This window comes from Xiphias gladius, chromosome 11, assembly GCF_016859285.1.
Source record: "Xiphias gladius isolate SHS-SW01 ecotype Sanya breed wild chromosome 11, ASM1685928v1, whole genome shotgun sequence".
Taxonomy (NCBI): Eukaryota; Metazoa; Chordata; class Actinopteri; order Istiophoriformes; family Xiphiidae; genus Xiphias; species Xiphias gladius.
Window position 1 is genome coordinate 22,318,152 of NC_053410.1, and position 213,028 is coordinate 22,531,179.

The 213,028-nt window shown below is 41.0% G+C and overlaps 3 protein-coding genes across 5 annotated transcripts in view; 1 reads left to right on the forward strand and 2 right to left on the reverse strand.

Annotated features, from left to right (window-relative positions):
- valopa (vertebrate ancient long opsin a) overlaps nt 1-7,870 on the reverse strand; it is a 21,162-nt gene extending 13,292 nt beyond the window's left edge. For both annotated transcript variants that reach the window (XM_040139232.1, XM_040139233.1), the window contains exons 1-2: nt 7,180-7,870; nt 4,101-4,311 (exon numbers count right to left, since the gene is read on the reverse strand). In XM_040139232.1, coding sequence (XP_039995166.1) covers nt 4,101-4,311; nt 7,180-7,543 — 575 coding nt within the window. In that variant the 5' untranslated portion in view covers nt 7,544-7,870. The remainder of the gene's footprint in view (nt 1-4,100; nt 4,312-7,179) is intronic.
- A 30,542-nt stretch (nt 7,871-38,412) lies between these two features.
- nkx6.2 (NK6 homeobox 2) lies at nt 38,413-40,425 on the forward strand. The gene is made up of 3 exons (XM_040139694.1): nt 38,413-39,155; nt 39,688-39,860; nt 40,177-40,425. Exons 1-3 carry the CDS (start codon nt 38,723-38,725, stop codon nt 40,423-40,425), a joined length of 855 nt encoding a protein of 284 aa, XP_039995628.1. The 5' UTR covers nt 38,413-38,722.
- A 3,154-nt stretch (nt 40,426-43,579) lies between these two features.
- LOC120796548 (inositol polyphosphate-5-phosphatase A) lies at nt 43,580-183,475 on the reverse strand. 2 transcript variants are annotated; one of them, XM_040139524.1, is made up of 16 exons: nt 182,954-183,475; nt 147,200-147,241; nt 134,779-134,879; nt 134,328-134,415; nt 105,643-105,706; nt 103,484-103,587; nt 96,224-96,276; nt 95,067-95,186; nt 84,843-84,927; nt 69,042-69,137; nt 68,442-68,516; nt 61,105-61,178; nt 49,997-50,108; nt 46,779-46,847; nt 45,690-45,726; nt 43,580-45,308 (listed from the first exon to the last, which is right to left on the reverse strand). In XM_040139524.1, the coding sequence occupies exons 1-16, from the start codon at nt 183,029-183,031 to the stop codon at nt 45,259-45,261; spliced, it is 1,248 nt and encodes a 415-aa protein (XP_039995458.1). In that variant the 5' UTR covers nt 183,032-183,475; the 3' UTR covers nt 43,580-45,258. The 2 variants fall into 2 exon arrangements, with proteins under 2 accessions (XP_039995458.1, XP_039995460.1); XM_040139526.1 differs by having other exon boundaries at nt 45,639-45,726.
- Between the last annotated feature and the right edge of the window lie 29,553 nt (nt 183,476-213,028).

Here is a 213,028-nt window from a genome sequence, read left to right on the forward strand (position 1 = left end):
CCTATTTCTGTAGATGCAGAAATTGCTTTAGATAGGGTCTAATGGCCCCATTTTTTCCTCACTCTTATTAAATTTGGCTTTGGGAAAACATTACTCAATTGGGTAAAATTACTGTACAAAAATTCAACAGCCAAAGTCTTGACCAAAACCGCTGTATCTAAGCACATTTTATAAATCTGGAGGATGCTGCCAAGGGTGCCCTCCCTCCCCCTTCCTCAACAAGAAACGAGGTAGGTATTCCTCTTGCACTCCACCACCAGGGTCTGTCCAGCCGAGTAACATCGACAATCTCAATCTCTTCTGGGAAATGAAGAGATTGTTATTTAAAAATGAAGGCATACATCCCAAGTGGCTTAGGGCAAAACTACTATCCTCAAACATCTTGTACTGTTTACCTCGTACCTGTTCGCTCCTCTCTCAAACAGCCAAAAAATTTCCTCCTGATTTCTCTGAGCTCTTATCTATCATAAGTCTAATTATGACAATATAGTCATTAATGGTGACTTTAATTAACACAGTGACAATAATACAGACAAGAAGGCTACTGACCTTTTACATCTATTGGAAGATCAAGCTGTGGTCATATCTGAGACTTGGTTATTACATGGGGACTTTCCGTTGACAGTCAGTTACGGATGTGGCTCTGTTTGATCACTACTTAATTGAATTCACTATCTCTCTTGCTGCATTGGAATTTTAGGTGCATTGTAAAAGATGATATCTTATTTTGAATTATGAATGTCACGTTAGAAATGTGACCAAAGTATCCTACCATTTAAAGAATATTGCCAGAGTCAGACCATTTCTCTCCCAGGCAGATGCAGAAACGTTAATAGATGCTTTTATCTCCAGCAGGCTGGACTATTGTAACGGTCTTCTGTCTGTTGTGTCTAAGACAGCTATTGATCAGTTACAGCTCGTACAGAACGCAGCAGTACGTGCTCTGACGAAAAGACAGACAGCCCACGTTACTCCAATCTTAAAATCTTTGCCATCCCTTTAAGTGTTTTCATGCAATGGCTGTTTTATCCTGTCCTATCCTACTGTTTTATCTTACCGCTGTATCGTAAATGTTATGATTCCATGTTTTTCATGTTAAACACTTTGTGTTGCATTTTATGCATTAATTGTGCTATATAAACAAACTTTAACATTATCATTAGAATATACCTCTACCTCCATAATAAAACTTATTTCAAAAGCTTAGGAAGGCTTTCAGCAATTTTAGAAGGAAAACCAATTGCCTGTACCTTCCTTGAGATCTATCCCGTGCTGAATAGAGTTAAATGCTTGTACTCTTGATTCAAATTTACCGCTGCATCGAATGCATCAACGTACAGAAAATTCACTACTAACCCAATTGTATTAAATATAATTAATGTATGGTATCACATCCAGAAGTACATGAATATACATCAGCCCCTCTCCCAATTTAGTCCTATAATATGCTGAATATAATATATTTTATTCTTTCAAATAAGATTCTTTATATATACAGCTCAAAAACAATAATATAATTGTCCTGTTCTTACCTCCTTCGAAGAAATGGCATTGAAAGTTGCCATGGTTTAGGACTAATTTCCTCCTTTTATGATTTTCTAGTTAAAGGGTCCTCAGAAAGAACTTTAGAGGCATGGAGAAAAGATCTTAATGATGACCTAACAATCAACGGATGGAAGAAAATACGCGAGGAAAAACAGAGCCAATTATATTGGCTGAGGCATACATGTGTTACCTCCGTCAAAATTCACAAATTTGACAGTAATATCTTGATACTTCTTCTATATGTATTGATGTCAAAGGAACACTGATAAGACTGATAAGGAACTTCTGGAAAGACATTGTACATTGTACCGTTACAAACTGCTTTCAGTACACCTCCTTCTTGAACTTAGAATATTTATCATGAAAAGAAGATTTTCAGGTATAGAGACATCTGAAGTAGGTCCACATACGCATACAGCACTGTATGTATTCGTGTGTGCATGAATGGTTAGATTATATTATACTGTACATATATATGTAAACATTATATGTTGTTTCTTTTCTCTTTTTTTTCTTATTTTGTGTTTCTACGTTAGATGATAACTTTGTGGTATGAAATCTCAGAACTAATTGTTACTGTACTATGAACTCTATGTGAACTATTTGTTACCACTACTTTGTATTTTGTATGCCCAGCTGAGCTGGTGGGGAGGGCTGGTGTAGGTAGGGTTAGGGGTATGATGTGGTTTGGCCTTTACTGTGTTTTTGTTTTATTTTATTTATTTCTTATATTTTCTTTTTTTTCTGTCGATTTATGTAACAAAAAAAAACATTATCACACTCATGTTAATGTAATTTTCAATGACATTAACATTACTTTAAGCTTGCTATTTTTCACCTTGTAGGCAATTGGTAGGAATGAGTGCAGCTGTATCAACTATATAAATGTTCAATTATAATTATTTAATTAATTTCAAGGTTTTAACGACTCATCTTAAGCTAAACCCAGACAGGTAATAGAATTTCAGTTAACAAGGAAGTGACTACGGCTTCTGCTCTGCAGTGGAGAGCACAGGTAGCTGCACTAATGCCAAGTCAGAAAGAATGACAATGAGTTGGTAGCTCTGTTCAAGAAGCCAGAGTCTGGGAGAGACAACTGTTTTTTCAGAAACACACTAAATCTATTGTATACAAACAGGTAAACAGTGTCTTTTCTGATAACTTTGCGACACCATGGAAGCACAGAAACTGTACACATCAAAGATGGTGACAGCTTGTATCCTCAGAATGCTAAGAAGACATAAAAATTGAAAACAAATGACAAAAATATTTTAGTTTCATTGACCAAACTAGAACAAACTTAATAAAATGAAATGACTAAACCATGACTAAAACTACACTTCTGTCTAAAGATTGAATCTAAAACTAAATCAAATCAGTTGCAAAAATTAACACTGCTTACGACTGCTAGACTGAGCTGCATAATTCTAAACTATTTTCCATTTAGCTTCATAGATGCTGCCAGGTGTTTTCTCACTGTTGTGATTATGATAGCCTTTTATAGAGTAAAATGCACGCTACTGTCTATGCTTTCATCCCTTAACAGAGAGGCAACAGACCATCCTGCCAAAAAAATTATAAGGATAGTTTAATGAGGATAGTTGCTGTTTGTGGGCAGATATTCCCTGCAACTCCAGGGGGTTGAGCTGGCAATTTCCACCTGGGCGTATATTTGTAATAAATGTCTCACATGATAGCTGAGCAAATGGAAGGGATTTGAAAGAAAGCCAGCAGCATACTGGTGGTAGATTGTATCCCAACCCCTCACCAAGGACGCAGCCACCTACTGAAAATCCACTGACACCAACTTCTCCTGCAAAATCCTTCAGAACGTTTCATGTATGCTTTTTAACATTCAGAAGCCATCCAGTGCTGAATATTTGCATTTACCCAGCGATAAAATGACGAACATCAATGGGGCATTTAAAATGCATCAGAATGCGCATTTGGCGACATTCGGCACCTCACCCACCTGTGCTGTTAGTGGTCTTGCTGTTAACCAAATGTTTTCTGACACCACTCACAATGTGTGCTGCCAGAGGTGGATCGGGTCATCGATGAGATCCCCTTAAGGAGTATCTCCATAAGGTGATCTCTTAACTGTATTGTCTGAACCATTCGTTCCCCCCGCACTTCATCTGAGCAATGGTTGCCTTACTGGACTTGAGGCAAACACTCAGCCCCCTATCTGCACGCCTTTGATCAAAGCAGCTAAATAGCATTAACCAGACGGCACCCTGAGGGCCACGGATAGCCGACCTGTTACTTGACTTTTTCCATGAGACACATTTACACAGTTTGAGCTAAAATAGCTGAAGCAGCATTGTAGATCCGAACCACAGGGCTGAGTGTAGAACGTCTATGATCTTTATCTGTTTGTGTGCCAGGTTGGTGGTTGGAAAAATAATGTATTCTGGGTTTTTCTGGGTTAAAGGTTAGGTTTAACCACCAGGGTTACAATAAGGTATAGTCTGGTATTAAGGTTAGCATTAAGAGTTAGTTAACAGTCATAGATCTTTGTGGGTCAAAGAGATAATATAAAGCTCATTTCTTACCAGTCAGGCTCACAGGTGGTTCCAATCTTGCTTATGGTGTATCTGTTCCAACCCAGCACTGGGGGGAAGGTCCAGATGAAGGAGAAGGTCCAGACGAACAGCAGACCCAGGACTGCATGCTTAGCTTGCAGTCGGATGTTCCCCAGAGGCCGGCAGATCACGAAAAACCGCTCAAAGGACAGAACGGCCAGCGACCACAGCGCTACGATGCCTAAGGCAAACAGCTGGAGGTCAGTGTGTGAGGGCTCAGTGGGACATCATCATTCAGAAACACGCACCACCAAGTCCTGGAATTAGTTTTTATTAACTATGAAAATCACCGTTCTGTGTTCTTTATTTGTTATCTCGGAAGGTAATAAACCCAAAGAAATTACTTTGCGGAAAGTCAAAGTGTTTGAGCACATAATGTATGTTTTTGCATCTCTTTTAGATTCAGTCTTTTTCCACCAGAGTGAAATCTCATCGGTTTCACAAGCTACACTTTTGGAACTTATCCAACTGGGACTGCCTGCTTCACACTTCCCCCTATAGTGTAACCATATTTTTTTAATGTTTGACAAAGAATCCCATTCTGTAAAAGTGGCGCTGCTGTTATTAGAAATAGTTTAATGATCCAAGGTGAATGTATTTCTCTGCCTTCTAATGAGCTTAAAAAAAAAAAAAGGCATCCTTTAATTATGGTAATAAGCCACTCTCACGGACCGTTTACCTATCTCTCCACAGCCAGGAACTGTTACTATCTGCCTACTAGGCTCACTAGAGAGGACAACAGAGAGATGTGGAAACCAGGATATTCAAGAATATCAAACATATTTAAGCAAGAGGTTCATAAATTAAATTAAGACCATTATTTCAATACTGCCGCTACTTTTGTAGCTTTTTAAAGTGGACTAAAACTGACCATCAAAGGGAGTTTTTTGTAGAAAAACATCCATCCAGTTTTTGCCCATTAAGTTTTAATGTATTTATCTGTAAAGAATGGGTGCATGTAGATGGGAAAACTAAAAAACAGAGAGAAACAGAAAATATTCTCACCCTGAGCAGAATATTAAATGGAGCATCTGTCCAGCTCCTAGGGAAGAGCTAGCTCAGCTTAGTCAGTTTCCAATTTACTCACACATAACCCCCTACACATACACACACACACACACACACAGACACACACACACACACGCGCACACGCAGGTGACAACAATGCAACGCAGCTGTCAATCACTGAAACTGCAGTCAAGACTAAAATTAGAGTGGCTTTCCACCACAAGCTACTTGAATATGTGAGCCTCACTTCGTTGGGCTGTTGATTATACATCAGCATAGCTTCCTCTATGACAATTTATTACATCAGATGTTTTTTTTCCCCACACTTCTCATCCTAATCACAACATGCATTTTTGTGTTGCTTCAGCTGCTCTTTTCCCTGACTCTTTTGCTTTCACACATTTCTTAATCACACATAATGGTACTCATTTGGATGGTAATTCAGTGCATCACAACACCCGCTACACCAGGATGCACCATGCGATTTGTCCATGAAAATTCATACAATAACTCCAGGGTACTTAGGTTAATTCGCTGTCTTGGGGTTTTAGTTGTTGTTCTCTAGCATCAGTATATAAAGTCTATCTCCTGGGGATATATGGCTTCAGCTAATACACAGCGTAATGCAGGGCTGGCAGAAAGTAATATGCAACCAAGGCTCTCTCATTAGTGTGCCAAGTTTAAATACTGCAAGTGAAAGTAATTTGATAATATTCTCATAGGATCATATGACACTCATCATATGCTCCTGAGCATGTATTTTAAATGAATGTTTTCTGTATATGGTTCATCCGGCCATTTGACGGTCTATAATATAGACAATCCTTAGACTTTATGTGTCATTCCTTTGTAAATTGTCCCAGCTGCCAAAATGGGTCCAATAAGGAGCCTCTTTGCCTGACATAAGCAAGTATTCTTTTTTCTTGATGTATTGCATACTACTCACCAGATGCCCAGGATTCCACTTGCTGAACCTCTTTATTCTGTGTTAAATGGAGCTTCAGTAGAGGCTGTGAAACCAATCCACTGACTTAGTTAAATGTTATTGGTGGTCACAGTGCTGGTGACCTACTTAGAAGTCAGGCACTACAGTATGTGAGGAGGTTTCTGTCCCGCACTGCTGCTAACCTCTGCTGTGAACGCGGCTTCTAATTCTGCCTTAAAGACTCACAGTGGGCTTTGTTACTGATCCTACGGTGTGTTTTTATACACATATATACACAACAGAAAATATCATGCAGGTGGAGTTCCAAAAATCTGATAGGCCTGTAGGAAATCTATACCATAGGCTCACAGAAGTTAACAATAAGTCAGACAAGTGACGTTTTCAACCTGGCGGTCGATTAAATTTTTTTTGCTCCGGTTTGGTTTTTTTGGGTTGTTTTTTTTTTTCCTTAAGATTTCGGATCGATTTTTACTTAACACACACTAATGTCCATCAGCCCAATCCTTGTGCTCTGGTTTTAGTTTGCCATATGTTCCATAATGCAGAATACACTTATAGAGCTGCATTATGGGGAATGAGCTTTAGAGAGGGCAGTGTACAAGCTGGAATAGATTTACAAAATGTATTCTAGAGCTGATTAAACAAGGAAGTCAACACTGTGAAAAGCACTCCTATCATTAGGAGTGTCATTAATATGATGTTTTTGCTGCACTCTATACATTGTGAATTTTACTTTACTTTAGTATCCCCGTATCACTATAGCTAGTAGTATATTGCTCCTTTTGCATCGACAATCTTTTCAAGAACGCTCAAAAAATAAACTGAGCAGAACTCCTACATGATCCTCAGTCAGCTTTTTTTATTTGGCAACAGTTGTAGTGGAACTGATTTGTCATTTTTATTTTACCTCCCTCCCAGATGCCCTAATTTATGAACAGATGTTGAAGTCAGTGCTGATGGAAGCCTGAGTAAGTGCCATGTGGAGCTGCTTTTCATCTAAAGAGCTCCAACACTGACACCTACAGTTGTGGAAGTTGCGCCTAAGCAGCCCTGCAATGACAGTACTTGAAAAACAGAGAGGGGGGGTAAACCTACCGAAAAAAGTAACGGCAAACCCCTCCAAGACGCAAGCCCACTTCCCGAGGAAGAAATAACCCCTGGCGTTTGTCAGGAAACTTATTACCCCACCGGTGAGGGAGACAAGAAAGTCGGCGATGGCCAAATTAACTATAATGTAGTTCAGGGGCTGTCTGAGTTGTTTGAACTTAAAAGTGACGAACATAACCAGGAAGTTTTCGCTCAGCGACAGCGAGGTGACCACAAACATGAGCACGGCCAGGATAGTGAAGTTCCACGGCGCGATGTTCTTAATGGGTCCATTAAAGGGATCATCGGTAGTGGAGAGTTCAGCTGCCACAGTGTAGGACACAGCGTTCACTGACAGACTTAAAGCATCCATTGTCCACGGCTACTGTCTTGGTGACCCTAACCGAGAGAAAATCCTCCTTGTCCTCTTTTTCTCATACTCACAACTTCATGTGGAGTCACTTCCAGGTAGCCGCGCTCCCTAGCCTGCGGTTAAACATGCTGCCCGCGCTGTGGGGCATCCCGTGCGCCCATGGGACTCTACTTCGGCAAAGTTCTTGCATGAAAATCCGCGTCGTCCGAGGCGCATGGCAGGGAGAAAGAAGTCCGACAGAAATCCGGAGTTTGAGCTGCCGGGGAGCGTGCGTCTACATGTGAGGGCGGAGTGGCGGCGGAGCGCACGCTGCACGCTGCGGGCAGAGACGATGTCTGGAAACGCGCTGACCGATCAGTGGCATCTTGGAGGCTCTTATATAGGCGACTCCGGCATCGCCGCTGCTCTCCAGGAGAGGCGACAGGACGCCCGTGCGCTCCTTTGCGCGCCGCCTGAACGGATGACACCAAACTTGACGCACACTCCGGCTGAGCCGGCGATCGATCCCACTCCGCCCTTTTGCCACGGATCAATAATCACCCTCAGTCATGATTAATGCGCCAACTGAGATTCTCTTTTTAGTTGCGTTCGGGAAATACACATTGACACCTGGTGGCTTTACCTTTTTAGTGCACATTTCATTAGTCGTGCGTAATTAGGCAGCCCAGCGGGCCGATTAGTCACACTGCACGTTGTTGTGTTCATCACAGTTAAGTAGCTACATGCGTTCACCTTTCACATTTTACCTGTAGAACTAAAATGTACTGCAGAGAGGCAGCTTTTAGCGATTTGTGACACACACCAATTAAGTGAAGCCTTTTTTAACCAACATCAGGGCATCTTATCAGTGCATCTGTGCATTGTACGGGTCTGCACACGTGTCTAAAAATGCCTTGTCTGACTGAAGCCTGATAATAACAATTAATAGCACTCCTTGCTGCAGCTGAATGTGGCATCAAGAGGTCAACCCACGCAATCGGCTGGGTTTTGATTTTGTTAACCCTGACCCCCCCTGCAGCACACAACAACTCACCACCATTACCACCTGCTCACCAATCATCTAATCATCCTAAAAAATAACACACATTACAGATCAAAGATTCCCAAATCTCAGTCCTGTCTTCCAAAAATCTAAAAATGTAAAACATACTCATTTGTTAATGTGCAAATAACAGACTGAAAGAGAACTTAAGAGTCAATCTATACTTCATCACTATTCTGTGAACTGTGTAAAGGTTGCATTGGATTCATATGTTGAATATACCCAATGATCCATTTCACTTGTTTTTAAATCTATGGGATGACAGACTGAGCATACTGCTTTGACTCTGACACCCCTTGCAGCTGCACACTCCAACCACAACAGTCTCGGAAAGGTTTGTGCGATGAGCACAAGTTCTAAAACAAAGACAGGAATTATTTGGAGATCATTTAAATTTGCATGAAAGGATGTGACAAATGGGCAACTTGGAAACGTCTGATCATCAGCTAAATAGTTAACAGTTACATTTGGGCAAATACACTTTAAGATTAGAGCTTTAGGCATCGATCATTTGTCAGGGAAAGAAACGGGAAATAATTTGAGTACAGTTTAAATGCTAAGAGTCAGTCCACCCTTGTTCCTTCACACCTCCCACCATGCTAATTCAATGTCTGACTGTTGTCTGTTTCTAGTCCTCAATTTTAACAATCACTTTACAAAGGGGGGAAAAAATGCTCCTCATTTGTATGCCAAGCATGAGCAGTACCTGTATTTAAAGGTGTCATTTCACTTAATTTCTTGAAACCAAAGCAAACTACTGTCAGTTAGAGGCAGCTCCACTGTAATTTGGGATGAAGAATTTCACCCTCAAGCATTTATATTTTGGTTATTTAGGGGAAGGAGGAGTATACCTTCTTTAGAAGCCCTCCAAAATTTCCCAAACCTGCCTATGTCACCTTTAAGCTGTCTGTCCAAAACATCTTTTTTCAAAACAGAAAGGAAAAGCCACTGGATGGTGTGTATCATACTGAGGAACTGTCTCATCAGTGACCCCGGTGGCTTTTACAGATGGTTATGACCCTGAGACATTATTCGTACCTTAAAGGTTGGAGAAAACAGCTACCTGGTGAATCTAATAGTGTTGCAGTGATCATATCACCAGAATGATGCATGGTCCAGTTGCACTGAAGAGCTGCTTCTGACATTAAGCTGGTTTCGCCCAGATGTATTTCTATAATCATACTTTGCACTTTAAGGCATAGCATGAGGATTTAAAAGGATCAGGAGTTTCAAAAGGATTAAGAGTTAAACACTTGTTCCAAATTTATTTCAAGTTTTACAAACATATCATTTAAATTTTAGGTTCCACTTTCAAGTTAACTTCGAGCCAGAACTTGAAGGTCAAGTCCAAGTCTAAACAGAGCTTCTCCCGAGAGGTGAATCACCTTCCCGCTGTCTCCAGCTCTGCTCAGTCTTTGATCCAGTTCCCTCTTGTGGAAGCCTGCTTGTCACACTTCATTGACCATCACGTAAATGAGGATTTATTGCCTGGACTACCTGTCCAGACCTCTGTATGACTGCTTTTTTTTTTGGCAGGTGTTTTAAAGTGCCATTGCCAAGTCTAACCTTGTGCTTTGCACAAAAAGAGTCAAGAGAGCAGATCCAATTATTTTCGATCCAGACTTAAAAAATTTCCCATGATTCTCTTTAAATATGGCGTTATTCACTCAGCAATAGCATTGATTTGTACTACACTTGACTGAGTTATTTTTCGTGAACACCTACAAGCTAACATCGTAATTCAGTGAGTTGAATGTCAGAGACCTAAACAGTAACAATACTGAAGAAATCACCGTAGTGTAGGTTACAACATTATATCACTGTGGCAGATGCAGTTTTTCAATCTCATGTTGACAGACAAAACAATCCCATCTCATCTCACCCCTCTATTACGTGTTTACAAGCCTTACATCAGGGCAGTGACCTGTGGAATTGGCTGGTCTAGCTGTTTCGCCAAATGGGATGGAAACAAAAGCCCACGGGGAAAATCTTGAGAAGCACTGGCGACTGGAGGACATTCCAGAAAATGAGAAGTTAGTTGTCATTCTTTCAGTTTGTTTGATCATCAGCATGTCTGACTGCCAGCTAACTACCTACATTTGATATACAGTAGTACATTATATTGTGGATTTATTCGTTACGTTAAAAAGAGCCCAGTTCATGATAGCATAATCAACTGTGTAGTATTCCCCCACTGAATGGAAGCCGGTCTGAGACACTACCTTATAGAGTGATGATAGCAGGTCTGTTCTGCTCTGTATTAGAATTGGATTTACACTCCAGCAACTCCAGCCAAACTTGTTATCTGAAATAGTGTCACGTTGGTTAGTCCTCATCCTAAAATGGATTTTCTCTTCTAACACTGTTTGAAAAGTAACGCCATAAACACTAAATCTTTCTTATGTCTTGCTTCTTGTCAAAGGACAGTACTGTCTCCTTATTTCCATGTTTTCTACACAGATCACCTGGTGAGGATGCTAACTTTTTGCCTGGGAGATGCAGTTTTTAGCTTCAGTTTTTTTTAGTACTTTATCATGTATGTAGCCATCAAGTGCATAAGAGTCTTTTACAGGGTTCTCGTTTTAAAACAAGTCATCTGGAAACATTAAAAAGTCAACCAGACAAGACATTTTCAACAAACTTCAGGAGCAAACGTTAGCTTAATTAGCTGACAGCTGATAAAATCTGTCAGCGACAGCATTTCAGCCCATAAAATGGGTAATTGCTGGCTTGAAAGGTGAAGCCTGCTTTGTCTACCTCTGTCTGAAATCAAGAACCTGTTGATTCACATTTTACAGAGAATTTAGAGTTGTAAACCTTCCCTTTATCATTATAAACTGCATAACTTCAAGCGAAAACGGAAAACTTGACAGGCTGAGAATGGTGCAGGGCTTAGCAAGTAGTCATTTTAAGCAGCCTTGTCTCAGAAATACTCCTCATATAATATAAAATAATATAATATGAAAATAATATAATACTATAATAAACTTCATGACATATTTCATGTGCCAAACCTTGCCCACCAAATTGATCTCCTTTCATGCACCCCTGGTTTCCTGTTGTAAGGCTTCTCACATGGTCAATACAAGAGACACCAAGTCTCCTCTCAAATGTACAGGTTAGATTATACTCTGCTTTCCTGGTGGAGAGGAGAAAAACTGACCTCAAGGGTCTTGTTTACATCAATTCCCATGCTCCACATCACCTGCAGTGTGGAGAAGCACCCTCCAGCTCTGAAGCTTTTCTGTTGGTGTGTGTGAGTGCGGTGCGATAACATCCTGTGACTTATTTCGGTGAGTTTTGACATGTGGGCTAAATTCCAGTCTTCTACTCAATAATGTAATTAAATACAGAAAACAGTTCAGAGACTGTTAGAATTGTGTATTCAAGAAGCGTAGATGGTGTATTTAAAGGTCTCTCACAGACCTGGCCGGTTATCAGAAGTTAAATAAAAAATAAAAAGAGATTTGGTGTGCTGTGATTTCAAAGGTTAGACACAGTAACTACCACACACACAAAAATGTCAGCCTCACTCTGAACAAATTTCCAATACCATCCGCATCAGATATTTGAGATTTCATACCGACTTTGAACATCTGCTTTAACAGACTTGTATACTGTATGTGGCACTGGAGCAAGGAGTGAGTCTCAGATGTTGATGGGTGAGGTTCTACATCTAGCATTTTAAAATCAAATACACAAGCAACAGTGTCAGGGTTCATAGCAGTAATTACAACCACTGGGAGAATACATTCTTTGTAATCAACTCACTGCATCGAAACAAGAATTCTATTTTCATTTGTCTAGTTCATTCTGGATTTAGAAATGACAACCACTTTAAGTAAGTGAGCTCAAGACTAATAAAGGACCCCATTTGCACCTTAAGGCCAATTTGCATATCAGGCACAATCCCAAATCCTGCTTGCAATCTGGAGTGTTTTTGGAAACCCATTCCACAGGTATACTCATGATTGCTTTTCAGCCCTGTAGCCAGAAAAAACTTCCTCTTGCATTGCTCACAATATGATATGGAAGTGTATATTGTGGATGATAGGGATCAGGAGAGTGGGGTTTGATGTGACATAAGAATAAGAATAATACAGTTGGGGATTGCTGCAGCGTCCTCACCACCCCTTCTTCCCACCCCTGGCAGAGCAACTTGGTGTGAAATCTCCTCAGGACCAGTTTTGTCTTACCTGCATGGCACATCTTCCCTCATTACTCCCAATTGCTTTTCACGTCTTGCAGTGGACACAGTCATTTTGAATCAGCCTATTTTTTTCCTTTATTCAATAATGTTGGGAGATGGAGGGGTACGTATTGAGTATTGCACCCTAGCCCCCCCGGGGACAGGCCCACTGGTTGTGCTTATGCATTTAATGAGCGGTTCCAATAGCTGGAAAGCCTTGTGTCAAACAGTAGCTCTGCCTTGACATGCTGTTGCCAAGTGACATGTATCAGCAGATCATGCCTTTATTATGAAGAAGAGTAGAATTATGTGCTCAGATGTGAGGGTTCATGTGTTCACAAAGGGCCATTATCATATGAATGGAAAGAATATCAAGGAGATCCATGGATTGACTGGGAATGTTCAAAAACGAGCAACATATCAGTGTAGTGCTTCCACATGAGGACAAGGTCTGGACTATATACACTATATACAGTATATATACACCATTTAATATTGAAACCGGAAACTGGTTTTAAGGTTGTGGCTGAATAGTTTACATTGTTCCAGTGCCGTAAATACTCGCTTGCACACCAGATGTGTAATTTTCTCTATAACAATTGCACCATTTATTCCTTTTTGAGTGACCTTTGCTAAAAACTACAGTGCCCAGCTGTTTTAAGGGAATCACTCAGCCTTTTTAAAAGAGGAAACAATGTATTTGTGAAAAGATTCAGTTCTTGCCAGCCACCGTGGACCCGGCGTCAGGACCTCTGCCATCCTCCTCACAGCTCTGTGCTTTTCCAAGAATGCAGAGTTTCGAGTCATGACTTAGTGAAATGTGTCGATGATTACTCTAAAGGCTGCAATGGGGAATTGCACAACTCCCAAGACACACAAATCCCCGAAGCAATCCCTCGTCGGTTACCTGTTTTCTTTGGACACAAATGTCATTAGGTGCATAAAGTGACACCCATTTGGAAGAGGGATGATACGCACTACGGACACCACATCCCCATGTTTGGCTGTGATTGTTCATGCGTCTAACCTTGCTAAATGTGTTCACCTTGAGAAATGTCTAATGCAACTATAAAATCTATTACGGATCCACAGTGAAAGGCAGAGTCAGTCAGAGAGAAGATCTGTATAATTGCAGGTATTGTACAGGTATTGATTTTTAGATTAGGTTTTACTGATTTGAAACGAGTGAGGGTAATCTGATGATCAGCAATTGGGAGTTAAATGTGTCCTGTGAAATGCTGTTGTTGTGCTATTAGCCTTTAGCATGTGTTGAAAATGTTGTTGAGAAGGAAATGGTCTCCACTGAAGTTCATGTTGGAAACAGAGGGATGAGTCTGAGTATTTACGTTTCACACACCAGACTTCATAACTTCTTTTCAACTAAATTTCACACCTCAGAAATTCACATTTTATTTCAAAACATGATATTTTGGCAAGATTGTGTTGAAGCTTCACTGTTTAGGATTTACTTGTCCCTCGCTGCCTTTCTATTTTAAATAGTGGACATTTTTACCAAAGGAAAAGCATAGCTCACAGACTGCAGCAATACATAAATATCCAGTTACAGCAAGGTTAATGATGTACGATAAAAAGACAAAAAAAGTGGGAAAGCCTCGCCTAGCAGAAGGACCAGAAACAGACAAACAGCTAGCTTAGCTCTGCATGATGGTAACCAAATCCACCTACCAGCACTTTTTAAGCTCACTGATTAACCCATTTTATATTGTTTGTTTAATTATAGAAACAAAAGTGTAAAAACAACAAGTTGCAGAGTTATTGGGGGTCTGGGCAATGTCTTTTTCAGTTTTTGTATGAATTAAATAACGGAGATGTGTTAATTAAGGGGCTTTAGAGGTGCGTTAACTAAGGCTGGGTATCAATCCATGCCTATATGATAGCTTGCTGTGGGGAGTATATTCAGTAACATATATCAAACTGGAATGGCATCAGTATTAAATAAAAAGCTTTGCCTATATAAATTAATTTCTATCAGCAAATATATTATTAAAGAACCAGAAATAGAATCTACTTACAACTTACAGCTACTACTTACTTTGTGCTGTGGACACAATAGATTTGATACCCAGTGCTATAAAGTATTCCAAAAACAATTGTTGGCCGTTTTTTGAATGTAACTTAATTTTTAAAAATACAGTGTGACAAAGACTAGATGAGGGGAATGATTGCATAATTTAAGCTCCAGATGAGCTCACTGGACACAGACTGTTAATTTGAAAGACAACATGCACGCAGGCCGGTTAACGCCAACCTGAAAACCCTAAATACAGATGTTTTTCTAATTTTGTAAAAAGGTGCCTCAATTTTTGTCTCGAATCTGAAAGTTTTGGTAGACTTAGAGGGAACTTTGACTTGACTCAGCCCCTGCAGATCAACCAGGGATTGTCGTCCAAATCAAATTTGCTTTGTACTCCTCACTGTGATTTCTCTCCCTTTGATTGAACACCTGTTGAGTTTGCAGGCCTATGTGAAGCAGAGATGACCTATGACAGAGTGTCAATATCATTTCTGCACCTTCAGCCCAAGCTAATTTCTGCCACTCTGTGGACCTTTTAGAGATCAAACAGCCATGGCCCTGATTGTGTGTATTGGGGGGGGGGGCAGACAAAATAAGATTTTGGCGACTTGTTTTGATGACGCTCATCCTGGGACCTTTCTTCATATGCCAGTCCGCCGAATGACATTACACGTTTTTCTCTCCCGGTTTATATGCCTACTCTCTTATCTGCCACATGAGAGGCCCAGACAACCCCCTCCCCACCAGGAGACGACTGATAATTGTCAGTGCCTTTCCAGGAAGGTGCAGGTAAGGGAAATGGACTGGCATTTATCCCCATTAGTTTATTGGTCCAGCCAGAGAAGATGGAAGTGAGGCTACAGGCCACTGGAAGCAATCTGGTTGTGCCACTCTTGCGGAACAGTGTAAATCACAATCTCAGCAACTAAATTTCTATCATGAATTAGATATGAAAAGCTGTGAAAGTTCATATTCTCTTCTTCTCTTCTACATATAATTTTCATTCTAAACTATTAGATGTCATGTGTACCATCATTTGTTTAATTGGTCTGAAGGGAAAAGTGGCATAATAGCAAAGTGGGACATAATTGAATACTCTCATTAAGTCACACATGTTAGTGGAAATCAGAGCTCAGCCTTTACCCCTCCTGTAGTTATCTTAATCATGCTCCCCTGCCACACTTGGAACCTATATAAATGTTAATTGCTCTTTTGTAATTGTACACAATGGCAGACGATCCCCGCACATGCTAATAATATGCAACAGTCCCATGAAGCTGCAGCAACCTTTGTGATTGTACAGATAAATGACTTTAGTGTTAAACTTTTCATTTGTTGTAACCTTTGAGCACTATGCTGAATCAGAGAGCGTGGCATTATGCTGTTCATTTGTTCTAATGTGACACTCACGCAGGCGGGCCTCCACTGGTGTTGCAGTGGTTTGACCTTTCCAAACTACTCTCTGCGGGCATGTCTGTAAATGTCGGATCACTTCCTATTATTAGGAAAAAGTTACTCATGTCTTCGTTCTTGTTATCCCACTTATGTATGGAGCATGTATCTGTTACTTGCTACGGTGTGGCAGAATTATGTGCATAAAAAATCAAATAAATCCTCCTATGGTCAGTATATTATTGGTGATGGCAGAGTCTGCCATTCCCGTGCTTGATTCAAATTGTCTACCTAAGCATGAGGGATTCACAGAAAAATGATGTGTGTGTAATCCAGCACAATTTCATCTGTTATCATCTGTTCTTGATAACAGCCGCTGTTTACTGATCACTCTCTTTACACGGTTACAGAGCTGTGTTAAGTCACTGCTAATGCAAAGGGAGCATCCTACTGCCATCGCTTCGCAATAAAGCGTTCTCCTGGCGAAACATGGGTTGGCTTTTATGGGGCAACTGCCACAGGAAATGCAACATGTACTTGAAGCAATAGTTCTTTATTTTTTTGAGAAATATGCTTATCCTATCCGCTTTCGTGGCAAGAGTTGGATGAGAAGATACCACTCTCATGTCTGTACAGTTAATATTTACTACAGCCAGCAGCCCATTGGCTTAAAGACTGGGAAGCAGGGGGAAAACATTATTGGTGTTTAGTGAGCTTTAGAGGTGCTGGTGGGTGGATTTTGTTACCTTTGGACAGAACCAGACTAGCTGTGTCCCCCTGATTCCAGTGTTTATGCTAAACTGATCTAACTAAGCTTCAGCTTTAGCTTCATATTTAATGTACAGGTATGAGAGTGGTCTCATTCTTCTCATGTAACTCTCAGCAAGCTAGTGAATAACCATATTTTCCAAAATGTCAAAGTATTCCTTTAAGTTACCTTAAGGCTGGAAAAATCACCATATTCTACACTGTCTGATGGTATCATGGATGGATCACAGAATTGGCGGACCGGGCAAAGCCTTTGGATGAAGTAATTAACATTTCGTGTTGAAAAGTCAAGGAGCTCATTGAAAGTAGGGATGTTCCAGTCCCATTTTATCCTTATCCTGATCCTGATCCATTCTTTAATATTGGGTACCTTCCAATTTGATATTTATTTTCATCATATTGAGCTTTGGGGAGAGAAGTTAGACAGCCTCTTTTCATGTTCAGAGGGAACAAAATACTTGTTCCAATTTTTCATTGAAGCTTTAAGGTTACATTGAGTTAAATAATCAAAGCCGCTGCACCATTCCTTCCCATTTTACAGACAGTGTGCATCATTTTATGCACAATCCAGACTAATGCAATTGGTGTCTATGGAAACGTCAGGGTCTCCACTAGAATTTAAGAGAAAGATCTATGGGAACAGAGTTTGGCTGCACATCGTAAGCCTGTAATGATTGACCTAAAGGTGGGTCAGTGAGGTTTAAGTGAAGTGAAGGCTTAAGAAAAGCTTGCACCAGTGTACCATGTACATACCATGTAACCGCAATGCTCACAGTTTGACTCCCAGCCAAGGGGACCTTTCTTGCATCTGAAATCCCTCGATCTCGCCCCATATTTTTTGTCTTTATCTCTACTACTGTTATCAAATAAAGGCAAAAATAAAAAGAAAAGTTTTCACTAAAATCTGAGCTTTCTTTCCTCTATAATGACTTAACTTTGAGGTCAGGTCAGAGCCTGGCAGTAAAGGTGAAACACTGGTTAGAGGGATGTTAGCGCCCCATGTGGCTGTTTGGAGTATCTCAGTGTTTCTAAATGAGCATGGCCTAAGGTGAAGAGTGTGATGGAGCAGCTGGCTTTCTGTTGGGACCTTCAGCACCACTGGAAATCCAGACTGGATGCCCCTGATGCATGTCTCAGGCCACAGACACTTTTAAGAAAGTCAACTAGATTTATCCGCCCCCCTCCCTTTGCTGCGTGCATGTTTGTGTGTGTGTCCGTGTATGTGCAAGTAAAAATACATGGATGTCTGCTTCCTGTGTAAGCATATGGTGTACTTTTGCTTATAGTGGCATTTGTAGGTTTTGAATTAAGTGTCCTGAAAAAAAATCACTAAATTCTACAGGGTTACTGAAGAGACTTTTCCTTACGACTTCTTTCAGAAATATCCACAATTTCTGGACAGTAAGGGCCATTTAATATATATATTTTGCTATATTATCCACATTGAAGTAAATGGACATTGCTTTAATTATTAGTAAGAGATTGGTTAAAAATAGTAAACAAAATTTAATCACTTTTGCCTAAAAGCAATTGTCAGTATGAGTATTTTGGAAACGGGTGCAAATCCAATTTTTACTCTTAAATGTGCTAATAGCACATAATTTGTGCTGACATCAAATACAGATTTTTTATTTTATTTTGCTTTTCTTTTTTTAGTTGTCCACTACTTTCAATGACCCATTGAAGGGAAAAGGTCACAGAAACATCATGGGAACAATATGTAACTAAAAGCAAACTCCAATGAAACCCCCCCAGAGTCATAAAAAAAATCTTTAAGGGTTAGCAGCTCCTTAACACTCTTCAAAACACACCTTGGGTTGCAGTCAGAGCATTGTAATTCCTTTAATGAAGTGTGCTGCAAATTTGAGATCACACAAAAATCATGACAAGAGGGCAGCAGGGAAGGGCGAGGCAGGCGAGGACGGAGCCCCAAACACAAGGCCAGTCTCAGCTGTTCGCCTGGAGACTCGAGAAGGCCAGGGAGATGTTGATCTGTCTGCATTGAGAAAAACCATGTGTCACCTCGAAAACACAGCCCTCCTCCCCCCTCATCCCACTGCAACCACATGGGGACCGAGCAGACATGATGTTCTTCGCTTCCTTCATCGGTAATACACAACATGACCCACTTTGTTCAGCTCGTCCAGATAAGATAAGGTCATACTGTCAGATGGACAGAGTTTCTAAAGGTAAATCAAATGACAGATGTCTTCTGATCCATTGTCAGCTACCTTTATTTGCATTTCTATGTTCTTTTGGGAATTAACAACAATGTCAACAAAAATGACAACTATTGTTTTCAATGAAAGGGCCTCTACCAAACAGTCTAGGTGTCAATTATAGAGGTATTCCTGCAATTTTATTATTGAATTTTCATAAAGTTGTGGGCAATTTGAGAGACAGATAAAAAAAAAAAACAGTCAAAATCAAGATCCTACATTAAACGTCAACACAACAACATCATCAGGGTTATTGTTTGAAACTGCTCCATCCAGAGTCTCAGAAAATATTAATACAAATATTTTTACAGACTGGGTTGTTCTACTTATGACTGATAAACCCCCCCTTGTGTAAAATCAGTGCCTTGCCCTTTTAATGTCAGACGTGCTTCTCTCTCATTTTATTGACAAGAGTAATGTGTAAAACTGGATATATAACATAAACATGAACTTTTTAAAGATGAATAAATAAAGTAAAAAAAAATAACTAATGTTCATATAAAAAATAACAAAAACTCAAAAGTTCTTTACTCAGCTAGATCATTTCTACTCTATATGTGTTTTGGTGACATAGCACGATGGTTTTTGGCCAGTGGATATTCTTTTTGTGGATATATATATATATATATACATACATATAACAACACATAAAAAAACTAAAAATATATAATGGAATAACATAAGATATATCATATTGATGATGACTTCATATTCATTCTGCTTAGTAACTAAACAAAACAAATACATTTACAGTACCTGTTAAAACATTACCATAAGCATGCCACAACTTCCTGCAGGAAAGCCGAAAAGGTTTGGACCCTGTTTCCCAATATCAGTCTTGGAAGTTTAAATATGTAAGACCGTTGGTATGAATGTCCTTAAAGGTCTACACACATTTCCCAAACCAGTACTAAAGAGTGAGTGCATGCACAAAATTTAAACAGCTTCTTATTGTAAGCTGTCTGTGGTGCTGAACATGATACTGAATACACCTTCGTGTAGTAGTAACTTTGCATATTTAACTGTCTGTAAGCTATGCTATACATTAAAAAGACATGTATCACAAAGCATACTCAAGGAAATGTTTTTATAAATGGAATTGTTAAATAAGACAATGAAGCTTAATGTGCACTTAACAGTCTACAGCTTCCTCCCCTTTATAATTCATGTTATTGGTAGGAGGTAGTTCAAGAAAGTAAACTTCAAATCATATTTAAGCTAAAATGAAAACCTGGCAGTTTCCTTAATATGCATATCATCAATTGTGAATGTATTCGATCTAAAAGAGTTTGGCGAACAACATACACACCATAAGTAAATTCTATAAACTGTTGTGTTTCTGTGTTAGAAAATGGCTTTATCAGATTAGCACAATACATTTTTCAACAACACAATATAGTTCAACACCCGCACAAATATGAACTTCATGGAAGAGCCATCAGAAGAAAACCTTTCCTGCTTCCTCATCACAGGAACACACAGGAAAGGAACATCTAAACAAGCCTGATGCAGTTTGGAAACAAGTGCTGTGGACTGATGAAGTTTAAATAGAACTTTATGGCCACAATGAGCAAAGGTATGTTTGGAGAAAAAAGGATGCAGAATTTCATGAAAAGAAAACCTCTCCAACTGTTAACACGGTGGTGGATGGATCATGCTTTGGGCTTGTTTTGCAGCCAGTGGTACAGGGAAAATTTCACTGGTAGAAAGAAGAATGGATTCAGTTAAATAGAAGCAAATTCTGGGAGCAAACATCCCAGCGTCTGTAAAAAAGCTGAAGATGAAAAGAGGATGGCTTCTACAACAGGCTTATTCTCCTAAACACACCTCTAAATCCAGAAGGTTTTGCCTTGGCCCTCACAGTCCCCCGACTTAAACATCATCGAAAATCTGTGGATAGACTTCAAAAGAGCAGTTCATGAATGACGGGCCAAGAATCACACAGAACTAGAAACCTTTTGCAGGAAGAATGGGCGAAAATCCCCCAAAATAAGGACTGAAAATCTCTTAGCTGCTACAAAATGTGTTTATAAGCTTTGATACTTGCCAAAGGCGCTTTTACCAAGTTCTGACCATGCAGGGTGCCCAAACTTTTGCTTCAGGCCCTTTTCCTTTTTATTTTTTATTTTGAAACTGTAAAAGGTTGAAATAAAAAGTAATCTAGCTTAAACTGTTAAAGAAATGCGCCAACTTTAACTTTATGCCTTTTAGAAGTCAGTTCATCTTTTACACACTTAACTAATCACAGAAACTGAAATTTTGACCAGGGGTGCCCAAATGTTTTCATGCGACTGCACAACAGCAGTCAGCAGCCTAACAGATTGGTAGGATGGGCGAGTGTCCAAGTTAGGAGTGGAAGAGAACAGCTTGAAGGCTAATGAGCCAATCAAGTGTACATCCTCTAGAAAAATATGTCAGGAGCTGCTCTCATCTTGGCGATGTGCTTAACTGAACTATGGCTTAATTCCTCTTTAGACACACAGACCCTTCTTGGAATCTTCAGACGAACGAAGCAGAATAAACCTATTAACCTGTTGGACAACATGTGAAAAATACCACATCACTACATTCAGCATCTATCAAACTCAGGCAAATCCCTGTAAAACATGGTATTTTTATGTTGTGGCTGATAAAATCATTTGCATGCCAATCCGTTTATGTGTACATTCCGTTCAGACCAAATACATTTTGAAATCAAAAACTGGATAATGAAAAAACAACTTCATTTTCTTATTTTCACTTTGAAACACAAAAAACTAATCACAAAAAAACGTTTTTGACGCTGACATTGATTTTTGGGGACGTGAAACACAGGCTCCAGGACAACCATGATGAGAATGGCTCTTGTAGTTACACAGCTCATTAGGTCAGCAAGTTGACCAAGGTATAGATCCCGGTGCAGTTAGTCATAATGGACACTCCAGATGTCTACTTTCTGTGTTGACTTTGGGTCAGACTCAGAGACAGGAGTTTTAAATGATTCATGTAAAAATGCTGTTTATTTGGAAAGCTGTAGAAAGCTCGCTGAGCTTGTCCCGACACACGTTTTGCACGCATCCGCATTCTCCCGAATCTCTACAACGGAGATAGTTAGTGCAAAGGCAGTAGACGGAAATTACACTTTTAGATTCATGACTAACACATTTTTGAGAGATACACCAGGTACAAATAAACCGGAATTTTCCTTTAACATAGTGCTGTGAATGCCTTAACATAACCTGAGTGGATATATCTGGAAAGCAAATGAAATACATTGTTAGAGAACATTTTACGGATTTGTTCAACATCAACATTTTATACTTTTGCCAGATTCATTGATCAACAATATTGTGTCATTATGTTACCAATGTCTTCTAAAGGTCAGCAAGAGTTAACATGAGACTTCAGCAGTCCGAGTTAGACAAATCAAATGGGTATCTCCCAAAGTTAGTCTTTTTTAGTGCCAAACTCCGTATTCCCAGGGGTAGTGTTTTCTCACTGAGTAGAGTGGAGTAGAGGATTAGTAAAAAGTTAAATTCTTTCTTTAAAAAAATGTAACTTTGGATGATACACACTTGATTTGTCTACCCCTAAATTACCTTTGGATGAATTGGGAGTGTTTTCTTGCACAGAACACAGGCTGTGGATTTTGTTCCCCATCACTTACATTGCTTTAGCAAGGGATCTTATGTTGGACATTTTCCACCAGGATACCAATAACAATTTAGCATTATTGGAGTTATTAAAAAATATATTTATTACTAACTTTCCATCATTGAAATTGGATTGGGATTATTTGTTATTCACAACATTACTTCCTAATTGTAAGTACAGTATACAGTGGGGATTGAAAGTCAGAGACGGCCTCAGGCTTTTGGACCCAACTGTAAATTTACCTCTTACCAGTCTTTCAAAAAAGGGATTCAGTCCTCTCCTGTGTCAGTTAGATTTTCAAGGAGTTGGAGCACTGTGGAGGAAAACTCCTCGGGCTGGTGTCTGTCTGAATATAGGCTGTGTTCCTTAAGCCGAGTCAGACACACCCGTCTTCATGAGGGCAGTGGGGTGGGAGTGACTCTCCTGTCATGGTGACAGCTCTCCTGGAGTGAAAAACGAAATGGCCCGTGAGCAGCAGCCCCCCGGGGAGGATGCTCAGGATGGGGCCACTGAAACTCAACCACAGCTCCCAACTGAGGGTCACCTGGACGAGGAAATTCAATCTAAACCCTGACATTGTTTCATAGTAAAGCGGGGATAACAGGCAGTATAACTCTGCAACTCCGTATTTACCCAGATAGATACAATTGTAAAGAAAAGCGTCGCAGAGCCCGTGGGAGACAGAATACGGCAGTGATTAATAGAGGTTCTGCATCAGATACTTTTATGACTCACTGCGTTTTCTACCGTGGACTGTCACCTGCTCTCCTTCAATTTGACCGCATGTAAATATCACGTAGAAAACAGAGCACCACGTAATAAGTCATAGTTACAATCTTGGTCTTATCTCTGTGTGTATGGAGACACAAAGAGCAGTATTTTTTCTTTTTTTCTCTCTCCCATGAAATGAAACCTGGTGCTGATTAAAACCTTCACTCTGAAGCTGTGTTAAAAGACCTGAAAAGGCTTTAGATAGAGGCTCCTTCTAAATAACACTACTGTAAGTCAATACATGCTTTAGGTAATAAATGTGACCACAGCAGTCTAGGATAGTGGAGTTAGACTTGCTAGACATATTTCATGCGCATCGCAGGCTACTGAGGTGAACTGGTTCAGTACTGTGCTGAGCACAATCTGCGACATTTTCAGGGGCAGCAGAATAAATTGAAAACGCAATATTTCAAATATATTCACTTTCTAAAGGTAATAAATTAGCACACAGTTCCCTATTTATACATCCAAAAGAGACATGGCAACATTAGCATTTATTATCTCCATGTCTGTTGTTTGGTTTATTTGTCAGAAGTATTACACAAAAAGTACCGAACCGATTTGCACCAAACTTGGTGGAGGGATGGGGTAGGGCCCAGGGACAAACTCGTTAAATTCTGGAGAAGATCCGGTTAAATTGGCATATCCAGAAATTTTTTATCACTTTACTTAACATTGCCAGGCTTTTTTCAACATTTTTGTCAAGATTTGGCCTCGACAGATGTGCTCGACAGATATACTGAGTGCCACTCTTGTTTGGAGTGTTTCCGTTCACTTGATGAATGTAACTCCAATATTAACTCTCCTTTTATCTCTGTTTTGGCCTCTCCCAACTACTGAGGGAAATATCCTGCTCTTTAGCTGCTAAATACTGTACTGAAATACATTATGTTCACATGCTAGATGGTAACTTTGTCTGCCGTTTAGTATTGGGCACTTAGCATACAGTGGGTTTATCAGAGCTTTTTCACTGAAAACAGGTGCCTTCTGCTGCTGCTGCTGGAAACAAAGTTGGTGAGAGTGGAGTTGTTGACCAAAAAAATAACAATGAATTTAAAGAGGCTAATAAGCTGTAGATTTAACAACTACAAATTTGGAAGATAATTATATGTGGGTTCATTACTATTTATAAAATAATGATTAGTGCAGCATTAAAGGAACACAATTTGCTTGGGAAACTGGGATTTTGAGATGAGATTGTAGACAAAATAGATGTAAGAAAGCTTAATTCTAAAAACTAAAAATAACATAATACATGAAGTCATTTCAGTTTCACATTATCAGCCATAAAGGGTTATTTTTAAAACTCCAGAAAGATTTTAACAGCTGATTGTGTTTTGCACCACATGCTTTTCTACTGTCTTTTTGACCAGCCAGGTGGTACCATAGCCTGTTTTTATAAAGGAGAGTTGGTAACACAAGAAGTGCACAGCTTGGTTGACTATAGTGTCAGAAAGCAAATTTTCCAAAAACGTGCTGAATTTGTTTTTAAACAAACCTCATCCAAAGCTGCAGAGAGACTGCCTACCATCTGGTCAGAACATAGTGGCTGAGTGTATTTGTCAGATAATATGTTGAGTTGACTTTATCTTACATCTTGTTGCTGTTCCTGTACTGTGGGTCCTCTTGTCCTTGCACCATGTATCAGTACAGACAGTGTTTTCTCCCCAGCGTTGCCACCAGTGCATCTCCTACTCCTAATGCTTCATGACTGAATATCCTACTATATTCAGCCATGAACTTGGAGAATAATTCAATTTATTCCTACTAAGAGACAATTAGACATGATGTACACAGTGTGGACTATACACTTACAAGTCCCTGAAACATTTACAGTGCAAGAAAGCTGAAGTTTTTTTTAAGTTTGTGACACACAACAGTTACCACCTCACTCTCAGTCACAGAGCATTTCTCCCTGTTTTTTGCTCATGCTTGAACATTTGAAATCTTGAATTGTGGATGAGCGAAGATATTGTCATAACAGTGAGTCATGTTTTGTACTCACTGTGCCTCACTGTATACGATTGCCTTGTGCCTTGCATGCTACTTGAGTCACAGGCTTATTGTAAATTCGACTTTATTACACTGATGATCTGAAGCAAAAGAAGTTTCTGATCGTTTTGGCCACTTTTTTTTATTTTAATTTTTAGAATTTCCATGAAGCACTGTGTTTGTCTTTGGTATAAAGGGGTATATTGGGATATTGTTTATAGACAGTTTAAATGTTTCTTTGTATGGATTTGTGTAAGTCACACATATTACCTCAATTTAGTAACTTGGAAGTGAAGTAGTGTGTATTGAAGATTACATGTATATTGAATGTAACCTCAAAGGACACAGAAAGGAGTAAATGTGGTTTGATATATTTGGCATTAGAGTCAGCTGGTCATTAAATAATGACGAGAAATTATTTATCTTTGTTACACCCCTAAGATATACTATAATTTTTACTGACCATGCACTAACTTACAGTATCTGCAAAATGAAACCACATACAGTAATATATAGTATTAGCTTTTTCTGAGAGGAATGTGCATCTGATTGATTGAGTGGTAAATAAACTAGCTTAAAATAAGGAAGAGACAAGATATGAAGCTGAAAAATGCATCAAAACTGTCAACAGTGACACAAGAAATCTTTGCGATCAAAAAAATGTGCAGACGATTGTTCAGAGGTAAGAGAAATCACAACATTATATTGATAGTATTTGAGCAAAAGAAACAAAGGTGTAATGGTGACACTATCAAAGTAGTGCTGTGATGGAGTTACAGCATTTCATTAACTGACTTTATTAACTCTAAGCCGGGAGATGTTTTGGTTCTCTTACACAGCTGAGGTTGAGGCTGGGAGTGACCCTTTTCCTAAAGGGCATCTGAATCTGTACGGGACAAAGTCATTTGCTACCGAAGCCTCAGTCTTCATTAAGAAATTGACCTTGCAGGCTATGAAGCTGAAACTGCTGCAGGGAGCAAAGGCCATTATTATTACTGATCCATGCATTATGGATCAGTTGTTGGTGTCACACAGCATCCTGTTGTCAATAGAGTCTATCCTTAACAAAGCCTCGGGAGCACACAAGAAACAAAGAAACAGTTCACACTGAGGTCTCTGGATTATCTGCATAAGTGACTAGGACATTGACTCTGGAACAAGATGTTTCCGATAAAATTTCCAATTTTTGATTTTCAATACTGTGAACACCACAAAGATAATTATTTTCAGCTCCACTGTAGCGAGGTATGAACAGAAACCTCAAAGACAGATATCTTAAGATGTAGATTTAGTCTGAAAAAGCCCTGGAAAAAGCTTGCAGGTGGAGCTTGAGTTAAACCTGACTTGCATTAGCATTTTATTTGGTTGTGTTTCTAGTCATCTGATGAAGTTAGGTCCAATATTCACGCATACTTTGGCTCCGCTGTCGTCTCTGCAAAATCTTAAAGGAAATATTTGGCTTTTGAGATGCTAAATGCTTCACTGTGTTCATCAGCTAGCCTCTGACTTTGTGTTTTGCTTGCCAGAAAACCAAAACAGAAGGCTGAGAGGAACTGCAACATCGGCTAATAATGGTCTGCCGGTTCGTCATTATGAGCGAGCCTTTTCATATACAAGTAGTCATTTGATGAATACAAGTCAAGAAATAATTCATTATCAGTTGCACAGTAATGGAAGTTCATTTGGCTGCCATGTCCTTGACGCTATATGCTGACTGGAATAAATCAATACGTGAATCTGATTTATGCTTTTGAGGTTCATCACAATAAAATGATAATCAGAGCTGTGAAAGGTGTAGAGATGTTCTAGATCTGTGAAGGACACTCATCACCCTTCTTTGCTGTCACCTAGAAACATTTCATTATTACAGTGGCCTCTGTGGATACTGAATGCGTGACACGAGCAGTAGCACTTCCATTGGTAACGCCAAGCAGGATCGCATTCAAACATTTTCAATTGAAGGGATTATTTCAGTCTGTGTACATTTCAACTCAGGTCTGGATGGTTTTCATGCAGGCACACAGTGACAATGCAAGTCATTCACAGCAAAACTCAATGAAAAATAATGGTTCCACTGCTGCACCGGAGGCTGAAAGGAAGCCAGGCCACTGTGTGGTTACAATCTACTCCTGATTAACTCACAAAATCAGTTCTGAATCTATGAGCTGAGGCTATTAATTGGTCTGAATGGCGGTGCAGTCAGTGTCTTCGAACAATACCTTAATTTGTTCCCCCCTCTGTGTGGCTGGATGTTTACCCGTCTGCCATGATGGCCGCAGTTGTGGTCTAATTACAGTCCCCATTTAGACACAATCGAGTTGATCTCTTGCTTTTCTGTTCCATTACAGTCAGGTTATACAACGAGGTATCAGCCTGAGCTACTGAGAGCTTGGAAAAAGAGCCCCCTTGTGATAAGTCGCTATAATCTATCAGCCTTTATCCTAGTCCACCCAGACCTCATTCAGGCGTGAATCTGTAATCGGCCATGATAGTAGTGTGTTAAAGCTCATCACATTTCCAAGGAAAATAATTAGCACTAATGGGGCCTTTACATAATGTTAATGTGTATTTTTTATCCACAGCTGCCTGATACATGTTTACAAGGCACTACGACCTTCAACCACACAGATATTGGGCATGAATGGAAATGGAAGAGTCTGGACAGTTTTTTTCATTCCTGCCAGTAAATCTGTCTTCATTTGAAGGATGACATTGGTACACTACCCAGGCAACAGCTTTTTACACTACTGTAAGGTGCTGCGACATGTGATGATTGCAATTATTTACAGTGGTGATGGTAGGCAACCTGCAGCCATATCCCTCTTCTTTGCTCTCCCCTCCTGCCTGGAGAAAGCAGGATCTCCCCTTCCCGCCGACTGTCCCCACCAGTTCATCTCTATTAGGCAGCAAATGAGCTGTCCAGCTGCCCACAGAGGTGCTCAGACAAACAAAGAATGGGACTCAGTCCTCTGGAGATGCTCCTGTCACCCCAGTATGGGCATCTACCTTCCACTCCACACGCCAAGGCTACTGATAGATCAATAACCTAGACACTAATTGCTTCTTTAAAAGAAAAAGTAAGCCTTTATAAGCCACTTAAAAACATTGATTAAAAATTGAGTTCTGCAAATTTGCACTTTAGGGATGACTTTGGTAATAAAAGTGGGCATTGCCTAGAAATATCAGCATTGTCTGAGTAATTTTAAGTTCTGACCCAGAAACAAAAGCTTAGAGAACAGACAATGCTGCCAAGCCTGGACAGTCATTTGTCTCAATCTGGATAAACTCCTTATCATTCATCAGCCTTTAATTCTCTCACTTCTTATTCACTCTGTCATCAATACCGGCATGAGCTAAAGCAGGGCGGGCCAGCCTCCAAGGAGAGCAGACATTAACACTCCGTCTCTGACAAATGTCCTCAAGAAGAGAAAATGCTAAATGTTTTCAGGAAGGCGGGGATAATTCAAACAGTGTTGGCTGCTGAGGCCTTCGGGCTGCGTCAGAGGCAGGAGAACCCTAGCAGTGCTGACCTTTGGGTGTCGGAGCGATCAATCAGCCTGACCCTGTAGGAGCTCCAGCTCTCCTAAACAGCCCAGTCGGTACCCTTGATATCTGCCTAACAGGAGGCATTACATTAATCTCACTTCTGACAATGGTTACGAGAGCCCCAGACACACCAGACAGAACTTCCTGGATGCTCCAGCTCCACGTTCCAACTCGTACACTCCTCTGATCATCATCAACGAAAAAACTTAACCAACCCAACTCATTTCTACCCTTACTGCTTTAAGTGTAGAACTTGTTCCTTGGCTGTTAATACTCATAAAGACTTTTGTATCGACCAGCCGAATTCTTTTAGATCAATAAATCATCATAGTTTAGAACTGTTTTTCTTCCACCTGGGTTTGTTGAAACACTGTGACTCACCAAAAGGACACAGACATCATTTGTTGGAAATCACTGACAAATGAACTTTCAAAATACTCCAAACCAATGTTTTTTTTTCAAGACGTTAACATTTTAGCAAAAGGTTAATGTTTCATGATTGACGGATATTTCATTTTGATGCTCAACAACAACAAAAAAAAAACTAAATCAAAAACTGGGAATCCAGACACCTGGAGGGTACCAGTGTTGTGATCATTTTAGTGGTCTGTCTAAATCATTGCTGCCTCATAGCTGTATAAACATTCAAATAAGGGCTGATGTTAATCACATTTGCTGATGTTCAGTTCTTGGGTGTCACCCAAACAGGATGTTGCCAACAACCTTAATGTCAACGCATACCCCACCTGATCCATGTTCCTATGTATTATCTCTTCAATGGTCATGTCAATTTCATATGTGTCATGCTGTTATTTCAGTATAGAAGCACTCAACATATTTTAACTACCATGTAGGATTTTCTTAAACAAACACAACTTTTGGTATGATTTCCAACAAAGTGTACTGTAACAATGCATCTGCTCCTTCTTTGACAAAAGTAAAACTTGCTCTGTCTTTCCAATTTCCTGACAAGCGCAGAGCAAGGCCATTATTTCGAACGGGGAGAGCGTCTGCGTGAACCATAGCGACACACACTGCTTTGCTGCAAGGTTTGTTGGCCCAGAGTTCAACCAAATTGAAATTTGAGCCCAAATGCGCTGACCTCCACCTACCAGGTTGGAAAATGTTTACATATTCCACATTCATTCTGATGTACAGTATCATTGTAGTTAACTGCTTTAAAGTATCTCAACATCTGAATACAGTAACGGAACACATGATTGATTTAGTCTATTTAGATTTTTTAAACCTTCTTCCTCCTTCATGGCCTAAAAAAAAAACCACACACACACACACACACACACACACACACACACACACACACACACACACACACACACACACACACACACAAACTACCTCATGCTTTATGCATGATAACCCTATAATCTGTGGCATTCTTGAAAGTGGCTATAATCGATATTTTTCTGATAATAATGTTTCAAATGACAATGTCAAAACAAAGTAACAATGTGAAAGGGGTCACATCAGGGGTTCATCAAGTGATGAACCTATAGAGAATTATCACCTGAATCTGTAGCTCAACTCGGCCTTACGGATCTTTGTAGTGAGTCCCAGCTCAGATTCAGATTCTATACTGTTGGGTCACTCTCAAAGCTCTCAGAGCATTGTTTTTTGGCCACAACAGGTAGCTGTTTTCAGCAAAAAAGCTCTGAAAACCAACTGCACACTACCTGTTCAGCTTCAAACAGCAGACAGACACAGTTTGTGAGTAGATAAAGCTAAAGAGTCACATATTTCTCCTGGACTTGGTAGAGTCCAAGTACTAAATCTACTACAATGGCTTTAAAGCTGCACTTATCATATTTCATTAAAAATAGATAGGTATACATTGAAGTGTAAGGTGTTCCTCTTAGTGACAAACCCACAGAGAGTTACCTCCCACCTCTGCGGTTCGTCTAAGCCCTACAAAATGTTTGAGCTTATTGTGGCCTTTTCATTGTCATAGCTATAGCTTTCATCTATTCCTGTTTTAAATTAAACTGCTGCCTAGAGCAGCTGTTTTGGTGACAAAGTTTTGATACACCCACGGTATACCACCTGCCCAGCACCAAACGGCAGTCACAGTTAGCAATTAGCTAGTCAGCATTTAGCAGCATTTAGGAAAACAGGCCGAACACTGTGGCCCAGCATTTCCTTGGCTCAGTTCCCACCAATCAGAGAAAATGCACTGCGTGGCTCACAACATAATGTCTGAACACTCCAAAGTTAATGTAAGGTTTAGCGCCCATTATAATTTTTCATCATCATGTCACGTTTTGGCAAAAACGTTAAGTCTTTCAGAGGCCATGAACAACTAAAAACCTGTAATCTTTCTTTTGCAATTAGGTCAGTGGATTCTACTGAAATCTTCAAGTTAAAGTTTCTCTTTTCTCAGAGTCATATGACCATCCTGGGCACCATTTAGTGCAGGAGCAGTTCAGTCTCTTTTCATTGCCAAACTACTGTAGACAGCACTGATATAAGTCAGTGCTGGTGGGAACCATGGTGAAATACTGTTTCCCAGCAGCTCTGCCTCTATATTCACTGCCTGTTTGCCATCTGATTGTATTCAGCCTGTATTTACTACCTGTGTGAGTGTGCACTTTTGCACATTTGTTTGTGTGTGTGTGTGTGTGTGTGTGTGTGTGTGTGTGTGTGTGTGTGTGTGTGTGTGTGTGTGTGTGTGTGTGTGTGTGTGTGTGTGTGTGTGTGTGTGTGTGTGAGAGAGAGAGAGAGAAAGAAAGAGAGAAATACCAGTGCAAGTGGATGTAGGATCTTTGTTGCAGTGGCTCCAAGTGCAAATGAAAACAGATTCTAGCACCGGCCAAACTGCCATCAATCCACCAGACCACGGGTTCCATACGCTTTAACTCACTGACACTGTTAATGTTACTGTGCTTTTTACTCTTTTGGCAGATACCTGCATGCAGCACAGCTAAAGGGTGAGTGAGGGAGCTGTGAATCAGGCACAGTCTGTCCCACACATACACGGGATGCAACAAGTCCTCCAACCTGGTTCGGTTAGGCACAAAAACTACTTGGTTAGGTTTAGGGAAAGATTATGGATCGGGTTAAAATAAGTACTTCCTTAAGCTTAGAGGGCCTTCGTTGTGGTTACAATAATGAACACGCAGTTAAGGTTGTGGAACGGTCATGGATAAAACAAACAATGATGACTATTGGTCTCAAACGGGAAATGAACAGGGGTCTCCTAGGTCAAAGCCCTGTGTTTTGTTGACCCAGCTATCCACCCCAGCATCCTCCTAATGTGGACTTTGTTGCTCTTCATATTAACTTACAGTAATTCTAAGTAAGCAGATGTCAGATCTCATCGCCACAAATTCCTTGACACTGAGCTCTTTTCAGCTCATGGCATATTGTTATCTTTTCCACACGACTATCATTTTCACGCGTCAAACTGCATTTACAGACGCACAGTATATAAAATGGATAGTTAATTGAAACCATTTTATGATAACATGGTTTGCTGTATCCATGAATCTCCACCTGATTAGATCTCTGCACTAATGACCCAGGGCAGCTGGGATGCCGGCAGCGTATACGTCTTATCTCAGTACCTCAAGGTTGCTGGCTTTCCCTTCATCTCCCAGAGGAATTGAAGCAAACACAGATCTGTAAGGTCAGCCACGATATGTCCATTAGTTTTGTGAAATGCACCCTATAGCCATTTCAGCACTATTAAGTCACCATGAATCTGGTGCTCTTTCCCATCAGGAACTCCAATATTGACAGCCATGCAGTCCACAACTATATGATGCCAAGAACAGCAATGCAGTCCACTGAGCATGATAATATACACATGCAGTAGATTCAGTATGAAGGAAACATAGAAATATATTTGTCAGACTGAGTCACATTTGCATAAGGCTGAGCACAGAATTTATGCAGCTGCTCTTGCTGTTCTTCATGTTGCAAACACAGAGCGAAAAACTGACCATGTAGGTATTTGTTAAACCAGCTTTCACTGAGGTATCCATAGGAAATTCAAAGGTGTTGATATTCCAAAATCCTTAAGTATCCATGAAGATATGGTTCTCTGCTGTCCAGCCCTGCGCGGGGCCGAGCAAATACACTGCCTAAGAGTTTGGCCAAAAACTATGTTTTTCTAAGCTGCAGCCAATCAAAGCTGAGCTGCATCAGCCAGCGCTTTCATTTTGCTCAAGTCCCCCAAGTTATTGCTCCCTGATCCTTGCTGTAATGCAGCGTTCAATCTCTGATTTCCAAATGGCCACATAACATGAGAAGAAACAGAAAGAATAAGGAACCTTTGTGCTGAGAGAAATGCGTCCTGAGATGACTGTCATTCATCACACCGCAAACTTTATACTACTTTTCACAGGCTTTCTTGCTATTTTGATTCAGTTGTTTACTTTGATATAATGGGGGGGGGGGCTCACCCAGCATACTAACTCTTCAGACCTCACTGGAGCTCATGAAGGAAATCTGGAAACAAGAAGGACCAGACGGACAAGGCATTAAGTGAACATACCAGTTACAACAAACCCTCACCTGACATGGCAAGTAGTGGACCTAAAAGTTCTTTTTATAAATAAAACTTCATTTGGATGCTTAGCTAGTGTGTATGTGTATTGTGTGTAGTCAGAAATTCACATCACATCATTTTTAAGTACTGTAGTCAAGTATCCGCCTCAGATTCACTACCTGTGTCTGGATTTCTGACTCAAACTGAGGCACACGAGGGCAGGGACCTTACACTGCCAACCACTCACGGTCCGCACTCGCAGCCAGGGTGCTGTTGCAGCTTCTTGACCCTCTCCTTGATGCAGGTTGCCATCTAGTGGCTCTGCTGGTTTCCTACTCCTCCTCCAGCATCTGGCCTCGTACTGCAATAACTGCTGCAACAAAGTCGTAATTTAATGTGAATTAGTTCCATTTGTGCTTTAGGGCTATGACAAGTCAAAGTGGGAATGATAAAGAAACAGGTGTCAAGATATGAGGATTCAGGCAAACGTAGATTTATAATTATAATAACTAGGTATATTCACCAAGCAAACGCATCAGTCAAATCCAAGATGTGAAGAAACCCTATTTTGCTTGAGTTCACTGTCAGTGCAGCAGGAATCTTGTGTGTTGTGTGTGTCAAAACAAAGTTTAACTTGCATCATTCATTTGCACAACAGAACCTAATGAAAAATATGCTTGAAAACGGAAATCGTGCTATTTTAGTAAAATTCAGCCTGGGTCACTTTGTCACTAGGTTTGCTGGTGTTGTTGCAGGCTGAAGGTTTTATACTTTTTCTTTTTGTTTTGGCCTCCAGAGGGAGCCATGACAGAAAAAGGTTGGGAACCACTGTTAGAGAGTGATGGCTCTTCAGAGGGCTGGAACCAGGGGGCCATATTTTGAGGATTAAACCTCTTTTTCACACTTACATTGACTGAGATTGAGATTCTTAGACTACAAGCAGGCCTTTGCGATACAGTATGTGACTTGTTAAAGGCTAAGAGTAAACTGTGCAACGTACTAGATGCATGTGCCATTATTTAACAATTTCAATTCAATAATAAATTATCTACACAAAACTTATTGTGAGATATTCTACAGAATATTGGAGTTTCAGAGATAGGACGAGATAATCAATAGTGTAAAAAGATTTCATTTGAAACTTTGTAGTCCTCTCGATGTGACCTTGTCTTTCAAATGAATGACAAATGAATAAAGAAGAAAAAAAATACAATGATGGTGGATTTCAGTTGAGGTTTTGGTGAAACTATAGACTAATGTACAAAGTGAAGAAAAACAGGTGGAAAATGTGACTGGAGAGGTGACTCAAAGCTTTTCTTTGATTTTTTTTTTTTTTTTTTTGACATTGTTTTCTTTTAGGGACTTTTCACTCTTGACCAGCAACCTGCTGAAAAAAAAAAACACCCGGATGCCCACAATGTGTCAGTGGCTTAAGCGTGACCCGGTCCTTGACTTGACTTCCACCCGCGGACCACATCATTTACCCGGGAGGATTCGCCACATCACAGCTGCCCAGCCGTAGCTCATTTCATAGCCAGTTTTGTTTCAGAATATCAATTAGCCTTTCATTCACCAGCAGCAAGTTCTCTTGTTTGTCGTTGTTCGCCAAAGGGAAGACTGGCCGAGCTCCTCCGAGCCTTCTGAGAGTCAGTGTGTCCGGCTCACAGAGTCAAGTCGGCTGGTTTCACTTCGCGCCACTAGAGGGCGCTCCCGGCCAGGTTATACGGGTTTTCGTTGGGATTTTTTATTTATTTATTTATTTTTCCTGACTGCACTGACCAATTTACATGTGATCTCAAGTTTGAGAGGGGTCCCGGTCCGTTTTCGTCCTTTTGACTTTTTCCTTTGGGTGTTTACAGACAAAAAAACGTCTATAGTATGAGAACAGCAAGGGAATGGTTTAACATGGCGGGTGATCCGCTTGTGAAATTCTATTTTTGCTCCTGAAAAAAAAAAAAAAAAAATGGTAGGCTGTATATAATTCAGTGCCAAGTACTTTTTAATTTTTGAATTCGGTGCGCGGTGGGTTGTATTTATGCGCCTATGTTGGACCAACATTGCCATGCGAGGTGCTCGAGGGGCGGACAGAGCCCGGGCGGCGTGCGAGCAGCTGGGTGCCCCGGTGACTAAGCAGATCCACCGACTCCAACAAACGACTGTTTGTCCAAACATCTGCTTATCGTCCCCGCCGCTGCTCCGTCGGGCCCCCGTTTGTGCCGAGCTCACGCTCAGATAAGATTATCTCTACGCTGTTTATTAACCTATTTCCCTTCAAATAGCGGGACAAAGGCCTGTGGTGCGCGCCATCAGCAGGCCAACAAGCCATCATTAAAAAAAATCTCAATAGAATTTCCTGCATAGATCAAGACTGGCCCGAGCAACAGGTTTACATGTTACTACAAATATTTGAATAAATAATAAAATCTAGATGCTCCATAAAATGCATTAAAAAGCATCATTATTCTTATCATTGTTATTATTATTACTACTACTTGTATCAGCACCATTATTTCATTAACTGATTAGGTTTTTATTATCTTAGAAATAATAATGCGGGCTAGATGTGCTCAGTCATCATCTTGGTGTTTAATCGTGAAAAGGTTATTTCAACGGTTGAATCCCTTTTCCCATAACTCTCCATCAAGATTTCCTGCCTCGGTTTCTTCAGCGAGCGCCACGTCGATTCCTTTAACAGATTTCAGTTTAAGAGCTTAAACTCGGAATTAGCCGCAAATTTACGAGACAAAAATCCAAATCATTCATTATGTTAAACTGCGATAATGGTCGGACGGGGACGGGCCGCCTGGCAGCCCTCGCCCGCGGCTGCAGATTGAGCCGGAGAACGTGCCAATCTTTCTGTCGTTGATCCTCACGCCGGGTCAGCCAGTAACTGCTTTATTTTAACTTCCTGACATGTTGCACAGGCGGGGGAGACCGAGCAGCGGCAGGAAGCGGAGACCGCTGTTTGATCATTTTGGAAGGAGCTTGGAACAAGATAATAAAAATCAGCGCACACAACCGGGGGGGGGGGGGGGGGTATATACGGGCATAAATTACAGATAAAGGGGCATTTACAGAATTAGAAAACTCGTGCACTACATGCCTTCAACTTGGAGAAACACAGTTAAAATTGTGAATCACCTCGCGTTGAAAACCTTTTAAAATCCCCACTCTTTCCGCCGCGAGCAAATGGGCAGCAAGGTGCATTTGCTTGAAGCCTTTCAAATGCTAACGCGGTCATATTTCACTCTTACAACCTCCTCACATCTCCATAAAATATTACAGCACTCAGAGTGATGACCGCAGCCCGGGCGCTTTTTCTCACACACTTTTCCCCGTCGTAACGCAGCTTGTCTGAGAGGCACCGGGCATCTCTCGCACGGAAAGCCGAGGTTCCGTCCTTTGGCCCCTCTGTGGCAGTAATCTCGGATGACCCAGTTCGGTTTGGTCCCGGAGGCCGGTGGCTGTTCTTGTTTTACCCAGTTGTCTCAGATGGAAAAAAAACAAAAAAAAACAAAACATAGGGGTGTTCGGCAAGGTGGGGCCTAGGGAGGGGAAGGGTGACCTTTCGGGAAGGCAGACTTACAGCAAGCGCTGGAATAACTCAGTTTGTCCGGACTCATTCGCCAAAGTAGCGGGATCAGTGACAAAACTGTTGTACAAAGGAATGAAAGAAAGAAAGGGGGGAAAAAAAGAAAGAAAAAAACAGGCTTACTGGTTGTAAGGGCTTAACCGCATTAGGCCTCCATCATATCAAATATATCAACTGAAAAGAATTTGAAAAATAGCAGAAATCGAGTTAAATCGAGTTATTTTCCCGTGGACTATGGCCTATAATATTTAAAATCCAATCTTCAGTCTCCGTCTTATTCACTAAGATCATCCCAGATCTCTCCCTCACCCCTGCCGGGTTCCGTTTCTGCTTCGATGCACCCACCTTATCCGCGGTAACAGTTTATGATGTAAATGTATATTCTTTGCCAGATGTGGAAACAATGATTTCCACGGTGGGAGACGCATCATTAACAGCAGCGCTGAAGATCTTAATAGAGTGTGGCTGCTTGATGCATTCAAGGTCTCTTCCGACACCCTGACTTTTAAAGGCTTTGATACGGCTCGGAGCCACCTTCTGCTGACTCCGGTTGTTAGGAGCCTGCTGACAGAGTTGTTCTGTATATCTGATATAGTGGAGGAAAGTCGGAGAAAATGTTGATCAGTGGTTGCATAAATTAAAGTCAAAATATAAAAAAGCTATTTAGAAATGTAGAAAACTTTGGCTATGTTGCATATATATATATATATATATATATATATATATATATATATATATACAACATATATAAGACATAGCTTATAAAATAGTTATAAAATTCTAACAAAGGCTAGGCTGCTATGTTAGCTTATTTTTTTCGGTTGTTGACTCGGTTTGTAACATGACTTTCCGATAGATGATGGGTCATCATCTATCACTAATGAATTCAGTCTTAATAAGCACTGAGTTTGATCCTTCATACTGCAGCTTAATCAAAACCTCCTATTTCCGACAGCCCATCAAGGCACCATCCTTCCAGCGGCGTTTCTGTCTCCTCCAATCACGGCGCTGTCTCACTCAGCCCTGTCCAATGGGAATAGCGCGCGTGCAGGTGGCTGCGCTGTTATCAGCTGGTCCCGCTTCACTCCCAGCATAGAGCGAGTCAATTTACGGCAAGAGAAGCCGACCCCTTAATGGTTCCCATCAAAACCACTAAAAACATCATCAGACCGTCCGACTTCCGCGAGGATTCCTGGGGCGGACGCATGCAGCCTTCTCCCAGCTGACACACTCCGAGCAAAACAAACACTCGGAAAGACATTTTGGGACTTAGACCAGGCTCCTCACTTCCCCAGAGAGAAGAAGTTCGGCTTGGCTCAAGTTTTCCCAACATTTCAAGACTCTTCTTCCTCACCCCGGATACTTTTGAGAAGGCGACAGAAGCGGCCTGGCTCCTGAATATCACTAGTCCGCTCCGCACTTTCGTTTACTTCTTTTAACTTCTTTTTCTTTCCCGTTTTTATCCAAGCGAGTCTGGTGGTTCATGTTCACAAATGTTAGCGGTCGGGCAGATGGAGGCTAACCGGCAGAGTGCTTTCGTCCTGGGCAGCACCCCGCTGGCGGCGTTGCACAACATGACCGAGATGAAGACGTCCCTGTTCCCGTACGCGCTGCAGCAGAGCCCGGCGGGCTTCAAGGCACCTCCGCTGTCCACCCTCAACTCCCAGATCTCCGGTGGCACTCCGCACGGAATAAGCGACATCCTGGGGAGACCCATCACCACGGCAGGACAGCTGCTGTCCGGGTTCCCCCGGATAAACGGCCTGGCCACCACCGCCGCCGCCGCCGCCGCCGCGGGGATGTACTTCAGCCCGGCGGTGTCGCGGTACCCGAAGCCCCTGGCCGAGCTGCCGGGGAGGGCGCCCATCTTCTGGCCCGGGGTGATGCAGGGCTCTCCCTGGAGGGACCCGCGGGTTCCCTGTCCCTGTAAGTCCTGGCTCTCTGGCTGTCTGTTTGTACGCGTTGAGTTTATGGTTTCTGTAAATCTAGAAAAAAAAGCCGAGGCTCTTCTGTGGGGCTGCAGCATGCTTTCGTGGAGCTCTTCGGCTCGTCTCGTCACTTTAGACATTATTTAGGCCCGTGAGAGCCTTGTCACTGCACAGAGCAAACACACACACAAACACAGATAACTACAGCCACAGGCAAAAATCTAAATCCATTGGTTTGAATGTTCAAGCTTTTGCCAAACGGCTAAAGCTGTTAAACACTCTATAAAGGCGCTTTGGGGAAGGTCCTAATAAAACATGAAATCTTAATGTGACACTTGACGGGCCTTCCAAACTTGTAAAGTAGTCCAAAGAGTAAAAACCATGAGTAGTTATAGGACCACAAAGCCGCCGTGGTGCTCGGACGCACTTCCAGGAGCCGTGGAGTCCCGGAGCAGCAGCCGTAGGGAGCGGTTGTGTGGCGGCCACCGCGCGGATAACCATGCCTGCCTGTGTCTTTTGCCCTTTCCCAGCCCAGGCTAACATAATGGTGGACAAGGACGGCAAGAAGAAGCACTCCAGGCCCACCTTCTCCGGACAGCAGATTTTCGCCCTGGAAAAGACCTTCGAGCAGACGAAGTACCTGGCCGGCCCCGAGAGAGCCCGCCTGGCCTACTCCCTCGGAATGACCGAGAGCCAAGTCAAGGTAGAGACCGTCGAACACCTGCTCACTCACTCGTAGCACGTTCAGAAGCCGTGAGTCGGCAATAAGTTGTTTCTGAACAACGGCAAAACACCTACTTATTTGATTCTTATTATTATAACATCATATGTATTCATTGAACTTGTTGCTGTTGCTCTTCCTTTTGTATATCCATATTATTTACACCTGTGGCGACTGGTTCGAAAGAGTGGCCCTTTTTTTTGTCTTCCTTTTCTGCCCTGGGGCCTGTGGTCACCTGCTTCTGTCGGGACCTGTTGAGCACCTCAGCATCCTCTGTCTCGCTCTCCCTCCTCAACAGGTTTGGTTCCAGAACAGAAGGACCAAGTGGCGGAAGAGGCACGCAGCAGAAATGGCCTCGGCCAAGAAGAAACACGACTCGGAGACGGAGAAGATGAAGGAGAGCTCGGACAACGAGGAGGACGACGAGTACAACAAGCCGCTGGACCCAAATTCGGACGACGAGAAAATCACGAGACTGTTGAAGAAGCACAAGGCCACCAACCTGGCGCTGATCAGCCCCTGCAGTAACAGCTCGGACACTTTGTGATGCCCACAGCTGCGGGCCAAAGTGGGGGTGTGGGGGTGGGGGTGGGGGGGCAAAGGGTCCGACAGAGACTTGTCGCACTCTTTCGGACCTCCTTTTCATCTGACATTACGAACATGCGTCTGAGGGGATCGCGTTTTGCTCAGACAACATCAAAACAAAACAAAACAAAAACAAAACAAAACAAAAAAAAAACAAGCGTGTGCAAAGACGCACAGAAGACGCGCTCGCCAAAACGTGGCCAGAGACTCGTTCGGCTGCATCCGCAGCCACTTGCAGACACTGTATGCACGGAGACCTAACTCCTGTCAGAGCTGGACTGCCAGGAGACCGACGATGACAAGGTCGTGACAGTCAAAAGGACACAAACACCGGACCAGGAACTGGCGACGCAAATCGGTTTTTACGCATACAACTGGAGTTTTAACAACAAGTGTAAATGTAAACAAAATATCATGTATAATCCGGATCAGTGTCGGACTTATTAGCGTGACTCATTACTTTGATGCCATTAGTAATGCTGCTTTGCTTCAGCCATGCAGCATCATTCATGAAGCGTTTATACATTATTTGCTTTTCCACCTCGACCCTAAATTTGCAGCCTCTGCCAGGCCTTTACTTTCCCTACTGACTGATGATACAATTGTCAGCGCTGGTAGTAGCAATAGATTTCCACCTGTCCCTTTTTCATTCCGCAGTGGAGAACGGCCGCACTTTTCTTTTCTTTTCTTTTCTTTCTTTCTTTCCTTTTTTTTTATTTTTTTTTTAGATCATTCCGCTTCAGTGGGATTTCTCGCTTTCAACGGAAGCAACCACCTTTCCTCGCTACTTTTCCGGAGGTGGCTGTAAGCCTTTGGTAGAGCTGATTTATTAGCGGCCAACACTGATCCGGATCCCGGGCGCATGTTTAAAAATGGCAGGTGTAAACGGGGCCTGTGATGCTTCTAAAGCTCAGTTTAACCAGGGTATCCACTGTCCTAGAGGGCGAGACGATAAAGTGTTTTGGAGGGGGCGCAGTTTTGAGACGAGTGAATGATTTGTGCTGTAGCCTAAAGATGAAAATGTATGTGAGATTGTATATATTTTTTACTGAATAAGTTATGTTGTTTCAACCAGTGGAAACGTGGCAGCCTTTCTTCCCTCCGCAGCCCTGACGCGCTTATTCCCTCTCGGATGTTACCTGCTGCTGGGTTTTTTTTTTTATTCCCGCACGGGAACGTCGCCCCTTTCCTCCACGTTTTACAAGTCTCCTTTCCGTCCCGGCACACGAGTGTATAGACGCGAAACGCTGTAAATAATCACTGTGAAGAGAAACGGCTTGTTTTAACGACATCCCACCAGTACACACTTTCCCTCTGATTTCGTTTGAAAGAGTTTGTGTTTTACCTCATCACGCAGCGGAACAGAAAACTGGACCATCGTTTATGTTGGAATTTAAGAGAGTATTATTGCTTCCGGGAAGGTTATAGGAAGAAAAAAAAAAACACTTTGTATTATGAATAAATTATTTAACAAGCATTTCTGTTTTATTATGGATTTTGTTTTAATGTATGGGCGTAATATAAATTAAAGATAAATACATGACTATCAATAATTGAATTGCATTATTGGTAACGATGATGTTTTTAGAGGGTTAATGCTGATGTAAGAGTGATTTATATTTTATTTTATAAGTCTGAGGAATTCATTCCCAACAAGGGACTCTTTGATAATAATAATGATAATAATAATAATAGTAACAATAATGATAGTAATAATACACTAGGTCAAATTTAATATTTTTTTGTCTTGAGGTACAGCTTATATTTTTATTTTTCATTACTGCATAAAATCAAATTATAAAGATTCTATACTGCGTTATTATTATTATTATTATTATTATTATAGCAAACGGTCAAATAGCGAATGAGGTATTTAATTTAAAATGTATTATTATTATTATTATTATTATTATTATTATCCCGGACAGCTGTTTGACTGAAATTCACCAAAAAGCCAGTCAGTCTGTTCTCTTTTAATAACGGATGTTTTACTTTGCAGTCATCTCACTTTTGAGGATTGATTCTTTTGGACCTTCATTGGTTTCCGATGGGGATGCCCAGCATCTCCCGTAGTTTAATTCATTGCTCATTTATTGAAGAAAGATGATTGATTTTGAATTGGGTCTGGGATGTTCGGTGTTTGGTGTAAACAGTTCATGGATTTCCGTTCAGCTCATACCCAGTAATGGGGAGAGCTTTGATCGAACGTGCGCCCCCTCTGTCACTAAGGCGACACTGCATCTGTTATTCCACTCCGGAGTCAGAGTCAGTGGGAGCGCTCTGCACCGTGTCTCCTGGATTCAACCAATCATGGACTCACATAGCGTTTAGGCATCTCTGATAATCCGAGCAGGAAGAGCACTCACTGTCATATCATGTGATTCTAAATTTAAAAAAAAAAAAAAACTTTGATGTAGGCCTCAAAATCCATACAATCATTTCCTCCCTGAAGATGCTATAAGCTTATGTTAATAGGACAGGAAATCGGTGCCTGTTTGACTTATAAGTTTGTTTGTTTTTTAAAAATCTTTTCTTATAACAAAATTATCCTTTATTTTTCGCATTGGCTGGTAAGTGAATCGTTGGATTGACTCAACTGCTGAGACTAATATTCAGGAAGGTTTAGCATCATATAAGCTAAAAAAATACCCCACATGTCCCATTGAAACTGCACACTTATTATTCAAGTTTAATATGGATTTATACAACTATATATTTCTGGGATCTTGCTTCAGTCTCTTGCAGCCTACTTTCCTCCATTTACTTATTATCCAATGTGGGGCTTACAAAAGTAGATAGAAAACATGAATATCCTTCATAAAGCTGGTATTACAAACATAGGAATATTAGTTTTTGGTGGTGGCTATGTGGAGGCCCATCTTCAGCCGATTAAAACTGGTGTCACAGTGCATCCCCCTAAAGAGAAACGAACAAAGGCATTGTATAATTCTCATCCCTATTGGTAAGGCTCCTCACTCTATAACACTGCTGTAATAATACACTAATAATAACTGATGAAGACCTTCTCACAAGGAGCTCTTTTTGTGTATTAAAGAGGTAAAATGAGAAGTAATGAGGACAAACAGCCGTTGAACTCTAATGGTTTTTATTGCTTGAGAACTGCATCACCTACAGTAGAGGCCAGGCCGTCCAGAAGGGGCTAGAATAAAATCTCTATCTGCTTTTATAAGATGGAGTGAAGAAAAACTGCAGCTTATACTCCTACAGTATGCTCACAATGACCAGCAGAAACAAAAACAAGCAGGGTTTTTTTTTTTGTTTTTTGTTTTTTTTTTTGGTTAACTTTTTGCCTATGAACCAAATCACACAAGACATCATAAATTCTGCCGCACAAAAACCATTTCTACTTGCTGTGATTTAGATGGAAAAAAAAAAAAAAGAAAAAAGGAGAATCAATTTGACGGCTTCACACAGTCTGAAATCTGTAGTGTCGTAAATGAAATCGAAAAAAAGAAACTGGCATGTCCGATCGCTCCTGTAATGCTCAAATTATTTGCAGCGAAGGCTGCTGAAGGCTACATACAAAACAAATAAAAAGCAAGTCTTCCTGCTCTTTCCACATATTTAGAGTTTCTCTCTCTCTCTCTCTCTCTTTTTTTTTTTTTACATTTCATAATCAATACCTTTACCATTTGACTTAAGTATTTTCTAACTCTTACACACTTCATTTCTGTGTAGGATACCTGGCACCATAATGCAGTAACAAAAATAGACAAAAAAAAGTTTACATTTTAAGGATACCCAAGCCTATCTAAAATATCACATTCAGAACCATAACATTATAGAAATAAGTTAGAGTAAGAATAATAATGTGAGAGTGCTATATATGAAACATTATCTTATATACTTGCATGGTCTATGGCACTGCTTAAAACATTCTTGGATAGGCAATAAATCACTGAAGAGTTTCTCTGTTTCGCTCCTACTCAAAGGTCACTGTTGCTGCAGGAACACCCAAACAGTCACTCCGTCTCCGCACGCACTTCAGCATAAACATTTTGGTAAGAATTATAAATTATCTCTTTAAAAAGTACATCATATAAAATGAGACTCCACTGATGTGTCAGGCATGGCAGTGTGTTGTGCACACAACAACAACAACAACTCAAAACAAAAAACAAACAAAAAAACAAAACAAAACAAAAATATATAAATTGTTGAAATAAACCGAAAAGATCTATCTATTCCAACAAAGGGACCACAAAGTTTGGTCCGAAAAGTGAACGGCACTAAAACCATCAACAAATCTATGTTATACTGTCCAATGTACAAATAAACCTAATAATATAGATATACAACTTTTTTTGCATTGCACTTTTCTTTTTTTAAAACACCTTACATACTTTATGGAAAGTAGCTTCTATACATAGAGGCATACCTAAAAAATGGCAAGTACGGTGTCTAAAAGTATGTAGTAGGACTTGATTTCAATTAGAGTTTTGGCAACGAGGCTGTGGCGTGGAAAAAAGTTGTCCGTCCTCCTTTTTCTTCTCTGGGGAATGGGGTTGCATGGCAACGGTGAGGTCAGCGATGTGTGTCTTGTCTGGAGCCGGGCCCTCGGGTGCTCGTCCACATCTCAATAAGTGTTTTATGGAGAGAAAACGGCTGGGTTTTCGTATGAATGAGGTGTCAGGACAACTGCAACTGGTCAGCACTGCTGAAAAAGTTTGTCTAGGTTCTTCAGTGTATGCTTGTGCAAAATGTGTGTGCATATGTGTTTGTGTGCATGTGTACGTGTGTGTGCGTTGGTGTCCTGTTTGTTTCTCCGGTGTTCTCACAGAGGCGCTTCTCGAAATATCTTCTCCCCCCTTTGGCAACACTTCCCTGTGGAGGGAAAAAAACGGAACATTTTTTATTCCTAAATACCAAGTAGTCACTTCAATCAAAGAAAAATGCCCTGATGCCCACTCTTTTCTACGTTAAAATACAAGATGCAGCTCTAGTGTGTAAGCAAATGTCTTAAAATGACTGGAGCATTTTAAGCAATCATGTGACATTTTTCCACTGATGATGTTTTATTCTGGAATAAAACTCTTCAAACAGGCATATTTGCCCTCAGAAAAATTTATTCAATGTAGGGGAAAAAATCAAGCAAATCAAAGCAAACAATAGCAACAATGGGAGGAATTATAATAAAGAAAAATTAATATTTACCACGATATCACTGCACCACACAACACTTGTGCTTATTTGCATTAGGTTTACCTGCCCCCGCTGTTATTCGGAAGGACAGGAAGACAGGCTGGTAGGAGGACAGAGACAAGCCACGGTTAGAAACAACAAGTTGAGGACTTTATTAATGCTCTCTGGGACAAGGATACACTCTCTCCCTCTTTGAGCACCTATGACACGCAGGTTAAACTCACATACCAGGGCTGTGCATTTTGGGGCCTGTGTGCTAACTACATCGGACATTTTTTAAACATAGCCAGCTGTGATTTTAGCAGTAGTGTGTGGTTCGGAGGTGAGGGCTGCTGCAGTATCTGTCAGTGTGCTCAGGTCACCTCGCACACACACACCACTGTCTATATCACACTAAGTAATGATGAAAGACCTGACTTAAGGCGCCTCTCTTTAAGCGTAAGTCCTTCACTGCACAGACTGAAGCAACAGTGATAAACACTTTCTATACAGTCAGCCTTACAAAAAGAAAAAACACACACACCTCTGCTGCAATGAAAACATAAACAGCTTTAAGTAAGGGCTGACTGTTAAGCATTTTTGAAGGGCTTATAAAGAAATTGTTGGAATAAAGCTGCTGGTGTCGCAAAATTGAATATTTATAACTATATTTATATTTGTAACTCTACAATTCTTTTTTTTTTTTTTTTTTGAGTCTTGATCAGAAAGACGGTTTATACTTCAAAATGTTCTTCTTGTCCATCTGGTAAAGCATCTTAAACTGCATTTGCACTAGTGGATCAGTAAAACTTTACACTTAAACTCAGGGGAATAAAAGCCCTTAAAACTGCAATAATGAGATATTTGTTAAGTGAGCCAGATTCAATCCGAATGTTGCAATAAAATCTACAAGGTGAACCTCAGCATAGTATAACCAAACCATATCTTCTAATCTTTAATAACATTATCAACCTCATATCGTTGCTACATGTTAATATCCAGATGTACAATACGTTATACAAATAATTGATTCCCCAGAGTAGAAGTAAATTTGCTGCCCTTTTCCGTTCCTCGCTCAGTTTCACAGAATCACAATTTACAATGAACAGTTTATTCACAACAGCACAACACAGTCACACAAAGTGAAGATGTGGGCAGAGCCTCTGTTGTTACCTTGTGGTCCCCCATGCAGACATTGGGCCCAATGTTATCATAGACTATAGACTTCTCTTCATTTTCAGGCTGCAGAGACACAAAACCAAATTTTTTTGTGATGTAAACGTGATGAACAATTGTTTTATTCATAGTGTGAAGGGACCGATCCACACTGGGCTGCTGTTACACAGTAAACACACCGAGGATGCAGAGTCAGCAGCACTGTGTTTGTGTTTACGCAGCACACTCATTACAGGCTTGTATCATGTTTTATGACATATTCATGGATGAGCAATCAATGTACCAGCTTCATTAAACACAGTTATTTTGTTGTACCTTTCAAAATAAAAGTCACCTGGAGGTAGTCGGTAAATATAAGGTTCAAATATGTATTTTGGGGCCACCGTAGACGTCAAATGACACTGGCTCCTGGAGTAGCCAAAGTAACGTCGATTTATTGAGGTGCCAATAAGATCCTTTCTGCGTCTCCAGTACAATCAAGATTTCTGGTTAATATTCACACTCTGGCTCTGCCACTCACTTTGTAACTTAGTATATATAGTTGGGGGAACACATTTAAAAATGAACAAAAAATGTAACGGCTAAGTACCTAAAGCTTTATTATATACCTAGACACTTAGCAGAGAGGATTGCAAGGGATTGCCATTAGTAGAATTAAGCCAAAAAAAAATGAATCAGTGAACAACAGAAAGTTAAAACTGTATTTGTATATATTTGTAAGCTTTTATGATGCTAGATTTATCACTTATGAATAACTCAGGAAACATCACAATCATACATTTTGGTTTGCTGTAAAGTGTTATTATTCTTACAGAGCAGCAGCACAGCATCTGATTACTGAAAAACACAAGTATCCATTGAACTGAATGCACCTTTAGGAACTCAGCAAGGTTTTTACTTTGAAACTTGCCCACAGTGCAGTGAAGAGAAATGAAAAGCAGGAGTGATTTACAAAGTGGACATTTGCCTCTCGACCAAATACACTCCCGCAGTAATCTAAGTGCCTATCTGAGAGAATCATGTTTCAATATCACTTTCTGCACACAAAGAAGCCGTTACCCACTCACACATGAATCTGCAGACTGGAGTATAAATCACACTTGTCTGGTTGAACTAAAGACTTTTTAAACAGCCGCCCAAACCCCCATGTACACACAAACATACACACACACACACACACACACACACACACACACACACACACACACACACACACACACACACACACACACACACACACCCACCCACAGAGTCTTGTTCCACTATCCCTGTGGGGACACTCGTTGACATAATGCATTCCCTAGCCCCTAACCCTAACCTAAACCTGATTCTAACCTGAACCCTAAAACCAGGTCTTAACCCTCAAACAGCAGTCTCTACCCATGGGGACCTCAATGTTTGTCCCCACGGTGACACAAGTCCCCACTGGTTAGTGTGCATTCAGGTTGAAGTCCCTACTGGGATATGAGAACAAGCCCCCCCACACACACACACACACAACACACTGACACACACACACACACACACGGAGGCTGGTGGGTGCTACCGGTTGTGACTCGGTGAGCTGCACTGGCGCTTCAGACGAAAAGAGACAGAGAGTTTGAGAATGAACCATAAAGCAAAATCCAAATTAACTTCAGACCAATCCTGCAGTGGAGCGGGGTCAGCACACGGTGTCCCTCCACCTCACTACCTTTCCTAGCGGGCCACGCGCTGTCACCTCTCTATTTGTCTGGCAGGCGGCCCCGAGCTGCTGCCTCCCACAACCTGAGATACATTCATCAAACACACACGTGATAATTTACAAAGGCAGCATAAAATTGTGGATTTTCGGGCTGCATAATCTTTAGACAGATAAACAAATTACCCAGGGCCCTCCGGCAGAGAGGGAGCGCTCGCTCGGCTAAACATTCATTACCGGCGTTCCCGGAGCTGGTGCCACGCCGCACGGCCAGCGGGCAACCTTTGGCGTGTTAGGGCTCGGCAAGCAGAAAATAACATGATGGCGAGTTAACCGACCGTGCCATGATAGATGACGCCACACGCTGGGCTGTTTACGGGCCCATGTCTCAACAATCTGTAATGCTCAGAGCCAGAGAGTGTGTGCTCAGTGAATCATCAGCCAATCTGCGAACACACTAACTGTTCCACTCTGTCCCTGCATTACAAGCAATTAGCTGGTGCTTGAGGGGAAAAAAAGCAAACAACAACCAAGCTGTGTGTGTGTGTGTGTGTGTGTGTGTGTGTGTGTGTGTGTGTGTGTGTGTGAGAATCACTTTTTTCATAATTCTGACACATTAAATGGGTGAAAAAAACTGGGTATTATACTTTTAAAATGCTTCACAAAAATGCTTTCTATTTTTCACAACTTACTGTAATACAGTGATCAGAGGTATTTTTCTAGTGTGGCTGCAGTTTCCTTGTGATGCTCCAACCGGTAAAGAAGAAAGGATCAGGAAGGAATTTCTCATTTGTGGCGGACAAAAGAAAATCAAACTTCCTGAGCAGCCCCCTGCTGTGGCATGCTACTGTACAATACTCTGCTGCATTTCTTTCACACACATTAACAGATGAAAGCCTCCGTGTTCCGGCACTGAATACGCTCAGGCCTCAAAATTCAAAGCTGAGCTTACTGGCTAAGAATCCAGAGTGTAGTGATTTAAAATACTAACAAACTGATTTTTGGTCGTCATAGCAGCCATTTATGGAAAAAATCTGGGAAAACTTTGCAAGGCTTCATGGTGGATCTCTAAGTTATCCAGTAAACAAAATAGTGTGTCAAGAGTGAACAGACTACAGCACAGGCTGTGGGAGGAGGGGGGAGAGGTGGCAGATTGGATTGAATTTACAGTGCTGGGATGGATTTGAAGCCGAGAGGGGTCCTACAGGGTTAGACTCTCTGAGGAAGGAGACAGAGCTGTGGTTTCATAAAGAAGATGGGGTCCACAGGAACTGTATAAGTGCAGGGATATACTGTCTGGGTGGACCCATGGCTTAGTGCGCCAAATTAACATTCACAGACAGCTCATTCTTCCATCTGTGAAGTGACAGAGGAGGGGAGGGTAATACGGATCAAGGACGATGGCATTAATAAAGAGCCTGTGTTTTAGTTGAGGGAGTAGTGGTGACGTTTGGGTCAAAATATGAAAGAATCTGACTTTTAAAAACAATCAAAAACCCCTGAACTGGGTAAAAAGTGGCAGGTTTAGGCTCACCTTTAAGACCAGGTCTCTGGCAGAGGGAGACATGAGGATTCGGTCACACCAGGCAGGGCATCTGGTGTTCATGTACTGCTTCCCCTGACTGCTGTCTTCACTGTACGGATAACTGAAAAGACATACAAGCAAAACAAAAATATTGCAATTTATAAAGGTTTAAATAGTATCCAGGTAATAAGGAACTTTAGATTCTAATACAGTGTTTCACAGGAACAGGAGACTAAAAGAAAGCCAATCAGAAAAGCAATAAATATGATGCATGTGAATCAACAGGGCTGCAGAGAGGTAATAAATATAAGACGTCACGTCATCCGCCTTATCCCAGAGACAGAGATCATAATGTTTTCCTGAGAAAACAGGAGGTCCATTAGTATGACCAATCATTTGAGTAATCTCCTGAATCAACACACACGGACAGCTCAATCAAAGCAATCTTTCTCCGCCAACTGTACAGGTCGTGAGTGTGTGTTTGTGAGTGGGAGAGAGGGAAAATGAAAAAGGAAGAATAAGAGCGATTTAGGCAGAATGGGCCAGAGGGAGATTCAGTTGCCCATATGTATAGCTACATCCCTTCACGGTCATCAAAAACAGATTAGGTGCCGCGGCAAATGGCCAAGAGAGATTGTATCTCAGAACAGCAGGGAACAATCGGATGATTTAAGCGGCGGCAGGGCTGGAGCCGGGCGGGGAGCCATTGAGCTGATACAGATTTACATTGTTGAGAATTCAATTTGCCCCTTCAGCTCATCAAAGTGCTTCAGATTTACACGCCACCAATCCAATTTGTTTGTCGGCACTCATCAGGGTGTGAGACCGGGATTACATACTGTAATACCAATCCAATTTGCTCCTTCAGTGCCACGCGTGCTAACCGTAGCATAACACAAAGTGCCTCTTCTTTGAGGACAGTGATATCCTAATGACAAAATAAACACACACACTGGGCCTTCATAACACTTGCCAAGCTCTGATAACTTAATTGGACTTTGTACCAAGGCAGAGAATGTTTAATAAGCATTTGGCTGTGGTTGCTTTATATGTTTGTGTCTGCATTCAAATTACTTTGTCCCTGAAAGAACTGCTGCTACTACTACCATTAGTTCTAGTGCTGCTATGAGTACCACAATTTGTCCTCACAAGTCCAGAATGTAATTTCAAACTAAAAGCTCATCTAATGACACCTGGACTAAATGAAGAGGGACATTCAGCATTTGGTTGTATGTATCACAGTGTGTTTAGACCTCAGTGTAACAGCTGCCTGATTTGAATGTTTCATCTGAGCAGAATATTTAAAGACTCTGTCAGGGAATCATCAGAGTGATTACATTTTTGTAATGTCTTGACAAAATTTCATGGCAATCCATCAGATAGTTGTTGAGATATTTCAGTTTGGACCAAAAGGGTGGCCCAACGATCTGACAGACCAACATTGCCATCCCTATAGCCATGCTGCTAGCAAACTTTCAACAGGTAATATTTTAAACAAATTTCCTCCTCACCATTAAGTTTTTTTTGACATTTTTACAGGATCAAGGACTCTGGACTTTAATGGAACCAAAGAATCCCTCACATCGTAAATCATTTTATTGTAAATAAACTTATAAGTACAATAGATCAACAATGACAGGGATTCTTCCTAAGGTGGTTTCAAAGTGCTAAACCCAAAAGTAAAGCTACATTAATCAAAATTTGGTGTTTTACACGAGGTTTGAAATGAGGTTTTCTTGTAGTATTGAAGAAGGATACAGGCTTTGTGTCATTCTTGTCTGACTGAAACATATTAAATTGATAAAAGAGCCAAAACAGCACCAACCGTCAGTGAGCATTTTCTATATCAGCATAAACAAATGTAATTTACTGCCTGTGCAACTCAATGCCATTCTGTCATTGGCCAGCTGAAGCTGTGGCTCAGTAATAATCAAACGTTTTACTGTCTTGTTGCCTGACCCGATCAGCCCTGTTATTAGTTTCCTTACATGTTATTTTAAATTACTTATTTACTATGAATTTTAGCTAGCCACCACGTGTTATTCTGTTGCATTATTTATCGGTGGATGTGTACAGTACTGTTTTGTGCATATTTTTTATGTGGTGTATATGAAATGTATAAGACGTCATTTTGTTCTATGTTTGGATGCTGGCCAGGGTCAACAGATGAAAGTTACCCTTTTAGGCTAACTCTGGCTGGTTCTCTTTTTCTGTTGATCGATGAGCCCTATTCCTGTCAAATAAAATAATAGAATAAAATAAATAAACATATGAGATTCATAATCAGATGAATGAAACTGAGTTTATTGGGGATTCTTCATGAAAAAATGTAAACTTCGCTAGTTTTTTTTGTCTACACCTGAGTATAACTGTTGAAATTTAATGCAACAGGTGGCCTATTTTGCCCTCGAGGGAATTCTTTGCAAAGTGACGAGTGTACATAAATCACAGTACCAGTGCAGAAATGATACACTGATAACACTGATATTGTTCTGCACTACAATGAAACCAGTAAGATTAATCCTTGACATGTTGACCATTTTTGTAAATGATGAACACACAGTATGCATGAGCATGTTTCTGGCAGCCTTTGTGTATGGGGTTAAGGCTGGGGCATGAGGCGGCCTCATCTGGCTCACGCTACACACAAGCAGACACACAGACAAAAGACACACACACACACACACACACACACACACACACACACACACACACACACACACACACACACACACACACACACAGACACACAGACACACAGACACACACAGAGCCTCCCACCAGGTGTACAAATAGACCTGCAGAGAGCTACTTAGAGAAGTTCCCTGCCTCCAATTAGCATTAATAGCACTTAGACCATGGGGGAAATGCATGGAGGTTTTGGTATGCTAATCAAAGTGATCCTGGGATAAAAGAGAGCATGAAGAATAGGATGACTGGCAGAGATAGACAGGGAGGCAGAAGAGAGGGGATAAAGATGGATCAGACAGAAAGAGGCAAAGTGAGGGTGAAAAAGAGCAAAGTCTTCAAAGGGCTTCTGAAGCTGCTGGATTTCAGGGTGGCCTGAATGCTCCTGCGTCCTGAGGGATGGTCCCTGGCCTTAAACAGCCTATGAACAATCCTCCTATCAGGGACTCTGTTATAGCTTTATTGACTAACAAGCTGGGGTCATTTTGATGTTAAACAGATTGAGAGAAAATCAAGTTTTCCCCCTCACTTCCTTCAAACAATGAACTCCCGCCTGACAGCAAACTTCCCAAAGCACTTCAGAAACAAAACTTTGCTATCATTCATTCATTTTTGATGACAGCCAGTCACCGTAAAACTGATTAAAAGTACTCAACAGTGGCCATTAAAGGGCCATTATGTGTCCCTGTGTGTGCAGGTATAGGTTGGTCCCCTTTCTGTTTTACCGCACCCTCCATTGGCTCCAATAGAGATAACAAGAGTTAATGCAACAGCAAACAGTTGAATGGCGCGCTGGGGCCAAAATGATTAATTTGTCCGATTAGCGAGCTCACAAACTTATCAGGGAAGGTAAACGGTCCAAGAGGGTGTGTGGGCTGGAGGCCGTCAGCTCATATCAGACCCTTATTGCCCACAGCAAGACTAATTACATTAATTAATGGCCAAGCTGATAACTCCAACCATTGTGTACCTTTATAGGAGGGGGAGCTGCATTTCAATGTATCTACATACACACACATAGTATGCATACAAATGAACATGCTAACATCCACAGACATTGCTTACCGAGAAATGTAAAATAAAAGTGCAGCCATGAGCGGCTAAGGAACAGACGTGACAGTGATAATACAAGGTCTACGCACTAAAGAAAAGTTCTATGTCTCGAAGATAGAATGATTTCGGTGATAGTCACGTAATCACAGGTAAAATGGCTGACATATTGTCAATTTGTCCTGACTGGGATGTTTTTGAACCAAATGTGTTCTGTTAGAGATTCAGTTCAGTTGAAGTTTTCTTGCAAACAGAGTTAATGTCATTTATAAAAACTATGATGAAAAATATTCGTTGACGACCTTTTTGTCATGACTAAAACGAAATAAAAAGTAACCTTTGAAAATGAGACCTATGAAAAATGTATCACAAAAACATCTGCACAGTGCTGCCATTGCCTGGAAATATATTATACATCCAAGAGGCCAAGTTTAAAAAATGATACAGTATGATGTTTACAGTAAAATGTATAAAAGTGACGAGAAAAGTTTCTGACCATCATCAGTGTCAGATAATGATACTGACACTGCTGATGGTCTGATGACTGAAATATTTATCTTGCCACATGTCTTTGTCTTGGTCACTGGTGTTAAAGTCTCTTACGGCTATCCCATCTTTTTGAAGCTGACACAAGAATACTGCTTTCCTGCTTGTCCCTCCATTCTTCCTCCATTGTGTTGCTGCCCACATCTCAGATGATACATGTGTGTACAGTCACATATTGTGACCCTCCAGCACCCATCGAGAGCTCATTCATTCATGCTTGGTTTGGGGTTTAATGTTTGACTTGGCTGCTGGCACATTACTCAAATGTGTTCTGGCCGGTGTCAGCTTGTTTGTCTTGTAACAGCAAAAACCTGCGAGGTGAGCACAGGCCCTACCTTTCAGCCTCACCCAGCAGAGGGAGAGGCTGTTGTGACATCATTTACTGCACTATACAAGCTACTGTATCTACACACACTTGATTTGAATAAGGCTTTAACACAGAGCTTTCCAAACATTAAAACAATGAAACATAAAATGATTAAAAAGCAATATGCTGCGAATAAAATGTGTGTTAAGATTTTGTTGGTAGGCCAGACTACCAACTGCCGTCCCTCAGAATGGACATTGTTATCATCATTATAACAATAGGTCTGACAGTGCTTGAATACAACAATATATACAGCCGTTCCTGGTCTCTCTCTGTCCTCTTTCCCCCTCTCCCCCTCTTTCTCCTCTCTTCCCCATTTCTCTATGCTCAACCCAACCAGTCGAGGAAGATGGCCGCCGACCCTGAATCCGGTTCTGTCGGAGGTTTCTTCCTTTAAAAAAGGAGTATTTCCTCTTCTCTATTGCCAAGTGCTTGCTCATGGTGGGACCTATTGGGTTTCACTCTATAATATTGTAAGGTCTTGACCTTACTCTGTAAATTGCCTTGAGATAATGTGTCTTATGGTGGTATATAAATAAAATTGAATTGAATTGATTGCTCCAGGCCAGACTTTCTTGTCCCGCATGCTCCTATCTCCAGATCAAAAGCGATTCTCATGTTCTACATAATGACAAATAAGTGATAGGCCAAACAGTGGGCTATTCACTTTGTCAGTATTTAATGAGGGCAATATAAACTTGGAAATGCAGGCAGGGCTAGAAGCTACAAATAAGAGTCATAGTATCGGTGAAATGAGGTCAAGGGTGCATCATGGGATATTGGAGTGGCCAGTGCTGGGCTGGCATTGGCTAAAAAGTCAGAAGCTGCGGGTTTTGAACGACTCGCTGCCTCTACAGCTATGTTTGTTTGCCGTTGTCAGGGGAGGCTTGGCAAAACACACACACACACACACACACACACACACACACACACACACACACACACACACACACACACACACACACACACACACACACACACACACACACACACACACACACACACACACACACACACAGATTCAAAAAGATCAGCCAAATGCTATCAATAAAGCTGAATGTTTGCTTCAGTTTGTAGAGCTGGGAGGCTCGCAGGCACAACATTGGCATAGTGCAGTACAAACAGAGTGAAATGCCATCAATAGCTCATGGCTCACAGCCTGCTGGGGTTCAGCTATGACATGTTCTGCCTTTAGCTGCTCTAAATGAAGACAAGAAGACACAGATGGCATCCATTTAATTCTCTCCATGTACAGTAAGATTGTTAATAACAAAGTCTTCCTCTCAGTGGCATCATCTCACACAAGAGGCAATGACACATGACAGTGGCCAATCTTCAGCTATTATCACTGCAATGGCCCCTTATCATTTTAACAGGCTCTCTAGTAGTTAGAATGATGGATGCGCTGATGGTTGTAAAACAATGTTCCTGTTCAGTACATCAGCCTGTAATGCTGGATCCTGTGGCCGCGCCGAGCCAACACAAGCCAAACACTTACAGTGGCTCAGACATGGTGCTTTAACCAAACACTGTTGTTAAACTACCTCTGTGGTGCTCCTTAAACGGAGTCACGTGCCTCTGCTCCAGTATAGCATGGCTGTTCACAGTGCAGAGAACAAGAAGCCTCCTTCATATAGGATTCAAAGAGTATGGCTATAGGACTAATGCATTCACAGTGAAATACACATGGAGAGAGGGTGACATCATTCGTACAGGCCTTCAGAGGACAGGGGTGTTGTGTTAAGAGTGTTGTTCACAGAACAAGGACAGTTACTGTATACAGGAGAGCCATCTGTATCCTATGAGCTCATAAGGAATCTCGAGGAATTATCCACTTCTCTGATAATTCACTCATATGTACTTATTGGCAGTTATTGAGCAGCTGGCAGGTAGCCATTTGTGTCACTTGACCATAATTTTCTGTCATTTGAGGGGCAAAGTGATTCTGCCTGACATCGGCTTTCGAACCTCCCCTTTCCTCTTTCATGAACCTGAGAATGTTGTAGAGCTTGCCAGCATGCAAGTCACTTTTTGGCTTGTCTACATAGACCTGAAGCTATGAAATATGTAAGGTAATGTGCCAACGCTGGGCCCAGGGTGTTTCCCAAACAGTGAAGACAAAACTGTTTATCAGCTGCTGCCTCTTCACTGGCCTCACCTCCTGACCTCTGCGCCACACTCTGGTCCCCTGCTTCTTTCCAAGTCTAGACTTGACAAACACAGACACATGGGACTGGAGCCATCCTGTTAGGTCTAACACCTTCCCATCGTTCTATATGAACTTAAAGAGAGGTTTGGCTAAGCCATGGAATAAATGGAAAAAATACATGCCAGAGAGATATGAATCTTTGCATTCTGCTAGAGAATTCCCAAAATGCACATTTTTAGGTTGTTGACAGCCAAACATTTCTAAAATCCAGGACAGGTCAACTTCTCTTTTCATGCTCAAATTATACATGTCCATGTATCCATGTAGCTGCAAGAGTCTTCATGAAGTAATTAAGTAACAGTAGCTGATGAAGGATGGGAGCTGCCTCATTCTGTGCCCACATTTTCATAGCTGGCCAAAGAACCCTAATTTCCAACCTATGTTGCCCTCCCAAAGATCCACATCTAGACATCTGAGAACATGAATAAATAGCAAACTGTAATCCTTCTAGTATCACTAGCTATATCTCACTAGTACCCAGATCTTGGCTCCTCTCCTCTCACCTCCTTCTTCACTAACACAGACATGGGACGGAAGCCATCTTTTACTTTCCTTCTTCTTCTTCTATTGCCAGCCTTTTCCTCCCACAAATGCTGCACAACTTCCACACCATCTCCCTGCCCTGAAATCACTCACGATCCACCCACTGATGGAGTTGTACAGCTGGTCTGATGTCACTTAAAATCACCCTCAAAGCCCATTCTCAGTAACCATGTTACAGGCAGAATACATTCTTCCACTGCTCCCTCATTGTCCACTGCATTTCCTCCCAAGTCGGGGTCCCGATTAAATTTTTGCATCGATCTTGTGTAAAAAAAAGGGCAAAGAAATCAGATCAGAGGAGTACTAAAAGCTTTCCCCTAAATCAATCAAAATACATGAATAAGTTACTGGTGCCTTAGTATGTTTTAGGGGATATTACCTTTGTTATGTCATTTTGAATATGAAATCAAGAGTACCATAATGTATAGTAAAACTTACCATTATTTTCAGTCAAGTGGCCCTGCTGTCGGCCTATGCAAAGATAATGACATAATGGCTGGTTGGAGTCTCATACATTATGTCTGATGGAGAAACTGTGTCTAAATAAATGATTGGTTTCTGATTAATAGACTCATCTATTCTCTCCAAGAACACTGGCTATGAAAACTCTTAAGCATACATGGGCTCCTGTGTATGACTGTATGTGTGTGTATAAGTTGTACTGCGGCTGATCAGTGCGCAGCAGCCAACTGGCTCCAGGTCCAACTGTGACAAGGCCTGGGCAAATTCCTCACCCCAGTGCCCAAGTACTTAGACTTGTCACGGCCAACTTTGACAGACGACTTCTTGAAAGTAAAGAGATATGCTTTTTACAGCTTGGAGCCTCTGCAGCAATGTGGGGAGAAGAATTCAAGTGTGTGTGCATGGGGACAGAGATGTATGTCTGCCAAAACTGGATGTCCATTCCAAAAAATGAAATGTGCTGTTGGCCGGGGACGCCTCTGCTGTTGTTACATGGTTAAAAAAAAAAAAAAAAAAAAAGTTCATACTTGACAGCATGTCTCATTTTGTGACAACGTAATACCCAGCAAGAGGACAACAGACAATATTAACGTTCAGATTAAATGTTTGTCTTCTATTGATTTATAGATTTGACCAAAAGTGAGCTGTGTGCGTGCATGAGTGTATGTGTCAGTGAGGGTGTGTTCTGATGGCCTGCATTAAAAAGAGTAATAACCTCACAGATGGCGAGGGGCGGCCTGGTGCAGGCTATGTGATGGAGAACAATCTTTGAGGCTTGATTGCTCAAGGAGCACAAGGCAGACCCGACAGGGGGAGGGGTATCTGTATATGTATGAATGTATGAATGTGTGTGTGTGTGTGTGTGTGTGTGTGTGTGTGTGTGTGTGTGTGTGTTTGTGTGTGTGTGTGTGTGTGTAGGGTGTGTGTATGTGACAAGTGGGAGGAGGGGGTTGTTTAAGTTTAACTAGGCCACTGGTAACCACTACAAAGCTGACATTGTGGTTTGTCGCACACACAGAGTAGATCAAATCAAATTTCATAATCTGCTCCCGCGTTTCATCTATTTGATTCATCATCACCTCAAGTATGTGGAAATCATTTGTATTCTTCCATGGGAGCACATTCATTCCTCCCTGTGGAGAGATGATTCAGTATTATATGGATAGGTGCAAAAGTCAGCCAGTGTAAAAGGACAATAAATCCACCTGTCACTTATGCAAAGTGATGTAAATGGGGTCCCTGATTAAGACACAGAGTCATTTAAAAAACAGGGACTGGCAGAACCTTGACACACATACACTCACACACACCCTCAGTCTCACGCTCTCACACTTGGTGTTACACATGTATGCACATACACACAGTATCAAACTCAGTCTCCCTCTCTCACTCACACACACACACACACACACACACACACACACACACACACACACACACACACACACACACACACACACACACACACACACTAAAATCCCACGCTGCCCTGCGCCTGCCACTAGAGCAGTTTATCAAGTAATTATTGTTTGATTACAGCGTTTCATTATCTGCACTGATTGAGTCACAACCAACGGCAAAGGTCAAGCACCATTAACGCGCTGCTCCCGAAACATATTTCCACGCTGGCCGCATGTTTGCCCTCCCTCTCCTCTGAAAGGGCTAATTGCAAATGCATTTGTTTGAGGAAGAGGAGAGGAGACCACCCGCTCCAGTCTCCCCTATGTCCCACTGAGACGGAATACCAATGCGGCCCAAAGCCAACGCACAGTGACAAACACAACACACACACACATCTACAAAAATACACCTGGGAGCGGTTCGGGCCATCCCCAATCATACTTAACAACTTATACCCCTCAAACATAGATCCAACAGCTTTCATAAAACCATTTTGGACAATAGGGGGATGACTGACTCCTTTTGATTTTACATAAAAATAATGAGTCCTTATGGCCAAGATCTGGTCAGCATCAATGCATTTACCAACATGGGATAGTGCCCTGTGGGTGGATACTTAAGAATTAGGGTTTGCTCTATTTATGTCATTGCATCATTGTCATGTCATCTGTCATTTTGTCACTGTCCAGTGAAATCCATTTGCCTTAAAATTTAGTAAAATTAAAATTAAAATTTTTGGTGTCAGATAAACTGAAGGATAAAACGCTGCATGAAATGCTTTCATGATATAATTTTGTCTTAGGCTAAATAAACCATTTAAAACCCTTCCGAATTCTACCATAAAACAAAATGCATTGTAATAAAGTTGAAAAGAGTTCTTAGCTCATGAAAAGTTGAAATTTTGAAAATACATGATTTCCACAGGAAAGCCATGATTTGTTATTCTGTCTGTTATCGTGCCATTAACTTCGCTACATAAAATCCATTAAAAAGACCATTTTCAATCTACCATTAACACAGCAGTAAACAAATAACTTTTATTGGTGTGTTACTGGTGCAGATTTATATTTTGAGATATTGGTATATATATATATATGGTGAGTGGGTTCCTCTGAATATGGGATTTAGATTGAATTAAATGATTTCCTCTGTGTTAAAGGCCCATCAAGTCTGCTTTTCTTATGTTGGTGGATGCAACTCAACTTTTGGCACTTCTCACCTGCTAATTATATACTTGCATGCTATGTCCAATTTTTAATCCGGACGTTTAATTAGAGTAAAAGTTATTAGATTAATTTTTTAAAAAGACCTTTTAAATGTTATGGCACATGACAATATACATGACCAGTAAGATCTAGCATGGAACACGTAAAGGTTGACATTTAATCACCTTGTGGAAAAAGACAAGGATCCACAGCCATGCTGACCAAAGTTTATAAAGATCATGAATGTCTGCATCAAATTGCATGGTGATCCATCCAACAGTTGTACAGATATTTTATTGAAGAAGTAAACCTCATGGTGAATCAAGAAGAAAAAAAAAAAGGATCACCAACGTCAATGGGATTCATCCTCTGGGGACCACGATTGTTTGTACAAAATGTCATTACATTCCATCTAACAGTAGTTGAGATATTTCAGTCAGGACCTGAGTGTGGAAAGAAAGACCAACAGATACACTGAAATAGCCACATGTAGAGCCATGCTGCTAGAGTGGCAAAACAGGACCTCATATCATTGCAGGAACTTTGGACAGAAGCAGAAAGTCTGAGACTAGTGTAGGGCTGTAGATGTTAAAAGTGCGAATGCAAAGGTATCGAACAAAGTGCGTGATATGAAATGGCTCCATACCTGGGTGGGAAAGCGATCTCCAGTTCATGCAGCCGATCCTTGAACACCGACAGCTCTTTGTCAAACTCTAAAAGCTATGGAAAGAAAAAAAGAATGGGAATGAGGAGAGAGAAGTTTAAATTATTATTATAAATTTTTTTTTTTTTTTAACAATTTTGGTCAAGGGAAAGTCAACTGAGCCTGAATGCTCTTTTTCAGCTCTGCTATGCTTTACATACATACAATTCCAGTACACGAATTTCCCTCTAAAAGTTGGTTGGAACAAACTGTTTTCCACTGCAGACCGCTGAGCAGTGATAGGTGTGAGTATTTGGATTTCAAAATTTAGAGTTGTCTTCAATACAATAAGTAGGTTTTTGCCAACTGACAGACACACGCCAAGACAATTCAAGGACAATTTCAAGCCTCTTCTGACTCAGACAGTTTAATTTAACTGAAAATAGAATTCAATACTATTCTATCACCAGAACGCAGTCTCAGTAAGGTGTGGATACAAATAAGCCAAAACAGAATTGATGAGAATGAGGATATTTGGGCTTATTTAGTTACATCCATAGACCCAACACAGCCCAAAATCGACAGCAGCTGAGCGGTTGTGTGTGTGTGTGTGTGTGTGTGTTCCTAGCCCTGTCCTACCGGGGATCTATCTCTCCACACTGGCAGTGAATCCACACACTCTTCATCAATCATGTCTCCTCACCCAGCTGTACTCTCTCACTAGAGTGTACACACATACTTCTTTCAATTTCCCCCCTTCCACAAAACCCATAAATCATTAGTGAAAAGTGCAATTAGCGGCTTCTTGTACACATTAATTATCTGGGAGATGAACAGGTAGCTTGGGCACCTGCATGACTGCCTCCACGAGAGACTGACAGCAACGTTTCCCAGCAACCCCAGAGGACCTCGTGGTATTCCCACCCTTTCCTTTCAGACAGGAAGACATCAGGATGTAGCTGAGACAAGTTTGTTTAGTGGTAAATTGGGCTATTGTACATGTTTCAAACACGAGGCTACAATTATGGCCTGAAGAAGAACTCAGGCGGTCGGTATGAGAGGCTGACTGCGGGTGGTTGATTTGATGTTAATGACATTACACTGGTGTATTACATGCGGCAATATGTTGATGGATACATGATGAAACATCAGCGTGTTGCACAGCGTTGTAATATTTGGAAGGACGTCCTCACAAAGTGGAGACATGGGAGGAGGGAGGTGGATGTCATATGAGTATTATTATATCCAGCAGAAGGTAACTACAGTCTTCCATCTACACTGACATATTTATGTTGTGCATGTATGACCATCTATACATTGTTTGTCTTCACATGACCGTTGCGTACACGTGTAAATAAGCCAAAGTCGAGTATGTGCTTTCACGATGACGCCCTGTGCGTTTGTGTGTATGTGTGATTATGTGTCAGCGGTGTAGAACGGTGGCCATTACTTGCAGGCACAGGGGCCTCCCAGACGGAGTCTCAGTGGTTCAGGAGGGCAGATGTGCGGCATTCATCAAACTCACACTGCCAGGGTCACAGGAGAGACTCACACACTGTGGATGAGGGATGGCAGTGCAGGGGATGCAACCCCACGCTCCACTGTACACCCTATCTTACCATCCACCCACTGATACCTTCCTGTAGTGTTTGTGTGTTATAGTCTGACTGATGGTGGATTTTTGAGGCTGATATCAATATTGAAGTGAGAGTTTTAAAAAATCTGATAAGTCATTTAGAGACTGAAAACTGTAAATAAAAAAAGCATATATACACAGTATATTATGTATGTTTAAAGAATAAAAAAAATCAGATAATTGACTGTTTGGTGTTGGACAAAGGACAGTGGACTTGACCCCCTCATACCCCCGCTCTCCCTTGCCACCGTTAACTACATAACTTGCTTAATTTGAAGGTAATGTAATGTGGAATGTAATTATGTGCATTTATTTAAGTGCTGTAATTAAGTATAAATTAAAGGCACCTGTACTTTACTTGACTGTTTCCAATTTGGCCAACTTTATACCTCTGCTTAACAACAATTCAGAGGAAAATATTATACTTTTTGGTCCTCTATATTTATTTGACAGATTTAGTTACTATTTGCTTCACAGATTAAAATTTTACATGCAAAACAAAACAAATGATGAGCTGAAATATAATGCACAGGTAGAGATTACACTTCAGCCTAGCTCCAACTCGTCCAACTACAAAAGTAAAATGCTGCTTACACATTCCTGTATCAGTAATAATAACTCAATTATTATGTTACCGTAGATGATAATAAAATAGTCACAGGGGGCACTCGTCTGATTATGAGTGGCCTACTTTTACTTTGATACTTTCAGTAATTTGTATTAACATTTTCCATGCCCAACTTTGACTTGTAATGGAGTATTTTTATATTGCAATACTGCACCTTCCATGATCTAAGTATAGGCTGATCAACACACTCCGCCCATGGTGCTGTGGTATAATGTCGTTATCTAACGTTATGTTCATCTCATCATCTCCTTCTAGAGATGCTTCTCCTTCCACGTCCTAACATCGGGGTAACCGTTGTCCGAGGGTTATCCCTTGTCCACTTCATTTTTGTAATGCAGGTAATGGAACGTCAGCGAGGGAGTCATTTGTTCCCTAAGTTTGTCCTTCAGGCACCGTTTCTTCCCAGGCTTGGTGCAGATTTAACAGGGTACTTACAGTATGTTGCGCGTGAGTACGCACAGCCCAAAAGACCAAAGTCTGCGAACAAAAGTCTCCAGTCCACAATTAACACCACAGATAGCGGTGCAGGAGAGACTGTCTTTAAAGATGTGCACAGACACGCATCAGTAGCTATTTTTAGGTGGATATACATTTAATCCCCCTGCCTGGGGAAAAGCTATATACCGGCATATATACTCCACTACACCTCTGGAGGAAATACTACATAGCAGATGTGCTAGTCCCGAACAGGGCTTTTTTAAATGTAATCTGTAATTATGTTTTTACTCTGTTGTGCCTAATTATGGTTGCCAAACTATGATCCAACAATTGCTGTTTGTTGGAGGGGTTTAGCAATCGGTCAGTGACGTATATATTGGTCACAAATAATTTTTCTATAGAAACACATAAAATAAACATTTTTTTATTAATTTAAATTAATTTTTAAAGAATCGTTGGCATAATGTGTGACGAGAGGGACATTTCACACTTGGACAAAAACTTGTCAGTGCTCTCTGCTGGACAAACAATGAAATGGCATATCTTTGGCATTTCTATTCTGAAATTGCTTGTTACGTACTAGCTACTACTGAATGATATATTTGCAGTAAGCTAATATCAGCTGATATACTGGCCTAGCTGATTTATCAGTCTATCTCTAGTGTGTGTGTCCAATATTGAGATGCCGAATGGGACTAAGGTGGTGGGAAGTTAAAAGTGTATGTAAGAGTTTTTTTAGCAATTCATGCTCGTACTGGGTGCTTAAATCAATAACTGACAATTTTCTGTATGTACACATGTGTATCTATGTACATGTTCACAGGTATAATTCTCTTTGTTTGAAGTAAAGCACCTCGGATTATAAGTGTGTGACACAGTTTAAACAGCAGGGGATGAGCAACATATGGCTGTGTGTATCTATGGGGCGTGGGGCTTAAGTGAATGTTGAGTAATTCATTCAGGTGAATGGAAAATCCTGCAGCCACAAATTTCACACTACATTTCATCCCAGGTCAATTAAGCCTAATGCTGCTCCGGTAGGTCAGTGGCTTAAAAAAAAAGAAAAAAAGAAAAAACAGCTTATAATCGTTCAAGGCCTTATGACTTTATAAAGGCAGTAGTGGTCTGTCAACCAGAAATGACCTTGGGAGTTGTGGAGGAAGTGGTGCGAGATGATGCTGCTCTGGCAATATCATAGACGGAAAATGATGAAGAAGTGTCTGGGTAAAAACTACCCTGTCATGGGCTCAAATTTCTGACTTTGCTTGGACGATCAGCATGCTCCTAAATCAGAGTGGTAGTGATAGTTAAAACGCAGGAAGTTGAGGGAGGTAAAAAGAGGGAACACAAGGTCTTTGGCCCCTAACTGTCCCTCTTAGTGTGCTGGTGGATTGTCCACCACCTGTAATTGTGCTTTGATTTACGCGTTATCAAATATCGCCTGTGACAACACCTGCTGCCATTAAAACCCATCAATAAATGTTGGGGTGAGAGGTCATTTAATTTGATTTTTACACCTCACACTTGGCTTTCATTGCAGGGGCCATATTTTGGCCTCTTTTTATGGGATCTTCATTATTTTGTGAGGAAAAGCGATAAACTGTCACTGACAGGGGGGATGGCCGATTGGTACCGAGAGGGGCCAATCCAAACAACACAATACTACAGTACCCTGCAACACTGTACTTTTATTTCCGTGTCTGTTAAAATATATAGTAGAGAGTAATGAACTTAGATGAGGACTGATTTCTGATACAATGATCAGAAAATGACAGAAGAATGGATTTCCACATTAAGGACATAATTTTGATTTTTTTCAGCTCAGACGCATTGCTAGATGAACAGCCAATGGCAGTAGCACATAAAGCTTACTGTGCATGTGTGCTATATATTCTGATAAAGTTAAGTAAGCAGTAAATACTTTCCTTAACTGTTCAGAAAAAAGGCGAGCTAAACTAAAAGACATACCCCAATGCAGCATCACTTTATATAAATCCTTTAAGGTCAGATTTCATTTAGCATGGCTTCTGTATTGCCACTTAAGAGCTTTGATGGGTAAAATATGAAAGAACTCTGGACTGAAGCAACATTTGTTCTTAATTTTTTTATGTCCCTCTCATGTTTAAAATGTCTCTGGGCTTTTGAGTAATGCTGAGGACTACGCTGCCAGCATAACAAGGAGAGGCAGGCCAAACAGAAAGGTTCATCACTTACTACAGCTAGTACACAAACACACCCTCCTCTTCTGGTCCCCCATCTGCCAACACCACACTGATAAAGTTACAATAAAGAGATACTGAAACAAAATCAATTGGGACGGCCCTGCGGGTGTGTGTGCTCCTGGAGAGGAAGAAACTGTGATCTACACATGCACAGCACAAACATACGCACAGTACGCATGCGAGCACGCAGCCGCACACAAACACACACAATCCCTCTACTCCCATCTCTCCACCAGAGCAAGGCCCCGCGGTGCCCCTCTGCACCACGAGCGCCCAGAAAATTTAATCTTCCCGAATACTCATCAGGGCTCTCCATCGTCCTCTCGTGACAGCGCTGGGGATAATTAATTATACAATTTCGATGGGAATATCGACTAAACAAACCTATTAATCATAGCAAAAGTCAATAGGCATGGACACATTCAATCATGTCCCGGCCAATGATTACTCCTCTCAAAATACAATAATTATTTTCAAGAGCTGCCTCGAATTAAATTTCTGTCAAGCTGGTACAAGTCTTACAGTTGATGAAGGATGCAATGGATTTTTTTTCTCCCTTCCCCAGTGGAGGAGTATGAGGAGGAACATTTATCCTTTTGGAAAGGTAGTTTGTTTTATAAGGATCATAACATGGTGTGTTTAACTAGACCATGACCATCAGATTATCTCTGGTGCCCCCATTATGTCATCCATCTTGACTGGCTCGACGGGGAGGAGGAGACGGAGGAAGGGAGGAGGAAATGAGGGGGTGCCTCGGGCTCCAACAGCTACTGTTACACATTCAGGGTTCCTACATATTTCTGCTGATCACATTCAATGATGTCTTACAGTACAATGTGCAGGGTCAATATCTGCCAGCATCTGTGTCTTCCAAACTCCATCTTTGGTTAATCAGTTGAATGATGTCCTTGTTGAATATTTTGATGGTGGCTAGTTAGTGTGCTTTTACAGGGGAAACACACTGACAAAATAAAATTTATTCAGGAAACGTGTTGATTATCTCTCTTAAAAAATGACCACCTCACCCATTGGTGGGTCGAGCAGATAGAATCATTGATACAACTGAAATTATGTGAACAAGCATTACTAAACCCACAGAATTTGATTTTAAATTCTTTTCAAGATACTGCAATTTCCAAAGACATCAAATATAGTTAAGTCGTGGTAATAATTTTACTGAAAAAGAGCATTTGTGCTTAGCAAACCTACCGGGATAAGTAAAAGTTTAAAATGCCATGTTCGTTAATCTGCTTAGAAGCCAAATGAACTGAGATAAATGCAAAAAGTCTAGACAACCATGGCAAAGATGGGTCTTTGATTCACTTTTCTGTTTCTTAAAACTTACTTGACACAAACTGTGTTGTCTTGATACAGTAAGACCCAACCCATCTGTCAATATGTTTGGTTTTGGCCATAACAAAAGTTTAAAAATACTCATCTAATTCATCTACATGCAAACACAGACAAAAATATCATAAACATATAATTTTTACATATGATTACATACATACTCTACACAGAAATGCATGCCATATCACAAAAAAACACATACAGTAATTAAGTCGACACTACATCATGTGGTACATTAGTACATCTGAGTTAGATGACTCATCTGAGACCTCGTTGGTTGAAATTATGACTGGGTGATATGGACTAAATCCATATAACGACGTCAATAAGGATATTTTTCCCGTATTGAGAGTGTGATATTGTGATGTGTGTGCAAAAATCACACAACTTCATTACAGCAATAAGTGTGTTCCACTGTTACACATTAGGCAAAACTATTCACACGTGTAGAACCAAATCTTCAATGATTAATTTTTCTCTATTCAACAGTTTTTCTTTTAATCAAAATTTTGTAAAATATAACCAGTGCTTCCAGTTTGCCGAGACTAGTGGCTTCCCAGTTCATTCTGTTGATGTGCAGGTTCGTGTGGATGTGTGCATCTTTCATTGGGATTTTAATAAGGTCCAACTTTGAACTACTTAATGTAATATATAGCCATAAAAAAGTGGAAGTGTATACCGGGTGTTTTTCTTTTGCAGACACTTAACACTCAGCACATCTACACTCAGTCACGTTTAAAAGTTATAGGGACAAAGAGAGTATGTGTTAGGCCACAGTGATACCTTTACACTACCCTTTCTGTACCCACTATCTAAATATGAAACGCCCTCAAATCCAATTTTCTAGCTGCAATGAATCTTTTGATTGTAATTCTCTTGTGTTCCGTCCCTTTTACAGATAATCAATTTTGAAATGTAGTAAATGGCAGCCATTGTTACTACACAGTGAACAAAGAAAGTCGTAAAAGTCAGGAAAAGAAATTAAATTTGTAATAAATAACTACAAGAGCAGAGATAAAAGAGTAGATGAACATATAAAGGGTTAGGAAGAACAGGGGTGACTTACTGAGGTCCCATTGTTTTCCCGGAAAACGTCCTGGTTGACATAATTAAAAAGCTTCTTTTCAAGCTGAAGAACAACCTAAATCAGAGGCGAGATAGAAACACAGCTTTGATTAGTTCCAATACTAATGTGAACTGCACTTTTTAATTAGAGCACTAATGAACAGCAGTGCACCACAGCGGCAGACAGCACTGTTAATTCTACATGTGTCTCACTGAGGCATCACACTACTTTACAGCACATGTTAACAGAACCTGTAATACCTCAAATTAAGGTATATGACAATATAGACAATATAGAACTAGAAAATCATTAGTATTGGAGGGTTTAATTACAAGTCCAGAAGTGCAGCTTTTAAAATGGTGGCATTACAGATACAAATCAGTTGGATTCAATGGAATCACCGCAATCTTTGGATTTGCAGACTAGGGCCAAGTTTCTGGTGTGATCGAGCTTTAAGACAAATTTGTTTAAATTAAAATTTAACAAAAAGGTGTTAAGATGACAATATTGTTCAAATTAAGTTTTCAAATTTCTACTCATTTTAATACAGTTATGACAAGTGAGTATGGTGAAAGGCAGCACTAATGCAGTATAGTTTACCTTTCGGTCATTATCACTTTCTCTGAATATTAGCTTGTCGACTTCATTGGTGTCGGCGGCTCTGACTGTCTGCATGGTGGCAGTGGAGCAGAGACTCTGGAGGTGAGAGAGGAAGAGAAAGAATGATCACAAAAATTAAGAAAAGATTGTAAAGTATAATGCTAGTTGTGTGTTCATTAGAATAAAGAAGAAGAAAGACGGTAAAATGGAAACCTTCCATGAATTTATATTTATTATGTTACCACAATGTTTGTAGGTAATTTAAGTATATCCACCCCCCACACCATCACTCATGTACACACATACACACACACACACACACACACACACACACACACATTTTAAAGTAAATTTTAATGCTTTGAGAGCAAACTATTACTGCAGCCCTTGTACCCAACACCATGCACTACACTGTGCTGCTTTTGAATGATTTTTTTTAAAGAACCATCCCACAAATTACCAACTCACTGTCCCTTCTCTTTATCTGGGTCTATGTACTGACCCCATGGACTGTATGCATGGTTAAATTCCCCTTTGTGGACTCTTTTAACAATTAGTTAAACATTCGACCATCTGTGTTTGAAGACAGTTGAATGAGCTAATCCCTCAGCCAGTGGTTCCCATACCACACGGCAGAGACTCGGTGATCTGATTGAAATTCAAAGCACAGATTAGATAATCGGGTCAAGCCAATATAGCGAGCAGAAAAAGGCCCTTTAGACTGAAATGTCCCAAATCAGTCCTGCTTCGGCCTCGAAGAAACTGCATAGCACATTAGAACAAACACCATGCCCTGAGAGAAAGTGGAACAACTCTCTGCGGCCCCCCCTCCACTGCCTCATCCCCATTCCTTCATGCTCACCCCCCTCCCCAAAAGCAACTTTCTAAAGCCCTAACAAATCGCTCCATCTTTCACTCATTTAGGCCATCCAAATGCAGGGTCAATATGGTCCCCTGGCAGCCAAATGCTAATGCGCTTAAGTGCGCTTAAGCAGCTTTGTGCAATGAATAGGCCAAAGAAGGAGCTAGTGAGAAGGGCAAGAGATACTTTCCCTGTCAAAAAGTCATTGTAGCCAAAGCTAGCAAAGACAGTCACAGAAAGTCATTTTTTACCATCTCTGATGTGGTCATGTGGTATACTTTCTATTCACCTTCTTTTTTAAACTAATTTCAGATATGTGTAGTTAAGGTAGCTGTGAATTACTGTATGTTTCTCAAATGGACCTTAATGTTTCTGGATTCTACAAGCATCTGGGTCTTGTAATTCTTCCAAGTGAGACCCCTTCTGTTGTCCGCTTTGCGAATCCAAAAGTCAGTCAAGCAGAAATCCCTGGCCACCTCACTGTTACTACTGAAGCCAGAAGCTCACACTGCTTACTGGCACAATAAGCATCAATATTTAAAGCACAGAAAAAGCCCTTCCATTCATGTTAAATTGATTTTTATAATCCAGTAAGTGAAGCTTGGATCAAAAAAGGGTCATCACTAAACCAGAGTATGTTCTCATTTGACAGTGGTACACCTACATAGAGAAGCACATGCAAGTACATGTGGATGGAACAGAGAGAAGACGATACATGTTGGCTTCTACTTAGAGAAGAGTGGGATGATGTCATTCTCAGTGAGATAATTGAACCATAGGTCTTGTATTTGTGTAAGCCTATACCTTGTGCCAAAAGTGGCACTGCAAGGAAGGTTTAGTTAAAAAAAAGACAATTAGTTAATGCTGCCTTTTCTTGGAGAAATTATGTCTTTTTCCAGAACAATCACACTCCTTGATTCCTGGATGAATTAAACTGTTTTAGCTTCAGGGAAACCAATGACTCCATCCTCAGATTTGACATTTGACCTACTGCGAGAACAAAGAAGGTAAAGACAACTAAAGTTGCAGAGTTCTGCACATCACTACTAGTGGTCGGTCCTTAAGGTATCCTGGACTGGACCCATTGCATACTGCTAGATGGTGACATGTGACTGATTGATCCAATCATAAGTTCACTGATTGACTAATCAGTGTGTCAGTGCAGTGGTGACTGATTGCACCTGATTGATCACAGCTCTCCTACTGTCATCGTCTTTGAAAAACATCCTCCTCTTCTAACACACACACACACAGCCTCAGTCCTTGCTCATCCGAGCATCTTTGTCATAAGCTCTGTCCACCTAACACTGAGATGGGGAAAATGAGAACCCCATGCTGTCACTTAAGGCTATATCAATGTAGTGATGTCTACTTTCTACTGCCAGCAGAGCCCAGGTGCTTGAGCAGAATCTCTGAACAGATCTCTCCCTTCAAAGTTCCTGCCTCATAAGCAAATTACATGTAAACACGCTCTCACTCACCACCCTAAATGATATTACCATAATTCATTTGGCTGCAATTGGTTCCTTATTTGATACATGTGAATTAGTCTGAGGAAAGGAGTGGGGAAGACAGGCACTGGGAAAATATTAAAAGGCAGCTGTCAGGAAAAGCAGCTATGGTTCAGGAGATAGTAGGGATGTCTTTACTCCTCTGGACTCCTTAACTGATCCTGCAAAGTGACTTGGCAATACATCCCTGCATTATGGGTCACAGGTCAACACTGAGTGTTTGTAGAAGGCCAGAGGCCGGGGGACTGGGATGAGAGGTTGCCGAGGAAGGCGCTGGCTTTATGCATCAATGGAGGATAATCTCATGACTGTCGAAGTAGGAAGCGGCTGTTTAAAGGAGCTCTCTATTCCAGCTGCTCTCCTTAGAAGAGAGGTTAGAGCAATCTGTCCCACTTCAAAGAGCAAAGAAACCCACACATTCAAGCCTTCTGTCTCTGGTCCTGCCAACAGATGGAGGTGATCCACTGTGCCCAACTTAAATACTAAGAAACGCACACACAAAACCATGGCATTACTGAAAATGCACATCAAATACAGGGGTGTTTCACAAATCAGCAGCTAGAAAAGAAACCAACAGAAAAGAATGTTAAATTAAAATTGCACTGCAAATGTTTAACAGAGAAGAATATTGAATTTATTAAAAACAATAATATATCAAAAAAACAATGTTGACAATAACAGAGCCCTATGTCACAGAGGAATAAGATATATCAAGCTTTAGATAGGCAATACTTATTAGTAGGATCCTTTAAAGATATATTTTTATACTTCAGTATATTATACATTTTATTATAGTCTACACGGAGCAGCCATCATTAAAACCAGTGACCATTAAAACCAGTTACCGGTTTGAATGTTGTGGCCATCGGTGTATGGTTTGTGGCTAGGGAAGTTCCTAACTACTAATTTTCCTGTTGTTTGGATGGAAGTTTAAATTTAGACTAGTCTAAAAGTAAGACAACACTGAGAAAACAGTCAAAATTGCTGTGATGAGCTACTATACCTTTTCAAACCATGTGGGATCACAGTGTCTGAAGGTAAACAATGTCATAGTGGTTTACCGAGTGGGGCCAATGTTAGCAGTGCTATCACCGGCAGCCTTCTTTCCTTGTAAGTTAACATCCAGAGGCCTGTGCTGAATGTGGTTACACACTGCTCCTGTCAAGTGCTTATGTGCCAGTTAATTCTGACACAGTCTACATAAGACCTAATTTTTTCTCTAGATCAAAAATACTGCCAAACCAATTTTCACGAGATGTCATCTGTCCCACTTTTCACCTTGCTGGTTTACAACATCCAAGCATTAACACAGAGAGAGGGGAGCTGCTATCTGCCAGGGCTGCAGCCCCGGCTAGTGGCGGGCAGCTGCTTAACATCTTAGATGCAACAGTTAACTGGCGTTGTACATTAATAACGTATTAACAATTAGATTAACCGACTTGCATTTCTGGTGCCAACTAGTGAGGGAAACAATGTTTAATCATTTAGTCGACTAATCATGCACATCCCTATTTGTTGCACTTGGGCACTGGCTCTGACAACTCTAGCACTTCAAACCATGATCCCGAATGCAGATCCTGTTTAACTTACTATCTAAAGACTTGTTCTTAGACTGTATTCAATTTGTATTTGCTTTATGCATTTGGCCATAGTGACTCTGATGAAGACATTGTAGTCTAGATGGTAGATGTCAGTTTACTTTGTACTCAGAATCACAGTTCGCCAAGTGTGAACAAGTAGCAGAAATTTTTGACATGGCAATCCTGACTACAATTCATCCTAACTACGCTGGAGTTTATATATTTATTCCTCCTGCCCTTACCCCACTCCCATGCACTGATTCACATTATTCACTAAACAGTCATTCCTCCAATATAATAATCCACTGACAACTCAGTGATTAAACCTCAATTAGGTAGAGAGAGTATGAGACTGTGTGCAGAAAGAGACAGAGGATGAGTGGACAATGAGATAACTATTCATTCTTTATTACCAGAGGCAGGGGACAGGGGCTCCCCTTTGTGTCAACAGGGGCAGTGGCATTGTCAGAATGCGCCATTATTCTCTCGTTGCCACGCAAAGCAGGGCTGCCAGCTGAGTTAAGGTGTGCCAGCAGGGCTGGCAGGTTCAGCATGAATTGCTTAGCACTCCGATCACTTTTCTTCCACTTGCCACCGTTCATCACACCTATCTTGCATGCATGATTGCGACTTCTGCCCAAGTGGGGTAGAAGGGGGCATCTAAAGTAGGCAACAACAAATTTGGCCTCCTGATTTCCTGCCAGCTATAACACAGGAAAGCCAGTAAATCAGCTGTGACCCTCCCCACCCGATCTGACTGGACACAAGCCAGAGTTATCCACTCCTCTCTCCCTGTGGCGGACTAATTTAATGCTTCCAAACATGGTGGATTCATCACTGACACACAGAGCAGGCTGGGGAGTCAACATGGAGGTGATGTGAGAGTGGACACATCATCACCCGCAAAGTTGGCCTGTGCGTGACCCACTGGTCAACGCTTGACCCCAGTAAACCTGGCCTGTGTCACCCCTAACAGCAAGTAAACCACACACAAACTCTCACCCCTTCCCATGAACTAGTTGAGCTGCGTGAGAGCTGACATTGAGGGTTGTTGGCAGTGTGTGCGTTGTTGGAGGTCTCCTAACCTGCCACGCCCTCGCCAAAAACTAGCTTTGGAGAGGTAAGAGGGTGTGCGAGGTAGTGATAATGTGCCCTATTTATCTTGTGCATTATAACATCTGGGAAACTTCTCTAAAAACAATGGTGCGCATTGAGTGCTGCCATTCTGGCTTTACCTTCAGAAACTGGCCAAAAGCATTTGTCCCATTGGAATGGATAATGGACAGGCCACAAATCATTCAGGACAACAGGACGGAGGGGTGTGTGCGTGTGAGAGAGAAACTGAATGTATGTGTATGTTTTGTGTGAGAGTGTGTGTGTGTGTGTGTGTGTGTGTGTGTGTGTGTGTGTGTGTGTGTGTGTGTGTTCCCCCCTGGTATTTAACTTCTCTGCTGGCCCATTCTGCAGGGCCCCGCAGGACAAATTGCCCTGCATGGTTGTCTTTGAGAGGCAGTGCAGCGCGCAGAGAAAGGGACAGGGCTGAAACACAGGGAACAGGCCTATAAAAATTCATCACTTTGACCCTGGCGACCTCCCACTACTGGGGGGTTACACACTCACACTCACACACACGCACACACACGCGCATCACACACAAGCACACACTTACCCATCCACCCAAACTTATAGTTTCAGCTGGGGGCAACTATTCAGAAATAATCTTTAAATATTTTAGGTAAAGATTCATACTAAGAGAAACACACAGTAACTTAAACTACACAACTTGAGCCACAGAAATGAGCAAAGCCTCCTCTCTGTTGCTTTCTCTCACATGCACACTAGCAGACACAATGGCCATGGAAAAGCCCTCTACACAGGAAAAGGCCACCAGATGCTTCATTGTGACTGTGTCTCTGTGTAAAGTAGTGGCAGTAAAAGGAGGGTGGGTTCTCCTGAGGCATATTAGTCCCAGTAAGAGGAGGACATTGTCTCAGGCTGGGCTCTTGACACATTACTGCCACCTGTACAAAGAAAACCTAATGAGAGATTTAATCTGAGAAACCTCCCCTGCCACTTTTAGTCAGCAATTTGAAACCAACCACGGCAGATGTCTGCAAGACTGTTTAACGTACCGGCTTCTCTTAACCTCTCAATAAGGCAATGCATGCTTAAATTGCTCAATAGCCATCTTAATGTGGCATTCATTTGAATGTTGTTAGCTGCAGTTGTTACATTTTGAAAAGGAAGCTTTGTGATCTGAAGGAGTTGCCAGCAGTGTTACAGCCATTCATGCTTTCTTTTTAACACTTCAGACTTAAAAAGAACATTTATCCTATTAATGGGGATACAAATTCACATCCATGAAGCAATCATTGTAGCACATTTAAAAGCACATAGCCAAAAGTAGTGCCACTGATAGAGTATAAACACTTGCTGAGCACCTGAAATCATTGCACTCTCATTTAATTTACCTATTCCTTCGTAGCTCTAGTTAGGAATCAATTAACGGAAACACACCAGTGAGGTAATTTGTCGTTGCTGAGTCAATTACAGAATATCGAAGACCCAATAAGTGACTGGTGATTAGTGATGGTCCAATAGGAATACAGTCTGTTGAGTTCATTACTCTGGTACTCGATAAAGATCAGGACAAAACAATTAATGAAAGTCTAATTCGGTACCCTTTCAAAAGGGCTGGAGCTTGGTTAGCTCTGCACACAAGATGTACTACATATATGCAACAGAGATTCTTTCACATGTTAGATATTGTCAACTTAATTAGACCAAGATTCAGTCCATAAACACTGATTTCACCAGTGGATTCTTTGAAAGAGAAATAGAAAAGAAGATTTTTTTCCCTTCTCTGTAGCAAAAGTTGAGCTACCAGAGCAGTTGATGGCTTTTTCCGCCAGGTGACCAGCTATCTTCCTTCCAGTATGCACTGGAGGAGAAGACCCTGGTGGAGCACAAAACCCTCCTCACACACAAAGAACATTGATTCATTTGGAGCACCACCCTTTAATTTGTTTGCACCATTTCATCTAAATGATGTGCTTGTCCACCAGGGTGAGAGAGAGAGGTGTAATTCAGCCAAGGAAAGGGGGAAGAGGAAGGTACAGGCGGGAGGAGGGGTCTTGACACCCCACCACAGGGCGCTAGGCAACCATCTAGTGGGTGGGCTTTGTGATACATTTTACCAATTTTTCATGCCCATCCCTCTTGATGTGACCCCACTCAGGGCCTTTTATGCCCCTGACAGCTCTGCGCAGGAAAACATGCTGCCGCTCTGATAGCATGAAATCGGGAACAAAGACCCCCAGGGAGAGGAGAAGGGGGCCACCGAGACACGCTGTTAGGTCCCGCCTGGCTCTGGACACAAACAGATGTTGGGCCAGCCCCGGCTCTCTCTGCCCTCTGAAAGAGGAGGCCCTGTAGGAGAAATGGGCCTGAAATGCATTGTTTTGGGCCTCCTCTAAGACAAAAACTGCAGCCACTCCTTCTGAAAGAGCCCGGCAATATGGCCGTCACAGATAAATCACACAAGGGGGACTGAGAGAAAGGCCCATGAATTCTCAATGTGGCCCTTAATGGGCCCTCTTAAATATGATGGGATATTTGTGTGTGAATGTGGATGGAGCCCAGCGACTTTTAATGTCAGTGGGCAGAGTTGTTTAAAAGCCCATGGTGCCAAAACTGGGTTTACAGCTGTGTTACAATGAGCCATTCTGTAGGAACATCACTGCTGCTGACAGTAAAGATTCACATTGGGTTGTTTAAAGAACGCTAGCACTTTTTCTGGCTTCCTTAACAACAGCAGCATTTATCATCACTCTTTTAATTTTGAATGAGCCACTACAAACCATTGTCAGTTAAGAGTTAAAGATATTGCTTGATTTGAATAAGAACTGTGACTAACTTGTTGAGTGGGTAGTGAATTCATCCATGTGCAGCCATTCTTAGAGAGACTGCTATTTTGCATATGCATTACAACAAACTATAATGATTAAAATGCTGGAAATGGCCATGGAGATGGTGTGTGTTCATGTTTGTGCACAACCCCTGGAGACAACATGTGTTATCTTGGCAACCTCTCGCTCCTTCAGAGAGAAAAAAAACAATTATTGTGCTGTGCTTTACAAGGGCTGAAGACTGCATTAGTCAAAAATAGACTGACATCATACAAGTTGGACACAATGTGCCAGGCACAAAGAGATCCCTATCCTTCTCAGTTTATGCCACATTTCATCTGGACTAAATAATAGCATCACTGTTAGCTGTTGCTGTTCCTGGTTGTGATTTCAAAGGCAGGGGTCCATTCCGACTAACAGAAGACAAGACAAACCATCAACAAGGCAAGAAATAAAGATAGACTGAGCTGGAATTGTTTAGAAAAGGTGGTGGATTAAATAAGAACGACATAGATTGAGTGTTGAGTCTACTGAATTCTCAGGCTCGTGAGATTATTCACTAAATAGATTTGGAATAATTACATTAATCTTGGCAACCGCATCACGCTTACTAATACATGCAACACAAGTCTCTCTCAAGTTATTTCTTAAGCAAAAATGGAAAAATGGACTGTTACCAGCTTCTGAAGTGTAAATATTTGCTTGTTTTCTTAATTTTCTATAATAATAAACTGAATATCTTTGGGTTTCAGACTGTTGGTTTGGACAAAACAAGCAATTTAAAGACACCACCTTGGGCTTTGTGAAATTGTTATAAGCATTTAGATGAATCAATGTATTGAGAAAATAGTCAGCATATTATAATTGATTATGAAAATAATCCTTAGTTGTGACTATGTTTGGAGGATATATGCTGAGGAAAGCTAGGAGAAATTTTCAGACAAAGAGGAAATGGCTAGACAGGAAGTTAAAGACCACACAGGACAAAACATAGAAGAGAGACGGGACAGGACAAAGTCAAAGAGAAGATACGTAACTGAAAGAATGAGTGAGGGAATGTTTTAGGGAGAATGGAGTTGTATTTAGGAGCATTGTAAGTACTTTTATATTTTTAATATAAAAGTATTTAGCAAACTTCAAACTTATTTAGCAAACTCCAAAATGCAAAACGAACAAAAACAAATTAGCCTGATACAAATGCATCACAACACTATTTCTTCTAATGTCAAAGTTGTGTAAACAACTCTAAAGCTACTCCGAGAGAAGGAGTGACAGTGCAGCAGCAGTTCAGTAAGTCTGGAGTAAAAAGAGACATCTCAACTTTGGCTCCAGCTGGAGAAGACAGCAGTGGTGAAGGATTGAGGGGTAACTCAGGCTACATCCCTGACCGGGGCCAACCTCAGGGGCCTACAAGGCAACCGACCCCCCCAGGCCCTGTTAGTGCCAGGCTCTGCGCTCATCTTTGGCTTTGTTTGTCACGCCATCCCACCGTTGGCATGGTGTTCCCAGCTGCCAGTCACAGTGCCCCCCCTTCAAGTACACAGTGGCAATAGCATGGCTGGCGCCGGACTCAAACGGCCTGTTGTTAATGAGCAGGACCAACAGAAGCCATTGCTTGTTCTTCATTTGCCAGCGTTTTAATTATATGGACAGCGCTCCCATCAAAGCTGCATCGCTCGAGTTACGCCCTCATAGCTGAACTCTTTTTTCCTCTGTGTCTTCAGTGCTGTATTCATTAGCATTGAAAGCAAACAGAGAGAAGAGAGCGAGAACAGACGCTGTTGTCTAGAGGGAATAGTCTCCCTCTATATCCAGATGGGTTATCTGTGATATAATGGGCCCTCATTGTGATAGATTGGACTCTTCTAGCCAGATAATATCCTTTTATTGTACTGTAAAGAAAAATTTCCACCACGGGCTTCACCTGTGAATCCATTAACAGGCGTGGGTCAAATAGTACATGTTAATAACTCTGTTTTGAATTGAATGGTGTAGTAAATGGGAGGGGTGTACTTCATCAGGACAATTAAGGCAGTCTCAGGTGGGCTGTCTTTCACAGAAAAGTATATTTATTTAGTATGCTACAACAAATCAAGTACACGATTTGTAAATACAATTTGGCATAGCAATAAATTAGTCAAATACAACCCTCCTAGTGCCTCCTTTCCGTAAACTGAGTCTCTATATTTGAGAATAAATTAAGTAAAGAAGGAGAAGAGAACATTGTTACATCACTATTCTGAAAAACCATGGCATAAATCTGTCAAATTCTTTATAATAAACTTCCCCTTTTACTCGAAATCTGATTAACTACATGAGGGCTGGTGCGTGTATGTGTGTGTATACATCTGTGACTCGGGGTGTAAATGCATGAGTGTATCTAGGAAGCTGAGGGCAGCCAAGGAGGGTCGCAGTCCCTAGTGTCAGGGGTTCCACAGAACAGAGGCCCAATCAGTGCTGGCCCACTGGTTAATGGATGGATGGCTCCCAAAATTAATTAGCCTGACTAATGTAGTGTACACTTAATTATACTGGCCGCCTTTTGATTTATAGCTGGCCAAATACACACATGCTAGTCAAAGTCGGACTAAAAAGGGAAAACTGTTTAGCCTTTACTGGTGCAAATAATTTTCCCAGACTAGGTTCAGCAGCCAGGACAATGGCCATCAACTATTTGATGAACTGTTGTTGGTTTCTGCAGGTGACATGCACAGACAACGTGTTCTGCTTTCTTCATTGATTTAAACTATGAGACCTACAGTATACTTATTAAATTATTAATAAAAAATAAAATTATTAATTAAAGAAATTATTGTGGTCCTATATAGAAAGTCTCTTAAATCCTTTACCAGACTGGGTCAAAGCAATTATATTTCTTTCAGAGTTTGGAATCTACAAACAAAAGATCATATATGAACAAAACTAGACCACTAATCTACCCAGAGCATAATGTATAAAACTCTGGACATACATGCAGCAATGAATATAAATAAAAAAGGACAGCATTCACAACAAGATTTTTCCTCAATAAGTCTCCTAATAATTGTTTGCTTATATTTCCATCTCCACTGTCATGGGCATGTGCACTGACTGACTCCACAGTGTGAAAAATGAATGATCTATCATGTTGGCCTGTCATTACTGAGCATTTTACAGCATTCATTAGGAGTGGGGCTAGTCTGGGGCCCCACCTTTAATTTCATGCTGCTCAAGCGAGAGAAAGGATACAGGACAAAGGAAGGAAGATTGATGCCTGGTCCGGCCCTCTGCACTTCCTACAGATGCAGACAGGGGGTGCTGATCCAAACCACTCTCCAGTCAGTGAGAGGCCAGCTAGCCTAATGAAATCTGTCCATGTAGCAGCAGATCAGGCCCAATTAAAGCAGACCCACGCCATGTCACGGGGACAGTAGATCAAGTCAGCAATTAACCTTTCCAGCTGGCCTCTATCAATCCTTAAATTGGAGCAGGCCGGCCAGCAGCACACAAACTCTGCAGATATTAAATTTACATTCTATTAAGTTTAATTAGGAGGGATTTTAAATATACTAGAGTCCAGGCACAGAGCCCTGAGGCTGTCATCGACACCTCTGATTCACGGCCAGGGGCCAGCTCGAGGGACACACACACACACACTCTCATACACCAATATACACCTTATACCACCTTCTATCTAAAGCATGAAACCAAGAAAAAACAGTTTGCTGCTGGTGTGATTGGGGTTATTTGACCTGGCATCATGACTGAGAGCCCAACAAGGGAGCTGGCACTGCTCAGCTTTGGCCTAAAAGGCTGAACATGCTTTCCATAATAAGATTTTTAGGGGTTACTATGGGATAACTACTGTACCTTTATTTATACTTGAAACATGATAGATATTGGCAGTTATTACTGGTTTGTATGGGACTATTTTTTAAACCACCTGTCTGATCCAGCAGGATTTCTGACCATTACCGCCTGCTCCAACAGATTCACCATCCTATTCCTGCTTGCTCCCACTGAGATACTGATCAGTTGTACTTGCAGCAATGTTGTCTATTGCAAATCTGTCTGCCTCATCAAACTGGTTGATTTCACCTTAAGACACGAACTAGAATCAAGTCTTATTAAATGCTTTTAAAACTGAAAAAAAACACCTTCATTTTGAGGGAGTGGGAAGTATAAGTGTATACAAATGTTAATGAATGAATAATGAAAATAAGTGAAAGTGGGTGAGAAAGAGAGATGAAGAATAAACTGAAACTTCTTTAACTTAATTGAAGCATAGAGTTCTGGTGGATATTGTGATGGAAGATCAATAGTAGGAACAAACTCTCAATGTCATCTCAACAATTTCCTGCAACATTTTAGAAGGGATCCTAATCCCAATGCTGCCCAATATTTCTATCTCCTAATTATTCATAATTTTCTGGACTGTATAGATGACTTTAGAGCCCTCGAGTACACATTTGTCACACATTTTATAATGTGACCAAATAAAGAAAATAAATTGTAGTTACACCAGTCTGTCCATATTGAATTACCAGATTCTCGGAAACTGTGAGGTCGACAACCTGTTTAACTCACACAATTGCAGAATATTTAATGTAATCTGACATTTAGTAGTCATGTGTATAGAACCCTTTATGAAACATGGGTTGAGCACATGTTCTGGCCTCCTATGTAATACACAGGGTTTTTGAATAAAAAGGGATGTAAATCAGAACAAACCCTTCCATGTCAGAATTTAGCTGTTCACACTCAGCACACAGGTCACCTTTGAGATGCCAACGATCTGACAGAGGTCTTTGGACCCTCCTTGACAATTCGAGAATCAGGGTCTCACGTGCCAGGTAGGTCTGATTTTACTGCAACAGGTCTCAAGTCTGGGACAACATGTGCTGCATCTTTAGTGAGTTAATCACTACCGGCTTGAATGCGGCTTGAACACGAGAGCTCAATAAGGCATTAAAAGAAATCACTGGTAGCACATCAGCAAGTCAACTGTGAAGTATCTGATTCGCCATACAAAACCTTCCCTTTACGGTTTCCTGTTTTATCAGCACTGATGCAAAGCATGATCAAGCCAAAGCATGATCAGACCCATGGGAGTGGAAAGAGAAGGTTGGTTGGGACTGGACCACCTCCAGGCTGCTCAGCCCTAGCATTAGTCTCCACGTGGCTGTGTCCTTTGTCTGCCAGTCAAAGGGCCGCTGAATGGGGGTCAATTGAAACCAATTCCCTCTGTCGGACACAATTAATGGGGTTGCCCGGGCTGGGCATTGGGGAGGGGGGGGACGACCGCAGGCCTTTGGTTACTGATCCTGCCGCACAAGCATGCCAGGAATTTGCCACCTGGAATTTGCCCTGTGACAATAACAAATCCACCCTCTTCCAAATCCACCTCCTTTTTTGTACACACATGGATACATCCTAAAATACCCCCTGTCCCATCCACCCACCCACAAGAGAGCATGGGTGACAGGGGAGTGGCTAGTGGTTGTCCACAGTCTAGTCATCTACAATGGAACAGAGACAGAGAAGAAGAGAAGTGGTGTAGTGTGCAGCTGTAGAGAAATGTACCGGAGTACTTTCTGAACCAGTGACTCAAAGTGGGGCCTAAGAATCCTCAAGGGGGCTTGAGGGTTGTCCCTGGTTTTCAACAAATTAAAACGACAAGTAGTTTAATTTTGCGATTATTTCGTCCACTTAACACAGCAAAAGTATCTATTCATCTGCATAGCTTTTTTGGGCCCTTTCTCATCGATTGAACGTGGAGAGAGAACAGTGTGGAAAGCAAAAAAATGAGACTCTCAGACAGCGGGAATGAGAGCAGACCTCTCTGCGTCTGAATTAATCTTCAGATAAGTATGGACGATCGATCCACCAGCCCATCTACAGTTAAGCACTTCAGTGGATGTGCACTAATTGTCCTGTTGACATTAATTGTCATTAAAGGGCTTAAAACGGCCTCCCGGCTGTGAGTTACATCCTGCCCAAGGTTGCAAACCATTTGTTTATTGGTGTTATCACAGCTCTCTCTGCCGCTAACACACAGGTCACTGTTAAATCTGACAGGCTGACCACTGCGCGGGACTGGTTTATATGAAACAGCACTGCCCCTTTAATGGCACGTTTCTCACAGATGACATCATCAGTCTTTTCTGTTGTCCCCATTAAACGGTCAGTATGTTTGAAGAACCCTCATTAAGCTAGAGGGAAAATGTCTAGGTGTGTGTGTGTGTGTGTGTGTGTGTGTGTGTGTGTGTGTGTGTGTGTGTGTGTGTGTGTGTGTGTGTGTGTGTGTGTGTGTGTGTGTGTGTGTTTATGCCATAGCTCACAGCTCTAACTTCCTGAGGGGAAGTCTGAAAGACCCCCCTGCATTGCTGCCACACCTCTTTAAACGGGGTGAATCAATTAGATTCATTTGGCCTAACAAATTGGTTTGTGTGTGTATTTGTGTGTGTATTCGATCTGGATGTGAATAGGGGGCCAAGGTGCATAAGAAAGGAGCTGTGTGGAGGAGAGTGGGGGCAGAGATGGATACACACCGATGCAATCCTTACACATCCCTCAAAAGGGGTCATGACCCCTACTGCACTCAAACAGCAGTTCAGAGTGGTTAGACATGGAGAGGGTAAGAGCTTACCTACCACTGAGCAGCACGAACAAGGCAGGGAACACCATTAGCTGCTCACATTCAAATCATATCATCTGACTTTGTGTGACTGGATGCTTTCCTTTCGTCTTAATGCATCCATGCTGCATCAAACTGAGTATTGGCATTGAAACACATTTTCCTTTTGAAACCAAGTAGCATTTCATATAATTTAATGTGTAGAACACAGTCCCTTTTATCACTGTAATGTGGATAAGATATAAAACAGCATATCACTCATATAAAATCACTGTGGTGACCTAAATGTATGCCAGGTGACATTTAATTGCAATAGCTGACTTCTGAATAGCCTCACTGTTTGCGCATCTGCTGTTGTGGGTTCTGCACTTGGATTTATTATCTCCAAAGCAACACATGCTCACATGATCAGTGAGTTAATGTGACCCAATTACAGAACCAAAATCAAATGTACTGCACAAACTTTCAGGCAATCAATCAATGCCCCTGATAGATTGCTGAGTAAAAACATGTGATGACCATCCCACTTAGCTGAGCATTCTAGAGGCGATGATGATTTACTGCACCTCTAGTGGCTGGATGACTAAACTACAAAAGGTTTGTTCTTCAATGCCACACAGAGTGAAGTCCTTCCTAAGTCATTTGAGCAAAACCCTGCCATTCAGAAAGCTTTCCCTCCTCTTCCCTTCTCCCATGAATGGGGCTCTGGTTGAAATGAACAATGCCCACACCTTGAACAGGCCCACTGGTTCGAGGGCCATTGTGCTGGAAAGGAGGGAGAGGATCGGCCAACAAGTGGCTCTCCCACTCTGTTATCATAGGACTCCACTGTCTTCAGTGGGCCTTTACGACTTGTTATGCCACTAACCCCCCATCGCGTCATGGAGAATGCTGAATGACTGCGCTACCTTGGCTCTCACTGGCCTCATTTGCACCAGGAGAGGGAGGGGAGGAGGAGGAGAAGGAGGAAGAAAGTGGGGAGGGAGGGAGCAGGAGAGGAAGGGAGAGAGAAAGAGCAGTGAATGGCACCATAACATAACAATGCACTTGGAGGCTCAGTTGGCAAACACAGCTGGGCAAGCCACAGTGAAGCGTTTAATGAGTCATAACTCTAAAGAGACAGAGGGCTACTAAAACCACTTTTACTATATTGCAGTCCCTCTCTCTAATACACACAAAGACAAGCACACACATACTTTATATTACTATGAGTTTGATGGTACTTAACTGCATATTTAGATAATATATTAGCATACAGTTACACATAATCTATATAATAAGCCTTCCATCTCTAATTCATCAGGTGTAATACAAAAACACTCACCTCGATAACCTGCTTAGAGTCCAACCTGAAGTTAAAGTCTCCAAAGACAAAGTATGGCACCTTTTCATACCGCTGGTCTGTGATCCTGCAAAAAATTACAACCGCTTGTCATTGAGAATGTTTTAAACATCAGCGTAACCTCTGTGACAGGTGCTGGCAGCCTGAACGCACCAGAACACACATCACAACCCAAATAATCCAAAATTATTAGCATTAATGATAAATAACAAAGCGGATTCTAAAAACCATCATCTTGGCAAACATCAGCATTAGCTGTCAAAGACATTTTAAGCTGTCATTTGATGATTCCCCTGACCTCAGGGTATTTAATTCTTGAGGGTCAGAGCACCACCTAGTGGTCTGACTACTTTGATTAGAAGGTTTTCATCTTTTTTTTGTAAAGATGGTACACAGGGTGTAGATGTAAGGATGGGGCACATAGAGAAAATCACAGAAAAATGCAATCTTCAAATTTTAGGAAAAAATCTGAGGGCTATGATAAGGATTTATACGTTTACAGATGAGGAGGATATATAGGCATATAGACATATAGTTAAACAGTTTGCAGTCTTGAAAAAAAATTCTGGACAAATGGTCAGGCTTGAGATTAAAACCAAAAAATGACTGTCCCAACTATTCTGTCCTAATAATACTGTCACCCTCAAAAAACCATATATTAAACAAATCTAATACTACATTTAACATGTTTGCAACTTCCTATGTGCAACTATTTATGCAAAAGCAAACAAATAATTCAAACAGCTCATAAACAGCACACAGCACCCACATCATCCCTGCACCACATTATGTTCATCTTTTGGGACAAACTGTTGATTCTCAGGTGACACCACAATGAAAATAATACATTTTGATTATTTCTTTTGATAAACATCAATTCCATTTCATGGAAAGTTAAACTCACTTTGATGAAATGATCAGAGGAAGAGTGGGGCAGCCCAAATCCTCAAGGGCTTATGGGTTTAGTCAGAAACAGACTTGAACAGCTTGAAGGACTCCATCTACCCATGCTGCCACAGGCTCTGCCTCACCAGGACTGTAACTAAAGTGACTTGTGTTTGTGCTCTTTTGATGCCTCTTAGGGGTCTTTAAATCCTGCACATTTTATTGTCTCTTGTCTTGCAAATGGTTTTAATGCACTGAATCTATTGCTTTTTAAGCCTGAGAGTGAGAGTGTCAGAGGATTCATAGAGTATAGATCCTCTCTTTCATGAACTACTCCCAAATCTCCAGAACCTCACCACAGCACTAGCATCCCAGTGCTTAAAAAAAAAAGAAAAAGAAAACACACCTAAGTGACATATAATCAACTCCTATGCCTCATCACTTACTTAAAAGTTGCTTTTCTACAGAGCAGAAATAGGAAATTAAGGTGGATGTGCAGCCTCTTGTGTAATTAATGATTCAGGATGCTTGGCTCGCTATCTCCACTAATCGTGCAGATAAATCTCACTGTGGACTTCCAGGGCCCAGATAACAATATATTTATGGGGCTGTAAAGAGAGTAGAAACTTCTTCTTAGTGGTGGGTCTCAGCTCTGGCTGGCTGTCGTAAAACATTGCCACTTCTTCTCTTGGAGGCAGGGAGAGGGAACAGCATGGAGGCGAATCTGACTGGAGTAAGAGGCGGGGAACGCAGCTCTTAATACAGAGTTCGCCATTTTGACATCCCATCATATTAAACAGAAATTGATCGTCTTTGTATCCGATAGGTTCTTCATGAGGGGTCAACATAAAGATGGGGACATGATCTAGAATTTAATTTCCAAAATAACAATCAAAATGTTTCGTGGTTATGATTGATGTAACAATTCATTTCCAAGACTGTTCCATCTACAGTATATGATGGATATATACTTAATTCTATCCTAGAGTAGATGAACACTTCCAAATGAGATGTACCATTTCTATCTGCAGTATTTGATTTGAATAATATGGATTCTTAATTATAGTTGCAGATTGGGCTGCAACTACCTATTATTTTTTCAAAGTAATCAATTAATGATTTAGTCTATAAAATACTTAAAAATAATAAAAGATGCCTATTACAGTTTCGCAAATCGCAATTTGACATCTTCAAATCTTTTCTTCCCACCCAGTGGACAAAAGCCCAAAGATATACAGTTTACTTTCAAAGAAAAAGAGGAGCAGCAGATCCACACATTTGAGAATCTTGAACCAGTGAATCTTTGTCATTTAAAAATGGCTATTTTTTTTTTTTTTCTATTTTGGTCCAAATGATATTTACTTCATGTGGACCATCACAGACCCTCAGCCTACATGAATGCATTAAGTATAAACTGCCTGAAGGTACTGATATCCTAAACCCTTATCACAGTTAAAGATAACATTACTTCTGCACAGTAAATAAAAGTTTAGTTCAACACTAAGATCCATCATTTACCTGAGTGCACCTCTTCTTCAGAGTAATCAGAGTCGAAACACTGTATCCAATACCTTCTTAAAAATAAGGATAATGTGTCTCCTATATCAACAAATTGCTTCAGTTACAACACTTTTTAAAGTAACTTACAATGATCCCAAAGCCAGAGAGTCCCTGGTCCAGTAGCCACAAGAATCAACATTATGAGGAGCCATTGATGCTTTAGCCAAACACTGAACCCTTACAATCTGACTCTCCACAGATCACTATGGTTCAAATTCTTAGCAATAAAACGAAATTAAACTGTACCACTAGTCACAGCCTGATAAAGACTATGTGTATGTGTGAGCAGTAGCTCATTAATACACTCAAACTGGGACTGCTGTTATTAATGACTTCACATTCTGGTGCTAAGAAACTCAGCTCTATTTAAACAGGGTTAGTGGCCAGTTTATCCTGTTTGCCTGAATGGAGGGCCGTAAAATAGCTGTACATACACGTCAATGCAGTTGTTAAAGGCGTGGGAACTCATGTATTCCTTATGCTTACCACATCTGCTGTTGTGTGCGCAGAATCAAAGCCAAAAGTAAACTGAATAAAGTACAAACTTAGTTTTACTTTGCAGCAATCTTTGCCGATCAGACAATGACACAAAAAAGATAAAATATTAAAAAAGATAAGCAAAGTCTCCCAAAAGACAAAGAGTAGTTGAAAATAGAGTCACTGAATAAGAGAGTGTATGTGTGTTTCTCCAGAGCCTGGATGTCTTTCTCCTCTACGTCCTGTAGCTGTATCACGCTAACAGCCATGTCTAATACCCACAGCCTGGCTGTTTTGTCTGCCACTTCAAGGTATCAGCCACAGGTCAGAAGGTAACACTGTGTTTACACGATCATTTCCTAAAGCACTCATGGTGACCCACTGAGGTGAAAGTTGACTTTTTTTCTTGGCCTTTGTGGGGGGAACGAAGAATTGCAACATTACCTACAGCTATTAGGCGTGAAAGGGGCCTGAGGACGGGGGGTCCAAAGCTTGGGGGGGGGGCCTCACTGACCCTCACCCTCGGCGGGGGCCCCCATTAGCCTCGTCATCACAGTTCATCCAGGCAAACTGTTACAGTGTCAGTGACATTCTCCCACAAAGACGCACTCCTTTACACAGTCTATAAACGTGCTTTCTCCTGGCCAATTCATCGCGCAGTGACACCCCTGAAAGAGGCTCTTCACAAGGGCCGTTCTCAGTGAGGTTTGGGCTGGGGCCTTCGTCAGGCCTTCCTAGGGGCCACACAAAGACAGGGGTCAGACACTAATTTATAACACGGTCCCCGATTCTGCTCCCAGGCTCCTTAAACCACCAGCACAAAGCAACCATGGCACATTCTCTCTTTCCAATCCTACTTTTCTCCCACACACCAACACACTGTCATAGAAGTGAACAAACATCCCTCCCCAGAAAAAAAAAAAAAAAAAAAAAACTGATGTTCTTTCATCAAAGACACTGACAGCATCTAAGTCTCACAGATAACACTCATGTATACTTCAATAATTCCTGCCTGCTTTTAAATCTTTCTCCCTCACACCAGCCTCAATCCTTCACTGACTCCTTGGCAGATTATACACTGTGATTGACAGCTAAACTGAGCCATAATAGACAGTCTATATGGGATTATGAGGGTGCAACTGGGGGCCATGTCATGATTATATTGACAAGATGACTTACCATAAGTTGGCCGGTCAGATTCGACTTTGCACACAATAGCTGGGCTGAGCGCAGTCATCTATTGTAAGTAAATGTTGAGAATTTGGGAGAATGTTAACATTGTGAAGAATGTGCTGGGTGACGTCTTTCTGAATAGGCCAGGGGTGGCCCCTGACAGGACCTTTGACACTGCAGGACAGCCTTCCCTTCGTCCCCCTGTTAGCACCCCAGCTCCTCAGTACCGCCCATCCCAACAAGAACACCACACAGGAAAGATATGGTGCTGAGGGGGTGCAGGGATGTTGCAGCGGTCACACAGAGGTTAACGAATAAGTCAGTTCAAACTAATAGCAGGGTCAACACATACTCAAGATGGGGAAGACATCTTTGAGGAGAAGCAGAGCCAATTTATGGGCTAATGTGTGGAGTGAGCAAGAACACTTTCTGTAACTGTCACTGAGAGGTGTTTGCTGAATCTTTACTCCAGAAATCTTTAATTTCTGGAACTAAATGTCATACTATCTGCGGTTTGGATTGGATTACCAGCGGGGCAAAGCTGGCAACTGACCCCAGGGTCCCAGACCTCCAGTGTTCCCCAGGTTCCCTTGTGTGTCAACTGGTTGTTGGTTCATTTGATTACCTGCAAATTTGTTACAGAGTTTGCATCACTATGGTTAAATATCAACTGGATTATGCAATAAAACATAATCTTAAAGCCCCGTCTTTAAGAGGAGACCTGTGACCAAATCTAGGTATTACACCTTCATTATTGTGGTTTATTTTGTGCTCATATAGTCCTTTTTTCTAAGTGGAGGAAACGCACCAAAATGAAATATCAAAATGAATTGTGTCTCATCAAATTACCTAAACTGTCATACAGAAAAGCTACGGTCAGGTAGTGTTTCAGTCTAGGAGCAGTAGTTGTTTTCTGGGTCTCTCTGCTAACTATAATGACCCTGCCATTTTTGGTACTTGATGGGAACGTGGACACAACAGGGGGCCTAACACAAATTTTTGGCCCCGGGGCCCCCATACAGGTTAATTCAGGCATGACTGTACGAGCTGATAAAATGCTGGAGCTAATTATAACTACAGGTATAAACAAAGATGAGCAGCCAACCAACATCAAAACCTGTTTTCTTGGGAATCTTGGAAAGACTCCACTTGATAACTTTAGTTATTTGCCATGTTTACTGTTTACTTTATTACTCAATTTGGCTTTATACTGGGGATATTAAATTTCTTATTAACCTCAATGTCACAATTCTGGCAGTGTGGCAACACTTATGAATACAAACTGTGGGAACGCAAATTCTTTTCAGGTGCTAGAGAGATGGTGATGTCTATATATCCCTCACCCTGTCTCACAGTCACTGTGGTGCTGGAGCCCTGTGTGTGTGTGTGTGTGTGTGTGTGTGTGTGTGTGTGTGTGTGTGTGTGTGTGTGTGTGTGTGTGTGTGTGTGTAATAAACAGTTCCACTATGAGCAGAGAGACACTGGGGAAGATTAACCTCTGCTCCTGCAGGCCTCCCAGGGTGAGAAGGCAGTTCAGAATCACACAGTGACATCACAAACACTCACAAACACATTCACATGGTCACCTGCGTGCGCGCACACACACACACACACACACACACACAAAACAGTAACATTGTTACAGTGTATTATATAAACGCATTAAAAAAAATGGACATTAAATGTACTGTACATGTTATGACATGAAAGCAAATGTGACTGTTTAGCATACATACTTGCATGGAGGCACAAACGAGGACAGACACAGACACGCGCATACACACACACACTAGTCTCTTTAATAAATTCATTCAGGCTTTATGGAGGATCTCCCTGTGATTATCCAGTCCTCCCTCTTGCAGCTCAACATGTCTATTGGCTGGAGACTAGCCGGCCTTTCTCTCCTCTTTCAGCCTGTTGTTCTGGGAAAAGCCTAAAGGGAAACATTTAGATTGGAGGGCTCTTTGAGACGTTCTGACAGTTGACTGATGACCGTCCATAAAATGACAAAGCATCGCTGTGTGGTGGCCAGTGCGGCCCACTGCCTCCCCATGGGAAACTAATTGCTTTGAATTGTTAACGGCAACATTATTTTTCTGCCAATCATTGCTTTTCAATGCCCCGAAAATGAGCATGAAACAAGTCTTTTCAGGCAACAAAACAGTTAAATGTCCCCAATGTTGATCAAATTAACTTCAGCTCTGTGACAATGGACTATATTTGTGTGAAAATAATGGCATGCCACAAAAGACGTCTTTATGCCAGGATTTCACAGTTGTAATGTAAAACTGTTCTCCCCTGAACCGGACCAGCCACTCTGAATGGGGGTTGGAAAAAAGAGACAAACGCCGATACACAAAAGGGATTTTTTTCAAGGAAGAGGAAAAAAAACTGTTGATTTTATCTCATGCTATCATTTCACGGGCTCATTTAGCAGCCATGTTTTCAACACTCTAGAGAGGCCAGGGTTTTCAGCATCACTTTCATGATATCAGCTGTCTCAGGCAGAAATAAGCAAATAAACATACATTTTTACTGCATACCATTCTCTAAAATCATGTCCCTTTATGGCAGTTTGTGTCAGATACTTTGATATTATTCCTTAAATTTAATAACATTTCAAATTAAATATTCTTAAAAACATAAAGCAAAAATATATTTCTTTTATATTGTTTGCAAACAAAATCTATTAAACCAATGATTATATTAATTATAAACCAATGATCTCCGTACATGAAGGCGTAGCTGAGTCAACAAGGTAAATAATGCTTGATGCAGCCCTGTGCACATATGTGCATTTTCAAAGGACAGGAAAATAAGCAGGGAATGCATTTCAAGCAGAGCTTTGCTTGGCTGTCATGGAAGTGGCCCACACATCAGCGAAGGCTATAGAGCAGTGCTTTTTTGATGTGACTCAAAAGTGAGGTCTGGCTGGCTAAACGCTGTTCCTTCTCAGCATTGTTCCCCTGAGGCCTTGAAGCACTTTGGAGATAAACACCGTTTAGCAGTTAAAAGGGCCACAGAGGAAAAGGCTTATCAGATGTGTTCTCAATGGGCTACAAGCTCTATTATTAGGCCTGGGTCCCAGATAAGATGGAGGCTGAAGTTTGATGCCCAGTTGCAGAGCTCTATCCCTTGCACTGATGTGTGATCAGCTCCTGTGCCGGCTGCCTCATGGATCTCAGCTGGTGGTGTGTACAACAGCACCCCTCCCCTCCTCTCCCATTCTGCAATGAGAGATTAGAGCTCAAAGAGGGAGAGAGGAGAGAGAAGAGGGAAGGAGGGGGAGTTTGGCTTTAGATATTCCCCCTGTCCCTTTTCCTGCGCTGTTTTCTGGGGGTAGGAGTCAGAGTTAGGACAATGGCCAAAAAGATGGTTCCCAACCAGCCGCTGAATGGGAACACTGTTGGTGGTAGTGCTTCATTCAAAGCCCGGCCCGGGCACATTGTACTTCCAGATCGGCAGAGGAGAATGGAGTTTGCTGGTGGCTGCCAAAAGGTTAGCAGCCTCTGTGAAAGGACCGACCCATTATTCACTGCCCTTTACAGAGCCCAAGCACCCTTTGTGCTCCTCCTCCCTTCCCTTTGCACCGCCAGCTTTTTCTCACTTTGGCGCTCCGGATCTGCTCCCGACGGTTTCCCCCAAAGTGAGCAACTAAGGCACGATGTCCCCACTATCCCACCCCTGTCTCCTTAGCAAGGAATACCAAGGTAGCCGGAACATATAACGACCTCCCAACCACTGCCTTGCCTCACACCAATTACCCCTCATCCCCACCCGTAAAAAAAAAAAAATGATGATATGGCCCAGAAGTAACAGCAAGGTTACCATCAAAACACAAGGGGATTTAGAAAGAAGGTGCATAGAAACTGCCACTCAACCAGCACAATTTCAATTCAATCCCCTCAGCCACCCAACAAAAACTCAGAGACTCTGCTATTAGCTATATTTACAAGTGAACCTTTAAAAAATAAATTAACTGCAAAAGCTTGATGAAAGCAGAGGAAATACAATGAAAACATAAATGTAAGCAACAACAACAACGGAGGTCCTTTTCAAACTTCATGATGCCTGTAAATCCATGTAAGTTACAGCTTAATAAAAATTGCAAAAACTGCCATATTGTTAAAACACTCCCACTTCCCTGTCCATTAAAGAAGGACCATTCTTTCATCAAATCAAGAAAGAAGCACTGGTAAAATATGACCTCGTAGAGAATACTTTAAAAAGTGCCTCATAATTCATGCACATCAGAAAGCCTGGAGATAATGTATGCCACCCATACACGCATGTAGTTATTCAAAGTCGAGGCGGCAGGGAGCCATGTCATGCATTCTGATGCTATTTAAATGGGAGGTCACCTGCTGCGAGGCTGGTACTATGCTTTTATTCTGTGTTAGCATGGCCAGGTAGGGAACAGGGGTTGCACCATATACTCTATCATTCTGCTCCACTGCAAATGGATATCCCATAACTCACATTACCTGGCCTCTTCGTATATAGGCTGGCTTTACTCAGTGCAGAGTGAAGAAGTCTTTACCATCACTATTACAATTCCTACATCCTCACCAATTAAAAATTAATTAAAAATGTAAAATTTATTCTAAGGGTTGATCCTCTTGGGAGCACAAATGTGCATATGGCATGGTAAAATGCCTATTAGATAACAATACATCTAGAACAGAATTGGAAATTTTAGCCTGATGTTGGCGCTATACAAACAGCCAGGTCATCTTTTGTGGGCTATGAATACCTACAGCAAATTTACTTGGTATCCGGGAATTCATTTTTAATATCTAGTGTTCAAAGCTGACAAACATACCATGGGACTGAACTCATTGAAAGTGTTCAATAGAAAGTGTTTCTCTTCTGGGAAGCACTAATGTGCTTAGGAAACATCATAGCAATCAAATTAGGATGAATCCATTGGGGACTAATGTCATCCACGGTACATTTAACATACAGTTTCTAAGTGTCTGTGAAGGGGAAATTCTGACCTGATAGTTCAAGATCACTAAAAATGATCCTGTAGGGGCCAGGACAATCAATATCAAATTTCTTGTCAGTTTTGTAAGTTCTTTTCAAGATATCTTGCTCTAGACCAAAGTGTTATAGACAGACACGTAGCTGAACAAACCAACCTACGAATATTTCCATCCTCACGCTTGCCAGTAGTGGGACACAAATGAGGATGAATATGGGATTACATCACAAAAAAAGAAATTGTTGTAAAGTAAAGAGCTAGAGAGAGGGACAGAAAAAGAACAGATAAAAGAGACTTGGGAGTTCGCAGACCGTGTAGTGAGTAAGACCCCCTACTTCTACAGACAGATGTAATCCCACTGGTCTAGGACTGAATCCCACCAAAACCTTCCATGCTGTATCTCTCCTGTTCAGTCTCACTCTAATCCTCGATTACAATATAAATACAGGTTTTGTCAGACAAAACTGGGATTTGTGACTAGTATCTACTACCTTTTTGTAGATATGCTATTCACATTCTTTACATAAATAAAAAATATTTATTTATTTATTTAATATTTTTTTCAAAATATATTTTTTAAATTTATTCCTGGGCTCTGATTATAAATGGTACTGGTGCTGTTTGTCTATATGAATTTTACCTGATGAAGACCGGACAAGCAAGGCGTCATAAATAAAGTGAGTTCAAGTGATCAACTGTTTTTTGGGTTCTTTTACAGTCAGAGTTTTTGATTAAACACACTTGTCTATAAGACTCTCTGATGAGCAAGAACTTTATAGAAGTTATTACCTTCCAAATATATCAACAATATTATACAGGTCACCTGAAAAAATGCTGGCAAAGTATAAAGTTTCCTGCTTAATTTACTTTGCTTATGCTTCTTAGTTAAGAGTAGACATGTTACATAGAGAATGAGTCCAACAAACACTGTAAACTATAATGAATTCTGACAAAATCTGGTCATAGTAGACAAAGGGAGTCTCTTCCCAGTCACTGACTTGAATTTGCTTCTTCACTGTAATGTCTCAATTATGTTTGCAGGAGGCTTCCCTTGATCTCATCAAGAATACAGTAGGCAGATGAAAAAAATAAAGAGCAATAGGGGTGGTGTCCGGTGTGTACAGTACCTGTCTAAAACGTAGCCCAGGGCCTTCTGCCTGGTCCCAGAGTAAACTGAGGGGCTTTTCTCCCACGCCACCAGGTTGGAAGCATCATGGAAAAGGTGGATGTTGACCAGATCAAAGGCACTGGGATGAAAGAACATGGTGTGAGTGCGCCTTTTTCTTTCACAACATCACATTTACTGTATGATATTTAACACCTGAGGTTTAATTCCAAGTGACAAGTTATTCTTACTCTACTACTGGTATATTTCTAAAATTAACAACTTGCTAAACATTACTTAAATATCATTATCTGTCCTGACACAGTAAAAAATATTATCCATCAAGTAAAAGGGATAAAATAAAATGTAAAAAGACTCTCTAAGCACTTCTTAACCCAGCCCGTGAACACAGCATATAGCCTTGCCGACGGTAATCTGCTTTCTTTCAGTTTGTCTTGTCAGGGAAAAGCAAGATAGCTCAATGTACAGTGATAAACATAACCCTGCTGATCCTATCAATCTGGAGTAGTTTGTTAGCATAATGTTCACAGGATGACCCAGAGGAATTGGTCTTATCTCAAGGGGTTTATTCTGCAGTGACACCCTGAACAAATGAATACATGCATGGTCTTCCCTATCTCTGCCTAGCCCATCTCTTATCTGATCTCCCTATTCTTCACCAGCGTCTCTCTCTCTCTGCTGCTCTTGTCAAACGTCATGCCCTTATTAAATGCTTACTGTTTCAGCTCTTTAGTTCTCATGTCATCCCTCTATTAAATTACAATCCCTGGCTTCCACCCCACCGCCACCCCCCACCCCCAGCTCTGCCCCACTGGAAGCAAGCGTTTGTATTCATCCCATACAGGTTCAATTGCATGTAATGTTTTTTGTCATGTCATATGCAACTGCTTGACTAACATGATTACGTGTAATCAAATCCCAGCTTGCTTCTGTGGTTCCCTGTCCGGAGAGGATTCAGCAATGTAACTCACTCTCTCAGTCTGCATTGTCTATGATAACCACACAGCACACAGCCCACTGCGGCTTCTGCGTGAAGCCAGACATGACTCACATGGTTAGATCTTCATCCCTAATCACAACGATACAGTATTAATGATTCATGGTTGAACAGAGATGAGGTGGGAAGTGTCACTGAAAGGACTTATTAATAAAACTCACCAGTCAGCCAGGGCCCATCGAGTTCTGATGAATCCCTTTCTGGACCACTTGCACTACAAAACAGAGACACTCAATTTAGCATGACAACGGTAGAATTCGACATTACTAAGGCTTCAATTGTCCCCCCGAGGCAAATTAAAGTAACAACATCAAATGATTTATGGAGGAGAACTACCTGAGAGCCCAAGTTCATATTTTACATTTTCCAACACTATCATGAACTATTTAGTTCAATTTCCATCCAGCAAATTGGAAGAGTTTGAATGAGATGAACCTTTTGAATAAAATCTACTCACTCTCAGAAAAAGGTTGTTGATGGATGGATACACATGAACATTAATGTCAATAGATTGGGAGTGTTGAAAAGTCCGTACTTAGTTACTAAGTAAGTAAATACATTTACTCAAGTACTGTACTCAAGTACTATACTTAAGTACAGTTTTGAGGCACTTGTACTATACCTAAACAGGTCAATCTGATTTTATACTTCTGCTTCACTACATATATATATTATATACACATATACATATATATACATATACACATATATACACATATATATACATATACACATATATACACACATATATACATATACACATATATACACACATATACACACATACATATATATATTATATATATATATTTATTTATTTTTTTTTTTACTCCACTACATTTACAGTATCTGACAGATATATTTACAAATTACTGTGCGCATTGAGATTGTTTCATAGATAGAACTAGCCAAAGGACTAAGAAAATAGGAAAACTAGCTTGACAGTGACCAGCCACAAAATTAAGATGCTGTTTATATGTTAATATATAATTATTTTAATCAAATAATATATTGTATATTTTAATAATAATACAATTTTAAAAAATGGGCCATTCTACATAGTGATGTACTTTTACTTTTGACACTTTAAGAACACTGTAATTTTTTTGATAAAGTAAAAATGTGAATGCATGCCTTTTACTTGTAAAGGATTTACAAGTGACATAAAGGTTTTGAATGCTTTTACCACCATTGTAGATTAGTCATTCAAGTTAACAATTGCTTGGCAGCTATTTTTATAACTGAGTAATAATTTGAGTCATTTTTCAGTCAAAAATGCAACAAGTCTAATTCCAGAATCACTATTGTCAAGTTTTGCTGTTTTCCTTTATCTTATGTGTTAATAAAGTAAAAATCCTTGGCTTTTGGACAGTTTGACAAAAAAAGCAATTTGAATGAAAAATAATAATAAATAATGCAGAGAAATGTTGTATGAATGGCTTCAATACAGAATCTACAGCCTGTACAGGTGAAAGTTATACAAAATATAAGAAGCATACGACTTAGGGTAAATATCTAGTATGCAGCTGTTTGATCAGATCCCACCAGCCTTTAGTTAATTATCCAATCACAAGTCCAAAGATCTTTCTCATACAGCACATGATTCACCATGAAGCTGGTTATTAAATGAGAGACAAATTGATGTTGTGAGTCTTCTCATTCTAAATAGATAAATAAGTCTCTTTCCCGCAGCCTCTCTCTTTTTCTGTCTGCCTCTCTCTGATACTCCTGACGGGGAGTTAACTGCAGTGACGAATAAACTAATTATGGGCCAGGTCACATAATTACAAATTGACTAATTTTATTTAAAAAACTCAGATGCAAATTAAAGGGCTAAGAGGTATTTGATTGCGCGTCACATCTTTCAATCTGCATTAGTAAAAGATTAACTGTATCAAATTGAATTACATTAGCATACTTGAATTAATCCATACTGCCTCAGCAGGATGTATGGGCCCAATTATAACTCGCTGTCCCAATATTGTGACTTGAAAGGAACAAATGGAATTAGATGCAAGTGTCACACCGAATCAAAACTGATTGACCTTATACTTATACTTGAAAATATGCTTTTTAAACTAAGTGAATATATTTAAAAGATAAACACAAGCAATGCGGATTGAGTAACTAAGTTCAGTAATCACATTAACATATTTATGTAAACAAAATGTACATTTAAACTGACTTACACATCACTTTATTGCATGGAAAATCCATTAGTGTACTGTATGCATTTATTGAAGTAAGCTGAGGAGAGAAAGTCTTAGAGGGAGGATGATGAGAAGGGAGAAGATGAAGAGTGAGTGTTTAGGGGGTTGAACTTGCTCGGTGCACATACAAGCTCTGACTGCAGCCAGAGACGTTTAATCTCGATTTAATTTAAAGAGCCATTAACTACAATCGCAGCATTAAAATCCATCACTTCCTTGACACCCGGCCCCAGATTGCCCCATTTCCTCCACGTATGACTGATTGACCCCCTGCTTCATCGCTTGCTTATAAACACGCTCACAACACACATGGTAATCACATGGATGACCATCGCAGTCAAGTGTAGAAAGCATCCACATATCAGGAAGTTTAAAAAAAATACACTCTGCTATCTATTTTTAGCATATATTTAAGTGTTTTAATTTAGGAGTCTCTTTAAGATGATTATCTCACACAATCAATCAAAGTGCAGAAGAAGAAAAGTGTCCCTCTCTACTGGTTGACATGATGACATCATGATTTGGTTGCTGCAGCTGATGATGACACAGATGCTGTCCAGCCCCATTTAATCTCCTGCAGAAACATCATCATCACCCCCCCCCTCACACACACACACACACACACACACACACACACACACACACACACACACACACACTTATACTTTTGAAAAATGGGAGAATTTAGCCTGTTTTCTCTATGATATGCTCTGTCGTTGTTATTTTGAATAGAAGATGTAGCTGGATGAAATGGAAAGTGCTCTGTAATCATATCATATATCAGGTTTGGTGGCTGTAAAGAGTCACTGGGCGGGGATGAGGGTGGTAGTCAAAGGGCAACGGTAAAAGGTCACAAGGCTCGGGTTGACATTGGCTGACCTTCCACAGGTCAGCGATGGCGTCTCCGCCCATGACAGTGATGAACGGCGGCTACACAGTTGGTCACATCCAAGGGTGCTGGGCAATACATACAAGGGCTGACCGCTACACATACACACATACACACACACACGGGAAATGAAAGACATGAGACAGAGCAAAAAGAAAAAAAAAAAAAAAAACAAGATGGGTGGAAAGAGAAACTAGAAACTGTCAGATTCACTTGAAACGGGAGACCACTACATAAAACTCCCCAATTGTGACCAATGGGAAATTACGCTTCTATAAAATGTCAGATGTGATACACTCAGGACACACACACATGATCCTACTCCCAGTTCTTGTCTAAACCACCCTCTCGTCACCGTTTCCCTGTGCTTCCCGGTGGTTCTTTGACCTCTCTTGTATTTCAGCTCAAAGTCCGACCCCCATAAATAATATTATGGCGGGGTGATGTTTTTTTTTTTCCTTTTTTTTGGGGGGGGGTTACCACAAAAGCCCTGTGACAGAAATGCACTGTGAGTAATAAGTAATACACACAAATGCTGATTGATTTGAGCCCCGGTAGACAGTCGCATTTATCTTTATTCCATCATCCAGGGGGGCCCATCAAATAAGAGAGGGCCTCACATAGGGTTTATATAACTGGACGGCACATGACGGTACGTGTGTGCGTGCGGGTGTTCTGATGTATCACAAGTACAGAGAGCAGCCTCTGTCATCGTCACCACTCAAATATTGCAGTAAACACGATGTGAGAATGTCAAGAGCTCTAAAAATGCACACGGGAAGAAGCTGAAAGCAAAATGACAAATTTCAGCAGCCAGAAAGCATCCTAAAAGGGATATTTTTTTCTGATCCTTCTGTATACTAAAATGAGTGAAGAAAGCCTTCATTGGCTTTCATTTGAACATTATCCCCACATTTATGAGCTCCTTGCAGTCTCATGGATCACGCCTGTCATCGAGAATCGCATCTGTGTCACAATTGTCTTGTCTGGTGATAAATGCAAAGAGCATTTTACAAGCAATGCCAGGTCAAATTACTTCATCTCCTTAACGTACGCATCCCATCTATGAATCACATACAGGCTTTAAATCAAAGGAGAAAAATATGAAGGAAGTTAACTTTCATCAGGGGCAGAACTTGAAAGTAATCACAGCCCTGTATCAGAGCTTACTACAGAGGGCACTAAAAGGCTATGAAAAGTCAATGCTTTTATGGACACGCTCATGGTGCCAAACAACAAATAGAAACTCATATGGATGTTGATCTACAGCCTGTCGCCTATTTTCTTCCTTTCTCTTTTTTTGCTCCGGCTGTGTAAAACAATCAATAGCAAGGGCACATTAAGGTCTGGGTCGTATACTTTATTTATATAAGGCAATGACAAATCCTTATGATGCAATGGTTTTTGGAGGCATGTATTACTGCGCCAAACAAATAAATATATTAATGTCCACTAGGGAGATGGAGAGATTGACGGAACAACGGGAAACGACAAGCCGCCAAATCCATCACCGCGACCTTCCAAAAGAAATGTGCCCACAATTTTGTCCACTTCCTTCTTATTCAGCATTTCAATTAATGTCCCGGCTTCTATCCCCTTCACTTACAGCTATAACTCAAGGTGGGATTACGGAAAGAACTGATGTTTTGCATACGGAGGGGTTGTCACTTAAATCAGAATCAAACTAGGAGTAGAAAGGGCCACCAGCAGAAAGTGTATATGTAAGTGATTTAAACCAATATTTTATTTTATGACATTGAGTTTAGCCACTTTGGAAAGCTGAAATAGAAAGCCTTCATGAGCATGATTTAGGTTAAAGGAAAATGTGTCTTTTAGAAACATTATAATATTATTCAGACAAAAAAAAGACTTGTTTAGTTTAATTTCCAGTTGTTCTCTTTCGGCACTGGTTGGGGATTAAGTAGCACGCTCTGAACTGAAACAGTCAGTCACTGAATTGATGAATTGAAAGAAAATTTATCTGCGGCTACTTTGATAATCAATTATCCATCTGAGTCAACCTTCAAGTAAAAAAAGTTTTAAAAAAAAAATTCTGGTACCGGCTCTTTAAATGTAAGTATTTTCTGCTTTTCTCAGTTTTATATCATTGTAAAGAGAAAATCTTTGTGGCTGTGGGAAAATTGGGCAATTTGAAGACATCACCTTGGGCTTTTGGAAACTGTGGTGGAGATTTTTCCCATTTCTACAGATAAAATGATTTATCAATTAATGTTTAAACTAACTGACGGATTAGAAGAATCGTGAATTCAAATAACAGGTAGTTGCAGCCCTACTCTGCGCTAAGAATCTTGTGAGGATTTGTAAATACGGCAACACACTTCATGTGTCGAAACCACTATGCACCACTCGTGCACTGAAAGGTACTGAATGACATTTTGTTTCTGTTTTAAACACACACACACACACACCAACATATACATACCAAGCCCTCCCACAATGATGTCATCAGCATCTCGCTCAGTGACACTTTATTAATTGGGGACTGTAAAGGTAAGACACAAGCAACGAAACACACATCTGTCTCGCACCGACCACCCGAGTTGTCCGCTGTCACTCTCTAACCTTCCCCTGAGGGTTCTGTCTGACAAACTGGATCAGATTCACATACAAGTTTTTATTTGCACTGGAAATGAGTTATGAGCATGTAAACAAGATACCTGGCCTCTGTGTCTTCTCTGTTAACTTTAAATCATTTGGTTCAGGTATCATGACCAAAACCTGATTGAGCTGGGACTCAAGCAACTGGTTCAGGACGGTGTGTGGCATCCAGTCCGGTCCAAGATCCCTGTGTAATAGGATTCCTCAAACCTGCAGATGGATGGCAAATCTAGGCGGTTTCATCTACTAAAAGAGGGCATAAATCACTAGCGGAGGAAGCGGAGACGAGGCAGGGGTTATCACCAGTCTGCCTCCCTCATGAGAGCTTTGCATTAAAGCATTAGTGAAATTAATTCATCTTTCATAAGAGGTTTGAGCAGTATCTGTGATCTATGATAACAACCAATTTCTCACTACGGAGGGGGGGCGGGGGAAGGCAGGAGAAAAAAAAATACTCAGCGACCCTGATAGACTACACAAATCTGCTCCTTTTAAATGGGCTAACATTATCTGGAGTGCTGCTCTCTGGAGCATCATCCCAGATTCATATCCCAGCCGGGAAAGAGGCATAAATCACCGGGCAAAACTTTTCTCATCTGCCCCCCCTACACACACACCTCCTTTCTCTTGACATCACTACCCTCATCCTTCTCACAGTACGCCGTGCCAGGTTTGTTTTGTGGTTTTCTTTGCTTGTCCTGTTAAACGCTGAACAATGCTTTGCTGTAATCATTTTAAATGGCTTTGTGCCTCAATCAGTGTAATTGGTTTTAGATCATCTCTGGAATGGGAAAATAGGAAACCACAGACGTGAGGCTGTTCGGGTGTGTGCAAATACATATGTTTGTGTGTATTTCTAGACTGTCTCAGGGTGGGGGTGGGGGGGTGGGGGGGTGTCCTGCAGTGTGTGAAAGAGACGGAAATTGGGGGGAAGTGTGTGAAGGGGCTGTATCCATATGTTTTGCATATATTTGCGGAGGTGGCCGCCGGAGCATGGTTGACAGATGAGTGGGGAGTGCAGGGATGACACACGGGCAGTCGTGCTCTTTATTACTATATCAGCACTGCTATGCTCAGCGCTCAGCTCCCCCCTGATGGCACACCACACCGAAACCAGGAAACTGAACACAGCGGAGTGAGCAGAGAATTGCTCCACGGGACACAGCAGACACAACAAGGACTTTCTCCGTTTCACAATTTCCGCCAGACACATGGCTGATTTGATTACAAATCAGCCATGTGTCTGCTGTATTGCCTTGAAGCAGAAAAAAAACTGGACTGCAAAACAAAAGAAAAAAAAAGACACAGAAAATGAAACAGCTTTTGAAAAATCAATGAAGAGTACGGAAAAGGAAATCTCTTTTTGATATAAATTATTATCTGAAGTTTGGCATGAATTTCTTTTTAGGGGAAAATATATCAAATTTAATTCATTTCTTTCTTTATTATACACAACATTGAATGATATTTGTGGTAAAAAGGGCAAAAGATACTGTACTTCACCTAGCGATTGATCACCTTTTCAATTTAGCAGCTTTATTAAATCTGCATACTATATACAATGTAAAAGAGCTGTGTGTTCATTTGTCATGACCATGTGTCACAACACGTGTCCACCTTTCACTGTGATATCTGTCAACAGGAAGCTGTGACTATGACACCACCACCATCTGTCAGTCAAGTATGTTTATTACTGAACCAACCTCAGGAAAGTAATCCTGTGGAAACTTTTCCTTCTCCAGCGTAGGTGTGCTTTCTAGTGTCTCTGAGCAGGTTTCCTTCCCCACCACCTTCTTGAATTTCTTGGCTAAAGGGGAGATGGCGGGAAGAGAGACGGAGACAGAAAGAGAGGGGGAGATAGAGAGCAAGGAAGAAGGACAAAGACAGTTTGCCGTTACAAACAAGCAGGTTAATTTTTCGAAGCCCCATGTGTGATTTACAGTCTCCTAATCCCATTAGAGTTTAGGGAGAGCAAGAGCAACCTGGCCCTCTTCAGACAATTGCCCCACCTGCTGGTCAGAATGAGGAACACCTGTATTCAGCTAAAAGAAGAGTGTGAGAGGTCCCAACGTGGGTAAAACAAAAATTTTAAATGCCCTTTTTTTTTTTCTTAATCTAAGAGGAAGATTGCTGTGGTTTGTGAATACTGACTCAAATGAATCAAGAACATATCTACATATATCCTGAGTAAAGATGTAACTCTCATATGCACATGATTTCTTCTAACTAAGATTTTTGAAAGCAAAGCAGTAAGCTTGCACAAGAGCACAGTTTGCTACCTACCTACATTTCCAAATTGGAGTTGTGCTAGATTACGTACTCAAGTAACTTTTAATTCACTCTGTGTTTACCATAACATGGACATTAAATAACAAGGTCCACAAAGAAAAATGCTTCTTTTGAAGTCTGTCCATCCTGGAAGACAGATTCATCATCTCTTGGTCTTTCTGTGGTTTAACATTTTTATTGTGGGGTATTTCCTTAATGGAGTCGAGCATCTAAGGCTAGAGTGTGTTGTGTGTTGTAGAGATTGGGAAGTCCCCCGTTGTTAAATTGTGATTTGGGGCTATATAAATAAAATTGTCTTGACCTGAAAGTGCAACAGAACCAGTGTGACCACAAAGTCCATTGTCAAGCTCATGTACAAACAATGCTGCCCAGACTGAGCTGATTTAATGTGTGTGTGAGGAAGAATTGGTGTCACTTACAGGTACAACAACATATTGTTGTGATAAAACAATCATTTTGACAGTATCAGCAAGATCAAAATATTAAATAAATCTGATCATTTTAATTTTTCAGTTTAGTTTTAGATAAAGAACTAATTATAAAAAAAATGCTTTATTTTTTCCTTTGAAGAGAGTCTATTATTCGCATTTTGGAATAAAATGTATGAGAAAAACAATTTGTAAAAAGGAGGAATGGTGAAAGTTGAAAAAAAATAAAGTGAACGTTTCTAACTGTGGACCCGGTTTGAGTATTGTATCCATTATACCTGCAGGGAGACTGCATTGTTACACCCGTGAATCGAGTTCACGTTCAGTCTCAGCAGGAACCTTCATTTCTACAAGTCTCTCTTGATGAGCCTCTGATAGGCCTTTATCACAGCAGACATTCTGACATGTGACAGGAGGAAAATCACAAGTGTAAATAACAAAATGAATGATGGCTGAAATCTGTTTAGCTGTTTCAGTTTCAGGGTGCTGGTATTGTACACGCTGGCTCGCTGTCACACTGTCACGGCTTACGGGGACAGAACAAAGCCATTGTTGATGTTATTAGTAACACCTGTTCCTTTCCTGCTGTGACAGGTCAAAATGTCTGCTGTGAAAAAGGCCTGTTACAAAAGAAAACAAAGCTGCAGTTTATGTACTTCTGATTTGAAATCAGATCTTTAAAGTAAGTGTGTGTACAAGGGGAGTGGTCCTCTCCCCCCTTGACCCCTCCCCTACTATCGCCCTGTCCTTCACTGGAGTAACTGGTGCTAATGCTGACTTTGGTCTAATAGGAAGCGAGGTGCCTCCACATCTATATCCCTTCTTTAATTAGCGCGGCCGCTAGACCCCGGGGCCCTCTGACACCACAGGCTGATGAGACCACTGTAACTGTCCAATAACCCGCCACACGCCATTACTGTAAGCCCGAAATCTTATGAATTAAATCCTAATATTAATAAGCATTACCATTCTGTCCCGCTCCCTTTACATTATCCTCAAAGCCAATCTTAGCTCACTGGTTTTGATGGAAGCGGGAATAGCCTGCAAATGGTTGTGTGCGATAGGAGGGGGCACAATGTGAGGATTTCATTTCGAGACAGTGGTGATGATGTATATGAGGCAGTGTGTTGGAGGGAGGTGCTCACCTTTGAAATCAAACTGGTGGATGTTTTTCAAAGACTCGTGGATAAAGTAGAAACTTCCGAGAGCCTGCAAAAGGAAAAGAATTTGTGAGACTTGACAGATTTTTCCTCTTTTTCTTAAGCTATTCATTTTTGGCTGGATCTGGATCCAGTCCCGATATATCAAATCACTTCACAGAAGAAGATTCTCCACATGAAGGGGGGGCTAAAACTCCAACCTTTCCAACCATTTCTGCTAAATTTCTAACTTATCACATTATTTCTCTAGTTTCCAACATCGCGGCTCATAACCTTTTCACTGTGCTGAATGTACAAAGACCCTAATGTGAGAACGCTCGACTAATAAACTGAGCTGAAAGTAAAGAGCTCCACTCTTTAACACACTCCACAGCACACTTCCCACAGCTCCATTGAATGGGGAGCCACAAACACTACACACCATCAACTACACAACAACAGGTGCAACATGCTCTCAGTACAGTACACTCAGTGCACCCCATTTTCGGGCTCAGTCTTCTAATGTGGCGAGTCAACAATTTGAGCTTTCAAAGGACACATTCAGATGGACTTTTGAATGAGCAAAGATCAACTTCAATAGGCTTAAAATCTTAATTTTCCCTGTGAACAATCAGGAAACTTTCCCAGTCGGTGGACAAGCCAATCAAAGTCTGTGGGAAGAAGTAAGAGTCGTGCAGAGGGGGATTTGATGCGGTTCACAGTCCACTTCACTGCTTTCTGTTGCCCTCTTTACATTTAGGGCAAATGGAGGCAAAGCTCAAGCTCAATCCCCTGTGTCTTTGAGATAGCAGACCTTTGGCTTTGGGATAATTCTGAGTCTCCTTTTCCCCTCAAAGAGCGGCAGAGGGTGGTGAGGAACTTTTACTATAAAGACCAGAACGACCAAATTAAAACATAAGTAGGTAGAGTGAGAAAATCATGGCAAAAGACAAAGATTTAGATAAGAAATACACTGACAAAGCTAAAATGAGGTAGATAAGAGTGATCCGAAAGATATTACTCCCATGCTCCGGTACAGTAAAAGGGGTTGAAAGGGTGTGATCCAAAGAAGGAGGAGACATCTGTAGAATAAAAGGCCCTCATGGAGGAGGATTTAGTGTTTTTTGCGTATTCCTATTGAGGCCGGGGGCAGACGCTTCCCTTTCCGACACGCTGGGAGAGAGTTGGGTCCAGCCTGGCCTCTGCATTATTTATGAGTGCCGGCGCATCTTGAGATTAAACATTTGCTGATTTGTCAAAAGCACAAACATGAGGTCCTGCCCATCTCCTTGACATATAAGTTCAGCCGACGGAAAACACTGTCGCACATTTAATTGATGAGAACAGCGGCTGGTGACCCAAAACCCCACCGCACTCCCCTCTCTCCGTCATTCCTTCTCCTGCTCTGACGGAGGACAGAGAAAAAGGGAGGAGGGGAGGCGAGGGGGCGCATATGAGAGGGGCGTTGGGCAAACGCAGGACTCAAGGTCACAGCTTTTCAATTGCGAGAGGACGGCTTCCAGGAAGGCCCCTTACACTCGTTTGTGCTCGCTTGTCTTTATGTTCTCTTTCACCTTAAAGTGCCAACACCAGACCTGGAGACAGAGATGTATGCGAAAACAGGGCAAGGGAAGGAATTTATTTGTCAAAATGCTGCCACTATGCTTACTGCTGCTGCTTTTGTGAATATTTCAGTGGCTAGTGAGATAAAAATGACGGTGTTGAAATATGATATGCAGGAAATGATGGAGGAAAAACAGAGATATCTCTGTCTATTACAAATTAAATTACAGTGCTGCATTTTTTTCTGCAAGTACTATTACGGCTTGATCAACAGAAAATGAATACACAAAAATTTCAGCAATGGATTCATGGTTTATTTATCAAGGAAAATTGTCAAAGAGGATTTTATGCTATTCTCAATTTTATAGGATTGCGAATGATAAATTACTGTAAATTACTGTTGAACAAACAAAAAAGCAATATTAAGATTTCACCTTGGGTTCTGGGAAACTGTGATGGACATTTTTCACTACTTCCTGACTGCCAAACAAAATGATCAATCAGATAATTAAAACATAGTCATATACTCAATACAGTAATGACTGTAAGGACTCCTGAATAATGATTCTCTGCAAAAAAATAAAAATACGTAAATAACTGATTGATTGACCCTTCACTTTAATGCCAAATAGCCACTGTCTCTCTTGCAGTGGAAGCTGATCCCTCTATATGCCCTCACTCCCTGAGACTACTAAAAATAAAATTAATATGACATCAAACAAATCGGCATGAATCAATTTTCAAATAAATGATAAACAACTATGCTTAAGTGGCTATCTGTGTAATCGCAAAAATCTACTTAACCCTCAGCCCTGATAAATATTTATTCGACATCAGGGTTCAGAACCTAGCAGCTCCCTCTCCTCTCCTCTGCCTCCCTCCTGCAGTCTTCATGAAGAAGCTATTATATTAGCAGGGCGCAATTAATCCATTTGTCTCCTTACATGACAGGCTCAAAATATTCATTAGGGCCGGACTGCGCTGACAGGCCATGCTTATCTTTTACCAGTAGCTTTACAATGGCCTGTGTCAAACGTATGTTTGTCACGTCCCTCTTTATTGATTAGTTGTCAGATTCACTTGAAATAATTAAAAGTATATTTTACATATTTATAAACCCCACTGCCACGGCGGCTATTAATTTTCCATTAGTAAAACGCAGTCTATTAAGTGCACCATGAGGGCCATGGGGGAGGAAAGGGGAAATGAGTAATAACCATAATTGTAGACAGAAAGACAATAACCGCACCATAAAAGCTTGGGTTTTATGACTCGTTCTGGCAATGCTATCTCTTATCACGAGTCATATTGGCTACACCACTCACAGTGAAGGGCACAAAGACACAGCAACTGGGTTCACTCTTCATGTGCATGTTTGTTTGCGTGTGTGTGTGTGTGTGTGTGTGTGTGTGTGTGTGTGTGTGTGTGTGTGTGTGTGTGTGTGTGTGTGTGTGTGTGTGTGTGTGTGTGTGTGTGTGTGTGTGTGTGTGTGTGTGTGTGTTGCGTGCTAGTGTGTAGTTGACATTTCCAAAACCCCTTCAGATATGGGCTGAACAAGTCCCAATAGACTGGCTGGCGGAAAATAGAGACTTGAGAGCTGCAGTACATAGCCTGCATACTTTGCTCCGCTGAATGCTTTATCGATACCGAGGGCTCCAAAAATTAGTTCCTGCCGAAGAAGAGAAGCAGGAATTCTGTGACCTCTGAATAGATTTTCTGCGTATAATGTGAAAAATGAGCCATAAAGCAAACATAAAAGTAATAATTTTTCTTCAAGGTCTCACCTCCAATCTGTGCTAAGGGAGAGTGGCCAGTCCCAGGAGAGCTGACACATACACACTCCAGTGTCATCACAGTGTCACTGTACAACTTCAGAGGGTAATGTTCTGCCGTCCCCAGACACTTGCAAAGTGTAGGATTATGGGTTTCTGGAGCACAGCGATGAGAACATGTGTCCAGTGAGTGTTTTAATAGGAAAAATAAATGATACACTCTAAAAGCACCACAGCAAGGGAAGCCAACTCAAATATGTTAGCTGTTAGTTTTAATCGGGATAGTATTCTTTGTTTTATCTGTGTTTAGTACAGTATGTGTACATTAGCACTTGGTACACAGAATATTTCCTATAAGGTGTGTTTTGATTGCTTATTCTCTACGAAAGGAGGAGGAGGAGGAGGAGGAGGATACTACTCCTACTACTACTACTTCTTTGCTGAAAAACATCACCACAGGAAAAGAATGGTAAACTGAAGCAATAATAAGGAGATTTTGTTGGGTTTTTATTTTCGAATGTCACTGTCCAGGTCTTTTAATCTTCTCTAAGTGCTACTTGCTTTTTCATTTTTTGGCTCCGTTTCGACTCATTCTGTCTTGTTTTTGAGTTGAGGATATTTGGTGCTTTCTCAGCCTCCAAGGATAATTCTGGTTTGTTACCACTTGAATTTTACTTTTATAGGTTCCATAGCAATAAGATTGTACTCATCGAAGCAACTGAAAAAATCTGGCAACACAGCAACTCTGTGACAACGAAGTCAGCCGGGGCAAGGAACACGAGCAGTCAGATGATCAGACAGATTGTAAAGGTTAGTCCGGTCATGGAAAGCAGGATGTAATACTGAAAGTGAGCCCAACAAAACACTGGTTATAATCCCTCACAGGCTGAATTTATTTGTTTATTAATCAATCAATAGTCAATCAACAGAAAACAAAGTGGCAACAATTTTGATGACATTTTTTTAGCAAAAAGGCAAAAAATTCCCTCTCAATTGTGACTATTTGCTGGTTTTCTTTGTTTTCTATGATACTAAATTGGATCTCTCTTGGTTTTGGAACATTGGTCCGACAGAACAAGCAATTTGAAGAGGTCATCTTGGGGTGTGAGAAAATATGGTGGGAAAATTAATCTATTTAGTCAGTTATTAAGTTATTTAATAAATTTGGCCGACTTATTTGGCTTGAAGGTTATTTCTAACCTGCCTGAGAGTCTGAATGCTCTAAGCGATAATGCCCAGCTCTCAGCAACAGCTTGGTGTTTACGGTCTTATTAGTACAGACAAGAAGGATCGCCAAAACTACAAAAATTATACTCAAGTTATCATAAACTGCATTTATCCTTTAACAGCACTTAACTTTAAAGTGATACTTGCAGTGTAATCACAGTTATCTGTGTGTGTGTGTGGGCTACAAGGCTCATTACAGGCACCTCAGAGAAATATCTCCGCTGGGTTTTCAGTGGCATTTTGCCTTCTACAGCAGAGACAAAATGGGCTGTTTTCCAGTTTATATCTCATTGCTCAGAAATCCCTGGAGTCCCCTAATCTGTCAAATCACAAGTGATGCCACACTTCCACATAAACCTGCACATAGAAACATAACCACAAAAAAAAACTCACGAATTTACACACACACACACACACACACACACACACACACGCACACACACGCACACACGCAGTCTTATTGGAAAGGTCAATCAGATAGGCTGTCATGAAGAAATGGTGTTGCGATATATCAGAAACACATGCTATGTCAAAACAGATTAGAGCAGGAGGCACAGACATAAGCTCTGACTAATAGGTACATAATATCGTCATTACTCACTTAAGACTAGCATTCATACATGACCAAATACCAAACATACTCCAAATCAAAGTGTAAAGGGTAAATCCTTCAGCAGACAATAGAACAGCACACTATGTGCTCTGATGACATCTACCACATATCTATTTCAAGATCAGCCATCTATGTCCCAGCAAGGGACCCATTGATATGCAGGATCTGGGGGTAGAAGAGCACCTTCACAGGAGCCTCTCTGCACAAATCTCCAATACTGCACAAACAGCCTGTTTGTCATCCCCCGGCAAGGAAAACAGCCCAGCACAAAAGTGAGCAGCATCAATAGAGGTGGCTTGCTTTTTCAGCCCAGAGATGGGGAAGCCTTAGTATTTTCTACCCCTCCTGAGCCCACCGCCCATCCTGGGCTGCCATATGTGTTTGCCAAGGCCCTCTCCCAGTGCCATTGATTGAGTATTCAGAGTATTGAGCCACAGTGTCTATTATTCATCGGCTGCCTGGAAGGCCTGACTGGATACACAGACAAAACTCTCATTAAAACTTCCTCTGTCACTTCCTGTGATTTGAAAGCAGCCTGTGTGTTGGAGCTATCCGTCACGTCCTGAAGGAGCTCTTGTCTCTGGGGTGTGTGTGTGTGTGTGTGTGTGTGTGTGTGTGTGTGTGTGTGTGTGTGTGTGTGTGTGTTGGGGGGCATAGGTAAGGTAGGGACAGAAGGAAGGAATTAGATTGCTCAAAGATATACTAAAAGGAAACATTTTAACATAAATTTACTTATTTATTTCACAGTAATTAAGATTTAAGTTAAGCTGACTCTCCTTAATGCTCTTCCACAGCCCCCATGAGGGACCTCGTGAACAAACCTCGCAAGAAAATTGGTTTACATGGCAAATCAGGACTGGTATTGATCCCTTGCAATTAAAACAGGAGCAGCAGATCCTCTTTTCTGATTCACTGGCAGACCACCTGAACCTCAATTTGACTGGTATTGTGGCTACAGTGGATAATACTGACCTCTAGCATTAGAATGTTGTCAGATAAGGCCTTTTACACTGAGATGCTGTAATAATATTTGCATCTGTAATACATGATTACAAAACCCTTCAGCCACATCAGAGCTGCAAGACTGTAATGGTCATTGTAAAGAAAACCAAACAGACAGATAAACCAAAGTATTAGACAAACTGAAATTTTGACCTGATGATGAATGGAGAAAAATGAAAAGTCAGGGGATCACCGAAGACATTATGATCCATCCTCTGGGGACCATGAAAGTCCATCTAATATTTGTTAGGCTATTTCAATATGGACCGAAGTGGTGGACTGACTGACCGACATTGACATCCCTGGATTCACATATGGAAATCATTGTATTTTCTACATTTCCCAAACCCAAATTCCATCTATTTATTTATGGTCTATTTCAAGTAAACCCCCATTGTTGTATGGATCAGTAATATTACCTGTATTTTTAGCCCTGTAGAGCCTGCAGGTTTTTGGCAGAGTGTTTCCGGGCTTCTACTTCATTATTCTAAAATCTCCCAGAATGCAGAGCGACATGCGCTCATGATTGATCTCAAAACCACTGATTTTATTTTCTTTTGAGGAAAATATTATGGATGGGTCTAAACAAGGCATAATTGGCCAAACCCACGGCAGCGCCTGACCTGCCAACAATCCAGACCCACTCCCAAGGTTGGCTGCCTCCCTGGGAAATATTGTGCATTAATTTCATTTAGTCTCCCCTCCAACATTCAATGGTAGAAGTTAATTAAATTGCTTGTCCATTGTGTTCATCCACTTACAAAGTTAATGATATTGTGCCGGGGAATTAAAGAGCGTTTTATAAAGCACACGGGATGGGAGCTGGCAGGCACTACATTGCCCAGTTGAACCTTGTCAGTCGGCGGGCCTCTGGACCCCCTAATTAGCAGTGAAATGGATGCTTCCATCTGCCAATTTCCTGCCACGCTCATCAGTCCTGCAGTCGCTCCCTTAACCTGCCCGGCAGAGGGGTCTAAAGCAATAAAACCATCACAGCAATGACATTCAACAAAAAAAAAAAAAAAAGTGTATAGGCGTATACATGATATGACTCAGACTTTAAAAGAGCTTCTTTATAATGCTCAGACTTTTTTTTTTTTTTTTTGCTCTAGACCACATCACTAGCTTCTTCAGCATAACTCAGATGGAAGACTTTGATAACTTTGTTAAAAATGTTCCATACACACAGTAATAGCACCTCATTTCTATTTTCAGAGAGGGTGGTTTGAATAAATGTCTTCTAATAAAGCAATAAGAAAGAAATGTGGTGGTGCACATTTGGATGTAATACATGCTCTATACTTATAGAAAAGGTGCATCACTCCAGTCTTAAATAAAGAATAATAATCTAAATTCAGTTCAATGCACGATTTCTGCACATCCCCCACTTTCCACTAAGGCACCAGTGTCCTGTTCTGATAGAATGATTAATGCCCATATATATTCCAGTTGCGTATTTACTTATACCATGTTGCTACTTCAGCAGCTTTTAACGAGGACATAAAAACTGAGGATCAAAGTAAATGGGATTACACCTGTGGGGTCTGTGCTGCTGCTGACCTCTTAATGAGGCTGGGCAAAAAAATGGTACTTTGCATGACAGAAAAGCCCGTATGAATTCATGGTTAGATTAATATTAAATGGAGGCATGGGGAGGACATTTTTGCTTGGAACTTAATGCAGGTACACCTTACATATGAACTGCAGGTTCAAAAGTAAAAAACGGCTAATGCAACAGCCAGTGGTGATGCTGGTTAGTGAGATCAGATTAGGATGTTGTTCCTTCTAGTGTCAAGTATCAAGTATCGGTTAACAAAAAGCTGATGTTCAACAAAGGGTCCTTTGCATATTTAAGTTATTTGTGTTTATTTATGTGACTCTGAACCAGATTTAGCCTAAATCTAATCTTGAAGGGGCATTCCACCAATTTCACACATCACGTTTAGTTCACTTGTCAGCATATTTGGCGCTCGGCCCATACTAGAGACAACAAGTCGCATAATGGGAAGTATAGGAATCAATGTTTTTGGAACTTCAGCCATTCTAGAGACTACAAGTCAGGGTATCTCGGCATCTACTGCTCTGACTTTGACCTCTTTTATTTTTAAAAAAAGGAAAAATCTCTAGTCAGTCTCCCAGCTTCATGGAAGCACAATCCTAAATCACCTGCGTACACCTTTAACCTTAAAAGCCCAATCTTTCATCCAGAATCTAACCTTAACCTCACCCACATTCTAAAGCGAAACTGCAGTTTTAAGAACAGACTATCTTCAGTATACACTGTTGTAACAGTAGTGTCAGAATCACTTGATGCTGAGCAGACAGTTGTAGTACTATAGTTAGTGACAAACAGTAACATTTTTTTAATTACTCAACCAAATAGACCAGTTTGAAAGATGACATCAGAAATGTTTAATATTTTCATATTTTTACAATATATTTTACAATATATTTTACAATATACTGTATCTTCATTGCCTCAAGTGGTCATCAGGACCTTGTATTCATATTATATATTATCTTCAGTGTTTAAGAGTGCTTTAACCTAATTAGAGAGCAATGTTATAGACTACTCTGTTGTGTCTCATGCACTGGTGAATTGCTGTTGACTAGAGCAGTTTAACAAAGTAAGCAGAGCACTTTTAAGATCAGCCAAACAAATGATTCACACACACCTATGCTAAGATTTTTCTTTAATTTCATAATAAATCTCAGGTCAAAAACACAGCACTGAACAATTTAATCAAGACAGAAGCACAACTAGTACTAAAACAGGATGTAAAATTCATTCAGTGACAAACAGTGAAGAGCAATATGTGGGACAATTATAGTTCTAAAGGGAAATTTTACAATGTCCGTCCCTGCTAACAAGGTCAACTTCTCAACCCTAAGTGTATTAGACAAATGCAATTGGGCATGAAAAGACCTTTCTTTCTTTCTTCACAGGAAAATAATCTTTTGAAAGCAATCTTCAAATAAACCGTTGATCGTGGGGGCCAGCATGGTAAATGTCCACTTTCTTTAAATAACTATGCTGTCTCGGCTTGACAAAATCATTGTTTTAAAAGGGGATATGAAGATGATGAATATTTACCTTATTAGATTGTTCCCAGAGATGAAAAATCAAAGCCTGAAAAAAACTGAGGTATCCATTAGTAATTAAAGCGACATTACCTCCTCTCTATTTTCTCAGGCCGCTGCTTGGTTGCCAGAGCCATTATTCAATCGTTTCGGTTGCTGGGGGATAAAATGCCTTTAATATACTTATGCTCATTAATGTAAATCATATTTGGCTATGGATGTCCAATAATCAAAAAGAATATTTCAGCTTGTAATTCCCTGTCTGTAAAAGTATTCCCATTAGGGGAAGAGGCCCATGCAAATGACAGGTCTTTGAGCTCATTGATTTTTTTTTCCTTTTTTTTTTTCCATTTCTGTATTTTGGAGAGGCAGCTAATGTTGTCATGGACTGTTCATCAATCTATATTATTATCTGATTTAATATTGCTCCTATTTATGCGGCCTCATTTGTGAAAGAACTGATTGAATTAGGATCATAAAGGCTGTAGGGAAAATGGAAGCAATATAATTTTAACTGATTACTGTGGTTGAAAGAAGACTGTAAAGAAGTTTGAAAAGTTTTTTATATTGACTGAATGCACAACTTGTTCAAGAGTCTTTAATGAATGCTTTTTTAAAATTTTAAACACGTTACTGCATTTGGAGAGGTGAATCACATGTGGACACAGACATGTCAACATCTGGGGTAGAGTGACCGGTGACACAAGCAACTTCCGATGTCAAATAATCTGTATTGAGCAAACTCTACTCTCCCTAAGGACAACAGGATAGCTGTCAGAGCTGTGATGTCAGGTGGAAAAGTAATCAGTCAGCTTCTGTCCAGAGGCAGTTTTGATTCTGTCCCTGTCCCATGCTGCCTGTGGCTAGCTCATGTGGCCTTGTAGTGACAAAGAGGCATCCTTGGCTGCCCAATGAGATACAGCTTTATTGCACAGTCCCATAATGAAATATATTAGTTTGCTGCATCTTAGTGGCATCACTTTGTCACTTTTGAGAAGAATTTATCAGGAAGGTCCCCATTTCTCTGCATCAAGAGCCCTTCCTCCACCCTTAGTACAAACACAACTCTTCCTAACTGAAGGCAACATCGTCTAGATCATGAGCCATCTCGTGAAACATCTATAAAATATGACATCTTCCACGGCACAGGGACAATCGATGGCGGTCTACAGTATGTCTTTGGGCCCAGAGACTGGGAAGCACTCCTCTGAAGATCAAGATGAGAAGTCAACCCATCAGAGGAGAGGGTTCAGTTTTGAGTTTGCGCTCAGAAAAATCATTTTTCCCTCTCAATGTATAAGAAAATAAGCAGCTTTCTGTCTGTGTGCTGTCTGGGTATGAGCAGAGGCGTTCTTGGAACACAACAGTGACCACAGGACCGTGAAGCTTTAGAGGAGTCTGCAAAAACACACGCAGTGGCTCGTCTCAGTCTAAGACGCCCGTCCGGTGGCTCTTTTTGGCCTTCTTTGTCTTTATGTAAAAACCAATGCTCGCCAATGATGTGTTATGTAAAATTCCCAGAGGCTTGATTTAAATGGTTGGATATCCTCCATGCTAGCTTAGTTATACTCCAGTGCATCGCCCCTAAGAACACATGGACGCTGCATGAAAAGCAAATGTAAATGCAGCCTCAGCTTCTTAGATAACAAGAAATTATGTCATGGGTTTTTTCCTTCTTATTGTATTATTATAATAATAAATAAAAAAGAGCGAACAACGGAGGACTTTTCTTACGCAGATGTTTCTTTTTATCCGTACAATCGCAGCATCCGGCCTTTTTCCGTGGCCCCTCTTAAAAGACAGCTTTAAGATGTGAGTGAGCAGAGGTCCTGTGCCAGGGGCAAGAGTGGCAGCAGACCCACGTCTGCTCTCCTGTAAATATCACACACTCAGAAATGTGGGAAGAAAAGAGGATTTGGAGGGGCCCATGCAGGTCTGCAACAAGTCTCCTGGGCCGCCCCTTTGAGAGCTCGACAGATGACCAGGTGGTACTGAATTGTATATCATTGAGTCATGTGTAAGTAGAGGAAAATACACAATGTACAGTGCATCTGTTACATCTGAGAACAAATCAAACTCAATACTAGACATGAGTTTGGCTTTGCAGTAGCCATCATTAGGATTTATCAGAGCAGTGACTGTGCACAAACAAGGGCTAAAAAATTAACAACCAAGCTACAGTAGAAGTAGCGTAGTTTCCCCTCTCACCTTTAAATTTTGTTGGGGTGAGATGTAGGTGAATTACCTAATGATACATTATTAATACATCTATGGTTAAGGTTAAAGTGCTATTTCATAAAACTTCTTCTGAAGAGATGTCTTCCTCTGTTCAGTGGATTAATAAGTCTAACTCTCTAAGTTTTTGTGGTAATTTACTGTTTTACTGTTTATATATTACATAGTTTAGTAAGCATATATTGTTTGTAACTAGTGTTACTGTACAAGCTGTCCTGAGCTATGTATTTGTTGCTGCCATAAGAACAAACATTAAATAAGTAAAAATGTGAATTGGCTGAAGGGATAGATTTGTCTCTTCTAAAAAACTTACAGCTTGAAAAGTAGAGTCAGCTAGCTAACTGCTACTTTCATGTTTTTGTGTCTAACTAGCTAGCCAGCAAGCCATTCTGCGATGCATCTGGTGTCAAAATTACGTAACAACTAAAAATCACCAGTGACGTTAGCGTGCGTGATTTGTTTTCGCGTCTAATAAGTCACACGTTTTTAAAAAATGAAATCACAAACCTCATTAGTACAACTACAATTTGCTGCTCAGAAACAGCACAGTCCTAATTTCTACTCAATTGTGTTGACTTGTCAAAGTGGCTTGTTTAGAAGAGTGGGTCACAAACTTTCTCTTTGTCATGTCCCTCCCATGGAAGCTAAAAAAAGTTATCTTGATCTAAATAAATCTTGTTGACCTGACTTGATAGCCTTGCTAGTAGCAGAGCACTCCTTTTCTACTGATTGTTTCTTAAATCAATCACATTCACAGCACTTTTTACACAGCAGACATTTTGACTTGTCATAGTAGGAAAGGCACAGGTGGAAGTAATGACATTAACGAGGGCGCCATTCCAGCAATTAATTGCGTGCAATGTGGCAATTAATGTGATTAGTTACACCTGTGTTTGACTAATTAAAATGTCAAAAATGCTGTTAAGAAAAGGATGTATTCAACTTTAGTGTTCCTCCACATTTTACGCCAGGTCATGTTTGCCCCAAGATGGCATGGACCCTAGTTTGGCAACCCCTGGTTTAGACAGTCAATCAGCTTTTCCAACCCACTTTTTCCCAAAAGCTTTGGATCTCCAATAAGGCCACCAGACAAATCCGCTGAAAGGACCTTGATTGATCCTCTATATAAACCATTATCCATACATTTCTTTAAGCTCATTCCACAGATTTATGCTCATAATGTCTCAAAGGCACGCTGAAAAGAGACAAGAAGACTCAGTTATCTGCAGCTCAAGCATTCTAAGAAATGCTTCATTTTCAGTAGGCTAAAGCATGCTTTGAAAAGTGCTTTTTCTCCTTTTCAGAAATGTAATTAGGCGGTTAAAATTAAGAGCTTGAATTTAACGGAAAGAGCATAACATCCAATCTAATTAGAGGGATCTTTAATGAGTTTGTAATTAGCTACATCACGGTGTACACAGGGCGCCATTGTGGCTTGAACTTGTGTAGGGACCCTGCTGACTGGAGCACCCTTTGTGTTAGATTGGTTCCCATTTGGGAAGCATTACTCTCTGAAATATGCGCATTGCTTTATATATTTTATAAAACACCATTTGGATATATGCTGGGGGTCAGACAGAGGTTTGGACTGCTCATCAGGTTTACTGTGTAACTTTTAGACAAGAAAAAAATGTTGCAGCAAATGACAAAAGTTTCAAGTATCACATGAAGCAAAAGGTTCTGTGGATGCAGACTGTCTGGTTAAGAATCAAGTTTCAAATGAATTCTCATGAGAGTAAATGCATCTCTGCTTCAAGCTGCTGTCAGGCAACAAACAGAAGAACATACCACATAACACAAGGGCAACAAACCCAACTAACATTGGGGTGAGTGAGTGTAGTCAATAAATGTGCCTATATATTTGCTTTGTCAATCTTAGGAGATGCATTTCGGTGTGTGCATGAAACAACACAAACAATACATCATAAGCTATTGCACGCTCCGCCCTCAAACAATCGCACAGTAAGTTTCATCAGGCGGTCCCTGGCAGTCCCATTGCTGCATCTTGCCTTTTCGTTTGCCCAGCACCGCCCCTCATCTGCTGAAGCCCATCTACCTCTGACCTCCTGAACCTCACAGTGACTGCATTAATTTTCCTAACAAAAATCAATCAGCCAAGGAATGGGAGAAGGAGGAAGGCCCTCGTTATTACACCGGGCAGAACACACCCTCGGACTGGGAGTGTAAGGCTGTTTTTATAGGAAATGGTTTAACAGGGGTGGTGGCTAGGGGACAAAGGGATTGCTCATTTCCCCTGACCCCAGAGATGAGTCATTCCAAATAAACTTACACGTGCCCCATTTAATATCATTAGAAAATGAGGCCTTAAGACAATTTTGGGGTTATTTGATGTCAATTTGTTCTATGTTAATCACAAGGGGGGAAGCATATGAGACTAATTTGTTTGAAAAGATGGCACTGGAGTGTTGAGGTTTGAAAAAGAAAATAATGCATTCAGTCAAGGGCTAGAGAGCACATATGACTGCAAATTCCCAGCCATGTGGCTGTTTCATTTTAGTTTATCTATTTATACGCTGACTAGCGGAACAGACTCGCAAACATTCCCCAAAATGAGATTAGGAAATTATGAGCCCTATCATTAATTGGCTGTGTCAGTCTGGAGCTTCGGCTTCCTATTTCCTAATGAAGAGCAAGTAAAAAATGATTTAATAAAGCAACAAATGTGCTTTATGAGCTATTAATATGTAGTACATAACATAAACATGACAACAATATTGGCTACACATTTAAAGATCTAAATAAACTGTCCACGGTGGGCAGAGTATAGAGTTATGACAGTTACATAGGAAGGGGAGGCCCTGCATGGAGAGCTTGAGATGCCATTACTCTGACAACAAGCGCGGGATCATCGGCCCAGGGAGGGAGGTGGAGTGACTGAGTGTGTGTGTTTAAAATGGCCTATGTGTTTAAAATGTGCTGCACAATACCTGCTAATTCTATTAAGTGCTTCTGTGGTGTGGCTATATGGTTATGGGTTGATGTAAATGGACCGCTGGTTGACTAAACAATGCAATAGCATTAGAATAAGGTGATTGGATAACAGAGTGGAGTAGAAGGCCCAAGCCCAGCCACCCCGGGCCTTGCCAAGTCCATTACGTGTATTGGAGACATCTTGACATCCGTCATGGGGAGTTGCCAGCCAAGAGAGAGGGGAGGTTGTTGTTTTGTTTAGCTTTCATCGTCAAGATAGCTTCCACCTCTCGACATCCAGGTGTAGGTAATGCAATCAACTGAGGACTTCACAAACAACCCCCCCCTCTTTCAATCTACTCTGGGACTTTTAGGCTGTTTTAGGAAACACTGGTAGTCAACTGGCTCAAGGACAAGCGTAGACTTGAGTTCAGTTTTGACTTTGCCACAAATCATCACCGTCTGATTTCATGATGTTTACAAGGGCTGTCAAATTTTATTTGGAATTCGAACATTTGTTCGAACATGATAAAACATTTAATTTTCAAACTCTAATGAACTGTTTGAATCTAAAATTTACATTCACCTTGGGGTACACAGCAGAGGGCGCTCTTAAAATTCACCAGCAGCTTGATTATCAGAAATCTAAGCTGATCGATAAAAAGGGAGGAGGACACTAGTGAGCAAAGCTATGCCGGTCGGATAATTACAACACCGAACACCTGAGAAGCAGTGTGTGGCAGTATTTTGGGTTCTTCAACATAGATGGTAAAATTACCAACAACGACAAGGCCGTTTGCCAATACTGATTTTTTTTTAAAAGTGACAGCCCTAATGGGTACCTGTTTCCATAAACCATTCTTTTTTTCTTTTTACTTTTCTTTGTTCATTTTGTTAACTGTCAGCTATCTACTGATATGTTTGCACTTAGTGCTATTACGTCTTGGATACTACTATCTTTTGTAGCTAGTTGTGGGACATTTCACAAATCAATGAGCAGGACTGCTTTAAAGCAGTATTGGATTTTTAATTGATGTTTACATCATTGTGATGAATGGCTAAATTTGTCAAGTATTTAGTATTACTTTTTTTTTTTAACCAAAGTAACAGATTCTCAGTATTTTTCCAGAGAATTTGTTATAATCACAATATATATTGATATCATGATATAAAATTTCATATACTATGATAGAGGATTTTATCCATATTGCCCATCCCTACGCTTCAGCATCTCAGGTCCAATGTTTACTGCTGACTAGCCCTTCCATTACATTAATTTGGCAGACACTTTTGTCCAAACTGACTTAAACCTTCAACCATATAGCCACACACATAAGGAGCAATTTGGGGTTCAGTTCTTTCTCACGGACGCTTCCGAATGTAGACAGGAGGAACCGAGGATGAAACCGCAAACCTTACTCTACCACCTAGGCTAGATCCAATCCATATTAAGTAATACTATATTAAACCACATTAATTCACTATATTATCGGCTGTTAAAGACAATTCTCCAAACACTGCACTTGCAAAATAATTTCACCTGATTGGCATGTTTGAAATCCAATACTAGATATTTGATTGTTATACAAAAATAGTTACAAAAAGCCATTTTAGATAAAGAAATAATATGCAATATTTTAGACGTTTCTCACTGTGCATGATGAGTGCATCTTTGATAATTGTTCTATTCACACACAAAAAAAAGGAAATTCCTAACTGCTGTACTTAAGATCTACAACCTTTGTCTTTCAGAGTTCAGCATCACATAGTGTATAAAGGTAAAATCATACATTGATTTTCACTGGAAATGTTTCATGTCAGGTATAGCAAATGCAGTGGAATACTCTTCCTTCCTGTCTGCTCAAATCCCCAACCTTATTCTTATCGGGCCCTTCACTCTTAAGAGCTTAAGTCATTAAAAGCACTTGTGTGGAGTGTGATTGTTTGAGTGTGTTCATTGGAGACAAGTGTCAAGAGGTTGTTTCTACTGCTGTAATTACTCCACATCAGAGAATTTAGCACAGGAGACACAGGCTTTCTTCAAACTGAGGAGAAATTACTTGGATTTAATGTAATGATTTTTCCCCCGATATTAACCAGCTGTGCGTGACACCGGGCTTGAGCGAGGAGATCAATTCCCCAGGAAAATGTCGTCTTCTTCAGACAGGCCGGCGAGGCAGGATGAGAGGGAGAATCACGGACCAGCACTTCCACCACTGGGGAAGACGTTTAGATTATCGGCTGGCGTCTCGCTGCAGGAGTCTGCCCGCTGCTCCCTCTCCCACCCTAACACCCCCCATGCTCCTCCCTCCTTCGGTACATGATACCTGGCATGGCGCAAGGTGCTCCCAGAGGAGGGAGGGGATATATATATACACTTAGGCAGGAGAAAGGTCAGGTGGGCTGAATGTGGCAGGCAAACAGGCAGTGGGGGTCTGGGGGCCTGGGGATGAATCACAGGAGAATTGGTGCATGGCAGTGAATGAATAACCCGCCGTTGCTCCCCAAACCCCATTATTTCCCTCCTTCTCCAGTGGGGCCTGAAATTCATGTCTGTGCATGCTGTCAGTTCATTAGGGGGAGGATGTCATTCCTCTTCTGGCTGCAGCAGGACACGCCACGCGGGCCCCAGGAGGACCAGGCCCTGTTTAATTCCACATCAACCGCTCCACTGAGGGCCTTAATCTCTGCTTGTGTGATCAATACTATATCAGTGTAAATTAAAATGACCATTTTTAAGTAATTAAGCCTGTTAATGCTTGATTCAAATGTCATTATTTGCCCAAGGAGAAACAGGGAGGGTGGGATGTGTGTAGTGTATGTGTGAGCTGGAATTTTTTTTTTTTTTTTTTGAAGAGGAGGGTAAATTGCGAGCCATGTCCATAGTGACAGGTAAAACGCTTTAACTGGCACAGCCTGATGTTGCCCCTGCAGCCACCAAAAGGAGGGCTTAACAAAAGCAGATTAACTCTCCACCCATGCTGGCCCAGAGACCTCTCCAATTTCAGAGGAGGATAACCCAATTGCTGAAATCTGATTTGTACAACCAAACCCAATTACAGACATATTAGATGAGAAGTGGCAGGGAGAGAACGCTTGCCGAGGGAGGCAGGAAAAATAGAGCGGGTGGAAGGGGTGGGAGAGGGTGCTGGAGAAAAAGAAACGATACACAATAAAAATGCACTTAACTATAGAATGAAGCCCTGCAGTAATTGTGTGATTTGATTATTTTTGTCTCCCTCCTCAGTCGGCTTTTGAAAGGCTATTTAGAGTCATTGTTAGAGTGAAATAAATGAGGCCCAACATTAACCTTGTCCCCTTGTGTGTGTGTGTGTGTGTGTGTGTGTGTGTGTGTGTGTGTGTGTGTGTGTGTGTGTGTGTGTGTGTGTGTGTGTGTGTGTGTGTGTGTGTGTGTGTGTGTGTGTGCGCGTATGTGTGTGGGCGTGTGTGTGTGTATCTTGTCTCATGTGAAGCGAGGTGATGTCTAAGTGAAAAGGAAATGAAATGATCACATTGTTGGTTGTTATTATGACAGGCTCACAGCCCATAGCCGGCGACCCTCCACTCCTCTTAAACCAGATTCACCAATTACACCCAGTCACACCGGTTAGGGGCCACACGTGGCCCAACAACCACACTTCCTACTGCAACTGTAGCCTTGCTGAGATGGAACCTAACATCATTAAGAATCAGCTGCACTTTCTATTTTCTGTATCTTCATTTCCCCCCGTTTTCTCTAACACGTACACCTACCCCAAATGACAACGAAACACAGAACAATTACATAAACAGTGGTGACTAGGTGTCCACCCTGTGAAGCCCTGAGTCAGTCTAATCAACTAGCTGATTGAATTTTCCTCGGCAGAAAATGCCCATATCCTAGAATTAGCAGCTAACACGTTGACAAAACAAGAGAAAGCGTAGTGATAAAAAAGGAAGCCATTAGCACAGTGGTATATATATCAGTCATGGATGTGTCCGTCACTGCTCAGCTAATTCAGCGAGAAAAAAAAAAAACAGACAGCTTTCATTACACAGAATAATTCTGTGATGCTGTTGTCACTGTTGTTGACCCACCTCCCTGACAGGTAAAGGAAATCGCCTGGACCTGTAGTTATTTGGCAGCTCCACAGCAAATGTCCCACAGTGGTGTGATTGCTTCAAATGAATGTTAGGAATTATCTGAATGCTAATTGTTATTAATGTGCACCATCTTTATCATACACGATTGGCATTTAGGATGCAGGTGTGGGTTAAGAAACATTTAATCAACAATCAGAGCGCAAATACGGAAAATTTCAAATGACTTTTCTCTGAAGTAAGTGAACACTGTGTATTACGAGCTATTAAATCTATGAAATCTAACGGACTTTAGCACAGTGTGCAACACTTCAGCACAAAACCTGAGCCGTGTCCTCAGTGATGCAGCTCCATGAATTATTAAATACATGCCAATAGTGAACAGATAGAAAGCATCCCTGCTGAAAAACAAGGACAACCTGTCTGTATTTAATTAGCAGGGTGGATGCTCCTATGCATGCCTGATCATGCAGGGTAAAGGACACCCAGGGGCCTTTCAGAGGGCCGGAGAAAAGCTTGGCATTGTATTGGTTTGCATCCAAGCTGTCCGATCCATCACGCCGTCTGTTGACTGGGGTTTGCAGAGCCAGCCCTTATTAATTATCAACTCATTTGGAGAGGGCGGGGTGTTAAGGGTGGAGTGTGGGTGGTAGGTGGTAGGTGGTAGGTCCCCTTTGATCAATGGAAGCTATCGCTCTGGGAGAACTCTGCTGAGGGTGATTAAGGTCCATTTGTCCTGGCACAGGAGACGTGGGAGCTGAGTGCGTCAACTGGAGACAGCTGATCCAAATCTCTGTATCCAGTGTAATAGACACTTCTACTCACTAAAACAAACCTGTTTAAATGTCGGCCACACTTTCTATTTAAATCTTCTAGCTCTCTACAGACTGCTAATAATTAAGAAGTCTGCAAATCTATCAGGCATGTAGAGAATCGTACGCCTTAGAGCAGTGCCTGTCTCTCATTAGCATGCTGAGGTGTCCTTGAGCAAACTCCAGCGCTGTCCAGTCCACTGTTGCACTGTGCGGCTTTGATGAAAAAGGGAACTAATGCTCAGCTGATCAGATTTATATTTCAAAAAGGTTTGAAAAAACGTGTGTCAATAGTCTGTTCTTATCAATAAACTGGGTGAAAGATGGTGTGAGGCAGCATGGCACATTTATGATGATTAAGGCTTCAGTACTGGAGTACAGTTTTAAGGTACCCCTAATTACTTCCATTTTATGCGACTTCACTTCACTACATTTCAGAAAGAAATGTTGTTTTTATGCCACTAAATTAATTTGACAGCTGTAGTTACTAGTTACTATGCAGATTAAGATGTTATATACAAATGATGGATTTACCTACGTAACAATATGTGTAGTAGTTAAAAGTTACAACAGCTAAACCATCTAAATGCTGCTTACATGTTAATACATAAACCTATATAATAATGTAACACTCAGTATTCTGACTTTTGATGCTGAGGTACATTTTGTAGATAATACTTCTGTTACTTATGTTTACTTTTGTAAAAATTTGCATGCAGGATTTTTACCCGTGATATTGCAACTTTTACTTGAGTATACGATCAGAGTACTTCCACCACTGGCAATAAAAATCAATATAACACAATAACATGGTTTAATATGACATCATTGCAGTGTTTAAATATACATATGCATGTGTGTGTATGATGCATGTTGCTGTGCAGATGTTTGGAGAGTTAAGTGACTCAGATGGGGTGAGTGGGGGTCTTTTTTTCTCCTTGGAGAGCGGGATTGTGAGAGCTGTGAGGGCTCTCAATAGACAGAGGATTATGGAAATGAAAGCTGAGAGATTAGCTAATGGGAATATAATGGCCACTGACTGCCTGGGTCAGCTGGCCCATGCAAATGAAGAGGCTACAGCCGGTGGCGGAGGAGGAATCGATATGTGTGGACAAAGTCCTGGCCGGAGATAGCCCTATATCAGTAATGCTACACAGACATAGACGTAAAAGCACACACAGGCATTAACACACGATTAACACACACAGAAACACGCACACACACACACACACACACACACAGACACACACACACACACACAGACACACAGAGTGAGGGCCTTACGCCAGCAGACAGGAGTGAGCTTTCAGCGGGAGGACCCGGCTCCAGGGGGGAACAGGAGATATCGCCAGCTCCGGCCCCGCTCCCTCTCACTGATGTCAACAGGCAGCATGTGATTCCTCCCAACGCCTGGCTCTCATCCCCACTGACACAGCACTGAGATGCAGATGCTGGTCCAGCCCCACTCTCCACGCTCCATCAAATATCTATTCATCGCACCTTGGCCTCAAAAACAGAACAACGTCGTTGTGGACAATCAATAGTGTTGCAACCAGGACGGCCAAGTATTACGACAGCATTTAGATACACTAAGTAGTTTATTTTCCTACAGACTCGGGACAATCTGACATCCGCCATTTGCGATGTGCAGATATTAACCTTCTTTGGATGTATGAGGTGAAGTGGGTGTCGTAAAATGCAATTGACTGGGACACATGACGGCTTTCATCATCAAACTAAATGGAACATTGCCTCTCTTATATATCAGAATACCAATTTTGAGCATGTCAGAAAAATTTCAATTTCAGGTGAGAGCGGCAAGACTCTGGCTCCCAGTGCCTGGCCTCTCCCCTCTCATTTTCATTCCTGCCCGCTCTGCACAGCCATTCATCAGGACCCGGGCAGAGGACACCTCCCGCCTGCTCACAAATGCATGGAGCAGGCAATAAAATTAACCTTGTGGCAATTGTTTTCCCACCCATTTGATGGCCCTGTGTCAGCTCATCTGTTACCGCAGGAAGGGATAAAAAAGTCAAGCTCGGATGTGCAAAAAAATTATGACTTTGGGGGGGGGGGGTTACCTGAATAGAGCCGAGCTAATGCCAGATTATGAAGTCAAGCCCCAATCAATCAGTGTTAGAGAGTACCTGAAAAGATGGTTGCTTGTTGATTTGTGTCTGTGAACAATAAAGAGCATCGAGAGGCTGGTCGGTGGGTATTATGAAGGCTACTGAGCGACAAGATGGTGGGATTTCTTTTTTACAGTTTAGCTAGCCACCATCCCTGACCCGGGCCTTTCACTGGGCGGGGAGGGACAAGACAGAGGAGAGAGGAGGATAAGAGGTGGAGGGGGGATAAAAATCCTTCAGAGGGTGTTTATTTGCTCTCAACACCTCCTAAGCGATCAATATTTTTAATTTGGGTCCGAGTTATTATTTTTCACATCACTGCGCCGGGGAGCAGAGTAAAGTGGCTCATATTTTAGCACTAAAAAGATCGATATGACAGGCTCACCTTCACTCTGCCCCCTCGGTGGCTGGGGGCCGCACATCATAATGGACGGTGGCGAGGTACACCCAGCCCGCCTCTTGCTGGAATCACATCATTATCTGTGGCCCCCCGTTCCACCCACCACACATACACTCACCGCCACAACACCCCGCCCTCCACAACAGGACAACAACACCTCCACCTCTAACACAACTGATTTACTTCCCTCGGCTACATCCCATCAAAACACAAACACAGTCTCACACACACACACACACACACACACACACACACACACACACACACACACACACACACACACACACACACAGGTAAACCACTTTATCAGAGCACTGTTTATGAGAAGAGGATTGGTGTGAGTTTGTGGGCGAGTGTGTGTGAGAGCAGCCCAAGCCCAGTGCACTGATGATCCAGGAGGGCAAAAGGCTCAGTTCTACAGATTTGACTCCTCCTAATAAATGCATCAATTTCTCCACCTCTTTACACAATCCATTAATTATATCTACATTTTCGGTCAAAAAATTTTCACATGGGGAATGCCCACTCTCTCTGCCTCATAACTCAAGTCTGATGGCAGTTTCATTGATTGTCGCTCAACACATGTCCAGAGTGTGTGTGTTTTTCTATGTGCGTGCTCGCGTAGGTGTTTGTTAGGCTTTGTCACTATATGCGTGTGTGTGTGTGTGTATGCACTTATGTCTGCCCTGAGAGTATGAGTGATGGCCAAGGAGAGTTATGGCCCGACGATATTACCAAGCTGACATCTACTCCATTCAAGTGGCCCCAGTCGGTGCCGTACTTCTCACCATATTGAAATAAGAGCTCTCTTAGATTTAGTTTGCAATATTTTAACCTGCTTATGTGCCTGCTGCGGTCTCTTTAAACACAGAGCTGAGAGGTGGAGGAGGGAGGAGGAGGGCTGCTCCTGCTAGTTAACCTCAGTGTGTAAAATCAACAGACTGTACACAGAGACCCCTCCTCTATGACCCCACTTTCTCTGGAAAGTATATAATCACTATATGCAACCTGGTTTTGTTTCATCATAAAAAGGTGGAACGGGGGGTGATATAGGATGCAGTTAAAAGGGGAAAAAAAGGGCGATAAATGCGAGAGACACGCATTTCTGGGCAATACCGTAAACACTCTCACGCTGAGGCCCTGTCAGCACAGAGGGACACTAAGTGTTCATAAATTCCTGGCCAAGCAGAGCGGTACTGATGATTGCATTACAGCTTGCTGGCTGGACGGGAATTAAGGACTCACCTCTGGAACAGAGGGAGGCTGAGCTGCTGGCAGCTACTGACAGCGCTGCTCTACTCACCAGAGATCAGGAGGCAGCTTAGCCAGGCCAGCCAAACATAAGGCCTTTATCTGACGCTGTTAATCATTTTGTTGAAAGCCTTAAATTTACACTAAGAGACTAGAGGTGGGGTTCCTGTGCCTTGCTCACAGACTTATCAACATGTGGCTGTTGTGGGGGTGAAACCAGCAGCTTCTCTTTTAAAAGAAAACCTCAATTAGGATTTGGGGTTTTTTGTGTGCGTTTTCTCAACAGCATGTGCTTAACCTGCATGGGTCTGCTCTACACTGTCCCTGCTGATTTTATGATCGACTTTTGACAAAGAGACTGGTCTTTTTCCTCTGGTGCCCGCAACAAAATGAGAGCTCACTCTAAATCTGATGAGACTGCAGTCAGTATTTATGCGCGGAAAAAGCATGGAACAGCTTAACTGCTGGGCTGAGACTTGCAACCACAACTTAAGTCATTTTTATTTAGTTTTGGATTCTCAAAGCATAATTTATTTGCACCCTAATCATTATTGTTTTTAAGTATTTTCTTAGTTTTTATTTGCATGTCAAGCCAAACATTTGGCCCATCTTACATGGGATTACAAACACCACATTTTATCTTCTGCTAGTACATATAGAAAACTAAACTAAAAACATAAATTATTAAGTAATGTGTACTTATATATACACTTCATAACATATATTTAAAATTTAAAATTCTTTGTATACCAAACAGCAGGTGAAAGAAAAAAAACTTCAAAAGCCTAAGGTTTATCCGATAAAGGGCTTTTTCTTCTCAGCTCCTTGGCTTTCTCCAAGGAGTTGGCTAATTTAAAGGTTTTCTTATGTTAACGGCCAACTGAGTCTTTGTGCATCATCAATATTTACAAAATCAATTTGTCTCTATCTTACTAAACAAAGTATTGTGAAGTTCCCTGTAAGGATCTGGTTTTGAATTTCTGCTCACATCTATTTCCCTTCCCTTCTTTTGCTGTACTGCACTTCAAATGCAATTTGTATGAAACTAGATTATATACAAATTAAAATTTTGACTTCCACTGTATGTCATCCTGTCCTTTTCCAATTATCTGATAATCTTAGAGGAGCTTGTTTACTATAAATGTATGCTTTTGTTAAAATCTTAATGTTGTTCAGAAAAGACACGGCCTTGGCGGTTTTATGATTTAAAGTGCAATTTATCTCCCATTAAAATTAATTTGATATTAAGTTGAAATTAAATTCACATGCAGCCTTACAGTTATACCTCCTTTATTCCAAATAATGTAATATGCTCACTGCGCCCACACTACAATCCTTTCAAATCGAAACGTCTTTTACGTCGTGTTTCACACTTGAATATCACCTGCTTTTCATTTGAAGACAATAACCATTTGTAATTTGTATTTTAACAGAAGACACTGACTCCATTAAAATGAAATCAACAAACTGCAAACATGCACAACAGCTTTAAACTTCCAGTGTGAGCGGTATTAGATCCATGACACAGATTAGACAGGAAAAAGTGCCTGGTGACAACGCATACGCACACACACACACACACACACACACACACACAGCCATGGGATAAAAGGAGACAGCGGTGTCCTGTCAAGCCACAGAGCCTGATTTATCCTCTATCGCTGCTCTCATTCCCGTCCTGCAGATCACAGACATGAGGGACGCCTTTAATTTCCCATTAAAATGCCCTGGAAAAACTGAGGGCTCGGGACGCAGGGTGTGCCACTGTGTGTCACTGTCTGCGTATGGGCATTGCTTGATTAGACTGTGTAATGGTTGGTGGGTGTGCGTTTGTGCATGAAGGTTTGCACGCGTTTCTGTTAAACTGCACAGACACCAGAGTACAAGTGTGTGTCAGGAAGCGGTAACATAAGCGCACATCATTCCAGATGACATGGGCCGCAGCTCCAGGGCCAGGCCCACGATAAATATTAATGGCCAAGAACAAGTGGATTGGGAGTTGAGTTATCAGGGCGGGCCTTCCTAATTGACATTTTACCTGCTGTATACCTTAACAGGGCTGTAAAACACCAGGCCCCGGGCTCCGCCGTAGGGGGAACGTGTCAGTCAAGCTCTTCCCTATCACAGCTGCTGTCCTCTGGGAGGGCAGGAGGAGCTCCAGCTCGCCCGGACTTCCCATTGTTCAGATTCAGCATCAAGGTGCTACATGTAGCATTTCAACATCAAGGAATTATCAGCTACAGCTTCTTCTCGCCTCTACACTGCACTTTAGATTGTGTATCGGCAGGCTGGACTTAAGGGGAAATCTGTCAGATTTCAAGTATTAACTATTTTTGCTCAACAAATAATACAAAGGTTAATTTCAAATCCACTTTTCTGACTAACTAACTGATTTTTTTTTTAACTGAATTTCAAATTTTGAAAACTTTAAGGGGGTTTGGGTTTATACATTTCTACAGTATTTGAAATAATGCCAAAGAAACCCAAGTCAAATTGTTAAATAGATATTTCTGGTTTTTAACATTTCTTCAAATTTAATCACATTTAGTGCTTCAAGGAATTATTAATTTTATTACCAATGATATGATGATTATTTTCTCAATTAATGCATTGTCCATAAAATGACAGAAAAGAGTAAAAAAGACATCACAGTTCCCCAGGTCCTTGTTTTGTCCAATCAACACTCCAAAACCCAAAGAAATTAAATTTACTGTCATTTTTTTTTTTTTGTGGCATTTTTACTTAGAAAAAAAAAATCACTTAAAATAGAAGCCATTTAAGTTTGTTTCAATCACCTAATTGATTAAATAATTTTTCAACTTTAATCACAGTCGTAAAAAAAAAAAAAAAAAAAAAAAAAAAAAAGGGTCTCTGATAACAGAACTTCACACATTCATTTATCAATCACATTCCTCTCTTTCACTGACACAGAAATGCAGTTCAAACACACTCTCACACTGGGCAGGCATGTAAACAATCTGACTGGCTTTTACCATACACTTGCTACTTTACTACACTCCCGCTCATCCAAAACATTCGCTTGTCTACTTCCGAAGAAACGACACTCACGTAACTGCATACAAAAACACAACAGAACACACACTCATATAAAGTGGAAGCTCTGGACCCAGAAAAGTGTTCCCACTTACATTATCTGAAAATTGACAGGCGGGGCAGACAACAAACAATTATCCCTGGAGCACGGGGGAAAAAAATCGAAGATTGGGAAAACAAATATGGGTGATGTCATCAAAGCTAAATGGCAAGCCCTGTGTGAGAAAGACTGAAGAGTCTATTCATATTTACTGTTGCCAGGATTTCAATATCAACATCATAGAAAGCACATCAGATGTTTCTCTTTCCGCTTCCTTGATTCACAAAGAGAAGCACAAACTGCCATCTCTATTTGATGAAAATGAGAATACAGCAAAAAGGTTAATCTATAGACAAACACCATTAAATAAACAGCTCATAATGCTGGGATATTAGTGGGGCTTATATGAAATGGCAGATAATTATATTTTCTAAAGGCCAATGTTTGTAATATTTTTTTGAAAAGAGCAATTGTGACTCAGTGGGTGCTGTGATTTATGAGCATTTGTGGAGGTGCAGTGTAGCGTGGTGATAACGCCAAAAACACGGAGGAAAACCATAACAGACACAACTCAGCGATCACAAAAAAACTGGGGCCAAGGTCCATAGGTCCGAAGTCCACCCCATCGGTATGTTATTCTTTGGTCCTTTTTTCTTTCATAATCTCCTGGGAATGCAGAAATGATCATCTGACCTACCCGCAACTGTCAATTTAGCATCAGACATAAAACTACACTTAAATCCACGCTTTTTGTGATCCACAGGATGATCACAGAGCCCAAGGTTTAAGTCTACTGCTGCTGCTGTGAGGTTTGAGTATTTGGCTCCACCAAGAGGCCATGTTCAACACATCTGTTGAGCTCTGGGACAAATAAATGAATGAGGACTAAAAGGTTCTGTCATAAGAGTCATTTCATACATGGCCTTATTATATTCATAGAGGTTAGTAATATTTATTGACGTGTCAGTTAAACAGGAAATGTTTTATATGAAGATGATAGTATATTAATATGCGCCTTTTTCCGGGGACAGTGTAACACATTATCCCACTATTGTACTATTGGATTAGATATTTTACAAAACCGGTCAAATTCAAATATTTTCGCTGACTTTAGTTGTATTATCTAGGCCCCAGTGTTTTGAGCATGTATATTAACTGGATTAAAATTACACGTATTAAAACGTACCTTTATAAACTAAAAGTAACTTTAAGCTAGTGTTCAGTAATTCATTATTGCTAACAAATCCTTATGATAAAAAGTAAGCAGTCCCAAAACATTTAACAAGTTTTAACATGAATGCTGACAACTGAATTATTTCCAAACGACTACTGCCATCCTGTGGCCATCTGCTGTTTCTACAGCTTGGTAGGCAGTTTCATTGTTACAGGTATATTAAGCGGGGAATTCAGTCTTGAGTTCATTAACATTTACTCCAATGCCTCTCTATGTATAATGATACTTCATGAGTAGATCCCTTTAAGTACATGTACGTCGTTTTTCTTTGCATCAACCAACAGCGTCAGGTCAATCAGCTTATGAAAGTTTGCAGTCCTTGTGTTACGTTTGTAGTCCATCTGTGGGTCTTAGTGTGTGCTGTATTCAAATCTTGATATGCCAAACCCCTTATATGATGCATTCTTGAATTTAAACTCGTTTGACCCGTTAGACTTGTTTGTGAAAATTGCATCGTCCTTTTCACAACCAACATGCATGCACCCAGTGTACGGTAGTTTTTGTTCTACCTACTACAGATCAGCCACAAGCAAAAATTCCATCACAGTGTCCTAATTTAAGAGCTGTGACTGCAGAATTTCAAGAGTGGTGACACATGTTCACTTTCACTCTCTGAGATGTTTCCTTGTTAGTGATGTCAGAATTCAGAGAAATGAGGGGGGTCTGTCAAAACTGAATGTCCTATTTAACATAAAAGTGTCTTAATTCCTGAAACCAGTACCGTTACTATTCCTGCTATTACTTGCTGCCGCAGCAGTAAAATGGTTTAGGCTAAGATACAGAAACACATTCTTTTAAACGTGCAAAACTGTTTCTCTTGTTAAATTCATTTTTTATTTATGTATCGGATTTTCAGGCTTTACATCAGTTTGAAGGCAGACTTCCAGTTGATAGCATTGTTTGATGCAACTAGTCTGAGGTCGTCAGTGTTTACTGAAATAAAAGAAACATTACTTTTCGTGTCTTAATTTTGAATAATGTCTAATACTAATTTCCACTTTGAAGGAGAATAAGGATTTTTTTTTCATGTTATTCTGAGTTTGTACATAGTTTCGGTCCTGACTAAAATAATGTTTTTAGATTAATCAAATTAAATCACAATAGAAAACTAATAATCTATCTTGAACCTAATCGCAAACTTAAAAATCAAATCGAATCAAGTCCCTGTTGAGCCAGAGACTCATCCTTAAACATTTTAGAATTCAGTTTTTGCATGTACTTTCCCGTAGAATGCAAATGCACCATTAATGTATGAAACAGCACTTACTGTGAAATGCTCCTGGGATTTGTAGTTCTCATCGAGGTAGACGCGGGCTCTGCTGTACTCCTTCATGGCATCACTGGACAATAGCTCTCTGATGGACAGAAAAGACACACATACATCAGGAGATGTGAAAATCTTGGTGTTTGTCAAGTTGAACCACGTTTAAAATAACTCAAATGAAATGAATTCAGTCAAGTTAATATTTATCCTGATCCAGGATTTACACCATAAGGCACATTCTTAAGAAAGAAAGAAACACATTCTGCCGCGCTGACTGACGTACAATTTCGATGCAACCAGTGGGGGGAGTCGTCCGCTCAGTTTAAAACAGACTACTCCCGCTTGCGGCACAAGCCAGCAAATGGGTGTTTCCTTATTAGATAAAATGCTCAACTATTACCACTATGGTCAAAACAATTAGTACAAATAAACACGTTATGAGCCCAATACTTACCTGACAAAACTATCCACGTGTGACATGGACGCCTCATAATTCTTCCCGCCCACCTCTTGACAGTGCACTGCCAAGAAGGGAGGCTTATGTGACTGTACTATCTGTGAAGGAAGAGAGAGAAAAACTGGTCAAAAAGGAGGGAAAAGGACAAACTGTTCAACTGCACTTGATTTTCCATGGCAAGTGCATCCATTACAGCTGTAACAACGCTACAGCCAGCCCATTTGCTCAAAATAACCAAAACTCTAGTTGAATTATTCAGCCGAGCACAAAACCTATATGAGTGTGGCGCCTGGGCCTCTACAATTCTTCCTAACTTAACTCTGTGACATGCTACTATATTTACACAAGACAAAGTGCCTTGCTAATGTAGGCAGAAGGCACTTAGTGAGCTTGTTCCACAAGCATAACGTTGGCCCCTCTTCATCTACCATCAGGGCTGTGCCTGCTGGTCTGTATGGATAAACAGCAGGGTGTGAGAGATGCTGACCCGCTACCACTTGTGCTAACACGCCGCTCACAATAACAACTCCTTTGCTCCGGGAATACGTCAGCACTGCTTATTAGAACGTGGGCTTCCACATATATATAAAGGAAAAATCCACTTCTTGCAAGCTAGGCTTCCCAGAGTCACATGACCTCATGTTGCTTTCCTTTAACATTCCTCTTACACATGGCAAGGTGTTTGTGAGCACCCTGTCAGAGGTGTTCAGAGTGGCTGACCTCTAATGAGAAATCAATACCACTGAGTGATTTACAGCACTCACAAGCACTCACAGGCCCGGGCCTATAGATGTTAGGCAGAGGCAATACATCAATGTCACCGGGTATTGGGGGGGGTGGAAGGGCTACAAATGGTCCCTGGACCCCGATGGAGCCCTGCTACTTCACCAGCACCCCACCTCAGTGCTGCATTATGCTCACTACAGGCCCAATGAAATAAAAGTAATGTATGGCAATAACACTATGGATTTTCCATCAACCTATGGCTTGTCACTTTGCTCGATGACCCAGCAGCAGGGACCTACAGCAGCTCAAACTTGGAAAGATTAGTGGACCTATCAACTCACATGAGAAAAGGTCACACTCTCAAGGAGCTTGCAACTAATGTCAGGCTCAAATGTGACGTGTGGGACGTGTACGTTGTGTGCACACACTAACATGCACATGCTTGTGTTAATCGACTGCATTCTGTTTATCTTTCCACACTGTAAATTCAGGTCCACATTGGCAAACAGACAGGTGGTAATTTCATTACCAGAATTACCACTGATATCATCCCAGAACCAAACAGCATCAACCAGCGACCTTACTTTACATTGGCAAAGAGCAAACCTGTGACCAATTTCTAATTTTATCTACCACTTTTAACAGGCAATTCTGTTGACATTTGAGTTGAAATATTAACATGCCAAATACTGCATCTATAAAAAAAAAAAACATGATTTTATGATGGGCAACAACAGTAGTGGTCTGTCTAAACAAGCCTCAGACAGTCAAAGCTGCTGTGGCAGTGGTAAGAAAAGCCTGTCTGGCCGTGCTGACATGACTAAGAGAGCGCTGCCATATGGGACCATTTCTCAACCCCACAAGGATGTCAGACACTGATGTGTTTGATATGGAGGTGTCCAGTTTAAGCTTAAGCGCTGAATGTAGTTCAAGTGTCAACATAAGTGTAGCCTTCGAGTAAAGTGTCAATTAAAGTGAAAGGACTAAAATGAGATTCAGTTGAAGTTCAAGCACTGAAAGGAGGTGAAATGTCATTCGAAGCATACTGTAGATGATAAACTGGCCTGGAAATGTCAGCTGAGGTGGAAGTCCTGAAGGAAATTAGTGACACATCAAGTGTATAAACCGAAAGAAGATGCCAGTTAGTGTCAGCTGAAGTGTAAGCACTGAAAGCAGTTGAAGTTAAATGTGTTTCAATAGTGAACTTTGTTAGACTTAGTCTTAACAACATCATTCTTTATATTCTTTGGTATTATTTAAGCCAAAGAATATAAACCAGTGTTTTACAGTTTTTTTCATCTTCACGACCTGGTACGGAGGTCAAAAGCTGCACTGCGCACCAAATATCATCGACCAGACATAAAGGGCCTTTGATGAGGCCTAATCAGGAGAGCCTGAGTCCTATTTCATGGTTCCTATTTGGATCAGAAGAGTTTGTGAGCTGACGTACAACAAGGATTCTTTGCTTTACTATTCAACTGTGGTGCACTCACTGACTCAAAAGCTTATGTGGTCATACAGTAGTATGGCAAATATGGGGCTTCAGGATACCATCTGGAGATTTATCAAGTTATTTTTTCTATTTAGAGTTATAAAATCAAATGAAATGGCTTTAATTACAATACAATGCATATGTCAAGTAGGCTCTGAGTTTCAACAGAGGTTTCACTAGCTATAATATAATTACAGGTTGAGTCTTTAAACGAAATATCAAATCAATGAACTATCTGATAACTATCAACACTGTGCGTCTCTGAATTTACAGATCACAAGACTGGATGTGGGGACCTGAAACAATCACTGGCCTGTGACGATCCAGAGAAGTTTCCAATGCAAATTGGCCTTGGGATTATCCAATTCAGTGTGGTGCAATGCAAAACACTGTTTATACTACCGCAGCAGCGATGCCAAATTCCCATTTAACCCAGTCTACTGCACACGTGGAGCAGGCAAATGATCCTACTTTGCTTACGTGTAAAAGTCTGGGGTATCCTGAGACCAGGTGAGAGTCATAAAACAGGATTTGATTTGACTCACTGCCATGAGAAGGAAATGATGACCAAAGACTTTGAAAAAGCATTAGTCACTGCATGTATCACAGGCCTCCCCAATCAGTAGTTAATAGTTTTGCTTTCCACCTTATTTAGATTCATATGGTCCTATAAAATTCAACCAAGGGCTTAATTTAAGTCCCAAGAATTTGCCCACAGCTTGTTCATTGAAAAGAATTCTGGTAACTTGTGATCCTAGCATTTAAGAATTTTTTTGCAATGGGAGAAGTCAAAAATATCTGTACTGTTAACTGTAACTAAGCCTGATGGATGTTTCTGCAGTCTTTCCTGTCATTTGCCGTCTCTGATGTTAATACCAGTTAAGAACACTTGAAGAAATAGCTGAATGAGTAACGGCACAAACTTTGTGTCAATTTGCTCTATCAAGCTGTACATGTATGAGTAAGTGTTGGCTGCCAGATATCTGTTTCTGTACACCACCGCTAGAACCTTAAAATCAGAGGTAGATTCCTGTAAATAGTTTAGATTACAGTTTTTCTTCCACAGTTCCAGTGCAGTTCTCTTAGAGAAGAGATTTACATTTGCACTCATCTATTTTGCAATTCAGTTTGCTTTCAGCCTGCCTAAATAAACGGAACTAAACAAGTTAACACTGCGGAGTTTGTCTAAACTGCTCCAAACATGCTTGGTATGAAGAGGCCCTGTCGGAAAACACAGCCTCTGCAAAATAAGTCAAACGGTGAGAAAGTTACATAGATAACGAGAGGTAGATCAAAAGAGGCGAAAGAGTGAGTGCTGTAACAGGTTTTGTGGAAATTGGTGCAAACATGGCCATGAACTATGACCAAGGTGTGTCATAAAATAAACAATTTTGTTTCCTCAAGGAATTCCCTTGAGCTGCAGACATGATCTGCCAGGCTGTTCCCTGATATGAATAACTGAGGGAAACTAAATATAACAGCCACAATTTACAGAGACATACAGTATATACAATACACAATATTCAGGGCTCCAAACTAGCTTGTCGCAGTGGTGCGACCAACCCTCTCAGCTGGTTCCACCAGCACATGATTTGGTCACACCTCTTTCATTATGTAGGAGGCAGTGCTGAACTAGATGACCGTTTTATTCTCCTCCGCTGAGAAATTACTCTCATCTAACTGCTGAAAAAGAAGTGGAAAGGGGCTCACTGTTTGAGGTGGTTAACCAATCCTTGCAAGTTTTGTGTTTCTTAATGTCATTGTGCAACTTCAAAGTTTCAAGCTTAAACTGTGTTGACCCAGTAACAAGTTTAGAGTTGCCTGCAATTGACAGGCCACATTGCTTGGGAGAGAAAGAAAAAAAAAAAAAAAAAAACCACACACACACAGCACAGCGTTCCCCTCGTACTGGAACCACAGGTACTATGATACAACTTGTTGAAAGTAGTTTTTCTTTCAACTTTTTCTTCTTCACTGGCTTTCTTCTTCTCCCTGCCTGCACCTGAAATCTCATCATTTGTGTCTGAGTCGGGACCTTCCATTTGCTCTCCCTCTCCAGCAGCTTCCTCCTGCTCTCTCTCTTCATCTTGTTTTTTTTTTTTTTTTTTTTTTTTTAAATAGTCAACTATAGATCGCTTCATCTTTGATACACAGTAACAGCTGAATGGATTGTTTGGTGCGTTTCATCATCAGTGTACGTGTGTTCAAAGTGCAGGTAGGCAGAGACCAACTGAACCAGCAAAGAATTAAAAGTACTATTTTCAACTACAATGGCTAGCGCAGTACCCATGCTGGAGGGGAACCAAAACAGCTTAATGATCATCATGCACTTGCACGAATGCAACCACGTGAAATTTTAACCAACAAACTCTAAACAAAATGGTCACATATGTCATTTTAGTTGCAGTCAGGAGCCCTGTTATTGTTCATTTTTCAGGATATTGCAGTGCAACTATATTGTTTTGACACACATTCGTTTTGACAGCTCTTTCCTTACGAGCCTGTAAGTCAGCAGCAGTTGACTGAGCGTGGAATGCATACAGTCGTCTTGGAGCAGCAACGCATGCAAGCATTTTGGGGCGTTTTACAGTGTGAATTGGCGACACCAGTTTAAACTCTCCTCAAATGTTTCCTGAAGAAAGGATGTTCCTATATATTTAACCCGACAGTGCTAGTTCAATGTATTGGGTTTGAGACCAAAGTTTTCTCGTGTGAAACAGCCTTTGGATTCTAGCCAAGTCAACTCAATGCAGAAGTCATGACACTATACCGAATTAAACTTACAGTGTGCTTTTCTTTTCGCATCCACTGAGGTTTTTCAATGAAAAACACATCTTGGTTCATGACAAAACAGCAGGCTAACCGATGGACCCAGTCAGACACAGTGAGTGTATTGTGTGTGAAGAGGGGTCACGATGAGCTAGTGCAGCATGGCTGATTGTAGTTAACTCTAGCTGTCCCTGCTAGTTGTTCCCAGCCGTGCCAAGTTCAGAGTCTGATGCTTCTTTCCATGACGTAAGCAGGCAGCAGCACAGAGCTGGCATGAGGCTACAGGCCTGCCTGGTTCACACAGGGGCACCCCTCTCTCTCCCTCTCTCGCTCTCCCCCTACATGCTTTTCTTTCCCTCTTTCTCACTACACACACATTAGCAGATGTGATACCTTCCTCTTAAGCGTGCAAGCCGGCGGAACAATGCAAACAGAATTCCTCAACAGCCGTAACCAGGACATGCTTCTCCACACACACAAACATACGCACAGGCATGTTTGATGCTCGTGGTATCCAATAACGTCAGTGTTAAACAAAACATACAGACTGGAATCACCTGGCAATCGACATTTTTAGAAATGCCGCTGGCGGTGATAATTACAAGGAAGAGTAAAGCAAAAGTTTATTAAGACTCGTGGAGGCTGTGCAGCTAAGCAGATGTTTGTTTATGAGTTTTATAACTTCTGCAACTAGCGTTACAGTCTCAAATGAGGGGAAATTCTTTTGGCATAATGAGGCCCTTTTAATAGAGCAGATTAGTTGGCCTAAGAGGAATCATCAAAACTACTAAAACTGAACATTAGCCTTGTCACAAACCAGTTTCAAAGTATCTGAGCCAGTTGAGGCACATTTTAATTGTTGGCATTGGTTAGATTATGCCTTAAGCAATTAAGATTTTTTTTATTGTCACTGTATCAATTTCCAGAAATGCTACCAGTCAGTTGTGTTCCATTGAAAACCACAGGGAAGTGGACATGAACAAAGTATAGCAAAAAACTGTTTGAGTAGGGATATCGACACTGAAAGCTATCAGAGCTGCTTTATTGTAACTTTTTATTTTCAAAGTGCTGTTTTGCATGTATTTCTTTGACAATCGCCAGACTCTCTAGTTCATCAGAGACTCTATAGTGGATCATGGTGTGTTCACTCCATGGATTTGTTTCCTCCGACCCTCGTCACCGCCATTTGTGCCAGTGGCCGGCATCAACCGTTGTTTGAAGCACCAGAGCGCTTACAAACAGAGGAGGAGGGGCAGAAGGGCCGGAGTCCAGGTGAAGCGGAGACAGCTCTGGAGGTGAGGTGTCGTTCGAAAACAGTGTCTATCACATCTGTTTAGCTTTGGCTGGGTTCGTCCTATTACTCCATGGAATGGCTTCCCCTTACCCATGGCTGGTAATGTCAGACTCTCCTTTCTCCAACCTGTCTTTTATTTATACTACAGAGTCTTTTAATCTCAACCAGCATGCATCAGGCCCTACACATAACAGAGGGCATACCCTGGACATTGTTTTTACTTTTGGTATTAATACTGATTCTTTTCTGAGGATTTGTTTGTTACTGATTACAACTGTATTTCATTTGATTTGTCATTTAATGTGGATTCCTCACCTTTGTGCTGTATCATTAGCTCTCGCATCCTTAAAAGCCTCTCTCTTCTATTCATTTGCTACAAAATTTTCTGCCACTTTCCATTTCAACTCTGATATGCACGGTGATGTCAACTAGTTGGTGCATTCTCTCAACGAACACTGCCTCTCAATATTAGATAAAGTGGCTCTTATTAAAACTAGATCAGCTCCTTTGATCAAGTCCTCCCTTTGGATAAACAACAAAATTTGCTGTCTAAATGGATGGAAATCGACCCGATTACACGCCCACTATTTTCATTTAAAAGAACTTTAAGTATCTTTCAATTATGTTATAAGGGATGCCAGAGCAACCTACTTTTCTTATCTTGAATCTAATAATCAGCGTAATCTTAAAGGTTTCTTTGACACCATTAGTAATATTGTTACTTCTACATTACATGCTGTTCCAATTTCTTCATCTGAGGAATGGAACAAATTCCTTTCTTTCTTTTTGGGCAAGATTAATGACATCAAGTCAAACTCTAAGATCTTCACTTCTGCCCCTCCTAATGTTGACCATAATATAAAGGATAGTCTTGGGTCTCTCAGCTTGTTGGTTAAATCATCCATAAGAAATCTAGGTGTCAATATGGACCAGGCTCTGACTTTGGACAATGTTATGTCTCTGATTCGCTCTCGTTTTTTTCCATCTAAGAAACATTGCAAAGCTCAGGCCCATAGTGTCTCAAGAGATGGAAATGTTAATCCATGCTTTTATATTGTCCCATCTTGACTAATGCAACTCTCCTTTCACCTACCTTGGCCAAACAACCCTGGATCATTTACAAGTTGTCCAAAAAACTGCTGCTAAACTGTTGACCAGGTCCTCCAGAAGGTGTCATGTCACACCAAATCTAATTTCTCTTCACTGGCTTCCCATCAAGTTCAGAATCCGATTCAAAGTCCTTGTGATCACCTGTAGAGCTCTACATGTTCCGGCTCCTGCCTACATTAGAGATCTAGTGCGGTCCTAGTTACCAGCAGGTCTCTACAATCTTCTGATCAGGGTTTGCTGGTTGTTCCTAGAACAAGGTTTAACTAAAGGAGACTGCACTTTTGAGGTTGTGGCTCTTAAACGTTGGAACTCTCATCCATAGGATTTAAGATCTGTGGACAGTGAGGGCACCTTTAAAAAGCAGCTCAAGACCTACTTATTTAGGCTTTGCGTGGCATCATTTTTCTATTTAATCTATTTTTTTATTATACTCTCTGTCTGTATGTATGTCTTTGTTTTTATCTCCTCTGTGAAGCACTTTGTGACATCTCTGCTCTTGAAAGATGCTATATAAATAAAGTACTTACTTGCTTACTTACTAGCTACTCCAACAGACACACAGGCAGTTCCTCAGGTGAGTGTTTAACTTCATTTCGTTTCCCTACATTACCCCAAATGATGATTTAATTCAAGTGATAATGTACAAAGTGCTAAGGGTTACAGGACTACCTGCTGCTGTGAGTTTTGACATTCTGTTCATTTACCATCACCACAACTGGACAATGAAAGAAACACAGCTAATGCTAACTAGACCCCCCCCCCTTACAAATGGCATACAAACACAGCACTTGGTGTGCAGGAGCTATCAATGCCTCAGATTCCTAACGTCTGTTAGGAATCTGCACTAGCATCAGCAGGCTAGGCTAACTATCGACCACTTTCTGATTTGAAGCCAGTCGAAGCTTAAACACCGTTTCTTAAAATATGACCAAATAGGGTTTTATCCTCTTTTGAAAAATTTACAATTATGCACAATAGCTATAGTATTATTACTGTTTATATTCCCTTACACGAAAACTGCGCAGAATTCAAAACTAAAACTTTAAAGAACGCTTAATGTAGCTATGCTGTGTAGCTGTATTAGGTAGCAAATAATAAATTCTGAATTAGGATTAAGAATTAGCATGACACACACTATTACATGACTGGGATCGGGATCATGTAGGAAAAAAAACCAGGACAGTCCTAAGTGGATGCAAGATTTGGTTTTGTGTAAATCCTACTGTATACCAAGTGTCAGCTACATTTAGTTTCTGCTCAGTAAAAGTAAGTAGAAGTCATGATGCCAGCCACAATATTTTATTATTCTACAATTGCTCTTGATTTGAAGCAACTTAATGTAACTTACTGCTCTGGCAGTTACCAGGAAACGTAATTATGCACTCAGTATTCGCTTCTAGGTTATACAGTAAGTCCTGCATCATACTTAATCTGTATAATGTTTATTGAGTTTATATGAAGAAATCCATTACTCCTACATCCGGCAATCCATTACTGCTACCATCTGACTGCAGACGCACTGCAATATAACATAGGTCTAGATAAAATGAGTTTTTGTTGCAAAATTTAAATGTCTCAATAACTTTAGTTATGAGTTATCTAATCATCTGAATATTATCTTTTTAGCCTAAAAGTATAAATTTTTATGTCTCTGGAACAATATTTGAATATTTGACAGTCGGTATTCTTGTATGAGGCTTGAGACTAAAAAGAGTGACAAATAACAGTCAGGCGAGTGTACAGTATGTGTGTTCAGGGGCAGTCTGGAATATTTTCTGTCACAACCAATGGACCAGTGCTTCCAGGGAATGGTAAATAAGATTATGTGTTTTTCTCAACAGTGTTTGAGTTGTCATTTATTTACCTGGTTTACATGCTGGTCTGAACTAACCGCTATTTCCAGCTAATCCCCAGCCACTATCGCACTGTCCACAAAGAAGCATTGGAAGCAGTAGCAGATAGAAAACAGAAGGGAAGCTGTTCAATGCCGATAAGTGAATTAAAATATATCATATATTTTTTATGCTTAAGATGGGCTCAAATACAGGCACTAAGAAGAAACAGAAACACAAAAAAGCTTAGACAAGCAGCTACGAAGAGTATCAAGTTTGAAATATACCTGTATTTGTACACATATTGAGCCTATTAAAATATGCTTTTTTCACTTCTCCTCACTGAAGAGCCCCTGTATTTATATTAGGAACGCTTGAATTAAAAAAACATGTGTTTGACTTTTGCCCACAGGAACATATTTACTCAAAAACTACAGCATTATGAATGAAGTGTAGAGAAACAAGACAGTGTAACATCCTAGAAGAGAATCCCTTGTCGTCAGTTTGAAGTCAATCCAACTTTTTAAAACTTTTCATGAATGTAGAGTCTCTTTAGCTCACTGGCACTATGTAATATACAGTCGCCTTGATCTATGCCTCCCCACAATTTTAGCTTGGTCTACAGAGAGTTCCTCAGACTTGAACACTTTCACTTTCAGTTTAAACATCTTCATGACACCGTGGAGATCCTTAATTCAATGGACTGAGGAGGACTGAGGAGTCATGACTGGAAAATGTTTGGGTCATATGCAGTCATTCCAGGATACTCCTACATAATAAAGTTGTGACTGGAAAACTTCTGTAAGTCAAACCGCTTCCTGGCCATTAAAAAATATTTTAAAAAAAATCACCCTAAACCTTGAGTGCTATGTTTTACAGTGAAAATGTGTCTTTTTAAACTCACATCGCCCTCCACTGGCTCTACTAATGCTCCCAAAAAAATCCTCTCTATCACCTGTAGAATCACAGCTTGATGCAGCTGACTGTGTTTGTATTGTGTACGTGCTGACCTGCATGCTACCTGTGCAGGATCCTTCTCCTGTTTGGACTATTGTTGTAAAGCCCAGATATTGGCATTACATCATCAGTCTACAGACTTTCATTGCTCTATTGCCCCCTAGTTGGCACTGACACACTTATATCACTGACACACAAATCAATACTAGGCTATATAGCCTGACAGCAGAGTGTTGAGTAACGCTATATGAATTACTAAATTCCAGTGATTCTCCCTGGGTATCATTCATTATCCATCTTCTTGAGCTTCTTTCTGACTTGTATTTTGTGTTTTCTGTCTGTTCATTTATCAAGTGCTGCCACGTCTGTCTTTGACGGCATTGTACTTTCTTCTCTATGGAGGGTTCGATACAGGTGAAGTGACTGTCGTGATTTGAAATTTGAATTCTTCCAATTTTCTGTGTGAAGAAATATAAACTAGACTATAAAAATGCTGCAGCTATTGTGCACATTTTCCAATTTTTCAAAAGAAGATGCGTTTATGGAAACAGTGTCTAAGCTTCAGGCTCATTTCCCATTTAGTGACATTTGAGGGCGGGCATTGTTAGGAGACACGCTGTAAACTTCAGTGATGCATTAATGACTAAAGAACATCATAGTCCGGCAGCCTAAAAACACTGACTTTTTTTGTGCCCTCTCTCAACAAGCACACATAGGATTAGCTTTTAACAACAAGACATCAAAGCCTTTACAGCATTCAACATGAAGGAGGAACCTGTGTGCTGTTAAGTTTTGATACACTCGAAAAGTTGAAACAAGCAAGCTGTTAGCCTGTTCTTACTTTTTGTTCATGTTATTTCAACACATGCTGAGTCACTGGGAGCTCCCTCACACTCCCACATTACACAATGGAGGGTTGCTAGCTAGCAGTAGCTCTCTTTCTTTCATGGGTCCAGCTGTGGTCACAGCAAATGACCAGACTGTCAAATCTCACAGCAACAGGTGGTCACTTGTCAGTCAGAACCAAAAATTCACCTGCCATGCAGAACCCTAATGTAGGGGGCGCTATTACAACAAACACACAAAGTATAAACTCCACCAAATAAGTACACAAGTCAAAACAAACACAGAGAATATAGATGCTTATTTCTTAGCAAAAATGAATTTTAAATTTCATTTGAACTTTAACGGATCCAACCTGCATAAATATGCCCTCTGCAAGCAGCATTTTAATGAAAATATTTTGCAGGATATATTTGTGTGCTGAATTTACATTTTCACAACCACACCAGAGTTGTAAAAAAAAAATCCTGGTTATTATAGGAAAACTATCAGTGTTTCTCTCTCTTCCCTCTGTCTGTCACTTTTCAGCGGCACTTTCAGACAGCAGTTAGACTTTTAGCGGCCTCACTTCCCTTACCCCAGTGGAAAGAGTTGTGGTTAGTCAGAGGTTCCTATGTAGATAAAAAGGTAAGATATGAAACATGACTGAGCTCAAGCTTTGGCTTTCTGAAAAAACAATGTATCTGGAAGGGTAAAAATAAGGTAAATAAGGTGAATAAGATCAGAGCAGCTTAACCCAACATTAGTCTACAAGATTTTTTTAAAAACTAGCAAACAGGACAGGTTGCTTATGAAAAGATATACAAATGCATCATAGGTTACAGCAGAAGTAGATTTTCCCTTTTGCACAAAAGATGTTGCAGCTATAGTGAGCACATGCCTTCAATCAAGTTAATCTACACAACTTCCAAATAAAAAGAAAATCATGTGAAACAGCCTGATGGTTTTTTTTTTTTGGTCGGAGTCCCATGACACTTGAATCTATAGAAACACAAGTATGCCCTGCTGTGTGAATAGCACATCATCCACTGTGCTACTACTGCACGGGGGGGATAATGTGGACAAATAAGTGGACTGTAATTATACCATTATATTCTTGGATAATCACATTATAACTTTTCAATTTATGATGCAATAACCACCATTAAACAATAATGAATAAACAAGGTTTGCGTCAGCACATTAAAACACATGATACTAACTGTAGCCCGGAGCTAAGACGTCACTCTGTCAAGTCAGTTCATCAAAAAAAAAAAAAAAAAAAAAAAACCCTGTACATGTATCACTGCAGGAGTTAAAAGTCAAAAATTACCTACATTTGTAACCAAAACAGTGACGTGTTACGTGTTGGACTAACATCATTAAACATTTGAGGCTGTGTACTGCATCACTTACCTGGTAAAACTCCCTCAGCCATGTTTTCTGTAGATTTTCAGGCTGGAAAAGAAAAAAAGACTAACTGTTAGCAACATCATTAAGAGTATTTCCTGACATTTTCTGACAACATCAAACATCCAGTGTGTTTCCCGGTGTTTTATCATGTTTCAAATGCCAGATGGGTTGAACTATGTCACGTAACTTGCCAATCAGACGAAAACATACCAAACGGAGATCCGGATACTGTCTCGTTAGACCAAACTCTGCTGTTTGATGTCTCAAACGACACATTTTCTCAGACAAAACTTGTAAGATTTCTCTTGATCAACAACAAACACAGGGGTGTTTGAATAAGGGATTAAAGGGATGTGTGTGTGTGTGTGTGTGTGTGTGAGTATAAAAAATATATGTATAATCAATTACTGTTGTCCATATATTTCCTGACAGGAAGTTGCCTCACTGCAGTTACATTATCTTTCCCTCAGGGTCACCAATCATGTTCCCCAGGGCATTGTCAAGCCTCTTGCCATCTCTGTCTCTTTCTCTCACCTTCTTTCACTCTCCGTGTACCGGTCATTCCCTCCCCGTCTCTCTCTCTCTCCTCCACTTTAAAAGGCTATTCCCAGACCTGGACTTCATTTAGTTTGCGCAGTGGAAACTGGGCCCTGGGCAGTCTACCATTTAAGGAGAGATCTCCCTATGTCGATAACTAGGTCTGATGAACAGCTCTGTGTGTGAGTCTGTGCCCTAACAAGACTAGTCTATAATAAGAATATACAAGGGATCAGAAGGCTCTGTTGGTATCTGTAACAAAGCCCTAATGTATTACAGAAGTCAGTGAAGTATCCTTGGGCGGCATCAGAGCACAAAACACACACCAAATACCTCATCACCATGACAACTCTATCTAGAAACATTCTTAATATTTTAATATAACTAACTTGTACTCTGATTTTTTTGTCTTTATATCTAATGGAAATCTTTCAAAACGTATTTTGTAGTTTAAATAAGCATTTAAATCAGGAGCAACATCAACTTCTTAAACAGCTGATATCTGATTAATTGAAGTTAGACATCACTGACCCAAAAAAGTAGGACGTTTTTCTCTATCATTCTACTTTAGTCAGATCTAAATACACTTAATTAGGGAAAAAACACTGAAGGTGCAACTTTCCTAACCGGAGACTGCCTTTCTGAAACCGGCCTTTTGGCTCCAGCTGTGTAGTTAACACACAGTAATGACAGTGGTATCACACTCAACATCTAACTCTCGGAAAGAAAAATTAGTGTACTGCCCAAAGTTCTGAACTATTTTTTACATCTCTTTAACATCAAAGAAGCCATTAATTTCAGAAATGTATATTAGGGAAGTAAGTTAACAGTGCAAATTATTGCTGTGATGTCCAGAATGTATGAGTTACATATAGTGCACCTGCACTTTGCACAGATATAGCGCCAACGTACTCACAGATTAATAAATGTGGTCAAGAGTTTATCTCTCATTAATGTTGACATTTCCAGGGGCACCTAAATGTCTCAAGACCTAGCAAGTGTGTGTACATGTGTGTGATTGTGTGCGCGCGTGTGTGTGCTTGTGTTTCTGTGTGTGTGTATGTGTGTTTGTGTGCGTGTGTGTGTGTGCGTGCGTGCACCATCGTCCCAGCCTCAGCCAGATCAGACAGAGCATAGGTCTATATAAGGACATAAGCAATGGACCTTGTCATTAGTCACATGGATGGAGGAAGAGAAAAAGAGAGTGAGAGGGAGGAACAGAAAGGTTCAAACCAGAGAGTTGCCACCTGACCATCCTGGTAATGTTGTTGAGGGCCGAACACAGACATTTACATTTACAGGTCAGACTGATACAGTAGGTGCAAGCTGCTGCCGTTTTACTGTTCAGTGCATGCCTTTTGGGCTTATACTACATCATATAATGCGTGTTTGAGTTGGTGGCTTGTTGGGACGTGGTGCACCAAAACCCCATTTAAAATAGGTTTCTGTGGGTGTGTCTGAAGTTCAGATCCTAATCCTGTAAAGTATGGATTCCAGTGATAGTACCATCCAGTGAAGTGACAGTGCTTGACGAATCATTCAGATATTTTTAGCTCTTTCCATTGGTTGTTTCTCCCAGGACCACTGTTAGCTGCGCTCACTGCGATTTCAAAGGTTTCCTGTTTATTACACTCATATCACAAACATTCACACGCAGTAGCAGAGAGGGGGCAAGGGCGATGCATTGAATCTCTAAAAATCTCTCTGCAACTGCACAAGGGGACTTTGCATGAAACAATGCAGGAGACACCTGCTTGACAGAGGGGTGACCATGGTAATGAGGGAAAAAAACCATACTGTTGACGGTTATATAAACAAGTGTGAAAGTATCTCATCTGGGGAATACATGTCCTAGATCAATTTGACGTGGAGCAGAGAGCGGAAGGAAAACAGCTACAGCAGCTTGGTCTTAGAGAGACCGTTCAGATTTAGGTTGACCCAGCTCTGATGTGCGCTGGAGAAGTGTGATGATTCTGGAGAACAGATGTTGGCCTTGCCAGGGTGGCTCAGGGGGGCGCTGGGAGGCCTGAGCCCTGGAGAGAAAGTGGGCTAATAGCGGAAGGGAAGGGAAGACGAACCGAGTCTATATCTGTAGCTGCAGCGCTCTGCCACCTGCCCTCAGCTTATGAGAAGTTAATTTGCGGTTAATTAGAAAGTGGGGCTTTACTGTTAGAGGCAAAAATATACCCATACCCTCCCCAGCCTCTTCTCCACGTACACCTCCTCTTCCTCCGCTGGCACCCTCACTCCCTTAGTTCTCTCCACTTCCTCTGTCTTCTTTGCCCATGCCTCTGCCTTCTCAGTCGACGGTCTACTTCTCAGACAGCGTGGGGAACTAGGACTCACCTGGGGTTTTTAGTGGAAATCTATTTAACATACCAGTGATTAAAAGGGTAGTGTCTTATTCTTGATGAGCATATCAGCAAAGCATCTATTATGGACAAAATATCGGAATAATGAAACCTGCCCTCAGTCCATTGGTTTGTGTCCAAACCATGAAAGGAATTTGCTTTGAACACGTTATGCTTTTATCAATTGCATTGCAGCTCGTCTCTTAACTAGGACAACATCATAATACTTTCTTTGGGCATTAAGAGTAGGTATGATTATCTTGTTACAAGACATTTCGTTATTGCAAATGCTCAGTTTTGAATTTAACCAATATCATGCAAAGCACTTGGGCCTAGCTAGCCAAAATGCGGTGTCACACTGAAATTCTACAATGTGAACTACCTTGGACTGATTTTTCAAATTATTAACGTTGTACTAGATGATATTTTGAGTAGATACTTTACAGATACATGTATGTTAAAGGGTCAGTTTACCTAAATTGCAAAAAAATATATTTATTACTAGCTTACCCCTAATAGTGTCAAGCAAGGCCGGTATTTCCAGCTTTTAATTTTAGTTTTTATTGGAACTACCTTCCACCACATAAAAAGTCCCACTGAAATCTACTGACACTGACATTTGTGGATTATTCAGGATATTGTAACCAGCCCCATTCTATTCGGAGTGGACAACTAAAGTTTCCCAAGCAAGACAAAAGTAAAAGTATCTGAATGACTGGACACCGCGAGACAAATGTTTTTTCAATTTCTGAGAAGAAACCTTTCACTAGATTATTTTCATAACATAACTTTTACCACATACTGGTAAAATCAGCATGTTGTCTGCAGTCTAAATGCTAACAATTTCTTGCAAGATGTACAATGGTAACCTATTCCACTCTTGCTTTAATTTGGCATAGTAGTGTATGTGGCTCTGCCTGGTAAAAACAGTAAGATGACCCTCTGCAAGATGAGCAGAGGTCAAAACTTTGAGGTTGCCACAGAGGCTCAGAGGTCGTGGCCAGAAGTGTTCTTCCCCTTGTGGCTCCTCCATGTGACATTCTTTGACTAATAGTGTAGGCTGTTTAAACTGAGACTGAAACTGAGAAAGGAAATTACATCAAGGCCGGTCCCGTTAAAGACCCCTGTGGCGATCTTCTGGGAACACATGGCCACCACATGAGTTTCCTCCTTCTCCAGCTACTCCTCATACTCCAAATCATCTTTCCCATGTTTTCTCTTGGCCTCAGACTCACCTACAATATTATTATTTTCATTAGGTTCTGCTGGTCTCTAGGTTCGTCCATCCTCCTGTCTCCACTGGCTGTTATTTTGCTTCATCCTTCTCAGCAATCGTGCTATTCTCTAATTCCCCACAAGTGTGCTCAGCTCTCACTTTCTCAGACCACACCAGCCTGGGGTTAGAGAAATACTGTAATAAAACTTTGCTCTACAACATGCAACCCCCATAATTGAAAAGAAGTGAAGAGGAGGTGAGGAGTCTTAAAAAAAGTACCAGTTGCTTGGTTACACCTGGCACTAATACCAGACAAACACAGGTCCAACACAGAAAAAAAACTGCATTATTTTCATATATTTGCATACACATATATACACACACACACACATACATACATACATACATACACATACATACACACACACACATACATTATATATATATATACATATATATACATACATATATACACATACATATATACACACATACATATACACACATACATACACATACATATACATACACATACATATATACACACATACATACACATACATATACATACACACATACATACATACACATACATATATACACATATACATACACATACATACATACATACATATACATACACACGCATATATACATACACATATACATACACACACACATATACATACACACACACATATACATACACACACACACATACATATACATATACATACACATACATACATATACATATACATACATATACATATACATACATATATATATACACACACGCACAAACATACATACACACAAATACACACACACGACCACACACACACATACATATACATATACACACACACACACACATATGTACACACACACACACACACACACACACACATATGTACACACACACACACACACACACACATACACATATGTACACACACACACACACACATACACACACACACACACACACACACACACACATACACATACACATACACATATATATATCAATGCAGTAGCTTGTTTCTTCCGACCCTCATGGCATAGCTCCCTGTGCATGGGAAGCCTGTGTGCGTGTGTGTGTGTGTGTGTGTGTTGACAGACTGTTAGAAAGGAGGTTACTGGCTTTCAGGGGAGAGGGCAGCTGACTAAAAATACTCTTAGATGGAGGCCATTGACTGAGGGAGGGGATCTGAGGAAGGAGAGCAGTTGGAGAATCAGCAAGGGAATCAGTTGATTGGCTGGCCCCGCATAAACCTTCCACAGGTTGCCACTCTTCTTCACAGGTGCTCAGTGGAGGCCGGATGACGTGGAAGTGTGTCCCCTCAGTATTTTATGTAACTCCGCATCAAAGAAGCTCATTATGGAATTAATTAGAGCAAAACCACACTGAGGAAACACTGAATTAGACCTAGGTTGGCTCCTAAGAGATGTCCTCATCCTTGTGGGTGTAGGTATGGATAAGGCATAGAGGAGGATTAAGGCATCAGTATGCTTCTAACAAAGTGTTTGTTGGATCATTAAGTAGTGCCTGAAAGCCCACTTGGCCCACACCTTTTCAAAATCAGACTCAGGGGGATGCATCTGACTTATTTTTTTTACTTCCTGAAACAGACCATCTGACAAGCACGCCCACCTGTGTGTAGGCGAGAAAGTATGTGGGATTTTAACTTCTCTTTCTTCACACAACTCCTCCCGCCACTTTTTGTATGTACAAATCGGTGCAACACCATGAATGTCTTCAAGGAGAGACTTTCCAAAAATGTGTACTGTATCCCTATTTAAACAATTATTATGCCTACCCTCTATAGTCAAGTTTCCATCCAAATTTTGCACAAATTTTAAACCAAAGTTCCAGAAAATCAGCAAAAGAAAATGTGAATTAATGTACGTTTCCATCCGCCACTGTCAATGCAAATATTAGCAGTTGGCTCACGGAGATAAACAGCTGGTGGTGCTAATTCTCTAGTCAGTTAAAATTACACTATTAAAGAAGGCACAACAAGGCGGCATAATTAAAAGAGCACCAGTCAAACATCAAACAAAAGAAAGGGGTGCAGAAAAAATGAAAGAAAAATGACATATATGTCTGTTTCATGTATTTACATGTGAGAGGTTACAGTCTCCTTATAATTCTGTTTCCATTGCACTTTGTCACATTTTTCTTTTAGTGATACACAAACTTTTTCACCTAAGCCAAACATAAAACACTTTTTTTGCAACTTTTCTGTTTCCTCTTAAGTTTTTTATGGCCAAAATAAAATGTCCATGAAAACAGGTGAATGGAAAGACACTTTATTAAAACACTTTTTTGACCCTGCCTTATAGTGTAGCCTTTGGAACAGCTCCAAACAATTTTCTTGGACAACACTTAAAGATGACTGTCCTGGCTTCAAAATTTGGACACAGGTAAGCAAACGACATCCACCACCATTACAATATGATATTTTATACAGCTGGCAAATACTGTGCTGCCTGTCTAGAGGAACCCCTAAAAGAGCAACTTAACAACCTCTGATAATCTTGTTTTTGCTGACCTCCAGTGATTAACTCAACTTAGTGCAGTGATGTCAAAGTGTACTCCAGTGCATGTCAGTACACCATGTCATGACTGTCAGGTGTGGCTGCCGGTACCACGGGTAAAACAGACTTGGGGAGCATATCACTGCTCAATCTGGGGGTAGTGACACGCTCCCTTAAGCCTGAAACTCTTAAAAAACCAACAGTGGAAACATAGGTCTCAGATGGGCTCAGGTCACATTACCAGAATATATATTTGGGGCCTTGTCTCCAAAAAGATCACGACCCCTCAGTTCCCGAGCAACGACATCAAACCTATCATGCCGCTTCGAACAATAAGATTTCCGCTGTGACAGCTGCATTTCAGCATCCATCAGCAAATGAAATGTGTGTGTCAGGGCTATCTCAGTGTTGTTGCAAGTTTTATCTCATGATATTTTTTAAATAGTAAGTAGCCAAGACTAAACAAGGACCATATATTTTTTATTCTGATTAGTTTGGCTTTTATGTTCAACATCTTATTCTCGTGTGTTTTTGCTGGCTCTCTCTGTTTGTGAACTTTTGGGCTCACAAGGTGTTTATCCGGCCTTAACCCAATGCATGCTGGGACAGATTCCAGCCTCCCCTCAACCCTGAACAGAAAGACACAGAATTGATGGAGTTTTTGGGCTCTTGGTGATGTGTTCAAAGCTCATCTACTCTGCTATGAAAAGATTCTGGAGTAAGCATTTTTTGAATGTATCATCCATAAAGATATTGAATAGTGGTACAAAACATCATCGTTGTATGAAGAACCATCTGAGTTCTGAGAAGGGCAGGCTTAGAGTGGATACCGTTTTTTTATTTGTGACACTTATTTTTACAATTATTATATTTATAATTTTAAAATAAGAATATCACTCAAAGTGCTTTATATGAGCAATGAGAATAAGAGAACAGAGCAGCCAAACAGTCTTCGAACTTGGCCCTCATTTTGAGCTCAACTACACCTGTAAGGTTTCATGACTGTGTCTTGCACAGTTGTGATGCTAACTCTCCACACACAGACAAACAGAAAGTAGGACAGACAGACAGGCAGGCAGACATATAAACTCCAATAAAAACATTACCAGCCCCACAGTTGGTGACTAGTATTCTTACAAATGTATGCACAACCACGCCATTTTAGTAAGAATTAACACTGCAATCAGCTGGGATTTTTGTAGATAGTGTCATCAGACGACAGGAAATTACACCACTTAGAACAACCACAACACTGTGGTTTGAAAGCCTTTTTCTCACTGCCTTAGACTGAGCACACACTTACAGTGCCATTAAAAAGCTCACACACCTTTAAGATGGATGAATACAGTATCTGTATCTGTTGAGGGAGACGCCGTAAAGCAAAGGCTAAGGTGTTGCTGTGTGAAACTCTGCAGTGCACTACAGACTAAAGCCTTGGACTATCAAGCTGTGAAATATTTCTTCTGATAATTTATTTCACTACAAATTTCTCTTAAGGTTGACAACAAAGAAATTCACAGTTTACAATTCATCTCTAAGGCAATCCATATCTTACAATTACCTTGGAAATTGGGTTCACTGTAAAACTGAGTATTGAAAGAAGTCTGCATTGTGCAATATACACTAGGCCTAAAGCGAGCCCAGCAACTGACAGAAATGCTACTATCCAAGTAGTATGAGCTCTCCCACTCACACCTCTGCCAAGTGTTACTCAACAGAGAAAGCAAACACCCTGCAACAATATGATACACAGAGCTCCTGTATTGAACTGAAATATCTTTTAGTAAGAACTCATAAACAGGAACCTTGAACATATGGCAATTTCCAGTGAAAGCACAAATGAAGGAGGTGTGTGACTATGCATTTATGGGTTTTACACACACAGTATGAGTTTGTCAGTATCAGTCTCAATGTTAGGATGTCCTATTTCAACGTGATTTTGATTTAGTGGACTTACATTCAGGCTTAATTTCATTCAGTACCGAGACTTAATAAACCAATATTCTTTATATATCAAACCTTCAAAGAAATAATTCCACAAACTACCATGTTCAAATGTGAACCGTTGCGATTGTTGCAAAGCTACTAGAATGAAACAATATGCTCTGTTATACACCAACAACCAGATACAGTGACAAAAGCAAGAGACCTCTGGAAACCCCGCACCATTTTTCACAAAATGTATTTTAGGTTGTTTCATTTGCCGTGTGTATTGAATTAAGTCCCTTGTATTGATTGTTTCATATATCGCTACACCTCTTTAAATACATGTAGTCCCTTTGGATACTGACTGGTCAGAGCCAACTACAGTAATCCTCCCACCATGTCTTTATGCTTGTCAATACAAAGCTAATAAGTTCTACCAATTTAGTTGCGTACTTAAGGTTTTACTTCTTTCCACAGTGATATTAGTAACACAAGGGAATGTATGATTCACCAAATGTGTCCCGCAAAAGCTCAGCATCCCTGTCTAGTGTCTGTATATAAAAGACGTGAGGCAGAATAAGCGGGAAAATACCGTACACCACCAAACAGAGAGGAGGAGAGTGTTTGGTGTTTTAGATGCCACCCAGACCCACCACACTGTAATTACAAGTCACGAATCAAGCAAATATAAAGACTACCCATAGTGTGAAGGCCGGCTGTGTCTCCCTTTGATCCAGTCTAAGTCTTGTTGACATTCAGCTGCCTGTGATTACAGAGCTGAAGGCCGCTTGCTGTATCTCTATTGTTCAATAGGGCTTCAGGGGCAGTCGTTCTTTAATCGAACTTTACCCTGATACAGTACAAATGACAAACTTATACTATTCAAATTAACTATTCAACTCAATTAATTTTGGGCTTTTCACATCAGCAACTTTTTCGATCAACGCAAAGAGGGCTCACCCAGGACTAGCTGGTCCTGGATAGTAAGGCTGGCCTTGTTGTCTCAAGCATATCCTGAGAAACAAGGAACCACATGCTAGTATAAAACAGGGCTCAAATCAATTCTCAGAAATAAAGTCTGCTGTGTACATTTATTGCTATAGCTAAATTGCTGGATAATTTGCCTGAGTTTAGGGTAAGGGTTATGGTGGCAGCCTCAAGAAGATGACATCATTCTTTAGCTACTGCAAATCTGTCTTTCACAAAGTGAAGTGACAATGGAGTGAATGACAGTAATGGAATTTTTTTCAAACCATTTCACACTTCAAGTCAAGCAGCTCATTAACAGTTAAAGGGCTGAGGTCCTACTATAAAATGAATGAAACTTCTATGGAAAAGAAAGAAAAACTCAACTTTACAAGCGCAGGCACATTCCTGGACAACCAATGTTCCACATGGCATCAGTAACTGAAAGATTTAATTAAATGCTGCACAGGCCAGGTTACTGTCACTATAAGTAGAATATCTTATTCACTGAAACAATAACCTGTAAAGCTTCTAAAGCAAACAACTATGGAAGCACTACGTATTATGGAGAAAACGTACAACGCTAAGATTTTCTACACAAACATAAAGAGTTCAGAAGGGCAGCGGCTAAGAAAACTGAGGATTTCTTATTGTTTTGAGCAGAAAATGCATTCCATCTGAGATTTAAAAGCTATGTCAGATACAGTGCAGAAGCTTAATCCTCGTGTTTACTTGCTCCAGACAAGTAAGTCAGCAGAAGTAGAAGAGATGGTAGCTATGCTGCGGAGCAGTTCACATTATCAAGGATCCCAACAAAGAGTGTATCTGCACAATATTTATGATGCACAGAATCTTGCCAATGGTTTTCCAAAAATAACTTCTTCGCAATTATCAGTCATTTTCCCAAGAACCGCTGTGACTTCCCACAAAAGTTGCATGACAATATATTAATATATATTGACATCTCTGGCTGCTTGATTCATTTATTGTTTTAATACACTGACATTATTCATATCTTTCTAAGTGAATGACAAACATGTCAAGCTGGAGGAGTTATTTCTGCAGTTAAAAAAAAAAAAAGTTCAGTAGAGTAAGGGTTCTGGCACAACTTCACATATTTGTAAGGTATTTCAGTCTTAAAGGATCAAAACTCCAGCACTGTAGCATGAAAACAACTTTATTATGAGACCCACACGTTTTGGCCATTGGCCTTCCTTCCTCAGGGCGACCATTGTTGCCTTCATCAGGTGACTGTAATGAAGACAACTGCCGTCATCATTAAGTTTTTCTAAATATTACAAAAATGTTGCTGATGTTTTGATCGTTCACGAGTTGTGGATTTGGCTTTTTTTGGCCATATGAAAGACGTTACAAGGAACATGGAAATTTCTAACTGTCGAAATCCAGAAAAGTAGCCCTAAATATTTTTTTAAATTTATTATCATCAGGCACGAACAACTATTAACCTGATCTCATATAAACTATACATTCAATACTGCTAGCCCTGAGATGTTCAAATGTGAAATAAGATGTCCTCCAATTTAAAGACAGATCCTCAGATTATTCTCACATGACTAATTGTAATACTTTAGGTCAATAATGACACAACTTCTGTGGCAATTCCCAAGAAGTTTCAGACACTACAGGTGTCAGTTGTAGCTAGAATTGGCTTCGACCCTGACAGTGTGTCATGACTATTTCTGGCATCCTGTTCTTTGAGTCTGATTTTTTTGGTTGGTCATCTCAACATCTCATCTGACTTTATCTGCTTGCCCATAAATACTAGGTCTAGTTTCAAGGTTTCCAGAGGTGCTATTTATTATTTTTTGAAGATATAAAAGACAAGGCTGTGGCTCGGGAGGTAGAGCAGGACGTCCGCTAACTGGAGGTCGGTGGTTCGATCCCTGGCTCCCCCAGTCCCCATGTTCAGGTGTCCTTGGGCAAGATGCTGAACCCTAAATTGCCCCTAATGGCTATGCAATCAGTATGCATGTGTGTGAAAATGCGATGTATGAATTTGTGTCAGAATGGGTGAATGTCGCATGAAGTGTAAAGCGCTTTGAGGGGCTCAATAAGACTAGAAAAGCGCTATATAAGTGCAGTCAATTCACATTTACCTTATCATTTTAAATTCTGCCTTAAAATTCCCATATTAATTATAGCTTATACAATTATCTCTCTCACTATGAAAGAGTAAGACCTCCAGCAACACATTAGACAATTACTGCATGTAACAATAAACATAACAATGCAGCATTATTACACAGCTGCTCATTAATAATTCTGTCTAAACAAACTCCAAAAGTGCCTTTGCTGCCTCAACAGCTGGTGAGGTGCTCAGTGCTCGGATGGCCTGAGGACATCCTGAGGGACACTACCAAACTGGTTCTGCACACATTTTCAAAAAGGAGGATTCAATCTGCAAAAAGGATATACTTAGAAACGTATGCATAATTTAGCAACAGAAGAAAAAAAAGAGAGCGAATTAGGCTGTCACAGATTCAAAATAAAAAGCCTGCTCTACTTTCTCGAGCTCTGAAAAGTTTTGCATCTTTATGTCTGTGAATATTTTTGTGTCTAACAGTCTGCAATTGATTCTGATATTGACCAGCCCGGAGGTTATGTCTCGGTGTCAGGGACCATTACTTGTGTTGATTCAACAAAATCAACAAAAAAGAGACTTTTAGTGTTAATCTTAAAAGCTACCAAAAACAACAAATGTCACAGCAAAAGCTAAACACGCTCTAACAAAAGCCTTAACTTGGGTTCTGTGAATAACTGACTGCTAGACTATTCGCAAGCCATGCTATTTAGTGTTTTTATTGGCTGAATATGTCAATCATGTTGGCCCTTTTGAGAAAGATCTATTATTTCCCTCTTAACATAAACTGCCATGTCTGAATGTGGCTCTCATTGTAGTTTTTCTGCCTGCAGTCTACAGATAAATGAGATTATGCTTGTAAATATTTAGACATTCATAAGTCAGTGTGTGTGACAGGTGTAGTGTGGTCATTCTATATGAAAATGTTCAAACAACTCACTCTAATCGTGATCTTAATTAAAGAAGATAATTAAAGTTATGTCATGACAAAGTCGAGCGTGTCTTTGTTGCCCAACTAAAAAAACACTCTTACTGGTTGAGTATTTTAGGGTTTGTGTCTTAGGACATAGAACTGTAGTAAAATAGCTCCCTTGTGAGGAGAAATAAAAATAACTTAATTAAATTTTTAATTTTAAATAGTATCTTAGCAGCATTATGGACAAAATGAGCTCAGAAGGTAAGTCCACAGAAAGCAAGAATACAATAATCTTTGGTTCAGCGGAAAAAGGGGGATATGATCATCCTGTACTCTGTTTCTGTGTGAGAATAACATGTCATCGCACCTATTATACAAATCACTGTCACCAGAGTCTGTGTGCAGAGCATGCGACTTGCCACGTACCTGAGCCTTTATCAAATTTGGCTAAAAATGATGAGTTGTCACAAAAATCAACCTTTAACTTCCTTAGTAAACAAAGTCAATGTGAACTACTATATAACAAGGAAGCAACAGGAAATGGTTAAGAGTAGGAGGAGGAGGAGAGACAACACAATGTCTGTAGTACAAGTTTCCTTCAGGTTGTAGCGCATATCCTTCCACTTCCTGTACAAGAATCACACTATTCTAGTGATACTGTAACTGTACTACTGTTCTTTTTCTGTCTCTTGTGGGGTCACCAGATCATCTCTGCATCATCAGTCTCCATCTGTTTTTTTCCTTTCTTTGTCCATGTTGTCCTCTGCCCCCTTGGTAGCCATTTTTTTTGGTCTTTCCCTCTTGCCGTCGTCCATTCTTATCTCACGCCGCTCTCCTGCACACAGCATCCTGTTTGCACTGGGGCAGGACAAACATTGTCTCTGTGTGACGCTGAAGACATTTCACAGGCTATCACGTTTTCAGCATGGGCCCAATATCTCTATAATTGGGTTCTTCCTGCTGTGGGAGTGCTTGAGAGAGTGAGAATGGAAAGAAAAAAAAGAGGAGGGAAATGAGTGAGAAACAGGGGGGGTGCACAGAAGGGTCAGTTTCCATTTCCACCAAGACCCCATTAAAATGTCTCCGAGAAGCCCTCTAGCAATTCTTTCTGTCACCGTGTACTATGTAGAGCTGAAAGATCAACATGGGAATCTCGTCAAACAAAGATTGATTAAATCCATCATTGTTCATCAGGCAAGCCCAAAACGGGACAAACCCGACTCTCTCCTGCTCTTACAACAGAAAGCATGTCCAAAATATGTCCAAATCAAGAATATATCTCCTAAGTTGTCCTTGTCATTTAATGGTTCCCCTCGGTATTGACCTTTACAGAGTGCCAGAAAACTGGACTTCCAAAATAAACAGTGGAGAGGGTGCTGGGTTTCCACAACACAGTGCCCATGCCCAGACCTCAACCAGACTCAGAGTGGATGAGTCACGCCTCAGAAACACCACAACAGCCCTCAGTGGTTAAAACCTGGGCCAGGCAAAGATATGGGACACACAACGAGCTTGTTAAAGATGACTGAAGCTGAAATGTACCAGCGCTATCTGGAACGGGTATGTACAGGTGTGGGTGGTCGTATTTAGACTGCTAATGAATGACAGAGTATTTCCCTATGACCCGGCCCTGGAGCTGAACTCTTTGAATCCTTCTCTTCCTTCAGTTTCTCAGCTTCTCTTTTCCTGCATAAAACACGCTCTGTGGCTCCTCCCTGGATATTTTAAGACATTTCCATTTGCTTTCACAGACATCAGAACACAAACTGTTCATGACACTCTGGAGGAATCCCCTTAACAGGATGATTACATAAGCCCTCTGTAAAATTTAATCTCAATTTGGTGTTTATATGAGCCTTGCCATGGTAGGATCCTTGAGAGAAGGGCATACAAGATGCCCTTTATAATTTTCTTTTTTTTTCTTTTTCTTTTTTTTTTTTGGGCAATTGGCAATATGTCAGTCCACAATTTTTATGACACACACGAGTAATTTCACTATCTAGTTTTTGCAACTTTCTTATGAACTGACATCACAGGATGGCAGTTGGGAAACTGAAGAGGCTAGGAGATTTTAAGTGTGTCATATATTTGGCAGTGTGAGGACTTAATTTATTTTAGAGTTAAAAAAATTACCCTGGTGACCATGTAGGTCATTTGAAAGACAGAAGGAGAGGAGAGACAATGAGATATGAAGCATCTTCTGTAAAATTAAGAAGTGTCCTGCAATAAAAGAAAATGCGATGCTGTGTAGAGTAATATAACATATCACTCAGTTCAGATATTCACACATTTTTTTCTCTGCACACTGAAGTCACAAGTGCGCCTAAGTGGTTTGATCTACTGTGACAAGACAATCTAGTCTATATGTGAAAAGCAAGACTAAGAGTGTAAAGCCATGATAACAGCTCTTTGAGGCTTTACTTGATCAAAGACCTGCCATATAAAAAGTCTAGGGATCACCAAAGACATTAGGATTCATCCTCTGGAAAACATGAATGCATGTACTAAAAATTTGTGCCAATCCATCTCATAAATGCAGAAATGTTTCGCTGGATAAGTGAAACTTTGACCTGATGATGGCGCTGCAGGAAAAATGAGAGGATCACTACAGTCATTATGGTTTATCCTCTGGGCACCATGAATATTTAATGGCAATCCATCAAATAGTTGTTGAGCTATTTCACTAAAAAACAAAATGTCAACTTCAATATGGCACAAGGGGAAATGTCAGTGGATCACCAAAAGGTATTAGAATTCATTTTCTGGAGCCGTTGAGATATTTCAGTCCGGACTCAAGTGGTGGCCCGAACCAAAAGACCATCAGACCAACTTTGCTACACCTGGAGCCATGCCACTAGCATGGCTAAAATCCTTTATACAAATTATAAAAAACAGTAAGTTATAAAATATCCACACTGAAATTTTGTGAATCCCTTTGAACTAAAAATAACTATGTTCTGTACTGTACTGTAACCTACGTCTGTCTTATTGTTGAAGCCAGCAGCAGCAATACAAACAATTTCACTTACTCTACTCCCATGTGTTATTTGAGTATTCAAAGATCTAGCCGATGACTGAAAAATAAGTGCAGAATGACCCTCACACACGTACTGCTAGATCATATAGATGAGTGGGAGCTGCAATGCGAGCAGGCACTGAAAGCAACAAAGGCAAACAGTTTTGGACACAGCAGACTGCAAAACTGAATTCCTGTCCTGCCGAAGTTCTATTCCTAACCTCAAAATGATTTGCTGTTTTCAGGCATTAATTTTTCTGCAACATTGTCCTTGCTGTCTGTCGGGCTACATCAGTGCAATGGGTCTCACAAAATACCTCATCAGTTTTGCAGATACAACCACCCGTATACCTATTTACTTCAGACTACTCCCATACATCATCTGATATATCTAATCATGTCTCCCAGGCTGTCCCGTCACTCTCCTGTGACCTTATAGCAGAATATAGGCAGTACATTACACATTAGGAAGCTGCACAGAGTCAGACTGCTAAACACAGACACACAGACACAAAGACACACACACACAAACACACTCAGGATAAGGAGTGTAGACTGGTCATCATGAGAGATGCGTAAACAGGAATTGAGAGACAAAGCTGTATGTAATCTCACTGTTCCAGATGCAAAATTCATACAAACTCAAAAACACCCTTTGTATAGATACACACACTGTTGTCTCAACAAAAACAAAACCGTTTGGCCTAACGCAAAGACTCTGTGGCAAAAAAAAACTCCAGTGAGTCACACAGACAGAGGCAAAATATTGTGTGCCTAAACTCACCTTCTCTTCCCCCCCAGGTGAAATAGACGTGCATTTAAGGTACGCACAGACGCACACAAGGAGTGCCCTTGCACACATACATGCATGTGTACACTTGCAGTTACTAATCATCAATCAGGGACGTGCCATTATTTTTAGTCCGCTAAGTTTCTCTCGCTCATTGACTCTACATCAAAGTGTCATCTCTCCCACCACAGTGTGAAGAACAAAAATGACTGAAGCACTTAACAATGAATGACTGATCACAATAAGCAAAGCTACTGGAGATAGAAGTACAAGAATGGCTCCATTTGGCCTCTAGTGTAACACCTATTTGATCCAGTTTAATTTCTGCTTACAGCCCCATCACATGAAAATTTAAAAACTTAAAAAAGTATCGCAAAATCAGTTAGTTTTAAAGGCATCGCCGGGATCAATGGGTTAGCTCAAAGGGCTATAGTAAATCTGTGTGACTCTTCTGCATCAAGCTCAACTTTGTTGACCTTTGGCAAGCTAGTTTGCCCTGTTGACCAAAACCGTGCTATCTTGACAGTGTTGACCTTTGAGGGAGCAGAGAGCCAAAATAGAGGAAGCTAACATAAATTATTATCTTTGTTGCACCATCCACTTTTATTTAATCCTCAGTCAGAGTTTTAACTACTCCTCAAAATAAACATGGTTTTTGGACAGTTATGTAACAGGAGTTGATGGTACAAATACACCTTTTAAATAAACTGTATGAACTTAACATCCTGTCAATTGAGAGTTAGCAGACTGGCTAGCTCGGAGAGATTTTGTGACAATTGTTGTAACCAACTACTGCTATCACATTAACGGCTGGCTAGTGTGTTAGACATTAGCTCACAAGCTATAGCAGTTCACCAACTTGTCCAGCAAGCAGTCCCTACAGAGCCAAGCCTCTGACACCACCTATTTCACAAGGAAGTATGGATGAACTTCCCTGTATTCAATGGGTACTGTGAAGTAGGATGGATACAACAAATTCTTGTCATTAAGATTTAATTAAAAAATCTGTTAAACTGTATTCCGCACATTAAAATGTAGTTTTTCTACCCTCAATATCCTTGGAGAAATGACAGAAAACAGTGTGTTTCTCTAAATGGGAATAACTACAGTAGGGTCGGTATTGGCCTTGTTAAAGGTCTGCGTTCTACTAAGCACATTTTCTAGTTTAAGATAACTTTTGAAGAGCTGCATAAGCAAACCTCCCATGCACTGTTTGCCATTTTCTGTAAATGTAGAACATTTGATTTACCTGTAGGTTTACCAGTACGTATATGAAGTGTGAGGGTTTGAAAAATTAGATATATTGAAGAAAACTAAACCTCAAATTCCCTAAGTACACCCTAAAAGTTAAATAACAACCTACAATAACATGGTCTATGGGGAGCTGGGAAGAAACTAAACTCAGTCGAATAATGTACAACTGCTTGTTCAGCTTGCATAATACTGGTGTATATGCATTGCCATGGGTCTTGCAGGTCAAGCGGGTACTGGATGACTGTGGGTTGTCTTATCTTCTTCGCAAACAAAAATGTAACATCAACTGGTTGAAATGAACTGTTGAACAGAAGCTGAAAGATCAGTTCATGCAAAATCGGCAAAATTGAGCCCAGAAATATGACATTAAGTGATATTTATGCAGAATTTAAAGAAGAGCTTAAACTGGAAGTTATCTGTTGTATAAAAACCAAAAGTATAAGCAGGCTAATTGTCGTTTTAGAGTGAACAAATCAGAATCCCTAAGGTCACTGGAAGATACAAAGGCTGGATATAAAGCAGAGGATCTGCAACCTTTGTAATGACAATCGTTTGGGGGACGAGAATGAGACGAGTTTGAATGTAAGAATGTAAACATGATGAAATATAGAGAAAGGTACTTGCCAAAGTTTTATTTAAACTCGTCATCTATGTTTAAATAAATGTTGTTATTACAATCAGATTAGGCCAAAGTTATTTGTGAACTAGTTGCCTTTTTACAGTGCCTTTTAGGATGAGCCTTTTAGTAACATTTGTTGTACTTCAGCCATGCCATGTGCCATTGTTTTGTTATTATTGTATGTTCTGTTTGTGCTCCATATCATGTGATCATGGTCCTGAGTCACATACTGCAAATAAAGATTCTGAAAAAACTCCACTGTGCCCAGACAACCTGTAAACTGTTGTATTATACTCATTATATTTATCAAAGTTAATGTAAGGACACAAACAAGATTAGGTTATCTGGATTACTTCATTTAATTTCAGCTCTAATAAATCCAATTAGGGTGGGAGGACATAATTTATATTGTAGGGGACAGTTAGATTTTAGGAAAGCGAAAGAGGCCAGTCAACCTAGAAGCAATAACCAAAGGTCAACCAAGGGCAAAAGGTCACTGTACTCCCTATTTCTACAGGTTTATGCAGAAACTGCCCCCTGCATGATCGTCAAATCAAATAATACCTTTAAAAAATAATAATATTCAGTGCAGCTAACTACCTTGACATTGAAATTTTCAAGCATGTGGAAAAAGGCCCAGCGTTCATTTGCCAGATCAGATGTTGAAACAGTTTCAGTGTCACCAAATGTGCAGAGTCCTGTACTTGTTTTTTTTTTAGCCAAGAAGACGGAAGTAGAAAAATGACAGACAGGAAAGGCCAGACCAAACCCAGCATCCCCGGCCACCTATCCTCTTAAGTGTCCCTTCACACACCACTTTCCCTCTGCCGGCAGCCAATCAGATAAAACACTCACTCTGCCTCTCACATCTCACTGTGTTTGGATACATGTGTGCAAACATGTATATGTGAGCACTGAGGACAGAAAAAGAGCCTCAGTCAAGACTGACATCAAATGTGCTACACTCACAGCTGAGAATGCAAACATACAGTAGGTTTCACTCCACTTAACTCCACTTAACCAATCTTTTTTCTTTTCTCCACAGAACGCCAACTGAGCACACACTTTTCAGCATATTTAAAAAGTAAACATACACTTCTCACCAAGACTGCGGTCTTCTACTTCTCACCACTGAAAGATTCCACTGGAGACGCTTTCAGAAGAGAGGTTCAGTATCTTGCTTAAAGGCAACTTAGAGGTAGTAGGTAAAAGGAATAATAAAATGTGATCAAGTATGTGAGGTTAAACATCTGAACTAATGTGTGTCAGTGCAAATAGACTGGTAAGTAAGAGGAGTGATATTTGCAGCCGCTTGCTTATTTTCAGGTAATAAAAGCTGAGCCAGGACACTGAACAAACAAAGGTCTGTTGCTGACCTGGAGATGCTGCTATTCATGGCAGGGAAGAGAGGCTTGAAATCCCTCTGCTAACATCTCTGCTAACTTCACTATGATCACTGTGGCCACCACGCTGTGTTTTTGTCGCCATGTATCCCTGAGTCATATGTTTAACCTGGTTACATTATACAGACAGATGCAGTGCTAGGGCACAACTCAAACACATAGTTGTAGATATTCATCTTTTAAGACTTGTAGTGATATGGAACAGTCTACTGATTGCTACAGATAGTAGGTGAGCGCAAGAGAATACGATGTCACTAGGCCAGGAAAGTAAGGGTCAGTGGCCTGTAAAACAGATTAATGATCCTAGAAGCCATATCTCTGTATCTCTAGATATAAAAGACAATAAAGATGTGCCACATAAAGAAACAGCCAGGCAATAGGTTTTGACTCATTTTACAAGACAGGAGCAAAAACCAGATGCCAAACCTTGTAAAACCTTGTACTGTTTTGTGTCTGACACTTTTATGTAAATAGGCTTATAGGCTTTAAATGGCCCAAGTACCTGATTTTTCTGCCATCAGCGGTATAGTAAAGCTGGAATGTTTCTGCAACCTGACTACATATTTAAAATTTGTACTTACACAATTTGTAACGAAAAGGTTTCCACCTGTCGTGCAGACAAAGACAAAGCAAGTACCTGTAAAAGCTAAATTATGTTTATCAGCAGGTGGATAAATGCAATCCTTTTTTCAGCAGACATTTGCCATGCCTTTCTAAGTAGCTTCTCACTGGTCAGATTGGGGTCATAAAAACATGTAAAGCAGACAAGTTAGAGAGAGCACCATCTGTCCAGCTGGTATGTGGACTGGCATCTTGGGAATGGCCCCTCCCATGGAGCCTGAGAGACGAATGGACACTTGTCCGATGGAGTGCTGACGGGCTACAGGCAAAGGGCCAGGGCAACCTTTTAGACACAAGAGTGTGTACGTGACAAGTGTGAAGTCTCATTCCTTTAATCTTCACACTGTCAATCCATTGACTATTAAGTCGCTGCTTGAGTTCAAATCCACATTACGAATGGCTGTTTACTGTTCCGGTGAGAAATCTTTAGCCGTTTTATGTAAAGCCAACTGACACACCTCGGATACAGCAGAGGTGCAGGTCTAAGTGTTGGTACTGAAAGAAATTACCACAAAAACACAGTGCAATTTGGAATGTGTCACTGAGGGAACTTTGCCTCAAAAAGCACCAGAGAGGGCATTAGTTAGAAAAGTCAAATCACAACTTAACCCTCAAAATACCTGATTGTTACTTCGTTTGTAGTTTCCTTTGCCAACTTTGTCACTGGAAGAAGAAATTTGGGTGATGCTCAATACTTTGAGAATTACAGCTTCTCGGGCCCGGGACCATCGGACCTTTACCCGAAAAAAACATAAAGAAATAATAGGATGTCTTGGACAAATATATACTTGTGGTTGAGGTCTATATATAGCTGCCAGAGGAAAGGCAGAAGTGGTGGAGAAACGCAGGAGGGACTGCATTGTTCGAGCTGTCCGCAGTGGAAACTTTACTGTCGGCACTGGAAGACCAAGTGATAACCCTCTGCAAAGGCCAGGGGTTATAAGGCAGTGAAAGGGACCCCACACACACAAACACACACACACAGACACACACACACACACACACACACACACACACACACACACACACACACACACACACGTGTGCTGGAAAACTGGCCTCAGTGACAATTTCAGAAACAAAGGGGAAATCAGTGGGGAGTGGTCGAGCCCCCCCACCCGGCTTTTCACAGCTCAGGAACATCAACACGGTCAACAAAAGAGCTGCAGCTGACCAGGCTATTAATTTACAGTCATAAAATTGTTAGCTTTTACCGTTTTCAAACAGGATTTAATACTATCAAGAACCAAAAGAGAAAAGTGAAAAGACTCATGGTTGATTGTATTTTTGATGCAGTGCACATTTTCTCCTTTGAGTCACTGCAATTACACTCAACACCAATAAGAGATTAAATTCTTTTACAATGCTACCTAAAGTCAATTTCAGGACTGCAATACGCACAGCAAGAGGTGATGTAAAGGGCATTCTCACCACATGCATTCAAAAATCTTTTACACAATGCCAACGTTTACTACAAGATTAGAGGTCTAAATGAAAAGAGGAAATCCCTATTTGATTTCCTGATACCGCATCACATTGATATTTCTGTTCACACTTTTCTTTAACTGGGCTTACAACTACATTACAGTGTGTTATAAAGTCTAACTCACTATTTATTATTTGTTTATATACTGTTTATGGTGCTAAATAGGAGGTGTTCTGATCATCTATTTTGAAAAAATAATATATTCAAGGGCGGCAACTGTTCTGGGACTTCATTTTCTCCAGAAGTGAGGCTGAGAGTGGGAGGGCTAATGATGCAGTAATTAAAGCAGGCCCCAAGCTCCAACACCACAACAGCTTCCTGAGGGGTAAACCACCACCACCACCACCTGCAGCTGGCCCTCTATTTGCATCGAAGGGAAGAAAAAAACATGTGCATTCTGGATGCAGCACAACTACTGCTCAGCAAAAGCCAAAAAACAAATTGTTCCATGTACTTTACATACATGTCTAGACTCAGTATTCCACAATGTGTTTTTCTCCAGTACAATAAATTCAAAGGTGAAACTCTTTGGAGTGCCATTTGACATATAACAGGAGCTATCAAGCTATTTAAGTAGTGATGGAGTGCCAGTAGTGAGTGTTTATTAGTGTGTGTGTGTGCGTATTATGTATTACTCTATCAGTGCACATCTTGTTTTGCCTTAAATGGGAACCAGTGGGTGTCAAACAGTCAAACCCTGATGCTCATTGGGAAGGAGTTTTCCATTATGGCTTGGCAAGTTGTTGAGAGAAACCAGACGTAGTTCTGAGTGATGGAAGATATACTTTTGATACTGATTGTTGCATGAAAACCCTTTTTAATTCACCAACAATGTATGTTCGTGACCAAATCATAGCTGGTATTTATAGAAGCACAACATACTGTAATACAATGCAGGTGCTCTGACTAACAGTATGACTCCAGAGGAAGAAAACCAAAAGACTAAGAGGCTAGAGGAAAAACATAGTCAGTACCAGGCCCTGTTTAATGACTTGGCCAGACCAGCCAGTACTTTCTCAGGCTGGGGCTTCGGTGACAAAAAAAACAATGGCCTTAACTGGGAAATATTCACCCACCGACTGTATGTGGACCAGAGACAATAAGCACACTCCATCAAAGGCTTAGGGTTAAATAAACACCTGTCCTACCGGGACTGTGAGGCTGAGTGTGTATGGGAAAAGATTAAGGGAACTGGTGAGTGTAGAGGTCTCTGCAGGGGATAAAGGGAGTGAGAAAAGAGAAGGAGTACAACCCAGCTGGAGAGCCTTTTTTCCTCAAGATTCATAAACCAGCATAGAAACACAATAGATGCAGAGAATCTAGACATAAGAAGAGACTACATTTTGTGAAAGTCTGCAGGCAAAGGCTTGCTAATAAACAGCTTACCCCAGTGTCCAAAATGTATGTTTTTGTCTAACCTTCAGAACGACATGACATGTGACGCTCATTATATGGCCTTCAGATATGTGAACACATTTTGGTTAGCTGTGTCTATGCAGCCAAATAGCCGAATATTTAACGCACCACCACCAGCTAGAGGGCAGGGCAAGGATGGTAATGTAATTTAGTTGGTTCAAACTACCAGTTGGGTTTAAGGAGCAATTTCACATTTGGCTGATCTAAAGCTATGGTGATGGATGTGATGTGGTTTTTCTGTAGCTTCTTGACCAAAATGTCTAACAGCAAAGATAACTGGTGCAAACCAAGAAGCTGTTTCTCATGTTTGCTCAGTAACTAAATTATGGCTCTACTTTGCCGTACTGTAAACATTATACACACACACACACACACACACACACACACACAAGCATGACTAACTGGTAAATAACTGGTAAATGTGGTAAACGAGGTGCAATAGTGCCAAACTTCACTTAAAGGTAAAGTGAGACATTTTGGGAAGTAGGCTTATTCGCCTTCTTGCTTAAAGATAGATGATTGATATCACTCTCATACTGTATACCGAATTCTCTTATATCTCATTGGTTTAATTCGTACGAGAACCGAGGTATAAGAACCCCAACGACAAACGCGAGATTTTTGTTTTTTTTCCTTTTTCACTTTTGTGGGGTTTTTTGGTGGGTGGGCAGGATTTTTTTTTTTTAATTATACTAAGCTAAGCTATTCTTCTTCTGGCTGTGGCTTCGTATTTTGCTTACAGGTACGGAATGGTATCGATTTCCTCATCTACCTCTTGGCAAGAAAGAGAAGGATCTTATTTCCCATAATGTCGAACTAAAATCAAAAAGCACAAATCCTCCATCATTAAAAATTTCAGGGTTATTATTATGTTATCATAGAACTAGGTGTCAATATCCTTTCTAAACATTATTTGTACTTTATAAATGATTATACATTCAGTTCAAAGTGCGTACAACTAACTCTGCTATAGTCAACCAATAAAAGCTGCTCATGGATACAATGAAATGAACCAAAACATCCACATGATGTCTTAACTATTTTCTATGCCCAACGGTGTTTGTCAACAAACAACAGCATCTTCACAGTTTACTTATCACTGGTGCTAGCGAAACAGGCTGCCAATCCTTCACTGGGAGACTCTGATTTCATTTTATTGCAGTCAGACAGTTTATATCGCAGTGGCTGATAAACAACGAACAAATTCAGATTCTATTGTCTCAAAAAGTTGACCCCTAAAAATCACTTGACAAGGTGGTCCGAAGAGAAAACAGTTCGATGAACATATTCCTTGAAAAACCCTGGTAATACAATAATACAATTTCTAGAATTACTGAATTAGAAGTGAGGTTCTGCTGAGCCTACAATAATATCATCAAAAGTCAGTAAAATCCACTCGGCAAAGCTATCCCTTCCATTTATCCAGTCCGTAAAGACATGTGATGTCTGTGACCAACGTGCAATTTTATGCATCCGTTTTTTTGAACAAACCCTGCAGCTGCCTATGATATGAACTGTCTTGGTGTAATGTGGGCAGAGCCGGGAGGACAGACTATCTTGAGGTCCTGCTTCTGTGACAGCACGGGCAGGCTGTGAGCCACGGCTCTTTTATTTAAGAAGTTTGGCTTCTGTGGAGATAAAGGAGGTATGAGCACCTCTGTAATCATTCAATTTGTTTCTCTACGCAGCAGACTCAGTTGGTCAGAGAAAGACAGCAGGAGAGAGAAAACCATGTCCATGTGTTCATGTGAGCATGTGACTATAACAGACACAGAAAGAGGTTTAAAAACTGACATCATCTAAACAGATTGTATGTTAATGAAATGAATGTGGATCATAGATGGAAACCTAAGTGGACAGAGGGCCTGCTGTTGCTAAGCGTGCTCTTTAAAACACACACTTTGGGTTTACAAGATGAAAGTGAGCCAAATTCCTTTGATAAACAGTGCTGACACAAGCTTAAATGATGCACATAAACTGTTCAGAGATTTCCAGGTATAAATACTGACAGTTTCATGACACACTGTTAAAAACAGAAAAACATAAACCTCTTTCTGCAACTTCGACTTCCAGAAGATTATCCAAGGCTCGACTACAAAGGTGTCCTTAGAGAAAATCATAGCTCTGGTTTTGGTCTTTCCAACATCCGAGCCGTAGCAAAACCAACATGGTCAGCCTCTTCCAGAGAGTTTGATCAAAAATAAAAATGAGAAGTAAGCAAGATGCTGAAAAACTTTACAACCACATCGATATGTGAAAAGAGGAAAAAGGTCATGATTATCATCATGCATGGACAGCAACCCTCTATGTACATCACCTATATCAAATGCATAAAAAAAGGTTTTATTCAGACCCCAAAGTGCTGGTATCAAAAGTTTTGATTTCACTCCAAATTCCAGACAAGGCTAACACAATATTTCGTTTTTCAGTATTTATGGATTTTTTTAAAAACAAATATTTAAAAGGGTCAGTTCACCCAAATCACATTCAAAAAAAAAAAAAACTTTGATATTTGATATTTAGAAATCTTAAAAAAATGTAAGATATCTACCTTTGAAACTTTAACCTGTGCAAACAAAATTCAATTAATCTTCACTGTTGTGGGGTAGCATCAAAAAATCTCTGAGACAGCTATCTCAAAACCTCAGCAGATAAAAAACAAAGCTGCCTGAAAGACTAGATACACGAGTGTGATGTGATCCTGCAAAACAACAGTTTATACTTTAGTGACAAAATCAGAAACTATGTTACATCAGCAGAAGGACATTATAATATATTAACTCAGCGGCATACTAATACTACTGTATTTAGACAACACCCAGCTATAAGAATATCCCTCTTTCATTCTCTCTCATTTTACCCAATTAGGTAAATATGAGACAAGAGACAAGAATATACGCCCTGAAAGCATTCTAAAAACATTCGCTATATACACGTCTCACATCCTCAAACACAAAGCAAGAATGACTTAACAGCCAGGCATGTCTGGACAGGAGGTATAGCTTGGGAAATTCACAGTGTGTATTCTGGCTGGGCACAGAGACAAAAAGTGATAATTAGCTTAAAGGTTTTTAACGTCTCCTGTCTTCTGCGTGTGACTTTAATTAATTTCATTAATTACTATGGCTAGTGCAACAGCTGCCAGAGGTGACTATTACCTCTTGTACTGAAAGGAAAGATTCAAGGTGACCAAAATAAATGTTTCGGATAAAACTGACCACAAAAATCTTCCTCTGTAGCTGACTGCAACATGCAGAACATGACCAAACACAAGCAGGAACAATAACTCAACTCTGATTAAGCTTCCCTGGCATCTGTTCCATTCTACTTCTGTATTTGGGGTTTTATGGCGACTAACCCCCACTGTTGTCTCTTCAGGGAATCTTCTGAATGAGTCCTTGGCCTAATCAGCGGGATGGGTGGGGGTGTCCCCCTTTGGCTTTCCCATCCTGGATAATTATGGTTCTTGGAGTGAACCCAACCTTCCTTTGCTCCGCGTCGACACTCCCAACCTTATCCCAGTTCCTTATCTGGGTCCTGTGGGGCCTGGCTATTCATTGTCCCGCTCTGCTCGCACACACATTATCAAATCCTCCTGAGCAGGGTCAATGAACTCTGGATAAAGTTGGCTGTGTCGACCCACCGTGAAGTCTCTGTCTCTTGTTATCTATTACTGAGTGCCGGTGTGTATGTCTGTGTGTGGATTCACATACTGTACACATCTGTGAATGCGTCACTTCCCCTGAGAGACCCCTATCATAAACTCTCCTGTCTGGTTCAGTGAGTGAGTGAGTGCTTGTTTTGTCAGCTCAGGCTAGCCAGAGCGACAGATCGCTCTCCACATCAGCAACATGATCATCTCCACACCTCCGCTGGGTTGTGCTTGAACAGACTCTTCTGTTCTGGGGCATGGTGACCTGACTCGGGACCTGGGAGATGCAGCTCCGAAAAAAAAAAAAAAATAGCCTGATTTGCACTATGTACCATAATGATCCATACAAACAGGAGCTACAACGATACAATGATGCTCTACCTTTAATACTTCATTACCATGTGTCAGATTCCAGGACTGAAACAACTGCTTTAGGAGACAAACTGAGTGTGAACATCTGCTCTAATTTAACACATAACATAAGGATGCTCTTAGTGAGGGCACTCTGTAACCTCATAAAGGGGTTAGGGATGAATCATATGGAGCATCTACAGTATGACCACAGTTCTGCCCTGCTGCTGCCCTGTCAGACTGATGTCGGATGTGAGGCAGCCTCCAACATCAAAAAGGAACACCGAAGCAATTTGTGTGAAGTCAACCTAAGTAAAGAGAGGGCTGAAGCCAAGAGACCTGTACATTTTATCATGTGAAGCACAATCATGCATAGGCAATCACGGATAGCAAGCTCAGTATTGTGATTTGTCTGTGAAGCGTTACATATCAAAACCTCACTGTAAACACAGAACTATTCGAACATATTAAAAGGGGCAATATGTATTAGTATAAGTATTTTAGTTTAAAAGATTCAACAATTAACTAAAATTATCAACAGAATATGAAGAAATAATAGCTTTGATATTATGTCAAAGACGTCTATGTATTGTGTTGCAGAGGTATCTACGGAAGTTAGCATACTAGACAACTAGCCCTGGCCCGTACCGTCTCTACCACTTTGTACCTCGAGAGGCGATAGTAGCGTCCAGTCTGCCCTCAGTCCGACATGAGAGGATGAAAACGTGGTAACTAGGAGCTAATCCTCTACTCCTACCAAAGAGTGCATTTCCTTGTTTTTTTACGATAGGAGTGGATATGCCAACCTTCCGGTAATATGCTGCCGCCTATTTGTTTGGAGTATGAATTTGACAGTTGGCCAGTTCTTACACATTGCCCCTTTAAGGCCCAGTCACACCAGAGAGTGGCATAGTAAAATTCATCCGCATGTCTACATAAAATATGTGCTTCTAGTACCTTGTGATGTGGAGACCACTGTCAGGGCAAGTTGGTGAAATACTATGGCTGGCAAGCTAACCGCTAACACACTAGCCAGCCAGGAAGATCTTAGCGCTAGTCAGTCCCAACAGCTCTCTTAACTTCTTTATATTTTCTCTATACTGGATCTGGCATTATGTTCTTAGGAAGAGTGAAACAGTTCACACATTTTATACAAAGGACGTAGACTCAGTTGCAAGTTTATTTGGTACACTTGGCTAAAACTAATGCAGTCTAGGACAACAGTGCTGACATAAATGTTACCCATATGAAGGTTCTAATGTTTCATTTTGTTGAAACTGTTTTGGGATTTCTTGAGGATGCATTTTGTACCCTCATTTACGTAAATGGGGTGGAGGAAATAACAGAAACACTTCTCCCCCACAAACTACAGCCTCTAAAATGAAGTTAAATCACTTGAACCAACACCTCTTAAAACAGTTTCAACAAAAACGAAACACTAGAACCTTCATGAAAGCAGGGTTTATAGCAGGACTGTTGTATTAGACCGCATTCGTTTGAGCAAAGTGTACTTTATCTAATAACTGGCAATTGAGTGTCTTTGTGCCTCCTGTCTCATAACTGTCGGCAAACCATCCTTCTTTATTCGAGCAGTATATACTTTGACAGAGAAATGCTAAATAAAACTGGGGATGCAATACAGCTAAGAAGCTGCAATAGTTTCCCCCATGTAGGACTCTCTCTCCCCTCAGGTCAGCACTGTCAAGATGACTTGCTTTTCAAAGTTAACCAAAGTTGAACTCAACTTGAAAAATGTGTAACCCCCCTCAGAAAATTCACTGATTGCCGCAAATCCAGAATTCCCATACCTGATTTTATTCAATTTGTGCTTTTCCCAAATTAATCCAGATGAACAGTAAAAAAAAATAAAATAAAAAAAGAGCCAAAATGGCCATTGCAAAATAGCTGGTAATGGATGTTGTAACTTCAAATGACAACAAATTATTACTTCTTTACTTTAACTAATTATTTTGTGATATTTTGTGGGAGATACCTTGTTGAAAGATGTCCAGCTGTCACAGCAATAGTCTGTAACAAGTCAGTACGTCTGGCATACATTCCATCATGACAGTCACTGGCTGTGTGAAGAAAAGCTTGAGCACTGAGTGATGCAGACAACCGGGCTTACCTCTCAAAACAGGAAAAAAATTATCCTAGAGGGCCCATAATTTTCATCCCGAGCTGGAGTGGCTGTGGGAGGCTTGACACTGTACAAAGTAGCCTAGAGCTGCAGGGCTTCCCTTAAAGACTTGAACACGATCATACGACTTTGTATGATGGTGCTCAAAGCCTTACAACAATATCTCTCCACTGCGAAAATGAGTTTTAATCCATACTGAGATACATGCCACACCATACAAAACACAGCAATCAGCCACAACATTGAAACCGGTGACTGGTTTTGTTGTTGTGGCTGATCGGTGTAGACAATACGCGGTTCACTTGTGTGGTGTTGTTTGACTAACAACGACAGATTGCAATATTCACACCACATTCATGAAACCATTCTTATATCGTTATTACCACAGAAGTGTTTCTATAAAATGAAACCATTTGCAGCCAGGTATACTGCTAATACTTCTGCAATTCCATTGAATTTTCTACCAGCTATACTTATCTTACCATCTTCAGTGATAAGGATGGTTTCTTCTGTACTACTAAAATTATGAATGGCGGTGATAGTCACATGATATACACATCTGGATAGATTAACTTTACAGGTTAGTAGCATCAAGACTTAAATAAGACATTACATTAGTGTAATTTTAACTGTCAAATACCACCAGATATTGTTAATTCTTTATCTGAATAATACATGCTTATTAAATATACAGTATAATTGTCTGCTATATACTGGTGAGGAATATGTTTTACTTAAAATTTTGACTTTTCTTTGCCTGCTGGTGGCAACTTTCAGCTATTTCCAACATCTTTTCCTTTTGAAATTCTAATTCCGTGTTATGACAGGATGGAGGAGGGCAGAGCAGGGAGAACACCAAAATAGCATCATCTGATCTTTCTTTCATAAACTTTTCCACTCCTGCAGCAACACACTGGAACAGACTTTGGCAGAGGAAGAAACACAAAATCAAGCTGTCAGATGAGCTATTTAGTCACAGTCTCTGCTGCCGAGCTTCTCCTCCTAAAACTTGAGCTAAAACACGAAGAGTTGGACACAAAGTAAGGACATAATATTGAGAATAAAACCATTTTCACATTGTTAGCTTCCTCCAGTTCAGCCTCTTATCAACACAGCATAACTTCTGGGATCACACATTTGCACTACTATTACCAACACTATAAATAAACACCCTGAATGCTCAATATATTATTCAGTTACGGAATCCACTACCATCAGCCATGTGACTAAAGGCTAAATATAGTTTCCAGGGTCTATGCTGCCTGCAGGAACATCTTCACGTTTACAAAGAAAATAAATTTTAACCACACGGCTCTTTACCACCAATGAGATGCATAGGGATAAGCCTGGTAATGACAAAGACCTCTTAAACACTTCCCAACCACGCAAAAACACACTGTAGAGTAGTCACTGATAAGAAAATACTGGGAGCAGTGTATGCACAGCTTCCAGGATTGAGGAATCCCTCCGGTAGTTTTTCCGGCTCTGTTCTATCTTTAGTGATGTAAATATGCCAACTCAGTGGGGTCCGGGCTGTGATAGCCTGAGCTAATGAGCTGTCAGTGGACAAGAGAAGGGAGAAACAGAGGGGGCGAGAGAAATGATTAAAAATAGGTTTGAAGACCAGACCCACAAGAGGGGGTATTCATAGTAATCCATTCCATCACAATATGGTCATCTCAGCCTGGCAAACACGTGGTGTGTGTAATCAAAAACAGAGTGGTTGTAATGCAATGAAAACTACAGCCAGTGACCAGTGTTTCCTGCAATGGGAGCACTTGAGGAGAATGTAGGAACCATCATTAGGATAATATGAACAGAGAGGAGTCTTCCCAGATAGCCTTCGAAAGCAGAGTAACACATCAGCTCACATCCTCAGCAATAAAAGTGAGCTGGATAGTTGGCATCTGATTGTTCGATTTTAATCATTTGGCTTAATGAAACAGAGCTTTACACTGGAAAGTCCCTAGAAGTCATGATTTGATCTCTCGATTACTGTCAGATCAGCCAGATCCAGTTACCATCGGAGGTCTCATAATGGACAAGGACACTCAAATCACACCTATAGTTTGTTTCCTCTGGACTGACACATAGTGGAAAAGTTCACTTTGTTCCTTTTCGGTGGGTCCGTTTAGGTTCAAACTGCACAAATTCAAGCAACCCCAAGGCTTGTTTACATAACTGACAGAAGTAGTAGAGGTTTTGAGTGGCGGAAGGTGTTAAAAAAAAAAACTGCATTCCAGTCCCGGCAAATCAAGTGAAGCACAATGGACATATCTGCATAGGCTCGTCTGTAATGAACATGAATTATAGGTAGCAGCTAGCATTCAGCACTCGAGCATTTGGTTATGTTTTTGAAACATGAATTTCAATGTCCAAACTTTCCACTTTTTAGTTGTTTCCTGTAACTGGTTTGTTGGTACAGTAGACTACATTAGCAAATTGAGAAGTACACATCCCTCCTATTTCAAAACAAAGCCTGTGTCTCGGGGCCTCATGGTGCAGTTATTTGGGGACGCCCAAGTCCGGCCAGCACGGTGTCCACCTGTTTAAACAAACCCATACCGAAAGGAAAACACTCCAGAGCGCTCATTACGTGTTTGATGTGAACCTGACCACACACACTGGCATGAGATTCCAACCTGGGTCGAACTCAACTGTGACTGTTAACTGATATAATGATTCCACTCCCTCATCAACTTGTCTGTTCTTCAGGTTGGTGCAACAGGCTGGGTGCAGCAACAACCTAATTAATTCACACACTCGGTGGTGCATTTATTCAGTATTTCATTCATTTACTCATTCTTCACTGTAGTAGCCAATAGTGGTCATGACAGTGTCAGTTTACATTTAAGGGGGATCAGTAAGTGGCTTTGTCTGTGTTGAACTGTGTATTACAGGGTGACTTTGGATCAGAAATCCAGCAGGACCCATGGGAGTCCTGCAGTGTCTTCCCACTGTGTCTTCAGGATGGGAACAGATTACAAAACCCAGTCTGGTGAGCTGAGATACTGTATGATGTACATTATAGCTGCATCATTATCCAACATCAGTTTAATAAGCACAAGGTCAACATGTATCATTATTTTGGACGAGATAAATTAAGAAATTTGTTGCCAGAAGAAATCTGAACTTGAAGTATAAACATGGAAAATAGCTGACTGAAAAAGGGTGAGGACTAAAACTGATAGGTTCAGGACACAAATGAATGGAAGTAAATAAATTAGAACCAGAAAGACTATTTCAGTTCAGCATCATAGTGTGTATAGTGATCCAAGATTGTCTCCTTGTTGTCTTACGGGTACATCTGAGCGGCTGCTCGCTGCTCTGTTTAATCGGGTTAGCCTTAAAAACTGAACCCTGCTTTTTTGGACTGACTGGTTTACTTTTTGCAAAAGTAAAGGAGTAAACAGACAATTTAGCTGTCAGCTTTGGGGGGTGGCGGTGGGGGGGCTTACTATAAAAGCAGAAAGTGGGCATGTGAGATTCAACAAAAAGCAAATAAAGGTTAAATCTTGATGGCAGTTATAAACACAGGACAAACCAGTGTTTACCATCATAATTAGATTCACTGAGGATGGCTCAGAGGGCCAACAATGGAATAGGACTTGAGTTTGAGGATAATTGTTTGTCTTTTGCTTTAGATGCTGGTCAAACAATAACTGAGAACTGGAGTCAGAGAACATTCAAATGGCCTAAAAGGCACGACAAGGCTGACCGGCAGAATAGCCGTTTTAACATCAACGTACTGGTTTAAATCACCATACATGGGCAACATGAGTGCAGCTCGATTGATTAGAGGTTATTTTCCATATGAATAAGTGACAGTGTGAGGGAAGTCAAAGGGAGGACAAATACTCTTACGAGCGTTTGAAAAAGAAAAGGCAAACATGGACATTTAACGGTGCAACAGCATCTCAGACCGACAACACTGTGTGACATAAGCGTTTATATAATAATGATAGTTTGGGGTAGGATGGTTAAAACTGTTCTATAGCATCTTTAGCTACAGAGAGTTATTCCATGATCTGTTTGGAGTTTCCTCATCACTTGACACAAAGAAATGATAACTTTCAACAGCAATTAATCTTTACAAACTTTAGTTATATATATGTCAAAACCTCGGGACCGGACAAACAATGAGTGGGACAGTATTTGCAATACCTTTACTTCACTGTTTTTATAAAGCATATGGAATTTTTGGAGTAATTTACTACTAACAATTTATGATTACACCTTAAACTGCACAGATTAAAAATTACTTGAAATGCATTTGATAACTGGGCACAGGGAGTAAAGCAGCAGTTCTTGACTTACACCAGTATAGTATAATGTCCCCTGTATGTAATTTCTACAGTTCCTATGTGCTGGAGACATCTCAAGTTTGCATTTAAAAAAAAATGCAGCATTGAAGAGAGCCCATGTAACTTTGCTCAACTGCTGGCAGTACTGCCAAAACTGGTAAATACAATAATGGTAAATGCTAAAATGCAGCACATCAGTAGCAGAAGTAGAGAAGAGTCGTAAAGTGGATAAAGCTGACTCGGTTTTGTCAGCTATCATTAGCCACCATAAGCTACCGGTCATACCAGAGCAAGTAAGGCCGTAACAGCAAAAACCCTGAGTGTAACGAATTTAGCGAGGGTGTGTTTTATTTCTCGTGAATTCAACTTTTCATTTTTTAAATTGATGAATGTGCTATTTCTGCTTTTAAATGTGTTTACATTTATAATGGGTGTGGACACAGAAGAATGTAGCCATGTCATTTGAGTTGCGATGAGCAAAGGAAAGTTTCACAAAGCACATTTTTCGTCTAGAAACTGAGCGCTATGGAGATGATATGGGACGGTACCTCCAACTTTAGAAGGCCTGCTACACATCATATTGTATCTTGTAGGATCAGTGTCAGGCTAAGCTGCCATAAGCCACAATCTTCTCATCTACAACAGACTTAATATTGGAATCCGCATTAAAGGCAGGCCACAAGGACTTCATTCAACTCACGTATGCATCATAAGGGTTGCCAACACACTACAGACTATAGATAGGCTCATATGACCAACACACCCACTCATAGAAGGAAACATGCGCTTATGTACATTTGGCTCAGTCTGTTGGAAGTCTGGTGGAGGAAAAAAAAAAAAAAAAAACTCCACAAAATACCCAAAGTGCGGTGCTTGTAAGAGGCAGGCTATTTATAGGCTTACTCCAGTGAGGGAAACTGGCTCTTCCCTCATGTTTTGGATCAGCACTTCACACGGGTGAGAGGAGGGAGGAAGAGGGGGACTCTCTATTGACACAACACGGAGACTGACACAAAGTGTTTGAGCTACAAGCCTTTAATTGGAACAGTTACGCTTTCCGCTGCAATTCAGTGCCTTTAGGTACCAAGCTACTGCCTTACATAGAAAGGGGTAAGAGTCCAAATATCTGAAAACAGCCATAGATATCAACCAGCAGCCTACACAGACACACCTTAGGAGGCCTGACACACCTTTTTTTTTTTTACAGAGAGCAGGATGCTTCAGCTTTCTTCAGCCAAGCAAGCAAGTGGCTTTATCTAAAGTGAATATTTGAATGCTGCTTGTTTCCATAATGATGCAAATGGGATATCATGGAGTCGACAATCTCAATTCGCACTGGTGTGATTCATATTCAACTGTCTACTCTTGGAAATACCCAACCTCTCGTTCAGCGGTAGACACTGACATGAATGAAAATAATTATCTTAAGAAAAAAGAAGGTGTAAAAACATCAGCTATCACACTGTATGTGGCAGAGAAACTTGAGTAGGCGGTAAGCAGATGTAAACAAAAATACTCCTTTTTGGTGGTCACCCACGAGGGCAGTAAACTTTCATATGGTTTGGGCTTCCTAAAAAAGATAATAACCACAACATACAACTTACATAAGTTTGTGGTTTACTTGCTGTGGTGCACACGAGCGGATCGTCCTAAAAGGTGGGTGGTACTCTGCAAAGGTAGACTAGTACCGCACCTCTGGTGACCTCAAGTTACAGGTTGTACCGTCGAAAATAACCATAAGTAGGCTACGGATTATGATCAGAACTCTCATCCTTGCGTTCCCATTCAAACCGAACAGGCCGAAGACAGGAGAGGAAAAAAGTGGGGTCCCTTCATATAAAGCTTCGCGCGCGCACGCACGCACACACACACACACACACACACACACACACACACACACACACACAGACATGCCATGTGTCTGCGTGTTCATGAGAGGCACATGTGTTTATGCGTGAGAGTATAGGTGTTTAGGCTTCCGCACGCGACTTGACATGCACGAGTCGTGACCAGCTGAGACGTTATTTAACACAGCGTGAAGATGGAGTTGGCTGCATGGAGAAGGGGCAAAAAAAACAAAGCAAGTACACACATATTTGTGCCAACAGACAGCACTGACAGACAGTAGTTATCAATGGAGAAACTCACATCCTCGAACAGGGAGCCAACGTTGGCTGTCACCAGCAGTATTCCTGTGCCTTGCGCTGCTGTCAGCTTCCCTGCCATAATGCTCTCTCGCAGGTGGGTCGGGGGACTTGTACAGCGGACTTTGTCGGCAGAGAGACAGGGACGAGGAACAAAGAGAAGCCGGCGAACGTCTCGCGAAAACTGGTTAAAACGCTGGGAATCTGCGACTGAAGCCGGGGTTGCGGCGGCTCGGCTGGAGCATATTTTTTTTTTCAGCGGTGGCCGTGCATCTACTAGGAGTTGCTTTTTGCTGTAGAAGGTCCGTTGGCGGCGGCGGCGGTTAGCGTGCAGCCTCTCGCGCTACTTTTTCACCCTCGGAGCCATCGTGAAAGTTTCCGTTTTAATCCAGGGCGAGCGGCTGCGGGCTCTGGCTCGTCTCACTTGCGAGTGTTCCCCTGGCTTTCGTGCGGTGTGAAAGTCTCCCTCCGAAAGCAGGACTCTCCGCCTGGACCATTGCCTTCGCCGTTCGGAGAGGATAGGCTGGAGTCCTTCGCTGCTCTGACGTCACCGTGCCAATGGAAACACGGCGCTGTCTTAAAGGGCCAGCGCGCCGTGAACGCCGCAGCTCTGCCGCGAACGTCACGGCGTCCATTGTCGGACACACCTGGGCCGCCCCAGAGTGAGTGAGTGTCCGTTTCGGCTTGTGCGCCACATAATTGCAACTTGAGTTTCGGTTAAGGGTAACGAGTAACTGCCTTTTGTTTTGTCAAAACTATCTCATGTCACGGACGATATTACATTTAAATCTTCAGCTAAACTTATGTGGTCATGGCATAAACTGCTGGAGTGCCTTGCATGGAAATATTGCAGGGCTATAAACTACTTACGATATCATTGAAGAGCTCCAAGGTGCGGAGACATGCCTACGACAATGCAGCTTCCCTCGTGCTGTGTACTATAGGTCGATTGGCTATGTTTGACAGCTGAACCAGTGGTGGATTCCTTTTTTTCACTTCAAAGTGGACAGGGATGAAGTTTGCCTCCCTACTACTGAGGTACTTGAATGAGTTTAGGCAGGTCGGTCTAGTCATAAAGCACGAACCATGTGTAAGTAAGTTGTAAGACACGTTTTGTGGCAAAGTCACTTATGCTTACGCAAAGCCTATTGTTAAGGATTTAGCTTGTTTTGCTATTTTGCTATTCTTTATTGTATAATTCACTGTGAAGAGAATTACAAAAGATGTGACAGTGGATTACAATTAAGCTTTTTTTTCACATCCAGAGTTGGAATGGGTAATGTTTTTTTTAGCTGATATGTCGTCAGTATATGCATGTGTGACCAGGAGTATCCTTAAAAACAAAAAGGACACATTCACGTTGGAGACGCATGTACTTCATCCATGTCACTGAGATCGACTGGACAGCGTCCAGCTGTCCTCTCCCGGGCAAAGATGCTAATCAGGTCTGTTGGAGTTTTCCAGGAGCTTCAACACAGAACACAGAATTTAAAAAAAAAAAAAAGCCCAAAAGTAAAGACTTCTGCACAAACATTCTTAAATAACTTAACACAAATACCATTAACTGTAACTCATGCCATGTGAATTAAGACAGCATACGGAAAGTTACAGATTTTACCTTTAAAGTTGCAGTGAGAGATTTTTGACCACTAGGGGGCAGAGGGACGAAACATTGACACAAAGCTTTTACACAGTGTTCGCGTGTTAGCAAACTATTTATTACTTATTCAGCAAAAACGGAGCAATGTGAACATCCCTTTGTGGTCTTGTGTGTGGTGTCAAAAATATCCATCACTTTTTAGTTTGCTAGCTGTTCCACCATATTTATAAGCCATTTCAGACTGGGCAGGTGGTGTAAAATTGAGCTTGTGGGTTCTGAGCAAATGGACAATAGTTTAAATAAACCAGATGGTGGCTTTGGTTTGCAGAACCGCGACACCAAAACTGTGAGGTGAAAAGGGTTGAAAACTGCAAAGAGCTGTGGCCTGAAGTGTTGACCTGTAGTGGGCCTAGCGGTTCTAGAAACTATCATATTACAGGATAATGAATGAATGAAAGAGTAGATTACAGAGTAATTTGATTACCAGAATGCTTCCTAAAGATATGCATGGTTAATGGCTCAGTTTTAAAACAGCTTGTCCACAAGCTGAAGACAAGAGCATAATTCGCTGTAGACACTGTATTTCACTGACAAAGAGTGACACGGGCCATTTTCCCAGCAGATATTTGACATGTCGCAGTAGAAAAAGCATAGGTGTAAATAATGAATAATAATTTTAAGAAAAATAATGAATGAATGAAAGAATGATGATTTGAAAAAATGAATGACGGCTAAATGGTATTGTGCACGCTGGATCATAATCATTCTATATTCGCTTACTGATTACTTGAATACAGCCCTTGTTATAATGTGATCACTAACACCTGTGCTTGTTACACTATACTCATGTCTTCCCTAAATGTCTGCTGTGAAAAGTAGGTTTCTCTACATTCACAACTGCAAAATAAGGGTTTAAAACAATTTTTTTTTTTTTTTTTTTTGTAAGCATGGATATACGTAATCATCATCACAGGCTCATATTAGCTTTGACAGGAAGCTCCGCGATCTAGTGGATGGCTAACAGCAGATACCTATCGCACTAATCTATGTAACTGGGCTCATTCAGCAGCCAATTGGCAGACAGCTCAAAATCGGCCAGACCTGACGCACATGTCCCAACATGTTGTGCTACAGAATTTAAACTATAATGCCCCTTCCATTGTGTGTGTGAGATCCTTGCATAGACCTAGACACCCTTTGCCAAAGGCGGACAAAGGTGGAACTCTCTGAACTAAACATTTCCTATTTAGCTTTTGGCAGGAAGATCCAGGAAAATTTCGTATGAAAGACTGGAAACCAAATCAGTGTGCATGACTGGATTTTACCAAGGGTGCGCAGGGATACAGTGAAGCCCATGTGTAATGGATTATTGTGAATGAGAATAGATTATAGTGGCCTTTTCCTGGCATTACAAAATTTGTTGACAACATATCGGTCATCCAGCATTACCTCACCTGTTTACTGACACAAGGCTTAGGGCTGAACTGGGAAAACACAAGTCACCTCATCTGAAAATTGACTGTTGAGTTCTATCTTAGGCTGAAGAGTACAACTTATTACAGTAAGCAGGGGTCCAATAGATTTTGCCCTCTAAAATATGTGCAGCATTATCAGTTAGTTGACAGATGTGGTTATCGTGCGAATTGTTGGGGAAAAAATGATCTGTGATGTTGCTTTCTTTCAACTTTTAGCTTCTGAATCCCAACATCTGGCAGAACCACAGCGTGACTCCTCTGTATCATTCACAGATCATCACATATTAATTACAGACATGCTTTTCACAAGGCATGATGTGATCTCCCCTGATGGTTTTGAGGGAGCCCGAGACCGTAAATAGCCCACTCCAGTTAAAGGTAGTTTGAGGTCAGCAGTTTAGGGCAGGCATACGACAAGCTGGATCGCAGCGCAATGAGCTTTTGTTCCTAAGAGGACAGACGAGGTAGAGGCATCAGAGTGAAACCTAACTTTATTGAGTAAGTTAAATACCTGTTTAGTCATCATCAGTGTTGCTGTATTGTATTGTATATGAGCTGTACTGTATTTCACCAGATTCAGTAAGTGTCCAGCTGTGTGAGATAACGGGAGGGAAGGGCTGGTAGGCCTCAAACGGCTAAAGGATGGCTCATGCAGTTATTATGTTCGCAGACTCAAGTTACTGTGTGTGTGTTTGTGTGTGTGTGTGTGTGTGTGTGTGTGTGTGTGTGTGTGTGTGTGTGTGTGTGTGTGTGTGTGTGTGTGTGTGTGTGTGTGTGTGTGTGTGTATGAGCGTGTGTTTGGGGAGGAGAGCCATGGTCATGGCTCATTCAGAGTCTTTGAAGAGAGCTGAGAGATTATCGCCAAAACAAGAGTGCTCACAGCTGTGTCTGGCATGGGAGTGTGTATGTGTGTGTGTGTGTGTGGGGGGGGGGGGGGGCAATGTGTTTCTTTGTGATTCCCATGCCATGATTGTGTTTGCATGAGTGTATGTTTATTTATGTGGTGTCGCGCCATGTTCTGTATGTGTGAACACGATATGCCTCAGAATATCCATTACCCGTCATGCAGACACATGAAGAGGATAATGATAACATTCAAAGGGAAGAAGTCAGTGCCAGTGCTATCGTGTGTGTGTTTTTGTGTGTGTGCATGTATAGGGCTTTAATTAAAAATGGATCAGACTGCTCTTGAAAACAGTCCAAACTAGATAATATCTCTTTTGCAGAATGTTATAGGCCTACTCGCAACTGTCGCAGTAGATAAAGTACATCGGAATTATGTAAACAGTGTGGAGTGATCTGGAACATTCTTTGTCTGACTAATGTTTATCATAAAGTCAACATTTTGTTGCAATATGCTTATAGTTAAGTCGTGCTGGGCTCAGATGACTGAGAGTTAATAGTTTTGCTCAGGAGGAGGCCGAAAGAAGACAAAGCTAAAAAAAAATACCATTAGCAGTGTCCTTAATAGGCAGAAGAAGACGGGAGGAAAGGAGAGACAGCGGATGAGGAAGACAGAGGAACAACAGGAGGAAAATGAAGTTGGTGCCTTGCTATGATCAGAGCTCAGCAACCCCAGCATAAAATAGCAAATGAAGCTTATCTTTAGAGAAACAGTGTGACATTTGGGGAAATACCAGAAAGTGGTTCTCGTAAGCTTGTTTACATAGTGACTACTTGCAGGACTAGCTCTGTCTGGTGAGCTAACTGCTGACACGCTAGCCAGCTGGGACATGCTAGCTCTAGTCAGTCACAATAATACCTCCCTGGTATTTTGTTCTAGAGATTGTACATCATTTCATTCAATAAAGAGTGTGTTTCTGCTCAGGTGAATAAACTCTTTGAGCTAGTTAGCTTGCTAACTGCTTGCTAGCCGCCTGCTAACTGTCCGTATTTGTGCGATGATCTCCTGTTTCTTAACTGTCTGCAAATGATTCCTCTTTTGTGGAGCAAGTTTGACACAGGAATAACGTAAAGGAAGAGTTTAACATTTTGATAAATGCACTTTTGTTGCTTTTCTTGTGCATCTTTTATGTGAGAAGATTGACACCACTCTGACAATGGCAGCCACTAGTTATCTTAGCTTAGCATAGAGACTGGAAGCAGGGGGGAAACAGCTATCCTTGCTCTGTCCAAAGGTAACAAAATCAGTCAATATGCAATTCTAAAGTTCAAGAATTTGCAGGTTACATCTTTTTTGTTTAACCCATACAAAAACATACATTTTAAAATGACAAGTTGTTGTTATACAGTGGTTTATGAGTCTTTGGTGGCAAGTTATAATGTGTTTATTAGTAAGCTTTAGAAGTGCTGATATTTTCTTCCCCTTTAGACAGTGCCAGGTCAACTGTTTCAACCTGCCTCCAGCCTTTACGCTCACACTAAGCAAACCATCGCTCTGCTCTAGCTTTATAGTTACACGTATTGCACAGACATGAGAGCAGCAACAATCTCCTCATCTAACTCTCGGCAAGAGAAATACACTTTTGGGAAAGTGTATTTCCCAAAATGATGTACCATTCCTTCAAAATTATATTTCAGATAAACCATCAATTCCCATGCAACTGTATCCCAGCTGTACTCTTGATTTCTGCTAAGATTTGCATGCCTCCGACACTTTTCTTCCTGCTAATCAAACAGCTTGAAGGGAGAGCAAGTGGAAATCGCCCTAAATATAACAGGACAAATATGTGTGGAGGCCTGTATGCACAAAGATAACAACACAGGTAATGTGTTCCATGAGGGTCAGTAAATACTACACCGTTAGTTCTAGGCAGGATTTCCCACAGGGGGAACATAAGGAGGGTAATGAAATTTGTGTGTGTGTGTGCGCGTGTGTCGGCTGCTGATAAAGAATATCTACACACTAGCCAGAAGCTCCTCCTTCTGCACTCTGGGTAATGGAAAAAATTATGTTGGAATTCCAGGCTGCAAGCAAGTATTTGCACTTTGACCCCGATCTCTACTGCTTAAATTTGCTTATCTAAAAATAGGCAAACCTTGAAATAATCTGGCTTTCTCATGTCTCCAAAGGAGCGGGGATTCAGCCATGCGATGATGTATTAAGATTTGCCTGACATGAAGTTTTATATCCAGCTGCACTTAGGAATTGGTCATGTAAACCTGATGAATGTATCCCTAGAGAGCCAGCTTTGTTAGCATGGGAATTTACCAGAGAAAACTGTTTCGCTAGTGGAAGGGAGGTCTGTGTGCTCTTTTGTGCCGGAGAGATAGAGAGTATGTCTGAATCATTCCTGGGACAATTTATGTCTCTCTAACATATTTTCATATAATTTGAAAAAAAATGATTCGCTACAGTACTTTTACAATTTTTGAATAAAACTATTCTATGTTTCCATGAACCATAGTTTGTATTGTCCAAGGATGTACAGCATCTAAGCCATTTTGCAGCCATTCTGCTAAGTGTGTGGAAACTTAATGTAGGAGAGAAAGGGGTCCCAAGCTCTGTGGAATCTTTACACAGATCCTCTGACCATGTGCTTGATTTTTTTTCGAAGTGGAGAAAAGACATTCATTCTGTTAACCGAGAAGTTGTGCCAGGGCGGTTAGGACTCTTCCAGCGTAGCAATTTTCAGAGGTTTGGCTGTGAGGGTAACAAACGCGATACGGTCAGCTTGGTAGGTAAACCTGCCCTCAACAGGAGACGCACCAATGATAGCGGTTAAGGGGCACTGGGTCAGGGTAAAGCCAGGAGCTTCAGAAAGGATTCTTCCAGCTTGAGCCTCAGCTCCTTTCCCCATGTGTCCTTAAGCCAGAGAAGAGAAGACGATAGTGAAGAGAGAAGGTTACAGATTGATGAGATATTATTTTGTCATTCTGGGGGAAACATTATATTCTCTATCAGAGTTTTCTCGGGCAGTTTAGGGAACAATCTGAAGTGAGTTCTTGTAAAGTTACGCAATTGAAAGCATCTAATCAGACCCTGGTTTGGTATACCAAATTTAGTGACAAGGTTTTCGAAACTTCCCACATCTCATCAAAGTAGAGATCACAAAAAGAGACCAGGCCTTTTTTTTTTTTCATTGTGTAAGAGCTGCATCTACAGTAGAGGGTAAAAATAGAGAAGAGATTTTAATCCACAGTGTTGTCTAAACTGTTTCCAGATTTTTTATTTGAGAAAAGTACAACAGGCTTGCTAGAGTACCCGGAGGGACGTATTGAGAGGGGAGCAAAAAGTAATGCGGGAAGACTGAATGAAGTGCAGGGGTTGGTTACTGTAACACACCAGATAGTGTCAGGGGAATGACAATGTTTTTGGAGCATGTTGGGTAGGGAAAATCCCCCATCCTGTTTGAGCCTCTGAGGAAATGCTTTTTGGATCCTAGGGTGCTTACCAGACCGCATGTAAGATAGTATAGTAGTGTTAAGTAAGTTAAAAAAGGATTTGGGGAGAAAAAGAGGATGAGTCTGAAACAGGAATGGGATTCGAGTCAGCCTGTTCATTTTGATTGTTTCGATCCGACGCGAGAGAGGCAACATGCTTCATCTCTGCAGGTCCAGTTTAAGCTTCTCGGCCAATTTCCTGAAATGATTCTTGTGAAGCAAGCTAAGAGAGCGTGAGATATTGGCAAGCAAATATTTAAAGCCACCAGGGGATAAGTGAAAGGGTAGTGCACCTGGAGGGATTCATTTAGACAACTGGTTGAAAGGGAAACATGCACTCTTTGCGATATTCAGCTTGTAACCTGAAAATACTCTGGAGGTCTTTAACAGATTCACTACTCCATCAACACACTTTACTGGCTCTTGAACGTATAATCATAGGCCATCAGCATATAATGCTCCTCTGTGTTCAATACCTCCTCAGTCTATGCCTGAGAATGATTCGGAACATTTCAGAGCTATAGACAAGGGCTCTATGGCCAAAGCAAAGAGTAGGGCTGAGAGGGGGCACCCTTGGCGTGTGCCAATGAGTGAGAGGAAAACGGGGAGAGATTTCAGAATTTGTTTTGACACCAGCCAGCGGAGCAGAATATAGAAGGCGAATAAGTGTGTGGAAAATTGGAAAAACCTGCAGTCCTCATACACTGAGAATAGAATTTTCAATGAAGTCGGAGTACGAGTAGATGTAACTCTATGGATTTTTAATGAGTCAATCAAACTTCTTTGCGGTAAAATCATATCAGGTTTAGAGGAGAACTAGACATGTTTTTTGGGTTTTCTGTCATTTGTGGCCTGCAAACAGCAACACTTTCACTGCTATATTTTCTACTATATCTGATATATCTTCCTCAACATATTGTTCTGTGCTGTTGTTCCACCTCAGTGGCTTTAAGATTGTTAAAATTATTTTATTCCACACTGTCTGACAATATAAGATCCGTGCAATCATTTACAGTTTTTATCTGTAACTGCTTGTACTGGATTTGTTGATCGTATGACCTTTCTTATTTCTTCACTGAGGCCCCTATAAACCCTTTGATGCATTAGATGTAAGTACTGTAATGTAATTGTTGTATGGATGGTGCTTTTGCTGTGAATGTTTGCCAAATAAGGTTTTTAGAGGCAGTAAGCCCAAGTCAAATTTCCCTCTAGGGACAATAAAGTGCATCTTGAACTTGGTCTTGAATATTACATGCGTCAGCTTGTTGACAAAAAAAAAATCTTAACTCAAGATCCACCTAGTAGGTTTTTCCGACACTAAATGCCAAATGCATTTGTCTTGACATTTGTTCTTCATCAATAAATGGAATTTGCTGTTAGAGATGTCTCAGCTGACATCATGTGACCTTAGTTTGGAACTTTAGTCACATGAGGTGATCAGAAGCTCCAGAAAACAGCTAGTAAGTGAACCTTGAGTTAAGATTTTTATTTTTATTTTTTTTGGTCTGGGCTGATTTTTACACCAAGACCTTAAATGTATGTGGCTACACCATTCCATCGAATGGAAATATTTTAGATGTCTTGTGCATTATCTTTTATACATTCCCCCAAAGCCTGCCATATGTGATAAGTTTTTGGGTTGTTTTTTTGGGGGCTTACAACATTTCACTCCTGATACCCTGTATTTATATCCTTTATTTTTAATTGATTTTCTTTTATTCAATGACCGGTAATTGCTTGAAGAAAGGTTGCTGCTGTAGAATACCAGAACATCATTTTAAAATACTGCCACCCTGATGCATAATATGTAAACTTTTATTGTTAATTTTAGCTCTCAAATGACTGTGGACATATCAGGTTATTTTGCTGTTAAATGCTCCGCTGCGTTCACCAGCTAGACGCCGACTTTGTCCATTTGGTGCTGGGCAGTAAGTGTAGGTTTTGATTCATGAAAAATGACCACAATTCATCAGTTTGAAATAATCCCTCGTTATTTGTGCTGGATTTATGAGAGCATAACGTAAGTGAATGCGCTGAGATGTGGGGATAACATACTGTCCACCACACAAAAATCCAAGGACACACAGTAGACACACAGGGCCATGAAAAGTCTATTTTCCCAAGCTGGGGGCTTCAGTCGGATAAGTTCACAAAGTTAGCCTTCTCTGCCTGGACTATACCCTTAAATCTTTGGCATGTTTCTCCACTTCCCTCTCTCGGCCAGAGTGGCTCCCACTGCGAGGAAACCTATTTTGGAGCTCCCACAGGGTGCTTTGTAATATCGCCCCCATACTAATTTATCCTCCCTCACCAATTAATTTGGATCACGTTATTCCGCTGGGACAAAGGTCAGTTATTTTCTGAAAGAAGCTGCTGTTGGCCTAAATCATTTTTAGTTCAAGGGGGACCGACTGGTGAGACTGTCCCTGCTTCAACTCATTAGCCACACTATTTTCAGAACATTTCTAATGATGTAACTTTGAAATTCTATGGAAACCTTGTACTTTATACAAACAAAAAATGAAGCAAACTTGAAAAGTTCAAACTGAATTAAGGGATTTTTCAGCCTTTCTTGGGGGCATTGGAAACAGACGGTAAACACAATAACTGACATATTATCCGTTTTATTGATTTGACGCGTGTGCCAATAAACAGTTGGTTATTTATGCAGCAGACACAGAGCAACATGAGCATTTATTTGGAGTTCGGGTTTGAATCAACACTGAGGAAAATGGTGAGAATGAACCCAAACAAGTAAAGTTAAACTGATTATAGCCGCTTTAAAGCTGCACTGATTTTACATTATTATGTGTAATGTAAAAGGGGTCGATCATATTGATGAACATACAGAATATGTTTTACCACTTTTACCAGCCCGCAACGTTAATGTTCTGATTCATCAACCGCCTTTCCAGCTGCAGCAGGCTGCTGTTTTCTGTTAAAAAAAAAAAAAGTTTTGGTAAACACCACTGTACACTTCCTGCACAGCAGCAAACAGCAGACAGACAAAGTAGCTTATGGACATTCGCTGTATGTTCACTGTAGTGAAGCATTTAGCAGCTAGCGAGACAGACATTTCCAGGAGTTAGTGGAGCTCAAAAACAGAGCGAATATAGGACTTACATTCATCGGGTGTCCAAAGACACAACTCTAAATAAAAGCTAATGTTGCTCCATCTCTGCTGGACGTGTAAATAGGCAATTGTTCACAAAAAGTCCCTTGGGGATATGAAAAATCCCTCAGGAACGTGTTTTTAGTTGTAAAGGAGCCCTGTTAGAACAATGCAGTTATTGTACAGGACAGTGATTTTTCCCTGCAGGATTTTTATGTGCATCATAACAACTTTATAAGGAGACAGTATGTCACAGTGTTTACAGTTTATTTCACAGCCCCCAAGTGGCCAAAAACTCAATGAATGCAGCTTTAAATGGTAGTTTATCTTAAACCGTTGTCCCCTTTCTCTCATGTTCTCTGTACCTCTCTTTGAATAAAACCTTTAACCACACCTTTCAGTGTTGTATGATCCCTCTGGGCTCATTTGTTAAGTTGAATTAAAGCTTATTTCACCTTTCAAACCAGCTGAACCTCTTCTCTTCTCTCCCTTCTCTTCTTCATTTGTCATGTCAACGTGCCCTTTCATTCGATTACTAATGCCACACACTGACATGGCTTGTTAGCCCCCAATCTGTCAACCCTTGAACCAGCATATGCCAGGACAGGATGATTCTTCCTGTATCACTGCCATCTAGAGGAGATACACTAAGCGTGCGAGCGCGCGCGCGCACACGCACAGAGAGTGCCTGATTAAATAGCAAAACTAAGTGAACCACGATGTCTTCTGTCACAAAGCAGCATCGTATCAAAGGCAGGCTTTTTTCAGCAAATAGGGTCTACTCAGAAATACTTGTGCTTTACAGGCCTGACGCTTTTCACCGAATAAAAACAACAGCCGTTCTAGCAACAGGAGCCAATTCAAAACCGGAGGAGGTCGCCCTGCTCAGGGCCAAGATAACCTCTCCTACTCATTCCTCCATTCACTCAAACCATAACTGGCAATATGTCAAGCCAGCGACTCCGGTGATTCAGACCTCTTGTAATGAGAGGACTGTACTAAATATAAACCGAGGGGATTAGGCCCCCTTTATTTATTTATTTTTTTTTTTGCTGCTTGTCAAACACAAAAGCTCCTGAAGGTGCTGAAAACAGGCCTTGTGTGTATCTAGGAAACGGCCGCTGCCAAAATGGGAAACAAAACGCGCTCTGTGCTGCTCTCCAGAGCCTTACGTAAATGTCCCGGCAGAGTGGGGCTTAATTGACATCAACTGGTGGCCTGAAAATTATGAAATTGTTCCACCTTGTGACCAACAGATGTTTGCTTTCAAGATCATAACTGAGCTTCTCTGTCTGACCTGTTTATATAGGTTTTGGCAGTTGAGAAATGTTAGTGCGTAAACTGCTTACCAGAAATGAAAGGTTTTGTTGAGTAAAAACATGTAGGTGCGCCCAACTAAATTAGTTTGCATGCGGCTGTTTATTACACACATAGTCAAGGAGGGAGCAGAAACTTTTAAATCCTCTTTTCAAGCACACAATCATGGGAACGTGAGAAAAGAAGAAAGCTGCACAAGGACTAATAATGCAAAATGTGACCCTTCTGTTATTGCTTTCTTCCAGGAGATGGCAGTATAGATCAATGCTATTCCAACATGTTTCCGCATCAATCTAATTCCGTCTTCCCCAGTGAAAGAGGATGTGACAAAGTAAGTGTGTCAGTCTTTGAATCACTGGCATCGGTACGTTAGACAAAGAGCAGTAATGTCACCTGTAAACAGGGGATGTGACACTCATAAGACCTATTCAAGGACACTTCATATCCTGTTGTACAGGATCTTCCCAAACCCCTCCACTGTTCTTATAATATTTACGGATTGGCCTCTTTAGGTTTTTGTCGTCATAGGTTTTTTTTTAATCCGCCTGCTCTCACAGACTGATGTGGTACTTACAATATAAAAATGGCTTTAATTTCGAAACAGTTAATGAAATATTTTTGTTAAGCCCCTCGAATTAAAGCTGAAAGTCTGCACTTCAACCACATCTTGATGGCTGCGTTTCAAATCCATCGTGGTGGTGTACAGAGGCAAAATTACAAGAATCGTGTCACTGTCCAAATACTTATGGACGTAACTATACGTCTTATCCCTCTCTATCACGGTGTTTTGGTCCAGTTTGATGTGGGAGAAAATCCTGTTTTCATCGTGGACACGTCTACCTTGATAAGACAACCGCTAATTGAAGACACTGTCATCTTTGATAGAGTTAAAAGTGTCTGGTTTCTTTTTGTAATGAACTTTTCCAACAAATAAAGACCTTGATGCAACACAGCACAACATTTCAACAAAGTAACTAATAAACATAACGGACAAAAATGAAAGACAACAAAAAATGGCACAGTATATTAGCTGGAATATTTACTTCCTATTAGGTTCTGTTCCTTATATAATTTGAAAAAATGGCAACACACTCACAGCAATTCCTTTATTTATTAGTCCTTGTGACCAGAGATTAAAAAGAAACAAGAATAAAGACTCTTCCAATGGCAGCGAACTAGTGCCAACAAAGCCTGCCAGTGCAAAGTTCTGGTTCTGATTCGGATGTACCTGGTGGTAGGACGGACCTGTCTCCTAATAAACACGGCTGGGAGATTCAGGCAGCGGTTCGCCACTCTCCAATACTTTTGATTAGTTGTTTCAAATGAATGGAGGGATCTGCTTCATTTTTATGCTCCCAACAGTCATTTATTATCCACAAGGCTTAACTGGTGTATAATATAATAATATCTGAAAATTTACAATGTGTAAATTTGCCTGCTACATCTCTTCCCGGCATTAGCCCCCATTTTGTTCCATATATATGGAAAAAGATATATATATGTATGTATATGTTCATAATTATTCATAATAATTTTTATAAAAAACTAGGACTGGGAATGTACTCCTGGGCAAATGAAGATCAATCTTAATGTTTTTTTGTACACCCAAATCATCTTCAAGCTCAAAAGTTTTTGCTCTATTAAAATCACTTGATGAAAGATATTGTAACAAGTGCAGCTCTGTGAAGACATGAATTATGTCCCCGATTCGGAACCAATCTGTCCCTCAAGATGTTAAACATCTCGTAGTTAAACTATGACATTTTAATATTATGGCAGCAGTAGTTGTAGTTCTGGCAGAACTTTATTGGACAAACAGAGGTAAATGCTTTAACATACAGTAAACGACAAAGGCCAGTGAAGCCACTGGAGTCGCATAAATACTGTAACATTGGTAACATACTGAAACATAAAAAGAAAATGAACATCAGTATTTGTAATGTTGAGAAACTACATGAGGATGTGTTGTTCCCAGTGAGAGAAAAAAATTATATTTACTCTTGTGCACATTAGCCAATCATTGTTTTGTCATCTTTCATTTATTAAGTTGGCTTATTATATTGTTGAGTATTTCACAAAGTGCTGTGAGAGTGTTAGAATCCAGTTATTATTTACACATTGTCAGATAGCTCTAAATTACCACTGGGTGGCAGTGTTGGGCTTTTGTAGCCTTTATTCATTGGATAATAATGGACCTTTACTTGTACTGGTGAAGATGCTTATTTAACTGGATGCCACTGCGCCAGTTTGTTGTAGTTTAGATCATTTCAGTCTAACACGAATAGTCACACTGATGCACCATCATGTGACCGAGTATTGAAAATCATTCACTTGTCAGTTAAACACCAACTATCCCCAAGACGCCTTCTGAGTCTCTCGTGAATTTGGGTTCAGTTTAACTACAGCAGCTTTTGAAAGGTGTCACCCCTGTGTTGTGGGTGGTATTCAGGAGCCGCCGTGGAGACGTCCGGCTCATGCCCGCACTGCCTAGAAGCCCGGTGTCCAGTCCAGATGAGGGGGCACAACAACATCCTGAGTGACAGGTCCGTGCAGCAGCTGTGCGGTGAGGGAGGTGCCCCCCACCCCACCCCTCGTCTCTGAGTGTCCGTTCACAGAGGGAGGCGTTTGTTACTGTGTGACAGCTGTCACTGCCCCCTCTCGCCTTCGCCCCTTCCTCCAGCACAAATTTCCACATCATTACCTCTCACCGTAACCTGCTGTCCCCTAAAACCTGAGACTTGTTAATAAAAGATAGGCCTCTGCATATGAAGAAGGAATTCGGTGCCGGTTTTAAAGTCAGTCAATTCAAGAGTCTTCTGTGATTCCAAGCAATGAAATGAAACCTTCAAATTAAAGCTCTACATTTGGAATAAACAAAAGTGGAATCAGCAAGAACGGGCACCGAAAGGACAAAGGAAAAAGAAGCACCTACAGAAGTTCAAACCTTTTCAACAAAAATATCCAAATCCAAATTACATTGCACGCATGCTTTGTTTGATTGACAGAAGACATTTGGGGAGTGGAGTGCAAAAAGAAGCTAGCAATGAGCACTTAGAAGCAAATATGTGTCGAATAAGGTGAGGTGAGGTGGACACTTAATGTCTGTACCAAGTCTCACAATTCATTGTCTAAGCGGCGTAAAAGTCTGCGCTAAAATGTATGCCAATCCATCTAGTAGATGTTGAGAAATTTCACTGGATAAGGGAAAGGAAAACCCACATTACAAAATTCCATGGAAATCTTTCCAGTAGTTGTTGAGACATTTCAGTCTTGACCAAAGAACAGACAAACAGTGCCATCCCCAGAGCCATGCCCCTAGTGTGGCAAATAAAAAGATGAGAAAGAAAACACACTTGAAGAATAAGAAATTAGATTGAGGTTTTTTTAGTTTTAGTTTTTGATTTTTTTTTTTTTTTTCTCGTGAAATACAGGATATTTTTACCTCTTCTGGCCCCAAAACCCTTCAGGCTCACTATCAGGCCACGATCTGTGGTGAGGGATCACACATAACCTTTGCATAATTTTAGCCAGAAAGGTTAGAAACCACTGCTGAAGGTTTTAGTTTTCCTATCACGTCCACTTTAGACAGTTGTACAGTTAAATACTAATCCTACAAGAAGGTATGGTCATTCCTGAGAAATGATCTAAAGGTGGTCCGCGGATTAAAGTTTTTCCATGTGCAGGTATGTGATATAAAGACATTTTGCTGAGAAGAACAACATTGAGGTTGTGCTGAGGAAACACAGATAGAGCCTTGGGGGTTGAACAGGCAATTTCAAAGAAAGCAGATGTGGCTTTTTATTACAGGATGACTCATATACACGCCCAGAGACACTGGTTCTTCTGCATACGCATAACATGGGTGTATTTCACTACATGGCCATTCAGCCTTGGGGTAATAGTGGCCTTGGCTTTTACTAAAAATGCATATCTTCCTGTTGCTGCCATACATCCCTAATGTGGTGACTAATGTATGACAAAGCTGGCTTTTGTAATATTGGAAACAGTTCATCCGGTCTGGACTGGCTCTAATGCTCAAATCAAATGAAAACATACTGAATAGGAGCAAAAAGAACCTGTAGTAGTAGGTTAACTCCAGTACTCAAGTATTGTAATTGGCTTTCAGTAACCAACCCCTTGGCTGTGAAAATGGTTTAATGTTTAATTTTAACTAAGTCAGTGGTGAGACGGTTTTTATAAGAGAATAAACGTCTCCACCCACAGCTGTAAATGCTCTGTGGAATACTTCCCAGTAAGTGTACAATGACTTTCTGTTTGCCAACACAGATGACTCCTCTACTGTGCTTATGTCTATATTATGCTCTAAAATGCAGAACAAACTAATATGGCATGGAATAGACTGTGATTCACAGCACCATTTCCTGAAATTCAGCTGTATGTGCTACATTAGAGCTTTAATTTATTTAATCCATTGCTTCATTCAAATTTGATTTAAGGCGTCAAGTAATGACCGACACAGTCCATCATGTACATTCCACTGTCATGTTGATTCATGGTCTGTTTTCCAAGAAGTCCCTGGCACTGTCGCCTTACAACACACACACACACACACACTATTAAGGATGTGTCTAAATCCCCATGGACTGTGAGTAACTGATTCCTAAATCACCAAAAAATGTACATTAATTTATGTTATTTATGAAATAATGGATTCCACTTTGGAAAAATGAGACATCCATAAGCACTGAATCACAAACTTGAGTCAGATATCGCACCTGCAATAGGTGGAGAAAACAAAACTCACAAATGTGACTTAGCTAATATTGACCAACGAGCCATCGGGTATATCAAAGTTCTTAGCCCGCTTGCATTTGCCAAGGTCAAGTTAGCTTGTTAACCTTGCTTCCTGGCCGAAAAGCTCATTGAAAGGAGAGGAAGAAGTCCAACGTTTTGTATTTTAGAAGAACTTCATACAAACTCTGACTTTTACCTGAGAAGATTTTAGTCATTTTATTTCCATGAAAACAAAGTAAAAACCCTACAGTAGGAGAGTTTGGTTGTTTTTATTGCCTGCCAATAAGCGAATTGTTAGCTTATATTATCCAGCAAAATGTCACTATAGACCGTTTTCCTTACCACACGGCCAAGTTAAAATGATCACACTTACACAAACACGGAGAATGTTAAATTAAGCATTTTTATGTGGGTTTCATTTCAAAACAGATCCACTCAAATGAAAATAGCAACCAAACACTAGAGACCATCTTGCGATGGGATCACAGCAGCTGCGACGCCCGTCAACGTGTTGACTTTCTGACCCATGAGTGCTCAGAAGTCATCACTACATTTATTGACAGGCGTCGCGGCTGGTCTGATTCCATTGCGGCTGGTCTGTGGTTTGACCTAATGTCTTTGAGTGGACGGGAAAGACTGGAACTTGGGATACAGTGATCGCCCCACGCTCGGACCACACCCATGTTCGAACTCGACCTTAATTTGGATCTCAGCCAAACAGACCTGTAAGGTTTCACGACTGTCTCTTGCATGGTTGCCACACAGTCGCGGTGACAAATCTGTCCACATAAAGACAGACTGGACGACACATGTGAACACCTGCCAAACTATTCAAAACCGCCTCTCTGGTATTTCACAAATTTTGCCATGACGACACACACACACACAGACACAAGGTGAAAACAATACCAGCACCGCTGCGACCGCCGGTAATATTCTTCGTCTCTCTCAGGAGCCATTCACCTTTTCCGGGATAACAGACAATAACCAGCCATAGTAAAGGTGCTAATCAGCCAGTCCACTGTTCCTCTACAGTACTTCCAATGGACCCATTCTGAACAATGCCAAACCTAAAAGCTAATGGCAACAATAGTGCTTATTCAAGGTTATGGGTTTTATGACTGGATTCATTGCCTGTTAAGTAACAGACAGAAGGCGCATGGTTTAGGCTTGAGTTTGTAACTGGAATCACTGGCTGTTTTCCTCGCCTTGGTTAGCTGCGCCCTTACCCCGTAGAATTCCACGGTGCAAGACTCACCTTGCCACCGTCAACCTAGTCTGGCTCTGATTCTGTCCAAAAGGTTACACCGTTTTGAGTCAGACTCTGAATCATTTCAGCATTCTGAGCTCATGATCTCTGGTGCAGATGGCATGTGTTGGGATTGAATGTGCATTCCCTTGCACATTCTTTGTGTGTGTGTATTGTGAGAGCAGCAGCCTGTGCCTGTAATGCCAGGGGGCCTTGCATTAAAATATTATGTTTCACCTCAGCTGTGGAGGGAAACATGGACGATTTCAGATCTGATACCAAATTAAACACGGATTGTACCAGATTTTATAATTAGGGGATAATTAATTGCTACTCTGATTCAGGTTGAATCAAAGATACATTCATTCTGGGTGATTCATTTAAACACGAAAACCCCATCGTAGAACAGTTGAAAGGCCTTATTCGATGGCTTCAGCAGAGATACAGTACAGTGCTCTTGTCTGTCAGGGAGAGCCATTGATTTCTTCCCTGCTGATAACTCTGTGGTGTGTGTGTGAGTGTGTGTAGGTGTGTGTGAGTGTGTGTGTGTGTGTGTGTGTGTGTGTGTGTGTGCGTGTGAGTCACTCATCTCCGGGCTGGAGCTGGGAGCTGCCGATCACATGAGTGGAAAACCTGTCAGAGAGTGAGGTGGCAGTTAGACACCACCACGGCCCGGGGGAATTGTGAGGGAGAAATGTGTTGCCTCTCTGTTGGATTTCACCGTCCTCCTGTGCCGGCATTCCACTGCTGCAGCTTCCTAGCTGACGTTATAGAGACGCTATCAAAGCCTCAACGGAGTGGTAGCTTTTAAATGCTAACAAAATAATCTCGTTTTATCAAAGATATCTAGTTTTAATTAAAGTATCATATTTCAAGAATCATATTTTAGGTTATTGGCTGATGACAGTAACCCTGTATGACAAAAAAAAATGCTATGGGGGCACCATTTTGGCACCTATCAAAATACAGTAAGTTATAAAGTATGATAAAAAAGCATTTGCAGTGGCAATGTAGCTGATATTTGTAGTCGGGTCGCAGAATCATATGGGTCAAAGAACTCGGATCCGACACTGGGAGTCAGTGAGGTTGCAGGGTTTAGGTAGACTTTCGTTATTTATTTTTATTTTGCAAATTGAAGCCTACCGATCAGGTTGCGGTTTAAAGATACCGACGGACAGCTTGTTTAAATTACTGTACAGCTGCTGGTTGTTCCAGTTTTGGAATGAAAATGGGTTGTTGCAATTTCAGGAAATATTATTATCAGCTTTAACAAGCACATATCACTTTCCCTTGTCTCCATCTATGCTTTCCAATGTGCCTGAAGGCCGTAATACCTACTGAGAGAGTGGCTAACAACAGAATTACATCTGAAACTGTAAAACTGATGTATCGATTTATTTAGGGTCATATTTCTCACCGCTGAATTTGACTTTTATGAAATTAGTTCACAGATGGTTTTTCATTGCTATAATACCATATCTGACCTTCATCAAAAGCTACTCTAAACATTTCCTGGAATGCACCAGAGGGAACTGAAAACCCAAAATGATCTGGATCTGACGCCCTGAGGCACATAGCAGCAATTAGAGGGGGGAAAAAAATTACACTTTTTATCTCCAAAGTACACTTCGCCTTTCCGTTGCCTGAAATCGTGGTGGTGATTCACTCACTTCTCTCAAGTGAGAGAGTCCTTGATGAGGCAGTGATACCGACCCCACTTTAAAATGCCCGTGCACTTCACTTGGAGAGACAGCGATAATGAGTGCGAAGCTATGGGTATGAACGCGCACATTGGTATTTCCTCCCTCTGGGAACACAGTCTGTGATCAAGGCCTGAAAGAGTGACTCATCAAGACACACACTGTAGGGACACATAAAGAGAGGGAGAATTAGAAAAAATGGGAGGAGAAGAAAGACCCACAGAGCCAGAACTTGTAATTTGTTCCGCACATTCTTCATTCTTCAGCATCAGATGTTACCTTAATGAGAGCGTGTAAAACATTTCCAAGAGTTTAACGTGGTCCCTGGTGCAGATATCAGCGTGCTTTTCCAGCTGTGGGACTAAATATGAAGTGAGGGCTGTGGAATGACCTGAGAGGCTTCTTTTACCCACTGCGGAGAGGGCGGTGGCTTGCAGAAGACTTAGCGAGCTGTGGTTATTATTCTTCTCTGGAGCACCATCTGATGCTGATCTGCCATACAAGGCCAAAGAATGTTAAATATGAGGGAGGGCAGGGAGTGTATGAAGCAATCTTGCTCGCTTTTTGCATCTCGGGACGCACACATTTACTACATGCGCGGTTGTGGGCTCGAGTTTAGGCAAACGCAGACATCCACAATATGCATGCGCACACGCTCACACACACAGCATTATTGAAGAATCAACAGTTCCCAGGCCTCAGGAGGTGGAAGCTATGCAAACTCAGCTGCTTTGACTTACAGTAAGCAAGTAAGCTCCTCAGCTTAACCACAACCTGAGCACAGATCTGTTTTCTGTTCCTCCAGGGAGCCCAGCTAAGACCATTTCCAACGTCCCCCATGCACTAGAGGTAAACTCTCTTGTGCTTGTACCACGTCTTATTATGTGATTTTTATCTACATGAGCTATTTGTATCCAGGCCCGAGGAGAATAGTGAACGCAGAGTAAAGGCTTGGTCAGACAGAATTCAGTTGATTTCAAAGGAAGTGACCGGTGAACTCACTGGCGGAAGCAAAGTAATTTTTCTCCAGCACTTTGATGAACTCTGAGCTGCCAATTTGTGGAGGAAGCTATGGTATGAGCTGTGTAACACAATCCACTTTAATATTTTTTTTTTCCCTCCAAAGTGTATAGATTGAAATACTTTTTGTTTGCCATGAAGAGATCCTTTTCCTTTTGTGACAGCAATGTACAAGATGGGGGACAAAATCCCAAGTTCAGCAGAAGCTAATAAGAAGCCTCAGCAGTCAGAGACCCCTTTTAAAAAAGGAATACAACATTTCTGTCTGTTGAGGTGCTGACATTTGATCATTCTGACATACAGTAGATGGCTTCTAAAGTTATTTGCCAAGGTCGGGCAATTTTTTTCTTTCCGTTTCAAACACAATTTTGGTTTTGGTTCGTTGCGTACCAGTGTTCCACAGGCTAAAACTGTTTCAGCAAACCTGCTCTGGAAACCAAAACTGCGACAGTGCTCTCATGGGAAGGACATCAGATTTGCTCTTCATCGCAACTCTGACAAATTCACCAACACTAAACCCGTATCAGAATTAAGGATGACACTCATACGAGTGCGCTTTCATGCATGTCAATAATCCAATTCTAACCAGATCAAATAAGTACTATCAATCCAGTAACCTGGTTGTGTGAGTTATAGTGAGATCAAATCGGCATAAGTGTAACCTGATTGAGGAGACTTGGATTATTTGTCGCTTTAATTTTTGCGTGATGTATACATCACAAAGGCTGCGGAGGGAACTAGAGGCAAAGATGCATTTTTATACATCAGCACGACGCAGAACAAAGAGGATCGTTGCTGCTGGTGGTGGAAGTTTTGGAAGAAAGTAAATTCTGTCAAACTTCAAACCGACAAGTTCTCTCCTTTTTTGGTCTCTTATTTTCTGGCACAAATAAACAGTTTCCAGACATGAATCCGAAAATCAGATACATCATCTTTAAATCATAATCACTGCAAAGTCTGTGATTGTATTTCGTGTTGCATATGAACAAAAACAGTGTATGGACTTTGTGATCTACAGTGTGAACATAATGTGGTGATCCTGACTGAGGCCATTTTCATTTTGGCACCTGTAGCAGCCCAGCCTCCCACCATTATCAAAAGGTGCTAATCCACTGGATCCTGCTAACCTCGCTTACACACACTCTCACACACACTAGCCCCCTTTAGCCCCTCCTCCTCTTCCGAGTTAATTAGATTGCAGTCTGTTCAGAGGAGAGTTTTGGGAGCCATCCGGGGCTCCAGTAAGCGCCTGTTGTGGTGCTGCAATGTTAATAGTCCTGGATTAGTGAGACAATGGAGGTGGTGCTGGGATCAAGCTGTGAGGAGGCAGGGTTCACAGATGGGATCAGCATAGCTGCAGGGCCGAGCTGCACACACACACACACACACACACACACACACACACACACACACACACAGACGCACACACATGGTACAAGGGGGTCAACTCAAGCATGCAGAAATCGACATATATGTGTGTATGTGCAGATATACAACACCAAAGCGCAAATTTACTTTTACTTTTCACAGCTTTACTCCAACATAAAGGACACACACCAGCACACAAAGTTCCCCGCCCCATTTTTTACAGTCATCATCTCCATTGTCCATTATCACGTTATCACATTGCAGAATCACAGACGCATTTCTGGTTTAAAGTCCTTAAACCAGATTCCAATCCCTAATCTGAGTGTACGATTCACAGAGGAGAACTGTGTGTGTGTGTGTGTGTGTGTGTGTTTGACTCTCTGTGTGTGAGTCGATGATCCTGGAATGTCCTTTTCCATTGTGCCTGATGCTTTTGATGTTGGCAACATGCTGTGGTTCAAAATAATAGACAGATAAAAAAGGACCGGAGCAGCCAGAGGACACGCACAGACTGCAGGATAAATTTGAAAAGCCGAAAAGAAACAGATAAGCGATGCAGTAAATACCACTGTTTGTATGGGATGTGTGTATGCGTGATGGCAGACAGAGAAAGTACCAGAAAGATGAGAGATGAAAGATGGCAGATGGTATGAAAGGTGACATATTAAGATATTAACACACCCTGATCAGAGCGTGTGCCAAGAACCATCCCCCCAAATATACACAACACCTTCCCACGCATTTCTGGTTCATATGTGTCAGCCTGTTACAGTGATAATGTAGCTCTCCAGAGAATACCGTGATTGTCACACACACTTCAAAAGAGGTATGGGGGGGAAATTAAATGTTAATGTGTGAACACATAATCAAATGAAGACCTGGGTTAGAAATATTTACAAATGAGCTTTAGGGGTTTTGTCTGCTTATATTACCAGCTGGGTTCGTTTTGGTCCATTACAAAATACCACAAAGATTTAGATTTGTTCAGTTTAGATCATTTACAATTTCTGTTATTGGCAGCAAGTAATATTCAAGAACGGTGTCTGACAATCAGTAGAACCAACAAAGTAGTGACTTTAAGAAATGTAGCATACAGTTAAACCCCTGCATGGTCCAGTACTTTCCTTTAAATTAGCACTTAGCATTGTTTTTCCTGGAAAAAAAAAACTGTCTTGACAATGTTATTCAGCAGTGAAAATAGGCTGTCTTTAGCATATCTCTGTGTGTTTGTCCTCCGCGATGTGGGAGCTTTGCAGCCATAGAGGTGTGGTAGATGCAGTGTCTCCTTGAATTTCCTGTGTTAAGAAGACACTCATATATGTGTGCTGCTAAATAAACGGTGGCGCAACCTAAGTTATGTGTTGATTGACTGGGTGACGGGACAAAATGTCAAGAAAGGGTCATTCAGTACAAGACGGATAGATAAGCAGATCACATAATAAAGCTCTCCATATCCCATTAAAAACCAATGGATTTACAATCTATATCAGGTTTAAATAACGCAGCATTTTAAACTAATGAATGGCTGCTGGGAACAACAGCAATGTCATATATAGTTAGAATTCTAAAATATAGTACATTGTAATCGTAATAATATGTCTAAGTCCCTTATTTGCCACAGTATTTGTCCTAGTATAGGTACCCAGAAAGTATTTTATTAATGCCAGTATGCAATAAATATATACTGTAAAATGCAGGCTGTAATGTAAAGTGTGAATGTGTCTCCAGTTCAAATATGACTCACAACCACCACCGCATCTCACCGTCTTCTCTTATCTTTTCCAGTCTCCTCGCATCGACTTCTTACAAAGCGGGCATTGTGTAAAGTGGCAGTAAAGAATCAAACCATGCACAGAGAGATTTACAAAGAACGGTTCAGAATGGCAAACAGAAAAAGGTTCGGGACAAAAAGATTTTAGTGGAAGAGTTTTAGGCTCCAAAAGCCATTTACAGCCTTACTTCTGCCTGTTTCCATTCGAGGTCAAACATCACTGACGCTTGATCCTCCTGTACTTTAACATTTTAGATGCAGCTAACTATCTGTAAACACAACATGACCTTTACTCGACTTTATATGCTGCATTTCCTTGACAAAGTGCCTGAGCATTCTTAATACATGCAGCTGCCACAAACAGGCTGTTATGCAATCGGCAGTCAGCCCAGTTTACATTATCCCATCATTTTATTTCTCACCCAGACACCACAGACTCGCTTCCTTCCTACGATGACACTGGCACGCTGGTGGTTAAAAACCCCTGAGGATGTTTCACCTGCCTGTGGTTTCGGGAGAGGACACCAGTACAGTCAAGAGGACAATGGCGGAGGTGGTAAACAGGAGGTTGAGAAAGAGAAGAAAGAGAAGGCCAGAGGGGAAGGTATTTAGGGCTGAGACAAAGGCCAACTATTGGTAAATCCATTTGCTAAAAGAGAAATAAATCAACCCATTGAGTATGATTTAGCACAGCTTTAAAACTAATTTCATGAAGAGATGCTGAGGAATTGCTCATGATTTCTCCGTGCTTTATCTCTCTGTATGACTGCCCATCCCCCTTTCAGTCCCTGCAGTGAGAGCAGGCAGGCTGGTGAAGTTGGGGGCAGGGCAACTCTCTCGCTCTCTCTCTTTCTGTCTCTAGAGCCTGCTGACAGCTGCTCGGGGAGGCCTGGGGCTGCTGCTTATGGCTGTGCAGAGCCGTAGCCACATCCTGGAAGATTCAGTGAGGAGCGAATGCATGTTCACGGCCACGAACAGCCACAAACTGGAGCAACCTGAAATAAAGACGGCTTTGACAAAGAAGTCCTAATGTTTACTCAATCTATCCACTTGTGTTAATATTTGAGGAATCCCTGTGTGACTGCTCGGGGTGGAGGACAGACATGACACACAAACGCACAGTATTTAAAGGTTTAAAGTCCGTCATAACTGATGGCTGCTTCCTGTTGGGGCCCAGACTGTGGTTGCTCAGATCGCATGGCTTGACCCCCAGAGTGTCATATACATTTTCAAGTGGAACCACACCCAAATCCTTGAGAAATATGTCTAGTCTCTTCCTGGAATTGCATGAGGCAAATCTTGGAAAGGCTGCATATTTGGCAAGAGAAATTAAAAAATTGCATAATGCAGCTATTGTCAAGGAACATCTGAATGCTGTGTTAACCTTTAACCAAAAGGTTAGCCAACATACAGATATTTTACAGCACGTTTTAATTATTCTTTTCACTTTCAAACCAAAAAAACAAACAAACCATTAAACAACTTACAGAAAATGACCCGTACATAAGGTATTTATTATACTTATTACATTATAAAGGCGGGGGGTAAGCTACTACTGAATGCAAATGAGAGACTGAAGTGATCAAACCCCAAACGATTAACCTGAATCAATAAAATGACCCAATTTAAAAAAGCCTGACCAGCAAACTTGGGCTGTCAATACAGATGACAGGCGTGAGAAATGACTCCGAGGCATCAAGGACAAAGGAGGAGACAGCTCTCCCATGCACGGCTCTGGAGACACGCCAAGGCCTGTTTTTGAAGCCACCATGCCATTTACCCAGCAACTCCGGGGACAGGTGGAACACGCCAGATAAACACAGACCCGTCAGGCTGGATGGTTTTCATTTTCTTCGTGACTGTGAAGCTTAGAGAATGAACAGACAAAGAGCAAAGGTATCCCTCTGTGGTACATCGAGTGGAAACTGCATCCTCATAAGGACGAGTGTGTTTGTAATATATTTGTGTCATGACAAATTTTTCTTTCTATTCCTGGCTGAATTGGGCTTCCACACTTGTCGACATCCAGTTATACAGTAACTCACTGGACTCCACTTCAACCAATCTGCTGCACCACACCCTCTTGAGTAAGCCCGAGTTTTAGCTAGGTTCCGGAGGACAATTCCTTTAACATCCGCATCATGTTACCCCGTACACGGGACCACCCAACGTGCCTAATCTGGGGTAGCAGACATGTTGTCGGAACAATTTCAAGGCAGGTTTACTTTCTTAGCCCTGGCTCTCAGTGCTGGGCCTGTTCCTGCGAGCATCCCCTCACACAGAGCTCACAGAGGCCAGGCTTCCTCCACAGTTAATTGCGGCCACAGCTTGCATGGAGGCATATCATTAGCAGTAATTGCACACAGCATCCCACCGCCATGTGCCTCCCTTTTTTTTTGTCCCAGATTTACGCTGCACTGATCCATGAAGGACCAGCGCACCGCTCCGCTTTCTGCGAATGGGAACGTGGTGGATGGAGGGGAAGGAATGATGCAACGCCAGACCCTCCACGTGCGAGCATGTGCTCACATCTATCGACTGGAGGAAATCAGGGTCTCAATTCTAGAGTGGGTTTTAAAGAGGCCAGGGTTAAAAACAGCACATGTGGACGGATGTAGCAGTTCCATGTCAACTCCAGGAAATACAGGGATTACCGAGAGGCAGAGCATGTTTGTTGTGTAAGCATGGTCATGTGTATAGGTGTGTGTGTGTTTTCATATCAACAGTGGGACAGTTGTTCCCTCCTGCTTGGTTGTGGAACTGGTTGGTACATGCTGAACCGTGAACTGAACCTTGTCAATTCAGATGCCCGTTAGCCAGTTTCCACAAGGGGGTCAACAAATTCAGAAGTGTTTCCTTTAGTTGTAGTGCACTGCGCTCCCATGCCCACTGTGGCTACTAGCTGCTATTCTGGTTAAGATCATGTGCTGGATTAAGAGTTTGTATGCACGTACATTCATGAATATCCAAATACTAATGGATAAAAAGGGAACCTTATCTCAGAATCTCAGATCCTATTGTAATAGACATGCCAAAATGCCCATTGTGGATAAATTAGAGCCGATATTTTCCCCGCCATCATCCTCAGTGGATGGCGACGTTGGCGCCGCTTCAATAAAACCTGCCCCCAGCGCGACAATCTCTCCTCAGCGGTCACTGCTGCTTTGCCTGCAGATCTCCCAGTTTCTTTGTCTCTCGCATTGTGTGCATAAGCGTATGTGTGTATTTGTGTGGGGCTCCACAGCTAGGCTCAGAAAATGTGGAGTATCTGCCTGCACGCATTCCTCCCCCTATTCTCACCTGCACGGTGTGGCGATTCGAGACTGAGCAACAGCCACGGAGCCAAACACAGCCTCAGATGGCGAGGACCTGCCTGTGGGAAGAACAGACTTAACACAAACTAGAAAAACCAACACACAGGCTACAGCTGTAATAAATACAAAGGCAGAAGCAGATGGGTTTATCTAAACTGTAAATCAGGGTTCTATTTCCACTGAGGTGGCACTGACCTTTTATATGTGAATGTGCAAATGTGAAGACTAAACAATATTAATGAATCTAAATCCTCTCTAAAGCCACAGGCAAGTTGTGACTCAACAGGGCTTCACGTCTAATGTAGAACAATATCACTGCAACAGTGCGAGCCCTTCCCTTTCCTTTCATGTCGCGAAATGCAGAAACGACAGGTTTTCAATCATTTAATTTTTGTTTGTAAAACAATGGAGGCTTGTGACAAACAGGAAGCAAGATAGGCCAGCAGTGGCACAGCTTCTGCTGGCCTCAGACCTCCAATGGGCAATGAAGAAAACAATAAAGCTGGGATCCAGAAGGATGATCCTTTGAGGGGCAAACTCGGTGATTTTCACCTTGAGATGCGGGGAGTATTCACTACACGATACATTGGTAATCGACCATGTCAAACATTAGCAGATCATTTTGTGAATCGGCCTAACTCAAAGCATTTACTGTTTGTAAGAGCAGATTAAGTATATAATGTTTCTTTGATTATTAATAACCGTCCATACTACAACTTTTCTTTGAGAATCTGAGGTTTGAACAGCATTCATTTAGACCCTGAAAAACCATGGCAATTATTAGTTTATAAACCCAGAGTATAGTCAGTCATGTATTCAAGCTCAGCTAACGTCTCCTGGTTGTAGGTTCATATTTAGCCCATTGTCATGAGAGTACTATCGATCTTCTTATCCTGCTTATTGGAGGACGTATCTATGAGAGACGAAGTCAATAGAACCTGATAAAGGGCATATTTGTGATGATGTCTTTATCAGGGAGTAGAGGCACAAGGCATGTCTGGCGCTTGTGTAAAAAGATTCCATTCCTGAAAAGGAGAATTACCCAGTTTTTACAACTGGAAAACTGCCCCATTTGACTGCCTGTGAAGTGAAATGCTGCGGTGCAAATAATTACCAGTTGTGTGATTCTTAATAATGGAAAACATTTTTAGAAATTCTAGGTTGACAAACAGTAAAACTATCCTTTAAAGCACTATTGCAAGTACTGGTGTTAAACACCAAAACTGGTCTATTTCTATCTGTTTAATACCACAAACCCTTTTTTGGCCCATCCCTGTTGAATCAGTTAATTTGCTTTGGGGAAGCTCTGGTCCAAAGGAAACAGAGAGGAGAGTTATGAAACGTCTGGCAGCAAACAGCCAGGTCGAAGGTATGAAACCAGAGCAGGCGTTGGGGGGGGGGGGTCTACAGCTGAGCCTCTATAGTAAAAAGATCTGATTGGGAGATAGCCAGGCGGGGGTCATCTCACCTTGACCAACCTATCCTCTGAGCTGCACACTGGTTATGCAACAGACATACTGTACTTACCACTCCTATTTATGACAGGGAGGCTACAAATCAACACGCATGGCATGGCCCCAGCTGAGGAAAAGCCTGGAGGGTGGGTGAGATGGGCAGGCAGGGAGGAAGATACAAGGAAAGATAGAGTGAGAGCCTCTTGTACAGTGAGGAGCATAATGGATTTTCTTTTTTTTTGGGTCAGCATTTAGTGTGCTTACGCCTTGGCGAGCTTAAGCTCCATTTCCACTCAAAGGCGTGCAGTCACAGCACTGTAGGGGATATCTGATACAAGCCTCCAGCTTTTAAATGGTTCCTATGTTGAATAAGAACAAAAAAGGACCGAAAGCAGCAGCACCGTTTTATCAGTTCAGAAACCAACATAAATTCAGTCTCAGCTAGTTACTATAACTGATCATATGCAACTGGATGGTACAAGTGGTTGAGTTACAACCTGAAACAGATCCAAGGGCCATGTATACACACAAGTTGAGGCCGATAGCTAGGACAGATGAAAGCAATAGTTTGCTATCTTTGCCTAGTTAGATGAGAACAATGAAACCACTCTCAAATCGGTCCAGTAAAGTTCCGACTACAGCCTGCAGCCAGTAAAGTTAGCTTAGCATAGAGGCTGGAAAAAGGGGGAAACAGCAACTCTGGCTCAGTTCGAAGGCAACGAAATCCATCTACCGACACCTCTGAAGCTCACTAACTAACACATCACGCCTTGTTCCTTTAAACTGTGCAAAAGCTGAAGTGTAAGACAGCAAGTCGGGCTTGCTTGTTTTCCCGCTAAGCTAATAGGTTGCTGGCTATAGCTGTGTGTTAACCAGGCAGATATAAGAGTGTAGCACCAATCCTCTCATTTAACTGTCTGCAAGAAAGCAAATAAGCAAATATGCAAACATGGTCCATTCCTAAACAATAAATCCCCAGTGCTAATTAGCAAAGCAGCAGTCAATGGGAGTTAAGAGTCGGGCTCCTAGGGTACTAACAAATAAAAGTAATGAATTCACTACTCCCCTTATACTTATGAGGTGATAACATGAGAAAGCTGTATTTTACTGTATTAAAGGACCACGCAATTTCGTATTACTCTTCCAGAGAGCTGGGGGACTTGTGCACAACAGACCAAAAAAAAAAAAAAAGGTCAAAACTGAAGCAGCAGAGGCCGAGATACTATGATTTTTAGTCCAAAGTATGGGACTAAAACTAGCAAGGTCCTAAAACACTGGATTCTTCGTTTCCTCTCATGCAACTGGATAGCATCTCTCAATAAACCTTCACTGCCTGGTAAATACACTTTTTTTTTTTTCCTAACTCTACATTAAGTTTTTTTTAAAGCTTTCCATTAAAATTTTTAAATTACAAGCTGAAATCTTGACATGACTTGACATGACAGGGACATTTTTTCTTTTTTCATTTGGAAAGCTTCCTCCAGAGCCACCTGAGTTGTGTTCCTCATAATAGGTGAAGTGAAGTTCACGTGTAAAATTGGTGGAGGGACCACTTACAAAAAAAAAAAAAGAAGATATTACAGGCTGATCCACAACAGCA

What these genes read in the sequence shown, in the direction of transcription:
- LOC120796548 (XM_040139524.1), bottom strand. Translation starts at nt 183,031, where the DNA reads ATGGCAGGGAAGCTGACAGCAGCGCAAGGCACAGGAATACTGCTGGTG. An exon ending in GGCTGAGGGAGTTTTACCAG is followed by an intron (nt 134,880 to 147,199) that starts GTAAGTGATGCA and finishes CTTCCTTCACAG; the next exon opens with ATAGTACAGTCACATAAGCC. An exon ending in CACGTGGATAGTTTTGTCAG is followed by an intron (nt 134,416 to 134,778) that starts GTAAGTATTGGG and finishes TCTGTCCATCAG; the next exon opens with AGAGCTATTGTCCAGTGATG.
- nkx6.2 (XM_040139694.1), top strand. Translation starts at nt 38,723, where the DNA reads ATGTTAGCGGTCGGGCAGATGGAGGCTAACCGGCAGAGTGCTTTCGTC. An exon ending in CCCGCGGGTTCCCTGTCCCT is followed by an intron (nt 39,156 to 39,687) that starts GTAAGTCCTGGC and finishes GCCCTTTCCCAG; the next exon opens with CCCAGGCTAACATAATGGTG. An exon ending in TGACCGAGAGCCAAGTCAAG is followed by an intron (nt 39,861 to 40,176) that starts GTAGAGACCGTC and finishes CCTCCTCAACAG; the next exon opens with GTTTGGTTCCAGAACAGAAG.